At 42.7% G+C, this 285,586-nt stretch overlaps 6 protein-coding genes, 5 long non-coding RNA genes, 7 other non-coding genes and 1 pseudogene across 40 annotated transcripts; 9 read left to right on the top strand and 10 right to left on the bottom strand.

Moving 5' to 3' along the window:
• The first annotated feature begins 15,289 nt into the window (after window positions 1-15,289).
• Window positions 15,290-32,516, top strand: SESN2 (sestrin 2). The gene is made up of 10 exons (XM_077898886.1): window positions 15,290-15,766; window positions 22,195-22,260; window positions 23,820-24,017; window positions 24,546-24,728; window positions 24,836-25,048; window positions 25,982-26,132; window positions 26,590-26,708; window positions 27,084-27,274; window positions 30,067-30,211; window positions 30,629-32,516. Exons 1-10 carry the CDS (start codon window positions 15,659-15,661, stop codon window positions 30,713-30,715), a joined length of 1,461 nt encoding a protein of 486 aa, XP_077755012.1. The 5' UTR covers window positions 15,290-15,658; the 3' UTR covers window positions 30,716-32,516.
• Window positions 32,517-64,845: 32,329 nt separating this feature from the next.
• On the top strand, window positions 64,846-73,141 carry MED18 (mediator complex subunit 18). Of its 3 annotated transcripts, none has more exons than XM_077898884.1 (3): window positions 64,846-65,010; window positions 65,813-65,955; window positions 72,237-73,141. In XM_077898884.1, the coding sequence occupies exons 2-3, from the start codon at window positions 65,883-65,885 to the stop codon at window positions 72,788-72,790; spliced, it is 627 nt and encodes a 208-aa protein (XP_077755010.1). In that variant the 5' UTR covers window positions 64,846-65,010; window positions 65,813-65,882; the 3' UTR covers window positions 72,791-73,141. The 3 variants fall into 3 exon arrangements, with proteins under 3 accessions (XP_077755010.1, XP_077755009.1, XP_077755011.1); XM_077898883.1 differs by having other exon boundaries at window positions 64,846-65,023; XM_077898885.1 differs by lacking the exon at window positions 64,846-65,010 and having other exon boundaries at window positions 65,817-65,955; window positions 72,173-73,141.
• Window positions 73,142-105,483: 32,342 nt separating this feature from the next.
• Window positions 105,484-208,348, top strand: PHACTR4 (phosphatase and actin regulator 4). 4 transcript variants are annotated; one of them, XM_077898871.1, is made up of 15 exons: window positions 105,484-105,708; window positions 130,042-130,095; window positions 171,468-171,495; window positions 172,471-172,644; window positions 173,201-173,281; window positions 180,604-180,768; window positions 181,508-181,909; window positions 186,963-187,560; window positions 188,914-189,098; window positions 190,369-190,522; window positions 196,988-197,043; window positions 198,177-198,238; window positions 200,420-200,557; window positions 201,192-201,268; window positions 206,128-208,348. In XM_077898871.1, exons 4-15 carry the CDS (start codon window positions 172,503-172,505, stop codon window positions 206,141-206,143), a joined length of 2,076 nt encoding a protein of 691 aa, XP_077754997.1. In that variant the 5' UTR covers window positions 105,484-105,708; window positions 130,042-130,095; window positions 171,468-171,495; window positions 172,471-172,502; the 3' UTR covers window positions 206,144-208,348. The 4 variants fall into 4 exon arrangements, with proteins under 4 accessions (XP_077754997.1, XP_077754995.1, XP_077754996.1 ...); XM_077898869.1 differs by having other exon boundaries at window positions 105,563-105,708; window positions 171,468-171,491; XM_077898870.1 differs by lacking the exon at window positions 171,468-171,495 and having other exon boundaries at window positions 105,563-105,708.
• Window positions 135,822-162,477, bottom strand: LOC144314576 (uncharacterized). The gene is made up of 3 exons (XR_013380465.1): window positions 162,279-162,477; window positions 155,215-155,486; window positions 135,822-136,432 (listed from the first exon to the last, which is right to left on the bottom strand). It is a non-coding gene; the product is annotated as an uncharacterized LOC144314576 (long non-coding RNA).
• LOC144315040 (U4 spliceosomal RNA) lies at window positions 137,668-137,786 on the bottom strand (annotated as a pseudogene).
• On the bottom strand, window positions 187,699-226,539 carry LOC144314575 (uncharacterized). Of its 3 annotated transcripts, none has more exons than XR_013380462.1 (4): window positions 226,130-226,539; window positions 214,149-216,938; window positions 197,178-197,486; window positions 187,699-188,328 (listed from the first exon to the last, which is right to left on the bottom strand). It is a non-coding gene; the product is annotated as an uncharacterized LOC144314575 (long non-coding RNA). The 3 variants fall into 3 exon arrangements; XR_013380461.1 differs by having other exon boundaries at window positions 214,149-216,900; XR_013380463.1 differs by having other exon boundaries at window positions 214,827-216,900.
• On the top strand, window positions 214,783-217,616 carry LOC144314574 (uncharacterized). The gene is made up of 3 exons (XR_013380460.1): window positions 214,783-214,923; window positions 216,106-216,139; window positions 217,013-217,616. It is a non-coding gene; the product is annotated as an uncharacterized LOC144314574 (long non-coding RNA).
• Window positions 215,797-216,001, top strand: LOC144315011 (small nucleolar RNA SNORA73 family). The gene has a single exon (XR_013380828.1). It is a non-coding gene; the product is annotated as a small nucleolar RNA SNORA73 family (small nucleolar RNA).
• LOC144315010 (small nucleolar RNA SNORA73 family) lies at window positions 216,727-216,930 on the top strand. The gene has a single exon (XR_013380827.1). It is a non-coding gene; the product is annotated as a small nucleolar RNA SNORA73 family (small nucleolar RNA).
• On the top strand, window positions 218,154-242,539 carry RCC1 (regulator of chromosome condensation 1). Of its 10 annotated transcripts, none has more exons than XM_077898875.1 (13): window positions 218,234-218,309; window positions 219,884-219,935; window positions 225,345-225,475; window positions 235,329-235,410; window positions 236,005-236,052; window positions 236,967-237,154; window positions 237,334-237,513; window positions 238,571-238,667; window positions 238,783-238,905; window positions 239,398-239,553; window positions 239,810-239,929; window positions 240,266-240,418; window positions 241,384-242,539. In XM_077898875.1, the coding sequence occupies exons 3-13, from the start codon at window positions 225,353-225,355 to the stop codon at window positions 241,557-241,559; spliced, it is 1,446 nt and encodes a 481-aa protein (XP_077755001.1). In that variant the 5' UTR covers window positions 218,234-218,309; window positions 219,884-219,935; window positions 225,345-225,352; the 3' UTR covers window positions 241,560-242,539. The 10 variants fall into 10 exon arrangements, with proteins under 10 accessions (XP_077754998.1, XP_077755003.1, XP_077755001.1 ...); XM_077898873.1 differs by lacking the exon at window positions 219,884-219,935 and adding an exon at window positions 219,667-219,812 and having other exon boundaries at window positions 218,242-218,309; XM_077898872.1 differs by lacking the exon at window positions 219,884-219,935 and having other exon boundaries at window positions 218,154-218,309.
• A 4,380-nt stretch (window positions 242,540-246,919) lies between these two features.
• Window positions 246,920-272,684, top strand: TRNAU1AP (tRNA selenocysteine 1 associated protein 1). 3 transcript variants are annotated; one of them, XM_077898862.1, is made up of 9 exons: window positions 246,920-247,060; window positions 247,578-247,675; window positions 256,086-256,185; window positions 256,799-256,851; window positions 258,480-258,611; window positions 259,908-260,027; window positions 263,427-263,589; window positions 263,780-263,813; window positions 271,808-272,684. In XM_077898862.1, exons 1-9 carry the CDS (start codon window positions 247,034-247,036, stop codon window positions 271,942-271,944), a joined length of 864 nt encoding a protein of 287 aa, XP_077754988.1. In that variant the 5' UTR covers window positions 246,920-247,033; the 3' UTR covers window positions 271,945-272,684. The 3 variants fall into 3 exon arrangements, with proteins under 3 accessions (XP_077754988.1, XP_077754990.1, XP_077754989.1); XM_077898864.1 differs by lacking the exon at window positions 258,480-258,611; XM_077898863.1 differs by lacking the exon at window positions 259,908-260,027.
• Window positions 254,785-260,643, bottom strand: LOC144314567 (uncharacterized). The gene is made up of 2 exons (XR_013380454.1): window positions 260,456-260,643; window positions 254,785-257,630 (listed from the first exon to the last, which is right to left on the bottom strand). It is a non-coding gene; the product is annotated as an uncharacterized LOC144314567 (long non-coding RNA).
• On the bottom strand, window positions 255,008-255,107 carry LOC144315033 (small nucleolar RNA U13). The gene has a single exon (XR_013380849.1). It is a non-coding gene; the product is annotated as a small nucleolar RNA U13 (small nucleolar RNA).
• A 292-nt stretch (window positions 272,685-272,976) lies between the features above and the next one.
• On the bottom strand, window positions 272,977-284,711 carry LOC144314565 (uncharacterized). Of its 5 annotated transcripts, XR_013380451.1 has the most exons (7): window positions 284,563-284,711; window positions 283,559-283,971; window positions 281,168-281,283; window positions 274,589-274,685; window positions 274,234-274,310; window positions 273,679-273,729; window positions 272,977-273,102 (listed from the first exon to the last, which is right to left on the bottom strand). It is a non-coding gene; the product is annotated as an uncharacterized LOC144314565 (long non-coding RNA). The 5 variants fall into 5 exon arrangements; XR_013380452.1 differs by lacking the exons at window positions 283,559-283,971; window positions 284,563-284,711 and adding an exon at window positions 281,902-281,916; XR_013380449.1 differs by lacking the exons at window positions 281,168-281,283; window positions 283,559-283,971; window positions 284,563-284,711 and adding an exon at window positions 275,776-275,955.
• LOC144315030 (small nucleolar RNA SNORD99) lies at window positions 273,173-273,246 on the bottom strand. Its single transcript, XR_013380846.1, has one exon. It is a non-coding gene; the product is annotated as a small nucleolar RNA SNORD99 (small nucleolar RNA).
• Window positions 274,075-274,207, bottom strand: LOC144315025 (small nucleolar RNA SNORA61). The gene has a single exon (XR_013380842.1). It is a non-coding gene; the product is annotated as a small nucleolar RNA SNORA61 (small nucleolar RNA).
• LOC144315022 (small nucleolar RNA SNORA44) lies at window positions 274,425-274,555 on the bottom strand. Its single transcript, XR_013380839.1, has one exon. It is a non-coding gene; the product is annotated as a small nucleolar RNA SNORA44 (small nucleolar RNA).
• Window positions 275,048-275,182, bottom strand: LOC144315018 (small nucleolar RNA SNORA16B/SNORA16A family). The gene has a single exon (XR_013380835.1). It is a non-coding gene; the product is annotated as a small nucleolar RNA SNORA16B/SNORA16A family (small nucleolar RNA).
• On the top strand, window positions 282,618-284,218 carry RAB42 (RAB42, member RAS oncogene family). The gene is made up of 2 exons (XM_077898865.1): window positions 282,618-282,866; window positions 283,665-284,218. Exons 1-2 carry the CDS (start codon window positions 282,628-282,630, stop codon window positions 284,086-284,088), a joined length of 663 nt encoding a protein of 220 aa, XP_077754991.1. The 5' UTR covers window positions 282,618-282,627; the 3' UTR covers window positions 284,089-284,218.
• Window positions 284,712-285,586: the final 875 nt, after the last annotated feature.

Below are 285,586 nucleotides of genomic sequence, written 5' to 3'. Positions count from 1 at the left end.
CGTCCCTCATTCCACTATTCTTGAATATGCATTACTGTATATTCCACATATTCCATTTTCAGATTTTAAAAATGTGTTCATTAAAAATTATATTTAACTACTACATGCTGGGTACTTGGTATGCACTGGAAATTCAACTACAAAATAATGACAGCTCCTGTCTTTTTTTTTTTTTTTTTCAATTAGCTGTATGCCCAACATACAACTCAAACTCATGACCCAGAGATCAAGAGCCACATGCTCTACCCACTGAGCCAGCCAGGTGCTCCACCCCCCCACCCCCCCACCCCCCCTCCAGCTCCTGTCTTTACAGAACCCACAACCTATTGTGAAAAACAAGTGGTTAAGCAATGTGGGAAGTATTCTAATGGGAGTGAGTGCAGAGTGCTGTAAGAAGGACACTGGACCAGCATTCCACCCAGACCTGGGACTCAAAGGGACCTCATGATGGGAGAGGTATAACAGGCCAGGTAAAAGGGATGGAGTGACATCCAAGGCTGAGTGACAGCATTTGAAGAAGTTGGCATTGAGGGATACCACAAGTTACTGGGAATTGACAATAGTTCACCCTGTTCATCTGGAGGATGGAGGGAATGATGGGGAGGAGGAGGAGGTAGTGTGCTAGTTTCTGCCAATCTTCTAAGGGCTGGGTTGACCACTGACAAGCTTACTCATTATGTCTTACTCCTCACCTTCCTCCTTCCTTCCTTCTTTCCATCCTCTCCCTCTCTCTCTTCCTCCTTTCCCTATCCTTTTTAGCTACAGCCCTTTATTACAGCAGAAAACACCTAAACTACTTGTACTGCACATTGAGAACTCTTAACTTCAAGCACAAAAATGAACAAAAAGCTTTCAAGCAAGCAAAGAAACAAAGAAGCATGGGGACACACATGCCACTGTTTTACTTGGTGTCATGCAACCTGGCACAACCTCACAAGTAGCAGACCCCACAAATTCCTTTTTGCTTACCACTCTTTTTAATTGAGGTAAAACTCACATAAACTTCACATAAAATTAATCGTTAACCATATAAAGTGTAAAATTCAGGCATTTCGTATATTCACAATGATATGCAAATATTACCTCTAGTCATCTGAGACATTTTAATCATCTCAAAAATTCCAAACCCATTAAGCAGTCGCTCTTCATTCCCCCCTCCACCTAACTACTAGTCTGCTTTTTATCTCTAAAGATTTGCCTATTCTGAATATTTCATATAAATGTGATTACAGCTGGCAGCCCGGGTGGCTCAGTGGTTTAGAGCCTTGAGGCCAGGGCGTGATCCTGGAGACCCAGGATCGAGTCCCGCATCGGGCTCTCTGCATGGAGCCTGCTTCTCCTTCTGCCTGTGTATCTGCCTCTGTGTGGGTGTGTCTCTCATGAATAAATAAATAAAATCTTTTAAAATAAATAAATAAATGTGATTATAGGATAGGTGACCTTTGGAATATGGCTTCTTTCACTTAATGTTTGCAAGGTTCATCCATGTAGCATTTTACAGTGCTTCATTCATATTTTTATGGCAGAGTAATATTCCATTGTATGGAGTACCACTTGGTTATTCATTCAACAGTTTATGGGCATTTGGCTTGTTTCCATTTTTTGCTATTATAAATAGTGCTGCTAAAAACATTCATGTAGTGATACTTGTTTGGACACCTGCCTTCAGTTCTGGATACATACCTAGGAGCACAGTTGCTGAGTCACATGGCAATTCCATGTTTAACTTACTGGAGAATTCCCAAACTTTTCCCACAGCAGCTGCAGCATTTTGTGTTCCCATCAGCAATATATAAGAGTTCCAATTTCCCTGTATCCTCACCAACATTTGTTAATTCTGACCATTTGATTCTAGCTGTCTGGTGGTCATAAAATAGTATTATGTTATGGTTTTTTTTTTTAATTTTTATCTATTTATGATAGTCACAGAGAGAGAAAGAGAGAGGGGCAGAGACACAGGCAGAGGGAGAAGCAGGCTCCATGCACCGGGAGCCCGATGTGGGATTCGATCCCGGGTCTCCAGGATCGCGCCCTGGGCCAAAGGCAGGCGCCAAACCGCTGCGCCACCCAGGGATCCCTATGTTATGGTTTTGATTAGCATTTCCCTGATGGCTAATGTTATGGAGCATCTTTTTGTGTGCCTGTTGGCCTTTGTATACCTTCTTTTAAGAGATATCTATTCAAGGGGCTCCTGGGTGGCTCAGTCAATTAGGCATCTGACTCTTGGTTTTAGCTCAGGTCATGATCTCAGTGTCATGAGACTGAGCCCCATATGGGGCTCTCTGCTCAGCAGGAAGTCTGCTCAAGATTCTTTCTCTCTTCCTCTCCCTTTGCCCCTCCCCACACACATGTGCTTGCTCTCTCTAGAATAAATGGATAAGTAAATAAATAAAATATTTTAATTTCTATTTATTTTTTTAAGATTTTATTTATTAATTCATGAGAGACACACAGAGAGAGGGGGGCACACAGGCAGAGGGAGTAGCAGGGTCCATGCAGGGAGTCTGATGTGGGACTCGATCCTAGTACCCCAGGATCACGCCCTGAGCTGAAGGTAGATGCTTTAACTGCTGAGCCACCCAGGCATCCCTAAATAAAATCTTTTTTTAAAAAAATGTCTATTCAACTCCTTTACTTATTTTGAATTGTATTGTTTGTCTTTTGGTTGCTGAGTTGTATTTTTTTTAAGATTTTATATATCTGATGGAGAGAAAGAGCACAAGTAGTAGGGAGAGGAAGAGGGACAAGCAGACTCACCACTGAGCACAAGCCCCAACATGGGGCTTGATCCCAGGACCCTGAGATCATGACCTGAGCTAAAGTCAGACACTTAAGCAACTGAGCCACCTAGGTACCCATGGTCATTGAGTTTTAAGAATTCTTTATATATTCTGGAAACAAGATCTGTCTGCAGACCCATCCTCTGTTCTGTCTGGCAGTTGTAAAAGAGTATATGTATAATTTGCCACATATATAGATATTTACCACAAATATAGATATTTGCTACATATATATGTATGTGTGTATGTATCTGTATGTATATTCATAACAAAATAAGGAGGAAATACTCATATCAATTATAGTCCTCATTTCTGTAACTAGTCATATGGCTGTAGCTGTTTTGTTTTGTTTTTTAAAGTAGGCTCCCGGGGGATCCCTGGGTGGCTCAGTGGTTTAGCGCCTGCCTTTGGCCCAGGGTGCCATCCTGAAGTCCCGGGATCAAGTCCCGCGTCGGGCTCCCTGCATGGACCCTGCTTCTCCCTCTGCCTGTGTCTCTGCCTCTCTCTCTTTCTCTATGTCTATCGTGAATAAATAAATAAAATCTTTAAAAAAAAATAAAGTAGGCTCCACGCGGGGCTCAAACTCATGACCCTGAGAACAAGACTTCAGCTGAGATCAAGAGTCAGATGCTTAACTGACTGAATCACCCAGGCACCCCTATAGCTGGTATTTTTAACTGCCTTCTTCCACTGTATTCCCTTTGCCTTCAAAGGGAAGCCTACAAGCACCTCAGCTGGTTATGGTTCTTTACTTGTTAGGTTGACCCAAACCTTCATTCCTAAAGGGTCTGGGACATTAGTAGTCCTGCCAGGATTGAGCTGCAGTTTTCCATTAACCTTAACATAGGGTATGATAAACACTAAGAGATGCCTTAAGGGTATCCTGTGTTTCAGACATACTCTTCCTTACTTCTACTGTGGAGGAGTAGTCCAATTTCTCCTTGGTAGTCAGGATCAATCACCCTAGCCAGCTCAGTAACTCACTTTGTCTGTTGCTTCAGAGGCATAAGGAGTCAAAAATGGCCGGGCAGCAGTCTTACCTTCCACCTCAATGGAACCATTGTTTGGAACTAAGACTTCTAGGTCAGTAGGGCATAAGTTCACAGAAAAAGCAAAATTTTGCTAGTGGATTACTAGCGGTAATATAGTGAGTGGTGTTATTCCCATTTCCACCCCTTGATTCCTAGACCTGTGAATCCTAGCTATGGGAGAAGCTAGTTATATAGATATAGGTATAGATATAGATATAGATATAGATATAGATATAGATATAGATATAGATAAACATATACATATAGATCACTATATACTAGATGCTGACTCAGAGCATACACAGCTTTTGGAAGAACCTTACCCCAGCCCTGCAGAGTATTGCCACTCAACCAGCACTGAGTCTTCAAAAGACTCCACTGTCTCCATTCCACTGTCATATCAAGCTAGTTGCTTCAGGATGGTAGGGAACATGGTAAAACCAGTGAACTCCATAAGCATGGGCCCACCACTACACTCCATCTGCTGTAAAATGAGTTCCTTGATTAGAACCAATGCTGTGTGGAATATTAAAATAGTGCATAATACATTCTGTAAGCCCATGGGTGATGGTTTTAGCAAAAGGAAAACAACTTTGTTAACAAGGGTGCCTATTCCAGTGAGCATCAAACATTGCTTCTTTCATGATGGAAGGGGTGCAATGTAACCAACCTACCACCAGTGGGTGATTACCTTGAGGAATGGTGTCATATCAGGAGCTCAGTGTTGGTCATTACTTCTGGCAGACTTGGTACTCAGCAGCAGCAATAGCCAGGTTGGCGTTGGTAAGTGGAAGTCCATATTGCTGAGACCAGAATAACCTCCATTCTTGCTACCATGGCCACTCTGTGGATGAGCCACAGAGGTGATGACAGGTGTGGCTGGAGACAAAGGTTGACTGGTTATCCACAAAATAGGTCATCCTGTCCACTTGATTATTAACATTTCCTTTGCTAAGGTCACTCTTTGGTGAACATTCAGGTATGACACAAATATCTTCACATTTTTTGCTCATTTAGAGAAGTCAATCTACATACATCTTTCCCAAATTCTCTTTTTTAAAAAAACATTTTATTTATCTATGCATGAGAGACAGAGAGAGAGAAAGAGAGAGAGGCAGAGACACAGGCAGAGGGAGAAGCAGGCTCCATGCAGGGAGCCTGACGTGGGACTCGATCCTGGGTCTCCAGGATCACACCCCAAGCTGAAGGCAGCGCTAAACCGCTGAGCCACCAGGGCTGCCCCCCAAATTCTCTTATCATCAATTTTCCAATCATATTTCTTCTGAGTCCCTTATATCCAGCCAATGAATTGGCCACAGTCCCTGAATATATAATTGTACATCTAGCCATTTCTTCCTCAAAAAAAAAAGTGAACAACCAGGAGCAATACTTGAAGTTCTGACCCTGGGAGGATTTTCCTTCACTGCTGACCTTCACGATGCCCCGGAAAGGGGCTATAGCACTACAGCTGTCCACATTCATGTGGTACCTGCATATTATATATAACCGCTTATAAACCAGGCCTGAGTCTTTTCTTTCTCTGTCAACTGGTTATAGGGAATTCCACATTAAGCCACTTTCTCTTTCTCTGGGAAAGAGAAAGCAACAGAACAGGAGTGGGACCTTGGGCATTTAGGATACTTCACGTAACTAACTTGTACCTTTTGGGTTTGCTCAGGCTCAGTCATATATATGCCACTTCCATTTGATGATAAAGTGCTGCTGTGCATGCCCAACTTTATAGTTTGATGGGTCAGAAAATACTCAGTTCATGATAGGCATCTTAAGTCTCATGGTAATTTGGTTCGTCCATGGTTAAGCATTCAGTTTCTACTAAGGTCCAATAGCAGGCCAAGAGCTATTTCTCAAAAAGAGAGTAGTTTTCAGCAGGGGATGGCATAGTTTTGCTCCAAAGTCCTAAGAGCCTATGCTGCAAATCACCTGAAGGGCCTGCCAAAGACTCCAAACAGCCTCCCCATATGCCACTGACATTTTAGGTACCATTGAATCTGCTGGATTATATGACCCAAGTGGCAATACAGCTTGCACAGCAGCCTGGCCTTCTCTCTTGCTCTGATCCCCACTCATAACTAGTAATTTTACAGGTTTTTCAGTAAACAGGTTGGAATAATACACTCAAATGAAGAGTGTCGCCTCCAAACTCCAAAAAAGTTCTACTAAGTGTTAGGCCTCTCTTTTAGTTGTAGGAAGTGACAAATGAAACAACTTATCCTTCATTTTAGAAGGGATATCACAGCATGCCTCATGTCATTGGATTCCTAGAAATTTAACAAAGGTAGAAGGCCCTTGAATTTTTGGCAGATTGATTTTTTATCCTCTGACACACAAATTTCTTACCAATAAGTCTAGAGTAGTTGCTAGTTCTTGCTCACTAGGTCCCATTAGCATGATGTCATCAATGTAATGGACCAGTGTGATATCTTGTGGAAGGGACAGATGATAGTAATGGCCTAATGTTTGTGTCCCCCAAAATTTATATGTTGAAATCATAACCCCTAGTGTGATGGTATTATAAGTTAGAGCTTTCAAAAGTGATTAGGTCATGAGGGTGGAGCCCTCACAAATGGGATTAGTACCCCTATAAAAGTGACCCCAGAGAGCTCTCACTCTCTTTCTGCCATGTGAGGATACTATGAAAAGTCCAGCAGTCAACAACCTTGAAAAGGGATCTCACCAAAACCTAATCATTCTGTCTGTCTGATCTTGGACTTCTAGTCCCCAGAACTGTGAGAAATAAATTTCTGTTGTTTATAAGCCACCCAGTCTGTGGTGCTCTGTTATAGCAGCCTGAATGGGCTAAGATAGTGATCAGTTTCCCTTAAACCAAATTTTGACAGATTTGGAGAATTTTTTTAAAAAGATTTTACTTATTATTTATTCATGATAGACAGAGAGAGAGAGAGAGAGAGAGAGAGAGAGGCAGAGACACAGGCAGAAGGAGAAGCAGGCTCTATGCAGGGAGCCCGACATGGGACTCTATCCCAGGACTCCAGGATTGCGCCCTGGGCCAAAGGCAGGCACCAAACTGCTGAGCCACCCAGGGATCCCCCAGATTTGGAGAATTGATACATTCCTAAGGCATAACAGTGAGGGTCTGTTGCTGGCTTAACCAGGTATATGTAGTAGTCAGTGTTCTCCAGAAAAACAGCACCAACACCATGTATAGGCTATATAGAATTAGTTCAGCAATTATGGAGGCTGAGAAGTCCTGCCATCTGCCACCTGCAAACTGGAAACCTAGAAAAGCCAGTGGTGTACTCCCAGTAAGAGATCAAAGGCCTGAGAATCAAGAAAACCAATAGCGTGTTAGTCCAAGTGCAGAACTATGTCCCACAAAAAAAAAAAAAAAGAACTATGTCCCACCTCAAGTAGTCAAGGCAAGCCTGCTTCTCGCTCTGCCTGTGTCTCTGCCTCTCTCTCTCTCTGTGTGTGTCTCTCATGAATGAAGATGAAGAAATAAAATCTTTAAAAAAAATAGTCTGAAATATATTTGCTCATAGCCTTCAACGCACGAATATGCTTCTAGAAATTGAACCTAATGAATGAATCAGGGATATAATACAATACTTTTTATGCTAAGAATTTTATCTCATCTTGTTATACTGTCATGAAAAATTGGAAGGAAAACCCTAAACTTCCAGCAGTTGGGATCAAGGAACAAATTATATCACACATAAGCATTTTGCAACCATTAAAAACTATTTATGGAGTGCCTGTGTGGCTCAGTCAGTTGGGTGTCCAACTCTTGGTTTCAGCTCAGGTCATGATCTCAGGGTCATGAGATTGAGCCCTGATTTGGCTCCATTCTCAGTGGAGAGTCGGCTTCAGATTCTTTCTCCCTCCCTCTCTGCCCCTCTCCACTCGCAAGTACTCTCTCTCTCTCTCTCTTTCTCTCTCATAAATAAAATATTTTTTTTTTTAAATTATATTTGGGGCAGCCCCGGTGGCGCAGCAGTTTGGCGCTGCCTGCAGCCTGGGGTGTGATCCTGGAGACCCGGAATCAAGTCCCACATCCGGCTCCCTGCATGGAGCCTGCTTCTCCCTCTCCCTCTGCCTGTGTCTCAGCCTCTCTCTCTGTGTCAAAAAAAAAAAAAAAAAAAAAAAATTTATTTGGGGTGGAAGGCTGGCTCAGTTAGTAGAGCATGGAACTCTTGATCTTGGCATCATGAATTCAAACCCCACTTGCACATAGAACTAATTAAAAAAAAATCATAAAAGGGGCACCTAGGTGGCTCAGTTGTTTAAGCATTGGACTCTTGGTTTCCGCCCAGGTCATGATCTCAGGATTGTGGGTTGAGCCCTGCATCAAGCCCCACGTTGAGCTGAGCTGCTTAAGACTCTCTCTTTTCCCTCTGCCCCCCAATACCCTGCTAGCACTCTTGCTTTCTCTCTCTCTCAGAAAAGTCATTAAAGGGCAGCCCCAGTGGTGCAGCGGTTTAGCGTTGCCTGCAGCCCAGGGCATGATCCTGGAGATCCTGGATTGAGTCCCACATTGGGCTCCCTGCATGGAGCCTGCTTCTCCCTCTGCCTGTGTCTCTGCCTCTCTCTCTGTGTGTCTCTATGAATTAAAAAAAAAAAAAATCTTTACAAAATTCATTAAAAATGTTTAAGGAATATTTAATAAGATGAAAAGTATCATGAAATGTAGTAAGTGGAAAAAGCAGGCTACACAACTATAATTTATATACTACAAATATAAGCATAAATTAGAGGCAGAATATACATATGATAGTAATATATGATATACATAATAAATAAATATATGCAAAGACTAAAACCCAATATGTTATTATCAGTTTTCTCTTAGTAGTGGGATTAGGATCTTTCTTTTTTTTCAGGACGTTTATTCCTTCCCTTTTTAAAGGGATTTTTTTTCCAACTGATGCCTGGGTGGCTCAGTTGGTTAAGGTCCTTGATTTCAGCTCAGATCATAATCTCAAGAGTTGTGATATCCAGCCGATGTGGGGGCTCCATGCTGGGCTGGCAGCCTGCTGGGAGCCTGTTTGATTCTCTCTCTCCTTTTCCCTCTGTCCTTCCTCCACGTGTCTAATCAATACATAAATAAAGGAATTTTTAAAGTTACAGACATAACATATTTTGTCATCATAAAAAAGTTGAAGAAGTGTATAAAGAATCTTATAATTTTTCTATTCCCCCTTCACCCCAGAGGTAGCTGGATACTAAGTTTGTTGCAAACTTGTGTATTTTTCCAGACAGTTGTTGCCTCTGTGAATCATAGAGATGTCTATGAGATTATTCTATATATACCATCGTGCAGCTTGTTTTAACAGTAAATCTTGCACACCTTCTCATTCCACAAAGCCACCTCCTTCTGTTTCTTTGCAAGTTGTTCCCTTGTGTGGGCGAATGTTTTTTTACTTTAACCAATCCCCTTTGATGGGTATTTTGATCGCTTCCAGTTTTATGCTTTTACAACGACAGAACAACCAACAGGAGTAATACCAGCTTAGAGCAGAAAAGCCTTGAAAAACATCAAAAATTCAAAAAGGGAAAGATATCATTTCGCGTTCTTTTTTTTTTTACCTTTATACTTTTCTGTGTTTTCTAAATTTTTCTGCAACAACATATGTCACTTATAACTTGGAGAGGAAACGAAAACTAAAACCAAACGTTCGTTAAAAAGAAGAAAAGGAAAGGGAAAACAAGAAAGAAATAGAAAGCAGACGGAGCAGCAGGGGCTGGCTTCCCCCAGGCCTGGGCCGGACGGAGGAGGGGGGCGGGCGGGGCCGGCCTGCACCAATCACAGCTCGGTTGATAGGCAGAGTCTGGAGATATGAGGGTCCTCCCCGCCCCGCAAATAGCCCCGGGGCTTGGTTTCCTTAACCAGTCAGGAACCCCGCCTGCGCCTGGCCTGCGCGCCGCTGCGGGCCGCTATTGGCTGCCAGGCAGCCCCGCCCACCTTCCTCATCATTGGCTGCCGCAGTTTACGTCACAGGAGCCTGTTGCCGAGCGAAAAGCAGTGGCGCAGCTTTCTCCAGGAAGAGGCTTAGGACTGCAGCCGTGCTTGGCGCCTTTGGGTTAAAAAAGCAATGATACTAACCACCATTTATTCGTTTCCTGCTAAGTGCCAGGCTCTGGGCTCCAGGCTTTTAAATATTAATAGTTCAATCACCTTTCTTAAACACCCACTATCTGCCAGTCATGAGTCAGGTATTTAAAAATAAGAACAGCAACATAGAAACAATAATTGCACTTTATTGAGGGCTTAATCCGCATCAAGCCTTGTTAAGGAATTTGTATGCCTTAGCCCGCGTCGTCGCAACGGCCCCAGTGGAGGTAAACTTGATTGCCCCGTTTTACACGGCAGGAAACTGAGTTTCAGAGAAATGACTTACCTAGGTTCTCACAGCTAGAAAGGATTAGAACTGGAAACTTCCAATTCCGATATCCTGGTTCCAAGTCCAACTTGTTTGGGGGGGGAAGGAGGGAATTGGGTACAGGATGGTGGCAAGGGCCAGAGACGTCACTCCAAGGACACACCTCAGGGTGACTGTCTGAAAACGGGATGTGTAGGGGTTCTAGGAATGAAGGAGAAAGGGAAAAATGGAGAGAACAGCAGAGCAAAATCAGTTTGTTTTGTTTTGTTTTTCTGGAAATTGAGGCTCCCGGGGCAGCTTATAATGGTGCAAGTGACCCCGCAGTGGGGCCTTGGAGGTCTGTTTTAGTCTTTGCCTGTGACCAACTTTCTGGGGGCCCTCAAGCTTCCTGCCTGTAAGATGAAAGAGTAAGCCAAAACAAGGGGAAGTACATTCCGGCTGGGAGGTCTTTGGGGAGTCTGGTCCCTGCTGGCATTAGAGGAATTCTCAGCAACCACACAATCTTTATTTAGCTGTTGCCTGGACTCTTTTCAGGACCTTCAGGTGGTGACATGGGACCTGTCAATCCTATAAACTCAAAATGGTTTTGGGTTGGGCCTCAATCCACCCTTTTGCCCGGTCCGTTCTGAACTGTAGCAGAGTGTTGCCTGCAGGGGGCGCCGAGGGCTCACTCAGCCGACAAAACCAAATTGAAATTCTTAGTGAACTATCCAAAAGCATCCAGCAGGTCAGTTTTTGTATTTTGTTTATTAAGAGGAGTGAGGCTTTTGAAACCTGAAGGTTTCTGTCATCATACGATTGATGAAACTGAATTATATGCATTGCCCAACTGGAATCCTCTCCACAATGGCTCTAAAGGGTTAGAGATCATTTTAGTCCCTTTGTTTTACAAATGAGGAAACAAATTCTAAAAGCTTGAAAAAGGGGTACCTGGGTGGCTCAGTGGTTGAGCCTCTACCTTTGGCTCAGGTTGTGATCCTGGGGTCCTGGGATTAAGTCCCACATCAGGCTCCCCATAGGGAGCCTGCTTCTCCCTTTGCCTATGTCTCTGCCTCTCTGCATCTCTCATGAATAAAATCTTAAAATAATAAAATAAAAGAAATAAAATAAAATAAAATAAAAATAAATAAAATAAAAGCTTAAAAAAAATCACTTTGGGTCACATCACTAAAAACTAGCACCCTAGATGCCTGACTCCTGGCCAGTGGTCTCAGTAGACAGTTGGCTTTGTTTCCTAGAGTCTGTGGCTGTCCTACCTCCTAATGCACAACTCCAGGGGACAATTTCAATTTTAGGTTATAAGGCTCAGGACCAGTCAGCCAGAAGGATCTTCCTCAGCACCTAGCACAATGCCTGCTTAATGAGTAATTAAATGAAAGAACATGTGAATGACCCATGGAGGGTGGGTCTGATTTATCAAACCAGTTGGAGTTAGGTTTCTTTCCTGAAAGCTCCCTCAAGGCAGGAATTATATTCTGAGATGGGGGCAGTGGGATGGGATGAAAACAATAAAAAGAGCCCAGAAAATTACACCTGGGGTGATAAATCACAGCCCCAGGTATGGTCTTGGTGCAGGGATATTACAGCAAAGTGATTCCAGAATTTGGGATTGGAAAATTAATTCAGGAAGAATGAACACAGAACAGATGAGAATCCAATTAGGGTTAAAATCTGTGAGAGGGTCTGAAGCTGAAGAAACCTCAAAAACATTTCAAATCCAATCTAGATGTATCTTCAGGGCTGGAATGTGATTGAAGAATAAAAAAAGCTTTGGCCAATCAGTGGCCTCAACATAGCTGATGCAAGAGTCGAGTGAGTATGGCAACAGGAGGTGGAGATCTTTACTGAACCAAAAATACAAGGTGTGGGGGAGGGGAGGAATAAGCCCAGCCTGTGTCACCAGGCCATGCCCTGCTGGGCAAGAAGCTTCACTGCTGGCTGGATTTCTAGAGGCCAGGACAGTGCTTAGTACACACTAGATGGTTAATAAATATTTACTGAATAAAAGAGAGAGGAAAGAAGCGGGAGCCCTGACCAGCAGGTTTGCTCTGAGTGGAGATGGTTCAATGATTCATCTTTTTACTGGTTCTTTTGCTCAGATTTCAACTGTTCTAGCCACTTTCAGATGATAACTTGGCTTTTCATGGAAGCTGTCCTATACAGAGGGAAGTGCTTGCCCACCAATTATAGGCCACTTGACAATTATGTTTGTCACTCCCAATTAATATATTGTAATTCTGCTTTATGCATTACTTCTTGTGCCAGCCTGGTTCTTACTGGTCCTTCTCTCACCCATGGTGTGTGTAGTTTCTGCTCTGGAGTCATTTCTGCCTGGGTTTGAAATCCATCCTCAACACATACCTAAGCTATCTTGTCCAACAAACGTCTTGAGCCTTAGTTTCTTCCTCTGTCAAATGGGGGCATAATGCATACCTCACCAGGTTGTGGTCAGACTTACATGGGATAATAGATGCATCCTGGCCTACTATTGGAGCTCAGTAAATGTTAGTATCTGTGCCTCTTCTGAGCTTTCCTTCCTTGGATATTGGGTCACAAAAGTTCATCAAATTGAGAATATCAGTATCCTTTGCTTTTCCTTTTCATAAAATCACTAACTTTGTAAGTGAAGTCGTGGGAATGATTTAGTGGCTTCCTTGAAGATTCTATGGCAGTATTCTACAGAAGACAATCACTCATATTTATTCATTCAAAAATATTTGCTGAGGACCCACAACACGCTAATGGGGGATGCAAAGGCAATCAGATACTGCCTCAAAGGAGCTCTAGCACAGCCTGGTGCAGTCAAAAGAAGATATTGTATGACCTTGACATGAAGCTTTACCTTTCTGAGCTCAAGTTTCCTCGCTTTGCAAAAGTGATCAGTAATATATTCCACTGTCAGTTAGAAAGAAGGGTAAGACACACAGAGATGATAACAAGGCTGCCTCAAATTTGGAGATCAGTGTGGCATAGAGAGGTAGAAACAATGTGTTGAGGAGTGGAGGAGTGGAAGAGATTATTTTCAGCTGAGCTGAAAAAGAAACCTTTCTGTAGGAAGTGGCATTTTGAAGGCATCATTCAGGCCACAAACACACATGAAAGCATTGAATGCTGGGTAGGATTCCAGTGGGCAGAGATTTGCAGAGAGAACTACTGGAAAAAAGGTTTGAAAGCCAAACAAGAAACATGGATGTGGCAGGTGATAAGACTGGCAAGGTAGACTGGGGGAGATCTTGGCAGATACTGAATGTCAATCTAGAGGTTTGACCTTTATTCTGTAGCTGATGAAATACCAGTAAAGCTTTATGATCTAAACATTACCTGGTAGTTCAGTTGGTTGAGCAGCTGACTCTTGATTTGGGCTCAGGTGGTGATCCCAGGGTCCTACGATGGAACTCTGCATCAGTCTTCACACTCAGTGGGGAATCTGCTGGAGATTCTCTCTCCCATTCCTTCTGCTCCTTCTCTCTCTCTCTCAAATAAATCTTTAAACATTGATATTACAGAGTAGATTTTAAAAATGAATCTTAGGGTGCCTTGGTGGCTCAGTCAGTTGAGCACCTGACTATTTATTTTGGCTCAGGTCATGATTTCAGGGTTGTGACATAGAGCTCTGCATTGGGCTCCTTGCAGGGCATGAAGTCTGCTTGAGATTCTTTCTCTCCCTCTGCCTCTGCCTTTACCCCACCCAGCCTGTGCTCCCCCTCTCAAAATGAATAAATAAAATCTTTTTTTTAAAAAAATGAAATCTGAATCTGAAATATGTTAATTTAGAGAGGAATTCAATTCAAAGAAAGATTCAGTCACCAAGGACATTTTATTGGCAGGACACCCTTGGTGGCATTGGGCAGAGACAAAGGTGTCAAGACATGGACTGGACCCTGTCTTCAAGGAGCTTATAGTCAAGAAGGTGAGATAAGACATGTACACAGAAAATTACAGTACAAAGTAGAGTGGGATAAGTGTTGTGATAGAGTGCCTTTGTTGCTCAGCAAAGGGTGAAATTAATTTTCTTCTTCCAAGAGCTGGAGGCAGCAGGCCAAATCAGAGGGTCATCCTTGGAATGGTAAGCCTAGTCTCAGAAAGTCTCAGGGAGAAACTTGGAGGTAATCTAGCCCACCCAGGATTTCCTATCCAGAGTAAATGACTTTAAGATGAAAACAAACAGTGGAACTCTAAAGAAAAACTGAGGGAAGAGACTGTGGGAAGGGAACAAGAGATGAATTCACTTTGAGGTGCTGAGGTTCTGGTGTAAGCAAACTTACTCCCAAAAGGATTACTGAAGGCCAGGAAATGGATGAGATCAGAGAGGGACGGAGTGTCTGGAGAGAGGAGGGGAGAAAACAGAAACTGAGGAACACCCACGTTCCAGAGAGTCAGAGAAGGAGTGGCCAGAGAGAGACGTGAGAAAAGACCCAGTAGGACACCTTGCCTCAAAGTTGTTTTTTGTTTTTTTGGGTTTTTTTGCCTCAAAGTTTCTAAAAAGGGAGTGGTGGGTATGGAAGACAGGCCTGGAGGAAACCCCAAGGAAGCACGAGAGAAAACTGCAGCATAGGGATTGAGGTTAGACGTGAGGTTGCCAAGGACCTTTCGATGAATGGAGGCTTTTCCAGGGACTCCACAAATAGATGGATTCCCAGTGCCTGGTACATTTTAAGATGGAGCTCTCCCGGAGGCCGGGGGTGGGGGGCAGGGCTGTGCCCTCTAATCTCCAAAATCTGGGGTTCAGCTCTGTAATTAGCACCACCTCTCCTAACCGTAACCAGTCCCTGCAGGAACTGAAAAGCTGAAGAACGAACTTGGGAGGGATTTCACACCCGGCTCTCCGGCCCAGCCCGGTGAAGTCCCGTTTCATCACGCAGCCCTAATGACTCTTTTGGCTGTCACTCTCGGCCGATACTGCCCACAATCTGACTAAACCCTTTTGCAAAAGTTTGCAGCATGCATCCCGGGCTGACTACAGCTCCCAGAGTTCCCGGGCGCTTCCCGGTGCGGATTGGCCGGGCGTTGGGTTCCAGGGGGAGGTGCCGCCCCCGCCTCCCCGGGAAACAGGCCTCTGATTGGCTGCGGCGCGGAGCTTTTGTGTCCCCGCCCTCCCCCGGGGACCGCAGCAGGCTGAGCGGCGCTGCTGGTGTCAGAGCCCGGCGAGCGCTGGCAGTTCCGCGGCGGGGATGCTGGGGAGCGCTGGCTTGGCGAGCGGCCGTGGCCACTGCGGACTTCCGAGGCACTCCGGGCCGTGAAAACCCCAGGGCCGCGGCCCATCCCCGACTGCCGAGGCCACTCAGCCTTCCAGAAGCCGGCCGACCGGAGAGTCCGGCGGAGGAGCGCCCGTTCGCTGGTTCTGGGCTCTCGGAGCGTTCTGGAACCCCGAGAGACTCCCCGGGGCTCTAGGACCTCCCCAGCGGCCCCTAGCCCCGGCTTCCTGGGTGCGTGCGTGCCAACCCCCGTCGGGTGCCCGGCGAGCCGTGGCCAGATCCTGGCACACACCATGATCGTTGCAGACTCCGAGTGCCGCGCAGAGCTCAAGGGCTACCTGCCGTTCGCCCCGGGCGGCGGCGGCGGCGGCGGCGGCGGCGGCGGCCCCGGGGCGGGAGAGGTAAGCAGCGGCCGAGCGACGCCACTCTTCGTTTGAGTCCCGAACTGAGTCTTTGCGCAGCCCCCCTTCGGCCCCCCCCACAACGCCCCGGGCTCGGGGGTCGGGTGGGAGGGAGGCGGAGTGGAGCGCGTAACCTGGGAATGGGGTTGCATCAACTGGCAGTGGCGGCCCTCTCCGCCCCCTCCCCCCCCGGGCTGTGGAACCTTCCCTGGCTCCCTCGGACTCCCGGCCAATGAGAGGGGAGCCTTCTCGAGGTTATCTTGGGTTTGGGCTCTCGACGGGAGAATCTTCAAGTCCAGGCAGATCCCCGGCGCTGCGGCCGGACCACTCCTCCTCCCCGCCCCCTTCCGCAGAGTCCCTTCCTCTAGGCTGGGGCTGCTGGCGGAGGACTCTTTCCAGGGTACGACCCGGTTCCCGTCTCCCAGTGCGGGGATTGGGGCACCTGGGACTTGCCAGCCGAGGTCGAGCGCGTCCCCCGCCCACGCCTGCACCCCCAGTTGGGAGCGGGGGAGCGTCGGCGTTCCGGGGCCGCGGCTGGCCGCGGGGTACGCGGGGGCGGCCAAAGCTGGGGGAGGAGGGGAGAAACCCTGGACCCGGCTCGGGAAGGCGAGCGTCCATTAGGTTGAGCCCTACTAAGCGGTCTGAGGTCCCAGAAGTTTGTTTCGCAGGAACTCTTTGCAGGGAAGCTAGGAAGAGGCTGGGCCTAATCTGACACACCTCCTGCCTCCTACCCCCCCCCCCCCCCCCCAGCGACAGGGGACATCTTCTCATTTAAGCACTAGCACTACTAGGTGCTGGTCTCGGGTTTTGCCTTTTCTGAGTCCTTAAGTACTAAACTAGCTAAATAGAGCTACACTATAGCCCCATTTTCCAGGGTGAGGAAATTGAGGCCCAGGAGGGACTTCCTTCACTAGCCCCACCAAGTAGCTCTTTGCTGGGCGTATCTGGGATTCCGTAGTGTGCTTGACACTACAGAGAATTTAGCTTGTTTTAGGTTCCAGGCCTGGAGCATGGTGTAAGTATATTGCTGGGGCTGGGAGTGTGACAAGTGCTAGTCCTAACCTGGGTGACCCTGGGAAAATTGCTGCCCTTCTCGGAGCAGCATGATTTCTTGGGGTCCTACCTCCAGCGGTGGATGGTTTACGTCCTGGGTTTTCTGTGGGGATCTCTGCCCTTCGCCATCATGGTTTAAGAACCCCAGGTGGAGGAATGAAACCCCCATCCTGTCACTTTGCCAAGTGGCTTTGAGCAAGTCACTTTACTCTGAGTCTAGTTCTTTCTGGAGGGGGCTGGGTGAATCACAGAATTATTGAGGGCACCTGGCCCCTAGAGGGGAGCGTTCTGGGTTCATATCCCAGCCCTCTCATTCATTTGCTGTGTGATCTTGGCCAAGTGATCATTTTTCCCTCCTGCAGCTTCTTCCCATGGAGATTTGATAGTATCTCTGAGGATTGTTGGGAGAAATGACAATACAAGCAAAGGCTAAAGCACAACTCCTGGAACATAGTAACTGAGTCAGAGATGCTGGGTATCGTTAGAATGTGGTCATTTCCCTTTCCCCAGAGTGTGTCACAATGGAGTGCCTGAACCTGTCCCTCTTGCCTGAGGTGAGAATTGGCCCATTCCTCTCCTAGTGCCTGGGAAGTGGCCTGGGGAGAAGACAGTGCCCCAGGTGGTCTGGGCAGGCTCTAGGGAGTGGCCTTTAGATGGAAGCCACTTGTCAGCAGCAAGATATCTGAACACTGTCCACATAGTCTTCTCTCTCAAGAAGAGGACCTTGGGAAGATGCCTGCTTTAAGCAGCACCCTTAGAAGACTGTAGGGCACTGAAATTACAGAGCCTGGTGCCCAAGGGAACACCAGACACCTGGGCCCCTCACCTCCCAGCACTTCACCACATGCCCTTAACCTAAAGGGATCAAAGCCTACAGACCCTAGGACTTCACTCTAGGACCAATGGTATATGTTTTGAGCCCTCTTGAGCTCTAGAATCACTTCCTCAAACATCACTTCCTCAGGGAAACTCTCCCTCCCCCACACGATAAGGCCCTTCTGCATACCCTCCTTCAGTACGTCTTCTCCTCCGTTGTTGGAGCTTTAATCCACTTATAGTGTAACAGTCATGTAATCGGCATTTTGTGTGTCTCCTTTGCTAGACTAGAAACGTTCTGTTGGTCACCTTTCCAGCACTGTTCTTAGCACCTAGTAAGTGCTCCTAACTCTTTGTCCCTTGTTGGCTTAGCTGACCCTTGTGACCTGCATATGCTTTGAAGTCAGATCTGAGCTGTGCACATCTGGAACAGGACTCAGAAGGAGCCTCAATGAGCTGTCTCTGAAGAAGGAATAAGACCTATTTCCCTCAGGGTAGTTGTGAGAAATCAGCCAGATCATATGTGTAAAGCACTTAGCCTAGTGCCCAGCCCATGGCGCCACTCACACCCCCTCCTTCCAAGGCTGGAGTAAGAGGCTGCTTGGGCTGTCCGTCTCCCTCTTGTGTGTAAATTGTGGCAGGTACCTGAGTTCTGCCGTGGAGTGAGGTTGGGGGAGTCTCTGTCCCTTCCCAGCTGGCCGAATGACTTCATAGGTGTGTAGCTGAGTCCTGGGGGTTACAGGCTCTGGATAGGATACTGGGAATAAAGGCTGGGGCTACTCCAAGAGGCTGATGTGGGTGGTAGAACCCTTGGAAGCCAAACTGAACTGAGCTCCGATCTCAAACTGGCCACTTGTCAGCTGGTGCTTAACCTTTGGAACCTTAATCTTGTATGCAACATAGAGACCCCCAGCCCTTACCCCCAAAACTGATGAAGAGTCAATGGAACCTGAGTGCAAATGCCTGAGCTAATATAAAAATTAACATTTAGTGAGTATTTAAATTAGGAGCCTGGCACTGAGCTTGAGGGGTGATTATCCCCCTTTTACAACTTGCCTAAAGCCTTCCCTGTTCAGTGGCCACTGAGAGGGCTGTCTGACTTCAGTGTTACTGGGGTCACAGGGAGCTAGATCCAGTGTGCCCTCCAAGTAAGAAAAAACACAATATGCAGGTGCTGTGACTGGGAGTGGATCCCAGGGAACGTGGACAGGGAGAAGGAGATTCTCACTCCTGGTGAACCGCAGGTACAAAGTCTGACTTGACCTCGCTGGGACTTGTTCATCATATGTAAAATGGGAGCTCTAGGAGTAGTAGTAGATCCTACCTTAAGTGCATGAAAAACGCCTAGCTGATGGTAATCGGTGGTGTTACCTACCATTGTTATTATGACTCCCTACCTGGGAAATAGGGGAGGGCTAAGCTGGAGGCATCATCTCTCGGTAGTGGGACCTTGTTCTGTCTACTTCCCCCTGAAGTTCTGGGTGTCAAGATCAGAGAAGCTTTCAGGGTATTGGAGCTCTGGATTAGAATCTACTTGGTCTTATCTTCAGGACTTTGTATTTTCTGTTCCCTGTGGCTGGAATGCTGGTCCCCTAGATCTCTGTGGGCCCTGCTGCCTTCTCATCAACTTATTTAGATATTTGATATTTAGATATTGACACAAAGGTTAGCTCCCCAGTAGCTTTCCCTGTTTCCTCAGACTGATATGTGGTACACCCCCACTCCATCATACACTGTCTCGTTCTCTATTTCATTTACTTTACACAATCTATGATTTAAAATCCTATTCATCTGTCATTCTCCTTTAGATCATAAATTCTGTGAAGGCTGAGACTGTCTTTTCATTCCTGTTCTCTAGCTGTCTGCATTATAGTCATCAAAAATATTTGTTGAATGAACAAATTAATTCTGGTTCCACCTGGAAAGCACTTAGCACAGTGCCTTAGACTTGAGAAAATGATCAATAAAAGGTGTGAAACCGTGGCCCTCCACCCTAGCTGTAAATTATGTTGGGCCCCACCCAATTAAATCAGAATTGCTGGAGGTGGGACCTTGGCATTGGCATCTTTTTGAAAGCGTCTCAAAGGGGTTTTGTACCTCATGGGTTGTGAAGTCCTTGTTTGAAAATTACAACGAGGTTAATGATCGCTGACTGCTGCCTTTTATTAAGTGCTTTGTGTGACAGAGGTACTGAGGTAAAGGCTATAGGGGCATTATCTCATTAAATCCTCATGACTGCCCAGTGAAAGTGGGTACTATTATCCCCATTATTTGGTGGGGAAACCGAGGCTCCCATAGCTAGCAGATAATAGGTTGTGGAGTTGTCATATGATCCCAAGAATTCTGGGCCAAGAACCTGTATCTTTTAACTGTACTCTATAATTACCATCATGGCTGTCACCATCATCACCATCACCATCATCATCATCATCATCCTGCTCAGGACTGAAAATGTTGGTGGGTCCCGACTTATCACCTAAAGACCTACAGGCATCAGATCTTTCCTTTAACAGGTCCTGGGGCAAATTTTAGAGTAAGAAGGGGTACCCAAGGCTGGTCCCTGTACCTCCTCAGCACCCTGAGGGGCCCTCCAGGTCCCCCACCCCTACCCCCACCCTGGTTTTCTATCTGTCCTCAGGTCCCCTGAGGGAGAGGCCCAGAATGTGGAGTCAGCAGTCCTTATCTCCTACTAGACAGAGCTGTTAGGCTTTTTTTCTTTGGTGAGGGAGGAGGGAAGCTGAAAGAGAGTACTTGGAGATTGCTGGGATTTCTGTACTGGACTTGGACCAGCCTGGCCTGGTAGCTCCCAGAAGTGTGGGCTAAAAGGGGCTGAGCAATTAGCCAACTACTTTTTTTGTCTAAGATTAAGACCCAGAGGGTCTAGGTCACTTTCTCAAAGTCAAACAGCAAGTTAGTAGCAGAATTGGTCCTCAGACCTGGGACTTCCAGATCCCATTGTTCTTTCTGTGTGGTCTTTCAGAGTCCCAAAGTTCTGTCTCTCTCTGGGGTGTTTTGGCCATCTGAGAAGGAAGTTCAATTATAATCTTTAGTACCTGGACACCTGTGGATTGATACTCAGTCTGGTTTCCAGTGAGGGGAGAGTTAGGGGGATACTGTCTCTGTCCAGTAGAGCATGACTCTGATTTGGGTAAACTGTTTCCAAGGCCAGTACTGAGAGCTCCCCTCCCAGTTATCAAAACAAATAAATAAATAAATAAAACATTCTCTCTGAACCCTGCCTCTCAGACTAGGAGCAGATTTAGTGAGTACATGAATGGTGGGTTCCAAAGAGACTCCAGTGCATGACATCAGAAGAACTGCTACTGTCAGCCTTGTATGCCCTGCTTAGATTCCCTCCATTCCTCTCTATTTTCTCTGTTTTCTTCATTCACAGGCTGGTATGAATGACCTAGCCCTGCTGTCCTCAAAATGTGATCTGGTAGTGGGAGATCTGAATCAGATTAGAAGACAATGTTATCAGAAGCAAAAGCACCAGGAATTGTAGGGTCACAGATGGGGGTCAGAAGAAGGTTCCCCAACCTTGGAAGACTATGAGTTAATTTGGCAAAAGGAGTGACCAGTGGGAGAACAGTAGGCCAGAACTACTAATTTACCTGGAAAGGTATGAGTACTAGAGGCAGGGTTTTAAGCCAGTTGACCAGATTTGCACTTGAGAAAATTTCCCTTGGCTACAGAAAGTTTGCCCTCCTAGAAACCACCAGTGTCACGGACTCACTAAATGTGCTTCCAGTTCTAGAGGTATAGTTTGGGCAGGATATTTTCTTTATGCATTGTTTTGTTCATTTGTTGGAGGATAGGTAGGAGAGGGCAGGGCAATGGAAGCAGGAAGAACATTGGTAGAGCTGTGGGTGGCGGTCCAGACAAGGGATGGTGTAGTCTAAGGTGATGGAAGTGGGAGGGATGAAGAAGTGACAGTTGGAAAGCAATTGAGGCTGTATCGTAGGAATCTAAGTAAGGTAGATGCTAATCTAGTTTCAGGATTTCTTGTATGGGATCTCCAGGGCTACTAAAAAGGTGGCCTTCTAGAGATGTGTACCATGGTTGCTATATATTTTTCCCCTTCCCATCCCCCTCCCACCTAAAACTGGGGCTCCTGGGTTCCTGCCCAGTTCCTGAAAACCTCAGCCTGTAGGGTGAGCTCTTCCTTGCTTATCCTTTCTCCACCTGCCAACATGTGTATATCTCCCACCTGAGTCTTCTGTATAGTGTGCACCAAAGGGTGGTTTTATTTATTTTAAAAAATATTTTATTTATTCACGAGAGAGAGAGAGACAGAGACAGAGACAGAGACAAAAACAAAGGCACAGGCAGAGGGAGAAGCAGGCTCCATGCAGGGAGCCTGACATGGGACTCTATCCCTGGTCTCCAGGATCACACCCTGGGCTGAAGTGCTAAACCACTGAGCCACCCGGGCTGCCCCAAGGGGTGGTTTTAAAAGCTCTGTGTGCCCCCTTGAGTAGGAAGAAAAAGCTGGAGAGATAACTATACTCATAAGTCCTCACTTTTACCTCCAATAATCATGATGTGTTTCCTTCTAGGAGCAGAGGGAAAGCCGGGCTCGGCGAGGCCCCCGAGGGCCCAGTGCCTTCATCCCAGTAGAGGAGGTAGGCTTGGAAGGGGTTAGGAATTTTTGGCCTCTGGGAAGAAAGGACATGGGACATTGTGTGGGTGGGGGTCTTTTCCTGTCTCTTGAAATAGCAGCTTTGAAACTAGCTTCAGGTTCTTGACTCATTTAACCCACAAACAGCTCTGTGAAGCATGCATATCAACCCCACGTTGCTGAGAAGAAACAGGCTCAAAGAGATAAAGTGATAATGACACAGCTAGGTAATGAACAAACTTTTGATTCCCAGAACAAGGCTCGTTCTTTCTTTCTTTCCTTCCTTATTTATTTTATTTTTATTTTATTTTATTTTATTTTATTTTATTTTATTTTATTTTATTTTATTTATTTTATTTATTTGACAGAGCAAAAGCACAAGCAGGGCGAGTGGCAGAGGGAAAGGGAGAAGCAGACTCTCCATTGAGGAGGGAGCCTGACACAGGGGCTCGATCCCTGGGATCATGACCTAAACCAAAGGCAGACGCTTAATCTACTGAGCTACCCTGGTGCCCCAGGACTGTTCTTTAAAAAGATAAACTATCTATATTAACTGCTCTTCTTTGACTATACATAAATTACTTTTTTTTTCAACTTCAAAAGTGATATTATGTTCGTTATAAGAAAATTTTTAATGTCTCAGAAGGCTCTGGTCTCCTGTAATCCGACCTCCCACAGAGATAATCACTGTTACTTAACTGTTTATCACTGTTTTGGGGCTTTTTTTCATATAGAACCAAGGTCATAGTTTACAACATATGGGGGAGGCGGTTATCATCTTGTTCTTTATTTTCATCACTACAAGAAACATCTAATACAAGAGACATAATTTATCCACTGAGTCAGATCATTTATTCATTTATTTAACAGATATCTATTGAATGATTAATCCATGTCAGGCACTGTTGTAGGTGCTGGGGCTAAGACAGAACAAGACAGCCAAAACCCTTGCCATCACGGAGCTGACGACATTCTAGCATGGGGTTGGGGGGGAGGGGCGTTACCTTCAAACTACATGCCAGAAGAATTTTAAAATAATAGTTTCCTCCTATTTCTTTGGCCTTCAGGGAACAAAAATAAATGTTTTGTTTTGTCGTCCTGTTTGCTCTCCTAAATGTGTAGCCAAGCAGTTAATGAGCTGTTAACAAATGTCTAACTTGCCCCCCTCTCCACCCCCAGTTCCCTCTCCACCCTTTGTAAATGGAAAGCAAACAACCACCTGCTGATTATTTATATCCAGCCCAGAGTTTTTAAACTCAAGTATTGTTCTTGTATTTTCTTTTTTCATTTGTAAATAACCAGTCCTCTTTTATAATGAAGGAAATAAACAGGCTTTGGTGCTAATCTGGATTTGAATCCACGTTCCGGTCATTTACTAGATCTGTAACCTTGAGCAAAGAGATCACTTAAAGAATTCTCTTTTCCTCCCCTATTTTCCTTTTTTTTGGACATGACGGTCAGTTTTTAGTTTCTCGGCTATTATAGTCCCAACACAATGAATACATTGGTCTCTTTGATGTGGAGGGTGGTCTGGGAACTCACCCTCTCTCCTTTGCTTGGCAGGTCCTTCAGGAGGGAGCTGAGAGCCTGGAGCAGCACCTGAGGCTAGAGGCACTGATGTCCTCTGGACGGGTGGACAATCTGGCAGTGGTGATGGGCCTGCACCCTGACTATCTTAGCTGCTTTTGGCGTTTGCACTACCTCTTGCTGCACACAGATGGGCCCCTGGCCAGCTCCTGGCGCCACTACATTGCCATCATGGTGAGCCTGTCTGAGTCCAACTCTTGTAGGGTTGGCCACATGGGGGGTTTTGGTCTTGAGATCTCTTTGCTGGGTGCTTCCTAAATTCATTCCATAGCCCAGAAGGAAAGGTTGCACAGTGCAGAGGAAAGCCCTAACTTTATCTAATCATCCACAGAATTGTGAAGAGAGACTTTCTTTTCTTTTTTTTTTTTTTTTTTTAATTAAGTAGGCTCCATACTCAGCATGGAGCCCAATGCGGGGATTGAACTCATAACCCTGAGATAAATCAAGACCTGAGCTGATAGCAAGTCAGATGCTTAACTGACTGAGCCACCCAGGCATCCCAAAGAGGCATTTTTAGTGCCTACTTTATGAAGAAGGAAACAGGCACAAAGGAGTCAAATGACCTGACCAAGGAAGGAGAGCAAACTAGTGGAGCTGGGGTCAGGACCTCAGAGTCCTGCCTCTCTGGCCACAGTGAGGTCTGGGATTTCTCCCTCCATGGGGTATCTACCCTGAGCAAGGATCTGTCCACCCCCTCCACAGGCTGCCGCCCGCCATCAGTGTTCTTACTTGGTGGGTTCTCACATGGCTGAGTTTCTGCAGACGGGTGGTGACCCTGAGTGGCTACTTGGTCTCCATCGTGCCCCCGAGAAGCTACGCAAGCTCAGTGAGATCAACAAGTTGCTGGCACACCGGCCGTGGCTCATCACCAAGGAACATATCCAGGTGCCATGGGCAGAGAGGCAGTGGGAGCAAAGGGGCCGGGCTGGGGCATGTCAGGCAGTCAGCCTAGGGCCAGGCACTGAGCCAGTCTGGCCTTCTTTCCTCTCCAGGCCTTGCTGAAGACAGGCGAGCACAGCTGGTCTCTGGCAGAGCTCATCCAGGCACTGGTCCTGCTCACCCACTGCCATTCACTGGCCTCCTTTGTGTTTGGCTGTGGCATCCTCCCTGAGGGGGACTCAGAGGGCAGCCCTGCCCCCCAGGCACCTTCACCCCCCAGTGGGCAGAGTAGCCCACCCAGCAGGGACCCAATGAACAACTCTGGGGTAAGTCATGGGCCTGGGTCTTGTTGGGAGAAGAAGCTCGCATGGCCTCTGGTCCTTGCATGGAAGCCGGTGCTTCCCTATCTCACGCTGAGAGGCCTCAGAAAAGTTAATTGACTTTGAAACTTGGTTTCCTCATCTGTGAAATGAGGCTACAGACCCCTACTTCATAGGGGTTGTGAGGATCAAATGAAATAACCATGTGGTAGGCCCCTTGGCATGTAGCGTCTTAGGCATAAGGTCTCCTGAGTATTAGCACTTTAGAAAGTTTGCCTCTTACTCCATCAGATGGCCTTGTTTGTTTTAATATAAAATTACAGATACTTTAATAATCCCCTTTCCAGTGAGGGAGGTTGATGGTCAGAGAAGACATGCCTATTCCATAGCTTCTTAAACTTCACTTTTTTTTTGAAGATTTTTTTTATTTATTCATGAGAGACACACAGAGAGAGGCAGAGACACAAACAGAGGGAGAAGCAGGCTCCATGCAGGAAGCCCGATGTGGGACTTGATCCCAGGACTCCAGGATCACACCCTGAGCCAAATACAGATGCTCAACTGCTGAGCCACCCAGGCATCAGTTTTTTTTTTTTTGTTTTTTTTTTTTAAGATTTTATTTTTTTATTAGGGAGAGCGAGAGAACAGGCACAGGCAGGGGGAGGGGCAGAGGGCAAGGGAAGAGCAGTCTCCCTGAGGAAGAGGGAGCCAGGATACGGCAGGGCTTGATCCCAGGACCTGAGAGCCGTAGGCAGACACTTAACCAACTGAGCCACCTAGATGCCCCTTGAAGCACAACACACTAGCTGCCCAGCCCACTGGCTGCCTCGGGAGGCAGTGCGCCCCTGTGGTCGCTCGGGGTGGCCTGGCTTATGGGAAGGATGTGTGGAGTTTCCTGGGGCTGAGGAGTAAGTGGTCACCATGGGGTCCCTCCTGCAGGGCTTTGAGGCTGCCCGAGACGTGGAAGCTTTGATGGAACGCATGAGGCAGCTCCAGGAGAGTCTGTTACGGGATGAGGGAGCATCCCAGGAGGAGATGGAGAGCCGCTTTGAGCTGGAGAAGTCGGAGAGCCTTCTGGTGACTCCCTCAGGTACAGCGTCACAGGAAGCCAGGTTCCAGGGGCTGCCCCCTTCTTACACCATCTCTGCTGGGGAGTAGGCAACTCCATGCATGGCCCCTCTTATATTTTGGAGGCAGCCACATCTCAATCACTTCTTCTAGGAGGTTCCGAGCATGGACTTTAGGGTCAGCCCCTCTGGCAATGTGACCCCTGAGAATTCACTTTCTGTCTCGGGGCCTCAGTCTCCTCCCACGTGAAGGATTGGTTTGTGGGGTAAATGGGACAATGGAAGCAAAACTCTTAGCACAGAGTAAGTGGATCCATGAATAACTACTGTTGTCAGGATTGCTATGATTATTACTGGGGGCCTTATCCGCCGGGTCCATGGGCAGCCTCATCTACCCCCACCCATTATTGATTAATCAGGAGTAGATGCTCCTGTACTCCATGCCTTGGCCTCACTGTGACCTGTTTCTGACATCCTTAGCCGACATCCTGGAGCCTTCTCCACACCCAGACATGCTGTGCTTTGTGGAGGACCCCGCTTTCGGATATGAGGACTTTACCCGGCGAGGGTCTGAGGCGCCCCCCACCTTCCGTGCCCAGGTAGGTTCTCTAAGGTCTTGTTGGCATTGCACTGGGTTTACAAACAAGCAAGGGGTGGATGGCTTGAGTGGTTAGAAAGCCAGGCATCTTCTCCCTTGAGATTCTGTGAGGGAAATGGGAGACCCTAGATTGTGTCAGGACCTATCTGTGCCCTAAGCTCAGGGGATCCTGGTCACAGGGAGAAGGTCATCACCAAGGTGCATTCTCTTTGGCTTCTCCCAGACCAAGCAGCAGGCCCAGATCAGGCAGCAGGTTAGATCTGTGGGGCAGGAAAGAGACTATAAAGAGTGAAATTGTGCTCCAGAGGATGGGGTCCCTATGGCCAACCTTGGACCCCCAAGATTATACTCCCTGACCCCTTCCCACATTTTTCAGGATTATACCTGGGAAGACCATGGCTATTCACTGATCCAGCGGCTTTACCCTGAGGGTGGGCAGCTGCTGGATGAGAAGTTCCAGGCAGCCTATAGCCTTACCTACAACACCATTGCCATGCACAGTGGAGTAGACACCTCCATGCTCCGAAGGGCCATCTGGAATTACATCCACTGTGTCTTTGGGATCAGGTGAGCATAGAGCCCCTCATCCAGTGTGCATGTGTGCTACAAACCCTCAATCTCAGCTCACAGCTGTTTCCTTTTGTTCTTTGTTTATTTCTTTTCCCTTCTTCCTGCCTATAGTATTTTTCAAAGCAAATTCTTTTATTTGCTGATTATAAAAGATAATAGATGTGCTGTTTGAACCTTGTCAAGGAAACTCTTTAATCCCACCCTCTAGAGATAACTAAGGAGATACTTAGAAGAGTCGGGAGGGAGAGAGAGTGTGTGTTTCCATTCCAAGTAGGAGCTCTTCTCTTACAATAAATAAGGATAACATAAATGCACATCAGTAGGAGACTTTAAATAACGTTATATCCACTCAGTAAAAAAGTATACAGCTATTACAAGTTATAATAATGGTTTCTTTATATTGCTATGGGAAATTGTACAAAATGTATTGAGAAAAAAGAAAGCTGGTTACCAACCAGAATCTTCCTTTTGTTCCCCCCTTTTCTTTACTAAAAATGTGTGCGTGCATGGAAAATGTGTGGAAGGCTACACACTAAAATGTTAATTAATAATGGTTGTCTCTGGATACTGTATGATTAATTAACATTTTCATCTTGTTATTTAAGTATTTTCTGATTTAAGTAGATTTTTTTTAATTGATGGAATCATGCTTGATATATTCTACAACTTGCTTTTTTTTTTCACCTAGTCATCTATTGTGAACTGCCTTCCTTGTCAGTATGAATAGATCTTTTATGTTTTTTAACCACTGAATGGTGTTCCATTATGGATGTAGCTTAATTCAACCACGCCTCAATTATCGGATGTGTAGATAGTTTGCAGTTTTTCACTATTAAAAACACCATGTGCACTGGCTACCCTTATACCTAAGTCCTTATAGATGATCTCTAGATGTGAAATTACTTGTCAAGAATATACACAGACCATGGGGTGCCTGAGTGGGTCAGTCAGTTAAGCGTCTCCCTTTGCTCAGGTCGTGATCCCAGAGTCCTAGGATCGAGCCTGGCAGGTACCCTGTTCATGTGGTCTCTCTTACTCACTCTCTTCATCTCTCAAATAAGTAAATAAAATCTTAAGTCACTTAACTGTCTGAGCTGCCCAGGCACCCCTATTTTTAAAAAATTAATTTTTTAAAAAGATTGTGTTTATTTATTTTTGAGAGGGAGAAAGATAGCAAGTGTGTGAGCTGGGGGAGGACAAAGGGAGAGAGAGAGAATCTCCAGGCTGAGTGCAGAGCCCAAAGTGGGGCTTGATCTCATGACCCTGAGATCATGACCTGAGCCAAAACCAAGAGTCAGACCGACTGAGCCTCCCAGGTGCCCCCAGACCAATTTTTTTTTTTTTTTTTTTAGGAAATCTCACTCTGATAACATTGTACGAAATTCAAAGAATTAAGGGGAAAAAAACCATTTCCCAAATTCAGCTACTTAACAACCACATCCCCATCCTGTGACAGTCTTTCTCCGTTGCTTTTCTTCTTTCTAATGTAGTTGCTTTTCTGTAGTTGGAGTTATAACAGTTATTACATTTTTTAAATGTATATTTGATGTTTATAGAGAGAACTAGATTTACAGTAAATCTAGAAAACAGAAGTAACAAAAAGGAGAAAATAAAGATCATCCATGATCCCACCTGCTCTTATTATTGTCAAGTATTTCTCTCCTGGCTTTTTTCCACACGCCGATAACCAAAACACACATAATTTTACGAACACAAGATTTTCTCCCTACTCATTTCACTTATTTTACTCATTTAATCAAACGTGTTGTGGCTATTTTAATGAATATGTGATCTTGCTTTTTTCATTTAATGGTTTAGTCCAAGCATCTAAAAAAAAAAAAAACCTACGTTTTTAGAAAGGTACATATTCCCTGTAGAAAATGTGTGTTTTTGTGCTACTGGCTGTAAATTATATTTCACTGGGTGGATTCGTTTGTATTTAATTGGGCGTCTTCTTGCTAGTCATGGACAGTTTTCCAGCCCAGGGGAGGTGGAAGAGGGGCAAGCGTCTTAGAGTGTGGCACAGGCTGCTTCTGCCCAGCTCCCTGGTCCACGCTTCCCCATTCTCCAGCATGGTTCTTGCTCTCATGCCTCTGTCTACTGAATCTGTCCTCCAGTTTTCAGCCAATTTACCCCATCCAAACTGATCTGTGATGACTCACTGGCTCACTGGACTGGAGAGTGACAAAGTGGCTTCCAGACTTGTCACCAACTTGCTCTTTGACTTTGAACAAGTTAATTATCTGCTCCAGGCCTTAGTTTGGCCGTCTGTAAAACGAGTACCACTTCTTTTTGCCTTTCTCTCTGCCTTCTCCAGGAAAAGTAGTTGTACTAACCTCCTGCCCCTTCTTCCATGGCTTTTACTGTAATGAATATGACCTTGGAGCTGGGCAGAGCTGGGTTTGAAATCCATTCCCAGGACAAGTGATTTCACCTCTCTCACTTTCCTTTTCAGTTGTATAATGGGGCTGATGAATATGGTGTTTTATATATAATAGTTCTGTAGACAGCTTCTGTAGTAGTTTTGAGGATTCCATGAGCACATATTCACACAGCACATGACTGGTACTCAATATGGCATGCTAACTGTCTGCAGTCTTTGGAGTGGTCCCCTACCAGTCTAGTGGCCTGCAACGTATGACATCAGCTATTTTTCTAAGAGGAACCAAGCTTCTACTTGCTTCCTACCTTCTGCTTTTTCTTGCCACACTCTGTTCCTCCTTCTATAGGGTGGGGGTAGGGGAGAGGAGTCACTTGGAGAGTGATGCTATCGAGGCCTTTCTATTCAGATATGATGACTATGACTACGGGGAGGTGAACCAGCTCTTGGAACGGAACCTCAAGGTCTATATCAAGACGGTGGCCTGCTACCCAGAGAAGACCACGCGAAGAATGTACAACCTCTTCTGGAGGCACTTCCGCCACTCAGAGAAGGTACAGGAGAGATTGGGGTCAGGACCCAATGTGCTTTCCCAGGCTGAGTCTTCCACCAGTTGGGACACCTGGGTGTAGCATCCTGGGTTCAAGTCCTGGTCCCACTGTGTGATTTCTGACTCCATTTACTCACCTATAAAATGGGAGTATGCTTCACAAGGTCCTCAGTGGCAGCCAGCCTGACATGATCACTCAGTAGCCTGGTGACCCTGGGCAAGTTGCTTTGCCCCCTGAGCTAGTTATCTTTATAATAAGAGCAAACACTGCCTGCATTTCAAGGTTGCTGGGGGGGTGAAATGAGAAAATGAATGCCCAGGGGCAGCTCTGGTTTTTAACTTTGAGAAATAAAGAGATTAGTCAGGGTAGGAATGGTGAGGAGTGACATCAGTCACCAACAAGTCCTTGTCTACATCCCAGGTCCACGTGAACTTGCTGCTCTTGGAGGCCCGTATGCAGGCCGCCTTGCTCTACGCCCTCCGCGCCATCACCCGCTACATGACCTGACTCCAAGCAGGATCTGGGCCCAGAACAACTGACCCTGGGGGCATCCTCCTCCCTGCAAGGACTTCCTTGTCTGGAAACAGACCCTGATCCCTTTCTGTCCCAGGCCTCCCACCCCACGCTGGAGGTGGGCTTGTGTGTGACGTGCAGCCCCTGAGCCGTCCCCTCTCTTCTACTCACTGGAATGGACAGGATCATTGCACTGACTCTGGGACCTCAGTTCTGCCCCTGGGAGCTGGAAGAGGACCAGCAGATCCCCAGGGACCATACCCTTCTTCCTGTCCCTGACCCCAGAGGCAGAAGGCACAAGAAGGGAAATGAACTGAGCTCATTTATGTGCCAGCAGGCTGGGCCACAGGCATCACAAGTATGGTGGCCTTCCTGGACTGGGAAGTCCCTGGCTGGCCCCTGAAGGAGAGGGGGCAAAATCTCCAGGGGCTGACACTCCAAGCAGCTTTGCCTTTCCTCCTCCTCCCTCACTCCCAGATTTCATTTCCTCCCACCTGCCATTCACCCGTCAATGTGAAACTCAGTGTCACAGCTGGTCTGTGTGTTCGGCTCCCTGAGAGCCTGTTCTTTCTGGCAGCCTGAAGGCCCCTTTTCCCTAGTTATCCTGATCCTGGTTTAGCTCCTTTGACCTCCCCTTACCCACCCCTGTTCCCCTTCTCTCCCATACCTGGTGGTGGGAGGCCCCATAAGAGAGACCAAGCATATCAAAAAAGTAGATTATCTCTAGAGGGTTCGGGTCTTCTGTGGGTCCCTTTGCCTTCTGAAGAGGAGGGAGTATTAGCAACTGTCTGTATTTCGGTTCTTTAAGGGGAACGTTCTCAGGACCACACCTCTATAGCCACAGTCAATGCCTGAGAGGAGGGGCACAGGGAGAAATCTGTTCTCCCCAGAACTTGGCCTGCTCTGCAGGTGCTGGCACCCCACTCTCCAACCTCCCATGGCTCTGCTACAGACATTTCCCACCAAGTGAGCCTTTCTAGATGGTTTCAGAGGCAGGGGTTCAGGGGGAGAGTCAGGAGACGCCAGGGTTTTTGTTTGGGTCCTGCCCAAACTGACCTGTGTGACCACAGCTATGTTGCCAAACCTTTTTGACCTCCGTTTATATAGTTGCAACGGAGGGCTGAGACTTTCTGTGATGTCTGAGTCTACTCTGGGCTTCGCAGGCCAACCTGCCAGCAGCAAACTGCAAAGCTTGCAGAATCTCAAAGGCCTCTAGGGATAGCCTGCCCCCTTGGCAGGCAGTCTCTCCTGGCTGCCTTCCTAGGTCAGCGCCCCCATCCCCACCCCCCAATCCCAGTTTCTGTCCTTTTCCTTGATTTTAGGTGGATTGCTTGGAGGCAGAAGCAGCCAAGGACCGATCCCAGGCACTTTCTGTAGCAAATAAGCTGTGAATGGTGACGTCCCATGCCCTTCTTCTGGCAGTATGTGCCTCCTCTCTGACCAGTTTGGAGGTGACTGAAGAAAGGCGGGGGTCATGCTGCTGCTGCTTCTGACCCTCCTCTCTGGAGAGGGGCAAGAACGGAGCCTGGTCAGCGTGCCACATTTCAAACCCATGCAGGCATGGGGAAGCGACTGGCACCCCCTTCCGGCCTCAGAGCCCTCCCTGCAATGAAGTTGGGCAGGAGGGAAGAGGCCCCAGCATTGGGGTTTGGATTCTAGAAGGGACATGATGACTCTGTAAATGTCCCCCCGGGGGGATAGGGAGGGATATCTAGTGTTCAAGTGCAGAAATCTTCGGCTTTGCTACCAGTTCTGTATGATGAAAAATAAAAGTTCACTGAGGTTTTGTTTTGTACTTCTTGTTAATGGGCTGTTTTTCCAAGGGTCATGGTTCATCTCTTAGCATCAACAGCAAGCCGTGGTTGCATCATGGACCTGACCTGCTGGCCCCTACCCTGCTGGGCACTTGTGCCCAGTGACTGCTGGGTTGAGAGTAGTTGGCATTAAAAGTCTATTCTGTCCCTTGGGTGCCCAGCCCTGCCACTGTGGGAGAATAATGGCCGTGTTATTTATCTCACTAAGCCTGGCCTTGGACTGGGTACTTGGAGGCCATTTTTCTGAATCTGTGAGAAAATTCAGACCCAGAGATAGTGACGTTGCTACGGCCACATAGGTGGTCACTGGTGGAACCAGGATTCCAACCAGGGTCTGCCTGACTTGTAGGCCTCAGCATTTCACCTTGCTGCTTTTCCCCACTGCGGAGCTCCCCCTGTAGCAGAGAGAAGTTTTTGAGATATCTGGGAACCCCTCCCTTGTGTCCCCTGCCCCACCACATTGTGCTTACCTGCTTCTCATCACTTTCTCAGCACCAAGGAGACAGAACCAGGTGAAGAGGGTTAGATGTAATCTCCACATGGTGCCACTGCCATTCAGCAGCTGTGTGATCTTGGTCAAGCTTCTTAGCTTCTCTGGGCACCAGGAACTTTAGTAAAGCATATCAGGGAAATCACATTATGACTAAGAACCAAGACCTCTTCTGTTGGCTTCCCACTTCCTCCGAACACTGCCATCATAAAATGAAAACTGGGGTCTCCTCCAGGAAGCCCCCCCTGATAACTTCATGTTCCCTTTCTCTTTCCTCTCTTCATTTTTGTGGCGTCCTATATACTTGTTCTTCTTTCTAAAGTCATTTGAGAGGGTGTTGAGAGAACAAACCAGACTAGAATAGAAAACTGGAATTCGGGATCCCTGGGTGGCGCAGTGGTTTGGCGCCTGCCTTTGGCCCAGGGCACGATCCTGGAGACCCGGGATCAAGTCCCACATCACGCTCCCAGTGCATGGAGCCTGCTTCTCCCTCTGCCTGTGTCTCTGCCTCTCTCTCTCTCTCTCTCTCTCTCTCTGTGACTATCATAAATAAATTTAAAAAAAAATTAAAAAAAAAAAGAAAAGAAAAAGAAAACTTGGATTCTGGTCCTGACTTAAGTTTCCTCTGCCATGAAAACAGAGGCGATGTGTCTTCAGTTCTCCAGATCGCATTATTGAATGACTTTTGCCAAATGTTTTCGAATTTGATATCTCCATCTTCACAGCCCTGTGAGAAAGGAGTGGTGTTCCCATTTTACAGATGTGGAAAAGGAGCCTCAAGGGAGAGTCTATGGAACACCAACTTAACAAAAAAAAAAAAAAAAAAAAAAAAGGAACACCAACTTAACAGTTACACCCAGGTTCAGATTCCAGCTTTAATATTTAAAGTCTGTCTGGACCAAAAGCAAATTAGTTCAATCCTCAATACCTATGGACACAGGAGGCTTGTGTGGATTAAATAGTGCATGAGAAACACCTCGCACATTTCAGGTGCCTGGCACCTAGCCCCCGTGAGCCATTGAGTATTTAGTTATCTCCCCAACATCACCCAGCGTAAGATTTCAACCCTTGTCAGTCTGATTCCAGATCATTGCTTTTGTACCCAAACTCCCTAGGCCCTCAATCTACATTTTTAAAAATTTGCATGTGGAATTGAAAATTCTGGGCTCCAGATCAGGTCTAATGAATCCATTTTAGGCTTCTGCATCTTGTAATCCAGGACCTGGACATACCTATCGAGGTTGGAGTTTGTTTAAGGTTGCCCTTGGCTTGATTCTTTGTTTGGCTTTTGAAGCCACGCTGGGATTGAGGACTGCTGGTAATGGGTAGAGAGGCAGGAGCTGGGTGAGTCTCCGCCAGCTGTTCCAAACATTCACCAGAGCCCTGGGACAAGTGGAACAAAGTGGTTCTCAAACTTTTTGTGCCTTGTAACCTCCCAGAGGACCAGTGTTTGGAGGTAGAGCTGAGAAATTTGCATCTTGAGCAACTTTCCTGGTGTTCCCATGCCAGGGGCATCCTTTCAGTCAACAGATCTTGTGCACTGACTACATAGATATGTTGGGCATAGAGCAGGAAACAAGGCAGGCATGGTGACTGCCCTTTGGGGATTTATTGTCGGAGGAAGAGACAGATTAGATTAGCACACAACTAATTATTTAAATTATATTTGTGGGGAGGCCTGGGTGGCTCAGTCGGGTAGGCATCTGCCTTCGGCTCATGTCATGATCCCAGGGTCCTGGGATCAAGTCCTGTTTCGGGCTCCCTGCTCAGTGGGCCTCTGCCTGCTGTGCTCTCGCTCTCTGTCAAATAAATAAATAAAATCTTAAAAAAAAATTCTAGGGGGATCCCTAGATGGCTCAGCGGTTAAGCATCTGCCTTTGGCCCTGCCTTTGGCGAAGCATCTGCCTTTGGCGAAGTCCTGGAATCCTGGGATTGAGTCCCACGTCAGGCTCCCTGCATTGGAGCATGCTTCTCTCTCTGCCTATGTCTCTGCCCCACCCACCCCCTGTCTCTCAAGAATAAATAAACAAAATATTTTAAAAAATTATTCTAAATGTGATCAGCACCTGAAAGGAGAAATAGGGAGGTGCTGTAGGAGCATTTACAAACTAGCAACAGAGCTTTTTCTTCCAAGGAAATATGTGGGACCTTTGCAGAAACTAAAACACATTCCAGAAGAGCAGTTTCTTACCCACTGCACCTTCTTGGAACCCGAGGACTCCATGGGGCAGTTGGAAAGCTGCTAAGCTACATTCCTACTAATGGATGCTGCTGTGTGCAACCGGGACCCTGGCCCTCATTTCATCCTGCACCCCCCACCTCATTGGGAGTGTCGGTTGCTACACAATCTCAGCAGAGCCCCTCTCTGGGAACTGCCCTGGACTGAAAGGAACTACTTGGCTGATGATCAGGGCTGTGCCAGGCAGTCTAGCCTGCCTTCAATGACTGGTGGATGGGAGAGGAGAATACAAAGGCCTGGCTGCCTGTCTCCATTGGAAACAACTCTGAAGGGTTGTCCCAGCTCCAGGGCCCCCTTTACGAGGTCAACGCTGCAGCTACACCCCTGCCCAACTTGTGCCCCGTCCTACTGTGCTCTGCCCTCTGGTTTTGATCCCTGCTAAACCCCCTGTTTACAAATTTCCACCTCAGAGTCTGCTCACAGAGCAGAGAGGAGAGATGACTTGCTTGAGGTCTCACAAGCCTGAGCCTTCAGATCCTTGTCATAGTTGGTAACCACCTGCATCAGTCCCACAACTTCCTGTCTCAACCTCCTCTTCCTGAGGTTGGAGGCAACAGCTGCAGTGTGAAAGGGCCAGAAGAGATGTTCCCTCCCATCCCCACTCCCATGGCTGGAGACCTTGGGCTGGTCACTTCCCATTTGTGGGGAGAAGGTTAAGTACCCTGTCTGGCCATCCCCATCTTCTCCCAAGTCTGCCTGTGTGCCATGGCTCTGCCCCTGAGAAAAGCCAGGACTCAGCTGCTGATAGCAGCAGAGATCCTTACCCCTCATGTCTGAACCACCTCTGACCTCACTGCTGGTTTGTGTGGGGGGGACCTGGAGCTTCTGTCCCAGTTCTGAGTATCTGAACTCAAACTTCAAAGAGGAGTCATGCCAATATTATCGACTGCTTACTATGTTCCAGACGCTACCGGATGCTGGCAGCACCCACGAATGAGACAGATGCAGTCCTGGCCCTCATGCTCCTTTAAGTCCAGTGGAAAAGACAAAACACACAAGTACTTGTGATTAGTCCTGGGGGAATAAAAAGTACAGCTATGAGAGAGTTATAGCAGTGGGACTCCCACACTTGTGGCAGTTCCCTGGGAAATACCCTGGACCGGGCAGATAAGAAAGGGCTGGCCAAGGATGGGAGGGGAGAGAGGAGTGTGGTGCAAAGATTTCTGGCAGAGGAAGCAGCCTGGGGGAAGATCTGGAAAAGCAGGAAGAAGGCAGCCTGGTGGGGACAGAAGGAGCAGGGAGGACACGAGGAAGGGCGAGGTGCAGAAGGAAGCCTAGGCCAGATCAGTCATGGCCTTGGCAGGCGTGTTAGAATTTTGGGCCCTATCCTATGGGCCATGGGAAGTCTTCAAAGGAGGTTTGGTTGCGTAGCACAAAATAGATGCTATGGATTGAATGTTCGTGTCCTCCTCAAATTCATATGCTGAAACCCTGATCTCCAGGATGATGGTATTTGGAGATGGGGGCTTGGGAGGGAATTAGGTCATGAGCCTGGGGGCCCCCATGGTGGGATTAGTGTCCTAATAAAAAGAGACAGGAGAGTGACTGCTCCCCACCCAGACCTGTGAGGACATCACCTGGATAAGGGTTTTCTCATCAGGAACCAAATTGGCTGGTACCTTGATCATGGACTTCCCAGACTCCGGAAGCACAAGAAAGAAATTTCTACTGTTTGAGCCATTCAGACTAAGGTATTTTTGTTATAGCAGCTAAACTTAGACCATAGATAGTATTTACTGGAAGAAGGAACAGAGAACTTAGTAAGACTTATTTAGGATTTCTCATGTGCCAGGCACTTCCACTGAAACACATCATGGCCATGACCTTATCTGATCCTCACGACAGCCCTGTATAGTAAAGCCTATTATTAACTCTGTTTTAGGGATGGGCATAATTGAACCTAGACTTAAAATCCCCTCATCCAGAAAGCTTTCTCTGGCTCGCCATCTCTACCCTGGGTATACATTTTCCTGCTTTCACCTAAGCTTACCAAATCCTTCTGGTTTTCCAAGACATTTTTTTTCTGTCTAGTTTGATAATCATTCATGTAGCTCACTCATCTCTCCATTTAATTGCAAGCCCGGTGGGGGCAGAAGCTTTTGTTCAAGGCTTTATCTCCAGAGCCTAGAGCAGGACCTTGCAGGTAGTAGGGACTGAGTAAATAAAATATGTAAAATATATGTTTCCAAATATATTTATATATATATATATATTTTTTTTCCATCCACTAGGATGCTTAGTATAGTGCAGGGTCTTGGTGGGAGGGGATGTTCCAGAAATAACAACCTCCCCCACGTTTTAGACTTGGCCTCTGCTCTGGCTGTCTCTGCCTGGCTGGTTGTTACGTTGCCAGCTCTCAGACACTCTGCATCAGGCTGATGTTGGGGAAAGAGCTTGGACTTTGGAACCAGATAGATGAGGCTCACATTTGAGTGCAAGTCCATCTGGAACAAGGCAGCATAGTATAAATAAACAGAACCAAGTACCTATATGAGATTTGATTTTCTTTAATTTCCTCACCTATAAAATGGGAACATTACCATCGACAGTTATTGTTGTTAGGATCAAGTGAGAAAATATTGATAGAGTGCTTGAGTCCCTTCAATGGAAGATAGGAATTGGGTCAATGTTATTTATGTAGACTAATAGCCTCAGTCTCCTCATCTGTGAAGAGGAGTTGCGAAATGCAAGATAATACAGAATTCCAAAGACCTGGAATGCTCTTCTCTCAGACCTGTGTGTGGTTAGCAACTTCTAAACCTTCACTTCTCACCTTGAACATCACCTCATCAGACTTCTGACTTGATTCCTGTTTCTTAACCTGACTCTACCCTGCCATCTCTTTTCTCACCCATCTCCTTGTTCACTGGTTATCCCCACCATCCACCACAGTTCCTGAGTAAGTGCTCAGTACATATTGGTTAATTGCATTAAATATTTTTTTGCATTAAATATTTATTGATACTTATCAGTGAAAAGAGGCTGGGGTCTCGGTGCAAAGGGTCACACTGGAACCAGTGAACAAGGAGAACTGTTCAAGGCAATCTTAACCACAAGCCTAGGACATAGGAAGGGCAGGGATTTCACCCATTTGATAGCTGCAGGAACTGAGATCTAGCAACACTAATATTGCCCAGGAATTTCCCAAATTCATAGGAGTTCTAGACCCTTTGGGCAGTGCTCTTTCCACCCACACTGCCTTCCAGAGGAAGAAGCACGGGAGGCCGGGATTCTAGTTCAGGTTCTATTTAACTTGTGGTTGTAGATTTAGGTAAGTTACTTCCTTTCCTGAGCCTTAGTTTCTCCAACTCTAAATGGGAAAAATAACCCTTGCCCTGAATGGTAGTTAAGGTGAGAATCAGCTGAGATAATGAGCTGAAAGTATTTAATAAACTGAAAGCACTATACTTGTTGATGGAAGATTTTTTTTTGTATTAATATGCAGAATCAGCATTGACATCAAAGATAAATCTCCATGGGCTGGGGAAGCCAGGGTAACTTCCTAAGAGCAGTGGCATTTCAGCAAGGCCTTAAAGATAGGTAAGATTTTGGGACATCTGGGTGGCTCAGTGGTTGAACACATGCCTTCCGCCCAGGGCATGATCCTAGGGTCCTGGGATCGAGTCCCACATTGGGCTCCCTACATGGGGCCTGCTTCTCTCTCTGCCTATGTCTCTGCCTCTCTCTCTCTCTGTGTCTCTCATGAATAAATAAATATTTTTTTTGAAAACAGATAGGTAAGATTTTGGAGAAGCAAAGATCCAAAGCCACAGACCAACCAAAGCAGGACCCTCTGAGCTCTACTGTCTTCCCCTTCTGGTTGATATTCTCTAATCTGCTCTTCCCTACCCCAATTTATTTTTCCTTTCAAATCAAACTTATGAAAGTATAATTTGCCTACAATAAAATGCATAGGCTTTATTTATTTATTTTTATTTTATTTATTTTTATTTTTTTAAAAAATGCATAGGTTTTAAATGCACACAGTTCCATGAGTTTTAGCAAGAGCACACCTATGCAACACCACCCAAATCAAACTCCAGTGTGACCTTTTGCAGTGAATCTCCAATCTTTTTTCGTGTGTCCCCCCAGACAACCACTCTCTGCTTCCTGTCACTACAGGTTCATTTCCTTAATGACTCATTTTTTCATTAGCAAATCATGAAGTTCTGCATTCAAACATTAGAACAAAAACATAAGTACAAAAAAACATATTTCTTCACTAGGCTTTAGAGAGTATTTTCATTCTGGGGCATTTGCTAATGAACACAGAAGTCATTAGATACATAGACAGTAGCTAATTAGAGACAAAAATAATCATAATTTGCCCATTTAGAGAAAAGAATGTATTGGTAAAAACTCTACCTACAAAGTTACAAGAGGTAACATGGATAACATGATTGCTTTTTGAGAGATGATGACTTATCTATAAAGCAGTATTTTTTATTTAAATATTTCTAAAGAAAGGACATTTTGAAAGAAAGCATTAGGGATCAATAGTCATTTCTAACTTTTTTCATCATCTCTTCCTTTAATTTCATGATACACAAATTTAGAATGGTTCTGAAATTTCAAAGAGATGACAACTTAAGGAAAAGGTGTGGAAAAATAGTAAAGTTCTATTTTAGGGCATCTTTTTTTAAAGATTTTATTTAATTTACTTATTCATGAGAGACACACAGAGAGAGGCAGAGACAAAGGCAGAGGAATAAGCAGGTTCTTCACAAGGAGCCCTATGCGGGACTCGATCCCAGGATGGGCACCACACCCAGAGCCAAAGGCAGACGCTCAACTGCTGAACCACCCAGGCGTCCCAGGGTCTCTTGTTGAATAGAAAGGCAATCATTAAAAAAAAAAAAAAAAAAAAAAAAAGAAAGGCAATCATTATATCAAACAAAGAAATAGTAAATGAGTAGAAGTGTTTACTCTAAATTTAAAATAGTTAATGCTAGAACTTTATACCTACTTTATATCTGGACCATGTAATTGGACCAAATCATAGTCACTTTTTTTTTCAAACACTTTTTAAAATATGAAAAAAAATCAACAAATTACATGAAAAAGAAAACCAAAATGTCTTCCCTTTGTTCTAATTATAGCAAACAAGTTTTAAGTCATCTCCTGGAAGATAGACTTAAATACGTTGTTCTCTCACTTAAATATCTTCAATGGATCTATCTTGCCAATCCGTGTAGTTTTGCATTCAAATATAGATTAGTTTAGTCTGTTCTACAATTTCATATAAATGGAATTATACAGTATGTACTTTTTTCCCTAAAGATTTATTTATATATTTTAGAGTGAGAGAGAGTGTGAGTGGGTGTGAGTGGGGAGAGGGGCAGAGAGAGGAAGAGAGAATCTGAAGCAGACTCGATGCAGAGCCCAAAGTGGGGCTCGATCCCACAACTGCGAGATCCCCACCAAGAGTCTGTTACTTAATCAATTGAGCCACCCAACCACTCCCACAGTATGTACTTTTTATGTACAATTTATTTTGCTCAGTGTAACATTTTTAAAGTCCATTCATGAGTTTCTTCTATCAGCGGGTCATTCCTTTTTTTAATTATGATAGTCACACACACACACACACACACACACACACAGGCAGAGGGAGAAGCAGGCTCCATGCACCGGGAGCCTGACGTGGGATTCGATCCCGGGTCTCCAGGATCGTGCCCTGGGCCAAAGGCAGGCGCTAAACCGCTGCGCCACCCAGGGATCCCGGGTCATTCCTTTTTCACAGCTGAGTGCTATTTCACCTTGTGAATATGCCACAAGTCATTCCTCTCTTCACCGCTTACTGAACATTTGGCTTGTTTCCAATTATTTAAATTAAGCTGCTACGAATGTTCAGTTCTAAGTCTTTTTGTGGACATATATTTGTGTTTCTTTTGAGTAAATACCTAGAAGTGGAATTGTTGGGTTATATGGTAAATGCATGTTTAATTTCACACAAAAAATGCCCAACTATTCTCTAAAGTGGTTGTAACATTCTACATTCTTACCAACAATATTTGAGAGTACCAGTTGCTCCACATTTCCTTAACACTTGGTATAGTCACTCCCTTTTTTTTTTTTAATTAATTAATTTATTTATTTATGATAGTCACAGAGAGAGAGAGAGAGGCGCAGAGACACAGGCAGAGGGAGAAGCAGGCTCCATGCACCGGGAGCCCGACGTGGGATTCGATCCCGGGTCTCCAGGATCGCGCCCTGGGCCAAAGGCAGGCGCCAAACTGCTGCGCCACCCAGGGATCCCTCACTCCCTTTTTATTATTTTATTTTATTTTATTTTTTTCACTCTCTTTCATTTTAGCCACGCTAATAGGTATATCATAGCAACAGAATTTTCACAGTGGATCTTATTAAGGTATAATTTGCATACAATAAAATTTTCCTATTTTAAGTACAGTTCTTTGAGTTTTGACCATATATACAGTCGTGTAACCATCACCACCATCACGATATAAAATATTTTAATATTCCCTCAAAACTTCCTTAGGCTCTTTTACTATCAGTTCTTCCCCCAACCCCCTCCCCTAGCAACCACTGATCGGCTTTGTCACTATAGTTTTCACTTTTCCAGAACTTTGTATAAATGGAAGCACTCATTGTAATCTTTTGTGGTTGGCTTCTTTCAGTTAGCATAATGTTTTTGATACCCGTTATGTTGTGTGTATTCATCATGTTGCATGTTGTATGTGTAGTTCATTCTCCTTTATTGCCAAGTAGAATACTATTGTATAACTATATCTCAATTTATTTATTCTTTTACTAGTTGATGGACATATGAGTTTTTTTGCAATTTTGGCTACTATGAATAAAGCTGCTATGAATAAAGCTGCTAGGCATAGGTTTTCATTTCTTTTGAGTGAAAACATGGGGGTGAGATTGATAGGACATATGGTAGGTGTATATTTAATTTTATAAGAAATTGTCGGGGGCAGCCTGGTGGCTCAGGGGTTTAGCGCCGCCTTCAGCCCAGGGCGTGATCCTGGAGTCCTAGGATCGAGTCCCATGTCAGGCTCCCTGCATGGAGTCTGCTTCTCTCTCTGCCTGTGTCTCTGCCTCTCTCTCTCTCTGTTTCTCGAATAAATAAATAAAATCTTAAAAAAAAAAAAAAAAAGAAATTGTTGGGGCACCTAAATGGCTCAGTCAATTAAGCTTCTGCCTCTAACTCAGGTCATGGTCCTGGGGTCCTGGGATTGAGCTCAACGTCCAGCCCCCTGGATCCTTGCTCAACTGTGAGACTGCTTCTCCCTCTCCCTCTGCTATTCCCCTCCACTCACATGCTCGTTCACTCTCACAAATAAATAAATAAAATATTTTTTAAAAGATTTTATTTATTTATTCATGAGAGACACACAGAGAAAGGCAAAGACATAGAGGGAGAAGCAGGCTCCCTGCCAGGAGCCTAATGTGGGACTCAATCCCAGGACCCCGGGATCATGACCTGAGCTGAAGGTAGACGCTCAGCCACTGAGCCACCCAGGTGCCCCAAATAAATAAAGTCTTAAAAAAAAAAAGAAATTACCAAATCATTTTCCAAAATAGCTGTTTCATTTGTGGTCCCACCAACAATATACAAGACTGCCAATTGCTCAGCCTCCTTGGCAGCACTTGGTATTGTCAGCCTTTGTAACTTTAGCTGTTCTCATGGGTATGGAATAGTTGCTCCTAATTTTTATCTATTTATTTATTTTTCAACTTTTATTTAAGTAATCTCTATACCCAACATGAGACTTGAACTCACGACCACGAGATCGAGAGTTGCATGCTCTTTCAACTGAGCCAGTCAGGTGCCTTAGTAGCTCATAATTTTTAATTTGTATTTCTGTGATGACTAATGATATTGAGCATCTTTTTATGTACTTATTGGGATTTTTTTCTTAAGATTTTATTGATGTGAGAGAGAGAGTGAGGGAGCATGAGAGCATGATTGGGGGAAGGGGCACAGGGAGAGGGAGAAGGCTCAGTGCAGGACTTGATCCCAGATCTCCAGGATCATGACCTGAGCCAAAGGCAGATGGTTAACTGACTGAGCCACCTGGTACTTATTGTTTATGTGTATATCTTGTATATCTGTTGAGTATCTTTTTAAATCTTTTGCTTGTTTTCTTTATTGGATTGTTTGTTTTCTTCTTGTTCCGTAATACCAGTTCTTTATATATTCTAGGTAGTCTGGGTTTATATTATGTCAGGTATATGAACTGCAAATATTTTCTCCTTGACTGTAGCTTGCCTTTTCATTCTCTAGAAGAGCAGAAGATTGTAATTTTTTAAATTTATTTTTATTTTTGTTTATTTTAAAGATTTTATTTATTCATGAGAGACACACAGAGAGAGGCAGAGACACAGGCAGAAGGAGAAGCAGGCTCCCCACAGGGAGCCTCATAAGGGACTTGATCCCAGGACCCTGGGATCACACCCTGAGCCGAAGTAGATGCTCAACCACTGAGCCACTCAGGTGTCCCTGTATTTTTTTTTTTTTTTTTTTTTGAGAGAGGGAGCACACAAGAGAAAGCATGAGGGGTGGGGGCACAGAATGAGGGAGAGGCAGGCTCCTCCCTGAGCAGGGAGCCCAATGTGGGGATAGATCCCAGGACCCCAGGACCAAAACCCAAGGGGAAGGCAGATACTTAACTAATTAAACCACCCAGATGCCCCAGAATATTGTAATTTTGATGAAGATCAATATATCACTTTTTTTTATACTTCAGATCTTTTGTATTTTACCCAAGGAAACTTTGCCTAACCCAAGGTGACAGAAAGGTTGTCCTGTGTTATTTTTCACCAAGAAATTTCATCATTAACACTTAGATCTATGGTTCGTTTCATGTTAATATTTGTGTATGGTGTGAGGTAATGGTAGAAGTTCATTTTTTTCCTCAAATATCCAGTTGTTCCAGCAGTATTTGCTAAAAACAGTATCCTTTCTCTATTTAACTATTTTTTAAAATCTTTTTTGAAAGTCAATTGACAAAACATGTATGAATCTAGTCCTGATTTCTTTAATCTGTTCCGTTGATTTATACATCTACCCTGGCCTTGATATTTACATTTTTAATTGTATTGTCCACTATTTTATTACATGTGTTTCCTGTAAGTAAACTCTATTTCTTTGTGGAACCAGAAAAGAAGAAAAAAAAAGAGATGTTTTCTCTTCATTATAAAAAAATCATACAATACAGGTAAGAGAATAATAAAAGTTGCTAATAATCCACCCTTGGAGAGTACTACTATTATTTTTTTTTGTAGGATTTATCTTCTAGATCTTCCTTCTATGTTTAAATATGCTAACAAAATGGCAGTATACTAAACAGTCTGTTTTACAATCTGTTTTCCCCCTCCACAGTATATTGTGGAGTATATTCCACAGTGGCTCTCACCCTGGGATGATTTGCCCTGCAGGACATTTGGCAAAGTCTAAAGACATTTTTTGGTTGTCACAGAAGGGAGGGTGCTACTAGCATCCAGTGGGTAGAGACCAGGGATGCTACTAAACATCCAACAATGCACAAGACAGTCTCTTACAACAAAGAATTCTCCAGTCCAAGCTGCTCATAGTCCCAAGATTGAAAAATCCTGAATTAAATAATGCACATGACATGTTCAATGCAACACTTGGCACATATCAAACTGCTTGGTAAGTGGAAAACAAATAACCTTGGGGGGGGGGAAATGTTTCCAGGAGCAAGAATATAAATTTGGTGGATCCAAATCCCCATGGTCCTTTTCACAAAAATCTAGCCATAAGGCTGTTGCAAAGTGAGAAGACTCAAGGTGAAGAAGTGATTTTACCACTAGAAATTCACAAAGCATGAGCAACATGTTCAAGACAGGAGACCTGCAGCCTTGGACCTTGGACTCCTCTGTGTAGGGAGGATGGGCAGACTCACACGTTCACCCTCCCCCACCAGTCAGCATCACCCTAGGCTGGAGTTCCAGCTGTTGTCTGGGTTAGTTACAAACAAAGACCTTTGGGCTGTCCCAGATCCAGGATTTACAACCTATGGCTCCTCCCAGTTTACAGAAGTGCTGGGAAAACACATTCTAGGTCAACAGGAATTAAGTCTCCCCACCACCCTAAGATGGGGGGGGGGGTGTTACGTGGTCTGATGGCACAAGCAGGATGAACTGGAAAGGGACAAACCACAGTCCAGGGGAAAATGCACCCAAGGGAATTTGATTCAGTTCAACAGAGTCAAGCATTTAACAACACTCATTGCACTCCTGTGTGTACCAGGCACTGTCCCTCTCCTATGTGAAAGGCCATTTGGAATAGTGGTTAGGGGCATAGTCTATTTAGAAAAGTATGTTTGAGGGGCACCTGGGTGGCTCAGTGGTTGAGCATCTGCTTTGGCTCAGGGGTGTGATCCCAGGGTCCTGGGATTGAGTCCCACATCCGGCTACCTGCAGGGAGCCTGCTTCTCCCTCGGCCTATGTCTCTGCCTCTCTCTGTTTCTCTCATGAATATATATATTTGAGTCCCAGGTCTGCCAGCACTAAGTATTTGCCCTTTATAAGGCACATGTTGACTGTGACACACATAGTATATGATCAATAAATTACGAATGTGTTTTAGTTCTTTTTTTTTTTTTATGATAGTCACAGAGAGAGAGAGAGAGAGAGAGAGAGAGAGGCAGAGACACAGGCAGAGGGAGAAGCAGGCTCCATGCACCGGGAGCCTGACGTGGGATTCGATCCCGGGTCTCTAGGATCGCGCCCTGGGCCAAAGGCAGGCGCCAAATCGCTGCGCCACCCAGGGATCCCTGTGTTTTAGTTCTTAAAAAAAACTGTGAGGTTGGGGATCCCTGGGTGGCTCAGTGGTTTAGCACCACCTTCAGCCCAGGGCATGATCCTGGAGACCCGGGATCGAGTCCTGCATCGGGCTCCCTGTGTGGAGCCTGCATCTCCCTCTGTCTGTGTCTCTGCCTCTCTCACTCTCTCTCTGTGCATCTCTCGTGAATAAATAAATAAAATCTTAAAAAACAGTGAGGTAAGAGCTATTATTATCTCATTTTACAAAAGAATAAACTAAGGACAAAAGAAGTCAAGGACTTTGCGCAATGTCCCAGGACGAACTAAGTGGCAAAGGATTGCTGTAACAGACTTTTGGGAAAGAGAAAGATGAATAAGATGCAGTCTTTTGCCTTCAACACCCTTAGAGTCTCATAGTGGAGGTAAAGACAGGTCCAAGTCTAATTCCAAGTAAAGGGACAATGAGATGACCTTTTTTCTTAAAAGGTCAAAGGTCAGTTCCAGGTGGGGAGGAACAGGAAGGCTTCATGGAAGAAAAGGTAGTTAAGCTAGTGGTCTTTGGAGATGGGTAGGCTTGAAAGTAGACAGATTCTTCCTTCAAAGTAAGGTCTTGAGAAGTGTGACCATTGGGTTGGGCCATAGGATGTGTGTTCAGGGAGGCAGAAATAGACGATCTGGCTGAGAAAGTTAGTAAATTAAAGTTAATAAATTCAGTGGAAATGGCAGGGATAATATTCAAAATAGTTAGAAACCAGAAGAGCACAGACAGCAACTGATCAGAATGGATACTGAGTTTTAAACACCCCTCATGGCTGCACTGATAGGGACACACTATACACCATGCTGAATATCCTTGAACGGATGTCACCATTTGCTTACCCACCTGGCCTCCCTTATACCTTTTAGGAACAGCATGCTCCTGTTTTGCTTTAGAGGTCCATTTACCCTACTCTCATTCTATATAGTTCTGGTAGGCCTGACCCCACCTTTATACTTCCAGATTTGGGCGCACAATCAAGTCTGGTCTAGCCAATTAGAACACAATGGTGACTGGTACAAGGATGGACCCATAACCAAAGCTGATCAACAAGAACTCTCCCCACCACTTGTATTGGAACTCTTGGGGATGAAGAAGCTCTGTTTTACCAGGGAAGCTAAGAGAAAGGAAAATCAAGTTTATAGATCAAAGAGAGAGAGAGAGAGACAGACAGAGAGCAAGTTAGAGAGAAAGAGACTAATATTTTATGATTGTTTTTGAGTCTCTAAATCCAGGTATGCCTGAAGTCTTCACCCACTCTCTTCCATTACATGAGGTTGGCTGTTTTGTCACTTGCAACCAGAAGAATTCTGACTAATACAATTATAACAGGTCCCAAATGTCATTCTCAGGAGTTCCACATAGCCTCTAGAGACACATGAAAGGGAAAGGGGGAAACAGCCGGGAAGAAAGAAAAGGAAAAGATTTGACAATTACTGAAGCAAGCTCCCTAGGGGGTGAAGAGAATTGAAGTGAGTGTAGGAAAGTAGAGGGAGCACTTATCAGATCCTTCTTCACGGGGACAGAGGACGCCTGAGTTTTTGCCACGAATTCGAGACAGAGGATCCAAGAAACTAGTCTCTGCCATCATCCATCTCTTTCTCTCTGAGCCAGTACTTAAATCCCTCTACGAATCTGATGTTAAGTGTGCCAAGACAAACTTAGAACGACTTCTGTAAGTTACAGAATTTAAAGCACTCACAAATGTCATTCAGCCATTAAAATCATGTCACAAATGAATATGTATTATCATGGAAGACATATATCTAGTATATCATTAAGTGATAAATCAAGTTACAAAATAATTTATAGTATGATCTCTTTTCTTGTTTCAAAATATATTCATATGTTTGTAAAAAACAGGCCTGAAAGACATTATGAGAGAATATTGTTGCCTACTCCAAACCGCTTTCCTCTTTATTGTTCATTGAACCCCAAGTTTTTCAGGTATATGCCTTTTAGGGAAGGTGTCTGTATCCAGAGCTTAGCTGAAGACTTAACTCTAAGAGTAGTCAGTCATGGAAATGCTAGTAATTGTTTTGGGGGCAAACACAATTATTGTCCTGGCCAATAAGACAGAAAGGAGAGTCATCCAGAGGGCTTCCAGGAAGGTTTCTCACCAGTTAAAAAAAAAAAAAAAAAAAAAAGACTTACGGAGGAGAATGTGGAAAATTGGAACCCTCATGTAATGCTGGTGGGAATATAAAGTGGTACAAACACTTTGGAACACAATATGACAATTCCTGGAAAGGTAAAACCCAGAGTTACCATATGGGCCAGCAATTCTACTCTCAGATATATGCCCAAGAGAAGTAAAAACACCTGTCTACACAAAAACTTATACACAAATAGCCAGAGCAGCATTATGTGTAATAACTAAAAAGTGGAAATAACCCAAATGTCCATCAATTGATGAATGGATAAAGAATTTCCATATAATGGAAGATTATTTATCAAAATAAAGGCATGAAATACTGATACATGTTACAGTATGAATGAACTTTGAAAGCATTATACTAAGTGAGCTAAGTCAGTTACACAAGACCATTGTATGATTGTATGATATTGTATGATTCCATTTAGATGAAATATCCAGAATAGACAAATCTATAGAGACAGAAAGTGGATTCATTGTTGCCTAGGGTTGGGGGTGGAGGATATGTTAGGGGAAAATGAGAAGTGATGGCTAATAGGTGCTAAATTTCTTCTTGAGGTGAAAAAATGTTCAAAATTGATTGTGATGATGGTTGCACAAATCTGCAGCTATATTTCAACCATTGAGTTGTATATTTTCCATGGATGAATTGTATGGTATGTGAATTATCTCAATAAAACTTTTTATTGAGATATTTTTAAAAAGAGAGAGAGCTACTTACAGGACTGGATATCCTTTCTTTGTTCCGCTACAATCTAAGGGAGCTAGATGTTAGGTCTGCATGCAATACTTGGAATGTGGCAACCGTCTTCCAACTACAGAAGAGAGAGGGATGCCAACAAGCTGAGTATGGAAAAACAGAGATAGAAAGCACCTGGATCCTTGATGAAATCTTTGAGCTACTGAAATACACGATTCTAGAACCATTCTACTTCAGAACTCCATAATCTAAGAGAATAGATTTTTCCCAAATAATTCTGAGAGATTTTCGTTTTTTAGAGATGAAATTCACATAACATAAAATCAACCACTTTAAATGCCATAGTTCAGTGACATTTAGTACATTCACAGTGTTGTGCCAACATTCCTCTAATTCCAAATTATTTCTATCACTTCAGGGTAAAACCCCTTCCCCGTTACGTGGTTTCTCGCATCCCACTTTCCCCTTGATCCCTGGAACCACCATCATGTGTTCTGTCTCAGTGGATTTATCTATTCTTTTTTTTTTTCTAAGATTTTATTTATTTATTTGAGAGAGAGAGAGAGAGCGAGAGAGCGAGCATGAGTGGGGGAAAAGGAGAGTGAGAAACAGACTCCCCACTGAGCAGGGAGCCTGAGGCGATGGGGCTCATTCCCAGGACCCTGAGATCATGACCTGAGCCAAAGGCAGATGCCTCACTGATTGAGCCACCCAGGTGCCCTGGATTTATTATCTATTCTGAGTGCTTCATATAAATGGAGTCATGCAACATATGGCCTTTTGTGTCTGGCTTCTTTCACTTAGAATAATGTATTTTGAGGTTCATCTATATTGTAGCATGCATCAATACCTCATGCATTTTTATGGCTGAATAAAATATGTATATACCACAATTTTTTATCTAGTCATCCACTGATGGACATTTGGGCTGTTTCCACCTGTTACCTGTTGTGCCTAGCACTGCTATGGACATGTATGTACATGTACTTGTTTAAGTGCTTGTTTTCAACTATTTGGGGTATTTATCCAGCAGTGGAACTTCAGGGTCATAGAATATTTCTATGTTTAACTTTTTGAGGAACTGCCAAATTATTTTCCACAAAGGGTAAACCATATTATAGTTCTATCAGCAACGTATGACAGTTTGCAATTTCTCTACATTTTCCTTTCTTTTTTTTTTTTATTATAGCCATTCTGACACACTTGAAGGGGCATCTCATTGTGGTTGTATTTTTTATTTCATTTGCAGCTAAAAACATTGAAATTGATACAAGTATTAATGAGGGTAGAATTAATGGTTCTACAAAATATTTTCTTCATTTTGATTGACTATATTTTCTAATTCTTCTGTAATCATACTAATATTTATTAAGTCCTTACAATGTACCAAGTACTACACTTAACATTTTCTGTGTGTGATATCATTTGTTTCTCATAACAGATCTTTAGGACAAGTGAATCCTGAGGGCAGAGAGGAAATGTAATCTATCCTAACACACAGAGCTAATAACAAATGGTGAAGGCATACTTTGAACACAGGGTCCAGGATTTTTTTTAATAAATTTTCATTCACATGCAGTTGTAAGATATGAAATGAAGAGATGCTATGTACTCTTTATGCAGTTTCTCCCAACAATGCCATCTTTCAAAACTATAGTACAATATCACAACATTGATACAGTCAATACACAGAATATTTCCATCATCATTCCTTATGCTGCCTTTTTTTAAAGATTTTATCTTTAAAGATTTTATTTATTTATTATTTATTTTATAGAGAGTTAGAGTATGAGGGGCAGGGGCAGCCAAAGAAAGGGAGAGAGAAACTCAAGCAGACTCCCCGCTAAGCACAGAGACTGATGTGAGGCTTAATTTCACAACTCTGAGATCATGACCTGAGCCAAAATCAAGAGTTGGATGCTTAACTGACTGAGTCACCCAGGTGCTCCAAGATCTTATTTTTAAGAAATCTCTATACCCAACATGGAACTCAAACTCACAACCCCAAGATCCAGTCACGTGCTTCACAGACTGAGCCAGCCAGGCATCCCAATGTTGCCCTTTCATTGCCACATCTAGTTCCCTCCTGCCTCCACCCCTTCTTTTACCTAGTACTAATAATCTGATCTCCATTTCTATAATGTTGTCATTTCAAGAGTGTTACATAAATGAATTGTACCAAATGTCATCTTCTGAGATTGGCTTTTTTCATTTAGCATAATTCTTTGGAAATTCCTTCAGGTTTTTGTGTGTATCATTAAGGCATTCCTTTTCATTGCTGAGTAGTATTCCACGTTGACTGGTATTCCACAGATATACCACGGTTGAATCATTTATCAAAGGACATTTGGGTTGTTTCTAGTTTATAGCTACTACCAATAAAGGTGCTCTAAACATAGGTTTTTGTCCTAACATAAGTTTTCATTTCTCCACAATGAATGTACAGGTTTGCGCTTCCTGGGTTGTATGGTAGTTATGTGCTTAGTTTTTAAGAAACTACCAAACTGTTTTCCAAAATACAGAGGTCAGTTTTTTAACTGTAATGTATAATAGTATATTTGTATATAGTACCTATAAATAAACTTTAGTGATCATACATTTTTAAAAGCCCCACAATAGGGAACCCTGGGTGGCTCAGCAGTTTAGCACCTGTCTTTGGTCCAGGGCATGATCCTGGAGTCCCGCATCAGGCTCCCGGCATGGAGCCTGCTTCTCCCTCTGCCTGTGTCTCTGCCTCTCTCTCTCTCTATGTCTCCCAAGAATAAATAAATAAAATCTTTTTTTTTTAATTTTTATTTATTTATGATAGTCACACAGAGAGAGAGAGAGAGAGAGAGAGAGAGGCAGAGACACAGGCAGAGGGAGAAGCAGGCTCCATGCACCGGGAGCCCGACGTGGGATTCGATCCCGGGTCTCCAGGATTGCGCCCTGGGCCAAAGGCAGGCACCAAACCGCTGTGCCACCCAGGGATCCCTAAAATCTTTTTTTAAAAAAAGCCCCACAATATGACTTTTTAAAAAAGATTTTATTTATTTATTCCTGAGAGACATAGAGAAAGAGGCAGAGACACAGGCAGAGGGAGAAGCAGGCTTCCTGCGGGAATCTGATGCGGAACTCAATCCTAGGACCCCAGGATCACAAAGGGAGCCACGCCAACCACTGATCAACCCAGCCATCCCAATATAACTTATTTTTAATTAAATAAGCATTCACAGAGCCTTTACACATTGAAATGCACACAGCAAGGGCTGCTGAGATGCTGGCCCTGGGAGATGCTAAATCACTTGATCTTTCTTCTAGGTCTTTCATGGTTTCTGGGGGTCCCCGGATGTCAGGTCAGAACACAGTCAGTGCTCACCAAGTCCTCAGGAAGCCCCTGCTCTGCCCTGGTGTGAGTGGAGTCCGCCACTTTCTGAATCAGGGCACTTTGGGGTGTAAATAATAGAAAGCTTTAACTACAAAAGGGAATTTATTATGAAGATTTGGGAAGTGCAGCTGAGCAATGCAAGGAACTGTAGTTAGGAATTAGGAAATTCTGCAGATCTACTCAGCCAGCTGAAGGGCTGGCCATCCCATGGTGCAGGTGTATCTTTGGGCAAACACAGCTGTCAAGATTTTGGGCTCAGGAGTCTAATGACTTGGGATGAAATCTTGGTTCTACCACTTACCAGCTATGTGGCTTTGACAAGTTATTGAAGTTCTCAGTACCTCAGTTTTCTTATCTTCCAATGGAGCCATAACAGTATCTACATTATTGGGTTGATATGGGGATTAAAGGAATTAATGCATGTAAAATACTTTAACATAGTGCCTGACATAGTGCCTGGGTGGCTCAATTGGTTGAGTGTCTGCCTTTGGCTCAGGTCATGATCTTAGGGTCCCAGGATAGAGCCCCAAGCCAAGCTCCCTGCTCAGCAGGTAGTCTGCTTCTCCCTCTCCCTCTCTCTCTCTGCCCCTTCCCGTGCTCATGCTCTGTCTGTCTATCTCTCTCTCTCAAATGCATAAAATCTAAAAAAAAAAAAGTGCCTGACATATAGCAAGTGTTAAGGTTAGTTGTTATCACATTATTATTATAGCAGAATTAAATGAGAAGGCGCTTAAACTATAGCAGTGTCTGATAAGTGTTCAGTAAATGTTAACTTCTTGGTTATTTTTTAACAATTTTACTGAGATACAGTTTACAGACATAGATTACATTACATAATTTGGTATAGTCACAGGGTTGTGTCATCATATGACACAATCAATTTTATTTTATTTTATTTTAAAGATTTTATTCATTTATTTATGAGAGACACAGAGAGAGAGGCAGAGACACAGGCAGAGGAAGAAGCAGGCTCCTCACAGGGAGCTGGATATGGGATTCAATCTCTGTACCCAGGATCATGCCCTGAGCCAAAGGCAGATGCCCACCCGCTGAGCCCACCGGGCGTCCCGACACTACAATCAATTTTAGAATCTTCTCATTACCCCTAAAGAAACTCTGCACCTCTTTGCCATCACCCCCAATGCTCCCATCCCCCAGGCCTAGGCAACCGCTGATCTACTTTCTGCCCCTCTAGATTTGCCTATTCTGATCATTTTATATAAATGGAACCATACAATAAGTGGTCCTTTTGTGACTGGCTTTTTTCACTTAGCATAATGTCCTCAATATCCATTTACATGGTAGTATGTGTCAATACTTTGTTCCTTTATATTTGTTTTATTTTAGTTTATTTTTTTCCTTTTTATTGTCAAATGATATTCCACTGTGTCAATATATACCACAAGAATTATTTTGTATAATTAATAGGGCAACCACAAGCGTGGATTAGTTTCCTATTGCTTTTGTAACAGATCACCAGAAATTTAGCTCTTTTAAGCAATAAAAATGTATACTTATTCTCACGGTTCTGGAGGGCCAGAATCAGAAATGAGTCTTTTTTTTAAGTTACTTTTTATTAAAAAACATTTTTTTAAGTTACTTTTTACTTACTTAAGTAATCACTACACCCAATGTGGGGCTTGAAATCACTACCCCAAGATCAAGAGTCACATGCTGGGATGCCTGGGTGGCTCAGTGGTTGAGCATCTGCCTTCAGCTAGGGTGATCCCAGTGTCCTGGGATCAAGTCCTGCAGGGATCAAGCCCCGCATCCGGCTCCCTGCATGGAGCCTGCTTCTCCTTCTGTCTGTGTCTCTGCCTCTCTGTCTGTGCCTCTCATGAATAAATAAAATCTTTTTTAAAAAGTCATATGCTTTTCCAACTGAGCCAGATGCCCTCAGAAATGAGTCTTATGGGACTAACATCAAGGTGTTGGCAGAGCTGGTCCCTTCTGGAGTCTCCAGGGGAGAATTAATTTCTTGTCTCTTCCAAGTTTCTAGTGGCTGTTCCAGCTCCTTAGCTTAGTCCTGTCACTCCACCCCCTGCACTTGTCGTCACATTGCCTTTTTTTGTAGTTAAATATTCCCTTTTTTGTAGTCAATTATTCCTCTCCTTTCTTATAAAGATTCCTGTGCTTGTATTTAGGGCACATCTGGATAGTCTCTCCATCTCAATACCCTTGATCACATCTACAAACTCTCTTGCCATATAAGGTAACATTGACAGGTTCAAAATGTCTCTTTCACTTCTAATATTAGGAAACGAATCCAGTAATCAATTGAATAGCAATTAAAAAGCTGGCTTGGGGCATAGATCTGTGGGACATTGTACTCATTGCTGTTTTGCCACTTGTGGCTGAGTGGGAAAGTACCTCTACAATTTAAGTCCTGAGTTCAGGAGAGACAACTTCCTTTTGGAGTGGAGGGAGAGGAAGATCTTGGCACAGGATCCTAATAATATATGGAGAGGTTCCCATGTTCTAGGAAATTTACATCTTTTATTTCCAAAACGCAACCTTGCAAAAACAGACATTTTATAGAATAAGGAAATTGAAACCTACTAAGGGGGATCCCTGGGTGGTGCAGCAGTTTGGCGCCTGCCTTTGGCCCAGGGCACGATCCTGGAGACCCGGGATCGAATCCCACATCGGGCTCCGGGTGCATGGAGCCTGCTTCTCCCTCTGCCTGTGTCTCTGCCTCTCTCTCTCTGTGACTATCATAAATAAATAAAAATAAAAAAAAAAAGAAACCTACCAAGGGTAAGCCACCTGCCCAAGGTCACAAGGACAATAAGCAGCAGAGCCAGGATCTGAACTCAGGTCTGCATAATGTGGACACCAAAAGCCCAGGGCCTGGCCACCACATTGAACTGCTTCTTGAGAAATGGGAGCTTCCCAGCCTCTAACACATTCCCCTCTTCCTGACATGGCCTTGGATGTTTGTCAGGTCACACTAACAACCAGGAAATATACACAACTCAGGCACCCCAGTTCAGTCATCTGTGACGCTTCAGGGACCAGAGTTCACAGTCTTTGCTTGGCACCCCCGTCAGGGCTTTGACAGGCAATGTGTTTGTTAGACATGATGTCCTCTCAGGGCTCAACCAAACAGCCCCAAACTGCCTTTGCTGACCAGCAGGACAGGCCCCCAGGTGGAGTCACTGCCCAGCTGTTTCACAACATGTTTGTGCATTGAAGTGGCAGGAGCAGGGAAGGTCACTCTGGGTGGCTAGTGTCTTCCTGAGCTCCTGGGCAGAAAGGTGGCTCCTAGGGACAGGTATAAGGAGATCTTGGCTCACCCTATGCCCACCCAATATTCAGCCAGAGGTTTCTTCAATTCTTCTAGGCTCTCTCTTTGGCCAGAGAGAACCCAGGGAAGTTCCAGCAAGTCTCAGTTCCTCATCTGTAAAATGAGAAATGTATACATATTTGAATTATTATGCACTCTACATGCACTATATAATTTAATATTCACATTGAACCAGTGAAGTAGATGCTATTATTTCATTTGACAAATGAGGATACTGAACATTAGAGATGTTATATCACACAGATAGTTAGTACAGAGTCAAGAATTTACAAGTCTGTACAACTAAAGAGCTTGGGTTCAGAAGGAAATAGCAAGAGAAAAGTCTAGCCACTGTTTTGGACTTGCCATTCTATGGTGAGTCATTTAGGCAAGTCCCTTCTGTTCCTTGGATCTTGGTTTTCTCATATATTCTGTCCAGTGAGGGAGAGGAGCTGAACTGATGAATCCAAAAGCTCACTTTTAAGTCTATAAGCCTATGATTTTGTGTGAGAAGATCTTTCCCTAAGTCATCCCTTTGGCACGGTCTCCATTCCCTGCATAGCCCACTCTTGTTTCTTCTGGGAAAGGACAGACAACAGCAATGAAGAATTCTTCCAACCTGGATATTTCTCAGAAAGTCTCAGCTCTTGCTTACAATTTTTTTATGATTTCTATTGACCCATGTCCACGTCCACAAAGTTGGGGTGGCCATAATACCAGCAACCCTGTCACAGTACATAGCACTGTGCTAGAGGTGTCATGTACATTTCCTTTTATCTTCATGATGGCCATAGGGAGAGGATGTCACTCCTTGAGGACATCCAGCTTACAGAAGATGAAGTTGGCATCTCAGCCTAAGTGAGGTGTGTCTGCCTCTGTCTTTTGCTATACTGCCCTTCCTCCTGTCTCTTCCTATTGATGGTGGGAGAATGGACTGAGATGAATTAAAAGCACTTGGTGAACTAAGGATTGCTATGCTCATGTTAACCATTAAGAGTTGTCTATCACTAGCTCTTTTTCTCATTATAGTAGGAGCTGGGATCTGAGTCTTCAACCATTCTTGTATCTGTAGATAATGCCAAGGTGAGACTTTCTATGGGGTTTTGGTGCATAATTGCCAATTGATAAAATTCCATTCACTGTAAACAAACAAATGGGAGCAATCAACAAACAGGAAGACCAACACATTAAGAATTAGCTCCCTGGTTAACTTAGTCATTACAAAGGGCCCCGTGCCTGCTTCCTCCTTTGTTTATTCCCAGCTTTGCTCTGCCACGATGGTTTTTGTCACTGCAACATTCTAACTCCTTCACCCAAGGAAATGGGAAGAAAGAAGCCTAAGAGTGGAAAGCCAATCAAACACAATTCCTGGGCAGCCCCGGTGGCTTAGTGGTTTAGCGCTGCCTTCCACCCAGCGCATGATCCTGGAGACATCAAGTCCCAAGTCGGGCTCCCTGCATGGAGCCTGCTTCTTCCTCTGCCTGTTTCTTTGTGTGTGTGTGTGTGTGTGTGTGTGTGTGTCTAATAAATAAATAATTTTTTAAAAAAACACAATTCCTTATCATTTCTTTCCACAAATTAGATTCTACCGGAGAGGGATTTAGGCAATCCTGCTTATTCTTATATTCCAAGAGACCAGAACAATGCCTGGCCTACAGCAGGCACACAGTAAGTGTTGATTGAATAGTATGCCACAATTTGCCTTGGTATGTCCATACAGAGACATACCAATCCTCCTTAAAATTTTCTTTTCATTAGTTCTCCTTTGCCCCTCCTCCCCCTAAAAAAAAAAAAAATGATAGAGAAAGAAAACTTTAAGCAGACTCCATGCCCAGTGCAGAGCCTGACACAGGGCTTGATCTCACAATCCTGAGATCATGACTTCAGCTGAAATCAAAAGTCAGATATTTAACCGAGTCACCCAGGCGCCCCTCATTGGTTCTCTTCTTAATGTTTATGCCAGGCTGCTTGAAGGCAGTGTCTGAAAATACCTATTACATGCTAAGTGCCGGTACCATTATCTGTATGGGTTTTTATCATCTATACTCTTCTTAGCAATCTTGTCGTGTAGATAATCTCCTTGTTTTAGAGATTAGGAAATAGACTCAGAAATCAAGTACAGCTCAAGGCCACACACTGGTATATAGCTGAGTCCAGATATGGCCCATGTTTGTTTATTTTTAAGCCATGTTTAATAGAGTCCAAATCCCACAATGATATTGGGAATAGTCAAAATTTTTATTGATACTTGCTATCTGCTAAGTATATCAGTCAATCCTCATAACAACCTTGGAGGAAAGTATCAGTATTCTTTCCACTGGAGAGATGAGGACATGAATGAATTGCCCAACTTTACCTGGCTAGACAGTGATAGAATTTAAAATTAAAAAACATTTTTAAGTAAATTCTACTCCCAACATGGGGCTCGAATCCTCGACTCTGAGATCACAAGTTGCATGCTGACAAGGAGCTAGCCAGGCACCCTGTCAGTGATAGAATTTTAACCCAAACAGTCTGACTCCAGGGCCCATCTTAAATCCTAAGCATGAGTGTGTTAACCCATGCCCTTCTGCTTCTCCAAGGAGTCTCCTTGGGCTTCTTTACATCCTCTGGGCTGTACACAGAATCTCCCCCAGGAAATGTTTGAATTGATAGTGCAGATGGTGGTATATGGCCCTCTGACCCAAGGAAGGGGTTGATGATGATGAAACCCTTTACTTCTAAAGATAGCACATGGCAGCCTCATAATTCTTACAGCTATAAGACTGAAAGAACACGACCTGCTTCAGAAGGCTGATATGAGGAGTAAATGAGTAATAAAGACTCACAAAAATGCTTCCAACAGATCCTGGTATGGTACCCAGTAAGCATGCACTAAAGGGGAGCTCTCAAGGGGCCTCCATCTGGGGAATTTGAGGGTTAATTATCCTCAGGCAGAAACCACACTGACTTCCCCAGACAGACCTGGGAGGGGAGAAACCCAAACAGACAGTTACAGTTCAGCTAAAATAAGGCTAATCTTTAATCTTTTATGGATACATGTAATACATTAACTATTATAGCTTATTCCCTCTAGGCACCTCAACACCTGGTCAACCAGAGACCAGGGTTAAGTTGGCTGGGCCAAGTAGAAAGGAGCAAGTAAATAGGCCAATTACCCTTCTGCAACAGACTTTCTTAGGTCCCCGCCTTGAGATTAAGAGGATGAAATGGTTGATGCTGCCTGTCATACAGGGGTGGGGTAGGGAGGTGAGCCCTTGAGTCAGCCGCCAGTGAAGATTACTAGACACAAAATAACCTGCGATGTTTTACCAGACTCTCATCAAACCAAACTCCTTAAGAGCAAGAATTGTGTCATTTATTATTTGTCATTGGGTGTTTGCTGTTGGTGGTTACTATTAATAATGATGCTGTTGTTTTCATAATATGAAAAAAACCCAAAGGCAAAAAATTACAAAGGCTAGGTGTCTCTATGAATTATGAAATCACAGGGTTCAAATGCCATATTTTTCAACTGGAAGAGGTACTTAGTGTCCATGTTTATCAGGCTTTGTCTCATAATACATATGCACATGTAGATGGAGGTATTTTTTCAATGGCCTGAAACAATGTTATTAAGTAAAAGCTGTGACTTAAAGTGGATAGCATCTAAGAATCAAGGCGATATAATAGTTTAAGCTTCCACTCCAGGCAAGAATTCTTCTACCATAATCTCTGCTTCAATATTTCTACTGAAAGGGAGCTTACTTCTCATCGAAGTAGTCCTTTTCATTACTGGACACCAGTACTGTGATGCCTATATGTGCTCCTTATATAAAGCTGAAATCTGTCTCTCTATAACTTCTACCCAGCATTTCTAGTCCGGTCCTATGGAACTACACAAAATTAGTCTATTTTTTCTTAGGAGCAGAGGGACTTAGGACAATAAGCAAGATCTCTAGAGGCAGACAGACCGGAGTTGTTTTTTTTTTTTTTTTTTAAGATTTTATTTATTTATTCATGAGAGACACACACACAGAGAGGCAGAGACACAGTCAGAGGGAGAAGCAGGCTCCATGCAAGGATCCCAATGTGGGACTCAATTCCGGGACTCCAGGATCACGCCCTGAACCAAAGGCAGACGCCCAACCACTGAGCTACCATGTGTCCCCAGATCTGAGGGTTTTTTTTTTTTCCCCCAGATCTGAGTTTTAATCCTTACTCTACCAGTTGTTACCAAGTAACTTAACTTCTCCCTCATCAGTCAAGTGAGTTTAAGTACTGTGAGATTTAAATGAGATAAACATGTATAAAGTCTCCGGTACCTGATGCTCAATAAATGTCAGGTATTCCCTTCCTCTTCTCCACTCTTTCTTGCTGGCCTTATCATAATTTCATCTACTTGAGGACAGATGTTACATTCCACCCTTTTCCAAATTAAATATCCCCCAGTTCCTAAACCATTCTCCTAATAATAACTCTGATTCATTGCATACCTACAACACACAGTATGTGTCAGGCACTGCCAAAGGCCTAACAAGTTAAATAACTTGCCTAAGGCCACATAAGCAGAATCCAGGATTCAGGGATCCCTGGGTGGCGCAGCGGTTTGGCGCCTGCCTTTGGCCCAGCGCGCGATCCTGGAGACCCGGGATCGAATCCCACATCAGGCTTGATCCATCCGGTGCATGGAGCCTGCTTTTCCCTCTGCCTGTGTCTCTGCGCCTCTCTCTCTCTGTGACTATCATAAATAAATAAAAAATTAAAAAAAAAAAAAAAAAGAATCCAGGATTCAAGCCTAGATCTGTCTGGCTCTGAAGCCACACCTTCAAATCCAGATTTGAAGTGCTATCCAATCGAAATATAATGTTAGCCACATATGTAATGTAAAATATTCTAGTAGTCACACTTTGAGAATATAGCAGCAATTGTACAACAATTGCAAAAGACTCAAGATGGGAGCATCCTTGACATGTTCAAGTAAAAGCAAGGAGAAGAACATGGCTAGAACTGAGCAGATGGGGGGCAAGCACAGATGGGGACTGTTGGTATATGGTTGAAGAGGTAACAGGTCATGGGGACAAATCATGTAGGCATAAGGAGGACGTTGGATTTTACTTGGAGTGGCAGAATGACATGAACTGATGAAGATGCTGGAGTTAATTAGGTTGAAAAATGATGGTTACACCTTTTCCATGGGGCTATGCATATAGGAAGCAGCCAATAAATGTCAGGACATTTCTGGGGGAAATATTAGTTTATAACACTAAGATTGAGAGCCTAGCATTGCATCTAATGGTAGTGTAGATCTACCTTAATACCCAGCGGGCCACTCTAGAGAACTGATGAAGGAATTGTGTATATGTACATGTGTCTTGCAATTCATGTTGATGGCCTGCTGTCCTGAAGAAGACTGCTCAAGAACTGGTCCTCATCCTTTAACCCCAATCTAGTGACTGTCTGAGAAGCATTAATGTATGAACTTTTCTCCTCCTTTGCTGCCACTAACTGTAATAACTGGGGAAATTTACTGTGGAGAAAGAGCCTGGGAATTCAGCAGGAAGCATGCTAAAGAAACAGGCTTGGTGACAAAGAATTGAATTTGAATATGAATTCTGCTTTTTGCTGGCTTTTGGCTTTGGGCAAGTCACCTGACATCTCTAAAATTCTTTTTCTCCTCTGTAACGTGGAAATGGTGATATCTATATTTTAGCAGTATTTGTCATATCTACACACATATAGTTTCAAGTTGTCGGTATATAGCAATTCAATAATCGATAGCTATTGTGATGTGTTCAACATTTTTGAACCCCTACTATATACAAAGTACATTATTATGGACTGAATGTTTGTGTCTCTCCCCAAACTCATATGTTGAAACCCTACCTTACAATGCAATAGTAGTACTAGGAGGAGGGGCCTTTGGGAATAGTACTAGGAATACTTAGGATTAGATGAGGTCATGATGGAAATGCCCTCATGAGTGGAATTGGTGCTTTTATAAAAGTCCCGAGTAGTTTCCTTTGCTCTGCTCCTTACCATGAGAGGATACAATAAGTCAGCAGTCTGCAACACAGAAGTAGGCTCTCACCAGAACCCAACCCTGCTGGTACCCTAATGTTATACTTCCAGACTCCAGAACTGTGAAAAATAAATTTCTGTTGTTTATATGCTGCCCAGTTGATGGCATTTTATTATAGCAGGCCAAGCTAAATTCAATAAGACAGAATATGCTGGGACGCCTGGATCACTCAGTGGTTGAGCGCTGCCTTCGGCTCAGGTCCTGATCCCAGGATCCAAGATCGAGTCCCACATCAGGCTCCTTGTGGGGAGCCTACTTCTCCCTCTGCCTATGTCTCTGCCTCTCTCTCTCTCTCTCTGTGTGTCTCTCATGAGTAAATAAATAAAAACTTAAAAAAAAAAGACAGCATATGCTTGCACAAATGAGACACAAGATATAACACCAATAATAGTTACCATTTATTGATTGCTTACAATAAGCCAGGAATTCTAAGTGTTTCATAAATATCTCATTTAATTTTTACAAATTCCACCCCTTAAAAAAGTACTATTTTTATCTCTATTTCACAAAAAAGGAAGCTGAAGCCCAGAGAGGGGAAGTGAATTGCCCAAGGCTGCACAGCTGGATGGTGGCAGAGGACAGAAGTGAGCCCCATTCTGGTCTTTAGGTCTCACGTCCTTATCAGAAAAATCCATTCCTGTAACTCCTAGGCTTTGTCCAACTTTTACCATTTTGTTCACCCATCTCTAGCCCATTTTTAAAAATTTAACCCTACTTTGAAATTCCAGATAAAATCTGAATAAATACTATGGTGGGTGCCTGGGTGGCTCAGTGATTGAGCATCTGCCTTTGGCTCAGGTCGTGATCTTGGGGTCCTGGGATCAAGTCCTGCATCAGGCTCCCCACAGGGAGCCTGCTTCTCCCTCTGCCTGTGTCTCTGCCTCTCTCTCTCTGTGTCTCCCATGAATAAATAAATAAAATCTTAAAAAAAAAAAAAAAGAATAAATACAATGGTGCCTAAAGGACCCATAATTTACTGAACTTTCCATTCTGAAGTTAGTGTCCATATAGGAAGAAAGAGCAACAGCAATTTTACAATCTCCTCCCATCATTATAGTAATGAGAGCTTGTCACTCTGCCCAACATTGTGACTCACCAGGCTGACCAGAAGGCACATCCTAGGCCCCAGGATATATGCGGCCTTAATAACTATCAGAGTCCTGTGCAAGGTCCAGTTCAGCCATCTTCTCTCCATGTTCTACACACTCTTTCAGGGTGATCTCATTTATGTTCATGTCTTTAGCTACCATCTATGAGGCTCTGACTCTGAAAGGTCTACCTCCAGTCCAACTCTCCTCTGAACTCTGTCCGGGCACTAGTGCTTGGGTGCTTCATAAACCTCAGGCTCAACGTATCTACATATGAACTCATCTTTCCTGCCTCACCCACACTGCTTTGTGTTTCCTAGTTCAAAAAAAACAAACAAAAAAAAGCACTACCATAGCCACTCAAGGTAGAAATCTAGACACCTGTGACTCCTTCTATCTTTAGCTCTGGTTAGTCATCAAATCATTCTCTTCTATATTTTTAAAATCTGCCTTTTGTCCTATAATTATCTCTCAGCTGGAGTTGTGCCAAAGCTCCTAAACTGGTCTTCTTTCTCCAGGCTCTCCTTTCTCAAGCTTTTTTTCACATTCCAGCCAGAGTGATCTTTTTAAAGCTCACAAATGTTATTTAAGTCCAGCAGGCAAAGTCTTCCAGGGTCTGGGCCTTACTCCTTCCCCAGACTCATTTATTTCAGTCCCTGACCTCAGATTCTATACCCTAATTCTGTTTAACTCAGTGTCCTTTTGAACATACTGTTCCCTTCACCTGAAATTCCCTTTTCTCCCTTCTTTATCTAACACCTATTGACCCTTCAGGTTACTCTGGGCATTGATTACCTTTTCCAGGAATCCTTCCTTGATGCCCCCAAGATGGACCAAGCATCCTGCTTGCTTCCAAAGGGGATGAGCTGTTGATATCTCATTTTCCTATTGAATCAAACATCATAGTACAGACTCCTTAGTTTAACCCTCTGATTCCCACAACATGCCTATAAACTCATTTGAGGATACAGATGGAGTTAACACCTAACAAGATGTCGAGAACAGTCTAGACCTTCAAGAAATGTTCAATATTTTAAAAATTAATGAATGGGAGATAGTGGATTACAGCAGGGGAACTAGAGCTGTAAGTCCAGTACAGTAATTAAGAGAGGGCTCTGGGGATCCCTGGGTGGCTCAGCGGTTTAGGGCCTGCCTTTGGCCCAGGGCGTGATCCTGGAGTCCTGGGATCGAGTCCCATGTTGGGCTTCTGCATGGAGCCTGCTTCTCCCTCTGCCTGTGTGTGTGTGTGTGTGTGTGTGTGTGTATGTGTGTGTGTGATGAATAAATTAAAAAAAAATTTTTAAGTGAGAGGGCTCTGAAGTCAACAGCTTATATTGGTATTGCAGCCATTCCTTTGCATGTTATTTAACAACTCGTTGCTTGGGTTTCCCCATCAGTAAAATTACCGTAATCATTGTACTTGGCTCATAGGGCTACTTTGAGGATCAAACTTAAAGTTTTGGTATTTTGTTCATTATTTATTGCCTTAAACTTGTAAAATACCGCATTGAAATAGTATTTATCTTAGCTACCCAGTTTCTGGTGTCCCTTTATTTTTTTCACTCCGAGGGTACCTCTTTCACTTCATTCTAGTCCTCACTTTGCACCTTATATGCTTGACAAATATTAGCAGCGTGCAACAAACATTCATTGAATTTATCTTCCTATATTTTCAAATTAAGTAAAATATATACAGTGAAGTGAACAAATATTAAGTGTATTGCTGAGCTCCCTAATTGTTCAGAACATTATGCTTTGCAATAAAAGGTGTCTCTTGGTCGTCAGGTACCCAACAAAAAAAGTCTATTTTGTAAGTCTGTTTACCGCAGCTCCCTTCCCTGGGCTTTCTTTTGCCCCCGTCAGTTTCAAGAGATTTCCTAGACAATATCATTCCAGATCGTCGAGCTTGAAAAAATATTTTCCTAGAGGACGCCAAATGACGTCAAGCGCCTCCCCTCCCCCGCCGTAAATCCCCGGGAAGCCTCCAAGGCAGGCCGCCATCTTCCATACCGCGGCCCTGCGTCTCGCGCATGCGCTTCTGTTTGCGAGGCTGCAAAGAGCGCGGTTTGGTTTTTTTTTTAATCCCTTCTCGGCACCCTTACGTCGCGGAGCACCAGTGTCAAGATTTGCGTGACGTCCGCTTCCTGCCGGAAGTGGAAAGAAAAGAAGTTGTTGCACTACCTGGAGGGCTTTAACTTTAGGGCTGGGGGCTAGTTATTTAAATGCTGCTCGGAGGTGCTGGAGAGGATACATTACCCACTCTGCGAGAAGAGACCAGAGCGCGCTCGGAGGTGTGTTTCTAGTGTAAGTGGGCACGTGTCTTTGATGCTGCCTTAAGAGGACCTAAACCATCCTTTTAAAAGAATTTCACGCTTCCCCCCTCGCTCTCTTGGAAAGGCGTTTTCAGAGAGACGGAACGCCTAGATTTCAGTCTGATTCAAGCTCCGCCACCGACTTGCTGTGTATCCTTGGGCCCCTCTCCGAGACTCAATTATCTTCATCTATAAATTGAAGAGTAGACAATCTTTTAACAGACAACCTTTCAGTTCTGAATGTTTTTACATGTCCGAGCCACAAAGTCTTGGTTGGTTAAATATCGTTGGCCCCATTTTATAAGGAAGACATTGACTTCCAGGTTTGATGACTTCCTCAAAATTACACAGAAAACGTTTAGACACTGAGACTGGAAAGGTTGTGCTGTAACTCCATGACCAAGTATCCTTTGTATATTTCTGTATCATCAGTTCCTGAAGCTGGCCTATAGCAGTTACTCAAAAAATTTGAATGGTTGAATGAATCTTTTCTTTTTTTTTTTTTTTAATTTTTTATTTATTTATGATAGTCACACACAGAGAGAGAGAGAGAGAGAGGCAGAGACACAGGCAGAGGGAGAAGCAGGCTCCATGCACCGGGAGCCCGACGTGGGATTCGATCCCTGGTCTCCAGGATCGTGCCCTGGGCCAAAGGCAGGCGCTAAACCGCTGCGCCACCCAGGGTTCCCTGAATGAATCTTTTCATATCGAGGCCAGTGACACAAACAGATCTATTGTTTCTGTGCCCCGCTCATGTATTAACGATGTAACACTTCTCCAGGTGTTTATTGTGCTTTACTTGACTGGAGAGTCCGAAACCAGTTCTGTTGTCTTCAGCTCAATCAGACACCATGGAGGCACCGCCAGTCACCATGATGCCTGTCACTGGAGGCACCATTAATATGATGGAGTACCTGCTGCAGGGTAAGTAAACCAGGCAACTTGGATGACCTGTTTTCCTCTTTCTGATCAGCACTGTGGGGATGAGAGGCTGTTACACAAAGGCAGCCTGCATAATTTCTGGCACCCAATAAGACAACAACTTTTAAAAAATCTTTAAATGTTAATTATGGTCACCAACACATAACATTAAGTGTACATACAGTTCAGTAGTGTTAAGTATATTCACATTGTTGTATAACTGATCTCTAGGAACTTTTTCATCTTGCAGAACTGAAAGTCTATACCCATTAAACACTAATTACTCCTTTCCCCTCCCTCAGCTCTTGGCAACCACTTTTTGACTTTGTTTCTGATTTTGGCTACTTTTGATATCTTAGATGAATGGAATCATACAGTGCTTGTCTTTTTATGACTGGCTTGTTTTGCTTAGCATAATGTCCTCAAGGTTCATCCTTATTGTAGCATCTGACGGGATCCCCCTTTTTAAAGCTGAATAACATTTCATTGTTTGCATAATCTGTTTATTTATAATTTATTTATTTACATTTTTAAAAATTTATTTATTTGTCATTTGGGTTGCTTTCACCTTTTGGTTATCATGAATAATGCTGCAGCAAATGTGAGTGTGCAAATATCTCTTCAAGATCCTGCTTTGAATTTTCGATATATGCCCAGAAGTGGGATTACTGGATCATATAGTAATTCTATGATACTGTCATTAGCCCCATTTTATAGATCAGGAAACAGGTAAAGTACCTTGTCCAGATGAGAAAACTCAAGATCCAGAGAGGGCAGTGATTTTCAGGAGGTCATTTAATGTTAGTGGAAGAGGTTAGACTTTAATTCAGATCATCCATTTAGTAACTTAATATGAACAACATTATTAATTTTCACTCCTCAAGCTACTTTTCAGTCTTTCCCAACCCAGTAAGTGCCACTGTCATTCACCAGTTGCATGAACCAAGCATTTAGGAGTCAATCTGTTTTTCACTTTACCCCCACATCTAGCATATTTCTAAATCCTATTCATTTTACTTCCAATGTATCTTTTAAATATTCTCTCCACCTACAGTACCACACCCTGGTTTACCATCCCTCATTTGAACTACTTTAGTAACCTTTTACTTATTCCATTGTTTCTACTTCTGACTAGCACTATCTCTTCTCATACCAATAGGTAGTCAGCTTTTTATTTTTTTTATTATCTTTTTTTTTTTTTTTAAAGTAAACTTTATGCCTAGCATAGGGCTTGAACTCAGGACCTGTACATTAAGAGTTGTGTGCTCAGGACACCTGGGTGGCTCAGTTGGGGGAGCATCCAACTATTAACTTTGGCTTAGGTCCTGATCTCAGGGTCTGGGATCAAGCCCCATGTCAGGCTCTGCACTCAGTGGGGAGTCTGTTTCCCTCCCCCTCCATCTGCCCCTCTCCACCAGTGCAGGGCTCTCTATCAAATCTTTAAAAAAAAAAAAAAAAAAAAGGTTGCATGCTCTAGCAACTGAACCTGGTAACAGTGTAACACTTCTCCAGGTGTTTGCTTTGCTTGACTGGAGATTCTGAAACCAGTTCTGTTGTTTGCAACTTAATCAGACACCATGAAGGCACCTCCAGTCAGCATTATGCCTGTCACTGGAGGCACTATTAATATGATAGAGTCCCTGCTGCAGGGGACCTACCAGGCATCCCCAGTAGTTATCTTTTTTTTAAATTTGTTTTATTATTTAAAATTTCAAACATAGGAACATCTGGGTGGCTCAGCAGTTGAGTATCTGCCTTCGGCTCAGGGTGTGATCCTGAGTTCCAGGATCAAGTCCCACATCAAGTTCTCTGCAGGGAGCTCTCTGCTTCATCCTCTGCCTATGTCTCTGCCTCTCTCTGTGTCATTAATAAATACATAAAAAATATATTTTAAAAAGTTTAAACATAAAGAAAATGGAGACTGATATACTGAACAGTCCATTTCTATCATCTAGATTTCATTTTGCTTCATATTGCCATATTTGCTTCATCTTTTTTCTTTCACTGTTTTTTTTTAAGTTTTTTTCTTAAGAGGGACAGAGATTTTTTTTTTTAAGATTTTTATTTATTTATGAGAGACAGAGAGAGAGAGAGAGAGGCAGAGACACAGGCAGAGGGAGAAGCAGGCTCCATGCAGGGAGCCCAATGTGGGACTCGACCCCAGGACTCAATCCTGGGACTACCAGGATCACGCCCTGAGTTGAATGCAGGTGCTTAACCACTGAGCTACCCAGGCATCCTGGACAGAGAGAATCTTAAGCATCCTCTACTCCCAGCACAGAGCCTGATGCAGGGCTTGACCTTACAACCCTGAGATTATGACCTGAACCAAAATCAAGAGTCGAATCCTTAACTGATTGAGTCACTCAGGTGCCCCTTAAGATTGTATATTTAAGTAATCTCTACACCCAACATTGGGCCCAGACTTACAACTCTGAGAGCAAGAGTCACATGTTCCACTGACTGAGCCACCAGGTGCCCTGCTTTTGCTGTTCTTTTTTTTTTTTAATTTTTATTTATTTATGATAGTCACACAGAGAGAGAGAGAGAGAGGCAGAGACACAGGCAGAGGGAGATGCAGGCTCCATGCACCGGGAGCCCGACGTGGGACTCGATCCTGGGTCTCCAGGATCATGCCCCGGGCCAAAGGCAGGCGCCAAACCGCTGCGCCACCCAGGGATCCCTGCTTTTGCTGTTCTTAAAGAAAAATTATTATTATTTTTTTTGTAGGATTTTATTTATTTATCAGAGAGAGAGAGCGCGCACAAGCTGGGGGAGAGGCAGAGGGATAGGGAGAAGCAGACTCCCCCTGAGCAGGGAGTCTGACTTAGGGCTTGATCCCAGGATTCCAAGATCATGACCTGAGCCAAAACCAGCTGTTCAACTGACTGAGCCACCCAGGCACCCCTAAAAAAAATTTCTACCTCATAACATTTTACCCTTAAACTCTTCAGTATGCATCTCTAAAAAACGGATATTTTTCTTCATAACCTTAATATCATCATTATTATCTTGAGAAAATTAATAACACATCTTAATATTATGTAACATCTATTCCATATTCAAAAGTTTCTCCCCAAAATGTTTTGTAACTAGGATGCAATCAAGTATCATGCATTACATTTGATAATTGTGTCTCTTAAGTCTCTCTTAATTTGGACCAGTCTCCCCTCACCTACACTTTTTTCCCCCCACGCCCCCCCCCCCGCCCCCCATCTTGTTGAAGAGCCCATACCAGTTTTCCTGGAATTATCCTTTTAAAATGTAAATGCAGGGCACCTGGGTGGCTTAGTGTTTGAATATCTGCCTTTAGCTCAGGTCATGATCCCTGGGTCCTGGGATCGAGTCCTGCATTGGGCTCTCTGCAGGGAGCCTGCTTCTCCCTCTGCCTGTGTCTCTTACTCTCTCTGTGTCTCTTGTGAATAAATAAATAAAATATATTTTTTAAAAATGTAAATCCAATTATGTCTTTCTCTGTTTTGTTGAAAATGAAGTGTGGAGCTCAGTGACCTTTGGGTAAAATACCATCTTCACCATGGATTATATGTCAGGCTTACATGCTATGGCCCAGGCCAAGTCCTTATCATCCTCATTATCATCCTCCTCCTTATAGCACTTCAGGCAAACTGATACTTTTCCATTTTCTTTGATTCCTCAAGCCCTTTCCTATCTCTGTGGCTTAGAACTTGATGATCCCTCTGGCCCAGTACTTTTCTCCAACTATTCAAATAACCATCTCATTTTCATCCTTCCAGCCTCAGTTTAGTTGTATCCCCTGGGGGAGACCTTCTCTCACACCAACCCTTTTTTTTTTCTTTTTTAATTAATTAATTAATTAATTAATTTATGATAGTCACAGAGAGAGAGAGAGAGAGAGAGTCAGAGACATAGGCAGAGGGAGAAGCAGGCTCCATGCAGGGAGCCCAACGTGGGATTCGATCCCGGGTCTCCAGGATCGCGCCCTGGGCCAAAGGCAGGCGCCAAACCGCTGCGCCACCCAGGGATTCTCACACCAACCCTTAAGAGAAGTCTTCTCTTCTCCACCTCTCCAATTGTTCTCTATCCCATCTCCTTTTATTTCCTTGTATTTGTTTGTTTACTTATTTATTTTTTGTTTTCCCCAATAAATTGTAATCTCCATTAGGGCATGGACCCCTACTTCCTAGCATAGTGTCTGGAATAGCATTCAAGAAGTATATGTTGATGAACCAACACTTACAAAGTCCTCAAGCGTTTGAGAAATGAACAAACACATGTCTGATACTGTCCTGAATATAGGGTACAATGTATTGAATGTAAGACTTCTTCCCTGCTCCCATGATCTTCTATCCTATGGTTACTGGGACCTGATCTGTTGCTTTTACTACAATACTCCTAATTTCCAAGAATTCAGTCCTTTGATCCCACTATCAGTATTTACCATGGTAACAATATATACTCTTATTTAAATGATTTATTCAATAAATATTTGAATATGTTCCCAGCAGTGGAGGAAGAAAGATGAGTAAAGCATCAATACACAATTGATATATCGAAGATGACTAAAAAATTGAGGTGATAATGCTTTTAAAGAAAACTAAAGGGATCCCTGGGTGGAGCAGTGGTTTGGCGCCTGCCTTTGGCCCAGGGTGCGATCCTGGTAGACCCGGGATCGAATCCCACGTCGGGCTCCCGGTGCATGGAGCCTGCTTCTCCCTCTGCCTGTGTCTCTGCGCCTCTCTCTCTCTCTGCGACTATCATAAATAAAAAAAAAAAAAAAAAAAAAAAAAAGAAAACTAAAGCAGAGAGGTGGAAAGATATTGGAGGAAGATGTGCTGTCTTATTTAGGGTGATCAGAAAAGACCTCTCTGATAAAGTGACACGAGCTGAAGACTTGAAGAAAGTATTCAGGTTTGGCATGCAGATACCAGTGAGAAAATTTTTCTAAGTGTAGGGGCTAAGGGAAGAGGTTCTGAATAGAAATACTTTATCAAATACTTGGCAATTTTAGGAAATAACAGGAAGATCACTGTGGCTGGTGAGAGGATCTAGGGAGATAGTGGAAAGAAATGATGTTGGACTGGTAGCAGGGACCACAATGTATAGGGCCTTGTAGATGATGATAAAGACATTGGGATTTATTCTGAATGACAAGGGAAGGCATTGGAGGATTCTGAGCAGAATATCATTATCTGCTTTATATTCTAAAAAGACCACTTGGCTGTTATGGGGAGAAGGGTAGAAGCAGGCAAGAAATAAAGGAGATTTGGACTAGATGGAAATGAATGAGGGGCTGAGAAGTGGTTGGATTATGCATGTATTTTTAAAATATGGATTGGGTGTAGGATATGGGGGAAAGAAAGGAATCAGGATGATTCTGTGGTTTGGAGCCTGGGGAACTAGAAGCAGAGAGCTTCCATTCACTATGATGGGAAAGACTGCAAGAGGAATAAGATTGTGAAGGAAAAGCCAACAATTGGATACTCAACATATGAAGATGAAGATATCTGTTAGGTATCCACGTGGAGAAACTGAGTAGACAGTTGGCTATATGAGTCTATAGTTCATGAGTTAAACATGGGAGGCCTCAGGGCATAAGTGGCATTTAAAACCATAGCACCAAATTAGGTCACCTTGAGAGGAAGAGATTGTTAAAAAGAGGACCAGGATTGAGTCCTAGGATCCTTTAGTATTTAGGGAAGGTGAGAAAGATCCAGCAAAGTAGACTTAAAAGGAATGGTCAGTGAGTTAGGTAAAGAACTAAGAGTTGTGTCCCAGAGGCCAAGGGAAGAATAGATTCAAGGTGGGTATAATCTAACAACCATGTCAGATGCTGCTAGGAGGATGAATAAGATGAGAACAAAGATCAGTCTATTTTTATGGAGCACTTCATTTTCTTTTACTTAAATATTTTACAAAAAAAGGAAATGTTATAATCTATAGATCGAAAACTTGTGTTGCTAGAAATAAAAGATAATTTTTTAAATAAATGACAAGGGTACTATTATTCTCGTTGTTAAAGCCTCTGAGCCCAGAGCCCACTGGCAATTAGCATTTAGGGAAGGCCTAAAGGCTTTCTAGTACCAAATAAGACAATGCAAAAAACTGAAAGGGGATTAAGTTTCTCATAGTGTTATCTAATACCTTGGCAGCATAACCCCTCTGAAATCTCATATATTGGACCTGTGCTCTACAAAACACTGCAATAAACTGTTTCGGTTTTTCATTTAAATTTTTTCAGTCTTTTGCTAATCCCAGTACTCCAAATGAAAGATGGGACTCAACAATGCTCTTTTGTTCTTCAGGAAGTGTTTTAGATCACAGTTTGGAAAGCCTCATCCATCGCCTTCGTGGTTTGTGTGACAACATGGAACCTGAGACTTTCCTTGACCATGAAATGGTGTTCCTCCTTAAGGGCCAGCAGGCTAGTCCATTTGTTCTAAGGGCTCGGCGTTCTATGGATAGGGGCGGGGCACCCTGGCATCTACGCTACCTGGGACAACCGGAAATGGGAGACAAGAACCGCCATGCCCTGGTGCGAAATTGTGTGGACATTGCAACATCTGAGAACCTCACTGACTTCTTGATGGAAATGGGCTTCCGCATGGACCATGAGTTTGTTGCCAAGGGTCACTTGTTCCGTAAGGGTATCATGAAGATTATGGTATACAAGATCTTCCGCATCCTGGTACCAGGAAACACAGACAGCACTGAGGCCTTGTCACTTTCCTATCTTGTGGAACTGAGTGTTGTTGCACCAGCTGGGCAGGACATGGTCTCTGATGACATGAGGAACTTTGCCGAGCAGCTGAAACCTCTGGTTCACCTAGAGAAAATAGACCCCAAAAGGCTCATGTGACTAAGACAGTCTGACCGCCACTGGGGCCTATCCTCACCTGTTATAAAAGAGAAGATGTTACAAATGCCCCATTTCATTACTACCAGCCAGGCATTCTTAGGAGGACAGTAAGAACTTAGTTGGGTCTTTACACTGTTTTCCTCATGTGACAAGTTCACTTTTGTGACAGCCTTTCCAAATTAAAGGCTCAGGATAACATGAGAAGTCTATCTAGTCCCTTTGTATAAAGAGAGGAAACTAGAATAAATTAGCTTTGAGAAAGAAAAATCTTTTAATTGTTTTGCTATTTGTGTGTAAGGTTTATAGAGACTGTGAGCTTGTATTGTGGGGTAATAAAGGCTATGAAGAGAAGCATCTGTGATTCCAATTCTTTATTACCCTGCTAATTCGGGGTGGATTCACTACCAATTGGAACCAAAAAAAATGACAGTTTTTTTTTTTTTTTAAGATTTTATTTATTTATTCATGAGAGACACAGAGGGAGAGGCACCATAGGCAGAGGGAGAAGCATGCTCCATGCAGGGAGCCCGATGTGGGACTCAATCCTGGGACTCCAGATTGCCCTGGGCCAAAGGCAGATGCTCAACCACTGAGCCATCTAGGCATCCCAAAAAATGACAGTTTTTAGTTTGAATCCTGATAAAGGTAATAGTTTTTACCTTTAACCAAAGTAGCACGTTCACTGAAAAACTTTTCTTTATTTATTTTTTAATATTTATTTATTCATGAGAGACACACAGAGAGAGAGGGAGAGACACAGGCAGAGGCAGACGGAGGACCAGGCTCCATGCAGGGAGCCCAATGCCGGACTCCATTCCAGGTCTCCAGGATCATGCCCTGGGCTGAAGGCAGACGCCCAACCACTGAGCCACCCAGGCATCCCTCTTTTTTTGTTTAATCTATAATTAACACCTTTCCAGGATATTAGGCTGTAGTGTCCTTCTGTAAAAACAAAAAACCTCATTTAAATAGGGAAATCGAGGTAGAGATTAGTTTTCCTTGGGCTAATACAGATATTAATTAGCAGAGCTGGCATGTAAATATTAATAATCATAATTGCTATGTGTATCCCATTATATGGATTTTCCACAACTTAATTGATTCTTCTACTTTGGGATTTTTATTTTGTTCCCAGTTTTTGGCTTTTATAAACAATCCTCTAGGAGTGCCTGGTGGCTCAGTCTGTTGAGTGTCTGACTCTTAGTTTTGGCTTAAGTCATGATCTCAGGGTCATGGGACTGAGCCCCACATAGAGCTCTGTGCTGGGCCAGGAGTCTGCTTGAGATTCTCTCTCTGCATGTGCTCTCACCAAAAGAAATGAGTAAAATCTTAAAAAAAAAAAAAAAAATCCTGTAATGTGAGTGCTTTTAATAAAATCATTGTTGACTGTTGACATCTGTGAGTATTCTTTAGGATAAATTTTAGGGAACTGCTGAGTCAAAGAGTATGCACTGTTTTAAGACTTCTGCTGTGCATTGCCAAATGCCTTGCAGAAATGTCCCAGTTTTCACTCTCACCAGCTGTAAATGAGGTTCCTAAAAATGTTGCCAAAACTGGATGTGAGTGTGAAAACTTGTTTTTCCCATTTAATGATAAATGGTAACTAGTTTGAATTTTCTTTTAATTTTTAAATTTTATTTATTTTTTTATGTAAGCTCTGTGCCAAATGTGAGGCTTGAACTCACGACCCAGGATCAAGAGCTGTGCACTACACTCTACCAACTGACCCAGCCAGGTGCCCGAGTTTTCTTTTTTTAATTTTTATTTAATTTTTATTTTTTTTTAAGATTTTGTTTATTTATTCATGAGAGACAGTTTTCTTTTTAAAACACTCACCAAAAAAAAAAAAAAAAAAAACACTCACCAGGGCCACCTGGGTGGCTCAGTCAGTTAAGCGTCTACCTTCAGCTCAGGTCACCATCACAGGTTCTGGAATTGAGCCCTGCATTGGTCTTCTTCTTCAATGGGGGGTCTGCTTCTCCTTCTCCCTCTGCAACTCCCCCAACTCTCTCTCTGTCCAATAAATAAAATCTTTAAAAAGAAACTCATCAGTGAAGTTAACATTTTTTGTTTATTGGACATTCTTTTTCTTATGTGACTTGCCTTTTCTTCATTGATTATTCGTTTTATCAATTTATAAAGAGCTTTTTATAAAAATTGTTCACATTTATCATTTGAATTTAATATTTTTCTTTATCTGAGAGCGAGCACGGATGGGAGGGGGGGCAAGGAGAGGGGGAGAGAGGGAGGGAGAAGCAGACTCTGCTGAGCAGGGAGCCCAACAAGGGGGCTTCCATCCCAGAACCCTCAAGAACATGACCTGAGCTGAAGTCAGACACTTTACCAACTGAACCACCCAGATGCCCCAACATTTTTCTTTTTTTAAGTAACAGTTCTTAGTGGGATAAAAGTGTTGCTCATTTTAATACTTCTCAAGTTTTTAATAAACTGAAGAGAGTTTGGTTTGCTAAAAATTTGTAGGTTATTCAAATTTTTCATTTTTTTCCATAATCTCCATTTAGATCACACCCCAGTTGAGCTACATTGGACAGATCATAATTCTCTTTGGAGTTACTTGAAAAATTATATGAATATTCTGTTAGGATGCTTTGGGCTACAAGTAACAGAAAAGCCATCCAAAGCTGCCTTAAACAGTAAGGATAGAATTATCTCACACAACGATAAGTTCTAAGATGGGGCACTTCCAAGTTGGTTAGCTGGTTATTTCTCTGGCTGTGGGATCCTGTTCTTGGCTTTCCCCTGAATGTTTTCAAGATAGCTTCCCCCACCCCCACAGTTGCAGATTGCATAAATGGGTAAATCCTCTTCCTTTCTTCATAGCATATTAGCATAATGATTCAGACAAGGCCCCTTCTTGTTTTTTCCTCTTCCCCTTTTATTCCTAAACTCTATTCTCATTCCCTCTATCCAGTAGGCACCTATTCTGATATGTTTGATGGATGTCTGATGCCTGTCTTGTAATATGTAGAGTTATATGAACATATTCAATTCACACAAATGCTACTGTGCTATAAATGGTTTTTTTCTTTTTAAAAATAACATTGCTTTAACTGTTGTGTATAAACGTACCTCATGACTTAAAACTTGCATATGCTTTCATATGAAGAGGAATATTGATACTCGAGTAGTGCTTAACTCTGGCAGGTGCTTTAAATGCTTTAACTTATATACTTCTCACAATAGAGCTAGGGTAGATATTATTAACTCCCATTTTGTAGAGTGAGACACAGAGAATTTACTCATTTTCTGCTTCTGTTGTTCAAAGTCAGAATTAGCAAATGGAGACTGGATTTCAATTCAGTCTAGCTCCAAAATCCATGTACATCCCCACTTTGCACCCACCCATGTTTTTTACACATTCAGTCCCTTGAGGATGGAAACCTAGATTGCCGTCAACTCTATTACTATAAAAAATGCTAAAATAAGCAAATTTGTAAATTTAAAAATATTTATTTGAAAGAGAGGGAGAAAAAAAACAAAAAGAAAGAGAGGGAGAGCACAGAGAGACAGAGAGAGAAGCAGGCTCCCTGCTCAGCAGAGAGCCCAAAGTGAGGCTCAGTCCCAACACCTTGAGATTATGATCTGAGCTGAAGGCAGATGCTTAACCAACTGAGTCCCCCAGGCACCCTGCAAATTTATACATTGTTGTGGAATATTCCTCTGAACCATATATCATGAGCATACTCAAGTTTGCCAGATATTGCTAGATAAATTTTTAGAATGGCTCTGCTATTTACATTCTTATCACCAGGATACAAGAACTCTTATACCTGGATCCTCTTTCTAATTTGTGCTGCTTTGGAGGATGTCAAATGGTAGCTCTTGGTTGTTTTGTTTTGCATTTCTCTGGTTATAATCAAATTTGAGACTTTTATAATATGCCTTTTTTTTTTTTTAAGATTTATTTATCCATGAGAGACACAGAGAGAAAAAGGCAGAGACATAGGCAGAGGGAGAAGAAGGCTCCTCGCAGGGAACCTGATGCAGGACTCGATCCCAGATCCCAGGATCACACCCTGAGCCAAAGGCTGACACTCAACCACTGAGCCACCCGGGCATCCCATAATATACCTTTTTATATAGGAAATTATATGGACTTCTTAGTATGTGAAACTGAAGTATTTATATCTTTCACCTATTTTTCTAGTTGGTTCCCTGTCTTGTTAGTTGGTAGGAAAGATATGTATATTCTAGACGTTCCTTGTTTGTTTTAAACATTGCAGTTCCTTCTCCCAGTCTGTCACCTTCCTGTTAACTTTGTGATGTGATGTTGTTAGTTAAGCAGATGCCCTAAATTTTGACCTTATGATGTGGAGTCTTGTTTAGGAAGTTTTTATTTACCCAGAGGTAAGTTTTTTTCTTTTTATCTTTATAGTTTTTAATTTCTGACATTTAGTCTTTAACCTATTATCCACCTTTAATGTAGTCTCAAGTAAAAATCCATAGTTTTTCTTCATATGGTGAATTAGTTTTTCTATCACCATCAAAAAAGCCTTTTTAGGGGATCTCTGGGTGGCTCAGCGGTTTGGCGCCTGCCTTTGGCCAGGGGCGCAATCCAGGAGTCCTGGGATCGAGTCCCACGTCGGGCTCCTGGCATGGAGCCTGCTTCTCCTTCCTCCTGTGTCTCTGCCTCATTCTATCATAAATAAATAAATAAATAAATAAATAAATAAATAAATAAATAAATAAATAAATAAATTTTAAAAAGCCTTTTTAATGCTGTGTGAGCCACCTTTATCACATATTAAGTTCTTTCTAAACTCTCCATTCTACTTTATTGGTCTTTTTCTTCGTTTCAATGCCAGCAACACAATGTTTTTATTACTGAGGCTTTGTAGTAGAGCCAGTTCTACCAGTAGGGCAGGTATCCCTACTTTTATTTGCCTCTCAAAATAGACTTAGCATGTATTACTATCCAACTTCAGATTATTCTTTTACTGCTTCTCTACTAGAATGTAAGACTCATGAGGAGGAATGCTCTGTTTTGTTTCCTGCTATGTCCCTAGCACTCAAAACAATGTCTAACCTTTGGTAGTCACTCTGAATATTTGTTAAACAAATGAATAAAATCTTTACACTGCTGAGGTTATACCAATTATGACATTTATTCAGGTTTTCTTATGTCCCTGAATAGAGTTGAAAAAATTTTTTAAAGATTTATTTATTTTAGAGAGAGAGTAAGGGAGCAGGGGGGAGAGGCAGAAGGAGAGAGAGCCCCAAGCAGATTCCTCGCTGAGCACAAAGCCTGACACGTGGCTCAATCCCATCCCCCCAAGACTCTGAGATAATAACTCAACCCAAAACCAAGAGTCAGATGCTCAATTAACTGTGCCACCCAGGTACCCCTGGTCTATTTTTGACAGACTTTCTGCTATTGGGCCATCCTTGTATTCCTGGAGTCACTCCAATGCACCATGATACTATCTTTTAAATTCCCTGTTGGATTTGAGTACCCATTATTTTGTTTAGGATATATGAATTACGGGCTACTTTAATTGCCATCCAGAGATCTATCCAATGTGACTACTCCCTATTTTTCCAACTTGGAATAAGCTAAGTACTATGCTGGATTCTGGGCTACAATAATTGCTAAGATACAGTCCATTTCTTTAATAGCTCCCATTATAATGGCAGAAACAGACATTTATACAGTTTGTATAGTCATAAAAGGTATATGAACAAAGGTCTTCTTCCCCAGATGAATGACCAAGCAGATTTGTTTCCTTTTCCTTGGATATACCTCAACACTCTGGCATATGTATTATCTTTCTTAATACCCTGTCCTCTTTGCCTTTTCCATTCATTTCTGCCTATGTGACTCCTGCATAAGCAAAAAGCAGGATAAAAAAAAAAAAATCAAACAATGGAAAGCATCTAATATAGTGGTTTAGAGCTTAGGCTTGAGAGACAACAAGGTTCCAATTCTAGCCATGGCATTTACTAGCTATGTGACCTTGCATGTATTGCACCACTCCCCAGAGGATCTATTTCCTCATCTGTCAAACTGAGAAGAAGAATACCTTCATCATGTAGAAGATCTTATGAAGGCTTTCGACACAGGGCCTGACAGTCACCAGGATTTTCCCTTTCTGTCCTGCAGTCATTCCTGGACCACAAGAAGGTTAAGAATCTCTTAACCTCCGATTTCTGACATTTGATGGCAACTAAGTAGCATCATTTGTTTCGCATTACATTATGTAGTCCGTATAGTAATACTTTATGTGTCTGGCTTCTTGCACTGCCATTTTTTTAAAAGATTTTATTTATTTAAGAGAGAGAATGCACACACAAGCAGGGGGGAGTGGCAGAGGGAGAGGGAGAAGCCGACTCCCTGCTGAGCAGGGAGCCTGATGCAGAACTCAATCTCAGGACCCTGAGATCATAATGTGAACTGAAGGCAGAGCCTTAGCCAACTGAGCTACCCAGGCACACCTCACACTGCCATTTAATAGTTGTTTGTGTCTTGCCCAAGTTAGTTAAACTCTCAGAATGTCTATTTTCTTATCTGTAAAACAGGAATATAATAATACCTACTTCATAGAATTGTCATATGAATGAAATGATCAATATGCATAAAGGCCTAATGGAGTGATTGACATATAAGTGCTTAATACTTCTTAGCTGTTTTTAGTTTCAGTATTATTAAGAAGACAGTATGCTTCTTATAGGGAAGAACTGTATCTTATAGTATAGCATAATGGTTAAGACTATAGAGTCTTGTTCAAATGTGAATTCCACCTCAAGTATGTTCCTCAAGCTGGGAAACCTCTCTAGGCCTTAGTTTTCTTATCTGCAAAATGGGAATGATAAAAGAACACAGTTTGTAGAGGCTGTTTAGGGGTTAAATGAAATAGTCGACTCATTGAGCATTTAGCACTGTGCATGGCATAAATATTCTTTTTTTTTTTTAAGATTTTATTTATTTACTCATGAGAGACACAGAGAAAGAGAGAGGCAGAGACATAGGCAGAGAGAGAAGCAGGCTCCACACAGGGAGCCCGATGTGGGACTGGATCCCAGGACTCCAGGACCATGCCCTGGGCCAAAGGCAGGCGCTAAACCACTGAGCCACCCAGGGATCCCCAATATGTATTTCTTGCTCAATTATTATGTGCTAGGTAATGTGCTGTTTTATTTAGCAAGGTTCTATTTTATATCTGTGAACTCCATGACCCCTGCCTAGCTTAGTACTACTCATATAATAACCTTTCAAATATTTATTGAATAAATGAGTGAGTGAATAAGTGAATGCTGAGTAGTATGCCACAAGAATCTTGCTTCTGTAAGCTGGTTTGTCCTAGGTTAACATTCTTCATTCCTCTGAGATGAGTTAGTGTGTAAGCCATAAGGTTTAGCATCTGCAAAAAAGCAGGAGATTATGGAAAGGGGGAGGTGTTAGACTGGCTTTTTTATTTTAGAGAAATCACTCATGCTTTAGTACTTGAACTTATTTCTCAGAACTGGTAAAATGAATTTTAAAACATTGCTATAAACAAAAGTGTGGGACGCCTGGGTGGCTCCACAGTTAAGCGTCTGCTTTCTGCTCAGCGCATGATCCTGAGTCCCGGGATCGAGTCCCATGTCGGGCTTCCTGCATGGAGCCTGCTTCTCCCTCTGCCTGTGTCTCTGCCTCAGTCTCTCTCTCTCTCTCTCATGAATAAATAAATAAAATCTTAAAATAAATTTTAAAAAGTGGTAAAAGTTACAACACTCAATGTCATGGAGAACATAGAGAAAGGAGCACCTTTCTGGAAGAAATAAAAATTGATGCAACTGTTCTTGAGAGCATTTAGCCTAAGGAAATAATTAAAGATGTGCACAAAGGTAAGTTTAAAGCTGGTCGTCTTAGTGATGTGCATAGTAGCAAAAAATGGGAATAATCTAGATGTCTCATAAAAGGAGGTGGGATAATTAAATGATACTTTATTCACAAATGGAGTATCTTGACATCATGCAAAAAAAAAAATTGTAGTAGTGGTTTAATGACATGGAAAAATATTCCAGATACTTACTAACTTTGTGACTTTAGACAGATTACTTAACTTCTCTGCCTCAGTCTCCTTATCAGTAAGTGGGAACATTAATACTGCCTTCCTTATAGTTATCATGAGGATTAAATGAATTATGTATCAAGTTCTGCATCGGGCTCCTTGAATGGAGCCCACTTCTCCCTCTGCCTGTGTCTCTGCCTCTCTCTCTCTTTCTCTGTGACTCTTATTAATAAATAAAATAAAATAAAATAAAATAAAATAAAATAAAATAAAGTAATAAATTGGGAGCTGAAAAAATAGTTCATCCAAACCAAATTTGAGGTCAATTGGTTTGACTCCCCCCCTAAAAATCCAAAAAATTATATGAACAATAGCAAAAATTTGTAAATATGTGTCATTTCTCAAAATACGTATTTTTTTTTCAAAATAAGTATTTTTAAGGGAGCCACTTATTTAGATGTTTATCTTCTGATATATTTGTTTTTTCAAATTAATTTCATCACTTCACATTTACACCTCCAAGGAAAACACAGAAACAATTATAGTCAACCTGACAGAATGCCAGTGTGATGACTCATATCCTGTTCACCTCTAGAGTTCAGTGTTGGTTCTAGTGTCAGGCCCCACTTTGCTAAGAACCTGCCACTGCCTAAGGGCATCCTGGATGTGTGGGTCCATCTCTCCCTTAAGAAAAGGGGAGATACCTTTTAAAGTGAAAGATTAACCCCTCCTTCACACTCTTATACCAGCCATACTCAATAACAAAGAAAATTGCAGTCACCCTCACTCCCCTACTAAAGGAATGATCCATTTCTGTGGTTTTTTAAAAGATTTTATGTATTTGGGGTGGGGAACATGGAGAGGAGCAGAGGAAGAGGGACAAGCAGAATCCACACTGAGCATAGGGCCCAACAGGGGACTCAGTCCCACAACCCTGAGATCATGACCTGAGCCAAAACCAAGAGTTGGAGGCTCAACTGACTGAGCTACCCAGGCCCCATGTTTTGTTTTTAATTATTATTTTTAAGTTACACAAGACATATACATTTATTGGTTTTTCTTTTAAGATTTTATTTATTTATTTATTCATGAGAGACACAGAGAGAGTAGCAGAGACACAGGCAGAGGGAGAAGCAGGCTCCATGCAGGGAGCTGGACATGGGACTCAATCCTGGGTTACCAGGATCACGCACTGGGCCGAAGGCAGGCACCAAACCGCTGGGCCACCCAGAGATCCCCTAGCTCCGAATTCATTAAAATTGTGATACTAAGTGCTTTTTAGTTTAGCTTTTTTTTAATACTAAGTGCTTTTTTAAGATGCAGTGAAATGGGTATTATTCAAGTGTTTCTAGTGGCATTATAAATTATCAAAAACCTACTGGAAAGCAATTTGGAAATAATTAAGAACCATCAAATCCTCTGGGGCACCTGGGTGCCTCAGTCAATTAAGTATCTGACTTGATTTTGGCTCAGGTCGTGATCTCATGAGTGGTGAGATCGAGCCCCATTGGCGGTGGAGTGTCTGTGCTCAGTGGGGAGTCTGCTTGATACTCTCTCCCTCTGCCACTCCTCCCACTCATGTGCATGTGCTCACTCTCTCTCTCTCTCTCTAAAATAATCTTTAAAAAAAAAGCACTGAAAAAAATGAAAAAAGAAAAAAAAATTTTAAAAAGAACCATCAAATCCTTATACCTTATGATCCAAAAGTCCCACTTCTTTTTTGTTTTTAATAATCTATTTATTTTTAGAGCATGTGAGGGGGAGGGGCAGAGGGAAAGAGAGAGAAAGAATATTAAGCAGGCTCCAGGAAAGATAAAACACACCAAGATGATAGTAGTTATATTAAAGAGCTATGCTTCCGGAAGTTTTCTTTTTTGTTTTAATCTAAGTGGATTTTGTGCTTTTATCTTTAAAGCATTAATTTATTTTAAGAGGACAAGATCCATATAAGAAAACCAGTCCTGGGGCACCTGAGTGGCTCCACATTCAGTGGAGAGTCTGCTTGAGATTCTCTCTCTGCCCCTCCCCCAGCTCATGCTCTCGCTCTCTCTCTAAAAAATAAATCTTAAAAAAAAAGAAAGAAAATCAGTCCTACTTCATTTTCTCTGTATCCTATTTATTCACTTCCGATTATTTTGAAACTGGAATTTATAGAAGGTCAAGATTTGCAGGGCACCTGGGTGGTTCAGCTGGATAAATAATAATATTAATAATATTGAGCTGACTTTTAATTTCAGCTTAGGTTGAGATCTCGGGGTCATGAGATCAAGCCCCACATTGGGCTCTGTGTTGGGCACTGGGCATGGAGCCTGCTTAGGATTTTTTTTCTCCCTTTCCCTCTGCATGCCCTCCACCCCCACCCTGCTGCTCACTCTCTCTCACTCAAAAAAAAAAAAAAAAAAAAAAAAGATGAAGGTGCTACCAGTGAGCATATGTCATAGACCCTGTAGACATTTCTGAATTGGGCATCCCAGTAATGCTTTGGAGAGTGGAAGCATCCCTGGGATAAATGCACTGGCTCCAAGATGATGACAACTTTGAAGTAAACAATATTCATTTGTCGGTATGAGGTGTGTCCTCTATTTAAGGAATCACTCAAAATACTGTTGTGGGTCCCAGACTGACCATAGATCGGGCCCACTTCCAAAATTAGATGTTCCTGAAAAAGTAGGTGGTCTATAGGTAATAATCATCGTTACCATTTTTTTAAAAAAGATTTTATTTATTTGTTCATGAGAGACACACAGAGAGAGGCAGAGACATAGGCAGAGAGAGACGCAGACTCTGCACAGGGAGCCGGATATGGGACCCGACCCTGGGACCCCAGGACCATGCCCTGAGCCGAAGGCAGGCGCTCAACCACTGAGCCACCCAGGTGTCCCTCATCATTACCATTTATGAAGCACTTATTATGTTCTAGGCACTGTGATAAAAACAAAAACTATCATGTTTTAAACTCTTACAATATTTTGAGACAGATATTACTGTCTTCATTTTACTGGTGAGAAAACTGAGGCCCTTGGAGAAACGTGGCTAAAATCACAGCTGTGAGAGGAGATGCAGAACTGCATTTTAACCTAGGCTGCCTTCAGACATATCTTCTCAAGACCCAGTAGCTGCACTGTAGTGCTCCTACCAATTGCCCAAATTTATTTGGTGGGCTTATATTGATAGGGAGGAACAAAAAAGCTTGCATGGGGAAGACAGTGTGATGTCACACTGCCCAGCCTTGTGGACCTACCTGTATCCAAGTCCTATAGAGAGAGGGACTGCAAACTAAAACTGTTTTCCTGTTTCATTCCAAGTCTCAAGCAGGGCTGCTCTAGGGTCCAGGTGACAGAATGTGAAAAGGTAGAAGAGAAGGGTCTCTTCTACCCTTTTTTGGAGTATAGTCCACTTTGTTACAATGTGGATTTTGAGGAATTGCTCTGTTGTTTTGAGGTGGACACAAACTGTCCAGGACATCAGGGTTGGTAGAGTCCCAGCCCTGGCCAAGAACCCTAAGAGGCTCCTTGGACAGTGAATTGGTGGTCAAAGTAGGAGCAGGTAAGTGTAATGGATACTCCTTGTCTGAATCTAGATTCTTATGAGATATCTCCAAAGACACTATCATTTAACCAGATAAGACTTGGCAAGTGGGAGCATGGGAATGATTTATTCCTTGACACCCAAAGAAGCTCAGGTGATAAGAACTTAACAGTCCTACTCTATGCACAAAAAGAGTTTGGCAGCATTTGCAGACCCTATATGAACAAGGATCACCTGAAATGCGAATACTGAAGGAACTCAACACTTGAAGAAACAAGAAGATATAATGAATAATCCAATAAAAAGAATGTAGAAGTGGTAGTAAGTGGATAAAGTCTTTCAAAAATAGCATTGGCTAGAGCAGACTGGGTGGCTCAGTGATTTAGCACCGCCTTCAGCCCAGGGCCTGATCTGGAGACCTGGGATCGAGTCCCATGTCAGGCTCCCTGCATGGAACCTGCTTCTCCCTCTACCTGTGTCTCTGCCTCTCTCTGTCTCTCATGAATAAATAAATAAGATCTTTTTAAAAATAGCATTGGCTAAACCTGATGATCATCTAAATCTTTCCAGCCAACCCTATTAGAATCTTTGGAATGTGGACCCAGGAATCTGTATTTTTCCCTTATTAATCTCTAGGTGAATGTGAAGATCTTTGGTTTATGAACCATTGTTTCCTAGTTTCAGGCAACTCTGTTCACCAAAACTGCAAATCATTTTCAGGCATTTGGAAATTAGATCTTACAACTGGAAGCAAATTAGACCCCTCTATACTGCTTTCTAGGAACTGGCAATCTAATTAGAGAAGTGAAGACATATCTTGTAAGGACTTCAGGATTAGAAGTAGGTCTTAAAAAGATGAATACAGGGCAGCCCCGGTGGCCCAGCGGTTTAGCGCCACCTTCAGCCTGGAGTGTGATCTTGGAGACCCTGGATAGAGTCCCATGTCAGGCTCCCTGCATAAAGCCTGCTTCTCTCTCTGCCTGTGTCTCTGCCTCTCTCTCTCTCTGTCATGAATAAATAAATAAAGTTTTTTTTTAAAAAGAATAAAAAGAATAGAATTTCAGGGGTGCCTGTGCAGCTCAGTTGGTTAAGTATCTGCCTTTGGCTTAGGTCGTGATCTTGGAATCCTGGGATCAAGCCCCAAATCGGGCTCCATGCTCAGGGGGGAGAATACTTCTCCCTTTGCCCCTCCTCCTCTCTTGTGCTCTCTTCTCTCTCTCTCAAATAAATACAGTCTTAAAAAAAAAAAAGATGAGTACAATTTCAAAATGAAGTAGAAGAAGAATAGGGATAAATGAAAACATAAGGTGTTTGATGGGACAGTGAGTCCTCCACCTTTATTTTTTTTTTATTATTTTTTATTTTTTTAGTCCTCTACCTTTAATTTGTACAAGTAAACTAATATCTGACCCAACCATTACTATTTGAGGAACTTTTTCCAGGAAAACTATTAAGATTAATACCCTTTGCTGTGTTATTCATAATTCAAATAAGCAAAATCTCAAAAGAACCAACATATCCTACAGTATAATAGAAAACACAATAGAATACTACACAACTCTGTAGGATAGAAGTGTGTAGGTAGAATGGTGCTATAGAAAATTTAATGCATAGGGAAAAGTGATATATAAAATGAGAAAAAAAGAATATAAAACATACATCTGGTATGATCCCAATTTTAAAATACATATGTATTTTAAATGGAAAGAGTTACAAAATGTTCATGGATGGTAGGATTATGCATAATATTTTTCATCTTTGCTTATCTGTATTTATGTCCCCCAACACTTTTTTTTTTTTTAAATGTTTATTTATTTATGATAGTCACAGAGAGAGAGAGAGAGAGAGAGAGAGGCAGAGACACAGGCAGAGGGAGAAGCAGGCTCCATGCACCGGGAGCCCGACGTGGGATTCGATCCCGGGTCTCCAGGATCGCGCCCTGGGCCAAAGGCAGGCGCCAAACCGCTGCGCCACCCAGGGATCCCCCCAACACTTTTTTTAATGAGAGAGAGTGAGGGAAAATGTGCAAGTGAGTGGGTGGAGAGGGCAGAGGGAGAGGGAGAGAGAGAATCTTAAGCAGACTCCATGCCCAGCACAGAGCTGGATGAGGAGCTCAATCTCACAGTCCTGAGATCATGACATTAGCCAAAGCCAAGAGTTGGATGCTTAACCACTGAGCCACCCAGACACCCCTCCTCGAGTATTTTGAAGCAAATCCCAGAGAGCATGCCATTCCATCCTTAAATACTTTTAGTATGCATCTCTAACTTAATAAAGATTTAAACAAAAACATAACATTATTATATCTAACAAAACTAACAACACTTAATATCACATGATATTCAATTATTATTATTATTCACATTTTCCTGTCTCAAAAATGTCCTTTTATGGTTGGTTCATTTGGGTTAGGATCCAAAAGAGGTCAACATGTTACATTCGGTTTTTATGTCTTTAAGTTTCCTTTTATTCTATAATGATCCCTCTTCTCCTTTCTTTTCATGCCAGTGATACCAAGTAACAGAAGAATCTAGATAATCTGGTTTACAATATACAGTTCAGTCATCTGCAGCTGGTTGTCCCTACAAGGAGGTCTCCTTGCCTACCTCTGATCATCCATCCATGTAGCACAGGGGATATTTAGTTCTTACCCCAGAGGACCTTTTTCAAGAACCTTCAGATTCACCTGTAAAGAACAACTCAAGAGAGGAAGACCTAGAAAGGTGACTGCCATCCTCTCTACAGTAACTTAAACCAGGCCCAGTTCCTTTAGATTCTATTTCCTATTTGAGGACTTTCATGATTGATGTCAGGAAGCCCTCAGGATGATTCTGGGGCAGGAGGGCACTGGCAAGGCCAGAGGCTGGCAACAGTGTCTTTAGCCCCAAAGCTATATTACTATCCCATTTTCACTTTCCCTATTACCCAGTTTGGGGAGTGTATGATCTTCATCACCACCTGGTCAAGACAAGCTGAACGAAGGTAAGAATCAGAGCCAGACTCACCTGGGCTCTTTACCTTTAACTTTAAGAGTTCTTGAATGCAACTGCCTTCAATATGTCTCTCTTGAGTCAGAGTGCTCCAGTCTGGATAGGTGGCCCTCTACATCTGGAGCACAGTTGTCATCCTAGAATATTCCTTCCAGCTTCTTGGGAATTCTCTTTGCTTCTCTCCTGTATTGGCTCTCTTGTGTGCTGAATCCTATAACTTTAGCCTTTGTTGGCCCTCTAGTTTTGGTGAACTATATATCTGTCAGTAGCTTCCCATGAAAGGATACATTAGAGGCAAAAATTTTAGGGATGCCTAGCTAGCTCAGTCAGAAGAGCATGTGACTTTTGATCTTGGGGTAATGGGTTTGAGCCTTATGTTGGGTGTAGGGATCCCTAAAATAAATAAATAAACTTTTAAAAAGAGGTAAAATTTTTAACCCCTCATATATCTGATAATGTCTTTATCCACATGTTTTAATGATGTTGGTGTTTTAACTGGGTATATAGAACCCTAGGATGAAAATCCTCTTTCAGGGATGCCTGGGTGGCTCAGTGGTTGAGTGTCTGCCTTTGGCTCAGGGTGTGATCCTGCAGTCCTGGGATGGAGTCCCATATCGGGCTCCCTGCATGGAGCCTGCTTCTCCCTCTGCCTATGTCTCTGCCTCTCTCTGTGTGTCTCTCATGAATAAATACATAAAATCTTAAGAAAAAGAAAATCATCTTTCAGAATTTTGAAGGCATTCCTCCCTTTGCTTCTACTTCCAGTGCCGCTGCTGAAAAGTCAAAGTCATTCTGATCCCTAATCTATCTGGGACCAGTTTCTTTTTTCCTTAGACCTTAAAGAATCTTTATTTACAGAGTTCTGACATTTCACAGTAGTGAGTCTTAATGTGGGTCTATTCTCATTCATTGTGCTGGGCACACAGTGGACAATCTGAAAACTTATGGGAAATGTTCTTGAATGATTTTATGATTTCCTCAGTTCTTTTTAATATATTCTTTCCTTGTGGAACTTTTATTCAGCTGTTGCATTTCCTTAGCTGGTGCTCTAATTTTCCTTTTTAAATTTTTGTTATTTTATTATTTATTTATTTTTTAAAGATTTTAAGTAATTTGTACACCCAATGTGGGGCTCAAATTCACAACCCCAAGATCAAGAGTCACATGCTCTTCCAACTGAGCCTGCCAACTGCCCCCTCCTCTTAAGATTTTATTTAAGTCTCTACATCCCACATACGGCTCAAATGTACAATCCTCAAATCAAGGGTCACATGCTCTACTGACTGAGCCAGCCAGGCACCCCTGGTGCTCTAGTTTTCTTATATTTTTTTTCTCCTATTTTCCACAGCTGTGTTTCTTGCTACATTTCATGGAGAGTTCTTCCACTTTCTCTCCCAGTCTCTCTATTGGGCCATAGCTTCTGTTTTCATGTTTTTTCATTTCCAAGAACTTTTCCCCCTTCTTTATTTTTGTTTCCTGCTATCGTTTCATATATTCGGGTATCATTTCTTCTCTTTAAGGATATACATGATGATTTTTAAAATTCTCTTCCCTCTGCCTTGTCTCAACTTATTCCAAGTTTCTTTCTTCTATTTGGTCTCTTTCTTTCCTGGTAGAAGAAAGCCTCATTTCTGGTAATCCTTGCCTTATGTTTATGAATTAAAGTAGGGCACTAAAGCTGATTGGAAGCTCTGTGCATGAAAATGAGAGCCATTGAAGGGTGTCTGGCTGGCTCAGTCAGTAGATTTTGGGGGTTATGAATCTGAGTCCCACATTGGACATAGAAATACTTAAAAAATTATAAAAAAGAGAGAAAGAAGAAAAGAAAGAAAGAAAGAAAAGAAAGAAAGAAAGAAAGAAAAAAAGAAAGAAAGAAAGAAAGAAAGAAAGAAAAAGAAAGAAAAAGAAAATGAGAGCCATTGACCATGAGGTCATTGTCCATAGCCAATGGCCATGAGAAACCATTAGCTGGGAAACCTAGTGCCATTATCTTTAGACCTTTCATATCAGACTTCATTTTCCCTGAAGAAGAAGAAGAAGGTACATCTGTTCAGGGGGATAAGGTAGGGAAGGGAACTAAGCTTTCAGCCAGTCCTTTTTTAGCTGCTCTTCACCCCGACTTCCAAAGATACCAGTAGAATGTTAATTCCTGAACACAGCAGGCTGCTTCTCAACCTTCTCCAGTTTCTGGCCCAGGACTCAGTGATGTTGAATATGTCAGAACCTTCATTTATCTGCTTTTTCACCTGCAAAGTTCTGTTGTATTTACTGTCCCCTCTACCATTTTTTGTGCTTTAATGCAATCCTTTACCGAAGTTTTAGTGGAATTGGGAGGGGAGAAGGTGGATAGGAAAATGAGATGCATGAGAATTTATAGCCATCACCTTTATCTCTGAAATCAGAATGTTTAGCACAGGTCCAAGTAATTGTAAGCATTCATAAACAATATCTTAGTTTCAGTGAAATATGGGAATGTGTGTAATGCACTTCCAAGAGTGCCTGAAACAAGGTGCGTAACAAATGTTGAAGACAGTATTATTATTATTATGCACACTAAGCCATACTTATCATTCTGAAACCTGCTTATTCTACTTAATAAATCTTCTGTTCATTCTTCTACATCAGAAGTCTACCTTATTCTCTTTATTCTATTTTATTTTGTTATTTCCCCTTAGTTAACACACAATGTTATATAAGTTTCAAGTGTACAATATAGTGATTCAGCACTTCCATACATCACCTGGTGCTCATCATGACAAGTGCACTCCTTAATCCCCATCACTTATTTTACCCATTTCCTCTCCCCTCTAGTAACCATCAGTTTGTTCTCAATAGTTGAGTCCATTTCTTTTTTAAAGTTTATTTATTTATTTGTTTGTTTTTTAAAGATTTACTTATTTATTTATTCATGAGAGACACACAGAGAGAGAGAGAGACAGAGACACAGGCAGAGGAAGAAGCAGGCTCCATGCAGGGAGCCTGACGTGGGACTCGATCCCGGGACTCAGGATCACGCCCTGAGCTAAAGTCAGATGCTAAACCGCTGAGCCACCCAGGGATCCCCAAGTTTATTTTTTTTTTATTTTTATTTATTTATGATAGTCACACAGAGAGAGAGAGAGAGGCAGAGACATAGGCAGAGGAAGAAGCAGGCTCCATGCACTGGGAGCCCGACGTGGGACTCGATCCCGGGTCTCCAGGATCGCGCCCTGGGCCAAAGGCAGGCGCGAAACCGCTGCGCCACCCAGGGTTCCCCCAAGTTTATTTTTTATTATTATTATTTTTTTTATGATAGTCACAGAGAGAGAGAGAAAAAGAGAGGCAGAGACATAGGCAGAGGGAGAAGCAGGCTTCATGCACCGGGAGCCCGACGTGGGACTCGATCCCGGGTCTCCAGGATCGCGCCCTGGGCCAAAGGCAGGCGCCAAACCGCTGCGCCACCCAGGGATCCCCCAAGTTTATTTTTTTTAAGTAATCTGTACACCCAACGTGGGGCTCAAACTCACCACTGCAAGATCACGAATCACAGGCTTTTCTTACAGAGTCAGCCAGGTACCCCCAAGAATCTGTCTCTTGATTTGTCTTTCTCTTTTTTCTCCTTTGCTCATTTGTTTTAAATTCCACATATAAGTAAAATCATATGGTATTTGTCTTTCTGATTTATCTTCCTCTCTTTAAAGTTGTACAATATTCTGTAGAATAGATGTACCATTTAATCACACCTCAATTGATGGGCATTTATTTTTCAATTTTTTTTTTCTGAAATACCAAACTGGATACCCTAGTAATACATCCTCAAACACATGTGCTAGTATTTCTGTAAGAGAACAGCTGAGAAGTGGAACCGCTCTATCATGCTCATTATGGAAAGCGTCTAATCGGAATTTCCAGAGTAAAAGAAGCATGTGAGTGATTAATCAGGATCCTAATTTAGGCAGGTGATATTTCCATAATTAATGGAAAACACACCCATAATTGAAGCACACCTAGATTTGAAGACAGAAGACCTAAATCCCAATGATGGCTCTCCCACTTCTCTTGAGAAATTTTGTTTTTCACAAACAAAAGTCATAGTGTCAGGAATGACCAGGAATCAGAGGTGAATAAGACACAGTGCTTGCTCTTAAGAGATTTACAGTGATTGGTGGGGAAACAGCCACGTGAACAGATACTGCTTGCTCACCGTGTGGCCTTGGGAAGTTGTTTTGCCTCCTGAACATCTGTTTCTTATTCTGTAAAATGGGTGATACTCCCTATACCATAGGGTGCTCATCAAGATTAAATGAAGTAAGGATGAGAAGTGCCCTTCACAGAGCCTGGGACATAATATGCACTCAATAAATGGAAGCTATAGTTATTGTTTTAATAACAGGGTAATTATAGTAAGTAATTTTTTATAGCTCCTATGATAGAATTTCTACTTCTCTGACCTCATTTCTACAGTACTAAATGAATTGTTGAGACAATAATATACCACATATGAAGTGGCACTTGATAAATATTAGTTTCTTTTTATGTTGAGACAGAGGGTAAATAAGCAGAAGGAAATGCAAATATCCATATGTTTGAACACAACAGTGATCTTCCTAGTTCATGTGTCACAGAATCGACTTTGGGTACTTCTTTAGCTACACAGGTTTCACCTCTGGCCATATCTGAACATCTGGAACAAGGCTGCATACCTCCCTGCCTGCAGACAAAATGTTGACATGACTCAGGGCTGATGACTGCCTCCTGCAGGTTTATTTTTCCTCACAGTTTGCTAAGCATAGTTTTAACCTCATACTTAATGGGGTCACTTACTTGCTTGGCACTGATTTTTGTGAAACAGGTTTTTTTCCCCTCACATTAATATAACAAGAATTAAAGGAAATGTATCTTGATACCAAAAATTTTGAGCTTTAGTTTCTGATTAAATTTAAAGATAATTCTACAGGCAAATTTGAGCAGAATTAAATGGCAGAAAAGAATAGTTTATGAGGGATCCCTGGGTGGCGCAGCGGTTTGGCGCCTGCCTTTGGCCCAGAGCACGATCCTGGAGACCCGGGATCAAATCCCACGTTGGGCTCCCAGTGCATGGAACCTGCTTCTCCCTCTGCCTGTGTCTCTGCCTCTGTGTGTGTGTGTGTGTGTGTGTGTGTGTGTGTGTGTGTGTGACTATCATAAATAAATAAAAATTTAAAAAAAGAATAGTTTATGAATATTCGGGGTAGGTTCTGTGTTTTAGGGGTTAACTAGTGTCAAATTACTAGACACATTGCTTTCTGTTTATTTGCTGTTGTTGTTTTTCCTGTTTCTCTACTTCCCTGGAGGGTTTTAGAAGCACTGACATTTATTTGCTAGGTCTGGATGTGTACTTGGCCATGTAGATCATACCACATTCCCCTGTGTTTTAATAAGCTGATTCTCCTTGCAGAGATAGTGTGGTTCAATGGTCTAGAGCCCAAATTTTCTTTTCTTTAGTCTTTTTCTGTAAGTAAGCTCCATGCCCAGCACAGAGCCTAATAAGGGGCTTGAAATTATGACCCTGAGATTAAGAACTAAACTGAGGTCAAAAGTCAGATGCTTCACCCACTGAGCCACCAAGGTGCCACTAGAGCCCAAATTTTAGAGTCAGGTAGCCCTGGGTTTGAATCCTAGCTCTTTTACCTCCTCACTCTGGGATGTCATACAAAAATCTCTGCATCTGTTTCCTCATCTAATACTATGATATTAGCATTCCAGAATGAACATTGGTTAAAAGAATGAATAGTACATGTAAACTGCTCAACACAGTATGTGCTTCTAGTTTTTAGTTAAGATCATGATCATTTTTATTTTCATGTAGTTATCTCAACTCAGTTCTTGGCACATGATTGATGCTCAAAATCTCGTAGCTATTGGATGCCTGGGTAGTTCAGTGGCTAAGCATCTGTCTATGGCTCAGGTCGTGATCCTAGGGTCCTGGGCTTGAGTCCTGCATCAGGCTCCCTGCATGGAGCCTACTTCTCCCTCTGTCTATGTCTCTTCCTCCCTCTCTCTGTGTCTCTTATGAATAAATAAATAAAATCCTTTTTTAAAATGCGGTAGCCATTACAAATTACCTACAGTTTCTAACTGCCAGGATCCCAGCTTTGTCATTTAATTTTTTAATTTGTTAGCGATGGACATCATCTTTAGCCTTGCACTTCGGAATTTGTCTCATCATCTCTGTAATTCTGACAGTGCCTGGCACCTTTCCTAGCACATGGTAGGCACTCAGTACTAGCTGTTGAATCATATACTACTGAGTATGACTGAGCTAAACACCCACTGTTTGCGCTAAACATCCATTCAGGCATTAGTGCAGAGCTGTGTCACTAAATAGCTGTCATTCCAAAATTGACAGCCAATCCTGACATAGACATGCTTGAACAATTTGTAAGCCATGATTTCAACTTCCTGCATTGCAGATATCTCAGTTGACATGCCATTCCACTTATATGACTATTAGAAGGAAAGGATAAGCTAATAGAAATATCTACTTAGCAGCTAAGAGAATGAGCTTTGGTCTAGGTGGCTCCAGGTTTACATTCTTACTCTAGCACTATCTAGTGGATCAGTTACTTAATCCCTAAGAGCATCAGTTTTCTCATCTGTGAAAAGGGAATAATCATAGCTCATATTGCATCAGCTTATGGTGAAAATAGTGTTTTCCAGGTAGTGCCTTCTGTCTCCCTGGAATAGTCTTTTCCTCACGTTTTATGCCTGCTCTTTCAGCTTGACTGTCACTTCATCCAGAAAGCCTTCCCTGCCACTCATGGTAGGTTGGGTTCACTGACTCTCCTCAAAGGATCTGCCAATTGCCTTTATAATGACTTCTTCAACTACTCATTTCCTTTCTGGATTGTGAACTCCAATAGGATGGAGATTGGGTCTGTCCCATTCATTTCTGCCCAGTCCCTAATACTCACTTGGTATATAATATTTTGGGTGGAATATATTTGTTAACTGAGCAAACTAATGAGCTAATAATGCACATATACATAGAGCCTAACATTTAGCAAGCTTTCAATAAATGAGATGTTATTATTAGCAACATAGTATTGGTGCCGAGTTTATTCATCCTGAGAAAACTATGTAGTGAAAGGAGCAACAAATTAGAGATAGGTATTGTGAATCTAGCTCTGTATCTTGTTTGTTATAAGTCCTTGGCCAAATCTTTATTATTCTGATTTTCCCAGTATTAAAAGGAAAATATAATATATTCACCCTGGTGTCCAACTCAACTTGATTCCTGTAAAGTCTGCCCTTTGTCAGATCACAGCTGACAGGCTGTCCTGTGTATGCCTGGGGTTTCTAGATATAGATCCCATACTGCCCTAGTACTCTTCTGTTTTCTTAGCTGCTAATTATTGACCCCTGACCCTTCTCCATTCTGACCATCTAGCCCCTTAGTTTGTTACACCAAATGGCTACCTCTCAGCTTCCAGCCTTGAACTACACTGGTCCTCACAATAAAGTCCAAAATCGTTAAGGTGCTAACCAGAGCCTTATCTTCTTCCCACCTTCTCCTTGCTCACCATGGTCCAGACAGTGGGCTTTCCTGAAGTTTCCTTGAGGTTGCTGATCTCCCCAATTCAACAACTTTGGACATGGCAGTCCCTCTGCTTGGAACATTGTCCCCTCTCTCTTTTTCAGGCTCACCTCAATTTAATCTTAATTTCTCAGCTTTTAACATCACTTCTTCAGGGACCATTACTTAGCTCCCTTGGAAGAAATTAGGTTTCTCTGTTATGTATGCATTCTTCCTTGTAGGTCTGGTATAATACATTGTCAAACCTTCACATTTTTAAGAGAAGTTAAGCCTTAAGTATGGAATTTCAGGGGCAGCCCGGGTGGCTCAGCGGTTTAGTGCCGCCTTCAGCCCAGGGCCTGATCCTGGAGACCTGGGATCAAGTCCCAAGTTGGGCTCCCTGTGTAGAGCCTGCTACTCCCTCTGCCTGTGTCTCTGCCTCTCTGTGTGTGTGTGTCTCTCATGAATAAATAAATAATTTAAAAAAAATTAAAAAGTATGGAATTTCAGGTTTTAATGCTAGGAAGTAATTTAAAAATTATAAACACTGAAGGCCAAATTAAAATATCTACCTGAGGCCTACCTGTTTGCAACCTGAGCTGTTCAACCTTTGACTATACTTGGTAGCTATTCTGGTGTTAATCATCACTCCATCGTCACGGCATTTAACTGTCCACTCTATGCCAGGCACTCTGATTGGTGTATTAGAAACATGATTTCATGTAATATCCAAAACCATCTGTGAGGTCAAGTAAGGTTCAGAGAGGTGAAAACACTTGCCCAAGGTCATAGGCCAGAGGTGGTAGAGCCAGGTGCTAAAGGTCTTTCCACTGCACTATTTTGAGTCAAGGTACTATTTGTTTAGAATGGGAGAAGCTTCTTCTTCTTCTTTTTTTTTTTTTAAGATTTTATTTATTCATGAGAGACACACACAGAGAGAGAAAGACAGAGGCAGAGACATAGGCAGAAGGAGAAGTAGGCTCCCTGCAAGGAGCCCAGTGTGGGACTGGATCCCCAACCCCAGGATCACATCCTGAGCTAAAGGCAGTCAGTCAACTGCTGAGCCACCCAGGCGTCCCTAGAATGGGAGAAGCTTCTAAAGCTCTGCCTACCAACAACTATTGATATTTGTTTTGTGCTCACTATATGCCAGCCATTGTGCTAAGTGGTTTACATGTTCTTATTCAATCTTCACAACATGTCTGCATTGGAGCTATCATTATTATCAGCATCTTACAGATGAGAAAACTGAGGTATAGAAGAGGTATCTGACCCAACATAAGGCCAGACAATCTGATGCCATAGTCCCCACTCTTGGGAATTACTACCATTAGTTTGGGTTTGTGGCAGAGTAGTGGGCTTCAAAGGAGAGGGAGAAATTTATATCACTCTTTCTGAGCCCCACAGAGAACTCAGTTGAAAAGAATCCCCCTAGGATATACCCTGGAACTCGCTATTGAGAGATGTGGCCTGCAGGTGGCAGCAACATTGTCTCTAAACTGCAATGTTCAAAGCCACAGGGAGGAAGCTTTGTACAGTTGGGAGTCGCTCATTTGCATATTGTTCTGATTGGTCCAATTCATTTTTGCCAGTTAATTGGACTTGGTTGTCAGCCCAGTCAGAGAACGGCCAGGTTGTAGAGCCATTCACATCTGTGAAAGAAGAGAGAGCTCTCAGAATTTGAAACTATGATGACATCATCAAGTCCAACAACCATCACTGTGATAGGTAGAACCATGTTTCAGTGAGTCCTCAACACTTTTTGAGATGTTGCCTTTTCTTTGTAAGATTTATTTATTTATTGATTGACAGTCTACACAAAGAGGGGGTTACAGTGGGTAGGGACAGCAGGAGAAGGAAGGAGAGAATCTCATGTACACTCCCGGGGAGCTTGGAGCCCAACACACGGCTGGATGCCAGGACCCTGACTGAGATCAGGACCAGAGCTGAAATCAAGAGTCAGATGCTCAACTGACTCAGCCACCCAGGTGCCCCTTGAGATCTTAGCTTTTATTTTTTTAAAGATTTTATTTATGTATTTGAGATAGGTAGATAGATAGAGACAGAGACAGAGAGAGAGCAAGAGAAGGAACAGAGGGCAAGAGACAGGCAAACTCCTGCTGAGTGCAAAACCTGACAGGGGGCTCAATCCCATGATCCTGAGATCATGACCTGGGCTGAAATCAAGAGTCAGATGCTTAACTGACTGAGTCACACAGGCGCCCCAAGATCTTAGCTTTTTTAAAAAACTCTCTTTTTTGATGGTGTTGTTTTTATGGTACAGTAAGGTCTACATTTAACGAAAAATTCAATAGCCTGTAAGGGTATACAGTATGAAATCACTTTGTCTGTCATACACTATTCAATTGCACTATTTTCCTACCACAGAGGAAAGCTTGTATATTCTTCCAAGTATAAATTACGGATATAAAAGTATTTATTTACACATATCCTTCAAAATAAATGATAACCTAGAACTATTAACTTTTCTAGAAGAAAATTTAGGGGGAGATTTCTGTGATCTTGGGCTAGGCAAAGATTTCTTAGGTATGATATGATTCACAAGAAGAAAAAAATGAATGAATTAAACATTCAAAACTTTTAAATTCTGCTCTGTGAAAGATACTCTTAAGAGAATGAAAAGACAGGGCAGCCCGGGTGGCTCAGTGGTTTAGTGCCTGCCTTCAGCCCGGGGTGTGATCCTGGAGACCTGGGATCGAGTCCCACATCAGGCTTCCTGCATGGAGCCTGCTTCTCCCTCTGCCTGTGTCTCTGCCACTCTTTCTCTCTGTGTCTCTTATGAATAAATAAATAAAATCTTAAAAAAAAAAAAAAAGAGAGAGAGAATGAAAAGACAAACCATAGACTGGACGAACACTGGCAAATCACATATATGATAAAGGTCTTGTGCCTAGAATATATAAAGAACTCTCACAATTCAATAATAAGAAAACAAACAACCCAAATACAAGAATTGGCACAAGGCTATTATGGATACTTCACTAAAGAATATATAAGATGGTGGTACCTGGGTGGCTCAATCAGTTAAGCATCCAACTCAGTGTCAGTTCAGGTCATGATTTCAGGGTCATGGGATCGAGCCCTGCATCAGGTTCTGTGTTCAGCACAGAGTCTGCTTGTCCTGTTCCTTTTAGTCTGACTCCTAATCCCACCCCCAGCCCCCAAAAAAGAATGTATACAGATGGACAATGAGCACATAAAAAGAGACGGAATGTCATTAGTCAATCATTAGAGAAATGCAGATTTTATTCAGACACCACTACAAACTTTTGGAATGGCTAAAAGCTATTCTTTAAAACCTGATAATACCAAATGCTGATAAGCACACAGAGCAACTGGAACTCATTATTATTGGTGGAAATGCAAAAGAGTGCAGCCATTTTGGAAAAGAGTTTGGGTTTGTCAGGTTTTTTTTGTTGTTGTTGTTTTGTGTTTTGGTTTTTAGTAATGTTGGATTGACACAACTCAGCAAGCCCAATCTTAGCTAATTACCCAATAGAAATAAAAGTGTTTATATAAAAATCTGTACATGAATGTTTGCAGTAGCTTTATTTATGGTTGACAAAAACAGGAAAACAATCTCAATGTCCTAAAACTGGTAAATACAGAAACAAACTATGGTATGTCAATACAATGGGATACTATTAAGCAATAGAAGGGAACAAATTACTCATACATGCAACAACATGAATGAACCTCATATGCATCATCTTATTGAAAACAACCAGTCTCAGGCAGCCTGGGTGGCTCAGCGGTTTGGTGGCCCCAGCGTGATACTGGAGACCTGGGGTCCAGTCCCATGTCGGGCTCCCTGCATGGAGCCTGCTTTTCCCACTGCCTGTGTCTCTGCCTCTCTCTCTCTCTGTCTCTCATGAATGAATAAATAAAACCTTAAAAAAAAAAGTCTCAAAAAGCTACATATTTTTTATTCCACTTACATAATTTTATGAAAAAGGCTAAATTATAAGAATAGAAAACAGATCAGTGAATGCCATAAGTTGGGTAGAGGGAAGGCGTTGACTACAAAAGATAGCATGAGTGAATATTTTAGTGTGATAGAACTGTTCTTACCAAGATTATAATGGTGTTCACATAGGCATATGTATTTGACTCAGAGAACTGAACACCAAAAAGAATGAAATTTACAATATAGAAGAACAAAAAACCGGTTTAAAAAACAAAAGAAAACCCAGTGGTGCCTGGATGTCTGGCTCCATTGGTGGAGCATGAGACTCTTGATCTCAGGCCCCCCGCGGGGGGTAGAGATTACTAAAAAAAAAACTTCTTCCCCACCAAAGCCATTGGTTTGATTTCAGGATGTATAACAGCCATTGTTGAAAAAAATTATTGTTTTTCTTTACCCCCCAAAAAAGGGTAGAATATTTTGCCCACTGCTCAGCTCCATGCTTTTTTTTTTTTTTTTTTTTAAGATTTTATTTATTGGGATCCCTGGGTGATGCAGCGGTTTGGCGCCTGCCTTTGGCCCGGGGCGCGATCCTGGAGACCTGGGATCGAACCCCACGTCGGGCTCCCTGCATGGAGCCTGCTTCTCCCTCTGCCTGTGTCTCTGCCTCTCTTTTTTTTTTAAGATTTTATTTATTTATTCATGATAGTCACACAGAGAGAGAGGCAGAGGCGTAGGCAGAGGGAGAAGGCGGCTCCCTGCTGGGAGCCCAATATGGGACTTGATCCCAAGACCCTAGGATCACAACCTAAGCCAAAGGCAGGCACTCAACCACTGAGCCACCCATGTGCCCCACCATGCTTTTTTTTTTTTTTTTAATAGAGAACTATTTCAAGCATGTAGAAAAATAGAGAGGTTTATATAACAAATACCCAAGTTTTCTCACCAACTTTGTCAAATATTTTTTGGTTTTTTTTTGTTTGTTTGTTTTTTAAATGTTCTTTTTTTTTTTAAGATTTTATTTATTTATTCATGAGAGAAACAGAGAGAAAGAGAGAGAGAGGCAGAGACACAGGCAGAAGCAGGCTCCATACGCAGGAAGCCTGACATGGGACTCCATGCCAGGTCTCCAGGATCACGCCCTGGGCTGAAGGCAGCGCTAAACCACTGAGCCACCCAGGCTGCCCTCAAATATTTTTTAATGCAAATTTATTATTATTTTTTAGATTTTATTATTTGATCGAGAAAGAGGGATAGAAAGCACAAGCAGGGGGAGTAGAAGGCAGAGGCAGAGGGAGAAGCAGGCTCCCTGCTGAGCAGAGAGCTCCATGACAAGGACAACATGGGACTCTATTCCAGGACCCTAGGATCATGACCTGAGCCAAAGGCAGATGCTTGACCAACTGAGCCATCCAGGTGCCCCTTTCAAATCTTGTTTTGTTTTGTTTTTTTCTTATAAGTTTTTATAAGAAATAAAATATCAGAGATGCTTTAAGCCCAGATATATCCCTCCTTTCACCCATTTCTTTCCTTTCTCCCCAAGAAGTAATCAGTTGCCTGAGTATTTTATTGCCATACATGATTTTATATTCTTACTATGTATAGATAAATACTTAAACAGTATATAGTATTTGGCATGTTTTTAAATTTTACATGCATGATATTATACTGTATATAACCTACAACTTGGTTCTTTTCCCTCAACATTCTCTTTTATCTATGTTGATCCCTGTAGCTTTAATTGACTCACTGTAACTGCTTTGTGCTATTCTATATTACAAATATATCACAGTTTATTTGCCCATTCTCCAGTAGATGCATATTTAGCTTATCTCCAATTTTTTGTTCTTTGAGATTTCAAATAGTACTACAGTGAACATCTTGCACCAGCAGCCTATGTCCTTGTTCATTGTTGAAAACTTGGGAACTTAATAAAAATAGAAAGACAAAAACTAATGTTACTTAGAACAGTTATTGTTTACTGAGTACTTAATGTATATCAGGTACAGTGCTGGCCACTTTATATATGTTACTTTATTATCACATCAACCTATATAATAGGTACTATTATGTTTCCCATTCTACAACGAGGGAACTGAATCTGAACCAGTTTAAATAACCTATCTGTGTTTAACACACATAGGAAGTAGCAGAACAGTTTTTATTGCCAAAGCCCAAGCTCTTAACATTATGCACCAATAGTGCCCATGAGCCCCAAATCCAGAAATATTAATGGTTGGCAATAGTGTTTATGTTTTCTTTTTTTTAATTCTTCTTCTTTTTCTCCTCCTCCTCTTCCTCCTCCTCCTCCTCCTCCTCCTCCTCCTCCTCCTCCTCCTCCTCCTCCTCCTCCTCCTCCTTCTTCTTCTTCTTCTTCTTCTTCTTCTTCTTCTTCTTCTTCTTCTTTTAAGTAGGCTCTTCATCCAGCATGGAACCCAACGTGGGGCCAGAACTTATCGTCCAGAAATCAAGACCAGACACTTAACTGACTGAGCTACCCAGGTACCCCTAGTGTCTACAGCTAATTGGTTTCTCAGAAGACAAGAAACTTGGCCCAGGCCACTTCCCATTTAAAAAATTATGTCAGGAGTATAATATATATGCAGAAAATTATGTATATCCCAATCAATGAATTTACAAATATATTTTTTAATTTATTTATTTATGATAGTCACAGAGAGAGAGAGAGAGGCAGAGACACAGGCAGAGGGAGAAGCAGGCTCCATGCACCGGGAGCCCGACATGGGATTCGATCCCGGGTCTCCAGGATCGCGCCCTGGGCCAAAGGCAGGCGCTAAACCACTGCGCCACCCAGGGATCCCCTGAATTTACAAATTGAAGATACCCATGGACCAAGCACTCAGATCCAGATCAAAATACCAGCATCCAGAAACCTCCTCTCACCTTCCTCCAGACACTGCTCTTCTACCCTGAAGGGTAGCTGTTATCCTGGCTTTCAACAGAATATTTTTGCCCATATTTTATTTTATATATGTGAAATCATACAGTATATACCCCTTTGGTCTGGTTTCTTTCATTTAATATTATTTATGAGAATCATCCATATGGGTGAGTGAAGTGTATTATAGGGTACAAAAGACATGTGGGGGAACATAACATTTTGCAAAGAATTATGAGTGCCACTGAGTCTTTCTGCCAGCCATCACCTTGAAAACAGGTTGATGAATTGGATCTAATATAGAACATGGACAAATCTGAGCATTGCAAGGGATGGTCTGGCACCTCAGTTGTCTTACAACATGTCCTCTCAGACTTAGCTCAGATTCTAGCTGAAGCCACAGGAAATAGTTTAGTAAAGGCTTTAATTCTCCTTGCATCTTTCTGTATTCTGTCCTGGAGCTTTTCCTAAACCAAGATACAGGACCCTGGTGGGACCCTATTCAGAATACAGGAAGAGTTGATGCCCCCTTGGGTAATCCCAATTAATGGGGGATGGGAGCCAATGGATAAATGCTTCTCAGATCAGTCCTTGGGTGGACCGTGCTGAGAGGCATTCCAGACAATCTTTAGATGGTTTTGGTAGGATCTAGCTCCAAGTGCTCACAGCAGTGCCCATTTGGTAATGCACCCTTGTGTTGGCTCCTTCTTTCTTGTTTTACTCTAGGTTCTCACATTAAATTCCTGGGACCACCTTCCAAATAAATTACCTGCAACTAGTACTTGTCTCTGGTTCTGCTTTCTGGGGAGAATCCTAATTTAAGGCATACGTAAGAGACCTGGATGCTCAAAACAAAGTTTTGAGTTTTATTACTGCTATCACTACTACTGTTACCACCATCATTTTAGTTACCTGGGATTTCATAATTGCCATCTCTATCCATCCCCTTCCCCATGCATAATATTGAAACTCCTCAGTTAGAGCTTCTACAGCAATAGTAGCCAAGGAAAGATTTCTTTCTTTCTTTCTTTCTTTCTTTCTTTCTTTCTTTCTTTCTTTCTTTCTTTCTTTCTTTTTCTTTCTCTAAGAGAGAGAGAGAGCGGGAGCACAAGAGAGAACAGAGAGCACAGGGGGAGGAGGAGTGGGGAGACAGGGGCAGAGGGAGAGGGAGAAGTAGATTTTCTGCTGAGCAGGGAATCTGAAGCAGGGCTGGATGAGGGGTTTATTTTATTTTATTTTTTTTAATTTTTTTTTTATTTATTTATGATAGTCACACAGAGAGAGAGAGAGGCAGAGACATAGGCAGAGGGAGAAGCAGGCTCCATGCACCGGGAGACTGACGTGGGACTCGATCCTGGGTCTCCAGGATCGCGCCCTGGGCCAAAGGCAGGCGCTAAACCGCTGCGCCACCCAGGGATCCCATGGATGAGGGGTTTAATTCCAGGACCCTGAGATCCTGACCCAACCAAAGGCAGACACTTAACTGAGCACCCTTCTTTCTTTCTTTCTTTCTTTCTTTCTTTCTTTCTTTCTTTCTTTCTTTCAGGTTTTTTTTTTTTTTAAGATTTTATTTATTCATGAGAGAGAGAGAGAGAAAGAGAGAGGCAGAGACATAGGGGTAGAGGCAGGCTCCTTGCAGGGAGCCTGATGCAGGACTAGATCCCCTTCCCCTGACTGGGATCACACCCTGGGGGAGGTGGGGAACACTCAACCACTGAGCCACCCAGGTATCCCTAAAAGAAATTTTTGATTATACAATTTTTCAGATTTAGTGAAGTATAATTAACAATAAATTTCACATATTTAAAGTGTGCAATTTGATGAGTTTTGATATATTTAAAACACGCATCATGCAATCTTGAAACTATAACCATGATCAAGATAATATAAAAACTTCCTTATCCCTTTTATAATCTCTGCCTGCCATACATCTGCCTTCTTGGGTCCCCAGGCAACCACTGATCAGCTTTCTGTCACTACAGTTTGCTTTTCCTAGGATTTTTTTTTTTTAATTTTTATTTATTTATGATAGTCACACAGAGAGAGAGAGAGAGAGGCAGAGACATAGGCAGAGGGAGAAGCAGGCTCCATGCACCAGGAGCCCGATGTGGGATTCGATCCCAGGTCTCCAGGATCACGCCCTGGGCCAAAGGCAGGCGCTAAACCGCTGCACCACCCAGGGATCCCTTCCTAGGATTTTATACAAATGGAGTCATACAGAATATACTCCTCTATGTCTTGCTTCTTTCACTCAGCATAATTAAGATTCATTATGTTGTGCATATCAGTACTTCATTCCTTTTTTTTTTTAAGATTTATTTATTTATTCATAGAGACACACACACAGAGAGAGAGAGAGAGGCAGAGACAGAGGCAGAGGGAGAAGCAGGCACCATGCAGAGAGCCTGACCTGGGATTCGATCCAGGGTCTCCAGGATCACACCCTAGGCTGCAGGTGGCACTAAACCGCTGGGCCACTGGGGCTGCCCATTCCTTTTTTATTATTGAAGAATATTCCATTGTATAAATATCCATTCACCTTTTGAAGGACATTGAGTTGTTTCCAGCATTTAGCTATCACAAATAAGGCTGTTATAAACATTCATGTTCAAATCTTTATGTAGATTTATGCTTTTAGTTTTTCTTGGGTAAATACCTGCAGTGTAATGGTTGGACCATATGGTAGGTGTATATTTAAGTTTTAAAGGAACTGCAATACTGTTTTCCAAAGTGGTTGTATCATTTTACAATGCCACCAACAATGAATGAGAATTCTTGTTGTTCTACATTCTTGTTAACACTTGATCACTTGATATTATAAGTCATGGTGTGTAGATTATCTCCTTGTGGTTTCAATTTGCATTTCCCTAACATCTTTCATGTGTTTATTTGCCATAGGTTTATCTTCTTTGGTAAAGTGTCTTTTCAAATCACTTTTTAAACTGGGTTCTTTATCTTAATGGATTGAAATAATTCTACATATTAGTCCTTTGTTGCATGTAGGTTTTGCTGTGATCTCATCCCAGGGTGTGGCTTGCCTTTTCATTTTCGTAGCAGTGTCTTAAAGAGCAAAATTTAAAATTTTGATGACTTACAATTTATCATTTTTTTCTTTTATGGATTATGTGTTTGTAGGTCACATAGATTTTTTTTTTTTCCTATTTTCCTCTACAAGTTTTGTAGCTTTAGGTTACACAGTCAGGTCTAATTTGGGCTGTGACACAATGGGGTTGGCATTTAGCGAGGTTTTCTGGCAGCAGCAAGGAAGGTGTTTGGAGGAAGATAGCCCAGAGGCCTGAAACTAGTAAGACTTGGAGAGGACTGCCAGTGGCTTCCTCTAGGTAATGGTAGTGCAGAATATGGAATGGAACTGAGATACATGGGATGTAGAATGACTGGACTTAGGCTGACGGAGGGGTCAAGAATGATTACTGGGTTAATTCCTTATGCACAAAACTAAGGATAACTTACTTCTAAGTTTTTGTACTTCGAAGTGACCCTCCATAGTTTTTTTTTTCCTTTTGCAGAAATTATAAATGAAATTTGACCAGAGACTGGACCCAGTTTTCTACAACAGCAGACTTGCAACAGCTCCTTCCTTACGCACTGCCTGCAGCCGAGTACTCAATTCTATCCTCCCAAGTCCAAAGACCTTTGCCTCCTCGGGCACCAGAAAAGGTGCCCAAGTTCTTCTAACCGCAGGGCGCTGGCAGCGGGTGGCGCATGCCCAGAGAGGCCGGGTAGGGCCACAGCCCCGCCCCCCCCCGCCCGCCCGCCCGCCCACCGCGAACAGAGATTGCAGAGTCTCGCCATCTTGTCCAGCCCGCGACACAGCTGGCCCTTGCCGAAGACTACAAGTCCCGTGAGCCCCCGCGGCTGCACTTCCTACCCCTCACTGTCCGGCCCGCTCCCGCTCCCCCTCCCGGGGGCGAAGGCGAAGGCTCTGGCTGCAGGCTGGCGGCCGGCGGGCCAGGTAGGATTTCCGGGGGAAACTACTGTGGAAGCTGAGGAGGCGGCGGCGGCCACCCGGGTGAGTTGGATGAGCGAGGGAAAGTGAGCGGGAAGTGCGCGGGGTCTGGCTGCGGGAGCCTCTTAGACTCGGGCCGCGTTCTTGGCTCCGCGAGGAGGTCGCGGTCCGGGCGAGGGTAACGGCCGGAGCCGCGGTCGGGTCGGGCCAGGGCGGGGCGGGTTGGGCCGGGGCCGCCGCCGCCTGCTCCTCCTCCGCCCTCCCACAACGGTGCCGCCGTGGTTTCTCCGCCTGCCGCGCGGGCTGGCCCTCTCCGCCCCCCGCAACTTGGCGGGGCCCTTTTGTCTGGGCTGCCCCTTTGTGCCCGTGCGTGGAGTCCCCTCCTCCGGGGAGCCCGCCGGGACGCCCCTGTTGGGGACCGGTCCCTGGGGATCCGGTTACGGCAACCGGATCAGGTCAAAGTCCATTTTTCAAACCCGTCCTCTATCGGACCTCTGCATCCCGGCTGCGTAGAGCGGAGGCTCGGAGCCAGGCAGCGGCAGACGGAATTTCTGTTGAAAATCCTCGAGGTTATTGTCTAACTCTGAAACGTCAGCCCCGCGCGGCTTCAGGGCACGAATCTCCAGGCGTCTTTCTCCGTAGGGGGATGGGCCTGTGAAAAAGAAGTGAGCCCCCTCCCCAGGAAACTGGGAAGGGACCGAATTTGCTGCGGTGTCTGCATAGGTTGCAGCGGTGATCCGGGAACCAAAGAACCAGCGCGGCTGAGCAAAATGATAGTTCACACACCTCTTGAATCTTGGAGGAAAGTGATTTATAGGGCACGGAGCAGTCTTTTCATTCATTGCACGCAGAAGAAAGCTACAGGACTTTGTTCAGCCACCCATTCCCTCGCCCCTCGTACCCGCCAGTCCTTTTATTTCTTTTGCTCGAAACAAAAAGTTGGAAGAAAATGCCTATTAATAGAAGGATCTGCGTTATGGGGAAACCAGAAACCTAGTGGCTTCTAGAAAGCAACAAAGAGACCAGTTCACCAAATTACTAGGAGCGAAGCCAGTTTGAGGAGGAAAGGTAGTAGTAGATCCTTACCGAAACCGGTGAATTGTGTGGATTTAATCAACTTTTGTTAGATAGTGGTAACTTTATGTTGAGTTGGAAGAATGCATTGCTAGATTCAGCATAAGGCAAAACTTTCTAGACGCCACTGTGGACACTCTTTTTGAAAAATAATTATGTATCTCAAGTCTCCGAAATGGGGACAACCAGGAGTTCTTTACATGAATCAGGGAAAGTTATTAGAGTTATATAGGTTAAATTCCCTCCCTAGTCAAGTTGGCAAATGAAATAAAAGTCTGTTGTACTCTATTATTTAGATATGTCATGATGGAAGTGATTTACTCTGGGAATCCCAGATTGTGTTGGTAATATTGTACAGGGATGGAGGTCTTTAATGAAGTTGTTCTTCAGTTTAATGCAGCAGTGAGTAGGGACTGGTTGTTTTCTTGGTTGTGTTTTGAAGGAGCATCTGTAGAATTGCTCTAGAAATTTTAAAAATAATCTAAGAACAGTAGTTGCTAATGACTGGCTGTTACTTGTTCAAACATGCTGTTGCTGTTAATGTTTTTTTTAAAGATTTTATTTATTTATTTATTCATCAGAGACAGAGACACAGGCAGGGGGAGAAGCAGGCTCCATGCAGGGAGCCCAATGTGGGACTGGATCCTGGGTCTCCAGGATCACACCCTGGGCTGAAGGCTGCGCTAAACTGCTGAGCCACCCGGGCTGCCCTGTTAGTGTTAGTTAGTTAGTTAGTTAGTTAGTTAGTTAGTTAGTTAGAAAACTCATCATTTATATTACGTTATTTTTTGAAAGATTTTATTTATTTGAGAGAGAAAGAGAGCACAAACTGAGTGGAGGGGCAAAGGGAGAGGGGAGAGGCAGACTCCCTGCTGAGCAAGGACCCTGGGATTATGACCTCAGCCAAAGGCAGATACTTAACCGAGCCACCCAGGCACCCATATTATATATTTTCTCGCTACAGTTTCATGAGGTGGTAGTATTCATTTTACAGCTGATAAATGTTAAATTCACAGCCTCTAGAATGTTAAGTGACTTGCCCAAGGTCACACAGTTAACCTAGATAGGAAATAGTAGAGTAAACCATATTCCAGTCCAGTGCTCTTTTCATTACCTCACACCTGTTGCAGTTTTCATCATACCACCACCAACAGCTTATGATTTATTGAAATTTAAATAATGAAGAAAAATAATGGAAATATTTTATAATCAGAACAAAGTGACTTATAAGGAACTGGAGTTTCTAGAAGATAAAACAATGTCATACTAAACCATAAATCATATTCAACGTTGGTCTCATCACCTTGTTTGATGTTATGCGGTGATTATTTTGTGCTTCAAACCAATGGCAATTATATGGAACCCTTGGGGGTGGAAGAGTGGTGAGTTACTAGGCATGGTTTTGTCTAATCATTACTAAAAAGTTTTTTTTTTAAATATTTTATTTATTTATTCATGAGAGACAGAGAAAGAGGCAGAGACATTGGCAGAGAGAGAAGCAGGCTCCCTATGGGGAGCCTGATGTGGGACTCCAGCCCAGGACCCCGGGATCATGACCTGAGACAAGGAAGATGCTCAACCACTGAGCCACTCAGGTGTCCCTCATTACTAAAAAGTTTTAGCTAATCTTTGCTTAAAGGTTTTGAAGCATATGTTGGAAAACATCTATACAGCAGTTTTGGCTGCTGGAACTAACATTGAAGAAAGAAATGAAATTCAGATACTTTTCCAGGCAATGTCAAGTCTCAAGAAAATGCCTTCTTTAGTGTTTGCTTTTTGTAAAGACTTTTATTAATCAGTTTCAAACCTGCAGCTAAATCTTGGCTTATGTCAGTACATGCCACGAATGTGACATCAGAAATAGAAACTTACTTCACCTCCTTTATTTAAATTCTTCTTAGGTAAAATGCATAACATGCCAATGGAATTGAGTCCGTACAATTGGTCTAGCCTTTCCTAACTAGTAGAAACCTGTTTTAAATTTCTTATTACGCCATCATGATGGAAAGAAATTTTTTTCCCTTGTGTGTTTTACTATTGGACCACTTTATTTTCAAATTAATCCATTCATTCAGTTGATATATATTTACTGAAAGCCTGTTGTGTTCTAGACACTGGAATCAGATTCCTGGAAATGCAGGAATCCGATCCTAAGGACCATGCAATGAAAACAGAATTCTTTTCCTTGAGGCTTATAGGCTGATTGGGGGGGTGGGGGGGTGGTTGGAAGAGTCAGGCAGTAGATAAGTACTAAATAAAAATTCTCCCTCATTCATGTGCCACCTTTAGCAGTGACCTCTTTGAAGTTTAGTTTTCTAATCTTTGACATGGGTATAATCATCCTGCTCTATCTGTGGAATTATTGTAGAATAATTTCCAGGAGTAAATTATGGAATTTTAAGGAATAATTGTGGAATTATTTCCAGGAGTAGGGTATTTGGTCACATTATAACGTTTAGAAAAGGAAAAGGAGCTTTGGAAGAAGGTTGTTTATAAAGAAAGAGACAGAATGAGTAGATACTCTGGCCTAAGAGAGTGTAATGTTTCCTTTTAGGACATTCCGTGACCATTAGTCACCTCTTCATATGGGCCACCATGACCCTTTGTGCACTCATCAAATAAACCCATTATATTTGTTCTGTATCATCACAGTTAAAGGTCTTAAATGCCAAGGACTGCGTCCTAGGCTGTATCCTTACTGCTTAGCACATAGGTCCAGGTATTTTGTTGGAATTTTATAAATGTTTGTTGAATGAGTGAACAAATAACAAAAGTGGGCAGAGGCAGTTGTGGAGAATACCAGGACACAAATGCAGTGCCAAAAATGGTTTATTCAGCAGGTTTTTGTTTTGCCCATCATGTGCTAGGATCTGGGTTATGTTCTGGAGGTACAGACATGTTACAGTATTGAGCCTCTGCCTTGAAAAGCTTACATTACAGTACCTGAGAGTGGTTAAGTGTTCAGTAGATCTGTGTTACAGTATAGGAAAGGGACTGAGTGATTCTGATTTGGTAGACTGTGAAGGAAGGCATTACAGAGGAAGTGATTTTGGAGCTTGTTCTTGAGGGGTGAATAAGAATTCACCCAGTAGACCTGTTACTATTAAGGTTATTCCAGCCTGACTCCCCCAACCACCACCACGCCTGATCAGCCAGAGGAAGCAGTTTGGCATAGGAATGGATGGGGGAAAGTTTGAGGTGTGTGTCTGGGAAAGAGTGAAGTCTGGTACAGCTAAGAGGGTTTTGGAGTTGGTTTTTAACATTTTTTGGTTCAGATGCCCTCTCAGAAATTTGAGAAAAGCAATAAATTTTCACCCAGACAACTGCACATACACAAAGATGCATATAATTTTAGAGGGTTATGAAATACTTAGGGGGTCTCTGGACCCCTGGGCTTGAACAGTTAATAGAGTGGCTGGTGAAAGGAAAGTTTGATGGTCAGTTGCTGAGAAGGATTCACAGTGCTTTGCTAAGGCATTATGCTTAGGGAATTGTTATACCCTCAAAGGTTTTTAGAGCAGGTAATTGCCATAATCTGATCTGTTTTGAAAGGTGTTTGCTGTCTTAGGGTAGGTTAGGGGGTTTAGGAAGATACTTAGAGTAAGTGCTAGAAGAGTTGGATTTTGAGGGACTTTTTGTTTGATTTGATTTTAAAAGATGGGAAAGATTTGACATCTTTGAAGGTGAAGGAAAAGGAACCGCATAGAGGCAGATACTGAAGATTGGCACAAAAGAAATGGGAGATGATAAAGAAGCCTTGGAAGGAGATAAAATTGAGAGCTGATGGAGTGGTGAGCCTTGAAAGTGAAACATGAAAGGATGGAGGAAGATGTGTTTGGAAGTGATGGAGATGGGAATTAAAATTGGAGTAGTCACCAGCCACTTACCCTGTACACTGATCTAGGTACCTTTTTTTTTTAAGTAAGCTCTACAACCAGTTGTTTTTGTTTTTGTTTTTGTTTTTAAGATTTTATTTATTCATTCATGAGAGACACACAGAGAGAGAGAGAGAGAGGCAGAGGCAGAGAGACACAGGCAGAGGGAGAAGCAGGCTCCATGCAGGGAGCCCGATGTGGGACTCTATCCTGGGTCTCCAGGATCACACCCTGGGCTGCAGGCGGCGCTAAACCACTGCACCACCGGGGCTGCCCCTCTACAGCCAGTTTGGGACTTAAACTCATGACCTCAAAATCAAGAGTTGCATGCTTCACAGACTGAGTTAGGCACCTTAGATACACTTATATGTGTTATTTAATTTTCCAAAAATTCTGTAGAGTGGGTGGGCATTCCCATTTGACAGTTGAAGAAATGGCTCAGAGAGATTAACTTCATTTCCCAAAAGCACCATATAAGTAATGGAAGAGATCTGGAATCCAGATATATTTTGACTGCAAAGCTCAGGATCACAATTTCTGCCTTATAAGGTCTGTTAATGTCTAGTGACCTCTTTTTTATCTTTCTTTTCAAAGGAAGGGGTTAAGTTATCTTCAGAATGATAAAAGGCTAGATAGAGTGGGTTAGCCAACTTCAGAAACGGTTAAAGTTTTGGAATAGCAGTTGTGGAAAAGGTAAGGGAGCCAACCAAAGATGAGTGAATGGGCCACTGACCAGCAGTTAGGGCCTAGCTGAGATTAGACACGAACTTTCCGCTAATACTTGCATTCTGTCTCCTGTATTCTCAGCAAAACAGCATCTCTTGAGTGCCATCGATTGGTATGAGCCTTAGAAGAAAACACACTATATTGTCGTAGAAAGCTTTGGTGTCATCATCTCTAAGCAGGTCACAAGCCTTGTGCTTCAGTTTTCTCATTTCTTAAAAGAGTACTCTGGATTAGTTGGTCTCTCAAATTCTAAGATTTTATGATTTGCAACCAAAAACATTCCAGGGGATTTTAGGAGAGGAAGTGTGTTTAGTGTCGGTTTGATTTTTAGGGAAGAGGTGGTTAAAACTATACAGCTTTCAGATTCGAGCTTGATTTTTCAGTTTAACTTCTCTGTTATGTTTAAAACACGAGGTGTTGGGATCCCCGGGTGGCTCAGTGGTTTGGCGCCTGCCTTTGGCCCAGGGCGCGATCCTGGAGTCCTGGGATCGAGTCCCGCGTTGGGCTCTCTGTGTGGAGCCTGCTTCTCCCTCTGCCTGTGTCTCTGCCTCTCACTGTGTGTCTCTCATGATAAGATAAATACAATCTGTAAAAAAATAAAATAAAATAAAACACGAGGTGTTGGTTTTGACCATCTATCTGAAAGCTCTGACCTATTTACTCAATATAATATGTTTCCTATCTTTGGAGTCTGAAGACCTGGGTTCTACTTCCATTTCTACCATGTTGTCACTGATTATTCAAGTCAGCTAACCTCCTTAAACTTTAGGTTCCTCATCTGTTAAAAAGGATAATAATCACTTCTTTGGGGATGTGAGATAAGAATATAAGTAAGAGGTCTTTGTAAACTGTGTGGTGTTTAATAAATATGAGAAAATATCAGACCTGGCAAAGGGAAAAGTAGTATTGTGATGAGTGCTATAGGTGCATCCTTCTATTCAAGTGTACTGAGTGGCAAGGGAAATCTCTCAGGATGTGAGCTGTCAGTGCACTGATTTAGAAATTTATTTGTAGTATGTGATGTTACTGGATATTTTTGTCAGGTAAACATTTCAAATCAAATCTAATTTTAGTAAAATCTGTGGCCAAAAAACTCTCATTGTTAAAATTCCCTACGTTTATTCTTTCAGATGTGAACTTGTTAGTCACATTTCCAGGAGTACTATTTAGTTAAGTGTTGACTGTATTTTATTTAAGAATAGAAAACAATCGGACAGCCCCGGTGGCCCAGCGGTTTAGCGCCGCCTTCAGCCTGGGGTGTGATCCTGGAGACCCCGGATCGAGTCCCATGTTGGGCTCCCTGCATGGAGCCTGCTTCTCCCTCTGCCTGTGTCTCTGCCTCTCTCTCTCTCTCTCTCTCTGTCATGAATAAATAAATAAAATCTTAAAAAAAAAAGAATAGAAAACAATCTTATGATTGTCTGACAAAACTTAAGTGCTCTTGCTTATTAATTTGTTTCCTCTGTGGATGGCTGATTCTGGTGGAACTCGACATGTTCAATTTCTTAGTGAGAACTCCCCTTCCCCATCTTTACCCCGCAACACACCATCGAGTTGATTACCAATGTACTTGATTCTCTCTATGCAGCTGCTTATTCTCTCCTTTGCACTTTGGTAGGAAATACAGTATGAAAAATTGGTGTAAAAGATTAATGATTCCTCCTTACCTTGAGTGATCCCAGAGCACTTTAACCGTGTCTCTGTAGGTCACTTTTCCCTCTTGACTTTACCTCTTTACTCTCCCAGCTAACAGTATCTGTTTGTGGAAATAAACTGGAAGATTCCTGTGTTGTGGATTTTCATTTAACTATTACAAATAAGGCTGCCACATAGGTTTTGTATGTATAACTTTTTTCTTTTAAAATAAAATTACTGGACAGCCTGGGTGGCTCAGTGGTTTACTGCTGCCTTCGGCCGGGGTGTGATCCTGGAGACCCAGGATCGAGTCCCACATCAGGCTCCCTGAATGGAGCCTGCTTCTCCCTCTGCCTGTGTCTCTGCCTCTCTCTCTCTCTCTCTCTCTCTCTCTCTGTTTCTCATGAATAAATAACATTTAAAAATAAAAAAATAAAATAAAATTACTGGGGGGCACCTGAGTGGCTCAGTCAGTTGAGCATCACACTTGATTTTGGCTCAGGTCCTGATCTCAGGGTTGTGAGATTGAGACCAACAGTAGGCTCCACACTCCTGCACTCAGCTGGGGTGGGCTTAAGATTCTCTCTCCCTCTCCCTCTGCCCCTCCCCCCCAATCTTGCACATGCGCACACACTCTCGCTGTCTCAAAATGAAATAAAATACTTTTTAAAAAACCTTGTCATCTTAAAAAAATGAAATTACTAGATCAGCAAATATGAACATTTATATAGTGCTTGATTGGTATTACCAAACTGCTGACATCAGTCTCCTCTAATTTGCAGTGCCACTAACAGTTTACAGTACTTGTTTATTCACAACCGACCTTATTAATAATGGATTTTAATATTTTAAAACAAATATATTTCCAGCTTAATAGTTGTAAATGATACGTAAGTACTGCTTTAACTTTAAAAGTTTTTGAGTATTGCGGATGCATACTGTTTTAACATTTTAATTATTAGGACAGTGAAACATTTATTCCTATGACTGTAAATTCTTTTCTTTTTGCTCATTTATCCGTTTGGGTCTTTATGGCCTTAGATACTTTTGTAAGCCTTTTATTGTAGATGTTAATTTATTTTCAAGTATATTGAAAGATTTCCCCCATCTGTGGTATTTGTTTTTTATTTTCTTACAGATTTTAATTTTTTTAAATTTATTTTTTAAAGATTTTATTTATTCATGAGAGACACAGAAAGAGGAGAGACATAGACAGAGGAGGAAGTAGGCTTCCTGTGGGGAGCCTGATATTGGACTTGATCCCCGGACCATGACCTGAGCCAAAGGCAGATGCTTAACCATTGAACCACCCAGGCACCCAAAGATTTTTTTATTTTTAAGTAATCTCTACATATAATGTGGGGCTCGAATTCATGATCCTGAGATCAAGAGTCACATGTTCTTCTAACTGAGCCAGCTAGGTGCTTCTATTTTTGTTTTGTTTTGACAGAAACCTTCATGCCACAGCCACTCACTGTTTCCATTGTAATTTCTTATATTTCTTCCATCATTAGAAAAATTATTTCTCCTTAGATGGATTAAATACTTTATGAATTCCTCAACTTCTGTTTCTATTAGTCTTTTTTTTTTTTTTTAACTTTTGGAAAAGTCAATTTTAATGTATGGGATAAAAATGTTCTAAGTTAATTTTTTTCATAATGGTATATATACAGTTATTTTTACTAGCAGTTGTTTTGTGAGGACATTTGGAGCTTTGGAAGACACTAAAGTATTCATTTTAATCTTGAGCTACTAATATCTACCTAGATCATTAGAAATTAAAAATTGTCACTTCATATAAGGTGTCAAGGTTATTTTAAAAATAATAAGGTATATTTTTCACACTAGTGTTGAAGATGTATTCCGTTCTTATTTACCTCAGAATTGGGTTCATAGAGAAATGGTTGTTCTTTTGGGGGTTAATTGTTTATTAAATAAGATTAAAAACTGGAGCCCTGAAACACTCCCTCCTCCTCTAGTGAGTGACAAGAAGAAAAGGGAGAATTTCTAAGGGAGACTTACCTCTTCTTCCCTTTCCTCATGGCTAAATCCCTATTAAAAATGCTTTCAGTAGATACTGAGAGTAACTGTATAGAACAAGCCACAGGGTGTGAAGAGTACTTCCATTTCCTCTCACTTGCACACACCCTCCTGTTCCTTTCACTGAATTTAAATTTGAGGGAGAACTTTAGGATTCAGGATATGGGTTTGTCTTTGCTTTATGTATTAAAAGGTAACACAATGCCTCTTACCTATTGGTGATACCAATAAGATTGGGAATTTTTCTAACAGTCTTATATGCTCTAATGTTTATATAAAAGTAGATAACTGGCTTCTGGAACAGCATCTTTATGTAATTGGGAGAGGGCTTCATCCTTTCACTTTAGCCACAGGCCAATAAGAACCATTTTGTTAAATGAATGTATCTTTGCAATCTGTAGCATGAGATAAATAAGTCTGTTTGTTTGCAACTACAGTAATCCTTGCACACTTAGAATTTACCATGTTAACCTTCTTTAAGAGTACAATTCAGTGGCATTAAGCACCTTCACAACATTGTGCAGCCATCTCTACTATCCACTTGCAAAACTTTTCCATCATCTCAAACTGAAACTATCCAATAAATAGTACTTCCCATTGTCTTCCCCTCTCAGCTGGTGATAACCTTTATTCTACTTTGTGTCTCTATGAATTTGCCTATTCTAGGTGTCTCAAATAAGTGGAATCATACAATATTTGTCTTTTTGTGTCTTGAGTATTTCTTTGTATTTTTTAAGCTATCTCCTCTTTGTCCTTACAGAGAGAAGAAAATTTATTTTTTAGCAGTCAGAAGCTCCGCTCTAGCCTCTTAACTCTCTGTTTAACTGTCTTTAGGGCATTGGTGTTAAGGAATTAATAATAAAAGGTTTAAGGGATTTGGTAAATAAAGTATTTTTGTGTGTGCTAGTGCTTTTGGAGGGCAGAACAGAAAGGGAAAAATTAAAGAGCAGTTGTTGAGCAACTTTTTCCTTTTAACTAGAAGAGATTAAAAGGGTTAACCTCTTACACATCAATTATGCCACATTAAATTCCTGTAAGTAATGACCCTATATTATTTTATGAGATATTTATACTTGGTATTACCATGATCCAGACATACACAAAACTTTTTTTAAAGTCTATTTAAGTCCATCTTTCAACAGATCATTTCTATGAGGTTTCCAACACCATAGAAATCTATGTAACCAAACTTCACCTATTAGAAAGAAACTATAATTGCCTGAAGTCCAAATTTAGTCCCAATTATTTGAGGAGAAGAAATTATATGATTAATTCTGATCTGCATTATCTTGAAAGTAGGATAACCCTTTCTGAGATCTGTATTTTTCCTGAAAATAATATCCTTTGTAATTCACTAATGATATTTCCTTGAGAGTACTTTTGATTATCAGTGAGCCACACCTCTATTTTAAAGAGCTGATTCATGAGTCTTGTGGTAACAGAAAAGACTGTGTTTAACTAGGAAGAGGAGGAGGTTAGTTTTTCTTGAAAGGGGTATTAGTCCAATTTTTTTTTTTTTTTTTTTTTTTTTTTTTTAGGTAGGCTCCCTGCCCAATGTGGAGCCCAACACAGGGCTTGAACTCACAACCATAAGATCAAGACGTGAGCTGACATCAGTAGTTGGACACTTACCTGGGTGAGCCACCCAGTTGCCCCTAGTCCCATTTTTAAGTCTTTACCCTTAAGTAGTATGTTAGGTTTTATTGTGCTTAAAAATAAACTCTTCCTAAGTGTAACTTTTTTTTTGAACAGACTTTAAAAAACAAAAATTTTTTTCTGTCACTAATAGCTTTCATTCTTTGTTTCATTTTGAATGTCCAAGATAGCCTCGAGTTTAAATACAGATATAAACGAATATGCCAAGAATATATAGTTTTTCCTAGCAGGATATATACTTTTTGAGATATTGTTGGTGTCCCGGTTGAACCAATACTAGAAGGAAGAAGACAGTGGAACAGTATTTTCAAAATACTAAAAGAAAAAAAATCTATCAACCGAGAATTGTGTATCAGTAAAACCATTATGTCAAAAATAAATTTAAAAGAAAAAATTTCAAACAAGGGAACTGAGAACATATTCCCATAGAACCTCTCCAGAGGAACTTCTGAAGGATATACTTCAGGAAAAAGGAAACTCTTGTTTCTTGGAAACAAGAGTCTGAGGTGCACAAGGGAATGATGAGCAAAGAATAAATGTACAATAAAGAAACATCTTATTTATAGATATAAAAATGGGACATACTTGGGGTGCCTGGGTGGCTCAGTCGGTCATAATCCTGAGGTCCTGGGATCAAGCCCCACATCAGGCTCCCTGCTCAATGGGGAATCTGCTACTCCCTCTCTTTCTTTCTGTGGGCTCACGCTCTCTCTCTGTCCAATAAATAAATAAATAAAATCTTTTTAAAAAATGGAAAAAAAAATGGAAAACACTCAAATATAAATAGAGAAGGGGTTTGAAGTGAAAGCATTCCAAGAGTTCTTATATAATTAAGGAGTAAAGATACTAAATTAACTTTAGACTTAAGGTAAAATATTCATATTAGTCTTTTAGAGGTAATAATAAAAGAATAGTAACAGAATAAAGATAAGTAGAAATGAGGAAAAGGAATGAGAAAAAAATTGATACAGCAGAAGAGAAAAAAAAAACTAAAGAGTGGAACTAATGAAAAATAGAAAATACGGTGGTTAAAAGGAATACAAAATATCTCTTAATCACAGTAGAAATAAATTAGATGTTTTCCCCAAAAACTCTATTTAAAAGACAAAGATGGTCCAAATAGAGAAGTAATAAAGGAGACTGAATAAATGAGAGATAAACTATTCATGGATTAGAACACTTAGTATTATAAAGAGGACAGTTCTCCCTAGTTTGATTTTTTTTTAATTTTATTTATTTGTTCATGAGAGACACAGAGAGAGAGAAAGAGAGGCAGAGACACAGGCAGAGGGAGAAGCAGGCTCCATGCACGAGGAGCCCGATGCAGGACTCGATCCCAGGTCCCTGGGATCATGCCCTAAGCTGAAGGCAGACGTGCAACTGCTGAGCTACCCAGGCGTCCCTCCCTAGTTTGATTTGATTTGATTTTTTAAAAAGATAATTATGTATGTATGTATGTATGAGAGACAGAGGCAGAGGGAGAAGCAGCAGGCTCCTTGTGGAGCAGGGATCCCCACACGGGACTCAATCCCAGGATCCTGGGACCACAACTTGAGCTGAAGGCAGACACTTAACTGACTGAGCCACCCAGGCACCCTCCCAGTTTGATTTTAGATCAAATGTAATTCTAATCAAAATTCCAGTAAGTTTTTTTCATGGAATTTGACAAGTTGATTCTAAAATGTGAACAGAGCAACCAACATATTTCTGAAGATAACATGGGGAAACTTGTCCTACCTGATTATAAGATTTATTGTAAAACTGATTATTAGACTGTCTGGCTTTTGGCCCTGGGATAAAAAATAATAGACCTGTAGAATAGTACAGAGTGCTGGGAGAGAGACCTATAAATATAGGGAAAGGGATATGTGACAAAGGTGGCATTACATATCAGTGGAGAGAAGATAAATTATTCAGTAATGGACTGAGATAATTGTTAGCCATGAAAAAAAAGGATCTCTATCTAATACCATACACAAAAATCAGTTTTAGGTACATCGATGATCAAAATGTGAAGGGTAAAACTTTAAAATATTAAGAAAATACAGGAAAATATCTGTCTTATCTCAGGTCTTGTATATATTAACTTAGTAATAAGTTAAAAATAGAAATAAGATAGGGTGAAGGAATAGGATATGATGGAAATGGATGTGCCATTTTAGACAGGGTAGTCTGGGCAAGGCCCCTCTGAGCAGGTCATATTTGAGTTGTCATGTGAAATAAAGGAGCGAATCATGCAATTTCTGAGAAAGGAGCATTCCAGGCTGTCTGAACAGCACCTGCAGAGCCCTGGGGTAAGAATGTGTTTGTTGGGATCTCTGGGTGGCGCAGAGGTTTAGCACCTGCCTTTGGCCCAGGGCGCGATCCTGGGGATCCAGGATCGAATCCACGTCGGGCTTCCGGTACATGGAGCCTGCTTCTCCCTCTGCCTGTGTCTCTGCCTCTCTCTCTCTCTGACTATCATAAATAAATAAAAATTAAAAAAAAAAAAAAAGAATGTGTTTTTTGAATTACAGAAGCAGCAATAGGGTAGTGTGGCAGGAAGAGAGTGAGCAAGAGTGATAAGTAAAGTCTGTAAGAAACGGGTTAAGAGTATGTAGGATCTCAAAGGTCATGGTAAGAAATTGGGAGTTAATTTCAGATGTAATAGGGAGACATGATCTGCTTTCCTTTTTTAAAGGATCACCCAGAGCACTCTGAGGACAACACAACATAGGAGCCTGAGTGTGGAGGGCAGCCTGGGTGGCTCAGCGGTTTAGCGCCGCCTTCGGCCCAGGTCGTGATCCTGGAGACCCAGGATCAAGTCCCATGTCAGGCTCCCTGCATGGAGCCTGCTTCTCCCTCTGCCTGTGTCTCTGCCTGCCTGCCTCTCTCTCTCTCTCTCTCTCTCTTTCTCACTGTTTCTCATTAATAAATAAAATCTTAAAAATAAAATATAAAAAATAATTTTAAAAAATTTTTAAAAAGCCTGAGTGGAAGAAGGAAGATTGATTAGGGCATTGACACACTAGTCTAGGCAAGATGTAGCCATAGCTTGGAGTTGGGTAGTGAGAAGTGTTTAGATTATGGATATATTTTAAAGGCAGAGGCCGTAAAATTTAGTGATGATTTAGATGTGGTTGTGAGAGAAAGAGAAGACTCAATCATGACACCAAAGTTTTTGTCCTGAGCAGTTGGAACACTTAAGTTGCCTCTTAACCAAGATAATGATCCAAAATAGCAGCTAACATACTTGCCAGCAATTTATTTATTTATTTATTTATTTATTTAATTTTTTGGTAAGTGTCATACATCTATTGCCCTAACTATTGAGTAGGGGAGGCTGGAGGAAGAACAAGTTGGGCGTGAGGAATCAAGAGTTGTTGTTTTTGTTTTGTTTTGTTCTGTTTTGTTTTTTAAAATATACTACATTGGGGCATCTGGGTGGCACAGTTGGTTAAACATCTGCCTTAAGTTCAGGTCATGATCCCAGGGTCCTGGGATTGAGCCCCACTTTGGGTTCCCTACTCAGAGGGGAGTCTCCCTCTCCCTCTACCCCTCCACCCTGCTTGTGTGTGCTCTATCTCTCTGAAATTAATAAATAAAATCTTTTAAAAATATATATATATATATGCTGTGTCTGAGAAACTTCTTAGATTGCCAAATAAAGATGTTGTAAGGCTGTGGATATACTAGTTTGAAGTTCAGAGGAGAAATTCAGTCTGGAAATATGAATTTGGAAATCATCAGTATATATATATTATACTTAAAGCCATAGAACTGGGGATCCTGGGTGGTGCAGTTAGTTAAGGTCTGACTCTTGGTTTCAGCTCAGTTTGTGATCTTAGGGTCATGAGATCAAGCCCCATGTTGGGCCCCACACTCACTGTGGACACTGCTTGATATTTTCTCTCCTTCTCCCTCTACTCCTCCTTCTCATGCTCTCTTTCTAAAATAAATAAATCTTTAAAAAAAAGCTATAGAACTGGATGAGATGATTAGTCAGGGTTCATGTTTGGGGTGTTACACTTTTTCTAGGAGGGTTTAGAAATTTAGAGGGCTGATTTTGGATGTCATAATAACTAGGGAGGCTGTGGACATTTAATGTGGGGGGAATACTAAATGAGAGTTGCTAAATATCCTGCAATGTGTAGAACAGTACTCAGTAAAGAACTGACCCAGCCAAAATGCTCATGATGTTCCAGGGAGGGAGAAAGTGAAGATAGTGAAGAGATGGAGATTCAAGAGCCAAATCTTAGGGCTCAGCAGCATTTAGAGGCCAAGAAAAGGAGGTTCTTGCAGGGACTACATCAGTTGAAGTAGGAGGGAAAACAAAAACCAAGAGTTCATAGGCCCCAGTTTAGGGAATACTTAATTACTGAGCTGTGAGAGGCAGTGAGAATATTTTGGATACTATCGTGTCTTCAGGCAATGAAGATGAAGAGAGGGATGTGTGTGAGATATGTTTTGGAAATGACTCATATGATGTGGAGGATGAGATTTCTGGTTTGAACAACTAGGTGGATGGTGGTGAACTAGGAACCTGCCAGAAGAGGAGGGAATAAAGATGAGTGAGGTAGATAATGAATTGTTTTTGTGTATGTTGAATGGAAGTTTGTGAGGATATCTGAGTGGAGGTGTTTAGTGAGTTGGACATGTGGATTTGGAGCTCATTCATTTAAAAATTAGATATTATTGTGTACTTACTGTTTTCCAGGCACTATTCAAAAAAATATATATATATACATATATCTTTTTTGTTTTAAGATTTATTGGAGAGAGAGAGCATGTGTGTGCATGGGGGAGGGGCAGAGGAAGAAGGGGAGAGAGACTCTCAAGCAGACTGCACTGAGCATGAAGCCCAACTTAGGACTCAATCTCATGATTGTGAGATCACGACCTGAGCCAAAATCAAGAGTCAGGTGATTAACCAACTGTGTCACTCACATGACCCTCCAACTATTTAACAACAATTCTAGTTGTTAAAGATATAGTAGTGAAAAAAAATAGGCAAAATATGTGTCCTGAAAGAATTTATATTTTAGTGAGAGAAGAAAATAAACATAATAAAAATAAATTTAAGGCACAATGTAGAAGATAAGCGCTCTGAGAAATAAAAAGATGGTAAAAGAGATAAAGCAAGGGTGAGTTGGGGTGGAGTAATGCTGAATATTTTTATTTAAAGTTGGGTCATGTGGGCAGCCTGGGTGGCTCAGTGGTTTAGCACCACCTTCAGTCCAGGGCATGATCCTGGAGACCCGGGATTGAGTCCCACGTCAGGTTCCCAGCATGGAGCCTGCTTCTCCCCTCCCTCTGCCTGTGTCTCTGCCTCTCTCTCTCTCTCTCTCTCTCTCTGGTGTGTGTGTGTCTCTCATGAATAAATAAATAAAATCTTTAAAAAAAATAAAGTTGGGTCATGAAGGAAAGCTTCACTGAGAATGCAACATTTTAGCAAAGACCTAAAAGAATTGAGGAATGGATATTTGAGGGAGGAACATTCCAGAGAGAGTGAATAGCAAATACAAAAGCCCCTAGCATGCCTGGCAGGTTCAAAAAACAGTAAGGAGGCTCACCTACCTGAAGCTTAGTAAGGGAGAGAGTAGTTGAACATGATGGAGTCATTGAGAATGGTCATAGGGCCTTATAAACTGTTGAGTATTTTGCCTTTTACTCTGAGCTTTTTTTTTTTTTTTAAGATTTTATTTATTCATGAGAAACACACGAGAGAGAGACTGAGAGAGACAGAGACACAGTCAGAGGGAGAAGCAGGGTCCATGCAGGGAGCCTGATATGGGACTCTATCCCGGGTCTCCAGGATCAGGCCCTGGGCCGAAGGTGGCGCTAAACCGCTGAGCCACCCAGGTTCCCCTATTCTGAGCTTTTGAGAGAGATCTGGACTGAACATACATATAGGTTTAGGCATCATCTGCATGTGGGTGGTTATCCTAGGAACCATGGAAGTATTTCTAGCACAGGCATTTGGTTAGGTGGAGACACAGAGTAGTCTTCTACAAAGACTACTACTTGGGATTCTTCAGCAAGATACCCTTCTGTGGGATACCAGGGTGGTGCAGTCAATTAAGTGTCCAACCCTTGGTTTCATGATCTCAGGATCGTGAAATTGAGCTCGGTATCAGGCTCTGTGTAAGTGCAGAAACTGCTTGAGACTCTCTCCCTCTGCCCCTTCTGCCCATTCTCTCTCAAATGAATAAATCTTTTTTTTTTTTAAGATTTTATTTATTTATTCATGAGAGACACAGAGAGAGAGAGAGGTAGGAACACAGGCAGAGGTAGAAGCAAGCTCCATGCAGGGAGCCTGATGTGGGACTTGATCCTGGGCTGAAGGTGGCACTAAACTGCTGAGCCACGTGGGCTGCCCTCAGATGAATAAATCTTTAAAAAAAAAAAAAAGGTACCCTTCTGTTCATGATTCTCTAAGGACAGAGGTGTTTTATTACTTGAAACTTTGTGTTAGGGTGCCTGGGTGTCTCGGGTCAGGGGTCTACCTTCAGCTCGGGTCCCTGAACAGGGAGCCTGCTTCTCCCTTTCCCTCTGCCTGCCACTGCTCCCTCTGCTTGTGTTCTCTCTCTCTCTCTTTCTCTCAAATAAACAAAATCTTAAAAAAAAAAAAAAAAAATAAGAAAAGAAAAAGAAACTTTTTTGTTAGCTAGCCCAGGATCATCACTCTGATTATCTAGTAATAATGTGGTTAACAGCAGTTGAGATACTATTAATTCTGTCTTCTCAATCTACCAGCAAATCCTATTATGTTTACAACCATTTTCAGATGTTCAATTATTTTTTTTCCTTTTTAGATTTTATTTATTTATTTGACAGAGAGCACACACTGGCAGGGAGGGACAGGGAGAAGCAGGCTCCCAGCAGAGCAGGGAGCCCTGTCTGGGATTCCATCAAGAGCAGGATCAAGGCCTGAACCACAGATGCTTAACTGACTGAGCCACGTAGGCACCCAGAGGTATTTGATTCTTGATTATTACTGCTATGCCATTACTTACATATCAGACATTTATTCAGTGCCACATATGTCTGAAACAAAGTGCAGACCTCAGTCTATTACCATGAAAGTTTGAATGGAACTTTGTTTACATTAATGATTACCCTGTGTTGAGGCTTCTAATGACTGTAGACCGTATTAATTCATCCTTCTCTAATTACTTTTATACTTGTTGGAAGGTTAATACTCAACTGATTTGACCTCCCAGCTAGTTTTTTGTTTGTTTGTTTGTTTGTTTGTTTGTTTTTTGGTGGTTGCTCTGGGGATTACAATTCACATTTTACCTTAACACAATCTAGTAATCTTGTTTAGGTATATACCAATTTATTTTCAGTATAGCTCTGTTCCTTTTCCCCTTGGTACTATTCTTCTTTTTTTTTTAATAAATTTATTTTTTTATTGGTGTTCAATTTGTTAACATACAGAATAACACCCAGTGCTCATCCTGTCAAGTGCCCACCTCAGTGCCCGGTACTATTATTCTTATATAAATTATGTATTTATATATCACAAGCCCATTACCATGCTTTTATAATTATAGCTTTATGCATTCTTTTAAATTAGATAGGGAAAAAATTAAGTATATACACTTATACTGTCTTTTTTTTTTTTTTAAGATTTTATTTATTTATTCATGAGAGACAGAGAAGCAGGCTCCCCTGGGGAGCCTGATGCCGGACTTGATCCCCAGACTGCAGGAGCATGCCCTTAGCCAAAGATAGATGCTCAACCGCTGAGCCACCCAGGCGCCCCTATACTGTCTTTTATATTTACCTATGTAGTTACTTTTGCTGTTGCTCTAGAGAATTTTTTTCAGTTATTTTACTTGTCAATTCTAGAAAATCTTTCTTTTTCTTTTTCTTTTTTTTTTTTTTTAAGATTTATTTATTGATTGATTCAGAGAGAGCAAGAGAGAGGCAGAGACACAGGCAGAGGGAGAAGCAGGCTCCATGCAGGAAGCCTGACGTTGGACTCGATCCCGATCCCGGGTCTCCAGGATCACACCCTGGGCTGCAGACGGCGCTAAACCCCTGGGCCACCGGAGCTGCCCTCTTTCTTTAAAAAAATAAAAAAATAAAAAAATAAAAAAAATTTCTCTTGCTACTCTCTATTTGATGAGGCATTATGCGCATACTTTAGTTCTTCAAACACGGTTTTCTTTAGTTCTTTGAAGTATTTAGAATAGCTTACTTAAAAGTCTTTGTCTAGGGGTGCCTAGGTGGCACAGTCAGTGGAGCATCTGCCTTCAGCTCAGGTCATGATCCCAGGGTCCTGTGATGGAGCCCTGAGCCCTGCATCAGGCTCTCTGCTCAGTGGGGAGCCTGCTTCCCACCCTTCCCCTCTGTTGGCTACTCCCCCTGTTGTGCTCTCTCTCTGTCAGGTAAATAAATCTTTAAAAAAAATAAAAGGACAGCCCCCGTGGCCCAGCGGTTTAGCGCCTCCTGCAGCCCAGGTTGTGATCCTGGAGACCCAGGATCGAGTCCCACATCAGGCTCCCTGCATGGAGCCTGCTTCTCCCTCTGCCTGTGTCTCTGCCTCTCTCTCTCTCTCTCTCTGAATAAATAAATAAATAAAAATATTTAAAAAAATAAAAAAAAAAATAAAGTCTTTAAGCACTCCAGGGTGGCTCAGTTGGTTAAATATCTACCTTTGGCTCAGGACATGATCCCAGGGTTCTGGGGTGGAGCCCTACTTTGGGCTCCCTGCTTAGCAGGTAGTCTGCTTCTCCCTCTCCCTCTGCCCCTCCTGCCTCTTGTGCTCTTCCTCTCTTGCTCTCTAACAACAACAACAACAACAACAAAGTATTTGTCTAGTAAGTCCAACACCTAGGCCTCCTCAGGTACGGTTTTGTTGACTGCTTTTTCCCCTTATATAGACCATACTTTCCTCTTTATTTATGTATCTCGTAATTTCTTCAGAAAACTAAGTGTTTTAAATAATGTGGCAAGTCTGCCATTCAGATTCTCCCCTCCCTCCTGTGGATTTCTTGTTGCTGTTTATTTAGTGACTTTCCTGGACTAAATATCTGTAGAGCCTGTATTTTTTGTTGTATATGGCCACTGAAGTCTCTGCTTGGTTGATTTAGGGTTAGCTAATGATTAGACAAAGACTTCCTTAACTGTCTTGAACATTTAAATTATCCAGTAGCCTTTGCCAAGGGGGCTCTGTCTGTTGGCATATATTTGCAACGTTCCCTGCAGGCAATTTACAATTTTCCTTTAGCCATTACTACTTCCTGCCTGCACAGAATTTCAAGGTCAACCAGAGGTAAGATATCAGGGCGCTTTCAGGCTTTTCCTGGGTATGTGCACAGTCTGCAAATGCATGTGCCCTTCTAGATACCCAAGGGTTTCTAGAACATCAGGGTTTTCCAAAGTCCCTTATAGACCTCTTGTTCCTGAACTTTATGGTTTTTTTTTGTTCAGTGTCCTGTTAGACTCTAGCTGACTGATATCACTGCCTTAGGCTGTGGGGATGTTAAACAGCTGCCACTGACTATGTTTTGAAAAATGTCTGAAGGATAGAGCTATTCACACAGAACAAACGGTGAGTCAGGTCAAATAAAGATAAGGGGAGCAGTCAGATCACGTACTAACGGCTCTCTGGGGCTGGCGCTTTTCGGGAGCTCCAAATTTATTCTGTCCTTTTCAGTAGCTCCTCGGCTGCTGGTTTCCATAGCCACTGTAGTTGTGAGGTTCTTGGTTTTCAAGGCTAACAGAGTTAGGGAGATGGAAGTGGGAGTCAGGCTAGTTAAAATGCCATAATACTCACTGATCTTACCAAGATTCAGTTGTTGTTTTAGTTACAATAAAATATACACAATATTTTGTGTAAACAAAGTTTACCACTTCTTAAAGGTATAGTCAGCAACATGAAGTACTTTCACGTTGTTCTATAACCATTGCCACCATCTATCTTCAGTACTTTTTCATTTTCCTAACTGAAACTTTATAACCATTAGTGATAATTCCTCATTCTCACTTCCCCTCAGCCCCTGGAAACAGCATCTGACTTTCTGTCTCTGAATTTGACTGCTGTAGGTAAAGTGGAATCATACAATCTTTTCCTTTTGGGTTTAGCTTATTTCATTTAGCATAATGTCTCAGGATTGACATTGTTGTAACATATGTCAGAATTTCGTTCCTTGTTCAGGCTGAATAATATGTTCCACATTTTATTTATCCATTCATCTGTTGATGAGTATTTGGGTTGTTTTTACCTTTTGGCTATTGTCACTAATGCTACTATGAACATGGGTATACAAATATGTGTTTGAATTCCTGTTTTCAGTTATTTTGGGTATATATCCAGAAGTAGAATTGCTGGATCATGCTATGATTCTGTTTTTAATCTTTTTTTTTTTTTTTAAGATTTGTTTATTTATTTATTCAGAGAGAGCGAAAGAGAGGCAGAGACCCAGGCAGAGAGAGAAGCAGGCTCCATGCAGGGAGCCCAATGTGGGACTCGATCTGGGGTCTCCAGGATCACACCCGGGCTGCAGGCGGCACTAAGCCACTGCGCCACCGGGGCTGCCCTGTTTTTAATCTTTTTAAAGTAGGCTCCACACCTAGGGGGAGCTCAGTGTCGGGCTTGAACCCACAACCCACAACCCTGAGATCAAGACCTGAACTGAGATCAACTGACCCAACTCAGTTGGGTGCTTAACCAACTGAGCCAACAAGGCACCCCTAAGTTTTTTAGGAACTGCCATGCTACTTTCACGGTGGCTGCACCATTTTGTTAGAGTACACAAGGGTTCCAATTTCTCCACGTCCTCTTAACACTTGTTATTTTCTGTCTTTAATTTTGATAATATAAGCTTTATCTACTTTTTCTTTTTTTTTTTTTTTTTAATTTTTATTTATTTATGATAGTCACAGAGAGAGAGAGAGAGAGAGGCAGAGACACAGGCAGAGGGAGAAGCAGGCTCCATGCACTGGGAGCCCGATGTGGGACTCGATCCCGGGTCCCCAGGATCGCGCCCTGGGCCAAAGGCAGGCGCCAAACCGCTGCGCCACCCAGGGATCCCTATCTACTTTTTCTTTTGTTGCTTATGGTTTTGGTATCGTATCTAAGAAACCTAATTGCCTAACCAAAGGTCATAAATTTAGACCTGTCTTTTCTTCTAAGAGTCTAATTAGTTTTAGCTCTCATATTTCAATCCTTTATTTATTTTGAGTTAATTTTTGTGTGTGCGTGTGTGTGTGTTTTAAGGTTTTATTTATTTATTTATTCATGAGAGAGAGAGAGAGAGAGAGAGGCAGAGACACAGGCAGAGGGAGAAGCAGGCTCCATTCAAAGAGCCCGATATGGGACTCATCCCCGGTCTCCAGGATCAGGCCCTGGGCTGAAGGCGGCGCTAAACCACTGAGCCACCCAGGCTGCCCAGTTTTTGTGTTTTCTATCTCATTTATTTCCACTCTAATCTTTACTGTTTACTTTTTCCCCCAGTGTCTTATGGTAAAGATTAGGTTATTGATTTGAGATCTTTCTTTTTAATGTAGGTGTTTACAGCTGAATGTTTCTAAGTACTGCTTTAGCTGTGTCCCATAAATTTTGACATTTTGTATCTTCATGTTTGTTATATGTGTTGAGAGAACAGCTCCTCCAGAATTCTGATTGGCCTCTCTTCCTGGGGGATACTTAGGATGGGAAGGTTGGTGTGATGAACTGTATCTGGGCTGTAACTGGTCTCCATGTTACAAATAATAATTATTACCTCCCTCCATTCTCCGTTCAGGTTCCCCTTGTCCTTAGCCGCCATCTCTTTTTTTTTTTTTTTCTTTTTTTTTTTTTTTTAAGTAGGCTCCACACCAGTGTGAAACCCACCTCAGGACTTGAACTTGTGATCCTGAGATCAAGATCTGAGCAGAGATCAAGAGTCAGATGCTTGCAGTATCTGGGTGACTCAGTAGAGTAGGTGGCTGACTCTTGGCTTGACTCAGGATTGGCCCATGTTGTGCTCTGTGCTTACTGGAGAGTCTGCCTGAGAATTCTCTTTCTCCGTGTCCTTCCCCTGCACATGCTATGCCTTTCTCTCTCTCAAATAAATACATCTTTTAAAAAATTACCTTTACAAAAAGTCCAGACACTTAACCAACTGAGCCACCCCGGTGTCCCCCATCTCCACCAATCTTTTTTTTTTTAATATTTTATTTATTTATTCATGAGAGACACACAGAGAGTGGCAGAGACACAGGCAGAGGGAGAAGCAGGCTCCATGCAGCGAGCCTGATGTGGGACTCGATCCCGGGTCTCCAGGATTATGCCCCGGGCTGAAGGCAGCGCCAAACTGCTGAGCCACCCAGGTTGCCCACATCTCCGCCAATCTTGATGGCTAGTACTTCGTGGTATGACCTAAACCCTCATTACTTAGGGATCTGAACCACTAGTTACCATGCTTTTCTCAGGCCAGAGTATCCAATTTGTTTACTCTCAGAATTGGGAAAGGGAGTACCAATAGGTACCCAAATGGGTCATCTGGGTTCCAGATATATTGTCATTGTCCCCTTCTAGAACAGCCACCCTACTTCTTTCTGATAATAAGGATCAGTTAATCCTGCCAAGATGGTAATTCCTCCTTATATCTAGGGATCACGAGCTGGGGCGGCTTTAGAGAGTTTCAAAACCGCAAGAGAAATAGGAAGCAAGATTGGGCAGACTGATCCTAGTCTAATTAAGGGATAGGGAGATTAGATATCTGTACTCAGTCAAATTTCTTTCAAAACATTCTTTTATTTTCATACTTGAGCATTCTAAACTGACAACTTACTTTAAATAACTTCTACATTCTTTAGGCAAAGCCAGTTCCTTCTAAGGTATCACTCATACCCTTTCTCAGGTACTTACATGAGTTTTGTTGTGGGGGGGTATTGTTTTACATAAAAATTTTCCTTTTTCCTTATACCCTCATAAATTCAAGTTGGGGATTGGAAAGGAAACTTACTTGAGTAAACTGAGAATAATATATTTTATTTTTTTAAGATTTTATTTATTTATTCATGAGAGACACAGAGAGAGAGAGAGGTAGAGACACAGGCAGAGGGAGAAGCAGGCTCCATGCGGGGAGCCCGACATGGGACTCGATCCCAGGTCACCAGGATCACACCCTGGGCTGCAGGCGGCGCCAAACCGCTGTGCCACCGGGGCTGCCCGAGAATAATATATTTTAAAATGAAAATTAGCCTTAAATGTCTTACGATATTTTTATGCTATATATCTATATCTCACCTGTCTTAAATCCCAGTAGGTAATATTCTCATTTAATAAATTATACATTTCTATAATGTTCCAATTTTAAATTTTAATCAGCATTACTGAATTGGGTTAAAAAAAAACGTAAAAGGTGATGAATTTTATGTTGTAAATATATCATTTACCTTTTTCTCTTTTTAGAAACTACACCCCACCTCCCTAAACTGGTTAATAGTGGCATGGAAGATCCATTTGGTAAGTATCATCTGCATTTTTCTTAGTAAATGGTATTTGTGGGCCCTTTTTTTTTTTTTGGCCTTTTTTTTCTCAAAAAAAATCATATTGCAGACTAGGAAGTACTTAAAATTTAAAAGAGGTGTTTAAAATATGCATCAGCAAAGAAAGGGATTAGAGGCCGTTTTTCTTGTTTAACCTTAGCATGCTGGAGTAAGATTTTGATTCAAGCATTTTATGATTCTTTGCCAAGTGTAAAGACGTCTGAATCTCCTTTTATACCAGTGTAACTTGAAGTATAGTAAAAATGTTACTAATGTTACATTCTACTCCTGCCCAGTTACCCCAGATAACTAAGGTCAGGTACTTGGGCTACTGGTACAAGTAATTAGATAGCTCAGGTTAATAGCTGTTGTCTTGCTTTAAGAAGATGGCTGAACACTTGGCAAGGTCTGAATTTCTCCACTGCTGTTAATGACCCTAAATGGCTTCATTAGGACCTTGGGTTCCCCTCCCCACCCAAGGGTATTTTACGAGTTCATCAGCATAATCCTCAATCTGAACACTAGAGGGCAGTCAGTACTTTTGTCATAAATTTTATTACCAAGAATTTATTACCAGATTTATCTGGAGGGGATTACTTATGAACAGTTTAGTAAATCGAGTTGATTTTGGTTGCTTGGTGACAAATCCTAAAGAACATGTACATATGACAAACTAGAGGAACATTTGACTACTCAGAGGTGGTTACTGGAAATTTATTTTTTCTCTTTGACCTCTTTACCTCACCTAACTTAAGCATAACTTAAGTTTAATTGGATCTAATTAAATTTATCATTAAATTAACTAAATTTAATTTAAATTTAAATGTAACTTAAATTTACTAAGGAATACTAAAAAGAGAGTTGCTATGGTAGTTAGGGTTGGTCAGTAGTCAATTGAAACGTAAATCGAAATGTACTTTTGATCACCAATATGAGAAAAAGGTTGTGTTCTGTGCTAGTGAGACTCTTCCTCTTATACTTTAAATCTTGGAATCTGTAACTTGATTAACATTTATATTCATAATGTGGATTCTAGAGAAAAATGGAATTTTCTTAGTTGCTTACAAAACATATAATATTTACTGGTTTATGGTCTGCTCAATACCACCTGATAAAGATAAGAATTATGAATGTAAAATAAGTTTGTTTCTAAGAAGATAGAGCCCCTGTAAGTTAGGGTGAGAATTTTGTTGTAATTAAATTAGCTAAGAATTATGTAGATAGATTGAAAAAGAATTATTTTGTTGTATTCTAAAAATAGAAGTGAGGGATTTTGACACATCAGGTTCCAGAGGGGACAGACCTATAGCCTAACCTATGTCACTGGCAACAAGTACTGTCAGTTTTCTTTGTAGTGATAGATTCACTTTTGTTCAGTTTTGAGAAAATGCCTATCAAATATGTAAGCTTGGATAATATAGTTACTCTTTAAGTAAAAACAGTATTTCATGAAAAAAACCTCAGTTCAGCTTGCAACACAAGTGCCTTTACTAAAGGTAGCAGTTATACTTAAGTTTATGTTATGTCATATATTAAGTATATGTCATTTCCTCATACAGAATAATAAAGGGACATGTACTGAAGGATTGAGATTTATTAAAACTAATAATTTTACAGCTTTATCAAGGACATTCTTAAATTAAAACTGGCATTATTTTTAACTGTAATAACATGATAATGAAGACCATGAGTCCTATTACAGTTTGGTGCTGCTGCCTTGATTTGTGTTAAGGTACCAGCAGGTACTTGATTTGAGTAAGGTACCTTTTGCTCACTATTGCTTTTGTACCATTGATACAAGTGTCAACACTGTGAAAAAGGTGAATATTCCCTTAGTATTACTAAGTATATCTGTGTACCTCTTAGGCTCCTGGAAGAATCTCGGGGATCCCCAGGCATCTGGGGACCACACTTTCTTCAGTTTCCTGAGGTTTAAAGAGTCTATTCTATGGAAGAAAAGCAACTTTGGCAAAGTCAGGACTTGTCCTGGAAATTGTATTGGGCAGGGCTCCAGTGTGGACCCAGTCTTGGACAGGTGACAGAAATATGGTTAGACGGTGTGAGCTGTTCTCTGATTCCTCCCAAGTTGACCATGACCCACCTACAGCTTTTGGGAGTTCGGTTAAGACACTACTGTGGAAAAAAAAAAAAAAGACACTACTGTGGGATGAATTGAGTGTTCTGAGTTCATTAAACAGCTAGCTGAGTATTTTGAGGAGAAATTCATCAGCATTTAGTGAAGATAAGCTGAGGACCAGGCTTACCTGGGCACTACATTCTTATATTCAAGAAGAGGGCAAATGGCAGCAGAGATTGTAGTGACAGCCACCTTCAGTATATCTCTTGAGTCACACTGTTCCAATCTGGACAGCTGTTTCTCTGGGTGTGGTGCACAGCTGTCATCCTGGATAGCCCTACTCAATCTCATGTCTTTCTCTTTCTTGATTGCCACATGCTTCGTGATGCTAGGCCTCCCAGAAGTTTCCTGATTCTCACCTCATTTTCCTTTAGCTCTGCCTCCTGGAGGATTTATTCATCTTTATCATCAATTAAAATTTTCTACTCTTATGTTCTGAACTTCTAAATCTCTTTTGTTCACAGAATATTTCTTTCATCATATCCTTTTATTGTCCTCAACAAACTTTCTTGGCCTTGCACAGTCCCTTTTCCCCTAAAGTTGCTTTTCTCTGTTTGTTTTGATCTGTTTTATGTTAGAGTTTTCCTCTGATGTCTCCTAATAATTAGCTGTCTGCTCATGATTAAGAGTGAGAAGCTTTAAATTACAAGCTTTAAACGCAAAAAAAAAAAAAAAAAAAAGGCTTTAAACGCATAGGCTGAATACCTCTGGGCCTTTCTGTAAGGTGAGCTTCTTGTCTGTCTCGTTGAGGAAGAAGCCCCAAGTCAGTAGGAGCTTATCTTCCCGTCACTGACTAGAGGTCTAGGAGGTAAGGGGTGAAGAGGATTGGTGGGGAGCATTATTGTGCACATGGTTGTCCAGTTCCCTTCAGCTTTTAGTGCTGTGTTCCCACCATCCACTGTCTTTTCTGTCTCCAGTCCAGAAGCCAGTTGTTTTATCCCTTCCAAGAAATAGACCTCTTGAATTCTACCAGTGTTGGTGTGGGATGGACATTCAAAGTTCATGGAGTGGGGAAGGTGATAAAGGAATCAAATAGTTTTCACCTTAATTCTCTTTTTTTCCTTCCCTTTCATCCCCAGTTTCAAAAGGACCTGATAGTGAAAGTATTATTCATTAATAATAATTTTTAGTGGAGGAGTTGGGGCGGGGGAGTAATGGCTGTACTATACATTAAGTGCTGGAGGAAGGAAGGGTCCAGGAAAGATGTGTGTACAGTTTCTGCCACTGTGACACTTATACCCCACTGCTTTTAAAAATGGTTGTTACTGCTTCTGCTTTCTTCTTTCTTCCCTTATCATCTGTTATGGGTTAACAGCCACTCTTCCCATGGCATGCCAGAAGAGGGACTGAAACCCTGTCATATGAAGCTCCTAAAGGTTTTTGGGGTAGGAGAGGATCTGTATACTATATTGCCTTCCCAAAATCTTCTGACAACTTTTTAAAGTTTCTGTATACCCTCCCTTCCATAGAAGTGAACACAATTTGTTGAAAAAAAATTTTTTTGGTATGTGTTTGATGAAATAATTGTTTAACGAGATACATTATTAGTATGAATCCTGAATTTGAAGCTAGTTGCATATTTGTTCATATGCATGGTATTCTAGGAACAGATTTACAAGATAATATCTCCTTTGGATTAAAATTTGTATCACATAGAGAAAATGAGAAGTGGTATGTTGAAGTAGAAAACAAGCTATATCTAAGCAAATAAAATTAATTATTTTCTTCCTATTCTGTAACTGAATTTATAAGTCATTATAATGTTATAATGGGGTTTTTCCTAGCTATTCAAGGACATATGTTAAGGAGCCATGCTCAAAGCTAATGCACTTGACTTCGAAGTTCATAGGAAAACAGTATGCCTGCCTGGCTGGGTCAGTGGAGCATATGACTCTTGATATCAGGGTTGTGAGTTCAAACCACAAGTTGGGTTTAGAGGTTACTTTAAAAAAAAAAAAAAAAAAACTTAAAAAAAGAAAACAAAGTTCATGGGAAAACATTTTGTGATGCTATTATGTTGTTATCACTTGAAGTTCAAAATGTGTTTAATAACACAGCCTGCACTCCCTCTCCTTTATGAATGAAGACCAAAATATGAACTTAATTAGTTTTGAGATCCTTAGGGAGTAGGAGGTAAATTCCTTTGGAATTAAACTATGCCAAAAATGATATTTGTTCTATTTTTTCTAAGGTTTTGAATAGAAATTTTAAAAAACATTATTAAAAACATATATTAAATATCTTCCTTTCTTGGTAGGACTATAAACTTATGGAGGGCAAGCTCTTTCTACTGTTACATTCCACTGTCCAAGAGTAAGCACACAATACATATTTGTATGTATTTCTTACTGTGGTTTTAAATTTTCTGTGTAAAGTAGAATTACCAGGGGTGCCAGGTAGCTCAGTCAGATAAACAGCTGACTCTTGGTTTCGGCTCGGATCATGATCTTGTCATGATCTTAAGCCCCACATCGGACTCTGTGCTCAGTGTAGAGTCTGCTTGAGAGTCTCTCCCTCTCCCTCCAGCTCATGTTCTCTCTCTCTCATAAATAAATCTGTGAAAAAAAAAAGGTAGAATTACCAATCTTTTTTTTTTTTTTAAGGTTTTATTTATTTATTCATGAGAGACACAGAAAGAGAGGCAGAGACACAGGCAGAGGGAGAAGCAGGCTCCATGCAGGGATCCCGACATGGGACTCGATCCCGGGTCTCCAGGATCACACGCTGGGCTGAAGGTGGCGCTAGACCTCTGAGCCACCCAGGCTGCCCCTAGAATTACCAATTTTAAGGGAAATAGAGTGCATAGAACATCAGCCTCTGTAAACTTTAATAGTACAGATACTGTGTAATTTTTTTTTCTGTCATTAGAAAAAGATGAACCATAGTGGTAATGCAAGCCTGAAAAGTGGTAGTGGTGACAGTTCTGACTCTCTCTCATCTCTTTTCAGCATTTTTCATCCCTTCTGACTACTCCTTGTCCTAGAACATCATAGCAAGTGGGATAAGTCGGATAAATGTGTAGACTAGTTTCCATCTGAATTTACTTTTGCATACTGAGCTCTTATCAGTGTGTCATCAACACTGCATAGGCAATGATTATAGAAATTAAACTTAAAAGGAAGTAATAGGAGAGATGAATGGCTTTCACTTATCATTCTGTATTTGCCTGTATGGTTTGCATCTTCAAACTAAATACATGTGTTACTTTTATTTTTCAAAACATAAACGGAATTTTTTTTTTTTTTTTTTTTTATAAACAGGGATTTTATCTGGGTTGTACTGTTAAGGACATTTTTGTTTCTTCTTTATATTTCTCAGTGTTAAAAATAAAATTTATAGGTGTACCTAGGTGGCTCAGTGGTTGAGCATCTGCCTTTGGCTCAGGTTGTCATCCCAGGGTCCTGGGATCAAGTCCCACATTGAGCTCCCCATAGGGAGCCTACTTCTCCCTCTGCCTATGTCTCTGCCTCTCTCTGTGTCTCTCATGAAAAAATCTTTTTTTTTATGGTGAAAAATTTTATATTTATATATATTTTTTAAGATTTTATTTATTTATTCATGACAGAGAGAGAAAGAGAGAGAGGCAGAGACACAGGCAGAGGGAGAAGCAGGCTCCATGCAGGGAGCCTGACGTGGGACTCGATCCCGGGTCTCCAGGATCACGCCCTGGGCTGAAGGCAGGCACTAAACCTCTGAGCCACCGGGGCTGCCCTATATTTAGATTTATAGCCAGCTGGACTCAGTTTAGATGATCCCAATCTGATCAAGGTGTTGACCTTGGCCACATCAGTGTCATGGAGCTTCTTCACAGTCTGTTTGATCTGGTGCTTATTGGCCTTGACATCCACAATGAACACAAGTGTGTTGTTGTCTTCTATTTTCTTCATGACTGACTCAGTAGTAGGAGAACTTGATGGCATAGTGATCAAGCTTGTTTCTCCTGGAAGCGCTCTTTCAAGGATATTTGGGCTGCCTTTGGAGACCCAGGGTCTTGGGTCATTGGAATGTAGGTGATGTATGGATCTTCTTTTTTTTTTTTTTTTGTGACTGTGTATGCCTTTTAGCACCACTTTCTTAGCTTTCAAAGCCTTTGCTTTGGCTTTGGCTTCAGCTTTGGGAGGGGCAGAGGCTTCCTTCTTCTCCTTCGGCACCATCTTCATTAAAGGCTAAATAAAATCTTTTAAAAAAATAAAATAAAATTTATAAAACTAATTTCTCGACTTAAAAGATAAAAAGATTTTGTTAAAGGGAATTAAATACTATAATGGTCATTTTACATGTGCAGTTTAACTGCTATGCCTAAAATGACCATGTTATATCTCTGCATAATAGTACAGTCTTTTAAAATAGAAGACATTTTATTCTTCTCATGAATTAGAATTAGGTTAATTAACCTATCAGACTCCAGCACAATTGACTTGTTCCTCAGCCACTCATTTGTTCAGTGAACACTGAGCAAAATCAGCAATCAGCAAAACAGCATTTTTTTTTTTAAGATTTTATTTATTTATTCATGAGAGAGAGAGAGAGAGAGAGGCAGAGACACAGGCAGAGGGAGAAGCAGCTCCATGCAGGGAGCCTGACGTTGGACTCGATCCCGGGATTCCAGGATCACACCCTGGATTGAAGGCGGCACTAAACCGCTGAGCCATCCAGGGATTCCCCGACAGCATGTTTTAATAGTTAAGCCCTCAGGCTCTGGAGTCAGAGAAACTTGAGTTCAGATCCCAGTTCTGCCATTTCTTGGCTATGTCCTTTTAGGCAATACGGTTACTTGCTGAACTTCAGGTTACTTGCTGAACTTCAGTTTACGTGTAAAATAAGGATAGGGATTTTGCCTTTCCCACAGGTTGCTAATAAGAATTAAATGAATTCATACTTGTAATATTTGTTTTTTTTTTTAATTTTTTTTTAATTTTTTTTTCTTTATTTATTTATGATAGTCACACACAGAGAGAGAGAGAGGCAGAGACACAGGCAGAGGGAGAAGCAGGCTCCATGCACCGGGAGCCCGATGTGGGACTCAATCCCGAGTCTCCAGGATCGCGCCCTGGGCCAAAGGCAGGCGCCAAACCACTGCGCCACCCAGGGATCCCCCATACTTGTAATATTTATAACATGGTGCCAAACACAGAGTAAATATATACTAACTGAATGTCTCAGACTCTAAGGGTATAAACATGAATAAGACATGATCCCTGGTTTGTTTTTTTTTTTTAAGATTTTATTTATTTATTCATGAGAGACACAGAGAGAGAAGCAGGCTCTCTGCAGGGAGCCCGATGTGGGACTCAATCCCGGGACCCCAGGACCACGCTCTGGGTCGAAGGCAGGCACCAAACCGCTGAGCCATCCAGGGATCCCCCAGAAGATTCCTTTTTTAAAATTTTTGCTTATATGTGACTAATTGAGATACAATTTATATACAATAAAAGTTACCATTTATAGGTATATATTCCTGTTTTTTCAATTAGCAATAATCGCACCTCAGATAAACCTCATTGGCTACGATACTGCCACTGCTCAAAGCAATATATATTCCTGTTTTTTGATAAATGTGTAAGATTGCATAACCCATACTACAATCAGGGTATAGGATATTTCTTTCACCCAAAAACTACCCCGCTTACCTTTTTAAATAATTTCCATCTAATCCTTCCACCCTCAGCCTCTGGCAACTTGGACCTGAATTCTGTCCCTTTTTCTATAGTGGTATATAAATAGAGTTGTACACCACATAGCCTTTTCTGTTTTTTTTTTCCACTTAGCATAATGCTATTGAGATTCATACTTGCTGTTGCATGTATCAGTGGTTCATTCCTTTCATACCTTTTCAAGAATGTCATATACTTGGAATCATAGCCTTTTGAGATTGATTTCTTTTCTTTTTTAAACATTTTATTATTCATGAGAGAGACAGAGAGAGAGAGAGAGAGAGAGAGGCAGAGACACAGGCAGAGGGAGAAGTAGGCTCCATGCAGGGAGCCCGATGTGGGACTCGATCCCCGGTCTCCAGGATCAGGTCCTGGGCCGAAAGTGGCGCTAAACCACTGAGCCACCCGGGCTGCCCTACATTGTTTATTATTATTATTATTTTAAGATTTATTTATTTCAGAGAGAGAGAGTATTGGGTGGCAGAAGAGAAGGGAGAGGGAAAGAGAGGGAGCAAGAACATTCCCAGCTGAGCAGGGAGCATGAAGCAGGACTGAATCCCAAACCCTGGGATCATGACCTGAGCCAAAACCAAGAGCTGGACACCCGAGCAGCCCTGCTTATTATTATAATAGTTATATTTTAAGATCTAAAATGGTATCCCTTTATTATCCTACCTTTTCAGGCTTTTTTTTTTTTTTTTTAAGATTTTTTTTTATTTACTCAGGAGAGACACACAGAGAGAGGCAGAGACATAGGCAGAGGGAGAAGCAGGCTCCATGCAGGGAGCCCGATGTGGGATGCTATCCTGGGACCTCCGGATAATGCCCTGAATTAAAGGCAGACATTCAACCACCCAGGCACCTCTTGTTTGTTATTTATCTAAAGAAATAGGGACACCTGGGTGGCTCAGCATTTGGGCATCTGCCTTTGGCTCAGGGCGTGATCCTGGGGTCCCGGGATTGAGTCTCACATGGGGCTCCCTGCATGGATCCTGCTTCTCCCTCTGCCTATGTCTCTACCTCTTTCTGTGTCTCTCATAAATAAATAAAAGAAATAGCCATTAGTCACAGATCCTCACAGGTAATTCTGATGTTCTCTCTGGCTGAGAATCATTTGCCCACATGAATCACAGATATAACATGGAGTCCAGTGGACCTTTCTGGATTGAAAATCAGGGGGCCAGCCTGATTTTTTTCCCAATTGCATGCTTCTGCTTTCTCTTACTTGTAAAGATAAGTAGAGGTGGGTAGGGAGGGTCCTTTTCTTTCTTTCTTTCTTTCTTTCTTTCTTTCTTTCTTTCTTTCTTTCTTTCTTTTTTTTTTTTTGAAGATTTTATCCATTTATTCATGAGAGACACAGAGAGAGAGGTAGAGACATAGGCAGAGGGAGAAGCAGGCTCCCCACGGGAATCCCGATGTAGGACTCAATCCCAGGACACCGGGATCACAACCCAAGCTGAAAGCAGATGTTCAACCACTGAGCCAGTTGCCCCTAAATATCTTTAATTTTAAAAATGTATTTCCTCAACTTTATTTCAAAATCAGATTAAGAATGATCACTGGGTTTTTCTTTTCTTTTTTTTTTTTTTGGTATATATTTAAAAAAATTTTTTATTGGAATTCAATTTGCCAACATATAGCATAACACCCAGTGCTCATCCCGCCAAGTGCCCCCCTCAGTGCCCATCACCCAGTCACCCCAACCCCCCGCCCACCTCCCCTTCCACTACCCCTTGTTCATTTCCCAGAGTTAGGTGTCTCTCATGTTTTGTCACCCTCACAGATATTTTCACTCATTTTCTCTCCTTTCCCTTTATTCCCTTTCACTAATTTTTATATTCCCCAAATGAATGAGACCATATAATGTTTGTCCTGATCACTGGGATTTTAAAATTGATAATGAAACTAGTATAAACATTTCCCATTAGGCAGGAAACCATTAATTTCAAAACGGCCTCAGTGGTTGTCTTCTTGCGCTTGATCAGTGTTCTGTCATGTTAGAAATGACCTTTCATGGGGTGCCTGGCTGGCTTAGTCAGTATAGCATGAGACTCTTGATGTCGGGGTTGTGAGTTTGAACCTCACAATGGGGGTAGAGTTTACTTTAAAAGAAATGACCCAGGGCAACCCAGGTGGCTCAGCGGTTTAGAGCCGCCTTCAGCCCAGGGCGTGATCCTGGGGACCCAGATCGAGTCCCGCATCCGGTTCCCTGCATGGGGCCTGCTTCTCCCTCTGCCTGTGTCTCTGCCTCTCTGTCTCACTCTCTCACTCTCTCTGTCTCTCATTAATTAATTAATTAATTAATCTTTAAAAATAAAATAAAATACCTTTCACGGTAGAACTTTGACTTGACCCAAAAACAGCACAGTATTTACAAAATTGCTGTTTGAACATCAGTGGGGTCCAGAACCCAAGCATGTGTGCATACACACACATCCCCTAATGGAGGCTTCCATTACAAGAAGGTGACAACAGTATAATGGATTGTTTGTGGAATGGTAGTTGTGGCTTTCAGTTCCTTATTGAAGATTTGCTTTGTTTTTTCTTCATCAAACCAGCATTTTTCTGGTGGTAGCCAGAATAACATCAGATCATATTGTAGTCTTTAGGGGGCACGTAGGTGGCTCGGTGATTGAGTGTCTGCCTTCAGCTCAGGTAGTGATCCTGGTGTCCTGGGATCCAGCCCCACATCAGGGTCCCCACAGGGAGCCTGCTTCTCCCTCTGCCTGTGTCTCTGCCTCTCTCTCGCTCTATGTCTATCATGAATAAATAACAAATAAAAATCTAAAAATAAATAAATAAATAAATTTTTGTTGGCACACTGCCCTAACTACCATGAAGGGAAAAAAATGAATAAGATACAGTTTCAGCTCTCAAAGAGGAGTATAAGAACTATCAATATGAGCCAAAATGAAGAAATGTTTTTATACATATACAAAGAGTTGTGTTATTCAGCATGACTTTTACTTAAGGACATTATCAAACAAGATTTGCTTGTATAGCTGTTTCCTTTTCTAAATCTGTGTTCTTTGAACAGTTCAGGGGCAATTTCTTTTCTTTTTTTTTTTTAAGATTTTATTTATTTATTCGTGAGAGACACAGAGCGAGAGGCAGAGACACAGGCCGAGGGAGAAGCAGGCTCCACTCAGGGACCCTGATGTGGAACTTGATCCCGAGACTCCAGAATCACGCCCTGGGCTGAAAGCAGACGCTCAACTGCTGAGCCACCCAGGCATCCCTAGTGACAGTTTTTTCTTTTCTTTTTTTTTTCTTTTCTTTTCTTTTCTTTTCTTTTCTTTTCTTTTCTTTTCTTTTCTTTTCTTTTTTAAGATTTTATTTATTTATTCATGAGAGATACAGAGAGAGAGAGAGAGAGAGAGAGAGAGGCAGAGACACAGGCAGAGGGAGAAGCAGGCTCCATGCAGGGAGCCCGATGCGGGACTCGATCCTGGGTCTCCAGGATCAGGCCCTGGGCTGAAGGCGGCGCTAAACCACTAAGCCACCAGAGCTGCCCTGGCAGTTTCTTTAAGAACTTTTTGTTGTTTTGTCTTGTATTCAGAAAATTTGTAAAACCTGAGGAGATAGGAAAAACTAGGGATTTCCTAATTATCTTAAAGATATAGATAGACAGGGAACCTTAGTCGTGTAGTCAGTTAAGTATCTGACTCTTGATTGCAGCCCAGGTCATGATCTCAACGTTCTGAGATTGAGCCCCCCATTGGGTTCCGTGCTAAGGGGGAAGTTGACTCTCTGAAAGTCTCTCTCCCCTCTGTCCTCCCCAGCTCCCTGACTCTCCCTTCTCTGTCTCTCTCAAGTAAATGAGTAAATCTTTTTAAAAAAAGATAGACCTAGACAGTACATGATGATGAAACATACTTTTATATTGCTAATAATGCTCCCAGGATGGGTTAAAGGTGCTTCAGTAATTTGTGTTTCTCATAAAACACTGGAGCTGGAGTATTTTTGTTGTAGGTTTAGTTTGAGGAGTAAGAGGTAGAAATGTCTCTCTCCAAAAAACCCAACTTTTCTTGATTTTAGACCTTTATTTTCTAAGAAATTCCTTTAAAAATTGGTTTTATGATAAGCATCATTCTTGGTGGTGGTGGTTGTACTGGAAATATCAGGGATGAACTAAGAGAACAAATGTGTATTTTAACGTTGCTGTTTTGGACAGTTTGCAAAACTGCTCTGTTCCTAAGTTTTACTCTTGTTATATAAAACCTCCTAGAGTTTTTCTAAGATTCAAAATAAATTCTGTGAATTCAGCATATTTTCAGGTCTACAGTGTATTATTAGGAGTAGAGATTCACCTCCAGATTACTTAGACATGAACCCCTGTTTTGCCATTTATTAGCTCTGAACTCACTGGACAAGTTTACCCCTCTGTGACTCAGTTTCCTCATCTATTAAATGGGATAATAAAAGGAATACTTACATGCTTGTGAGAATTAGATTAATTAATACATGTAAAATACTTAGACCGGGGGCACTTGGGTGGCTCAGTTGGTGAAGCATCCAGCTCTTGATTTTGGCTCAGGTCATGATCTCAAAGTCACAAGATAGAGCCCTGATCAGGCTCCACACTCAGCGCAGAGTCTGCTTAAGATTCTCTGTCTCCCTCTGCCCCTTCCCCTGCTCACACATGCACTCGCTCTCTCTCTCTCTCTCTCTCCTCTCTCAAATAAATAAATCTTTAAAAGGGCGGGGGGCAGATGCCTCGGCGGTTGGGCATCTGCCTTTGGCTCGGGGTGTAATCCGGGAGTCCCAGGATTAAGTCCTGCATCAGGTTCCTTTGTGGAGCCTGCTTCTCCCTCTGCCTATGTCTCTACCTCTCTCTGTCTCCCATGAATAAATAAATAAAATCTTAAAAAAAAAAAAGAAGAAGAGGGATACCTAACTCAGTCTTAAGTGTCAAAAGGAAGATGTTCAGAGAAGGCTTTGAAGAGGAAGTGACACATAAACTGGAATTTGAAGAGCAGGAGTTAGCCAGATGAGGGATTGTAGGGAGGAAGAGGACTTTCCAGGCAACTAGAACAGCAGGTACGTAGGTAGATAGACCCAGGAGAACATGTTATAGTTTAGGAATTTCAAGTGGTGCAGTGGGACTAAAAATTAGTGCTAGAACTGAAGATGAGCAGGTATGGGAGAGGAGTGAGAGAAGAGGCTTGCTAGAAAGATGGGCTTGCATCAGGGTTTGAAGGATTTTTTTGTAATCTGTAAAGAACATTGTTAAATTTGTGCTGTTATAAACATCACTATGACACCACTGTTGAGGACAGATTAGAAAGGAATAAAACTGGAAGCAGTAAGAAATAATCTATCACTGCCCCAAGCACACATAGGAGGATGTCAGAATTGAAAGCTGTGCGCCACAAACAAATTCTGTCAGACTGGGAAGATTTATAAAATTGTGTAAAGATACAGAAAACTTTTTTCCCAAGTGAATGAATCCTAGAAGAATTATTTCTGCCATTTATCTCTTTTCTTTTCCTTCACTACAACAAACTGGTTGTCAGCTCTTCCTTGGATTTTAGGATTCTGAAGACCCCTGTTGTGTAGGCCTGGAAACCAAGTGAGTATTGGTACAGTGTTTAATAGCTAATTGGATCCTAATACATTTAGGGCTCTTTCAATAAAATAAATTATTTTTAGGCTGAAAAAACAATAGTCAGATTTGTATCTTGAAAGATTTTATTTGGTGATTACATTTTTATAGCCTCAGTAGTGCTAATAAAGATTAGCTTTTCCAAAAGGTTAGCTAGGATTAAGCTTTGGCATAGGCAGGTGAGCGAAAATGCACGTTGACCATATTTTCTCTGACCTTATTAGATTGTTTTCCTACAATGTTAATGTGTTTCACTGTTATTTTTTTTTTAAGATTTTATTTTTAAGTAATCTTTTATATCCAACATGGGACTTGAACTTACTACAATCCTGAGATCAAGAGTCTAATGCTATGGGGGCCCCCACTGTTACTTTTTTTTTAAGATTTTATTTACTCATGATAGACACAGCGGGGAGGGGGGCCCAGAGACACAGGCAGGGGAGAAGCAGGCTCCATGCCGGAAACCTGATGTGGGACTCGATCCTGGGACCCCAGGATTGGGCCCTGGGCCATAGGCAGGCACCAAACCGCTGAGCCACCCAGGGATCCCCTGTTACTTTTTTTAAAAATCAAGATTTAGAAGCACAATTTTGTATAACCCAAAACATAATTTCTTTTTGAATTTAGAAATTATATGCATAACCTTTTTTCTCCCTGCACTTCATCTCCTAGAATCTGTGGTTGTGAAAAAGATTTGAGGGCTTTGAGGGAAGATATAGTACAAAAGAGGTATATACCTCATACATGGAAATCAAAGAATAAAATGCATTTGAATTTCCAGTTGGAGCAAGTTTGATAGAAACACCATTAATATAGTCATCCTTGGTTCCTATTGCAGGAATTATTGTTGACTCATAGTGTAGCCAGGTGTTCATTACTCAGAATTTTTATTTCGTAGACGATGAAGGCTTTATTCTCCTGCACATGGTCTAGGAAAGAATGTTTAAGGAAATTCCTTGTTAGAAATTTTTTAGTAACTTTACAAATATTATCAGACATTTATTATATTCTTACTGAATATGTGGCTCAGAATATTGCTTGGTAATGTTTAGGTATTTTTCTCACTTGAAGTAAAATTGAGGGCCAGATAAGTTAGAAAGAATTAATGAAAGAGAGGAGGAAGGAGAGAAATGGCAGTGGCTAATAGTCATCTCTCTGAGTCACCAGCAATGAATGCCACTTTACTGGAGAACATTTAACTTGTTTCAAAACCCTGGGTTGGGCAGCTCTTTGACTTATGACTGGTTAGTTTCATGCATCATTGATAGCTTTTGGTTCCTTAATAGAAGCCACTGGGACTTAGCTTTTATGAATATCATGTTTTATAAAGTACTTTTTCTTTTTTTTTTTTCTTTTTTCTTTTTTTTTTTTTCTTTTTTCTTTTTTTTTAATGATAGTCACAGAGAGAGAGAGAGAGAGGCAGAGACACAGGCAGAGGGAGAAGCAGGCTCCATGCACCGGGAGCCCGATGTGGGACTCGATCTCGGGTCTCCAGGATCGCGCCCTGGGCCAAAGGCAGGCGCCAAACCGCTGCGCCACCCAGGGATCCCTAAAGTACTTTTTCTTTAAAACTCCTCATCAGGGGATCCCTGGGTGGCTCAGCAGTTTAGCACCTGCCTTTGGCCCACAGAGTGATCCTGGGGCCCAGGGATCGAGTCCCACATCGGGCTTCCTGCACGGAGCCTGTTTCTCCCTCTGCCTGTGTCTGCCTATAAATGAATGAATGAATGAATGAAATCTTTAAAAAATTTAAAAAAAATAAAACTCCTCATCACTTTCACTATAACTGCCAAAATCTACCTTCTGCCCATGAAAAAGTACTATTTGGAGTAGAAAGAGTAGTAAATGAAAGGCCAGTAAGATGGAGGTTATTAGTTTTCAATGGATAACAAATAGATATAATTCTCAGTAAATTTTTTTTAGATTTTATTTATTTATTCATTCATTCATTCATGAGAGACACACAGAGAGAGAGAGAGAGGCAGAGGGAGAAGCAGGCTCCTTGTGAGGAGCCTGATGCAGGGCTCAATCCCAGGACCCTGGGATCATGACCTGAGCTGAAGTCAGAAGCTCAACCACTGAGACATGTAAAGTGCCCCTCTCAGTAAATCTTTAAAATAAGACAATTCTTCCTTAGGCCTTAAATTGTTATTAATAGTCAAAGGCTAACTGGATGTTACTACAAAAAGTAGTAATTCAGTGCTAAAGAGAGAGTATTAATAGCTTACTAGTTGTACTGTATAAAAAGAAACATTTTTTTTAACTGTCAGGGTTCCCTCAGAGGGTATAGTGCCTTTAGTAGGTGGTGGTTAGCGTTGGTGCCATGGAAGATAGATACCACATGCTTAGGAAAAGTGCAGTAGTGCTTTGAATTTTTTTAAAAGATTTTATTTATTTATTCATGAGAGAGAGACACAGAGAGAAAGAGGCAGAGACACAGGCAGAGGGAGAAGCAGGCTCCATGTAGGGGGCCTGATGTGGGACTTGATCCCGGGTCTCCAAGATCACACTCTGGGCTGAAGTTGGTGCTAAACTGCTGAGCCACCCAGGCTGCCCTGGATTTTTTTTTTTTTTTTTTTAAGATTTTATTTATTATTTGATGGAGAGAGAGCAAGCAAGGGGAGCAGTAGGCAGAAGGAGAAGCAGACTGCCCGCGGAGCAAGGAGCCCAATGCAGGGCTCCATCCCAGCACCCTGGGTTCATGACCTGAGCTGAAGGTAGCCGCTTAACCAACTGAGCCACCCAAGGACCTCAGTTAGTGCTTTGAGATAAATGTTTTGTTATTAGAATACTTCCTAGTGGACTTTAAAAACCCTTCAGATTCAGCAAATCCAATAGAACTTTCTGCAGTGATGGAAGTGTTCTGTATCTGTGCTGTCCAGCATAGTAGCCATGTGTGGTATTGAGCATCTGCAGTTTGACTAGTACAACTGAGAAACTGAATTGCAAATTGTATTTAATATAAATATATTAAATATTAATACATTTAATCTGTATAGCTAGTAACTGTAGTATTAGTGCATCTTTAGATATTTGAGAACTGAACAGCACCTTTGACATCTATTACTTCAGTGCCAGTCATTAAAATATACTTTATTGTAATCAGTATTTATTTGTAGTACCTTTGAAAATGTCACCTTTTATTTTGCTTCCATTAGAACTGAGGGAACTACACCTTAGGCATACTTCAGGGGTACTGTGGGTTCAATTCCAGACCACTGCAATAAAGCGAATATCACAACAAAGTGAGCCAAATGAATTTGTTTACTCGTGCAAGTAAAAGTACACAGTAAGTACTGCAGTCTATTAAGTGCATAGTAGTATGATGTCTAAAAAACTAATGTACACATATTATTTTTAAAATACTTTGTTGCAAAATAAAATAAAATACTTTGTTGCTGGGGAGGTGGCTCAGTGGGTTAAGCATCTGGCTCTTGGTTTCTGCTCAGATCATGATCTCATGGGTCATGAGATTGAGCCCTTGTCTCAGGGTTGTGAGTTCAAGCTCCATGTAGGGTGTAGAGCTTATTTTTTAAAAAAGAAACACTGGGATGCCTGTGGCTCTGTGGTTGAGCGTCTGCCTTTGGCTCAGGGCATGATCCTGGGGTCCTGGGATTGAGTCCCGCATCGGGCTTCCTGCATGGAGCCTGCTTCTCCCTCTGCCTGTGTCTCTGCCTCCCTCTCTGTGTCTCTCATTAATAAATAAATAAAATCTTTAAAAAAGAAAGAAAACACTTTATTGCTAAAAAACACTAACCATCATCTGAGTTTTCAGCAAGTCATAATCTTTTTGCTGGTAGAGGATCTCACCTTGATGCTGATGGCTGCTGACTGATCAGGGTGGTGGGTGTTGATGGCTGGGGTTGCTGGAACAACTTAAAATAAGACAGCAATGAAGTTTGCCATATCAGTTGACTATTCCTTTCACAAATGATTTCTCTGTAACAAACGATGCTGTGTGATAGCATTTTACCCACAGTAGAATTCCTTTCAAAATTGGAGTCAGTGGGGCACCTGGGTGGCTCAGTCCGTAAGCATCTGCCATGACCTTCAGCTCAGGTCATGATCCCAGGGTCCTGGAATTGAGCCCTGCATAGGGCTATCTGCTCTCCCTCAGCCTGCTGCTCTGCCTGCTTGTGTGTGCATGTGTACACGCATATTCTCTCTCTCTCTCGTTCTCTGTCAAATAAATAAAATCTTAAAAAAAAATTGGAGTCAGTTCTCTCAAACCCTGCTGCTTTATCAACTAAATTTATTTAATATTCGGAATCCTTTGTTGTCATTCCAACAACATTCACAGCATCTTCAGCAGGAGGAGATTCCATCTCAAGAAACCACGTTCTTTGCTCATCACTAAGAAGCAGCTCCTCATCTGTTCATGTTTTACCATGAGATTGAGCTATTTGGCTCCACCGTCAGGCTCCGCTTCTCTAGTTTTTCTTTTAATATCTTATCTGCAGTTAGTTCCTCCACTAAAGTCTTGAGCCTTGCAGAGTCATCGATGAGGGTAGGAATCAACTTCTTCCAAAGTCCTGTGAATGTTGATATTTGGAAAAATCCTTCCCGTGAATCACAAGTGTTCTTTTTTTTTTTTTTTAAGATTTTATTTGTTTATTTGAGAGAGAGAGTACACATGAGAAGAGGGAAGGGGCAAAGGGAGAAGAAGCATGCTCCGTGCTGAGCAGGGAGCCCAATGTGGGCCTCAGTGCTTAACCGACTGAGCCACCCAAGTGCCCCATTCACAAGTGTTCTTACTGGCATGTTGATTGGCATCCTTTCCTGAAGATTTTCAGTTTACTTTGCCCCGATCCATCAGAGTAATCACCGTCTATGACAGCTACAGCTATACAAAATACATTTCTTAAATAATAAGGCTTGAAGGTCAAAATTACTCCTTGATCCATGGGTTTCAGAATGGGTGTTGTGTTAGCAGGCATGGAAACAAAGTTAATCTCACTACACATTTCTTTCTGAGCAGTAGTTTTTAAGAGTGGGCTTAAAATATTTAGTAAACCATGTTGTAAACAGATGTGCTATGATCCAGACTTTGTTCCATTTGTAGAGCACAGGCAGAGTAGATTTAGCATAGTTCTTAAAGGCCCTGGATTTTTGTTTTTTAAGATTTTATTTATTCATGAGACAGAGAGAGAGAGAGAGAGAGAGAGAGAGGCAGAGACATAGGCAGAGGGAGAAGCAGGGTCCATGCAGGGAGCCTGATGTGGGACTCAATCCCAAGACTACAGAATCACACCCTGGGCTGCAGGCGGCGCTAAACGGCTGCGCCACCCGGAGCTGCCCATGGGCCCTGAATTTTTAGAATGGTCAGTGAACATTGGCTTCTACTTAAAGTCACCAGCTTCATTAGCTCTTGACAAGAGAGTTAGCCTGTCCTTAGAAGTTTTGAAGCCAGGCATTGATTTTTCCTCTCTGGCTATGAAAGTCCTGGATGGCATCTTTCAGTTTAAGGCTATTCCATCTACATTGAAAATCTTTTCTTTTTTTTTTTTTTTTTTTAAGATTTTATTTATTTATTCATGAGAAACACAGAGAGAGAGGCAGAGGCAGAGGGAGAAGCAGGCTCCATGCAGGGAACCCAATATGGGACTTGATCCCGGGTCTCCAGGATCACGCCCTGAGCTGAAGGCAGACGCTTAACTGCTGAGCCACCCAGGCGTCCCTGAAAATCTTTTTAGAGTAGGTACCTTCATCAGTTACCTGAGCTAGATCTGCTGAATAACTTGCTGCAGCTTCTACATCAGGGCTTGCTGCTTCACTATGCACTTTTATGCTATGGAAGTGGCTTCTTTCCTTAAACCTCATGAACCCACCTCACCTAGCTTCACACTTTTCTTCTGCAGCTTCCTCCCCTCTCTCAGCCTTCACAGAATTGAAGAGAGTTAGGGCCTTGCTCTGAATTAGGTTTCAGCTTAAGGGAATGTTGTGGCTGGTTTGATCTTCTGTCCAGACCACTCAGACTTTCTCCAAATCACCAGTAAGGCTGTTTCGTTTTCTCCTCATTCGTGTATTCACTGGAGTAGCACTTTTAATTTCCTTCAAGACCTTTCCTTTGCGTTCACAACTTGGTTAAACTGTTTGGCCCGAGAGGTCCAGCTTCTGGCCATCTTGGCCTTTGAGATGCCTCCCTCACTAAGTTCAATCATTTCTAGCTTTTGATTTTAAGTGTGAAACCTGGGACGCCTGGGTGACTCAGTGGTTGAGCATATGCCTTTGGCTCAGGGCGGGATGCTGGGGTCCTGGGATCGAGTCTCACATCGGGCTTCTTGTGGGAAGCCTGCTTCTCCCTCTGCCTGTGTCTCTGCCTCTCTCTGTGTGTCTCTCATGAATAAATAAATAAAATCTTTTTAAAAATAAAAGTCTAGTGAAACCTGTGACTCTTCCTCTCACTTGAACACTTAGAGTGTTCTAACCCTAACATTGTAGGGTTATTAGTGGGCCTAATTTCCATATTGTGCCTCAGGGACTAGGGAGGCCTAGGGAGAGGGAGAGAGATGGGAGAATAGACAGCAGGTGGGTGAAACAGTCAGAACACACACTACAGGGGCACCTGAGTGACTCAGTTAAGTGTCTGTTTTCAGCTCAGGTCACGATCCCAGGGTCCTGGGGTCAAGCCCCACGTCACATCAGAGCTCTGTGCTCATGGGGAACTTGCTTCTCTCTTGCCCCCTCCCTCTGCCCCTCCTCCCTGCTCATGCTCTCTCTGTCACATAAATAAACAAAATGTTTAAAAAAAAAAAAACCCCACAAGATTTATAAGTTAAGTTCACAGTCTCATATGGGTTCATGGTGCCCCAAAATAATCACAATAGTAACATCAAAGATCACTGGTTATAGATCATTGTAACAAATACTATAATAATGAAGAATTTGAAGTATTGCAAGAATTACCAGAATTGTTTGGAATGATTTCTTCTACCCTCTGTCTATAGCACTTTTCACCCTAATTGCCTTTTGATACTAGATTTTGTGAACAAAGCTTAAAATTTAAGAATGTTATTTCTTCCCTTTACTCAGGGTTAATAAATACCGGTTGCATGTCCACTGTGCACTGAGTTGTGTCAAACATTGAGGGTTTAAGGATAAATACATCATAGTCCCTGCCCATGAGAAGTTTCTAACCTGTAAGAGGTCTGAAGATCATTGCAATTTAGGGTGATAGGTCCTGCACAGTTGGTCATGATGAGCTCTTTACCTCTCCAATTTTATGTCTTGTTGCTTGTATCTTTTTCTTACCTCTGTCATCTCTTCTGTGACTGACTCTTTGATCTTAGATGTAGCTTCTTTTGAGATATTTTCTTTGCTCAGGACAGAGCTAGACACTCCCACCCCTACTGGTATGTTTGCATATACCTCAGTACTGATTATTGTAGATCTTATTTACTTGAACTATCAGCACCTGAAGGGCTAAAACTATTGGTTTTAGCACCAGCACATTGTCGGCACATAATCAGTGATGAGCAAATCTTTATTGGAATTCAGCTTGAATGACTAAAGAAAGGCTCCTGAGAGTAGAGGCAACATTTGAGCCAGTTCTTAGAGTACTAGTAGATGGATCTGGGGAAGAAAGCCCAGGCCAAGTGAAGAATTTTTACAAATAGGTGAGACCTTGAAAAGTTTTTACAGGTGACTGGCAAAGCTTTTTAATTCCCACATGGAGTTTGAGACATGGGTTATTGTTGGGTGTTATCTCCTTCAACTATCCAGAGCCAGCCAGACTAGATGAGAGTTTCATCATAGGGTAAAGAATAAGAAGCTACAGCCTCCTCCAATTATAGATTCAGAAATTGAGAAATTAGTCCTTTACTTCGATATGTGTCTGTGTGACCTGTCAGTACTTTCTGTTGGCCAGCCTTTCCTGGAGGAAGGTGACTGTCTTGCCAACCTGCCACTAGACTCACCTCCTTGAGACATCTCAGGCTGGAAGAAAGTAGTATGGTGAAGTTAATGAAGGGAGATGTGATTAAAATCGCTAAGAGCTTACTCTCCTAGGTAATCCAATTTATACTGGTATTTCAGCATTAAAGTACATTTAAATGAAAGCATTATACTCCTATGATTGATCTTGTAAACTGCTTATTGAAAATATAAATCATATTCTCATGTTAGTGTGTGATATGACGTGCTTGCCAACAAAAGGTTTTGGAGTTATAAATGTCACTAAGAGCTTTGAATGCCCAGCTCATTATAGGTTACTGCTGTGTTTAGAAGTGGTTCTTTTAAAAAATGAGGTCCTGATGAGAGAGCTTCAAGTGCTATCTTTGCCTGTTAAACCTTATTTTTACAAGGCCTTCTTGCTCTTTTCATAAATTCAAATTTATGAGATTCACAAATTTTAATCTGCCACTTCCCCTATTCCTGGAGGCCGTAAACTGTGGAGCAAAAGTATTCTAAAAAGAGAGTATCTAATTTTATTCAGTGACAAGAAGAAATAGTTGTGTACTTTTTTAAAAGTTAAAACAAGGGACTCCTGGGTGGCTCAGCAGTTGAGCGTTTGCCTTTGGCTCAGGGCATAATCCTGGAGTCCCAGGACTGAGTCGCACGTCGGGCTCCCTGCGTGGAGCCCGCTTCTCCCTCTGCCTGTGTCTCTGCCTCTCTCTGTATGTCTCTCATGAGTAAATGAATAAAACCTTTTAAAAAAAATTAAAACAAGATTGCCCTTTGCATTTTTTTAAAGATTTTATTTATTTATTCATGAGAGATACAGAGAGAAACAGAGAGAGGCAGAGACACAGGCAGAGGAAGAAGCAGGCTCCATACAGGGAGCCCAACATGGGCTTCCAGGATCACTCCCTGGGCTGAAGGCAGTGCTAAACCGTTGAGCCACCCAGGGTGCCCGCTCTTTGCATTTTTTTAAAAATAGGCTCCATGTCCAGTGTGGAACCCAATGCGGGGCTCAAATACGTGACCCTGAGACTAAGAGTCGGCCACCAAACCAGCTGAGCAACCCAGGTGCCCTGTCTTTGCATTTCTAAAGTATAATACATGGAAAACCAGAATGTAGTCAAGGCTTTGATTGTTACTTTTTTTGTTGTTGTTACATTTTAAAGTCATCACTGAACCAGTATCTTACTCTGTCTCTTAGCTTACCTGCTTACCAGTTGGCAGCAAGTATATATTGACTATTGGAATGAAACTGAAACAGGCTGGCCAGGGACAGTGTTTTCACTTGGTACATAGGCAGCAGAATGATTGGAGAGATTTGTTGTTATTGTAGAGAATGTATATCTTTAGGAAATAAATATTTCCTTGACCATTTCCACCAAGGGCTGAAGTGAGTCCTAGAGTTGGAATCCGGACATTTGGGGTTTTAGTCTTAGCTCTGAGCAAGTTAGTTAATGGTCACTAAGAGCCATTTCATTCTTATATTTTTAAGTTTTATTGTCACCTTCACAGTACCCTAGAAGCGACGAGCCAAACCAAGATGGGCATTAATATTTGTTAGGTCGGGGGCAGCCCGGGTGGCTCAGTGGTTTAGTGCTGCCTTTGGTCCGGGGCCTGATCCTGGAGACCTGGGATCGAGTCTGACATCGGGCTCCCTGCATGGAGCCTGCTTCTCCCTCTGCCTGTGTCTCTCATGAATAAATAAATAAAATCTTTTAAAAAAAAATTGGTAGATGGTAAATAGCAACTATACTAGGGTCTGTAAATCTTTATGTTGTATTCTTGTATGGTCCAGTCAATACAAACTGAATTCTGTAGTACTGTTTTAGGTGTGTGTGTGTGTGTGTAATATCCCTGGTTTAAATTTATTCATAGTAATAGTTTTGTGTGGGCTGTTCCATCTGCTTGAGGTTTTTGTATACCAACCCTGATTGTATTCAGACTTCCTTCTTGGCCTGCTTCTTCCAATTTGCTCTCTGGATTCATGATACAAAAATGTCATCCTCTTCCGTTTCTGCCCAACCTCTTTGTAATGACTGCATTTTTTGCTATGTACCATTGTCTGGCTGCTCCTTGCCTTTCCTTTCTTGTTTTTTTACTATAACAACTGTGATCATTGGTGCTTACATTTATTGAGTTTTCCATGTGCCAGCACATTACAGAGGACTTTATGTTCATGTCATTTAGTCTTTACACCTGTCTTTTGCTGCTGAGTATGGTTATGCCCATTTTACAGATTAGAAAATGGAGACACAGAGGTGAAGCAGCTTGTCTAGTGTTAACACCTAGTGAGATCTGGAATTAAAATTTCAGTTGCCTCCAGAGCTCATCCTCTTAAGCAGTTGCTGTATTACAATCATGATGATGAAGATGAGGGTGATGATGATAACTATTACAGTATGTTGAGCACCTAATGATTTTTGGGCAGTGCATTTGCCATCTTTTGCCTCCTCATTTTATAGTGTGGAAACTGCTATTACATATGCTCTGTTTTTAGGCTAATAAATAAGTGCCAGAGTTTGAAGGTATTGGGCATTCTTACATTAGAGCATTCTTTCAGTATGGTTTTCCTTTTACTCTTTCCTACTTTATTGATCAACATAATGTTTTTCTGACTACTACCAGTATGAACAATTAAATATTGCATCAATTTTTCTGCATTTTTTTTACCACTGCCTTAGCATTATAATTTTCTTACTCGTTACCTTTGTTATTTTTTTCTGTATCAAAAGCAGATAATGGGGATAAGATAATGGGGAAAAGAAGGTGCTAAGAAAAGGCAAAAGGAAAGCCCGGATACTAGAAATTACTGTGATCTCAGTTTGGAAGACAAAGATTTAAACTAAAAGCTCTGGTTTTTTTTTAGCAGCTGTCATTTATTGAAGGACTTTGGCACTTAAAAATTTGATGACAGGGGATCCCTGGGTGGCGCAGCGGTTTGGCGCCTGCCTTTGGCCCAGGGCGCGGTCCTGGATATCCGGGATCGAATCCCACGTCAGGCTCCCGGTGCGTGGAGCCTGCTTCTCCCTCTGCCTGTGTCTCTGCCTCTCTCTCTCTCTCACTGTGTGCCTATCATAAATAAATAAAAGTTAAAAAAAAAATTGATGACATAAATCACAGAATTTGACCTTAGTAGTCTCAGCTTCCTAAACTAATAACAGGTTAAACAATACGTTCTTCACAATGCATGGTTGGTTAGTTGCGGCGATGTTTAAATCCAATAACCAATGTCAACCTCCTTTTCACAAGTGTTAGTTTATCATTTGTTAGTGAAATAATTGAGAGTATGTGGCTAAACACCACGGTAAATTTGTGTTAGGTATGTCTTTTTTACATTTAGAAAATTCAGTGTTAGCTTACATGGGTTGTCTAAATAAAAATTCATGCTGTGTCCTTAATATTTATGTATTTTAGCTATATGAAAAATTAGTTATATTATTTAAAAAAATCAGTGTGCAAGCTGGACCCTCAGTTGCTGCAGGTGGTTAGCTGATATTTCCATGTATTAAGGCAACATGTAGGGTTACTCCCTATATTTTGTAATCCCCAAGATATCTTCCAAACATTTATTTCAAGCTTATTATTTTAATAAGGAAAATTTTCAGAACAGTTTCTTCTTATTTCTAGAAAAAGTATATTCAGTCTTAAAATATCATTCTTAATGTTACTAATTCCCCATATATAGATCTTATCCTGCTTTGGGTATGCCACTTACAGGTAGGAAATACTACAATTTTAGAGCAAGCAGTGAAATGTGAGAACAGTCGATACTTCTGAGGCAAGCCTGTATTGAAGACCTACCTTTGAGCTGAATTCTGCGCCCGTCAGTCTGCTGTGCATAACCCTGATGGTTTTTGTATGATTACATTTACAAGTTCATTGGTAGATTCTTGAGCAGGCTCCCATTCTTCTATGGATGTGAGTCTGGAGAGTTATAAAACAAGCTTGGTGTCAGGAAAGGTAGGTGTGGCTTCTTAGGGCTGTGCCGCTCAGCAGCTAGAATGTAGTTGGCAGTCTCCTCCCCTTCCTGACTTCAGCTCTTCACAGTGTGTGCTCTGGAATGACAGGCATTCCTGTGTGAAGAGAGCCAGCGTGAAGACATATTTGTAAGAACCACAAGTGCCCAGGCCGGGACACAGGGAACAGAAACTCCAGCAGATTAACTGATCTCATGATTTTTCCTGATGTTTGGCAGTGACACTGAGAGAGGAGTGCATGCCCCCTTTATATGTGGATTTATTTTTTAAGAAAAGTTTTTGTTGGTCCGGGACAATTTGTTGTTGTGAGACACATCAGACAATTTAATCATGGGGCAAGCTGACGTCTCCAGACCGGTAAATCCAGATGCAGTTGGTGAGTAATAGAAGGCAAAGAAACAAAATCTTGACAGGCAGGGCAGATGAACAGGTGAAGTTGAATATTTTATAGGAAGTTGAGTGTGAGCATTTTGTTGTTTATAACTTTATGATGTTTACAACTTTGTGAAGAATGAATGAAAATTTGCAAGTTGTTTTTCATTCAGTTATATTAATTTACTACTCAGTTTTGTCTTACTTGATCCCTCTGGAGTTTTTTTTTAATATATGTAATATTGATAGGATGTCATTTATTAATTTTTTGCTCTTGCAGAAGATAAGAGCTATAGGAAATCATATTTCAAATTCAGTGTTTTCCTGGCATGTTGCAGACTTAGGATTTATATGGCAGAGAACTAGAACTGTTGACTTCTATAAATGGGACTATTTTTAAGAATTGGCATAATTTCTTAGACTCAGTTATACATTCTCCAAGTAAGTCTCAGGCTTTTCCCATTTTGCTAGAATTTCCATTTGTCATAAGGCAGTTCTTTGGTACAAACACTTCTGAAGTCAGTGGTTTACATTTGAGGTATTATTGTCTCAGAGACAGCTAGAGACCAAGCTGGTAAATGCAAGTGTAGGTTAGAGGTTCAAGGCTGTAAGTGAAATGGAAGTCCATTGTCACTGAAGATTCATTTTCCCAACTGTGGGGTTTTACGTAAGATGAGGATGTAAGGGTGGGAAAAATTAGTTTTAAGTGGATTTGTTAAAGGGTTGGAAATATAAGCAGAATGGGGGAAAGCCTGTGAATCATTTCTTGACATGTCACTTAAAAAAAAAAAAAAAGATTTATACCTTCTCTTTGATTTAGGAAGCCACAGAAAACATGTTCAGTCCTAGGCTGTTCTTTTTTCAGAAATGAAAAATGTTGGTGACTTTAAAGAAAAGTTTAAAAGTGTAAAAACACAGGTAACATTCCTAAATGTCTCCTGACTTAATATTATTTAGTTTCTAAAAGTGTATTTTCCCCGAGAACTTCCCAGATGAAATTCCTACAGAGTATTTTCATGTTTTACCAAAACTGAAGTACATGGTGGGGAATCCCTGGGTGGCTCAGCGGTTTAGCGCCTGCCTTTGGCCCCGGACGCAATCCTAGAGTCCTGGGATCGAGTCCCATGTCAGTCTCCCGGCATGGAGCTTGCTTCTCCCTCCTCCTGTGACTCTGCCTCTCTCTCTCTCTCTATGTCTATCATAAATCAATCAATCAATCAATCTTAAAAAATACTGAAGTACATGGATTACAAAGTGAGGCATAGAACAACAGATTTTTAGGACTGAAGTCAGGACTTGATTCATTTTACCTTGAAAATGAAATTTTTACCATAAAAATCACCAGTGATTTTTATTTTTTTTTACTTTTAATGAAACATTTCATAACTAGGAAAAGGCATAGTGAAAAATATAAAAGATTCCTTGCCCAGCTGGAGCCATTGCCCAGCCTAAGAATTGAAATTAAAAACAGTGAGATATCCCACCCTGCCCCTATCTATGTGCCCACATTCCCTTGTGATGGCATTTTGTTGCTTTGCTCCCAGAGGTAACCACTCTCCTGAATTGAGTAAATTCACTTTTGGGCCACTAAATTCTCCTGTCTTTCTTTATTAATAAGGATGAGGATCTAAACAATGCTAGACATTTATCTATGAGATGGAAATGAATGGTCTTTGAATGGCAAGAAATGGGTAAGGAGGTATAACTTACTTATAAGATATAACTTGTAAAAAATGCCCATCTAACATCTATATACGAAAAATTTCATCCGAGTAGATAAAGTTTGATATATTTGTTTAATAAGAAGTGAGAGCATCAAATTCATCAATTTTTCTGCCAGTAGTCCTAAAAAAAGACTTCTGAAGAAGAAATAGAAATCACTCAGGGGGATCCCTGGGTGGCGCAGCGGTTTGGCGCCTGCCTTTGGCCCAGGGCATGATCCTGGAGACTCGGGATCGAATCCCACATCGGGCTCCCGGTGCTTGGAGCCTGCTTCTCCCTCTGCCTGTGTCTCTGCCTCTCTCTCTCTCTCTCCGTGTGACTATCATGAATAAATAAATTTAAAAAAAAGAAAAAAAATTTAGAAATGTTTAAAAAAAAAAAAAAAGAAATCACTCAGGTACCTAAGATTTGTATGTTCTCTCTAGATTTAATTTTTGAGCTTTATTTCCTATTGCCTAGATAATTCATAGCTGGCTATAAGCTATTTTAATGGACAGACTGCATTCTATTATATATTTTTTTAAGATTTTATTTTTAAATAATCTTTATACCCAGTGTGGGGCTTGAACACACAACCCTGAGATCAAGAGTCGCATGCTCCACTGACTGAACCAGCCAGGCACCGCTGAATTTCTCATAATTCAGGATTTATTCTATATGAGCATATGAAGGTCAGGTCATTGACATTGACAACTTTGAGGACTACACCATTGCTTTAAAGACTTTTACCAAGCCTAACTGTTTCTTTTTTTTTTTTCCTGCCATCGTCCCCGGCCGCCTAACTGTTTCTTAATGAAATTTAAAAAGCATTTCAGTGATTGGGTATGTAGAAAGTTTTATCAGATTCTTTGGAAGGATAAATGTACAAAGTAAATTAAAATTTAAATAATTTGTTTACGGGGATCCCTGGGTGGCGCAGCGGTTTGGCGCCTGCCTTTGGCCCAGGGCGCGATCCTGGAGACCCGGGATCGAATCCCACATCGGGCTCCCTGTGCATGGAGCCTGCTTCTCCCTCTGCCTGTGTCTCTGACTCTCTCTCTCTCTGTATGACTATCATAAATAAAAAAAAAATTTAAAAAAATTAAAAAATAATAATAATAATTTGTTTACAGTTCTAGGCCTGAAATATAGTAATTAGTTTTGACTTTAAAATTGATAGTATTGGGACACCTGGCTGGCCTAGTTGGTAGAGCATGAGACTCTTGATCTTGGGGTTGTGAGCCCCATGCTGGGGGTAGAATTTACTTTAAAAAAATTGATAATAAAATTCATGATGGGTACCTGGGTGGCCCAGTCAGTTAAGTGTCTGCCTTCCGCTCAGGTAATGATCCCAGGGTTCTGGGATCAAGTCTCGCATCAGGCTCCCTGCTCCGTGGGGAGCCTGCTCCTTCTGCTTGCTGCTTCCCCTGCTTGTGCACTCTCTCTCTCTCTCTCTCTCCTCTGTCAAATAAATAAATCTTTGAAAAAATGAAAATAAATAAAATTCATGGTACTAGTTTTTTTTTTTAATTTTTATTTATTTATGATAGAGAGAGAGAGAGAGAGAGGCAGAGACACAGGCAGAGGGAGAAGCAGGCTCCATGCACCGGGAGCCCGATGTGGGATTCGATCCCGGGTCTCCAGGATCGCGCCCTGGGCCAAAGGCAGGCGCCAAACCGCTGCGCCACCCAGTGATCCCCATGGTACTAGGTTTGACAAGCCAAATGATACAAAATAAATTATTGACTATATAGAATATATTTATTATTTTCAAGGTACTGTAAATGTTTTAGTGGAGCTTGTATAGGTATGACTCATGTCTTATGCCCTTGAGAAATTTACTTTCTAGTTGAGAATTTAAATATTAAAAGAAAAAGTCCAAGGATACCTGGGTGGCTTAGCTGTTGAGTGTCTGCCTTTGCCTCAGGATGTGATCCCACGGTCCTGGGATCGAGTCCCACATCAGGTTTCCCACAGGGAACCTCCTCCCCCGCCTATGTCTCTGCCTCTCTCTCTGTCTCATGAATAAATAAAATATTTTTTTTAAAAAAGTCCAAGATATTTATAAATTTGTTTAAGATAAGGCATATTCTTGGGATGCCTGGCTGGCTCAGTCAGTGGAGCATGCGACTCTTGATCTCAGGGTTGTGGGTTCGAGCTCCACGTTGGCTATAAATGTTACTTAAGAATAAAATCTTTAAAAACAAATTTTTTAAAATTTGTCTTTAGATAAAATGTAAGATGTATTCCTTTTTTCTAAGTTAGTTGACCATGACTTATGATGGAATCCAGAGCTGTTAACTAAGAACAGTCTGCTTTCAAATAAATAACCTTTGTGCAAGGACTTATATGCACATTGACAAGATGTTATGTCAGCATCCATTTAGAGTTTTACCATAGGACCTCTCTAACAACTGGTGAACTAACTGATTATTTAAATGCAGAGAAGGGGCCACCTGGGTGACTTAGTAGGTTAAGCATCTCCCTTCGGCTCAGGTGATCCCACGGTCCTGGGATTGAATTCTGCATAGGGCTCAGTGGGCAGTCTCCTTCTGCCTGCCATTTCTCCTGCTCATTCTCTCTCTCTCTCTTTTAAGTAAATAAAAAAAATAAAAATAAATCATTTTTAAAATGCAGAGAAGGAATTTATGCTATAGTGTCCATTCAAGGAAATTAGCAATTATCCTCAGTAGTTGATATAAAAAAAAATTATCCTCAAGTGAAATACGTCCATAAGAGAAGCCTGTATACTCAGATAAAACTTTCAAGTAATAATATTTTGTATTTCTTGATCAACATAAAAGCTATTTCTGTCTTCACTAAAATCCTTTACCCATTTATCATCTTAGGGCAGCCAGCTAATTATAGTCAGCACAGGTCCTTAAATTAGGCACAAGACCAGAGAATTTTATTTTATTTTTATTTTTTTAGAGAGGAGGAGGAGGAGCAGGGGAAAAGGAGAGAGAGAATCTCAAGCAGGCTCCATGCCCAGCACAGAGGCCCACTTGGAGCTCAATTTCATAACTCTGAGATCATGACCTGAGCTGAAATCAAGAGTTGGTTGCTTAACTGACTGAGCCCCTAGGTGCCCCAAGACCAAAGAATTTTAATAAATTCTAGTCTGGAACTTTCTTTCTGCCTTTCCATTCTCCATCTCTAGGTTTGTAGGGTTTTTTTATTTTTCATTTTTGAACTTTCATGTACCTCTCATTCACTAATTAGCCTTTTTTTTTTTTTTTACTTCTACATAGAAATATATTGCTTTAAAAGATGGTGTATTATACTTCTTTATTCTTTTCCCATTTGATTCATTTTGCTCTGAAATTTGTAGTTTTGGGTTCTCAAGCTCATAATGATGGAATCAGTTAGGGCAAGGTGATTTAGAAATATATAGTCATTTATGTGATGCCTGGGTGGCTCAGCAGGTGAGCGTCTGCCTTCGGTTCAGGGAGTGATCCTGGAGTCCTGGGATCGAGTTCTGCATTAGTAGAGAGCCTCCTTCTCCCTCTGCCTGTGTCTCTGCCTCTCTCTCTCTCTCTCTCATGAATAAATAAATAATTCTTTAAAGAAAAAAAGAAATATATGATCATTTAGAGGTAAAATCAGTGAGATCATTTGATTAATAAAATGTAATGTAGCTATTCAACAGTATTAACAGGAATAAATAATAGGTGAGTTAATTAAAAATAAACTACTACGTAACACTTTGAAGAAAAACATTTGTCATTATTTGGTGATGAGAGTAATTAGAAACATTTTTCATACTCATCTAATTGTAACAATAAATGCTTTCTTCTAAGAAGGAACAGGCACTTTCCACATGTAATCAGAAATGAGGAGGAAGCAATAGTATAGAGGTCTGTTATGGACTCCTTATAGGATTTTCTGTTATCAAATGTGAACTACCAACCAAAAATTATTGTCCCTTTTCTCTGCTCCAGTGGATTTTCTTAATAGCCCCTTTTTCTATTTGCAGGAGAACTTTGGAAAGTTTAAGCCTTTTTTCCATGAGAGAATATATTATTTTCTGGCACTTCACTATAAAACCTTACTCTCAACTTGGAATTCTTATTTTAAAAAATGTACACATCAAGTTGCCAAGGGTATCACATCTTGATACAGTCATGATCAGAAAACTATTTTACCAGAGTTGGAATCCCAGACCTAACTGTCCCTGCAGATACAGAGAGACCTTCTATCTTCTGCAGCATTTTGTCCAGTTCTATTTCCTGAAGGTCAGAATTTAGCAGTATTTCCGAGGGAAGTTGTGGGCGTGTGCTAGACAAAGCCTGCTTTGTTCATTTGTGGCAGCTTTTGCTTTCTGTACTTTTGTTGTAGTTTTCTAAAACAGCTCTTTAAATCCAATAATAATCCTCTTTTATCAGAAGGCAAAAATGAGTAAGTGCTATAGTAAGTACCACAAATTAATGTTCTCCATTTACAAAATTTTGATGCTGTGAAAATACTTGTATAAACACAAGATTGGGACGTTTGGGTGACTCAACGGTTGAGCATCTGCCTTTGGCTCCGGGCTTGATCCCAGGGCCCCGGGATCGAGTCCTGCATCAGACTCCCTCCATGAAGCCTGCTTCTCCCTCTGCCTGTGTCCTCTGCCTCTCTGTGTGTCTCTTGTGAATGAATAAAATCTTTTTAAAAGTTTAGATTTTTTTTAAACTTAATAAGGTACAAGAAAGAGAGGTGGAACTGAGACCCAATAATTTTGTTGCTTATTACCAAGCCTAATGAAGAGGAGAGGGTAGTGAAGGCTGTGTTGAAAACTAAGTTTTCTATTGATTCCAGTTGCCTGTGTCTTACCTTGCCTTCCAACAAGATGATTAAGAATTGATTATAAGAGCTCCTGGGTGGTGGTGGTTGGTTAGGCATCTGACTCGGGATTTCAGCTTAGGTCATGATCTCAGGGTTGTGAGATTGAGCTCCCAGTTGGGCTTGCACTCAGTGCAGAGTCTGTTTGTCCCTCCCTCTGCTCCTCACTCCCGCTCACATTCTCTCTCTCTCTCTCTCATAAGTAAGTAAGTAAATAAATAAATAAATAAAATCTTTAAAAATCCTTAAGAATTGGTTATAATCAGATTTTAAAAGGAACACTTTGACCTTAGGCTTATTTAACGTGTTTTATTCTTATCTCTAGCAAGTAATAGAGATATATGTAACTACAGCTAATAGCTCATGAATACTTAGCTGAAGATAAAAAGTGTTACATAATTTTTAATAACATTGTACATTTAAAAATCACCCCCAACTCCCTGCTCAGTGGAGAGTCTGCTTCTCACTCTGCCCTTCCTCCTGCTAATGTTCTCAAGTGCTCTCTCTCATTCTCTCAAATACATAAATAAAATATTTTTAAAGATTTTAAAGTTCTGAAACAAAACTGGAACTAAAAAACCTGAATTAAATGTTGACTAGGAAAAACCTGAGAGTTGAAAAAATACTAGAACTCTGCATAATACATGGTATAAGAAACAAGCCTATGAAACTTGAGGTGTTACAACTTGAGTGAGGGAGTTAGCACCTTAAATACCAGGGCATAGTGTCAGAGTACTACTCAAATCAGAAACTCCAAACTATAATTTGGTTAGTTATCTTCCTCTCCCAACATCTACTACCTCCAAGAAACACCAAGACATGCTTTTCTAGTGGGCTGCAGCTGTGTGACTCAAAGAAAAAGGTGTTTTCTTTAGAACATACAATCCTAAAACTATAGCCAGCATCGTACACTTGGTGTTCTGACAAACAGAGGTCTTTCTTAGGCTCTCATGGAAAATAGAATGGAGCCATAGGGCCATTTAAAATTCTATAACTAGTTTAAGCAGAAACAATGGAGTATCTAAATGTGACTCGAAGCCTGTTATTTTTTTCTGTTCAAACTGGAAATGGAGGGAAATGATCATAAAATCAGAGCTGTTGAGAACATATGGTTGATGTGCAAATTATCTTAGGAACAGCTTCAAGGGGATTCCCTGGGTGGCTCAGCAGTTTCGGGCCTGCCTTCAGCCCAGGGCGTGATCCTGGAGTCCCGGGATCGAGTCCCACATTGGGATCCCTGCATGGAGCCTGCTTCTCACTCTGCCTGTGTCTCTGCCTCTCTCTCTGTGTCTCTCATGAATGAATGAATGAATGAATGAATGAATAAATAAATGGAATAGCTTCAAATTCATTTCTCTCAGCCCTTTATTTATGAATACAGAATAAATTTGAGGTGTAATTATATCATTAAAAAGTTTAAAGGAGGGGGCTCCTTTAATTCCACTTGGATGGCTCAGTCAGTTGAGTTTCTGATTTGTTGTTTTTTTTTTGTTGTTTTTTTTTTTTTTTTGACTCTTATTTTTGGCTTAGGTTGTGATCTCGGGGCCATGAGATCCCTGCAATTCAGGCTTAGCCTGGAATCTGCTTGAAATCTCTCTCTCCTTCTCCTCTGCCCTGCCCACACACTAAATAAAATCTTTTAAAAACATTTTAAAAAGGGATGATTTCTGGATTCTTAAATATACTTTTTCTTTGTATATTTTTTTCATCTGTCAGTTTCTCTTTCTATTTCAGTTTTCCAAGCAATGCAACTGAATTTCCTTCCTGTCAGACAAAACTTCATAGTAAGAAACCTGAACCAGTGTATCAACTTTAATGGATCTAAGAATGCTACAGAGATTAGTGGCTTCATTAGATCTGGTCAGCTACTGCTATCACAGATTTATGCATATGTTCTACAGCTGAAAAGTTTATACCTGATGAATTTAGATCATCATTAAATTTGGTCTGTAACTCCTTTTGCACAAAATCGTGCTCATGGCAAACAGTGGTGATATGCTTAAAAGTATGTGAGAATAGAAAGTATTATTTGGGTAATCCAGATCTACTCATTTGAACATGTATTATTACTATTCCAAATACCAAGGAAATTTATCCTTGAGTGGTTTCAGACTGTGACTTTCATGTGGGAAATAATTCATTTTTATAGGAACATAGTATATAGGGAGTATTGTTTTCTTTTGTGTATTTATGTATATGCTGGACCTTATTTATTATTTGTCGTGTTTTGAAAGCTCCCACTTCCCATTGTAAAAAGTAAATTTGGTTTTCTTCTAATCACAAAAGCCATACATGTTCATTGCAAAAAAGAAAAATATATATGTATATATGAAGCTAGAGAGAAAAAAAACACAAATTTCCCATAATCCTACCAGCAAAATATATAATGTGATAGTTATTATTTACATATAGATTTATGTTCTTTTTTAACCTAAGATTATTAATTATTCTAGAAATTTAGTTTTAGTGATTATATATTTTATATAAAATTTTCAGTTTATTCATATATCTATTGTTGTATATTTAAGATTTTCCCAGTTATGTATCACCTCAAATAACACTATCAGAAAAAAACATCTTTGGGCAGTTTCCATCTTCTAAAGTGGAGTTTCCTAAACTTTTGTGTAAATATGTCATATTTTAGGCTTTTATTAGACAAAATTAGACAAAAAAACATATTTTACACAGAGTTGGAATGAAAATTTGAAAAAAACATGTACATAGCTTTGGCCACTATTCTAGTTATTAATAATACCTAGTCAGATAACAAAGAATATGTGCTCGAATAGAATTTGGTAATGGGGGACTAATACCTAGGCTCTTCAAATTTGGATTTAAGCAGAATGCAGAATAGGTCTTGTCAGGGAATTTTACCATAGTTTATTTTCAGTCCACTACCTTCTCTTCTTAAAAGTACTTTTGGACTTAAGAAAGGAAAGCTTGACTGGCTGCCTCCTCAATATCATTTAATTACTTGAAGATTTCACCCTTCGTGTGTAGGACATTTGATGGAATCAAGTTTTTGTGATTTTCCTCTGGTGTCAAGATAATGGCTATCAGGGGAAAAGACAAGATGATTTGTTTCTTTCCCTTTTCATTAGGAATAATTAATCTGCTTCCCTTTAGTCTTTTTCTGATAACTTTCACCCATGAGAACACTCCCTTGATTCAGAATTTGTTTATTTTAGCAGGCAGCTAAGCAAAGAGTGTGTGGGAAGAACTTTATCAACTCTTTATTTTAATCAGTTATGGGTGTTGCTCTTGACTAATGGCTAAAAGTTGAGTTTCCAGAGCACTCCCAGACTAGTCCCATACCTGAGAGTGTGACTTCGAGTCCTAGCTCACTCTCCCACATATCCTATCAAAGCATGAAGAATCTGTCTCAAAGCAAGATCTAAAGAATTATGGTACACAGTAGTCAGTGGAGAAAGACTCTAAATACAGAATATAGTTGATAAATAAAAAAGAAAAATCAGTAATCTGATAAAAAATAATGTGTAATATTGATCTAAATCATAAAAGTTGATTGCCATATCCAACTGAAGTACAAAGTAATGACTTATAAGAGAAATAATTGAAATTTGAAGTAATTGGGATCCCTGGGTGGCGCAGTGGTTTGGCGCCTGCCTTTGGCCCAGGGCGCGATCCTGGAGACCCGGGATCGAGTCCCACGTCGGGCTCCCGGTGCATGGAGCCTGCTTCTCCCTCTGCCTGTGTCTCTGCCTCTCTCTCTCTCTCTCTGTGACTATCATAAAATAAATAAAAATTAAAAAAAAAATTAAAAAAAAAAAAAAAGAAATTTGAAGTAATTATATTGGGATGGCAAATTTGTTTTTAAGGAGGCTTCAGTAAGAAACTTAATTTTTAGACTTTCTACCCTTCATAAATTTTGGTAGTGAGCAATATTTGAGATGAATACCAAACTTGTTAAGATTAGGGCACCCCCGATGGCTCAGTTGAGCATCTGACTCTTGATTTCGGCTGGGTTCATGATCTCTTCCTGGTCATGGGATCAAGCCCTGCATTGGACTCTCTGCTCTCTCTCCCTCTGCACCCCACCCCCCACTGGTGTTCTCTCTCTCTCTCTCTCTCTCAAATAAATTAGATCTTTAAAATAGAGATTAATACCAATCATCAGATTGTTGTAAGAACTAAACATGTAATGTGCCAGTTTACTGCATTATATTCTATAAACTTTTGTTGATGAATGAAACCAGATGTTGAAAAGACTTGTAAGATTTCAACTTAATCTTTATTCTAAAGGCAGTATGAGGGATCCCTGGGTGGCGCAGCGGTTTGGCGCCTGCCTTTGGCCCAGGGCGCGATCTTGGAGACCCAGGATCGAATCCCACATCGGGCTCCCGGGTCATGGAGCCTGCTTCTCCCTCTGCCTGTGTCTCTGCCTCTCTCTCTCTCTCTCTCTCTCTCTCTCTCTGTGACTATCATAAATAAATAAAAAATTTAAAAAAAAAAAGAAAGAAATTAAAGGCAGTATGAAAAATAAATAAATAAAAGCAGTATGATTGAAAGGGTTGTAGACTTTTAAAGTCAGACTTGGACTTGAATCCCACCTATATCACTTACACTATAGGCAAAGAGAAAGCATCAAAAGAATGAAATATACAAAGAAAAGCAGTCTAAGGGGAGAAAAAAAGCCAATTAAATGACACTTATAAAGAGCTGCAATAAACAAACAAAAAAACTCAACTCCTGACAGAAAATACTATACCCAGTGAAAATATCCTTCAAAAATGATGATATAAAATTATCCTAATTGTAAACACAAGATTACAGAAATAAAGAGTGCCTGAGAAAGCAAATTTGTAGGAAATATAAAAGACTATCATTTGTGAGAACAACAATAATAATGTTTGCTGTGGTTTATTGTTATGTGTATGTTGAAATAAAATATAACAGAGTATAAATGAGTTGAAATGTAAGATTCTTGCATTATTTTTTTTAAAGATTTTATTTATTTATTCATAGACACACAGAGAGAGAGGCAGAGACACAGGGAGAGGGAGAAGCAGGCTCCATGCAGGGAGCCCGATGTGGGACTTGATCCCAGGTCTCCAGGATCACACTGCAGCCTGCAGGCAGCACCAAACCACTGCGCCACCGGGGCTGCCCAGATTCTTGCATTATTAAGTAAAGTACTAACAATGTATTGTAGTAAGTCAAGGATGCACAGAAACAAATCAAACCAATAGAAAATAAATAGCAAAGCATCAGTAAAAAATATAAGTGGACTAAATACTCAAGGATAACAATTGTCAAACTAGATAGAAAAACAAAGTTAAGGCAAAAGTGTTATTATACTGACACAGGGAATTTCATAATGATAAAAGGGTAATTTAAGGGAAAGATGTAATAACTCTAAATTTATATATACCCAAGACATAGCTTTATGGTATTTAAAGCAAAAAATTAATAGAACTGGGATGCTTGGGTGGCTCAGCAGTTTAGTGCCTGCCTTTGGCCGAGGACGTGTTCCTGGAGTCCCGAGATCAAGTCCCACATCGGGCTCCCTGCATGGAGCCTGCTTCTCCCTCTGCCTGTGTCTCTGCCTCTGTGTGTGTGTGTGTGTGTGTGTGTGTGTTGTGTGTGTGTGTGTGTCTAAAAAGAGAAAGAAATATATCCATTATTATATGTAAAGTTGTTAACATACCTCTCAGTAATTGACAGAAAAAGCTAACAAGTCAGAAAGGATGTTAACGATTTTGTACAATGTGATTAAACGACTTGACTTTATTGGCAGATGTAGACACTATCCTCAACTGCACAATATACCGTGTTTCCAGGTGTACATTAACAATTTGGAAGAGGGGATCCCTGGATGGCTCAGCGGTTTAGCACCACCTTCGGCCCAGGTGGTGATCCTGGAGTCCCGGGATGGAGTCTGACATTGGGCTCCCTGCATGGAGCCTGCTTCTCTCTCTGCCTGTGTTTCTGTGTTTGTGTGTGTGTGTGTGTCTCTCATGAATAAATAAATAAAATCTTTAAAAAAGAAAAAAACAATTTGGAAGAAGAATAACTGCAAGCTTTTTTTTATTGTTTTTCTGTTTTAATTTAAGCTATATCTGAGGCTAAGAGGCTCAGGAAAGACCCTTATAGTTTTTGTGTAGGAATACCTAAGTAGGGAAAAAAAGAAAAAAAGGAATGCCTAAGTAGGAAACACTGAAATGGTGCCATGATTTTCTAGTTTGTTTTTCTTCAACAAAAAATTAGGTTACAGAGAACGGTCTGCCTCTGTCTCTTTGAACATGAGGTTTGCAGATAATAACCTGGGATTGGATTTAACAAACCTGACTGATCATAAGAGTCACCTGTGAAGATTTTTTTTTTTAATTTTTATTTATTTATGATAGTCTCACAGAGAGAGAGAGAGGCAGAGATACAGGCAGAGGGAGAAGCAGGCTCCATGCACCGGGAGCCCGACGTGGGATTCAATCCCGGGTCTCTAGGATCGCGCCCTGGGCCAAAGGCAGGCGCCAAACCGCTGCGCCACCCAGGGATCCCACCTGTGAAGATTTTTAAAACCATATTCCTAGGTCCCGCTACCTGTAGATTCTGTATTTTGAAAAGGCAACCAGGCTAATATCAAACATTTGAACAGATTAGGATTTACTGTAATAATGTCTGTCCTATGGAGGTGAGGAACATGGAAAATATGAGAATATATGAGAATATATATATAAGAATGAATGAAAAAAAAAGAATGAATGAATTTGGGTAATAACCAGGTCAGGGTTGGTTGTGGCCGAATCCCCCACTGCATGAGTCAAGAGGCATATCCTCTTCTAAAAGTTTTATAAACTTGGGGATGCCTGGATGGCTCAGTCAGTTCAGTGTCCAACTCAGGCTCAGGTCAGGATCTCGTCATGAGATGGATCCCTGCGACATGCTCCACGCTCAAGATGCTCTCTCCTTCTCCTTTTGCCCCTATTCCTAGCCCTCCCTCATGCGCCTATGCATTCTGTCTCGAAAACTAAAAAAAAAAAAAAAAAAAAAAACAAGTTTTATAAACATGAAAATTAAGCATATTTGCATAAACATCAGAGGATAAATAGCTGTTGTCTCTGGTTTTGGTATTTAGCGACTATATTCAGTAACTTTCTTTACACAACGAAAGAGGAGGGCTATTCTTAGCAATAGATGTGATGGCGGACATAGTCATTTTTATCATAGCTGTTGGTATTTTCCACACATACTGTACTTTTGAACATTAACTGAATTTACCTTGAGCTCAAATGCCAGTAGACATGAATATGTTTGAAAGGATACCATGATTTTATTGTTTTGGATGTACAAGAGAAAGGGGATATCTAAATACATTGTTCAATAAAAGATTAAAAGGGATGATCGAAGTTTGACTTTAGAAAGTGGTTAGGTGGGATCCCTGGGTGGCGCAGCGGTTTAGCGCCTGCCTTTCGCCCAGGGCGCGATCCTGGAGACCCCGGATCGAATCCCACGTCGGGCTCCCTGCATGGAGCCTGCTTCTCCCTCTGCCTGTGTCTCTGCCTCTCTCTCTGTGACTATCATAAATAAATTAAAAAAAAAAAAAAAAAAAAAAAGAAAGTGGTTAGGTTAGATACCTGGCAAGATACTGGCAGCAAGCTAGACTTGCTGAATCTTACTGAGGGAATTGGCAGACAGGACTGTGATCCATTCTTACCTAACACTCCTAAAGCTTTCTGGCTATTTTTCTTTGTAAAAGTGTCGCAAAGCACTCACCCTTCTTTCTATTGTTAGTGGTTTGGTTTTGTTTTTTGAGTTTTTATATTATCTTCACTATTACTTTTAATCAAACAGGCATTTTCCTGTGTATCATTTGGAACTGAGTAAAGTCCATTCAGTGGACAGGTTAGCAGGATATTTCACATTTCAGTTCCTCCTTGCTTCCAGTAAGTAAGGTGACTATGAACACCTTATGGTGCTTGGCTCCATTTCTGAAAGTGTTATCATTAACATATGCTAAATATTATATGATATATCTAAAGTGTCTTGAGGTCTCATTGATATTTCATAATTGGGTGTATACTGTCTTTTTTTTTTTAATTTTTATTTATTTATGATAGTCACACACACACACAGAGAGAGAGAGAGGCTGAGAGAGAGAAGCAGGCTCCATGCACCTGGAGCCCGACGTGGGATTCGACCCCGGGTCTCCAGGATCGCGCCCTGGGCCAAAGGCAGGCGCTAAACTGCTGCGCCACCCAGAGATCCCGGGTGTATACTGTCTTAAAGCACTGACTCTTATTCATGTATTCACCCATGCGCCACTCCTGAGGGGCCATCCCAGGGTACCACTGATGGGAAATTGTTGTGACAGGTGTTGTTCTGATGTCTCTGGCAAGTAAACTTATAAAAATATGGTCCGGCATTATGATAACCAAATTCTCTTGCATTTCATGGAAGGAATTAAAGTAGTTGAGGCCGGGCAGCCCCGGTGGCCCAGCAGTTTAGCGCCACCTGCGGCCCAGGGTGCGATCTTGGAGACCCAGGATCGAGTTCTGCATCAGGCTCCTGCGTGGAGCCTGCTTCTCCCTTTGCCTGTGTCTCTGGCTCTCTCTCTGTGTTCCTCATGAATAAATAAATAAAATCATAAATAAATAAATAAACAAACAAATAAATAAAATAAAGTAGTTGAGGCCCAGGATGTGTTCAAGTAAATCATCCAAGTAGGAAGAAAAGAGTCATTGTCCTCTCATCTCCATCTGTTGCACTTCAGTAACCAGAACCCTGTTTTGCCTAAGTCATCAATATACAGCAAAATAACGCGTCCAGCAGTCACTGCTGCAGTCACTCTGATAATTACAGTTGTGTAAATCTGACTTTCATCAACAGGCTTCCCAAGATTCACGTCTATCAACTGAAAAAAGGTTGAATTTGGCAAGTCTTTCTTAAAAAAAAAAAAAAATACATGCTTGTCAATTATGTATTTTCTTTTATGAAAAACTATAGTTTTAAAAGAAACTTTTAGTGCATATATTATGCCCACTTTGCCCCCCCAAAAAAAAGAGTTATTTGCCTCAGATGAGAAAATTGTGCACAATAAACATGTTAACTTATTGCATGTGATAGTATAGTATGTGGTCCTTGATGTATTTCTGTAAATAAAGGTTCCGCTTTAATTCCAGGACGGTTATTCCACATGACTCTTTTTTTCTTCTCCTCTAGACTTCTCCAGAGAACCCTGGGACAGTAGGTGGAGTGCAAAGCTGTATTGTGTTGCCTTCCTGCTTTTTTTTGTTGCTTTCCTGCTTTTATTTATTTATTTATTTATTTATTTATTTATTTATTTTTTATTATTATTATTTTTGGCCCAGTCTTGGCTGCTCCTTTATCTGCCACTAAAGCTAACTAACTAAACCCTGCATGTGTGGTCATTATGAGAGATTTCATGGCCTTTCATTTCAGTCCCGCACATATACCGTGTCAGTTATGTTTTGTCATCATATCCTTAAGATCATGATTGTCCCTAAAGTATTATTGTGATAAGCAAACTGGAATCCCAGCTCTACTTTCCAAAACGATTTCATTTTAAAGCACTCTCTGTAATGCCCCAGCCCCAGGCTCCCTTCAGTGCTCCAAACTTAAGGTCTTGTGAGGGCAAAAATAATCCGAAAAACTGATGCATGTAAAGTGTTAACACTTAATGTGTTACCCACTCTGAACTATAATGACCTGAAAGAGGAGGGTAAGGAGAGAGCAGCGTTTAGTAGAGAATGATGACTCACCCACTAAAGATGGATCTCCCTGTTTCATGATACCAGAGGCAGTAATGTTAGTCGGGGAAGGCCTCCCCCATGCCAAAAGGATGAGAATGGCAACAGCAGTAAGCCACTCTGGGGCAAGATCTCATCCATATTGAAGACATCCACATTTGTGTGTGTGTGCGCCTTTAAGAGATTTTAAGCTGGTTATGATCATCTCATTGAATTTTTGTCCTAAAATGACATCAGCTTGGTTTTGGTTCCTTTTCCCTCTTAGTAATTTATCTGCTACGGATTTTGATGTTTGGTGTCCATGTGATGTCAAGGAATCTGTCTGCATGATTGTTTATCATTGCTCTGATCCTTTCCAAATACCACAGGAAGAGAGGGGAAGGGACCTTTTAGAGATTATGCTGAAATAATAAATTGGCTGTTCTTTTCCCTATGTGCCTTTCACCATACTACAGAAGAAGCAAGCCACCCCACTGCAGACCCAGGCATGGTCATGGACAGTGTGGAAGCAGGAGACACAACGCCTCCCACCAAAAGGAAGAGCAAGTTCTCAGGCTTTGGCAAGATCTTCAAGCCCTGGAAATGGCGGAAAAAAAAAAGTAGTGATAAATTCAAAGAGACCTCAGAAGGTGAGATATTAAGATTTAAATATATGTTCTAGGTTAATGGGTTTCTTCTATTAGAACTACCTTTCTCATTCTCTTCCCAAGCTTCTATAACCTGCTATTTGAAGAGGGAATTCAGTCTTTAGAAATAAAACCAAGTGGTCACTCACTTAAGCCTTATATATGATAACCTCATCCCAGATGGCTATTTTGATGGGATTAAAGTTTATCAGGTAGTGAGTGAATGGAGTTCCTAAATGGTAGTTTTCTACCCTGACTACTTTCAGAAAAAGTTCACCCATAGATACCTTATTATTAAAATGCCAATGAAAAAAGAGCTAAAATTATATAAGAGTAGTTCCTTTTGGAAATGCTGCTCTCAAAAAAAAAAAAAAAGAAATGCTGCTCTCCCAATAACGTAGGCTATGAAAGAAATTTAGTTTTTAAATTTGAAGTTAGCTTTCCTGTTCCAGAGAATAGAAAATCGAACCACTTTGTTCTTTTACCTATTGGGTTAGAATGCTTAAAATTGACCTTTAATTGCCACATTTCTGAGTGCTGTTTTCCAATTTAATATTAGTTTTAGAGCGAAAAATATCTATGCGAAAACCAAGAGAAGAGCTGGTTAAAAGAGGGGTTCTGTTGGAAGACTCTGAGCAGGGTAAGTTTGTAAATAAAATAGCATGTGTCTGTCTCTGTACACTTGGTGTTTGATTCTGACTAGGCATTTTAATATTCTTTTGTTTTTGCTGTAGGGAGGGAGGGAAGATTTTTTAAAATTGTTCTTGCATCTAAAATATTTTTTTCAAACTTCTATAAAAAGAGAAAAGACAACTCAGTAGAAGACTCTACAAAAGTACTGGACAGTTCACTAAAGAATACATACTGGGGTGCCGGGATGGCTCAGTTGATTAAGCATCTGCCCTTGGCTCAGGTCATGATCCCAGGTCCTGGGATTGAGTCCCACATCAGGCTCCCTGCTCAGTGGGAGGGAGCCTGCTTCTCTCTCTTCCTGCTCCTCTGCCTGCCTCTCTCCTGCCTTCCCCTCTCCTGGCTTGTGCTCTGTCTATGTCAAGTAAATAAATAAAATCTTAAAAAACAATACATATAAATGGGGGCATCTGACTGGGTCAGTCAGTAGAGCATGCAACAACTGATTTCAGGATTATGAGCTTGAGCCCCCATGTTGGACATAGAGATTACTTTAAAAAAAATTTTTTTTAATAGTTTAGTGTAGGGCAGCCCCGGTGGCGCAGTGGTTTAGCGCCACTTGCAGCCCGGGGCGTGATTCTGGAGACCCTGGATCGAGTCCCACATCGGGCTCCCTGCATGGAGCCTGCTTCTCCCTCTGCCTGTGTCTCTGCCTCTCTCTCTCTGTATATCTCTATGAATAAATAAATAAAATCTTTAAAAAAAATAGTTTAGTGTAATCTGTGAAAGCTGAAGCTATGCAAACGTATGTGCAAACATGTCCAGAGCTTGGTATATACTCAACAAAAATTTGTATACATGTGTTATCAGGAGATATGTACAAAGATGCTTGTAGCAGCAGTATTTACTAACAATAGAGCAAAATTGGAGACAACCCAAATGTGTACTGATAATAAAATACACAGGGGTGCCTTGATGGCTCAGTTAAGTGTCCGACTCTTGATTTCAGCTCAAGTTAGGATCTCAGAGTTATGAAATTAAGCCCCTCATCAGGGTCTGTGCTCAGCATGGAGTCTGCTTGGGATTCTCTCTCTCCCTCTCCCCCTGCCCTTCCCTTACTTGTGCACATTCTCTCTCTTTAAAACAAATAAATAAGTCTTAAAAAAAAAAAATGTTTCCAGACCCCTGAGGCCTCCCTTGCCTCCTACTAACACACTTCTCCTTCCTCCACAGAGCAATCACTCTTAGAACTCTTGGGATAATCTTCTTTGTTTTATTATAGTTTAACCACTTAAGCATGCATCTCTAAATACTGTAGTTTAAGATTGCCTGTTTTTTCTTTACATTTACAGAAATGATACGATATATATCCTTTCCTGACTGATTTCTTTTAATTTTTATTTATTTATGATAGTCACAGAGAGAGAGAGAGGCGCAGAGACACAGGCAGAGGGAGAAGCAGGCTCCATGCACCGGGAGCCCGATGTGGGATTCGATCCCGGGTCTCCAGGATCGCGCCCTGGGCCAAAGGCAGGCGCCAAACCGCTGCGCCACCCAGGGATCCCTCCTGACTGATTTCAATTGCTCAGTATTACTTATGAGAATCATAATATACAGGTGTAGTTAGTTTTCATTGCTGTATAATATTTTATTTTATAAATGTATCACAAGTTATGTATATATTTAGGATTTATTCATTTTTAGAGAGAGAGCACATGAGCAGGGGGAGGGGCTGATGGAGAGGGAGAGAAACAGACACCCCTCTGAGCACAGCCCAACAGGGGGCTCTATCTCACGACTCTGTGATCATGACCTAAACTGAAGTCAGACAATTAACTGAGCCACGCAGGCACACTCTGGAAACACTTTTTTAAAAAATTCATTTAATTAATATATAGTATATTATCAGTTACAGAAGTGTAGAGTTCAGTGATTCATCTGTTGCATATAACACCCAGTGCTCATTACATTACATGCCTTCCTTAATGTCCATCACCTGGTTACCCCATCCCCCGGCCCTCTGCCCCTCCAGCAACCCACAGTTTGTTTCCTATAGTTAAGAGTTTCTTTTTTTTTTTTTTTTTTTTAATTTATTTATGATAGTCACAGAGAGAGAGAGAGAGAGAGAGAGAGAGAGGCAGAGACACAGGCAGAGGGAGAAGCAGGCTCCATGCACCGGGAGCCCGACGTGGGATTCGATCCCGGGTCTCCAGGATCGCGCCCTGGGCCAAAGGCAGCCGCCAAACCGCTGCGCCACCCAGGGATCCCCTAGTTAAGAGTTTCTTATGATTTGTCTCCCTCTCTGATTTCATCTTTTTTAAAATTTTCCCTCCCTTCCCCATGATCCTCTGTTTTGCTTCTTAAATTCCACATATGAGTCAGATCATCTGATAATTGTCTTTCTCTGATTGATTTATTTCGCTTAGCATAATACCCTCTAGTTCCATCCACTTCGTTGCAAATGGTAAGATTTCATTTTTTTTTGGCTGAGTAATATTCCATTATATATATAATATATATACCACATCTTTATTCATTTATCTGTCAGATGGACATCAGGGCTCTTTCCACAGTTTGGCTATTTGGAAATATTTCTTAATGTCCATGATGATCACACAAGTGTCCTTGTAATAGCTCATTGAAATTTACATTTATGGGATCCCTGGATGGCGCAGCGGTTTGGCGCCTGCCTTTGGCCCAGGGCGCGATCCTGGAGACCAGGATCGAATCCCACATCAGGCTCCCGGTGCATGGAGCCTGCTTCTCCCTCTGCCTATGTCTCTGCCTCTCTCTCTCTCTCTCTCTCTCTGTGACTATCATAAATAAATAAATAAATAAATAAATAAATAAATATTTTTTAAAAAGTTTAAAAAAAAGAAATTTACATTTATGTTTTATACATTTTTTCTCTACTAGTGCTATACTTGACAATAAAAAAGTACTAATAAGATATTTTGAGAAAATTCAATGCTGTGTTATCTATATTTTATTTATTTAAGGAAGGCAAATATTTTTTGTGGGAATGAAAATAATTAGTAAAGGGAAAATACTAAAACATAAATAAGAATAACTGATTCTTTTAGGGAATCTCGAGTATAAATATGAAATGATTTTATTTCTTTTTTTTTAAGATTTTATTTAATTATTCATGAGAGATACAGAGAGAGGCAGAGACATAGGCAGAGGGAGAAGCAGGCTCCCTGTGGGGACTCGATCCCAGGACCCCAGAAACATGATGTGAGCCAAAGGGAGATGCTCAACCATTGAGCCATCCAGGTGCTCTGAAATTACTTTATTTCTTCTAATAATTATCTCCCAATTTCCTATACTAACGGCAACCATTTTCTTGGTGAGGGGTAGGGAAAAAAAAAAAAAGACTGTTCACTTTTCTCCCAAGTATCTATCCCAACTGGCTGTGATCTTTAACTCCAAAATTGAGTGGCTTGTGAAGGATCCTTGGGGCCGTCCTTCTCTGTGTCTCTGTACAATCTCAGCTTTGTGCCACCTGCACTACTATGTCACTTTCCTTGGTTTGTTTTAATATTTTTTAAAAGGCTTTATTTATTTGTTTTAAAGAGAGAAAGTAGGGGGAAGGACAGAATCTTAGACCGACTCCATGCTGAGTGCAGGGAGCCTGATGCAAGGCACAATCCCATGACCCCAAGATCATGACCTGAGCCAAAATAAAAAATCGGGCACTTTACTGTCTGAGCCACCCAGGCGTCCTTGTTTGTTTGGGGTTTTTTAACCAAATTTGTCTCCATGCCCAGATTGCTTCCCTAATCTTCTGTTTGTCATAAAGGTCATATTTTGGTATTTCAACACTCCTTATTCACTTAATGTCAGGACTTTTCTTCAATGTGTGACTTTTATGAAGCAGCTTATTGGAAGAGTTAAGACTACAGTACATTGATTGTATTTCATTACTCTTCATTAGAGTTCCTTTGCATGAGACAAATGTGAAAGCCAAGTTTTAAAACTGTATCCTATCCTTTGGACAATGGGAAATAGGAACCAAACCAATGGGATATCATACAAAAAGTATGAAGTATGGTTTTGAACCATGGTAACATATTGCTTATTCACAAAATTGAATTAAATTAGGTAGATTTAAGGTTTTTTTTAAAGATTGTATTTATTTATTCATGAGAGACACAGAGAGAGAGAGAGGCACAGACACAGGCAGAGGGAGAAGCAGGCTCCATGCAGGGAGCCTGATGTGGGACTTGATTCAGGGTCTCCAGAATCACACCCTGGGCTGAAGGTGGTGCTAAACTGCTGAGCCACCCGGGCTGCCCAGATTTAAGATTTTTTAAAGATTACTTATTTTAGAAAGAGAACATGAGGGAGAAGAGGAGAGGGAGAGGGAGGGAGAGGGAGAGAGAGAGAATTCTAAGCAGACCCCTCTCTGAGTACAGAGCCCAACACAGGGTTTGATCTCAGGACCCTGAGTTCATAACCTGAACTGAAACCAAGAGTTGGTCATTTAACTAACTGAGCTGCCCAGGCACCCCTCAACTATATAAAAAATTAACAAAGATAACAAACATGAAGGGAAATTACTAAAATATTAATTAGCATTGGTTCCCTATGGATATTAGGATGAGAATACAGTGGGATTTTTTTTTCTTATTTTTCTGCATGGTTAGCTATAAGCATGGATAACCAGTTTTTTATGAGACTTTGAATTTTACTTTTAGACACAAAATCTTCTAGGTATTTTAGATGGCTAACTATAATTGTAACACCTCTGTTGCAGCACCTTTGAACCTTGCTTTGTTTTTGTTTTTGCTTTTTTTATAATGGCCATTCCTTACCAAATGCCCTCTCCTATGTCTCACCTTTCTTGCTCACTCACCCACAAACCCTATACATTACTTGTTTATTGTTTTTCGCCTCCATTCAGTCTCTTTTGCCCTATGCTTCCTATTGGCTCTTAATCCAAGTTGTTTTTAGCCTAGAAGCTCAAAGGCCCAATTGATAAATGAGTTGTAGCCATTGGACAAGATACTACTCTGTCCACCACAGAACTGACAAAAAGCTTTATTCTAGGAAGAAACTCTGAGATAGGCCTCAGAACCTGGATTATTATATATTTCCAGTTTAGGCCAAAAGCAACATTTGAACTTTGAAGTTTTTTTCATACTCAAACATAGTTTTTGGCTTAAATATGCATGGTTCTAACTTGACTATATTATAAAATGTTTCATATGTTTTCTGAGATGGGGCAAGGATATCTATAGATATTAAAAGCTGGATACTGCTTATACTCCATTTTGTTAGCATTTTGGGTTTTTTTGGCTCAGAAATGATTCCTGGGCAGCCTGGGTGGCTCAGCGGTTTGGCGCTGCCTTCAGCCCAGGATATGATCCTGGAGACTGGGGATTGAGTCCCACGTCGGAGTCCCTGCATGGAGCCTGCTTGTGTCTCTGCCTCTCTTTCTCTGCGCCTCTTATGAATGAATATTTATGAAATATTTAAAAAATATTTATGAAATATTTAAAAAAATGATTCCTTAGTTAATATTCTAGACAGTCCTATATTTGTTAAGGCTGGCTATATTAACATAAGCAGTAACTTACTGCATTTGCATAGTTGTCATCTTGCTACCTTCCTCGTTTTAAAATATCATCAGAATACTTTATCTTGGGCAGCCCCGGTGGCGCAGCGGTTTAGTGCCGCCTTCAGCCTAGGGCCTGATCCTGGAGACCTGGGATCGAGTCCCATGTCGGGCTCCCTGCATGGAGCCTGCTTCTCCCTCTGCCTGTGTCACTGCCTCTCTCTCTCTCTGTGTGTATCTCTCATGAAGACATAAATAAAAAAGTATTTTTTAAAAAAATGAGATAATGAGATAGATGTATTTCACAGCTTTACCCCAATAAGATAGATATAAATATGGTTTTTATTTTATTTTTTAAAGATTTTTATTTACTTGACAGCTTACCAGCAGAGAGGGACAAGGGGAGGAACAGAGGGAAAGGGAGAAGCAGACTCCCCACTAAATAGGGAGCCCAACATGAGGTTCAGTCCCAGTCTCTGCCTCTCTCTCTCTCTGTGTCTCTATGAATAAATAAATATTCTTTAAAAAAAAAAAAGAATACTTTATCTTGAGAAATGTATTTTCATTTAGTACTCATTTGCCAGATTCTCTACTACTTCACCTCCAGCTCCACCTCTCATTGACACTGTGGAGAATGATCCTGTCTAATCTAATGAGGAGATGGTAGGTTGGGGTGAGGGAGACTGGTCCCTGAGAACTCAGGGACTAACTAAAGAGTCACCAAAATGATACTACCTGGAGTGTCTCTGTGGGAAGCCAAGAAGGGAGATCATCTAGAGAGCAACTATTTCCAGTCCCCATGACACTAGAAGGTGAGATGGAGTGTAAGTCTAACCTCATGTTTCTCCGTTCCCTCTCTGTCTAGGGAAGCTCAGCAGTAACTGGAATGTTTGTCTTAACTGTTCTGTGCAGGAACCTTACCTGCAGTCTTTAGAGTAACGAGTGGTCCTCCCAAAGCCTCCAGCCTAAGGATCATTCCTGCAGTTTAGTTTGTAGGAATGTGTCTTGTCTGTCCATTCTACCCGTTGCTGTGCTTTCCTAATGCCTGGCACCCTCTGCCATGTCTCACCTTTATTCCAACACTCATTATAAGCTTCCTGTTCCAGTCCCTGCCTGATCCATCCTCCTCTTAGCTCTCACATTTAACCTTCAAAAAGACAGATCAGATCAGATCTCTCTTCTACTTTAATTCTTTGGCTTCCTGTTATCTACAGGATTTGGCCCAGGCTCCTTTACATGGATTCAGTGTCCTTCATAGCCTGCTCTGGCTGGCCTTTCCAGTCCTATCCATAGATGTTTCTTATGTGCATCTGTTCTGCCAGACAAACTTGATGCCAGTTGCCGAAAATGCCAAATGATTTCATACATTCATCCATGCTACTCCTTCTTCCTGTCTTTCCTCAAGACCCAGTTTAGCCACCACTCTTCGTGAAGCTTTCCTAACCTCATTCCCACCCCAAGAGAATTGTTTCTTCTTTCCTACCCCAGCACTCCATTTGTTATAGGTCTGAATAGTTAGCATTCATTATTTATGTATATTTGTCTTATTCACGTAGCAAGACACCTGGCACATAATAGGCAACCAGATGTTCATTGGCAAAAGGAATTACTTATTTCTGTTACTGCTATAAAGATCCAGATCATCTTGATCTGAGTTGTAAGTTCAAATGGGAAAGGGGAGAAGGGGGTAAAAAAAGGTTAAAAATCACCAACTCTTCCCCTGTCTGACCACACCAGTCCATCATTTCGCTCTCTCCTTTTTGATTGTGCAGGTGCTGAGGATCCAGGGAAGCTGAGCCATGCCATGTTAAGAAATGGCCATACTACTCCCATAGGGAGTACCAGATCTTCTAGTCCAGACCAAGCAGAAGAGGAGTTAGGAAGAATAGCAAGTCTTAGGAAACCTGTTCCAGAAGAGGACCCAAAGAAGCGACTAGGTAAGAAACCCTGAATTTTTTAGTGTAAGAGCCATGGATCAGTCATTCTCATTTAACGCAGTTTTACTGGGCAGCCCCACTGGCTCAGCGGTTTAGTGCCGCCTTCAGCCTAGGGCCTGATCCTGGAGACCTGGGATCGAGTCCCATGTCGGGCTCCCTGCATGGAGCCTGCTTCTCCCTCTGCCTGTGTCTCTGCCTGCCTCTCTCTCTCTCTCTCTCTCTCTGTCTCTGTCTCTTATGAATAAATAAATAAAATCTTTAAAAAAAAAAAAAACTCAGTTTTACTAGAGCCAGGGGAGAAATAAAATCCAGAGGGAATTCTGTTCTCCTCTAGCGATTCCTCAACTAGTAGCAACTGCAAGTGGAATTTTTCCCGTGTCATTCTTATATTCCCAAAAGAATATTCCCTAATTTGTGATTCTAAAGGATGGAAGAGGATGTTAAGCATCAGGTACTTGTAGACTTTTTCAAACCACACATTCCTTGTTCCTTGTCCTCCCCTCTCAGGATTCTGTGCCTCTTCTGCTTGCCTGGCTCCTGTGGAAAGAATCACTACCATTCAGGCCTCTCTTATTTTGAGATTGTGATTGAGAAAGTGTCATACCTTAAGTAGTTTGAGGTTGGGAAACTTTGCTTATAAACTAATCTGCAAGTTAAATAATGGATGCATTTGACCACAAGCCTGTAGATGTGTTAACTTTTTCAGTCTCGTGTTACTCTTTCTTCCCTTATTATGCAGGCTCAACTGGAAGCCAGTCTAATTCTGAAGCAGAGTCCGTTCCTGAGAATGCACCCAAACAGCCTTTTCTTCCCCCTAAAAGACCCTTGTCCTCTTTTCATGAGGGGCAAGCAAATGAAGGGCAAGCAAAGGATGCCACTTCCTCTGGCAGCACCACCAGGTCCATCTCCTCCACCTCCACTGCTGCCTCCACCATGGCACCTGCTGCCACCTCTGTTGCCACAAACCTGGCAAAAACTGTTAGTTCTTCTATACCCCCCACCCCAGCACCCAGGACTCTACCCGCTGCTCCTGCCAGCACTAACACTACTGCTACCCCAAGTCTCACTCCTACGGTCCCTGCCAAGCAGCCCCCAATCCCTCCCCCTAAACCAGCTCACAGAAATAGCAATCCTGTCATTGGTAAGTAAGTCTTTAGGTTTCCATTGCTTTGAGTTGGATTGGGTTTGGTTTTGGATGATTGTTTTATTGGATAATTGGTACAGTATTGATTTGATCTGTGAGAGACTTCTCCATGTCTTGTCCCTTTGAAAGCCCTCAATATAGAGAAAGTCTTGAAAATGAGGCAGATAGCTATGGATGAAAATGGACTAGAATCAGATAGTTATAAATTCAGTTCCAGTTTGGTTGGGGGGGCGGTTAATATCTATTTTCCTAAAACAGTGTTTCTGAAATACTGCTTATGGTTGAGGGACTGGACATGTGAAAACCACAATAGGTCTGACCTACATGGAGAAAATGTGTTGTTGTTGTTGTTTTTAACCTACTTTAGACCATCAATGCCTGCCTTCAGCATAAGGCCAACAGATAAAAAGGTGATTATATAGATGCCAGGATAATTTGTGATTCAGTGGCTGGCACAATACCTTCATGCAAACTGTAAAAGATATTATTCAGTGTCCTGATAAAATCATGTTTTATCTTGGGAGAGTTAAGAATGATGCTCTTTTTTTTTTTTTTTTTTAATTTTGTTTCTTTGTTTAGTTGAGGAAAAGAGAGAACAAGCATGAACTGGGGAGTAGCAGAGGGAAAGGGACAAGCCAACTCCACATTAGGTGCAGAACCCCACTTGGGGCTCGACCCCAAGACCCTGAGATCATGATCCAAGCCAAAGTCAAAAGTCAATCGCTCTACCCATTGAGCCCCTAAGAATGCTACTTTTAATAAAATAAGTGGTAGAAGATAGAAAACCAGGAAGATAACCAGTATATTTTTATCAATTTAGTAAAATTGTTTATATTTACCTGAAGTCCTATTTAGGTCAGCTTTTCTTTACATACATGTATACCTTCTTAGAGGAATTTTTGAGAAAGGGAGAAGAGGAAGGAAGGTAGTTTTTCAGGAAAAATGATACTAGGCTTCCTGTGGCTTGAAGTTCTTGGTCATGATGGAAGGGAAGAATAAAGTATACTCAAACAGCTAATACCCCCAACTTGTGTGGGGCGACAAGAACCCTGAAAAACAGGCTTAGAATTCATTATGAGTATGACAAGTTGGAGTGGCTTGATTAACAAAAGAATCAAGGTTATTACTGTTATCATCACCCTGGATGGACAGTGATATGTTGACTTATCTCTGAGTAACTCAAGCAGCTTTCATATACTTGCTTCTAGAACCTCCTTGTGAAGTAGGAAAGCGATTTTATCTATTATATAGTTAGGGCAATTATAACGTGAGGAAGTTGTGACTCACTCAGGGTTGCACTTAATGAGAGATAGAAACCAAACCTAGGCTTTTCAGCTCTTGAGCCCAGACCTCTGTCCTGTACACCTGTATTCTCAAACTGCTGTCTAGGCTGGTTCTCATCATGATCGCCTGGAGGGTTTGTTGAAACACAGATTGCTGGGCCCTGCCCTGAGAGTTTCTGAATCTGTAAGTGTAGGGTGGGCCTGAGAATTTGCATTTCTAATAAGTTCCCAGGTGATACTGATACTGCATATGTGAGGACCACACATTGAGAACCACTGCTCTAAACCAGTAATACTCTACCCTTTTCAGGATAAGACAGTATTAAAAAAAAAAAAAAAAAAAAAAATATGTGTATTATTCTCTGGGCTGAGCCACAGAGGCCACTTTGGCCTAAGATGAATAGCCCAAAGCAATAGATCTTGTGACTGAGGGATCAAGATCAGTCTTGAATGGTCCTCAGCAGGAGAAAAATAGAACAGTTTACAGAGTTTTTATTAAGGTTAAATAGATTTGATTTAAAGGACTATCCTTTATTCTGAAACTATGACCTTCCTAATTCTTTGATGTTAAAAATTCATTTCTTTTATGAAAGCATTATGTTCACAAATGGTTTACTTGATATCAAGTCTACTTGGAAATATTAAAAATTGACAACCTGAGGTTGAGAATTTCATTTTAATTTTTTGGTCCATTGGGACGCCTGGGTGGCTCAGCGGTTGAGCATCTGCCTTTTGCTCAGGGCGTGATCCCGGATTCCCGGATCGAATCCCACATCAGGATCCTTGCATGGAGCCTGCTTCTCTTCCCTCTGCCTGTGTCTGTGCCTCTCTTTCTGTGTCTCTCATGAATAAATAAGTAAAATCTTTTTTAAAAAGTTGTTATTATATTGGTCCATGAGATCTAAACATTTGGAAACCACTGCTTTAGACATTTCTATGTCTACTAATGGGCATAACAGTGTTAGGGCTAAGGACTAATTAGTTTTAGGAGAAAGGAAGGACCACCATAAGAAGCTGAACAGATGGAAGGATTTGTAACTCCTCCAGTGAACATTCCAGCATCTTGCCCACAGAACTACAGCCAGATGCCATTGTGAGGATAGATGCAACAGTTCTTTAACATCTTGAGGCATATATTTTCCTTAACTTACCAAAGATAATTTACCTTATCAATTTAAATAATAAAATACTCAAATTTGGTTAGGTATAGGTTTTGTTGTAAATGGAGTATCAAACGGCTAATGTCCAGTGTACCCAAAATATCTCATTGAGGCTAAAATTAATATTTTTTTAAATCTTTTTTTGTATGTGTATGCAATGTTTTTTAGAAAGTCTTTTAAAATTTTACCTAAGTTGGGCAGCCCTGGTGGCTCAGCGGTTTAGCACCGCCTTCAGCTCAGGGTGTGATCCTGGAGACCTGGGATTGAGTCCCACGTCAGGCATGGAATGGAGCCTGCTACTCCCTCTGCCTGTGTTTCTGCCTCTCTCTCTCTCTCTCTCTCTCTCTCTCTCTCTCTCTTTCTCTCTGTGTGTCTCTCAGGAATAAATAAATAAAATCTTAAAAAAAATTTTTTTTATAAAAATAATAATAAAATAAAATAAAATAATTTTACCTAAGTTGTATAATACTTTGTTAATTATACTAGAATTACATTTTTAAAAAGATTTATTTATTTGTTCATGAGAGACACAGACTGTGAGAGAGAGGCAGAGACACAGGCAGAGGGAGAAGCAGGCTCCTCGCAGGAAGCCCAGTGTGGGACTCGATCCTGGATTCCAGGATCACGACCTGAGCCAAAGGCAGGTGCCCAACTAGGTGCCCAACAGCTGAGCCACCCAGGCATCCCTGGAATTACATTTTCTTAGAGTGCATTTGAGCATTTATAACATAAAAAACTAAATGATTATTAAAGTAATATAAAATTAATTTATTCACAGTTAATAAATTATGGTTATGTTATGTTAATTTAAATTATTTTCATAATTTATAGTTTAAAATGAAAAAAAATTTATGGTGAATGCCATTAAAACATTATCAAATTAGCTAGCTTTTTACTTTGAATGCTACCAGTGGAATGGGACTCAGGGGCAAGTAAATTTTTATTTCAGGGGACCTTAAGGTTTTACTCTCTAGATAAGACATATGGAAGCCATTTGAAAACAAGTAGTGTAACCAAAATTAGCATTTGAGTAGTAGGTTGGAGGTTGGTGATTAAGAGACTAATTATTTTGCAAGTTTAACCCATGCGTGATGTGATGATCTACTTCTTAAAGGCCATTTGGAGTCCACCAAAGGGACTTTGCTGTATCAAAACTTAGGTCATTTTGAGCTTGGGGAGCTCACATTGGGATATATACTTTTCTGATAAAAGGTAGGGGCCTCTCCTCTAATAAACATGTATTGAGGATTTACCATGTGCCAAGCACTATGCCAGCCTCTGTGGATATGCTGATAGAAACAGATTGCTCTGTCATCAAGGAGCCCATAGTGTAGTGAGAAATGGTGATGGGGGTTTGGGTATAAAGGATAAGAGGTATGGACACTCAAAAAAATCACAAAGACCGTGGGATCTAGAAGATGGAGTCTAATAATGAGACCTGGGCCTAACCCAGCTTTTGCCTATATGAAGTATAATCTTGGGCAGGTCACCTAACTTCTGTGGCCTCCGTTTTTCCTTATATATAATGGTAAAGATAGGACGCCCGGGTGGCTCAGTGGTTGAGTATCTGCCTTTGGCTCAGGGCGTGATCCTGGAGTCCCCAGATCGAGTCCCACATCAGGCTCCCTGCTTGGAGCCTGCTTCTCCCTCTGCCTGTATCTCTGCCTCTCTCTCTCTCTGTGTCTCTCATGAATAAATAAAGAAAATCTTTTATAAAATAATAAATTAAATTAAAATAAATTTAAAATAAAATAAAAAGAGATAACCTCCTCTATAAGGAGAATCTGAAGTCAAGGATAGCAAGGATAGCCTTTGATTTCCTCAAAGGCCTTTGCATTTGCTATAAAAAAATCAAGATGTCATTATTGATCATTTTATAATGCAGAGTTGGGATACCTAGATGTCATTATTTATCAAGTTATGGTAACAATGCCTGATAGTATTTTGGTGTTTTTTTTTTTTTTTACTACTACCTGCATGATTACATTTTTAAAGAGTTTTGTTAGAAGAACTTACTATCCACATTTTTTATCTTATCATAATAACTTTATCTACATCGAGTCAAAGTCTTATGTAGGGATCCCTAGGTGGCTCAGCAGTTAAGTGCCTGCCTTTGGCCCAGGGCATGATCAAAGTCCTATGTATTAGAACAAAGAAGTAAGAAATTTCTCATAGAGTATTAAGGTAGTGGTCTTCCTACATGTCTATATATTTATTAGGCCTTCTAGATACTTAAATATAAATTTTGTTTTGGGGCAGCCCGGGTGGCTCAGCGGTTTAGCACCACCTTCAGCCCAGGGTCTGATCCTGGAGACCCGGGATCGAGTCCCACGTTGGGCTCTGCATGGATCCTGCTTCTCCTTCTGCCTGTATCTCTGCCTCTCTCTGTGTGTATGTGTCTCTCATGAATGAATAAATAAATAAAATCTTTTGAATGAATGAATGAATTTTGTTTTGGCAGGAGATACCTAGGTTGTGGCAAAGCCATGAAATGATCTAATTTGCCAGAAAGCTGAGAGTAAGCTCAGTTCTAATCTAGGCCCTGGACTGGCCCCTCAAAGAATTGTGAAGCCATCTTAAACTGAGGTGTTATTCTCTCTTTTCCAGCTGAACTGTCCCAAGCAATAAACAGCGGTACATTGTTATCAAAACCATCCCCACCCTTACCACCTAAGAGAGGTATTCCATCAACGTTGGTACCCGCCTCGGAGTCTGTTGCTGCTGCCACCACAAAAGCACCAAGTGATCAGAGAGAAAAGAACACATGCTCTGTGGGCTCTGAACCACTGTTGATGATCCCACCCTCCTCTCCATCCCCTCCACTGCCCACTCATATACCTCCTGAACCCCGACGGTCCCCTCCATTCCCTGCTAAGACTTTTCAAGTTATGACAGAAAATGAGTTTCCACCTTCCTTAGACCTACCCCAGGAGGTTTCCCAGCCGGAAGATCAGAAAAAGGAAATACCCAAGAGGATGCTGGACCACAGCTTTGGGGAGCCCCAGATACCCTGTAGGCTGCCTCCACTCCCACTGCATATCCGTATCCAGCAGGCCCTGACCAGCCCACTTCCCATGACTCCTCCCTTGGAGGGCTCTCACAGAGCTCATTCCTTGCTCTTTGAGTACAGTGACAACTTTTCTGAGGACAGCAGTACCCTGGGTCGGACCAGGTCACTTCCCATCACTATTGAAATGCTGAAAGTGTGAGTGCCTTTAAAACTTGCCTTTTGTTGCCTCTTCTTTACTCTATATAGCCTTTCTTGGAAGAAAATTATTTATAAAAAGAAAATGTAATTAAATTTAAAGCAAGAATACTCAACAAATAAAGATGTGTTCCAGAATTTGGACTTTATTTACCCTGCTAATCAATAACATTGTTTCCATAGCAGTCACAAAATTTTGTACTTGAAAATTAAAACCACTCTATTTTTTGTATGTGATACAAGGGAGGCTGTATAACATGGTGCTTAAGAGCATTGGCCTTGGAGTAAGATAGCTCTGGGTTCAAATCCCAGATCTACCTCTTAATTCCTAGTTTGCGGTAGTGTGTTACTTAACCTTTCTGCACTTGAGCGAGCTGTCTGATCCATGCACAGGAATAATACCTACCTCATAGGCTTGTTAAGGATGAAATTAGACAAATGAAAGCATGGTGCCTGGCACCTAAATTCAGTACAGAGGGACAGAGAGCAGTCTAGAGAAAAAGAAGGGGGCTGTGAAAGATGGTTCAATGTTCTAACTGCATAAACTAGAACTGGTTAGCTTGTTTTCTCCCTCATTTGTCCTCCAATAGATTCAAACAATTGCCTTTTTAAAATTCTAACAAATTGTGACTGAAGGTTAACACTTTTTGGCAAGTTGGAGATTTACCAGAGATTTGCAAGTTGGAGAATCGTTATAGAGTTGTTGCCACATACTGCTCAGCTGCTTTGCCATAATCGTTGTACTTGGTGGTATAATCTTTTTACATCCTGGAAAGAGACAGTTAAGGAGTTAACAGATGGACTAAGTCACAGTTTTATGCCCCCAGGGTGGAAAGGGGAGAGGTTAGTTTTCATCTTGATTTCTCTTTGCTTCCTTAGATTAGATTATCATTTAGTCCTACTCCATTGTTAAACCAAAGGAAAAAAGTGGGTTAAGTTCTTTATTGTATATCTTCCATGAGCCAGTCACCGTGTTGGATGCTGTGTGGTCTTCTCATTTAATCAGCCCAAAATAAACTTGCATCTTACACATAGATCAGTAGGGACCTGTGTGCCAAATACTAGTACATTCTAGAATTTATCTATTTTATTCTCACAACAAGCATAGCAAGTAGGTATTCTTCACATTTTCAGAAAAGTTAAATAACTTACAAGCTAGTGAATAACTTGTAGAGCTAGGATTTGAGCCCAGAGCCTTTTAGATTACTAGCTGCTAAAAAGTTTCTTAGCAAGATTCTTAAGGAATAAATTTATTTCACTCATGGAATTCTCTATAGTTATTCAGTACTTTGCCTTACAAATCAGTTACCCTTATGTTTCTGAAAGGAAAATGTAATTATGTTAATTTGTTAGTCCAGACGATGAAGAAGAAGAACAAACCCACCCATCTGCATTAATTGAAGATGTGGCATCTACCTCAGCTGTTCCTAAACTACCACAGTGTCTGCAGGAGGAAGAGGAAGAGAAGGAGAGTGACTCTGATTCAGAAGGTCCCATTCAGTACCGAGATGAAGAGGATGAAGATGAGAGCCACCATAGTAAGAAAGGGAAAAACAAAGGAGAAAATTATTTTCCTGATAAAGCTACTTGCTGGTGTCAACAAGTATAAGAGGAATGGGCACCCTTTCCCTTGGAGTCACCTGGCTAACCAGTATTGGAAGCCACTGTGATAGAGCCTTGTCCTTGCTATTCCCACTGTTCTAACAAGCCAGTCAGAGAGAGCCAAGTAGATTAAGTCATGCAGGTTTTATTGTTTTGTCATTGTTTAAGATTTATTTTAGTGAGAGCACACAGAGTGGGAGAGAGGGAAGGAATCTCAAGCAGACTCCATGCTGAGTAAGGAGTCTGACTCAGGGCTTAATCCTACAACCCTGAGATCACGACCTGAGCCAAAATCAAGAGTCGGACACTCAACCGACTGAGCCACCCAGGCACCCAGAGTCATGCAGGTTTTTATCCATTTGTGATTGAAAAACTATTTACCTTGATGGTATTAAAGAATTTAGTGTAGAAGAAGTTGGTATTTGGGCTGTGTTAAAAAGACATAGTAATACTCTCCTTTAGTTTCATGAACTTACTGTGTCCATGGGGCAAAGAAAAAACACATGTTTATGTACACAAATCTGCAAATAATGGAACCCTGATTCCTAAAAGTGGGAAGGCAGCTTTAAGAATAGGAATCCCAGGGCTCCTGCCTGACTCAGTCGGTAGAGCATGTGACTTTTGATCTCAAGGTCATGAGTTCAAGCCCCATATTGGGCATAGAGCCTACTTTAAAAAAAAAGAAAGAAACGGAATCTTATGAAGTGTGTTAATACAAATACCTTTACATTGTAATTCAGAGGGGGCTGTCCCATGTTCAAATTCTCTCTATAGCGGGGATCCCTGGGTGGCTCAGCGGTTTAGCACCTGCCTTTGGCCCAGGGCGCAATCCTGGAGTCCCGGGATCGAGTCCCATGTTGGGCTCCCGGCATGGAGCCTGCTTCTCCCTCCTCCTGTGTCTCTGCCTCCCTCCCTCTCTATGTCTATCATAAAATAAATAAATAAATCTTTAAAAAAACAAAAATAAATTCTCTCTATAGCAACTCTTACTCATAAGAAATGTAGAGAAATGTAAAAAATATAGAAAGGAGAAGATATATTTGCCCCAGCTGAGTCCATCTGGCTAATTAGATTTTTAGATGTCTTCAGCTTTACCCCCACCTCTGCATTAGCTGGGAGATGTGATACTGCTTGTTCAGACTCTTGCCTGATTCTAGGTGAGGTTGAGCCTTAGCGTTTACTTTTTTTTCTTTCCCTTTCATAAAGGTGCTCTGGCCAACAAAGTGAAGAGGAAGGACACACTGGCAATGAAGTTGAACCACAGACCCAGTGAACCAGAGCTGAACATGAATTCTTGGCCTCGGAAAAGCAAAGAGGAGTGGAATGAAATACGGCACCAGATTGGGAACACGCTGATCCGGTAAGCCTTTGCTTAGAAGAGATTGATTTGATTTGATTTTCCCAGTAGGTGTGTTAAAGACTTAACTTTTACCTTTTTTCTTTTTTAATTTTAGAAATAGCATAATTTTTAAAAATACACGTTGTATGCAGTTGTGTGTTGTCTAGGAATTTGGAAATTAAGGAATCAAATGGCTCTCTTAGAGCTCTAAACAATGAGATAGGGCAGCCCCGGTGGCTCAGTGGTTTAGAGCCGTCTTCAGCTCAGGGTGTGATCCTGGAGACCAGGGATCAAGTCCCGTGTCGGGTTCCCTGCATGGAGCCTGCTTCTCCCTCTGCCTGTGTCACTGCCTCTCTCTCTCTCTGTGTGTATCTCTCATGAAGACATAAATAAAAAAGTATTTTTTAAAAAAATGAGATAATGAGATAGATGTATTTCACAGCTTTACCCCAATAAGATAGATATAAATATGGTTTTTATTTTATTTTTTAAAGATTTTTATTTACTTGACAGCTTACCAGCAGAGAGGGACAAGGGGAGGAACAGAGGGAAAGGGAGAAGCAGACTCCCCACTAAATAGGGAGCCCAACATGAGGTTCAGTCCCAGGACCCTGGGATCATGACCAGAGCTGCAGGCAGATGCTTAACCAACTGAGCCACCCAGGCGCCCCTAAATAATGGCTTTTAAAAAGTTTCTAGAGGGACACCTGGGTGGCTCAGCAGTTGAGCGTCCACCTTTGGCTCAGGGAGTGATCCTGGAGTCCCAAGATTGAGTCCTATATTGGGCTTCCTGCATGGAGCTTGCTTCTCCCTCTGCCTATGTCTCTGCCCCTTTCTCTCTCTCTCTCTCTGTCTCTCTCATGAATAAATAAAATCTTTAAAAATAATAATAATTAATAATAATAAATAACAAGTTTCTAGAGAGTTTGGCTCAGTCAAGCATGTGATGCTTTTTTTTTTTTTTTTTTTAAGATTTTATTTGAGAGAGGAGGTAAAAGGAGAGGGATGAGCAGACTCCGCACCAAACACGGAGCCTAATGTGGGGCTTGATCTCACAACCTCAAGGTCCTGGCCTGAGCCGAAGTCAAGAGTAGGATGCTTAACCAACTGACTCACCCAGGTGCCCCGAGCATGTGACTCTTCATGTGGAAGTTCAAGCCCTACATTGGACATAGAGTTTACTTTATTTTTTTTTTAAGATTTTATTTATTTATTCATGAGAGACAGAGACAGAGAGAGAGAAGCAGGCTCCTCACAGGACTCTGTATCCTGGACCAGAATCATGCCATGAGCTGAAGGCACACACTCAACTGCTAAGCCACCCAGGCGTCCCTAGAGTTTACTTTAAAAAAAATTTTTTTTAAGTTTCTAGAGAATTCAGGTGGTTCCTAGGATAGCAAGACTCTACTGTCATTTATCCAGTTGCTCAACTATGAGGTGCCAACCCAATTAAAAGCCACACCCAAATTTTTTATTGTATCTATTTCACATGTTCCAACTACCTTCTTTCTAAGTGTTAGTATATTTTTTAAGTCCGCTGGAACCAAAAGCATAGAGAAGCTGAATGCGGCCAGCTTCCTGCACATGTAATGTACATAGAATCCAGGTATACAGACAGGTGTTTGAATAACTCAGATGTTTCTCTTGGTAAAGTAAGGAAAAGGAACTGGAATTCTTGGCATATTCTTAACAAAATAATTAACTTAAGCTGTTGGCCAGGATGAAAGTCAGCAAGAGATCATCAAGAATAGGAATTAGTTGGGGCTCCCAGTGGCTCAGTCAGTGAAACATCTGCCTTCGACTCAGGTCATGATCCCAGAGTCCAGAGATTGAGCCCCCCTCGTTAGGCCTCCTGCTCAGCAAAGAGCCTGCTTCTCCCTCTCCCTCTGCCATTCCTCCTGCTTCTGCACACATGCATTAGCTCTCTTTCTTTCTCTCAAATAAATAGATAAATAAAATATTTTTTTTTAAGATTTTATTTGTTTATTCATGAGAGTCACAGAGAGAGAGGGGCAAAGACACAGGCAGAGGGAGAAACAGGCTCCATTCAGGGAGCGCGATGTGGGACTCAATCCCAGGTCTCCAGGATCACGTCCTGGGCTGCAGGCGGCGCTAAACCGCTGAGCCACCCAGGCTGCCCGATAAATAAAATCTTTAAGAAAAAAAAAAAAAGAACAGGAATTAGTTAAGAATGGGAATTTTTGATAATAGATTTTTTTTTCATTGCAGGGCTAACTGCTCATCTTTGAGTGTTATTTAATGAGTCAGTCTTCTTAGAAGAGTTTGTGGGACACTAGCAATGAACAATCTGAAGTTTGAACCTAAAAATAGAAGAGATGAACATTCACAATAGCAGTTAACAATAGCATCAAAAATATTTAAATATTTACAGATAAATCTGACAAAAGATTGTAAGACCTGTACACTGCAAAGTACAAAATAATGCTGAAGAAAGTGGAGTTAAATAAAGAGAAATACCATATTCATGGGTCAGAAGTCTCACATATTATTAAGATATCAATGCATGCAGTTCCAATCAAACTACCCCCAGAAGGCTTTTTTTTTTTAATTGACAAACTGGTTGTAAAATTCTTAGGGAAATCCAAAGCACACTAGAATAACCAGAGCAACTAAGAAAAAGAACAGGGTTTAAGGGCAAACACAATCTGATTGAAGACATATTAGAAAGCTAATGTAACCCAGTCAGTATGGTGTTAACATAAAGATAGATAGGGATCCCTGGGTGGCTCAGCGGTTTAGTGCCTGCCTTTGGCCCAGGGCGCAATCCTGGAGTCGCAGGATCCCAGCATAGAGCCTGCTTCTCCCTCCTCCTGTGTTTCTGCCTCTCTCATGGCAGATCCCAGAGTATATATACATACAGCTCATTTTTGCCAAAGTACATAGATAATTTCATGGTCTTTTCAGCAGATGATGCCGGCGCACAAAAATTACTTCAATTCATGCCTTGCATCACATGTAAAAATTAACTCAAAATGAATTCTACATTTAAATATGACGGCTAAATAAATAAATAAATAAATAAGACAGCTAAAACTACAAAACTAGAGGATAGGAGTTAGACCAAGATTTCTCAGATATGATCTCTAAAGCATAATTCTTGAGAGGAAAACATTGATAAATTGCACTTCATAAAAATTAAACATTTTTCTTTGAAAGACACTGAAGAGGGATCCCTGGGTGGCGCAGCGGTTTACCGCCTGCCTCTGGCCCAGGGCGCGATCCTGGAGACCCGGAATCGAATCCCACGTCAGGCTCTCGGTGCATGGAGCCTGCTTCTCCCTCTGCCTCTCTCTCTCTGTGTGTGACTATCATGAGTAAATAAAAATTAAAAAAAAAAAAAAAAAAAAGAAAGACACTGAAGAGAATGTAAAAACAAGCCACAAACTGAGAGAAAGTATTTGCGAACCATGTATTTGATGAAGGTCTTATATCTAGAATATATGAAGAACTGTCCAAATAAAAAAACAATTTTTATGAAGTGAGGAGCAGATTTCTAAGAAGATATGCAGATGGCAAAAAGCATATGAGAAGATGCTCAACATCATTAGTCAATAGGGAAATGCAAATTAAAACCCAGTGAGATACCACTGTAAGCTCACTAGAGGTACCTGGGTGGCTCAGTGTTGAGTGTCTGCCCTTGGCTCGGGTCGTGACCCCAGGGTTCTGGGATCGAGTTCTGTATCAGAGGGAGAATGCCTCTCCTCTGCCTATGTCTCTGTGTTTCTCATGAATAAATAAATGAAATCTTAAAAAAAAAAAAAAAAAAAAAGCTCACTGGGCTGGCTAAAATTGTACAGTTTAAAAGACAAGAATTTCTAAAGATGAGTAGCCATTGGATTCTCATACACTGGCAGTTGGAATATAAAATAGTAGAACTACTTTGGAAAACAGTTTGTTAGTTTCTTTAAAAAAAAAATCATCTTTAAAAAAAAAAAAAAAAAGGGGATCCCTGGGTGGCGCAGCGGTTTGGCGCCTGCCTTTGGCCCAGGGCGCGATCCTGGAGACCCGGGATCGAATCCCACGTCGGGCTCCCGGTGCATGGAGCCCGCTTCTCCCTCTGCCTGTGTCTCTGCCTCTCTCTCTCTCTCTCTCTCTGTGACTATCATGAATAAATAAATAAAATCTTTAAAAATAATAATAATAAATAAATAAATAAATAAATAAATAAATAAATAAATAAATAATCAAACGAAAAAAAAAACATCAAACGGGGCAGCCCCAGTGGCGCAGCGGTTTAGTGCCGGCCCCCTGCAGCCCGGGGTGTGATCCTGGAGACCTGGGATCGAGTCCCACGTCAGGCTTCCTGCATGCATGGGCCTGCTTCCCCCTCTGCCTGTGTCTCTGCCTCTCTCACGCTCTCTCTGAATAAATAAATCTTTAAGAAAAAACAAAAACAAAAACATCAAACGTAGGATCCAGCCAACACAAATATCCATCAAAGGGCAAATGGATGGGGATACCTAGGTGACTCAGTTGGTGGAGCACACAGCTCTTGATCTCAAGGTCATGAGTTCAAGCTCCACGTTGGGCATAGAGGATACTTAAGAAGAAGAAAAAAAAAATATATATATATATAAGATTTTATTTGAAAGAGGGAGAAGACATGAGTAGTGGGGAGGGGCAGAGGGAATGGGAGAAGCAGAGATTCCTTGCTGAACAGGGAGCCCGACATGGGGCCTGATCACAAGACTAGACACCAGGATCTGGGCCAAAGGCAGACACAACCAACTGAGCCACCCAGGAACCCTGTATATTTCTTTTTTAAAGAGGTGGGAGGGGGGCAGCCCCGGTGGCACAGCAGTTTAGCGCCACCTGCAGCCCGGGGGTGATCCTGGAGACCCGGGATTGAGTCCCACGTTGGGCTCCCTGCATGGAGCCTGTTTCTCCCTCTGCCTGTGTCTCTGCCTCTCTCTCTCTCTCTCTGTGTCTCATGAATAAATAAAAAAATTTTTTTTAAAAAAGCAAATATTTTTAAAAAATTAAAATAAACGAACAGAAAAATTTGGACACAGATTCAAACACACAAGGAGAATGCTATGTGACTATAGAGGCAGAGGTTGGAGTGCTATGTCTACGTGCCAAAGAATGCCAGGACTGGTGGCAGCCTCACTAGAAACTAGGAGAGAGACATAGGACAGATTTTCCATAGAGTCTTTGGAAGGAACCAACCTTGCCCACACCTTGATTGGGAATTCTGGCCTCCAGAACTATGGGAGAATAAATTTTTGTGGTTTTAAGCCACCCAGCTTGTGGTAGTTTGTTATGGCAGCCCTAGGAAACCAGTAAAAGGCTGATGGATCTGTTCACTATAATTGTGGTGATGGTTTTATAGGTATATACATATATCATTACTGGATTGTGGGGTTTTGGTTTTAATGAACATTTTAAAAGGAAGTTTTTTTGTGTGTTTTTGTTTTTTAAAGATTTTATTTATACACAACACAGAGAGAGGGGTAGAGACATAGGCAGAGGGAGAAACAGACTCCCTGCAGGGAGCCTGATGCAGGACTGCATCCTGGAACCTTAGGATCACGCCCTGAGCCAAAGGCAGACACTCAACCACTAAGCTATGCAGGCATCCCTAAAAAGGAAGGTCTTGTTCAGAGGAAGCAAAAAAATCTTTGAAATACATAAAGAATGTTGTCAGTTGTATATAAAATGGGGCTAGGAGTTTTCTGTGCAGGTAGCTAAAGAGTTATTAGTATGCAGTTCAAATATAGTCTGAGAAATATTAATCAAAGGTAACAAGTGAATAACTGTGTGATTCCAGAGGTGACAAGTTATCGGTGGTAACATCTCAGAGCTGTGGATGAAATGAGAAACTTCATCAGTATTTCGCAAAGGGAACCAAAGTTAAAATCATAGAATTACACAATATCACTTCAAAAGAGACAGCCTTAAATTCCAGTGGTTGCTAAATCACTGGTTTAAAAATCAAAAGAAAGACATCAGTCCTATGGGAAGGACTGTAAAAATCCATATATGAAATCAGTCCTCATCCCTGGTTTTCTGAATCAGAATGTCTATTATATACCTTAGATTCTGTGCTCCATCAGCAAATCTGTTTGGGAACTACCAGTCCAGTCCAGACTTTCATTTTACAAATGAGACCACTCAGGATCTAACTGAGCTTTTTTGTGGTCACACGGCTCATTAATAATACCAGAGCTAAAAAAAAATAAAAATAATAAAAAATAATAAAAAAAATAATAATACCAGAGCTACAACTGGAATTTTGGCCTCCTCTTTGCATTTACAATTCCTTTTTATGTTGTAGTGTCTGTATTAACACTTTCAACATGAGAATTATTTCATAAGCAGATAAATAAAAATAACTAAACAGTTTGGAAATCTCTTGCTTTCTTGCTAGTTTAGGGGCTAATATAAACTGAGCCCAAAACAGATCTTTATAAGCAGGATTGGGAGACTTGACATGGACAATACCCTTATTTATCTCCTTTTCAGACGACTGAGTCAAAGACCGACGCCAGAAGAACTAGAACAGCGAAATATACTACAACGTGAGTCCAGCTATGGGAATAAAGTTGTACAAGTTTTCTTTGTATATTTCGGAATTTAATATACAGACTAGAGAAAAGCATTTTCTACAAGAGCCAAAGAGAGAGTGTTCCAGCCCAGGAAGGACCACTCATACCTTTTCCCCTGAAGAACAGAGTTCCCCCAAGCTTCTTTTACAAGATATCGTTGTGGTATTGCTTAATGTACTGGGAACCGCCAGAAAATTCTGCTCTGATGATTTATCCTGAGACTGCCTTGGCCATATGGGAGGATTTCACAGCATATGTAGGTGCTGCTCAACTTTTCCCTGTCTTCGGGGAAGGTAGTAGCTGTGCATTTGGAGAAGACCTTCCTGTTCCTAGTGGACTTTGAGGGCTGGGACCCAAAGCAAGTTCCAGATGTAGGAGTCCCCCTGCTTTTTTCATCTCTTAAGACTTTCATACATCTAAAGTCACAAAACAAGAACATGTATTTTATTTTCTTTCTTTGTTCATAATTAACTTCCTAAAATAGCATTCTGATCTAATAGACATTTGATTCAGTTTTCCAGACTCTGGGGTGAAATTTACCCTTAAAAGCCTCCACACTGAGAGGATTAGGCTTCATTGAGCTATTGTGGGTGTGCTCAGTTTGACCAGCCCATCCCCTGTTCTCTCACCACTGTGTGGATATATGCAGCTTAAAACTTGAGGACCTTTATAGACATATCACACAAAACTCAGTGTGATCTTTATTCTTCATTCTTGCTGGTTACTCTTGAGTGAGAATCTGCAGAGTTTTTCTGAGGGGCACAGAAAATATATTTATCTTTGTAGGCCAAAAGCAAAAGGAAGCTATTACATAGGTACTTACCATGCCATTCAATATATAATCATTTAAAAATGGAAAGATCATTCTTAGCTCATGGGCAGTAAAAACATAGCCAACTGGCTGGATTTGGTACCAGGGGGTGACCCTTGCTCTTAACTATTCAACTATACCAGTTGACAAGAAAATTGTTTTGATTAGCCATCCCCAAAGTTAGTATTTTATTCTGACTTGGAGCCTACAAGAAATATCTGCTGTGTAATTACTGAAAACACTGATATGCAAATTGCTATTTTGAAGTAATATTGTTTTGGACTGTTGACTGTAGCTAAAAATGAAGCTGATCGGCAGGCAGAAAAACGAGAGATTAAACGTCGGCTCACTAGAAAGGTACGTAGCCCAAGTGTTTGGTTTTAGTCTGTCTACTGGCCACATATCTTGTATTTGAATGACCTATTTGGTTAGAAAGAAATGAATTTTACTTGAATTGCCACAAATTGCTATGAAACTAGAATACATGATGCAGATACTGAAGACAGCAAAGCATTTTTTTTTAAGGATTTTATTTAGAGAGAAAGAGCACGAGCAGGGGGGAGGGAGAAAGAGAAACAGACCCCTCACTGAGCAGGGAGCCCAATGAGGGACTTGATTCCAGGACCCTGGGATCATGACCTGAGCCAAAGGCAGATGCTTAACCAACTGAGCCACCCAGGTGCCCCAACAAAATAGCATTATCAAGAGCAATTTTAAATCATTTTTACTATTTAAAGAACACCTGACACAAAAAGGTGCTCCATTAATGTTTGCATAAATTCTGACTTTTTATTTTTTATTTTTTTTTAAATTTTATTTATTTATGATAGTCCCACAGAGAGAGAGAGAGAGAGAGAGAGAGAGAGAGGCAGAGACATAGGCAGAGGGAGAAGCAGGCTCCATGCACTGGGAGCCTGACGTGGGATTCGATCCCGGGTCTCCAGGATCGCGCCCTGGGCCAAAGGCAGGCGCCAAACCGCTGCGCCACCCAGGGATCCCAAATTCTGACTTTTTATTTGGTAAACATGGGATTCTGGTGTAGACTTTAAAACCTGTTGAAGTATAGCAACAGTAACAGGAGGAATGCGTAGCATTCAGATTTGCAAATTGGTTGTTTTCTAGTTGGAAGGAACTGAACTGACCCTTAGTGATACCTGCAAAGTATGAAAACACCAACTGGGATTTTTGTTCTTTGTCCCAGATCAAGTGGGGTACAATTTTTTCTGTACTAGACCTATGTTAACTTTTAAGCTTGAGGATTCCTTTCCTTCCCGCCATAATAGTTTATAATTGCCTCTAATAGATTCTGATTTGTCCTAAATTCTCTAGATAGTTCTTAAAACTTATAAGAATCTCCAGAAAAGTGATGGATCTAGACATCATCTTCCTTATTTCTCCTACTTCCCCTTCCCTGGGAGCAGAGGAATCATTCTTGATACATTCAGGGGAGCTGGATGCCACAGGCTGGACTTGATGCCTTCAGATTGAGCAGGTCACCTGATTGCACAATCTTAAATCATAATTCATTACCAAATCTCGGCATTATTCATTTTAAAGGAAATCTACCCTTTATATTACCCACTATATATTGCTTTTATATTAAATGTATTCATTTTATAATGTATTATATGTGAGTTTATAGCCCTAATCCTTTTGCTACCCAAAATGTGGTCCCTGGACCAGCAGCATTGGCATCACCTGGGAGCTTGTTTGGGTTTTGTTTTGTTTTGTTTTCTGTTTTTTGGGGGGTTTTTTTGTTTTTTTGTTTTTTAAGATTTTATAGGACGCCTGCGTGCCTCAGCAGTTGAGCGTCTGCCTTTGGCTCAGGGTGTGATCCCAGAGTACTGGGATTGAGTCCCACATCAAGCTCCCTGCATGGAGCCTGCTTCTCCCTCTACCAAGGTCTCTGCCTCTGTCTGTGTCTCTCATGAATAAATAAATAAAATCTTTTTAAAAATTTTTTTTTCAAAAAATAAAAAAAAAAGATTTTATTTATTTAAGATAGAGTGAAAACAAGAGAGAACAGAGAGGGAGAAGGAGAAGCAGACTCGCTGCTGAGCGGATAGCCCCATGCAGGGCTCAATTGTAGGACCCTGAGATCATGGCCCAAGCCAAAGGCAGACGCTTAACTGACTGAGACACCCAGGCACCCCATCACCTGGGAGCTTGTAAGAGACAAAGAATCTCCAGCTCCACCTCAGATCTGCTTAATCAGAATCTGCATTTTAACCAGATCCCCAAATGATCTATATGCATATTAAAGTTTGAGAAGCACCGGTTATACTGGTTATACAGGTTTATAGCTTTGGTTCTCTATCTTAGCTGTGCATTGAGGAGCTTTAAAAAACAAAACAAAACAAAAAAAAAACCTCCCAATACCCAGAATCTCTGGGAATGGACCCAGGAATCTGTAGTATCTAAAGGCCCCCAGGTAATTCCAGTGTGCAGCTAAGGTTGAAGCTGGGTTGGAGGCAATTTGAATGCATAATTGATGCCTAATTCCTGGCGTAGTAAATTAAGAGGCTCTATGTCTTTCAGCTCAGTCAAAGGCCAACTGTGGCTGAACTACTTGCCAGGAAGATTTTGAGGTTTAATGAATATGTGGAGGTAACAGATGCTCAAGATTATGACCGGCGAGCCGACAAACCTTGGACCAAACTGACTCCTGCTGACAAGGTAGGTGGCTGTTTGTGTGTGTGTCTCTCTCTATTTGAAGAAAGTAGGACACTAACTAGAAGGGAAAACCATGAAATTTTCACTTTTGATATAATGTTGAATTTTTAATCAAGATACAAAATGCCAAAAAAAAAAAAAAAGATACAAAATGCCAAGATGTGTAAAACTCTATGCTAATAACTCTACCACCACCAGGACCACCACAACCAAAAGAAAATTCTTGCTGTCTCACAGAGTCCACAAATCTGGTAGGAAATTAAAACACACTTTAACAGTGGTTATGTTTGGTTGGAGGGAGTTTGGGTGGTAGATTTTAATAGTTACTTGTATTTCACTTTTATAACAGGAAAAGCATTTTTATGTGTTGTGGAAACTATAAAAGCAACAATATCTCTTTTTAGCTCTGTGAGTGTTTTAAGTAGAGATACTTGGTTCATTAGGCTATGAGTGGTGTCAGAGAAGGCGACATGTATCAGGCTCAGTGTGTAGACCTGGCTTCTTTCCTCACTCTGGGTTGCCCACTGCAGTTTGCACTGGCTCATGAAGTTAAGCACAATAGAGAACAGATGGCAAATGACACTGCTATACTATGGCAGACAGAAGATGCTGAAACATTTTTGTTTCTACTCCACAGGCTGCTATAAGAAAAGAATTAAATGAATTTAAAAGCTCAGAGATGGAGGTTCATGAAGAGAGCAAACATTTTACACGGTAAGACCCAAAAGACACAAGTACAGCAAGCTATATAGAGCTCCACCACAAGTACTGCAAGCTATATAGAGCTCCACCACAAATACCAGAGTTGTTCAGATGGGAAGGACTCTAATGACATCATTAAAAGAAGGACACACACACACACACACACACACACACACACAAAAGGACACAGCATGTTGACTGCAAGACTACATTAAGAGAAAGAAATGAGGACTAAGAGGCAGTAGGAAGTGCCTATACTAAGTGAAATATATAGTATTTAATCCTTGCAGTGAGCCTGCAGGCTTTGTTAATATCTCCATTTTGTTGACGAAAAAACAGGTTGGGGGTACCTGGCTGGCTCAGTTGGTAGAGCATGAGACTCTTGATCTGGAGGTTGTGAGTTCAAGCCCCACTGGGTGTAGAGCTTACTTAAAAAAGAAAAAAGAGGGACGCCTAGGTGACTCAGTGGTTGAGCATCTGCCTTTGGCTCAGGTCGTGATCCTGGAATCCCAGGATCAAGTCCCACATCAGGCTTCCCGCAGGGAGCCTGCTTCTCCCTCTGCCAATGTCTCTGCCTCTCTCTCTGTGTCTCTCATGAATAAATAAATAAAATTAAAAAAAAGAAAGAAAGGAAGAAAGGAAGGAAGGAAAGGAAGGAAAGGAAGGAAGGAAGGAAGGAAGGAAGGAAAGAAAGAAAGAAAGAAAGAAAGAAAGAAAGAAAGAAAGAAAGAAAGAAAGAGAGAGAAAAAGAAAGAGAAAAAGAAAGAAAGAGAAAAAGAAAGAAAGAAAAAGAAAGAAAGAAAGAAAGAAAGAAAGAAAGAAAGAAAGAGAAAGAAAGAAAGAAAGAAAGAAGGAAGGAAGAAGGAAGGAAGAAGGAAGGAAGGAAGAAGGAAGGAAGAAGGAAGGAAGGAAGGAAGGAAGGAAGGAAGGAAGGAAGAAAGAAAGAAAGAAAGAAAGAAAGAAAGAAAGAAAGAAAGAAAGAAAGAGAGAGAGAGAGAGAAAGAAAGAAAGAAAGAAAGAAAGAAAGAAAGAGAAAGAAAGAAAGAAAGAAAGAAAGAAAGAAAGAAAGAAAGAAAGAAAAAGAAACAGGCCCAGAAGGGTTAATCAAGTTGTAGAAGCAGGACTGGAGAAAGAAATAACTAATGAAAGTCCCTGGAGCTCTCTTCCTGCACCTCACCATCCCAGGGTATGTATGAGGGAATTGTTGTTGAGTTAGGCAAGACGTCAGCCTCTTTGATTTCAGTTATTTCTAGCACTGCTGGTCTGATACAAGTTTTGAATTAGCTGCTTTCATGAAACAGGCCAAGAAATATTTTGATGTGGAATTACTGTTGTAATTAAGGACTCACCCAATACCTAAAGAATCAGCTGGATACAAATGCAATCAGTGAAAGTGTGTAGGTGAAGATGCAAAGGGCACCTGGCAGGCTCAGTTGGAAGAGCATGCAACTCTTAATCTCCAGGGTCATGAGTTTAAGCCCCATGTTGTTGGGTGTAGAAATAACTAAAAATAAAGTTAAAAAAAAAAAAAAAAAGGATGGGGCACCTGGGTTGCTCATCGGTTAAGTGTCTGCCTTCAATTCAGGTCATGATTCCAGGGTCCTGGAATGGAGCCCTTCATAGGGCTCCCTGCTCAGCGGGGAGCCTGCTTCTCCCTCTCCACCACTCTCCCTGCTTATGTGCACTATCTCTCTCTCTCTCTCTCTCTCTGTCAAATAAGTAAAATCTTTAAAAAAAAAAAAAAAAAAGCCTTGGGACTCCTGGATGGCTCAGCGATTGAATGTCTGCCTTCAGCTCAGGGCGTGATCCCACGGTCCTGGGATTGAGTTCCACATCAGGCTCCTTAAAAGGAGCCTGCTTCTCCCTCTATGTCTCTGTCCCTCTCTTTCTCTGTGTCTCATGAATAAATAAAATAAAATAAAAAATCTTTAATAAAAAATAACTAAATAAATTAATTTTTTAATAATAAAAAAATGTTAAAGGTTAAATGAAGGGAGTTGATACAATGAGAATTAGTTTGCTATAAAAAACAAATAAGCAGGGATCCCTGGGTGGCGCAGTGGTTTAGCGCCTGCCTTTGGCCCAGGGCGCGATCCTGGAGACCCGGGATCAAATCCCACATCGGGCTCCCGGTGCATGGAACCTGCTTCTCCCTCTGCCTGTGTCTCTGCCTCTCTCTCTCTCGCTGTGTGCCTATCATAAATAAATTAAAAAAAAAAAAAAACAAAAAAAACAAATAAGCAAAGTTGGAACATAAAATATTGTTAAACATTTTTCCATCACAATACAGGCAGATTGTTCTTTTTTAAGATTTATTTATTCAGGGATCCCTGGGTGGCGCAGCGGTTTAGCGCCTGCCTTTGGCCCAGGGTGCGATCCTGGAGACCCGGGATCGAATCCCACGTCGGGCTCCCGGTGCATGGAGCCTGCTTCTCCCTCTGCCTGTGTCTCTGCCTCTCTCTCTCTCTCTCTCTCTCTCTCTCTCTCTGACTACCATAAATAAATAAAAATTTAAAAAAAAATTAAAAAAAAAAACTTTTCAAAAGAAAAAAAAAAGATTTATTTATTCAGGGATCCCTGAATGGCTCAGCGGTTTAGTGCCTGCCTTCGGCCCAGGGCGTGGTCCTAGAGTCCCACGTCAGGCTTCCTGCATGGAGCCTGCTTCTCCCTCTGCCTGTGTTCTGCCTCTCTCTGTCTCTCTCTCTCTCTCTCTCATGAATAAATAAACTATTTAAAAATATATTTATTTATTTATTTATTATAGAGGGAACATGTGTGAGTGGGGGGAGGGGCAGAGAGAGAGGGACAGAAGAAGCTCAAGCAAACTGAGCACAGAGCCTGACTCGGGGCTCGATCCCATGACCCTGAGACTATGACCTGAGCTGAAACCAAGAGTTGGTTGGACACTCAACCAACTGAGCCACCCAAGTGCTCTGGTTCTTTTAATTACAGAATTTTTTGTGCCAAACTCTGATAGGAATAGAGAAGGCAAATTTTTTGAACAACAGTGACACTATTCAGGGCATTGTAATATGAACTCAAATAATAAACCTTGCTTGCCAGCAGGGAACTGTCATCTAATCTGGAAAAAGACCTGTGTACTACTCAGTATAGTACAGTCAATATGATAAATGCCTCAGCCGTCCTGAGTCTTAAATCTGCCAGGTTTCGTATCCAAAGTCTACCATTTCCTAACTATGTCAGTGTTAGCCATTCTCATTGTTATTATAATAGCAATAAAGTACTAGAGTGAGCAACATTAAAGAAAAGAGTCCTAGAGAAGGTGCCGCTTAGACTGGATCTTAAAGCATATGAAAGAATTTATTTGGACCAAAAGGAAGAAACCAGCATTACCAAACAGCGTTATAAGCAGAAGGACTGGCATTAACAAGGCTGTCGGAGGTGAGAAGGTAGAAGGTGTGCATTGTCTCTGCACGCATTGTCCTGGAGCAGGACACATACGAGAGCAGTGTTAAGAGGAGACCAGCACAATGAGCTTTGACTGTTACGCTAGGACATTGGAACCACTGGAGTATGAGTGTTTCAGGTGGAGCTCTGGTCGAATATGTAGGATGAAACTAGCAGCACAGAAACCAGTTAGGAAGTAACTAAAATAGTCACAGTGAGCACACTGGTAGCTGAAACCAGGGAAGAGATCGAGAGAATGCAAGAGAGATTTGAGCAGCATTTCAAGCATAGGGGGCCTCTGCGTGGCTCCGTCGGTTAAGTCATTTGGCTCAGGTTGTGATCTCAGGATCCTGGGATCAAGTCTCACCTCCTCCTCCCTGCTCAGCAGGGAGTCTCCTTCTCCTTTTGCCCTTCCCCCTGCTTGTGCACTCACTCTCTCAAGTAAATAGATATATATTTTTTTTTTTTTTAATTTCAAGCATAAACTCAACATTGGGCAATCTCTTGATTCCAGGGATAAATTAAAGGAGGTAGTTAGGTGACTCTTAAGATTTCAAACTTGTGATTTTTGAAATGTGTGAAGTCGATGAGGAGTTGAGGTGAACACTTTAGGATATTTATTCAGCACATATTTATTCAATACCTGCTACCTGGTAGATAGCAGTACTTGGTGCTCAGAATATAGCCTGGAACAAGATAATGTCTCCACCTCAATGAGCTTTTATTCTAAAAGGGGAAGGCAGACAGTAAACTGGAAGAGTTTGACAAACCTGTGACACATTGAGGTGGAGATGCCTAGAAGACAGTTGGATATTCAGGCCAAGAGTCCAGGTATTAAAAAAAAAAAAAAAAGCAGAGCCTCAAGGTATAAAGTTTTATGAGGGACGCCTGGGTGGCTCAGCAGTTGAGCCTCTGCCTTCAGCTCAGGGCATGATCCTGGGATCCAGGATCGAGTCCTGCATCGGGCTCCCTGTGGGTATCCTGCTTCTCCCTCTCCCTATGTCTCTGCCTCTCTCTCTCTCTCTCTCTCTCTCTCTCTCTTTCTCTGTGTGTCTCTCATGAATAAATCAATCAATCTTAAAAAGAAAGGTATAAAATTATGAGGAAAGATGGTGGTTCTTAAGGGGAAAATTGTTTGTGTCTAAAGGATGGACAGAGGAAAATGAGCCAGGAAAGCATTCTGAGGAAAAGCAATTAAAGAAGGAGGAGGAAGAAAAAAAAAGAAGAAGAAGGAAAACAGGGTACCTGGCTGGCTGTCAGTAGAGCATCTGATCTTGAGGTCTGTGAGTTCAAGCCCCACAGTGGGTGTGGAGGTTACTTTAAAGAAAAGAAGAAAAGTCAGGTAGAATTAGAGTAGCAGAGAGACAATTTTGAATATTGAGAGTGTAACATTTCATTACTATTAACATAATAGCAAAGCATCGGTATCTGGTAACTGGAGTTTTTTGCTCATCTTGTTTTAGCTACCATCGTCCATGATGCTGAAGTCTGAGAGAGGAACTACACAACCCCCAAAAGAGGGCTGCTTGGCTGCTTCAGTCTCAGAGTGATGTGGAAGGAATATCTGCACTTCCCAGCACAGCCAGGATTGAGTCGTCTGGGATGTAGTTCTGGGGCGAACAGCACTTATATGAATGTAGCATTTCACTGGAATGGGTGGTCATGTGCTACTCTGGGCAAAACTGAACACTTTGTCAGTGCTTTTGAACTTTCAATATTGCAGCATACTTGAGGGGTCCTCCTCACCAGCCACCCACGCTCTGGGCCACCCACACCCTTGCCCCAAGATGACTGCCTGTGCTAGGGCACAGTTTGCACCATTAGCCTTATCTGCTCTGTCCTGGTTGTAAGATCTCCTTGTGGAAGACCAAATCCCTGATCATTGGATCAGACCAATGTCTGATCCACCTGGTGGTGGGAAGAACCTTCTGGAGGCCCTCAGCCTCCTGGCAAAGGGTACCCCACCTCCAGGGCACCCCTCCATACTGCACTGGCATGTCAGTTGAAAGCACTGCACTATACCTCTCAACACAGCAATATAGTCCTCTTCAGGCAGTCCAGTCTGAAAGAAGCTCAGGATCTGACATGCTCTTCCATTTTGGCACAAGTCATCCTGATTTTTATTTTTAAAATTAAAAAAAAAATCTTGAAGAGGTGCTGGAAACTTAAGTTTTGAGCTGCAACTAGATTCCAAGTCAGGAAAATGAGAAAACATATATGTTTTCTATATACAAAACCAAAACCAAAAAAGGCCTTTATCATTAATGCCAACTTGGCAGAAAACTAACTCATGGCTTAAATTTTATAAGCTGTTGTACTTTTGTCATACCAAATGATATTGGAACTCATCTGACCAATAGATGTATTCTCCTCCACAACTCTGTGGGAGCAGCCATCTGCTTTGGGGCCCCACACTTCAGCCAGAATCACTACAAGGTCTAGGGCCACGGGGTCCAGGTGCTGGACCAGAAGTCTCTGGAGGAGGAAGTAGGAGGGGCACAATCATGACCAACTCCTCCTCCCTTCTCCATGCTGTTGGCCCTTTCTCTCCCCCACTCCCCCCCCCCCCCAGCCTCCACCTGCTGATCCTCTGGCAGCTTCTGCCTCAAGTTATCTCTCCTCTGCCAAGCAGTAGCCCGTGTCATTGGTGCCCAGGCCTTGACTCAGCCCCTGCCCCTTTTTGTATTTGTAATATATAGTAATATGATTTCCTAAAGCAGAAAATTAATTTGTTTTCTTTGAGTTTTTATTTTGAAAACCATACAGCCTTACCATTTCCTTCTAATATCTGTTCATACTAAGTGGAAGAAAAAGAAATTTCCTATTTAACTGATAAATGTGGCTTTTTCCCCCCCTTACTTTAATGTTCAGAAAGTTGTGGCTGTATCCTAGATCCTTCTGCGATCCCTGTTCTGTTGGAACTGTTCAGTAGATGTTCTTTTATGGCCATATACTATTTGCTGAAAAATCAGAATATCAGGTCAAAACAGAAGAGCTGAGGTGACCTTAAAAGATAGTGTCTTCTCTCTGTAAGGGAAATAACAAAGTATTCTGATTTCTCAGTTACCATTAGATGCTCTGCAGCTATGGAACTACAGTGGGTCCATAGCTCCTTGAAGCTCCTGACATTTGGCGTGACTACAGTAAGATAAGTGACGATTCTGCACAGTGGTTAGAGGCCTGTACATAAGGTGGCCACACACATGACTTCCTCTCTCCGTTGGTTTGGAGGCTGTCTGGCTTATGCCAGCATTCTCTGTGGCTTGAGGTGGCATTTTCAAACCCTTCTTCCACTGCCTGACTTTCCCTTAATGTGCCAAGTTTGAAACAGGATTTGATTTCCTGAGCCACTTGTCCGCTCTGTGTGCCGCCTTGGACTCTACTTTGTCTTTCATCTCATCATGTTCTTTTGAAACAAGATACTTTGGGGGTCAAGTCTTTTCAGGTGTTTTTATATATATATATATATATATATATGTAATGGATCTGTGTTCCCTTTTTGTATAAGTAACAATTCACAATCAAAATGTAAAAAATAAATAAAAGTCTGATGTATTGTACTTCAAGATGCTTCCCTGATGTACAGAATCTCCTTGTAAAGTAAATAATTGCATTGTATATCAGTCTTCCTATCAATATTAATTATAAAGTATTTTAGAATTAAAAAAAAAAAGTCAAACTATACTATTCTGGTGTGAAGTGCTTATTTTTTTAATGTTCTAGCTTATTCCAAAAGATTTAAGATAGCTTATAAACAATACCTAAAATACTGCTGGACACCCTAAATAAGAAGTAGATGATGGGAAAAAAATAATACCAAGAATACTAAATGTACCCAGAGATAAGGTCGGTCACGTTTGTGTCTGCACATGTATGGAAAAAGAATATGCAGCAGAAGAAAGCCAACTGTGACAACCCCCACCACGCCCCATGGTATTTACCAAGTATGGCACAGATCCTTTATCCTCTCCCACCCCTGGTCTGAGAAAATACACTCCTATTGCCAGTGAAGAACCTGGGAGGTGAAAGTCCCTTCCCAAAAGGTCAAGGCAAAATATGTAGTCACTCTTTGTATATATTTAAGGATAAGCAGTTGCATCCCAATCAGTTGTCCCTGCAAGGATTTAACTGTGTATGAACCATATATAAGTAGACTACAGCACAGTAGGACAGTCCTACTGTACTCCTCTGGCAAGCAGCCCAGTTTCTATCCAGGTGGCCTCGCCAAATGACTCACTTTCCTCCTGTCACTTGAGAGAATGGCTCTGATTAGTACACCACCCTTTACCAAGAGTTAAAAGAAACCATGAGTCAAAACTGCTCAAAAGTGGTTCCACTTGCTCCGTGGTTTTCTTTCCAGCCCTCTAAAGACCAAACCCCACAGGGCCAAATCTCCAAAGAGGTCTCAAATTGCCATTGCTCTTTTGAGGTTAAGCATTGTCTACAGAAGGGTATTTTGAAGGTGCACATTGCTCAGTATTTGCTGAAATGATCAAAGAATTTACAGTCTTTACAGACTTAGATTAGTGTTCCCAGGAGAGGGAGGACTATAACTGGAGACCGAGAAAGGGCAAGTACAGGAGATACTGAATGGGAGGGGATGCGATAGGAAGTATACCTATGAAGGATGAGAATGCACAACAAAGAAAAGCCAAGCCCTGAAACGAAAACACGGCCTACGCCACTGCTTCAAGGCTCTATTCAATTCTAGCTCTAGGAGGCATGAAGAGTAAAACAGGAACCACCAGCAACCTGGGCCACTTGCTTCACTTATCACTTGTGTAGATAACATTAATTTCTTCCCCCAACAAAGTATAGAGGTCATCTGGCAGAGACAAACATCCTTATTTTTCCTCCATTTGGTACTGAAGAGACACACCATTCGTTCATTCATTCATTCATTCATTCATTCGTTTATCACCTGCCTTCCTATCCATCAGCCTCAGAAAAAATCTTCCCTTAACCTTCTAAACCTATTGCCCTACCTCCAGCTTTTTTTTTTTTTTAATATTTTATTTATTCATGAGAAACACAGAGATAGGCAGAGGGAGAAGCAGGCTTCCTGCAGGGAGCCTGATGGGGGGACTTGATCCCGGGACTCCAGGATCATGCCCTGAACCAAAGGTGAGCCACTGAGGCATCCCACTATCTCAAGCTTTTTCTACACTCCCTTTATGTAACCTCTTCTGATGTTCACTTAAATTCCTGTACAGTCCAAGCGGTTGAGCTAAATGAGTGACAGGTGGAGAAAAAAGTGATATAAACTGAACAGGCTTCTTGACATTGGCTTATGACCTCTGGTCTGTACACACTGCTTTCCATTTCTAAGGTTATAGGCACTCACCTCCTCAAAATCTAAACTAAATCTGAACTAAAATGGTTTAGTCTAAGGTCACCAGCGACTTCTCAGTTAACTGCCACCTCCTAAACCTGTTTTCAGCTCGTAATGTATTTGATTCCTCTACAGCATCTGACACTTGGGCCAAAACTAGTCCTCAAAACTTATTCCTTGGCTTCCCAGACCCCACTGTCTCCCAGTTCTCTGGTCATGCTTTCTCTGCCCTGCTGGCTTCTTCTCTGACCACCATTTAAATGGGTTTTCATGTCCTTTTGTGACTCTTCCTGCTCTCCCAAGGTGACATCAGCCACCACTCTTATTCTGACAACTTCTACATCTTTATCTGCAACTTAGATTTCTTGCTGGAATCTAACCCAATATCCAGTTGCCCTTTGGACATCTACACACCCAAATGTTCCCCAGGGAATTCCTCTGCACCTCCAATGTGGACCTTACTGTCTACCTTCACAGCCTACCTTCTTAATCACCAGAGTTAGAGGACCACCATGATGCTCACTGTCATAAGCCTGAAACTTTGGTATTATCTGCAAGTTCCTCTTTTCTCAGGTCCAGTGGGACAATAAATTCCATGCATTCTTACCTCAGAAATGTCTCAATTCCTAGATCTCTTCTTGCCTTGTTTACCAAAGTTCAAAGCCAACATTATTTAATGGAACTTTATAACCTCTGATCTCTCCAATCTATCCTCCAATATTGCCACTAGAATTACCTTTCTAAAATGCAAAGCTGGTCATACCAATCCTTTACTTCAAAACGTATTGGTCCCTAGTTGCCTGCAAGAGAAAATTTAAACTCTTTGGCCTGGACTACAACATATTTTATAATTTAGCATTTATCTACTTTCTCATCTCATGAAGAAAAGTTCAGGGATACCTGGGTGGCGCAGTGGTTTAGCGCCTGCCTTTGGCCCAGGGCGTGATCCTGGAGACCCAGGATCGAATCCCACGTCGGGCTCCCGGTGCATGGAGCCTGCTTCTCCCTCTGCCTGTGTCTCTGCCTCTCTCTCTCTCTCTCTCTCTCTGTGACTATCATAAATAAATAAAAATTTTTAAAAAGAAAAGAAAAGTTCAGGCACTTCTTCCTTCCATGTTCCTCATCAAGCTGACTTCTTACCCTTCCCAGGAGACCATAGTCCTGCTAGCTCCTCAGCCTGCAATGCTGTCATTGTCCATACCCCACTCCATTACCCCTTTCAAGTTTGAGGTCAAATTTTAACTCCCAGAAAAATGCCTTCAGCCTTGAGCAGATTGTTCAGTTGCCCTGTCCTTTGTGTTCTCAGCATACAGCACTCATCAAGTGGTAATGTAATTTGCTGGCTTGTCTATTTCTCCCACTGTGGGCTCTTCCCAGACAACAAAGTGATTCATGTCACAAGTCAGCACCTGGCTTGCTCAGTTGGTAGAAACTGCGAGTCTTGATCTTGGGGTTGTAAGTTCAAGCCCCACTTGGATGTACAGATCACTTAAAAATAAAATCTTTTTTAAAAAAGTTTTATGTCAGAGACCCCAGTGTCTAGCACAATACTTAGCAAATAAATCACATAAATCACTAAGTAAATGTTGAATGAATGATTGAATAGGAGCTGAATATTGGTAATATGGCCAGAGAAATAGCAGAATTATTTATCTTCTTTAACTCCTGGTTCTCTGGGGCACCTGGGTGGCTCAGTGGTCAAGCATCTGCCTTTGGCTCAGGTTGTGATCCCGGGGTCCTGGGATCAAGTCCCACATCAGGCTCTTTGCAGGAAGCCTGCTTCTCCCTCTGCCTATTTCTCTGCCTCTCTCTGTGTGTCTCTCATGAATAAATAAAATCTTTAAAAAAAAAAAAAACAAAATAAAACCAAAAAGCCTCCTGGTTCTCAAATATTTTGGTTTTGTAACTCCTTTACAATTTTAAAAATTATTCAGAACCCCAAAGAATTTTTTTTTTAAGATTTTATTTATTTATTCGAGATAGAGAGAGGCAGAGACACAGGCAGAGGGAGAAGCAGGCTCCATGAGGGGAGCCTGACATGCGACTTGATCCTGGGTCTCCAGGATCAGGCCCTGGGCCAAGGCGGCCCTAAACCGCTGAGCCACCTGGGCTGCCCCCGCAAAGAACTTTTTATCTATTTATGATATCTATTGATGTACTAAAATTAAAACTGGAGAAAAATGTAAATCTTTTTATAATTTATACCATTAATTATAATATTATAAAGAAATAATACATTTCAAAATAACCCCAATACATGTTAACAATGTGTTTTTGTGAAAAATAACTATTTTCCAAAATAATTAAGGAGAAGAATGGCATTGTTCTACATTTTTTTCAAATCCCTTTAATGTCTGATTTAATAGATGACAGTCCATTTCTCAATTTGCTCCTGTATTGGATCTGTTGCTATCTGTTGTTTTGATTTAAGTAAATAAGAAAATCCAATCCCACACCGTTCATAAAGATGACAGCCATTTTTTCAAGTTAAAGAGTATTTCATGAAAAAATGTGGCTATTCCAGCTCACAACTCAAAACGATTATACAAGTGCTTTTCCTGGAGACAAATGCTGTCTTTTGCATCTGCAAAAGTACTTTATATGTACTTCTCACTTTGTCACACAAAATTCTAGGAAGATGGATACTCATAAGTTGAGAATTAAATTAATGACTTTTATTTCTCCACCAAGGGCATTCTTAGGGCAAGCTGACTCTAATTTTAATTTGCTATAGATATTCTTTTTTACCATGGTAAAAAAACACATAACATAAAATGTGCTTTTGTCAGAGGGAGGTGGAGCACCTAACTGGCTAAGTTGGAAGAGCACGGACCCTTGATCTCAGGGCGAGTTCAAGGCCCACACTGGGTGTAGCGATTACTTAAAATATATATATATTCTCTCTATATATAGTATATTTAATATATATAGTATATATATAGTATATATAAGTATATATATACTTAAAAATATAAAAAATAAAATGTATATATACTTTTAAAAAAACATAAAATGGACCCTTTTTTAGCCATGTTTAAGTGTACACTTCAGTAGTCACTATATGCACACTGCAGTATAACAGATTTCTAGTACTTTTTCATCTTGCTAAACTGAAACTCTCTACCTATTGAATAACACCTCCCCCTTTCTACATACCCTCCCCCTAGTCCCTGGCAACCACTTTTCTTGTTTTCACTTCTAAAAAGTTTGAGAAAATGATTTTTTTAACTGTAAATTTATGATGATAAAGAATAATGATAACAATAGTTTGGTGACAGAGCCTCAAACCACCCACCACTTTGCTTTATAGCATCAGTGCAGAGATTCAACACAGTGAAAAGGCAAAGGAAGTCTAAGTATTATGAAATAGTCTGGACCTCATGGATCCCCAAGAGTGTCAGAGACCCTAAGGTCTGACAACTTTGCTTTGAGAACCATTGCTCCTGGTGTGTTTCACGTTTTAAAATCTAGGTAATGGGGGATCCCTGGGTGGCTCAGCGGTTTAGCGCCTGCCTTCCGCCCAGGACATGATCTTGGAGTCCCCAGATGGAGTCCTGCATTGAGTCCCTCATCGGGCTCCCTGGATGGAGCCTGCTTCTCCCTCTGCCTGTGTCTCTGCCCCTCTCTCTGTGTCTCTCATGAATAAATAAAATCTTTTTAAAAATAAATAAAAATAAAATAAAATCTAGGTAATGGGACACCTGGGTGGCTCAGTGGTTGAGTGGCTGCCCTCAGGGTCAGGGCTTGGTCCAGGGGTCCTAGGATGAGTCCCACATCAGGCTCCCTACATGGACCCTGCTTCTCTGTCTGCCTCTGTTTCTCATGAGTAAATAAATAAAATCTTAAAAATAAATTTTAAAAAAATCTAGGTAAATGATACCACTGTCTTAGAATTGCTGTGCTAGTAAATAACCTATGTAAAGAATCCGGCACAAAATCTTATGTGAGGAACACTATAAGTGTTTCCACTCATTATAGCCCAGCTATGATGGCTCTGTGTTATTTTTACATTAACTCTATCCGCTTAACACCATATTCAAAATCCTATCACATTTGCAAAATTTCACATGTAATATGTATCTCCAGGATTCTTTACATGCCTACTTTATATCACACGACTGTGTGTTAAAATATACTTGATGTAAAATTTACCTTTTTAACCTTTTTAGGCGTACAGTTCGGAAGTATCGAATACATCCATTATCGTGTACAGGAGGCTTTTAGTTTTAGCCAATTTATGTGAAAGCCTTTCTGTCCTATTTTCCTATCATTTATCAAAAGTTCATTTCACATGTGACAGGGCAGATTCAATCACTGTTGAGATCCTGCATTTCTCTAGATGGCTTTTTCCTCTCTCTCTTTTTTAAAAAATGATTTCGTTTATTTATTCATGAGAGACACAGAGAGAAGCAGGCTCCATGCGGGAAGCCCGAAGCGGGACTCGATCCCACGATCCCAGGACCACGGCCTGGGCCGAAGGCAGGCGCTCTACCGCTGAGCCACCCAGGCGTCCCTAGGCGGCTTTTTTTCATTTTGCATAGAATTACTCCAAAGCGTTGGGGGATGGAGGCTAGCGGGTTTATCTCAGTCTATATCGTCCAGACTGGGCGAGCGGATGGCTGAGGAGCACCCTTGCTGCTCAGCACCAGGCTACATACTCCCAAACTCCGTTTCCGTAATTCACATTCTCCAGCAGGTTCCCACGCGCGAGGCTCTATTGTCGCGAGAAGCCTCTGAGTCGGGTAGGGGTGGGGCTTAAACTCCCAGCATCCTTTGCGAATTTCCGATTCCCTAACTGCGCAGGGCGCTGCGCAGGCGCAATAGAGATACCTTGACTTCCGCCCGCTTCAGAAGGTATAAATAAGGATGCCTTGGGGGTTGTACGGCCTTTTGGAGAAAGACTGCGGCGCCGCTTGGTCTTTAGTAGGTAAGAGTTTTACCCTTTCGGTTGGTTACTTCTAGCTTTAGTACCCCGGGGCCTGCCAGCAAGCTGTTCCTGTGGGCATCGTGCTCTCTGGAGCCCCTTCTGCGGCGTCCATGCTGACTACGCTTGCTCGCGCAGCGGGGCTGGGCCGGATGTGGGCCGCGGAGGCCTCGCGAGCCGCGGGCCTTGCGCATAGTCCAGGCGCTCGCGCTGAGACCTACGGGGCTGCCGCTTCACGCACCAGGATGCCAGATGCTCGGCCCACCCCGCCCCTGTTGTTTGACCTGGTCTCCTAGGAAGCGGTGGGATTGCATGCCGATCATTCTATTCCCGACGGCCCATCGGAGATTAAGAATCGATTTCGAAAGCGAGCGTTCTTAATTCTGCCGCTTGTTTTATGACGTAGGGTGATCTCAGGGCGCACTCCTGATGGCCGAGTTGTAGATAGGACCCGTAATTGCTGTGTCAGCGCTCTGGATGTGCCATTTCTTTTCTTTTTAAACATTTTATTCATGAAAGAGAGAGGCAGAGGGAGAAACCGGCTCCATGCAGGGAGCCCGATGCGGGACTCGATCCCGGGTCTCCAGGATCACGCCCTGGGCCGAAGGCGGCGCTGAGCCACCCAGGGACCCGCTGGATGTGCCATTTCTTAAACAGTAGTGCTAATCGCCTACTGGGATTTTTAGCTCTGTTTTGGGTACCTGGCTGAAAGTGCATTTAGACTACTGACCTGAGACTCCTGGTCGGTATTGAACTCGAACTTCGTTGACACTTGGGAATTTAGTATCTACCCCAGAATGGATATCCTGGGGAAGTCACCCTCTACTGGTTGAAATTTATTTCTAGCTCTTTAGTTAGCAAATGAAATTACGGTGACCAACGTGGATACTCCCGGGAGGTCACTCTCCCCGGGCTCTGTCCAGGTGGCGTGCGGGAGCTCAGGGCTCTGCCCGGTGACGTACAGTCCCCTTCCACAACGTTGGAGATGAAGCCGGGCCTTGAGTCTGCGCCTGCATATTCCTACAGCTTCTCAGAGTCCTGTGGACCATGACTGAGGAGACAAACCATGCAGGAAACAGCTCTCTAGAGCACCCCCTATCTGGATATAGGTTGATTGGAAAGAAATCTGCTTTTATCACCTGCTGTACAACTGGATTAAGCTCTTACCTTACTTTGTTTTTGCAGCAATGGCTAAGGATTCCAAATAATTTGATCTGAGGTAAGTAAATCCAAAAATTGGGGGTAAGAATTGGTTTTGGCTTGTCGGTGTTTTCCTGTTGACATTTAATCATTCCAGCCCAGTTCTTTTCATGAATGTGCTCCTTGCATTTAATATATCCAGATTAAAACTTCACTGTATTCTTGTTGGCATATTGACAGTTTTGTAGATGTATGCTCATGTCTGGGAAGATTGCTTTTTATTGAGTAAAGGTTAATATTTTCGCATCTTTAATTGTCATGTGATACGGTAGAAATTTCTGCTAATTTTGGATGAATTAACCAAAACCAAGATTAGCAAAACTTCGTGTATACAAACCATATAAATAAAGCATGCATACTCCGTCAAAGTCTGTGCATGGGAGCCAAGGATTTAGTCTCCAGTACAAGCCCTGTTAGATAACAGAAATGAAAGTGAGCATATGTACCCGCATATTCCTAGGACAGTAAGTACAGAAACCATGAAACAGTCAGTAGTAATAACTGGGTTTTAAAGAAGCTTTCCTCAGATTCACTTGGGCAGAATGGAATGCGGAAAATGAAATCTCTTGAAAATGTTTTGAGAGTGAGGCTGTTTAATCAGGCATTCCAACGTGGATACTCCCGGGAGGTCACTCTCCCCGGGCTCTGTCCAGGTGGCGTATGGGAGCTCAGGGCTCTGCCCCGTGACGTACAGTCCCTTTCCACAACGTTGGAGATGAAGCCGGGCTTGAGTCTGCGCCTGCATATTCCTACAGCTTCTCAGAGTCCTGTGGACCATGACTGAGGAGACAAACCATGCAGGAAACATCTAATGAAAACTAAAATGAAATTTTTTAGTGGTCGTTATTAGGAGTCTGATCCTCTTTTTTTTTTTTTCCCCCCCCCCATTCAGGAAAGAAGAGGAGCTTCACTTAACTGGCAGTTGATCTTTTGTGTTCTTTATTTGGCAGGGGAGGGTTGGTAAAATGATAAATGCTGTTTATAAGATAAGTGTGGAGGTTTGGAAGCTTGGGCATATTTGACCCCCTTTTGAAACTTCCCTTTAAGTAAATCGGGGTGGTGGGGAGCAGGTTAGAAAAGGAAGTTCTTAGGTATGGCTCTAGAACCATACTTTTTATAAAGATTTTATTTATTCATGAGAGGCAGAGGGAGAAGCAGGCTCCACACAAGGAGCCCCATGTGGGAATCCATCCTGAGCCAAATGCAGACAGGCACTCAACCACAGAGCCACAAACCATACTTTTAAGAATCGGGACTGATGCCTGCTAAAATTGAGGAATGTGAGCAGTACTGAGTATGGGCAAGTCTATTAAAACAGTATGGTCCTTTCACCCACGAAACCAGAAGATTCCAGAATGCCTATGAGGAGAAAACTTGTCTTTTAAAAAACTAAAATAACTGTCTTTTTCCGATATTCTCAAGTTAAGTGGGTTTTCTATTAAAGATCCAGGTCTGTTTATGATGTACTTATGAATTATAATAAAGATGACTGCATATTTGTGTGGCTTTTTTTTTTATGTAAACGTTTGGTTGGTTCTGCATTGATTAAAGGCCTTAGGCTTGTGTGTTTTTGGTCTCCTGATACTTGGTTACTCTTACACTGGAGAGAACATGTTGATTCTTACCAGTTACTTAGTGTGTATGTAAGAGCCTCCTGGTTGCATTCAAAGGGATGTAATGGTACGGAGTGAATTTAGAGGACCTCTTTTTTTTTTAGGATTTTATTCATGAGGTGGGGGGGGGGGCAGAGGGAGAAGCAGGCTCTGTGCAGGGAGCCCGGTGTGGGACTCAATCCCAGGACTCCAGATCATGCCCTGGGCCAAAAGCAGGCACTAAACTGCTGAGCCACCCAGGGATCCCTAGAGGACAGGACCTTTCTTGAAAGATTAACCTGCAGTTGACCACTGAACATGAGTAAGATCTGAGTTAGACCAAGCCTTAGCAGTTTCTCGTAGAGTGCAGGCAAGTTGCCCTAAGAAAATAAATTGGGTAAAAATGCTGAAATCCCTAAGCTAGTTAAAATCTACTGCCAGTGTTTCCAGTGGAATTTAAGCTTGAGAAAATTGTCATCCTGCCTGTGATGTGAAGCTGAGTCACAATGGAAATCTTGTGAGGCTTGTGCTGGCTGCCAGTGTTACAGGGCAGTGGAGGTCCTGAAGGATGGGGTCTAGGAGGGAACCATCTAGAAGGTAGAGTCTAGATCCAGAGTGGGCTAAAAGAACATATGGTGGGGAGGGGGCTTCTAACAGCCATGTGACCAGTTCAAACCTTCAGGGTCAGGAAAAAGGCAAATGGGCTATTGGGTTTTTGTTTTTGCTTTTTCTTTTTTTTTTTGGTGAGAGACAGGCAGAGAAGTAGGCTTCCCGCAGGGCCTAATGTGGGACTTGATCCCAGGACTCTGGGATCATTTGCTGGGCCAAAGGCAGGGGCTCAACTGAGCCACCCAGGCATTCAAGTAGATTGAGTAATGGACCCTAGCCCAGACTGCTGGAATGCCTGGCCAGACAATTTCACTCTGGATAGAACAAGGTAGTATGAAGAACCTGGGAGAGCTTGTTGGGTTTATTTTTTTTTAAAGAGTATGACTAAGGTGATCTGTCCAAACAAGTACACTTGCAGTACTTAACCTGTGTCAGGCACCATTCTAAGTTTGGCACATACGATGAATGTAGGTGCTAGTCTAACCGGCTGATTGCCCAAGCCCACAGCTAAGAAGTAAAGCCTCTGAGCAAATCATCTCGTGCAGGTTTCCTGGGAGGGATCCTCTATACCCCAGGCCGACCCTGTGTCCAATTCTCATCTTTTCCTCTACCACATATGCAGCCTATGGAGGGGAAGTGCTCAGTCAAATGTCTGAAGAGGTTTTTTTCCCCCCTTCTAACCAGGCAGGGGTTTTAGTTTTTGGTACAAATTAACAAGGTAAGGCTGAGTAACTTGCTGGGCAGGACATAAGTGCATTTTTCTTTCCATGTCCAAAGTGTAGCTGAAGCAACACTGTTAGCAGGTATTCTAGGCCCCACCCTTTGTGCCAGACCTGTTTGCAACCTACCTGTCTAGGCTTTTTCCAAACAGGCTCTTTTTTTTTTTTTTTAAGATTGAGAGGCAGAGACAAAGGCAGAGAGAGAAGCAGGCTCCCCAAAAGGAGCCCAATGTGGGACCCAATCCCAGGTCTGAGCCAAAGGCTGAGCCGCCCAGGTGTCTTCAGGCCTTTTTCTGCATGTAGGCAGCCCTATCAGTTGCAAAACCTAGGAGTCTGAAGACTGCCTGCGTTTGAATTCTAATACCACCACTTGCTGTCCACGTGACCTTCGGCAGGTCACGTGACTTCTGCCTTGATTTTTTTTCATCCATAGAATGTGGATGGCAAAAGTACCTACCTTGGGGTTTTAATGAGCATTAAATGAGTTAATTGTAAAAGTTTAAAATGTATAAAGGCACAATGAGTTTGTTAAATATTGCTTTTGAAGCAAACAACCTAGGATACAGTGTCCAATAAATTCTGTTGAATGAATAAAGTCTACCATCACATATCTATTCCAGAACCAGGTTTATCTCAGGACGAACCCTATCATTCCAGGAGAAGTTAAGGGATTAGTAACTTCCCCAAGACCACCTAACTAGTAAGGAGCAGAACCAGGATTCGGACCTAACTCCCAAAACCGAATTAGCTTTGAACAAGACAGCATGGTGACGTATGTACATTATTTAACCTGATACTCCATGTACCTCTGTAAAGTAGGTACTCTTTATGCCCATTTTGCAGATAAGGAAAACCAGTTGGAGGATATGAGGAACTTGGCCAAGTCCTACAGCCAGTAAGTGGCAGGCACTTACAGAACCTATTTTCAACCTATGTCATGCCTCAAAAAATACTATTTCTACCTGGTTTAAACCACTTTTTTTTTATTAAGCTAATATAATAACCACTTCACCATAAAATCTCAGTTTCAGTTGTAATGAATTACAAACCCATGCACTCAGTTTTATTAGACACTGGAAAATAAAGTAGAAATGCATAGTTTCCTGAAAGAGTGAGAGCCCTTCCTTGGCCTCAAGGAATGGGACCATATATATAAGCTCAGTACCTGTATGTGCCTGGCACATGGCAAACTTTTTTTCTATGTTCTATTTCACTGATTCTGCTTCTATCTCGTTTTCTTCTGATTAAGTGGAGTTTACTCTGCCTCATTTCTTTTTTTTTATTTTCTTAACATTTATTTATTTGAGAGAGAGCACATGAGTGGGGAGGGGTAGGGGCAGAGGGAGGGACTCTGAAGCAGACTCCCTACTCAGCACAGAGCAACACTCCGGGCTCAATCTCATAACCCTGAGATCACAACCTGAGCTGAAATCAAGAGTTGGACCCTTAACCGACTGAGCCACGCAGACACCCCTCTTCCAGTCATTTCTTTTTTTCCTCTCCCCACCCCCATTTCTTTTTTTTAAATAATATTATTTTTTATTGGTGTTCAATTTGCCAACATACAGAATAACATTCAGTGCTCATCCCGTCAAGTGCCCCCTCAATGCCCACCACCTAGTCACCCCCACCCCACCCAGTCACCCCCACCCCCCGCCCTCCTCCCCTTCCACCACCCCTAGTTCGTTTCCCAGAGTTAGGAGTCTTCCATGTTCTGTCTCCCTTTCTGATATTTCCTACCCATTTCTTCTCCCTTCCCCTCTATTCCCTTTCACTATTATTTATATTCCCCAAATGAATGAGACCATATAATGTTTCCCACCCCCCATTTCCTAAGGTAGAAGTTGAGATCATTGATATGAGAGCTTTCTTTTTTTTTTAATAGGCATTTAGTGCTATCAGTTTTCCCTAATAATTGCTTTAACAGTATCCCACAACTTCTCATATGTTGTGTTTTCATTTTAATTCAGCTCAAAATACTTTCAAATTCCCTTTTGATTTCTTTTACCTATGGGCAATTTAAAAGTGCATTTGTCTTTAAATACTTGGGAGTTTTCCAAAGATCTTTGTTATTGGTTTCTACTTTCTTTTTTTTTTTTTTTTGGTTTCTACTTTAATGTCAGTGTAGTCTAAGAACATACTTCATACGACTTGAATCCTTTTAAATTTACAAGACTTGTTCTGTGACCTACAACATGGACTTTCCTGGTAAATGTATCCTGGGCACTTGAGAAGAATATATATTTTGCTGTGAAGACAGGTGAAACATTCTATAAATGTAATCAGTCAAGCTGGTTGGTTGAGAGTGTTCTTTAAGCCTACTATATCTTTGCTGGTTTTCTGCCTGCTTACTCCATCAATTATCAAGAGTGGGTTATCAAAATCTCCAGCCATAATTGTGGATTTGTCTATTTCTTCAAGAAGTTCTTCCAGTTTTTGGTTCACGTATTGTGAAACTCTGTTAGTAGTTGCATATCAGTTCAGGCTTGTATATTTTGATTAGTTGACTCCTTTATCATTTATGAAATTCCTTCCTTTATTTCAATAATATTCTTTGCCCTGAAATCTACTTTGTTACTACTATAGCTGCTCCAGCGTTTTTTCTCTTGACTAGTGTTATCAGAATGTCTTTTCTATCCTTTTGCTCTTAACCTATTTGTGTATTTATATTTAAACTATATTTCTTGTAAGTCGTGTATAATTGGGTCTTTTAAAATTTATTATGATAAACTCTGCCTTTTAACTGGAGTGTTTAGATCCTTATTTTATATGATTAATGTACTTAGGTTTGAGTCTTATCATCTTGATCTACGTTTTCTATTTGTCTCATCTGTTCTTTGTTTCTTTTGTCTTGTTATTCTACCTTTTAAAAAATGAGTATCAGGGGCACCTGAATGGCTCAGTCAGTGTCTGGCTCTTGATTTTAGCTCAAGTCGTGATCTCAGAGTTGTGGGATTGAGCCCTGCATTAGGCTCCTTGCTTAGCAGGGAGTCTTGCCTGGGATTCTCTCTCTCCCTTCCTTTCCCTTTGCCCCTACCCCACCATAGTTCTGTGCACTCTCTTTCAAATAAATAAATAACCAAATAAATATATTTTTAAAAAACGCGTATTGGGCATTTGGGTGGCTCAGTTGGTTAAGTGTCCGACTCTTGATTTGAGCTCAGGTCAAGATCTCAGGGTTGCAAGATTGAACCCTGCATTGAGCCCTGCATCAGGTGTGGAGCCTGTTTAAGATTTTCTCTCCCTCTCCCACTGCTCCCCCCAAAAAGATTAGTATCTTTTTCTGATTCTATATTACCTTCTTTGTTAGCTTACTAGCTATAACTTTGTTATTTTTGTGGTTGCTTTAGGGCTTATGGTATACATCTTCAACTTATCAGAGTCCATGTTAATTGATACTATATCACTTCACTTAGGATAGTATAAGAACCATATGTTTATCACTTCATAGTCTTAGTATTGTTGTCACATGTATCACTTTTACATATATTATAAAACCCATTTTTTTTTTTTTGTTTAAAGAGGTAATTCTCAAAAAAAAAAAAAGAGGTAATTATCCTTCTTACAGTTTTAAGAAAGAAAAAAATAGGGATCCCTGGGTGGAGCAGCGGTTTGGCGCCTGCCTTTGGCTCAGGGCGCGATCCTGGAGACCCAGGATCGAATCCCACGTCGGGCTCCCGGTGCATGGAGCCTGCTTCTCTCTCTGCCTGTGTCTCTGCCTCTCTCTCTCTCTCTCTCTCTCTGTGTGACTATCGTAAATAAAAAAAAAGAAAAAAAAAAGAAAAAATGAAGGTGAAATAAGGTACTTTCTAGTGCTCTTCATTCCTCTGTGTAGATCTAGATTCTCGTCTGGTATCATTTTCCTTCTGCCCAAAGGTCTTCCCTTAACATTTCTTTTACAATGATTCTACTGGTGATTAATTCTTTTTTTTTAAGATTTTATTTATTTATTCATGAGAGACACGGAGAGAGAGGCAGAGACATAGGTAGAGGGAGAAGCAGGCTCCATGCAGGGAGCCCAATGTGGGACTCGATCCCGGGACCCCAGGATCACACCCTGGGCGGAAGGTAGGTGCTCAACTTCTGAGCCACCCAGGGATCCCCTGATGATGAATTCTTTCAGCTTTTGTACATATTAAAATAACTTCTTTTCACCTTCATTTTTGAGGATGTTTTTGATGGGTTTACCTTATTAGATATAATTTTGCTGGAGTACTTTAAAGATGTTGCTCCATTGTCATCTTGTTTGCATTGTATCCTTGTCTTTGTTCCTCTGTACCTAACATGTTGCACTGTATCCTTGGTTTCTTTGTATATAACATGTCTTTTTTCTGACTGCTTTTAAGATTTTCTATCATTGGTTTTAAGCAATTTGATTTTGATGTATGTTGTTTCTTGTGCTTGGAGTTACTTGAGCTTCTTGGATTTTGTGTGGGTCAAGGTTCTCTAGAGAAACAGAACCAACAGGAGGTATGTGTGTAGATAGATAGAGATTTATTTTAAAGAACTGGCACATGTATTTGCGGGGGCTGGCAAGTCTGAAATCTGTAGGGCACTTTGGCAGGCTAGAAATTCCCACAAGAGTTGGTGCTGCAGTCTTGAGCCTACATGCAGTCTTGGTAGAATGCCTTCCCTTAAGGCCTTCAACTGATTGGATGAAGCCCACTCACATTACAGGAGGTAATCTGTTTCCTCAAAGTCTACTGATTTAAAGGTTATCATATCTGAAAAATACCATCACAGCAACTTCTAGACTGGCATTTGACCAAACAGCTGGCCACCACAGCCTAGCCAAGTAGACATATAAAATTACCTATCACAGATCTCTAGGTTTGTAGTTTGCAAATTTTTAAGCTGTTATTTCTTCATATGTTCTCTGTCCCCAGCTCCTCCTTGCTTTCCTGTATATTTGGCCACTTAAAGTTATTCAATAGCTCACTGATAGTATTTTCAATTTTTAAAAATTCTTTCTCTGTGTTTCATTTTGGATAGATTCTATGCTATGCCCTCAAGTTTACTAATCATTGCTTTTACAATATCGAATCTATTGTTAATAGCATCCAGTATATTTGCAATCTTAGATACTGCCAAGAAATTCACTTTGGGTCTTTTTAACTTCTATGTTTCTTCTTAACTTCTATGCATATGGAATACAGCTATAATAACTTTCAATGTCTTTCACTTCTATCATTTGAGACACTCCTAGGCCAGATTCAATTAATTATTCCTATTATGGTTTGTGCTCAATAAATAAAATAATGATAGAATGTGAAAAAATTAAAATTAGTATTTGGGTTCAGAACAGGAAAAGATAAAGTGAAGCCAAGGAAGGCTTCATGGAGATGGGAACTGAATTGAGCCTTAAGATTTATCAAGAACTTCGGATGCCTGAGCGGTTGAGTGTCTGCCTTCGGCTTGGGCTATGATCCCACAGTCCCGGAATGCTGCATCGGGCTCCCTGCATGAAGCCTGCTTTTACCTCTACCTCTGTCTGCCTCTCTGTGTGTGTGTCTCTCATGAATAAATAAATAAAATCTTAAAAAAAAAAAAAAGATTCATCAAGACCTCAGCAAGGCAGGAAGAAAGGCATTTGTTAGGGAAAACAGCCCACATAAGGCGAGAAGGTAGGATGAATATGGGCACCTTCAGAGTACACTGCAGAGGCTAAGGGGAGAATAGGACATTTGCCACCTGGTGCTCCAAGCAGAGCAGTGAAGAAATACCGTCTTTAGAGATTAGTCTTCCAAGATTTCTAAGCAGGGCATGTTCTCACAGCCATGAGTTAGGGAGACTAATGTGGGGAGATCTAGGTGGAACAAAATGGAGGGGAAGGGATGAGAGCCAGAAGCAGAAGCCAGGAGGGTGGTGCTTTAGACCAGAGGGGCAGAAACAGAAACATGAAGAGGAGAGAAGGAGGAAGAACCAGAAAAGAAGTTAAGGATTAAATCTTTACTTCTCAGAGAACCTTAATCTTGGCTGTAAGGACGAAGCTGGGAGGGGAGAAAATAAAAACATGATTTATTTTTGGTGTTGGGTCTTCTGGGAAGAGATATGGGGCTGAAACTTAGGGTGGAGGTCAGAATCAGGCCATTTGGACTGTCCTCTCATTTAAAAGAACAAGAGTTCTGGTTGACCCTACAGAACTTCCCTCAGCTCTATGAACCTCATTTGTCTCATTTTCCAACAATCATGAGGTTTTGTAAGGAACAAATGAGCTCATGGACATGAGTGGATGTGTTTCTGTAGTTAACAAAGTAAAAGATTCTACAAAATTGGTGATAATCATTCTTATAATTACATTAAGCCATGTGAATGAGTAAGATCTTGGAAGAAGACAGCAGAGAGATCAAAGATCCAGGCTTAAATTTGGAGAAGTTTCACAGCATATCATCCAAAAGAGGAGTCCATGATGGAGGCAGAAGTAAACTTGGAGAGGTAAGAGACCCTGAAGATGGGGGAGTACTTTGGGGTGGGCTCTGCATAGTAGAAGAAATTCAGTTGGTAAATATTCATCAAAAGTTCAGGTATGATTGAATGACTTTCAGAGTCAGAATCAACATGAAATGGAGAAAATACCCTTCTGCAGGGGTCCCTGCCCTGACCTCAGAAATCCCCAGACACAGTCAAAAGGCCAGAGGAGGTCACCTCAGGGAACACCTGACATCCTGAACTGTTTGTATCCATCCTGGGGAAAGACTGTTAACAAGAGAGCACCCAACCCCAATCCACACCCTCATCTTCTTTTTTAGCTAATCTCCCACACTTCTCTTGCTCCCCTCACTCTTGGTCTCCCCTTTCCCCAGTTCCATTCTCCATTTTGCTCTAAAACAAAACTCTGCTCAGGTCACTCCTTTGCTCGGATCCCTTCCCTAGTTCCCCACTGCCTGGGAACAGAGGGTGTAGTCCTTAGACACACGAGGCCCTGCATCGTGATGACTCTCCTCCTCCTCCATCGTTCTGCGCTCACTCCCCGGGCACCCCCTGCCCAGGGCATACCTTGGCAATTTCCCGCAACCACCCCAGGTTTTCATCGGTTCCCTGTCATCGCAAAGGATACGTGTCCTAGCTGCCCTGCCCGCTTAGACTTACCTTGAAAAGCCTTCCTTTAAGCCCCACGCTGAGCCAGATGCCCCTCCGTGGTGGTTGACAGTCTGATTTCTCATCTTTCTCTGACGGGGACCCTTTGGAGAGCAGGGAAGACCTTTCTCCTCCGTGCGGCCCCTGCCCCACCAGATCTTCCCAAGCAGACCCTGGCTTCAAGTTGTCTCGGGTCGTCAGTCCCCGGGTCGGGACTTGGAGCCTCGGAAATACACACGCACAATCCCGGGGCGTGGGCGGAGCGAGCCGGGTCCAGAGCGCTCCAGCCCGAGCGCGCCACTTGCACTTCCCGGGGCGGCCGCCAGGGGCCGCCGGGCTCTTTGTTTTCCTTTCTGGCCCGGGGTCGGGGCCGGAGGCCCGCAGAGCGCATGCTCTGGGGCAGTTGGCGGCGGGGCCGGCGAGCGGAGGAGTTGCTTGTGGCGGACCTGCAGCGAGGTGGGTCGCGCCGGTCGCGGGCGGGGGGTCGGGGCGGGGGGCGGCGCGCGGGGCGGCCGCAGCCGGAGCCCAGGCGGGCCGGGGCTGCTGCCCGCGCGCTCGTGTCGGCGGCGCCGGCCCCACGTGAAGCCGGGCGGCAGGAAGGCGCGGGGGCGGGCGCGCGGGTCCCCGGCCCCTCGGGGCGCCCTGGCGTCCGCCCGGCCCCGCCCGGCTCCGGCGAGGCCCGCGCGGCCCCCCAGCCGCCGCGCCTCTCGCCCGGCCCGCGGCGGCCGCGCGGGCGGGAGATTCAAACGGCCCGAGCGCGGCGGGCCGGGAGCGCGCGGCCGCGGTGACCCTGGGGCGCAGACCCGCGCGCCTCGCGGCCCGGGACCCGCCGCCCCCGCAGGGGCTGCCCTTCCGGAGCGGGAAAGGGATTTGGTCCAGCGTTCGTCTGTAGGATGCGTTTGGCAGAGCAGGGGAGCGATCCTGCCCGGAGAGAGCGTGTGCCTGAGGGACGCAGGGCTTCTGCGGGGGTCACCAGGCGCCGGGACGAGGACTGCTGGCCCTTGGAGACGTGTGCTGGGAGGCTCGCATCCCCTCGTCTGTCAGCCGATTATTTACTGGCTGGCTGCTCCGTGCTGAGTGGCCGGGGCTGGGGAACAATGGTGAGAAGGGCCCCGCGTGGCCCTTACACAGCCCCCGGCCCCCACGGGGACACCCATCCGGGGGCCTCCGTTACGGTCCCGTGTGTCACCGAGTATGTCCCTGGAGCCAGGGGCGCTGCTGCCGGCAAGTCATTCGTTCACCTGCTAGTAATTGAGGTGCTCCGACCAAGTGGGACTTCTGTGCCCTAGCGGAAGTTGAGTGTACGGAGTGGTACGGGGGCTCTTGGGGGGGGGGGCGGTCTCCCAGGCCTGCCCAGGAGGGTCAGGGTGGCTTTCCAGGTGAAAGGACAACGTAGTAGGGTTATGCAGCTGACTGCGGGGAAGGGGTTAGTGCAGTCCAGGCAGGAGCATGCAAAGGCATGAAGGTATAGGTGAGTTGTTGGGATCCCGAATTCCACAGATATTTAAGTCTGGCGCACAAAGAGTAACGGGACAGTACGGCAAGTCTTGAAAGGTCTGGAGTGCAAGACCAAGGAACACTGCAGGGGAGCAGGTGTCACCCAAGCAGGGCGTCAGAATGGAGTCTAGAAAGATGAATTCAGTTCATCTGCTCTTGTTTTTTTTTTTTTTTTTTTAAGTTTTATTTATTTATTTATTTATTTATGATAGTCACAGAGAGAGAGAGAGGCAGAGACACAGGCAGAGGGAGAAGCAGGCTCCATGCACCGGGAGCCCGACGTGGGACTCGATCCCGGGTCTCCAGGATCGTGCCCTGGGCCAAAGGCAGGCGCCAAACCGCTGCGCCACCCAGGGATGCCATCATCTGCTCTGGTTACAAAGACATCCCAAGAGCAGGAATACTGTTGGGCTTTGCAGCTTACTAGTTGGGTGCTCCGGGGCCACCCACCCAATCTCCCTGGGTGTTAGTTTCCTTATCTGTAAAATGAAGCTAAGATGCATGTGATGAGAATTATTAATATCCTGTATTTTTCATAAAGCAGTGGTTCTAACATCTGGTGGAAGCTCAAGCCCCTTTCCCCCAGGCATAGCTCTGTGTACTAGGGGGCTCCTCTGGTGAGGAACTCCAGGAGTGAAGGATACCAGCTCTGTGCCTGGCACATTGGAGCTCAGCAAGTGTTTGTTGACACATGAGACTGTCTCCTCCCTTTCCTCCTGGGGACCTTTCTCACAAAGAGATTCTTAAGCCTCTGAGACTGTCGGGCAAGTGTCTGCCCTCCTCATGTAGGCGCGGTGGGGTGGTGGCCAGGACAGCTGCTGTGGTCAGAGAGAGAGGGCTGTCTTTTTTTGCAGAAAAGAGGCTGTGGAGAGGTCATAGGAGGTCACAACAGGAGCACCAGGCCCCTGGTAGACTGTCTAGTCTGGTGTGCCTTCATTCACTCTCCCCAGAAGAGGGGAGGGAAGGAAGGGAGATAGATGCTCAGACCCTGGTCAGGAGTGGTCAGGAGACCTGGGATCTCATCCCACCTTTGTGGCCTGGGACACTTTCCTGAGCCTCTCGACTCTCTTATCTTTTTTTTTTTTTTTTTTTTTTAAAGATTTTATTTATTTATTCATGAGAGACACAGAGAGAGAGGTAGAGGCACAGGCAGAGGGAGAAGCAGGTTCCATGCAAGGAGCCAGATATGGGATTCGATCCTGGGTCTCCAGGATCACACCCCGGGCTGCAGGCGGCGCTAAACCGCTGCGCCACCGGGGCTGCCCTCGACTTTCTTATCTTTAAAACTAGGGTGAACACACTTACTCAGAGGGCATTATAGTTGGATATTCATGGAAGTTCACTCTATATCTTTTACTTATTTGTGACTGTGTCTCACTCTTCTCCCAGACTGTATGCTGCTGAGGATGGAAGCAGTGTTTGTCTGTTAGGGGTAAGGGGTGGACCAAAGATTGCTACTTATTCCTAGCCCAGACACTTAGTGTGTGGTTAAGAAAACACACCCAGAGCAGTTAGAGAAAGAGACTGGGGGATCCCTGGGTGGCTCAGCGGTTTAGCGCCTGCCTTTGGCTCAGGGCGCGATCCTGGAGTCCCGGGATCGAGTCCCACGTCAGGCTCCCTGCATGGAGCCTGCTTCTCCCTCTGCCTATGTCTCTGCCTCTCTCTCTCTCTCTTTCATGAATAAATAAATAAATAAATAAATAAATCTTTAAAAAAAAAAAAGGAGACTGTACAAAGGACTGATTTGTGCAATAGAGGATTTGCAGATGGGTAATAGGTGCAGGGCTCCACCTTTTATAATTTTTACTTATTTATTTTAAGCTTATTTATTCACTTCTTTAATAATCTCTACATCTTGGGGGGTCCCTGGGTGGCTCAGCAGTTTAGCACCTGCCTTTGGCCCAGGGCGTGGTCCTAGAGTCCTGGGATTGAGTCCCACATTGGGCTCCCTGCATGGAGCCTGCTTCTCCCTCTACCTGTGTCGTTGCCTCTCTCTCTCTCTATGTCTCTCATGAATGAATAAATTTTAAAAATCTTTAAAAAATAATAATAATCTCTACATCCATGATGGGGCTCAAACTCACTACCCTGAGATCAGGAGTTGCATGCTCTTTTGAGTGAGCCAGCCAGGTGCCCCCAGGGGCTCCACCTTTTAGAAGGTGCCCTCATCTCCTGCCCTACCTCCAGGATTGCCCACAACAGCATTCTGCAGTATCCAGAGGCCTTCATCTGAGAGGCAAATATTCTGAGGCTCATAGAGAACTCAGGTCTGGCCTTCCTCACATCTTTCAGTGGCTCCCACACCCACCTGACCCACTCGCTCAGACCCAGTGTCTCCTCTCTGGTCTCACTATCCTCATCCACTTCGTTGGCCTCTGCCCTCAAGTATCATGTTTGGCCAAGCTCATGGAGGATTGGGAAGGCCTGCCTGGGCTGCCTTCACCTCTGTCTGGATCATGGCCTGCCTTTGGCCGGTTTTTAAGTCAATCAGATATACCTGGGTTCTGTTCCTGACTCTCTTATGGCTGTATGAACTTGGGCAGATAAATTTACTTCTGTGAGCCTCAGGCCCATCAATTGGATTAAGAGTTATAGTCCTTCAACTTGTTGTGAGAAGTAAGAGGTTGTTGGCATAGAGAAGTTAGGCATGGCCAGTGCCACCAGAATGGCTCATATTTTAAGGATTAGGTTGGTATGGTGGACAAACATGTAAATTAGAGTAGTCAAGATCCAAAACTCTGTCCCAGTTTCTCTGGGAAAGAATGGTTAGTTTAGGATGAGAGGAGGGATCAAGATTTACCAGTGGAGGTGACTTTGGGACTGAGTAGACATTCTTCAGTAGGATAAGGGATGGGAAGAGATAGAGATGCAAACAGTATGGAGAGAACAGTAAGCAGTCCAAAATTCTGTGGGAAGGGAAAGGAGGATTTGACAGAGAAGGGATGAGGCCAAAAGTTAAGTCATTACCAGACTCTGGAGGCCTTTTGCACCAGGCTAAGAAATATGGGCTTTATCTTCCAGGCAAAGGGAGCCATTGGGGAATCTGAGCAAGGAAGCTGCTTGTTTCAGGTTCAACTTTTAGAAAGATCTTGAATGACTTATGGAATGACATGGGGTGGGGATCAGAAAGACCAGAGCCAAGTGGCTGCCTTTTCCTGGGGAGAGGATATAAGAGACAGGTCCCAGGCAGGTGAGAGAATGGGGAGCTCGGGGAAGAATTTGGCAAGGGCACTAGCTTTGTGGAGTGTGACCAACTTGGTGGAGACCTTCACTTCCTTTTCTAGTCCTGAATGAGATACTTTACCTTTCTGAGCCTCAGCTTCCTCATCTGTAAAGTAGGATAAATGTGCCTAGCTTGCAGTGAGATGCTCCACGATATTAGCCAAAACACAGGTGACTAAGGAGATGTTCACTGGGTTCCAACCCACAGTAACACGTTTTTGTTAGTGCCCCGTGATACCAACCACTTCGTATTTATTTTTCTGTCTCTCCTCCAGGCCTTGCCTACAGGTCAGCCTAGCATCAGCACCAGTATGCTGATATAATTCTTTTCTCTCTGTGTGTGTGTGTGTGTGTGTGTGTGTGTTTGTGTGAGTGTTTTAAGATTTTATTTATTTTTTCATGAGAGACACACAGAGAGGGGCAGAGACATAGGCAGAGAGAGAAGCAGGCTCCCTCTGGGGAGCCTGATGTGGGACTCGATCCCAGGACCCCAGAATCACACCCTGAGCCAAAGGCAGGTGCTCAACCACAGAGCCACCCAGGTGCCCCTCTTCCCTATGTTCACTTAACTTCTTGTTGTGAGTGCTTTTCCATGCTACTATATGCTCTCCCTCCCTGGCACAGCTGACCTCTACAGGTCATTCTAATGAGCCGACAGGAGATTTGCCTTTGGTAGGACAGGGCTTTGGACACGGTGAACTGGCTGCCAGCTTGGCCAAAAATACAAGCTGTCTACCTGAAATAAGGGATACCTGTTCTATCCTACACCCCTTAACCCACTCAGCTCTGCATGCTTAACATCCCTTTTTGTTGGCTCCCAGCAACTTCAGACTTAATGAAAACACCTGGTAAAATGGGGCTCTCCAGTCTCCTCTCCCACTTGTCCCAGCTCACTATATAGAACTCTGCCATCCTTTTAGTCATTTTTTTTAAAAAAGATTTTATTTTTAAGTAATTTCTGTACCCAGTGTAGGGCTCGAACTCACAGCCCTGAGATCAAGAGTCACATACTCCACCAGCTGAGCCAGCCAGGCGCCCCATTCCATTCTCCAAGTCATTTAAGCCAACGCCTCAGAGTCCTTGTGTTTGGCCAAGCGCTTAGGGGGAACCTAGGTAGGCCTCCCTGGGATCCCTTGGATTTTTTTAGGATGAAGAAAGTCATTCTGGATCCCTCCCTCTCCCTCACTCTACTACACATCTAATTCGTGAATCAAATCTGTCTTCTATCTATTTATTTATTTATTTATTTATTTATTTATTTATGAATGATAGTCACAGAGAGAGAGAGAGAAGCAGGCTCCATGCACCGGGAGCCCGACGTGGGATTCGATCCCAGGTCTCCGCCCTGGGCCAAATGCAGGCGCCAAGCCGCTGCGCCACCCAGGGATCCCTCAAATCTGTCTTCTAGGTTGATCTGTTTTGTCTCCTTTTTCTCTGTTACCTCAGACAGACCGACCAGATCAAGTCAACATCATCTCTCACTTGGATGCCTGCAATAGCCTCCTCTGCCAGTCCATTCCAGTTTCTTTACAGTAGCCAGAACAACCATTTAAGAATGTAAATCCGATAAAGACTTTCTTAAAGTTGTTCTGTTTTCCCTAGAAGGCCTTGCATGACCCAGCCCCTGCTCACCTTGTGCCAGCTGACCTTTTCTTCTCCAGCTGCAGCCACACTGGCCTCTCCAGGTTTCCAAACTTGCCACACCATTTACTAGGCTACTTTTGTCCTGCTCTTGCCCTGCTGGTTTTTTCATATTTCAAGTCTTAGCTTAAATGGCACCTTCTGACCACTCTCTTCCCCTAACCCAAGTTCTTTTCTTTTCTTTCTTTCTTTTTCTCTCTTTCTTTCTCTTCTTTCGTAAAGTATGCATAAAATTTACCATTTTAACCATTTTTTCCCATTTTAACCATCTTTAAGCATATAGCTCAGTGTTGTGAAGTACACTCACATTGTTGTTCACCTCCAGGTTATCTCTTATGTCACCTTGCTTATTTTTCACTCAGCACCACCCCTAATGTTTCTTTCCTGCTACAATGTAAACTCCATGAGAACAGGGAGAGGATTAATCTCCTTTTTCCTTGCTATACCTGGCCCAAAGCCAAAGCACCGGTAATAGCCACTCACATATTTGTGGAATAAATCCCTCTCCCACTCCCCCTGTTCTCTGGCTCTCACTCTCTCTCAAATAAATAAATACTCTTATAAATAAATAAATAAAGAGGATAGAGCTCAGAGAGGTCAAGGCTGCTGGCCAACCATGGTCACAAAAGCCAGGGTGAACAAGCCACAGCTCTGGCAGGTAAATCCGGTTCCCTCTAATGCCAGAGGATGTGCATTTTAGCATGGTAAGAGGGGGTCTCAAAGAGGCGGGTTGGAAAGGAGGAGTCACCCCTAGAGAATAAACAGTTGGCTGACATTCAGAAATGCCACTTTATCAGAGTCAGAACTGGGCAGTCACAACCTGTAGAAACTTAGGCTACATAGGCTAGGAGGATTCTAAACCTCTGGCTACTTTCTTATCTTCAATCCTTTATTCTCCCTAAGGATAGTTAGCAGAAATGTGCTCAGAAATTCAGAGGCCATTGGCCCTCATGCAGAGGGGAGCTGGAGAGGCTGATGCTCTAGGACCTGGTGGAGAAAGAGATGGTTAGGCCCACAGGTGAGCCTGAGAAGGGCTCTTGGAGTTCCTATTCCATTTATTATCTTGGGTAGAGTCTCATCTCTTAGCTACAAAATGGAAGAGAGGTGGGTTGCATTAGATTAGAACTGTTCAAGCATTATGTGGGGCAGGCTCTACATGTTATAATGCCAATATTAACTTATTACGTTTATAGTATTAGCTCATTTAATCCCACATAACAAAGATGTAGGTAAAATTATCCATTTTACTGAGGAAGAAACTGAATCATGAAGAGATTAAGTTTTTTCCCAAGGTCAAGCATCTAGAAAGTAGCTGAGCACTGATTCTGGTCCTGAGACTCTTCACTGGCATAGGCTATACCCCTTCTATTATCAGGATAGCTCTAAAGTGCCCTGGCCCCTGCTGTCCATTCCAGAGGGTTTACCGTCCAGATTTTGGGAACACTAGGCTTAGACAATATGACTGCTTTTTATAATCTTATTTTTTTTTAATTTTTATTTTATTTTATTTATGATAGGCACACAGTGAGAGAGAGAGAGAGAGGGATCCCTGGGTGGCGCAGTGGTTTAGTGCCTGCCTTTGGCCCAGGGCGGGATCCTGGAGACCTGGGATCGAATCCCATATTGGGCTCCCAGTGCATGGAGCCTGCTTCTCCCTCTGCCTGTGTCTCTGCCTCTCTCTCTCTCTCTGTGTGTGTGACTATCATAAAAAAAAAAATTAAAAAAAAAATTAAAATTAAAATAAAAAAAATTAAAAAAAAAAAAAAAAAAGAGAGAGAGAGGCAGAGACACAGGCAGAGGGAGAAGCAGGCTCCATGCACTGGGAGCCCAACGTGGGATTCGATCCTGGGTCTCCAGGATCGCGCCCTGGGCCAAAGGCAGGCGCTAAACCGCTGGGCCACCCAGGGATCCCTGCTTTTTATAATCTTAAAGACTAGGGCTTTATAAAGATTTATTTCCAGGGCTGGGTATGTGGAGGAAGAAGGCTTTGGACACAATTTGGGCTGGATTGGAATTGAGAGAGCTGGGGAGAATGTCTCTGTTCTCAGCAGCCTTGAGGAAGACAGGGAGACCATTGTGGGGCAGCAGCCGCCAAATAAGAGAAGGGTTTGAGGCTGAAGCTCTCAGCTATCCTGGATGGTGCTAGGTCCAAGAACCTTTCTTTCGCCCATCAGTCATTCCCCCCTTCCTTATTTAACACCTGGTGAGTATATACAGTGTTTCTTTCTTACTAGATTGTTTAGGAAAGCCAGGTTCCTCCCAGGAGTGGCACTTTTGGATCAGAAGGCATAAATGGTCTGGTTTGGTTTAATGTAATGAAAATAACTTTTTTTTTTTGATCTGATAACAGTAGTCTTTACCAAAGTTACTAGTGGTTATTTCAGGGTTGGGGGGGGGGTACTATGAAAGGTACTTTACTTAATACTGTTCTTCAAGATTTTTATTTTTATTTTATTATTATTATTTTTTAAGATTTTTATTTTTTATAATAAAATAAAAAATAGGGTGCCTGGCTGGCTCAGTCAGAAGAACATGCAACTCATGATCTCAGTCCCATGTGTGTAGAGATTACAAAAATATATAAATAAACCTAAAATAAATAATAAATAACTTAGAAATATATGTAAAGTTATTTGTCAGATACTTTAGATAATATAGAAAGGTACAAAGAAAAAAATATGTCTGGGGCACCTGGTGGCTCTGTCAGTTAAGTGGCTGCTTTCTCGGATAAATTCTAAGTAGAATTGCTGGAATTCCTCTTATCTTTTTTGGGGTTTTGGCAAATGTTGCCTAGTTAGGGCAGGAAAATGATTGCCATTTCTGAAATGGAATATTTGCCTCGGTTTTTCAGGAAAGGAAGATGCCACCAAAACGTATAGCTAAGAGAAGGTCACCCCCAGAAGATGCTCTCCCCAAAAGCAAGAAGGTGAAGGGTAAGTTGGTATTGGCCTTTATTTCCGAATGGAGAGGGCCTCTTGGAGCCCCCAGAATCTAGGATTGGGCTCCTTCCTTCTCGACATCTGAGGCTGAGGAGCCTGGAAGCCCAGAAACTCCACCCAGATGGAGGGTCTCTTGTAGCTTACTGAATCCCACCCTCTGGAAATCATGAAGGAGCAGAGACTTGTCTACACAGCGGTACTGGCAAAAACAACAACAACCAACCAGCCCCCAAAACAAGACCCTAGCTAGGACTTTGCTCTAGGCAGTAATGCTCTAGGGCTAGGACCATTGACTTCCAGAAATGGGTTCAAGTCCAGGCTCTGCCACTTTCTAGCCCTGTAGCTATGGGCAAGTGACTTAACTTCAATGAGCTTGAATTTCCCCATTCATAAAATAGAGGCAAGAACAGCACCAACCTCACTGGGCTGTTAAGAGGAAAGAGATAATATCTTGCTAACATTTGAGGGAGGTAGCTGTGTTTCCCCCCTTCCTGGGACTGTGGAGGGAGATGGGGAGGAGAGAGATCCACCCCCAATCTGGGAGGGGAGAGTGTGAACCCACACTCAGACAGTGTCTGTCTTTTGCAGACCGTCGTAACCAGGCAGTGAGGGCCGTTGCCTCCCGTCGTGTTCCAGGTGCCCAGAGGCTGAGCCCTCCTGACCAGACAACCCGACCATGTGGCTCCCTGCCCAGGGCACCCTCTGCGCAGCCGTCGCGGCCCTGGCAGCCGTGGCCACGCCCCCCGGGGGAGGAGCTGGACGCCATTGGCTGTCCGGGCCCGCGGCGACCGCCGTTGGCCAGCAGATGGCCCGGTGCAGTCCCCTGGTTGGCTTGTACATTTCCTCATCTGCTGGTTTTCTGCCCCTGCTCCTGCCCCTCCCTGTTCAGCTGCTTGGCTGCTCCCAGATAGGAGCGGAAGGGTTGGGGAATATGTCTAGGCGTTAAGTCTCAGCCGGAGGATGGAGGCTAGGGACAGTGCTCTGACCCACGTAGGTTCCCTTTGGCTTCAGTGCAAATTTCCGTGACCTTGGGAAGGTTACTTAACCTCTCTGAGTCTGTTTGCTTTCCTGTAAAACAGGAGCCTAAATATGGAAGGTTTGTAGCATAATTTAAGGGACTAGGAAGCAATTTAACATTCATAGAGTTAGCAGTCAGTAAAGGGTAGACGTTACCTGAGTCCTCACTGTTGGCACCGTGACTCCTGAGAACTTAGAGCCAGCCATTCAGGAAAGCTATATGCATCCTCACTATTCTCTTCCGTCCCCACCAAGATTTCTATCACAGTATTGAGTGTCTTCATGTTTCCATCTTTTCCCTCACATTAATAACGTGCTCAGCTTTTAGTTTTCACAAAAACTTTGTGACAGAGTTATTTTTGTTATTCATATTTTATAGATGAGGAGACAGGCTTCTTAGAAAGATCCTATGACTGGTCTGTGGCAGAGCAGGGGCTTGAACCCAGGTCTGTGTGGTTCCAGAGCCCATGCAGTGACCCTCTCCTCCCTCCTGTCATCGTGCACACTCAGGAGCCATCTTCTTCATCCCTCAGTCTCCCATAGGTCCCACAGCACAGAACCAGGCATCGTGCTGACACTGGGCCAGGGCGACGTGGGCCAGCTGGGGCTGGGCGAGAATGTGATGGAGAGGAAGAAACCAGCCCTGGTGCCCATTCCGGAGGACATCGTGCAAGCTGAGGCTGGGGGCATGCATACTGTGTGTCTAAGCAAAAGTGGCCAGGTATGTTGGGGTGGGTGGCACAGGATTGGACCGGGCCCAGGATTGGGGGGCTTGGGGAAGGAGCTTTGAGCCACACACATTATTCTGTGGAGATGGAGCTGGTTAGCTGCGCAGGGAGTTGCCTAAACAAGAATGGACTGAAGCCAGACCTTCCACTAATGGGGGCATCTTGGGCACAGGTCTACTCCTTCGGCTGCAACGATGAAGGAGCCCTGGGACGGGACACATCAGTGGAGGGCTCAGAGATGGTCCCCGGGAAAGTGGAACTGCAAGAGAAAGTGGTACAGGTGTCAGCAGGAGACAGTCACACAGCAGCTCTCACTGAGGATGGTCGAGTTTTCCTCTGGGGCTCCTTCCGGGTAAGACCAAGTCTGGAAGACTGCATGGAGGTTGACTAGTGAGACCCCAGTGATAATCCATTTCCACTTCCTTGTTGTACTTAATGGTAGAGAAATCATGGCCCAGAGGCAGAGCTTGGGCTCAGACCGGGTCTCTTCTCTTCAGCCGTCTACACCATTGGCTGTTTCCTTGAATCTGTATCAGGAAGTGTGTATCTTGAAAAGGAGTGGGTCAAGGATGCCTTTGGGCTGAGGCTTACCCAGGAAGCCAGCCTGCTTTCTCACCCATCTCCCTGCCTTCAACCTCTGCCCTCCCAGGCCCTCTTCTACATCTGTCAGGGGTTTGGGGGTCCATGGGAAGGATTGTCACATCTCAGAATTTCTGAGGGAAGGGAGTGTAATTTAAACAGTAGAAAAAGGGATCCCTGGGTGGCGCAGCGGTTTAGCGCCTGCCTTTGGCCCAGGGCGCGATCCTGGAGACCCGGGATCGAATCCCACGTCGGGCTCCCGGTGCATGGAGCCTGCTTCTTCCTCTGCCTGTGTCTCTGCCTCTCTCTCTCTGTGTGACTATCATAAATAAATAAATAAATAAATAAAATAAATAAATAAATAAATAAATAAATAAACAGTAGAAAAAGTAAAAATAAAAACAGTAGAGTCAACATTAAAATTGTGATACTTCGGTATTTAGTTTATTTTGAAACGTCAAAAACAAAAGTGTTTCCTCATCAGGGCTATTTTTAAAGTTTTTTATGGAGAATTTCAAACACATAAAAGTAATCAGAAAAATACATTGAACATCCATCTCCTCATTTCACAGTCATCAACTTTGCCAAGCTTGTTTCCTCTCTACTCCCATCCACTACCCTATTCCTTTCTTATTTTAATGCAAATGACAAGCCACATATGATTTCATTCATTAAGTATTTCACTGTTTGTCCTGGCTCCTGCCCACTTCTTTATCCCCATCTGGCACCAATGCCCTTCACCAGACAGCTCTGTGGTTGCCTGCAAGCCTGGATCTGGCTGGTTTGGGGCAGCCAGGACTGGCTGGTAAGTGCTGTGTCCTGCTTTCTAGGACAATAATGGTGTGATTGGACTCTTGGAGCCCATGAAGAAGAGCATGGTGCCTGTGCAAGTGCAGCTGACTATGCCTGTAGTGAAGGTGGCCTCAGGTGAGTCTGGGGGTACTCACTCTAGGCAGGAATTGGAGAAACTTGTTCTGGGGGCTGGGCTTGTCTTGGGCCTTACAGACAAGCCTTGTATCCTCTGCCTTCCTCTCCCCCTTAGGAAATGACCACTTGGTGATGCTGACAGTTGATGGTGACCTCTACACTTTGGGCTGCGGGGAGCAGGGCCAGCTGGGCCGTGTGCCTGAATTATTTGCCAACCGTGGTGGCCGTCAGGGCCTTGGTAGGTGGCTCAGGTCCCTTTGGCCAGGCAACTTGGCAAGCCACCCCTTGGTGAAGGTCAGATGCAGGAGGGAGTCTCTATGTGTGTTTAGGCTTGCATCAGATAGGCCTATGGAGATAGATGAGAACTCTGACTCTAAGCCAGACCACCCTGGATTTGAATCCTGGTTCTACTACCTATTGGCTTTGGGACCCTGGACATATTTCCTCATCTCTAAACCTACTTCATTGGGTTGTGGTGAACTGAAATAGGTTAACATAGAATGTTTGGCACATGGTAAGTTCTGTGTAAATGTTACCTCTTACGGCTTTGGGATTCTGAGCGAGGCACTTGTACTCTCTTGGCTTCAGTTTCCTCTTTTTAATAGGGAAAAGGGAAAAGAATCCCTGTGTAGCTTCCCTGCAAGGGCTATAGTTTTGGGAAAAAACACGCAGGGCAGAGAGAGAAGCTGTATGTGTCTGCCACTGACTCTCGCCTCCTCTCTGCCTATAGAACGACTCCTGGTCCCCAAGTGTGTGATGCTGAAATCCAGAGGAAGCCGGGGTCATGTCAGATTCCAAGATGCCTTCTGTGGTGCCTACTTCACCTTTGCCATCTCCTGTGAGGGCCATGTATATGGTTTTGGCCTCTCCAACTATCATCAGCTTGGTGAGTCCCAAGCCCTACACCTGGCATAGCCCAGAGTGACTTGGGTTCCAATCCTGGCTTCTCCACTCATTCGTCATGCATCCTTGATGGGGTGAGCTAACCCCTCAGAGCTGTAGTTTTGTCATCTGTAAATTGAGACTATGCGTACCTTGGTGTTTGTGTGAGGGAAGCAGCATCACTGTGTGAGGGGATGAAGAAGGACCCCTCCTTGGACAGCTTCACCCCTGACCGCTCTATCTTGGCCTTTTCCTCCCAGGAACCCCAGGGACAGAATCTTGCTTTGTACCCCAAAACTTGACATCCTTCAAGAACTCTACCAAGTCCTGGGTGGGCTTCTCTGGTGGCCAGCATCATACAGTCTGCATGGATTCAGAAGGTGGGACCTCTGGGTCAGGGGTGGAGTGTTCCTGGCCAGACTCCTGAGACCATGGTCCTTGGAACCTGGATCTGCTCCATTGGTTGGGCCAGATGTGGGTCCTTGAGGGCCACCCCCATCCCCCAGAGTCCTGGCACTTTTCCAAGCATGAGTTCAGTGGGGTCCTAAGGAGGTTCTCCCAGGCCTCCCCCAAAACCAGGAGAGATGCTGCAGACCTGCTTCTCACCGCCCTGGTTGTGGGGCGGTTAAGTTCCCTTGGATACGGGAACTTAACCCTAACCTGGTCTACCTGGAGTGTACCTTCTGCTACTTTTCATCTCTCCCCCCCTCCCACAGGAAAAGCGTACAGCCTCGGCCGGGCTGAGTATGGGCGGCTGGGCCTTGGGGAGGGTGCTGAGGAGAAGAGCATACCCACCCTCATCTCCAGGCTCCCTGCTGTCTCCTCAGTGGCTTGTGGGGCCTCCGTGGGGTATGCTGTGACCAAGGATGGTAAGTGAGGCTACCTGCACTTGGTGTGGTTTAGTTTTGAGGGTCATGGTTCTTACCCCCAGAGCTCATCAGGCTCTGAGGTCCATCATCAAATAGAGCTGAGGTGCAGAGAGCACGTTGCTTTTCTCTCGACTGTCAGAAGCTCTGGCTTTGATGAACGTAAAATGAGTGAACAGATTATTTTAATGAGGGTGATTTGTTTTGTAGCATAGAAAAATAATAAAGAGAGACATATCACTGAGGCCCAGACAGCCAATAGGCCTTAAATCCAGGTCTCCAGACTCCTAACTCAGGCTTATCTTTACATTTTCCACCAAGGTGACCCCTTGATTTATAGCCTAGTATTGCCACCTTCCAAGGGAGTTGTACTTAGACTTTTATTAGGAGAAAGAAGGCTTAGATACCAGGGTTCTGGCAGGTACAGGAGAGGAGGGTGTGAACTAGGTGGTCACCAAAGCCTGAGTGGGTGAGTGGGATAGCCATGGACACCTTGAGAAGCCTGGAGCTGATGGAAGCGCTTGACCTGGGATTATGTGGGAATAGTTCCTGAGGAAGTAGAGCTTGTACTACACCTTAAAGGCTCAATCCTTTATGATAAGCAATGGAGCTCATCCCAGGCACAGAAATGTCTAGAGCAGTCTCAAAGGTCTCAGAGGTCCTTGGAATGGAAGGTTAGTGTAAGGGTTTGGAGAGTGGCCAGTCATGTAGGGCCTTGAATGTCATGCATAGGGGAAGGGAGAAGTCTTTGGCAATATGTAAGGACTGTGGTCTCTGGTTGACAAAGCTGTTTTTTTAATCCATCCTCTCCTTGGCTCCCAGCTCCCCTGAACTCCCAGAGGCAGGGACATTGCTCGGCTACTACAGGCCAAAGCCAGAATTTACCCTCATGTTCCAGGCTTCTCATGATATAGGAAGGTGGGGCTAGGGATCCTAGAGACAGCTGCCCCCATTTCTCTCCCTTGCAGGTCGTGTGTTTGCCTGGGGCATGGGCACCAACTATCAGCTGGGCACAGGGCAGGAAGACGATGCCTGGAGCCCAGTGGAGATGACAGGCAAACAGCTGGAGAACCGTGTGGTCTTATCTGTGTCCAGTGGGGGCCAGCACACAGTCTTACTAGTCAAGGACAAGGAACAGAGCTGATGAAGCCTCTGCGGGCCTGGCTCCCGGCCCCCCACCCTCTCTCCTGGAACTGAGAAGCTATGAAAACTACAGATTCCAGCAAGCCTCCCCCAGCCCCGAGTGCTCTGTCATCTCCTGCCTTTTTCCTATCAGCAGAACAGAATCCTTTTCCTCTTTTCCATCCTCCTTTCCTGAATCATCCTGCAACCTATAGGATGAAGGGGAGGTGGGAGGGAATGGAAGAGGGGAGGGGGTTTCGGCAGCCGGAACATTGCTCACCCCAGAGCTCTGTGGTTAGACCTTTCTCCCTCATCCCTACCTCCCATGGTCCTGGCTGACCCTGGTTTTGCCTGCCAAAAACCAAAAATTCCTCCCCTCGGGATTTGGTGCCCACGTTCTGAAAAGTTGGGGATCTTCAGGCCCTACTGTAGCCATGTGCCACTCTGTCCTTCACAATCCACAGGCATATAAATGGTATGGTGGTCAGACCCAGCTGTCATGGACCTATGCCTGGGGGAAACCTGAGATGGGGCAGGGCTGCCCAGCCATGGGCAACCCCAAGCCAAATATGTGGCCCTCAACAGATGTTCATGGGGAAGAAAAAATGATCCTCCACTTGATCAAGAAAAAAGCCAATCAGCCTTTATCCCAGAAGCACAAAGCATTCTGCCCTTCAGGTATTGCCTGAGTATCCTGCCCATCCAACCTGCCTTACCTGCAGCCAAGGGCCTGAAGTCTGGAAAGGAAGCTACATCTGCAGGGCAGGACATGGAGGGAAGGGGAAGGAAAGTTTTATAAACAAACTTATAGCAATATTGAAAGTGAAGGGAGGGAGGGGAAGGGGGTCAGAGGGCCAGAGGCTGGTGCCCAGGAAGGGAAGCAGCAGCTTGTACAGTGGCTGAGAAAATAGAAAACTGTTTTGATTTTTTAAAAATGTAAAGTATTTTGGAGGGGAGAGTGAAATCTTTTAACACTTTGAATAAATTTAGAGTTTTATAAAACAGGCCACTTGTTTTTTACATACTCCCTGCTTTTTTAAGGGAGCACCTGCTGTGTTGGGAAGAGCAGAATAAAACCGTACCTATGCACCTGGTCAAAGCTAGGACTTAAGTGATGTTGCAATGTCATGGTATGTGCCAGTCAGCTATTGATGTGGCTGTTTCATACAAATCAAAAAAGAGAAAAAGTTGATTTTTGCTTAGGTATTTATGTTTCAGGAATCACTCACTGGATTTTTTAAAAAAAATTATGCTGCATAATGTAAGAGACATGGAATGGATCTTTTCATATCCTAATCCCAAACCAAGATTTGAATACAGTACATATCTATAAATACTTATACTAAGCTTGCTGTTATATCATTTTCAACAGCTGATGTAATTGATTAAACAAGATTAACTGCATAATAACTTTTTTTTTTAAGATTTTATTTATTCACAAACACAGAGACAGAGGCAGAGGGAGAAGCAGGCTCCATGCAGGGACCCTGATGTGGGACTCGATCCTGAGACTGCAGGATCATGCCCTGAGCCAAAGGCAGACACTCAACTGCTGAGCCACCCAGGCGTCCCTCATAATAACTCTTAAGACTGCTTACAATGTGTATTTTAAATTATTTATTTATTCATGAGAGAGGCAGAGACCCAGGCAGAGGGAGAAGCAGGCTCCATGCAGGGAGCCTGAAATGGGACTCGATCCCAGGTCTCCAGGATCAGGCCCTGGGCTAAAGGCAGTGTTAAACTGCTGAACCACCTGGGCTGCCCCTTTTTAAAGATCCATTTTTTTAGGATTGATTTATTTATTTTAAAGAGAAAGAGGGGGGTGGGGGAAGGGCAGAGAGAGTGAGAGAATCTGAAGCAGACTCCCCACTGAGCACAGAGCCTAACACAGGGCTTGATCCCACAACCTTGAGATCATGACTTGAGCTGAAGTCAAGTCAGATGTCTAACCAACTGAGCCACCCAGGCGCCCCATACAACGTGTATTAATGTAGATTTTCCCAGCCATTTGATCAACCAAATCATACAGCTGACATGTCAATAATGGTGGTCAGTAGTTACATGTGTTTATTTACATTTGAATCCCTTAAAATTTGTAAACATTTAAAATTAATTTCCTTGGTTGCACTAGCCACATTTCAAGTCCTCAGTAGTCCTGTATGGCTAGTGCCTCTGGGCTATGCAAACATAGAGCATTTTTGTAATTGCGGAAAGTTACAGGGGACAATGCTGTAACAGACAGTGAAGGTCTGTTACATACATAACAGGAAGTTTTTATTATCACCAGAAGGATTCTTCATGGATGTCAGTGACTTGGAAGGAAAAATGAATATGATGTAAAAGAACTTCAAATGTATTCTGTGATTTTTTTTTTCCCTCTGAGGTTTTAGTTTTGATACAGGCACTATACTGATGGGAAATTAACTTCTTAAAAGTGTCTCTCTTTTTTTTTTTTAAGTCTCTTGATTATAATATCTTCTTTGTAAAGAAACACTTGTGTGTCTGCTCTTCCTCATTCCCCCCAAAAAAGCCCATTTCGATTAGATTTATTGAAGTTTTTCCTTTTGACAGTATAGCATGTTGAAAATTCCTTGTTCTTAACAGCTTTTCTGCATTGGAATGTAAAATGTGCTAGGCATTGTGCTGAACACTTTACATGCAATAATAGCTCTTTTAATCCTGTATCAGCCCTCTGAAGTCAGACTTGTCCTTCAGGAAACAGTCCCTGAGATTTGTGACTTGCTTGAGTTCAAGAAGCTACCTACCAATGCACAAACTAGGCTGGAATCTACATCAGCCTCTACCTGAGCCTAGAACTTCCTTTTCCTTGTATTGCACGTGAGCGTTTTAAAGCTCTCTGTAGGTGCTTTACATATATTAGAACAGTGTCAGGCACATGGTACTCTATAATACTCCCTATGCCTTTATGACAATTGTACATTTTTTTGGTGTTGAGTATTTAGCGCCCGACTTAAGTGTCAGTTTTTTGTTTTTTTTTTTTAAGATTTTATTTATTCATGAGAGAAGCAGGCTCCATGCAGGGAGCCCAGTGTGGGACTCCATCCTTGGACTTAAAGGATCACGCCCTGGTCTGAAGGGAGGCGCTCAACTGCTGAGCCACTCAGGTGTCCCTAAGTATCAATTTCCTTTTGTTGAAATGCATCAAGTACTCTTTTATCTTTTCCTCCATCCTCCTCCAACCTGGATTGTTTATCCCAAAACAAATGTAATCATTGTATAAGATGTGGCTCTGCTATAAATATTTACAAAGTTGTAAATGTCCATATTGCTTTGACAAAATTTGTTTTTTTGCCCAACGTGAGGCTTAAACTCAACGCCGAGATTTAGAGTGGCATGCTCCACTGACGGAACCAGCCAGGTGGTCCTGCTTTGCCAGAAATTATAATCAGAAGATGGAGAAGTGTATATGTATGAATGAAGGACAGTTGTTAAAACATCTGAAACTACCATTGAGAAAGTATATCATGTAGAAATGTGCAGATAGGGCAGCCCCGGTGGCTCAGCGGTTGAGCGCCGCCTTCAGCCCACGCTGTGATCCTGGAGACTCGGGATCGAGTCCCATGTCGGGCTCCCTGAGTGGAGCCAGCCTGCTTCTCCCTCTGCCTGTGTCTCTGCCTTGCTCTCTCTGTCTCTCATGAATAAGTAAATAAAATCTTTAAAAAAAAATGTGCAGATTCTAGGAAGACATGGAAACATTTTCTGAAGGGAGTGGGAATTGAGGATAGTGATAGGGTAAGGGACTGCTGTTTACTTTTTTAAAAAAAGATTTTGTTTATTCATGAGAGACCGAGAGAGAGGTAGAGACACAGGCAGAGGGAGAAGCAGGACCCATGCAGGGAGCCAGATGTGGGACCCAATCCCAGGACTCCAGGATCACGCGGGGGCAGAAGGCAGGAGCTCAACCGCTGAGCCACCAGGGATCCCTGTTTATTGTTTATTTCATAAAATTAGCAAACATTTTCTCAGTGTCTACCATTATCCCCAACCAACACTGTTGTAGAAATTTGATTAGAAACAAAACACACAAATCCCTGTCTCATGAAGCTTACAATCTAAATTAAAAGCAAATGTTTAAAAGTCTTCCACTTGCAGTAAGCAAAGAGCACCGCAAAGGGGCTGGCAAACTACTGAATAAGCAGCCCTCAGTTATAATTTGAAGGCCTCCAAATGCCATATTGGAGAATTTACCGGACACTAGGCATTGGGCCAAGTTCTTTTCCCAACTTCTCATTTTCTCCTCACAGCACCCTATGTGGTGAGCACTACTATTATCCGTATTAGTCTCAGGTTAAGTAACTTGCCAAAATAATTAGAGCAGGGCTGGGATTGGTGCTCCGTTTGTTGCAATTGACAGCCAAAGCGCCCTGACAACTACACTGCTGTGATAAGTAGGATGAACTGGAAATGTGGCAGCTGTTGGTTGGATCTCAAGTTTTTGAATCAGTAAGCACTTGACTTCCGGGCCCAACGCCCTAAATTTAGGAGGTAAAAACTGGTAAGGAAGGGCCCGAGTGGCTCACCAGCCAAGAGGGAGCCCCAGAAAGGCATCTTCAAGCTGTCGGCATGAGCGTCCCTGTTAAAGTTGAAAATTACTCACAGAAGCTCCCCATTCTGAGAAATGGGCGTCAAAGTGAGGCTTTGGCCTGGGACAGTCCCTGACTTGGGGTTAACCTGCCGGCATTACCTAGGCATTGAAATCCTGTTTGCTGAGGGCCTTCTAGGGACAGGGCATTGTTCTGGGACAAATTAGAGCTGGAGGTTTGCATTTAGAGAGTGGCTATGGGACTCTGGAAAACAGTGACAGGACGTGGGGATTGCTTGGATGAGATGATAGGGTTGCTCCAATTTACACGCCCCGTAACCCCCCCCTTTTCACCCCAGGGCTATGTACAGGAATGATGGAGGAAGAATTCCATCCAACTTCAACAAAAAATTTCACGTTTCGCAAACTGGGAAATGGGATGCGGGGGAGGGGGCGGCTGAGGCAGACCTGTCCGGGTTTGCCCAAGGTCACACAGTGGAACTGGATCTTCCTGGGGACTTTTTTTAGTGTGCATATATTTGCAGGGTTTTTCAGTTTTTGTTTTTACAATGAGCACACATTAGTTTTGCAATTTTAAATGTAAGTGTGTGTGTTTGAAAACATGATCAGAAAGAAACCCGAGAAAACCAATTAGCCGAGCAACCCCAGGCCGGCGCAGCGTGTGCCCCGCCCGCTCCCGCCCGCTCCCGCCCGCTCCCGCCCGCTCCGCGGACTCCCGCTGGCTCCGCCCCCAGGGAGCCGGGAGTTCCGCGCCCCACCAGCCGGGTGGTCGGCAAAACCCGGCGCGGCCGGAGCCGGCGCGGCCCTGGGCGCCAAGGTTCGGAGCGTGCGCAGAGGGCGGCGGAGGCGCATGCTCCCTGGCGGCTCCCGCCCCGCGGTGTGGCGCCGGCGCGGGCCTCGTCGGGCCGCGGAGTCCCGGCCGGCCTGCGGGCATGGCGGCAAGCCTGTGGATGGGCGACGTGAGTGAGGCCGGTGTGCCCGGGCCCGAGGAGGGCGGGTCTTGGCGTCCCGGGGGAGGAAGAGTGAAGGGGCAGGGTCCTCGAATCCCAGAAGGGTGGAAGTGCACGGGGAGGACGGCCCTTTGGGTGACACAGGCGCGTCCCAAAATCTAGGTGAAGGGACGGAGTCTGAGGAGGGCGCTTTCTGGCCTCTCGCCTGCGTTCCTGGAAGCGAACGGGAGGCGCCCCGGGGGGATGGAACGGCAAGAATCCCACGGGCTGAAGGCTGCTGTGGCCCGTGGACTGGAGGGTTAGGGGTCCTAGATCCAGGGAGGGGGCTCCCCACAGGGAGCAAGTGTGACGCGAAGGGAGGCAAAGGATTGGAACGTTGGAACGTGGGAGGTGGGACTCGGGCCGCCGAGTGGATGAAGAGCCCCGCTCCCCTCACCGCGCCCCCGCCAGCCGCGCGCAGCCCGGCCCCGACCGCCGCGAGGCGCCCGGACGCTACCCTGACTGCCCTGCTCTTGTGTTTACGCAGCTGGAGCCCTACATGGATGAGAATTTCATCTCCAGAGCCTTTGCCACCATGGGGGAGACGGTGATGAGCGTCAAAATTATCCGAAACCGCCTCACTGGGTACATTTTTCTCCTTCGATCTTCTCGGTTGTCCCTTTATAGACCGTGCTGCGGTCATTCTCGAGAATGTAAACATGGACAACTCGGGGCTTCCAACCCCTCATAATAGTTAATAGACTGTTAGAGATGCTAACATTTTTTTTTTTTTTTTAATTCATGAGAGACAGAGAAAGGCAGAGACACAGGCAGAGGGAGAAGCAGGCTCCAAGCAGGGAGCCAGACGCGGGACTCGATCCCTGGTCTCCAGGATCACGCCCTGGGCTGAAGGTGGCGCTAAACCGCTGGGCCACCCAGGCTGCCCATTGCTTAAGGACTGGACCCTAGAGCCAGAGTGAAAGTTATGTCTACTGTGCTACCTTGGGCAAATTACTAAACCTCTCCATTTCCATTTCACCGTGACTATGAAAATGGAGATCATAACACCATCTATAGACCTCATGGAGTTATGGTGAGGGTTAAATGAGTTAATTCGCATTCAGCATTTATTTTTTTTTTTAAGATTTTATTTATTCATGAGAGACAGAGAGAGAGAGGCAGAGGCAGAAGCACAGGCTGAGGGAGAAGCAGGCTCCGTGCGGGGAGCCTGATGCGGGACTCTATCCCAGGACTCCAGGATCACGACCTGAGCCAAAAGCAGATGCTCAACCACTGAGCCACCCAGGCGTCCCCGCATTCAGCATTTAAAGCAGTGTCTGGCATATGGAAAATTCTCTATAAATATAAACAGATCGTGATCTGCTAGGCAGTAGGCACTTTAAAATCATGTTTTGGTGGGGGTGCCTGGGTGGCTCCGTCGTTAAGCCTGGACTCTTGATTTTTGGCTAACGTCATGATTTCAGGGCCCTGAGGTCAAGCCTGCAGTGGGGGGCTCTTGGCTGGGTGTGGATCCTGCTTAAGATTATCTTTTTCTGGGATCCCTGGGTGGCGCAGCGGTTTGGCGCCTGCCTTTGGCCCAGGGCAAGATCCTGGAGACCCGGGATCGGATCCCACGTCGGGCTCCCGGTGCGTGGAGCCTGCTTCTCCCTCTGCCTGTGTCTCTGCCTCTCTCTCTCTGTGTGTGACTCTCATAAATAAATAAAAAAAAAATTAAAAAAAAAAAGATTATCTTTTTCTAAAAAAAAAAAAAGATTATCTTTTTCTGGGGCAAATGGGTGACTTAGTTAAATGTCTGCCTTCTGCTCAGGTCATGATCTCAGGGTCTTGGGATTGAACCCTGTGCTTTGCTCACTGGTCAGCGGGGAGTCAGCTTCTCCCTCTGCCCCTCCCTTTGCTCATGCTCTCTCTGTCAAATATATTTTTTTTAAAAAATTGTTTTTAAAGATAGTATTTATTTATTCATGAGAGACACAGGGAGAGAGAGGCAGAGACACAGGCAGAGGGAGAAGCAGGCTCCATGCAGGGAACCCGATGTGGGACTCTATCCCAGGACTCCAGGACCACGCCCTGGGCTGAAGGCCACGCTAAACAGCTGAGCCATCCAGGGATCCTAAATAGATAAAATCTTTAAAAAAAAAAAAAAAAAAAAAGATTATCTCTGTCTCCCCTGTCCAACCCCCTTGCGTGTGCTCTCTCAAAAAAATAAGTTTTTTAAGATACTATTTTTTTGTAGATTTATTGATTTACTTATTTTAGAGAGAGAGAGAGCACGAGCTGAGGAGAGACAGCAGGCAGAGGGAGAGAGTCTCAAACTCTCTGCTGAGTGTGGAGCGCCATGTAGAACTCAATCATACAGTCCTGAGATCATGACCTGAACTGAAATTAAGTCAGACGCTACCCCGGTGCCCCAATAAATAAATCTTTTTTTTCCAATAAATAAATCTTAAGAAAAAAAAATTTACTTTTAAGCAATCTCTACACCCAATGTGGGCTCAAACTCACAACCCCAAGATCAGGAGTCACCTGCTTCATGAACTGAGCCAGCCAGGTGCCCCTAAAATCATTTTTTAATTTTAATTTATTTTTTAAACATTTTTAATTTATTTATTCATCAGAGACACACACACACACACACAGAGAGAGAGAGAGGCAGAGACACAGGCAGAGGGAGAAGCAGGCTCCATGCAGGGAGCCTGATGCGGGACTTGATCCTGGGAGTCTAGGATCATGGCCCGGGCCAAAGGCAGGCACTAAACCACTGAGCCACCCAGGGATCCCCATTTTTTAATTTGTAAATTGTATTTTTTAATGACAAAAACGTCTGAGCTAAATACTATTATTAGAGAAGCTTCTTAACTGTCTTCAAGTTTACAGAGCAATAAATGACAAGCCAAGATTTAAAATCATGAGTGCCCTTAACTCTTATGTCATTCACTTAAAACGTTATTTTTAGAAACAGTACTATGTGCTATTGTTCTAGGTTCCTTGGGTACATGGCTGAAACAAACCAGACACACAGTCCCTCTTCTCATGGAGTTTATATATATTACATTCTAATGGGGATCCCTGGGTGGCGCAGACGGTTTGGCGCCTGCCTTTGGCCCAGGGCGCGATCCTGGAGACACCCGGGATCGAATCCCACATCGGGCTCCCGGTGCATGGAGCCTGCTTCTCCCTCTGCCTGTGTCTCTGCCTCTCTCTCTCTCTCTCTGTGACTATCATAAAATAAAAATAAATTAAAAAAAAATATTACATTCTGGGGATCCCTGGGTGGCGCAGCGGTTCGGCGCCTGCCTTTGGCCCAGGGCGCGATCCTGGAGACCCGGGATCGAATCCCACGTCGGGCTCCCGGAGCATGGAGCCTGCTTCTCCCTCTGCCTGTGTCTCTGCCTCTCTCTCTCTCTCTCAATCTCTATCATAAAAAAAAAAAAAAAAAAATTGCATTCTAATGACACAGTAAATATGTAAGCAAAACAAAATGCAGAGAATATTTTGAGATAGTGGTGCTATATTGCCTCTACATTCTTCATTCTCCTGAAGGGTTTTTAGTTTTCCTTAGGGTTTTAGTTAGAAAAAGAATTTTTGAGGATCCCTGGGTGGCTCAGTGGTTTGGCGCCTGCCTTTGGCCCAGGGTGCGATCCTGGAGTCCCGGGATCGAGTCCCACATCAGGCTCCTGGCATGGAGCCTGCTCCTGTGTCTCTGCCTCTCTCTCTCTCTCTCTCTGTCTATCATAAATAAATAAATCTTAAAAAAAAAAAAAAAAGAATTTTTAAAATCAATTTGACAGTGTTTACTGAGCAGCTACTCTGCCAGGAACTCTACTAAAGCAGCTTGCTAAAACATCAAATGGTTGAAAAATATAGATGAGAGAGATGAAGTGTGGTCAGTTCTGGCTGTTTGGTTGACAGGTAAACCTTTGTGTATTCAGAATCCCAGTACCTATTACTGAAACCCAAGCTCGGCTGCCTGTAGCTGCAAAGGCCAATATTCTAGAGATGAGAGTTTTATTTCTTATTTTTTTCCTCCTGATTCTGCTCCACCCCCTCCCAGAGATCAGTTTTGATTGAAAAAGAAGATGAGCTTTATTCAGGAGGCCTGGGAAGAAGGCAGACTCTTGTCCAAAAGCTAATTCCAAGTTTTTTCCTGGCCCAGAGATTTTTAAAGTGATTTAAGGTAGTTAATCAGTTAAGGGAATGCAGTGGTGTATGACAACTCTTGACTACGTGCAGTCTCAATGGTGCCAGCAACAGATGTTATCACAGTGCTTGGAGGTATTGCAGTGGGCTCTGGTTCAGGGATGGGGAGATGTTGTGCAAGAGGATTTGCGTCCTTGATGCCCATAGTGGTGTAGGAGAGCATGGTGACACATAGAAGTTTTCTGTTTTTTCTAGGAAAGAATGCATGATCTTTAAATGTCAAAGGTTTAGTTAATCAGTCACGTGGGCTAAGAATGCTTCAAGACTACTATGTTGGTCAGAGGGGCCAAAAGCAGCTTCCTACCTAAGAAACGATTTTCTTTTATTTCTCTTCTCTCTTTCCTCCCTCCCTTCCTTCCTTTTTCTTTCTTTCTTTCTTTCTTTCTTTCTTTCTTTCTTTCTTTCTTTCTTTCTTTCTTTCTTTCTTTCTTTCCTTCCTTCCTTCCTTCCTTCCTTCCTTCCTTCCTTCCTTCCTTCTTTCCTTCTTCTTTCTTTCTTCTTTCTTTTCCTTTTTCTTTTTTTCTTTTTTTCTTTTTATTTTTAAAATTTTTATTTATTTACGAGAGTCACAGAGAGAGAGAGAGAGGCAGAGACACAGGCAGAGGGAGAAGCAGGCTCCATGCACCGGGAGCCCCACGTGGGATTTGATCCCGGGTCTCCAGGATCGCGCCCTGGGCCAAAGGCAGGCTCCAAACCGCTGCGCCACCCAGGGATCCCTCTTTTTCTTTTTCTTTTTCTTTTTCTTTTTCTTTTTCTTTTTCTTTTTCTTTTTCTTTTTCTTTTTCTTTTCCTTTTCCTTTTCCTTTTCCTTTTCCTTTTTCTTTTTCTTTTTCTTTCTTTTCTCTTTTCTTTTCTTTTCTTTTCTTTTCTTTTCTTTTCTTTTCTTTTCTTTTCTTTTCTTTTCTTTCTTTTCCTTCGTCTTTCAACCATTTTATGAAATGAGAAAAAACAGGGAAGCCGTGAGGCCATTCACATACATATATACAGTGTGGAGGGACAGAGGAAAAACCAGCACCACACCAGGTAGTAACTGCTAACCAACTTCCTCAAAGCTCCTAGCAGTAGAACACTCAAGACAGGAGCATATTTATATAGATCCATGCCTGTTCTCTGAAATTGTCAAGGACACGCATTTCCACTGGCCTATCTCTGTAAGTTTTTCTGTATGAAATGCAGTGGAAGTTTTCAGTGACTCCAAGACAGACATAGAGAACTCATTACCTGTCCCTGTCTGGATTGTGGGATGCCAGGATGTGACAGGACAGGTGGAAAGGGAGAAGCAAAAAAAAAAAACAAAAAAACAAAAAAAAACAAAAAAAAAGAAAGGGATAAGCACCCACGCAGCAGTATGGAAGAAAATATGGTGAGAGTGAGCCATGGAGGGGTTTCCCCCTGCTGCATGAGGCCACTAACACACCTTGACTCTGAGCCTTCAGGTCTGATCAGCAGTCTCAGAACCCTGTGCCCATCCATGGAATGTCTCAGGTAGAGCTGCCCTAGTCCACCGGGCCCCCAGTTTTCATCCTGAGGTTTGAGGGGCTGCAGCCCAGGGCAGGGATGAAGAGCTTCTCTCAGGGAGAGCCAAGAGTGTGCTATCCTTTCCCTGAGAAGCCAGGGCTCTGCTGCTCCCTCCTCTTTAGAGTTGGTACCTCCATCCCCCCAGTTCTCTACATACTGTCTCCACTGGCTTTTTATTTGCACATTCTAGGAACAGATTTTCTGACTGGTAGATCATGCTAGCCTAAATATCTCTTATTTTTGCTCTTGTAGACAGAAAACCCGAGATAATTCTCTCTTTTTCTTTTTTAAAGATTTTATCTGGGATTCCTGGGTGGCGCACCGGTTTGGCGCCTGCCTTTGGCCCAGGGTGCGTTCCTGGAGACCCGGGATCGAATCCCACTTCGGGCTCCCAGTGCATGGAGCCTGCTTCTCCCCCTGCCTATGTCTCTACCTCTCTCTCTCTCTCTGTGACTATCATAAATAAATAAAAATTAAAAAAAATAAAGATTTTATTTATTCATGAGAGGCAGAGACATAGGCAGAGGGAGAAACAGGCTCCCTGCTGGGAGCCTGATGCAGGACTCAATCCCAGGACCCCAGATCACAACCGAAGCCAAAGGCAGATGTTCAACCACTGAGCCACCCAGGTGCCCCTGAAAACACATTCTGTAACACTTTCTACTTTATTGAAATAAGATTTGGAACTATCTTTTTTTTTTTTTTTTTAAGATTTTATTTATTTATTCATGGGAGATACAGAGAAAGAGAGAGAGAGGCAGAGACACAGACAGAGGGAAAAGCAGGCTCCAAGCAGGGAGCCTGATGCAGGACTCGATCCCGGGTTCCCAGGAGGCGCCAAACCGCTGAGCCACCCAGGCTTCCCTTTTCATAGATTTTTGAAAAATATTTTATTTATTTATTCATGAGAGACAGAGACATAGGCAAAGGGAGAAGCAGGCTCCCCGTAGGAACTTAATGCAGGACTCAATCCCCGGATGCTGGGATTACAACCTGAGCGAAAGGCAGATGCTCAACCACTGAGCCACTCACATGCCCTGAAGATTCTATTTCTAAGTGATATCTACACCCAGCATGGGGCTTAAACCCACAACCTGGAGATCAAGAGTCATATGCTCTACTAACTGAGCCAGCCAGGCACCCCAAGGTTACATATATTTAACTACAATTTTTTAAATTCAAAGAGAAAAAAAGAAGGCAGTCAGATGTGAAGCACCCACATCTTTCATTCATCACTGATGAGACTAAAACATGGTATAGCTGCTGGGGGCAAGTGTCTGGCAGTTCCTTATATACATCTGCCCTATGAGTCAGCAAGTCTAGTCCTAGGTATTTACTTAAGAGAAATGAAAACTTCTATCCACTAAAAATAGGACTTGAAAAGAGTGTTCATAGCAGCTTTATGACAATGGCCAAAAATTGCAAGCAGCCCAGGTATCCGCAGATAGATAAATAGATAAATATTGGTGAATACCACTCAGCGATAAAAAGAACAAACTAGTAATCTAACAACAAATGAATGACTCTCAAGCATTATGCTAAATGAAGGGTCACCTGGCTGGCTCAGTTGGTGGAGCATGTGACTCTGGATCTCAGGGTCCAGAGTTCAAGCCCTGTGTTGGGTGTGGAGCCTACTTTTTTATTTTTATTTTTTTATTTTTTTTATTTTTTTTATTTTATTTTTTTTTTTGGAGCCTACTTTTTTAAAAAAAGCATTATGCTAAATGAAGAAGCCTTTTACTGTATGATTCCATTTATTTAAAATTATAGAATGTACAAAATTTATGTGTAGTAAAAATAACTCAGTGTCTAGGAGATTTGTGTAGTTCATTGCATGTGTATTTCATTGCTTGTAAACCAAAAGAGAGAAAGAAAGAATTGTAAACAATAATTGAATAAAATGCCTGTTGAAGTAATTGAGGGAAGTATATCAATATCTACAATTTTGAAATATATCAGTAAATAAGGATAAGTAAGTAGAGGGATGGATAGATGGACAATTATGTGACAAAAAAAGTATAATAAAAAGATTCTATTTATTTGATAGAGTGGGAGTACACAGTGAGAGGGAGGGAGAAGCAGACTCCCTGCTGAGGAGAGAGCCCTACCCGGGGCTGGATTTCAGGACCTTAAGATCATGACCTGAGCTGAAACCAAGAGTCGGAGGCTTAACTGACTGAGCCACCCAGATGCCTCAGAATATGTTTTATAGTGGTTTTTAATCTTTTTTTTTTTTTTTCATGTCAGGCAGGTCGTGTGCCATGGTTGTAAGAGTTTGAGGGAGGTACATGTCACAACAGTATAAACACTGAGTCATCACACTTATGAACTACAAAAGGATCACTTCCTGTCTAAGTGTAGGAAAGCTCACACTCCTTTTCTCATAACCCTGGATTTTTAGAGGTGAGACTAATTGTCTTACATAAGGGCCTACATTCTGGAATCTGTTTTTGTTTTTTTGTTTTTTAAAGATTTTATTTATCCATGAAAGACAGGCAGAGACATAGGCAGAGGGAGAAGCAGACTCCCTGTAGGGAGACTGACCGTGGGACTCATTCTAGGACCCGAGGATCACACCCTGAGCCAAAAACAGATGCTCAACCACTGAACCACCCAGGTGCCCCTGGGATCTGCCTTTATTTGCTTCCTTATGGTGGTGTTTTACTTGTTCTGTCCCTAATGTTTCCTATAAACAGGACATTAGATTTAAGGGTTTGATTCCTAGGGGCGCCTGGGTGGCTCAATAGGTTAAGCATCTGACTCTTGGTTTTGGCTCAGGTCATCATCTCAGGGTCATCATGAGGCTCCGCACTCAGCAAGGAGTCTCCTGCTCTCCAAGTCTCTGCCCCTCCCCCTGCTTGTGCATGCACGTGCTCTCTCTCTCAAATAAGTTTTAAATATTTTTGGCAAAAGTACTTCATAGATGGGATTCCTGGGTGGCTCAGCAGTTTAGCGCCTGCCTTTGGCCCAGGGCGTGGTTCTGGAGTCCCGGGATCGAGTCCCACATCGGTCTCCCTGCATGGAGCCTGCTTCTTCCTCTGCCTGTGTCTCTGCCTTTTTTAATGAATAAAATCTTTAAAAAAAAAAAGTACTTCATAGATGATACAGTACATAAATAAGCTGAGTCTGAGACTGACCCAGATGGGCATTCCTTATATTTAGGTTTGTATGTTAGTTCTGAACTGGAATAGGGCAGGGAACACAAACAGTATAGGCTCTGATTAGAAAAATATTTTTCCCTCTCCTCAGGCCAGGGCTGAGTCTCACCTAGGAATCCCATCTTTAACCATTCTTTTCCTCTTGTTTGCTTTCTTTCCAGAATCCCAGCTGGCTACTGTTTTGTAGAATTTGCAGATTTGGCCACAGCTGAGAAGTGTTTGCATAAAATTAATGGGAAACCCCTTCCGGGAGCCACACCTGTAAGGACACTTGGATAATGATGATGTTCCCATTTTTATTGTCATCGATAACTCATTTTTTGAATCCCTGCTGTATCCTCACTTTATTTAATCCTGTAACAACCCTGCACAGTAGGCATCGTTATCTTTGACAGTCCAGGAAGCTGAAGCTCAGGGAAGTGGAGTAACATGTCTGAGGCAGCACAAATAGTAAGTGGCAGAGGCAGGACACAAACTGAAGATTGGTTGCCTCTAAAATCCGTGCTTTTTGCACCCTGCCCCGCTGCCTCCCTTAACAGAAGACTTGAAACTCTAGACCTCTTGCCTGATTGAGAAAATAGAACAGGCTGGCAGCAGTGAGGACACATTTCAAGAGAGTTACATTCTGCTCTTCCCACAGTTACTTAGCTTACAGCTGCATCACGCTGGCACACCTGGGCTCATAGAATCATGGAGCTGGCAATGCCCTTAGCGGTCATCCGTGCCACCCCCTCATTTTATACAGGAGAAAAAGCTGAGGCTTAGAGAGGGGGAGATGTTTTGGCCAAGGTAATTTATTTCAGTTTTTTTCAAATATTGTTAGACTTTTGAAACACCTTTCTCTGTTTTAGTTTGTTTGTTTTTAAATTTCTAGGCAAAACGTTTTAAGCTGAATTATGCCACTTATGGGAAACAACCAGATAACAGGTAAGTACGGGATAGTCCCAAGGTAGCTCCAAGCCCCAGGAAATGTCTGGATAGAGACAGGATGCATCACTATGCTGGTCACTACCTAAAAGGAGGTTGGGGGGCCGAGGTTAGTCTGCTTTGCCTTCCTCCTGAAGGATGACTCTCTATCCTCTTCATCTAGTGGACCTGCCCTGTGTGCTTCTTGTCAAGTCCCATGTCTTCTCTATATTTGGTCCTGCCTTCTGCCCTGTTACTACCACAGTAGTGATGTTTTTTCATTCAATAAGAATTGACCTGTTGTAGCAACATAAATCGATTCTTTCAGGGTGCTCTTCAAAAGCTTTAAAACAATGTATAAGAGATTTAAAAGGATTTGTGCCCACTGACCCCTAATTCTACTTCAGAATTTATATGTGGATGTGTGTAAGATTGGCCTCAAGTATTCATTGAAATGTTACATATAATGGGAGAAATTGGGAAACCAAATAATTTAATGATAGAGAAGTGGCTTAAATGACAGTATGTTCATTAATTGGAATACTATATATCCATTAATATGTCATTTTGTAGCAAATAAAGACACATTAAGAAGTTAGTGATAGGTTGAAAATGAAAAAATGCTAGAAACAAAACAAGTGAGTCATACCTGAGTTTTGTAAATTCTAAAAGAGAAGCCAGGGGCGCCTGGATGGGTCAGTCGGTTAAGTGTTCAGCTCTTGATCTCAGCTCAGGTCATGATCTCAAGGTTGTGAGGTTAGGCCCTTGCGTTTGGCTGCATGCTGAGGGGTAGAGTCTACCTTAAAAAAGAAAAAAAGAAGCCAAAGACAAAAATATAAAACAGAGTGTTCGTAGTGATTACTTTTGAGTTGTTGGGAAATTGGTAATTATATTTTTCTTTGTCTTTTTGTGTATTCTGATTTAAACAAGGGATATGTATCATACTTGAACTAAGAATGAGTTTACTTTTTTTTTAATAATTTTTCTAGAACAGAGGTTGACAAAATGTGACCTGACTTGTATCACCCATGAGCTAAAAATAGTTTTTATGCTTTTAAAGGATGTGGAAACAAAAACAGAGACCATAGGTGTCCCACCAAGCCTAAAATTTTTACTATCCGGCCTTTCGCAGAAAAAGTTTGCTGACCTATGTTCTAAAAGTTGACATATTTCATTTTAGTTATGCTTTCATTCTTAGGAGATAAGGTCCAGTTCTCATTATCTATCTTTTACTGTTTGAATTAAAAACATGCAGTGATGGGCTCCTGGTTGGCTCAGTTGGTAGGGCACACAACTCTTGATCTTAGGGTCATGAGTTCGAGCCCCTCATTGGGCATAGAGATTACTTAAAACATTTGCAGCAGATACAGAGTGTCTAGTTTTCTCTCTGGAGGACCTCTGATCAGGGCCCCCCACCTGCACTCTTCTAATATTTAAAGCCAGACAGGTTTTGTTCAGTGGGTTAAGCACTTGGGACGGGGGCTGCTTCCACAACACTTCTGCCAGGACTGCCAATGCAACAAATTAAGGACCCATCAGATGTGCTGTTCCCTGAGAAGGCCCAGGAGAGGTTTCTTAAAGTGAGCCAGAAGAGCTTGTTAGAACAGAGGTTTTGGTGTCTGTCTCTGAATCTTGTTCTCTCCTCTCAGCCCTGAGTACTCCCTCTTTGTGGGGGACCTGACCCCAGATGTGGATGATGGCATGCTGTATGAATTCTTCGTCAAAGTCTACCCCTCCTGTCGAGGAGGCAAGGTGGTTTTGGACCAGACAGGCGTGTCTAAGTAAGGCCTTACCTGTTACTGATGCCCACCTTGTTCCAGCATTTGTGTCATAGATGGAGGCGTTAGAGTGAGGCCAGGTAGCACGGTGGTTAAGAGCACAGGCTCTGGAGCCAGACTGTGGTGTGCATCCTGACTCCAGTACTGGCTAGGGATACTACAGTAAACAAGTTACCCAACCCCTGACCCGATTTCCTCATCCGTACAACAGATGCAGATTAATCGTGCCTGCTCACAGGGCTGACCTAATGATTACATGATGTGATGTAAATAAAGCAGATAGGGTATGCTTGAGAGGTGTTTGCCATTTTATTTATTACTGTTACTTCAAAAGTGGAGAAACCGCAAGAAAGGCTTATTCTTGATCAGAGTAATAGCTATAAGCACAGCTTGAGTTAAAAACTCACAACCTGGATTGAATCCTGCTTCTACAATGATATTGGGCAGGTGATTAAATCCCTCTGAACTTGGTTTTTTTCTCAGTAAAATGCGGACTACTCTTATCTAATCTTTGGGCAGTTTGAAGAGATAAGCCTGGGGAAATGCTCAGCAGAGCCCCTAGGAAATAAGTATGCATGAAATGTTAGCTATCATTTGTTGATCTCCCAAGTAACATATGAGTCCAGGGGTGCTGGGCCGGCTCAGTTGGTTAAGTGTCTGACTCTTGGTTCCGACCTACTCTTGGTTTCAACTCAGGTCATGACCTCAGGGTCGGGAGATCCAGCTCCAAGCAAGGATCTGGGTTCAGAGGATCTGGGTTCAGCGTGGAGTTTACTGGGATTCTTTCCCTCTTCCTGTCCTTTCCCCTCTGCCCCTACCCCCACTCGTGCGCATGGGTGTTCTCTCCCTGTCTAATAAATAAAATCTTAGAGAATATGAGTCCCTCAGAGCAAGAAGCTTGTCTGCTTGTGATTGCTGAGCCCCATTGCCTAACGTGATACCTGTTCTACAGGGCGGATGTGGTAAAATTTTGCTCAGTGAACTACAGCTGGTACTACCACCACTGCTACCATGATGATGGTGACAGTATTTCCGGTGGATTGGGAGGGAAGCCACTGTTCGGGAAGGATCCCATCAGTGAAGGTGTGGAGGGGAATGGTGAACTAAAGTGGGGGTTCCTCCAGTCTCAGGATCCTGCAGTGCTGGAGTATTTGCATTGCTCGGCGGCGGCGGATTTCTATTGATGGGACTCTCATCCCTTCCTGCAGAGTTTGATAGACTCCCCCGCTCCTCCGTTCTTAGACTTCACCTGCATCACATTTGTGATCTAAATAGGGTGTGTGCTTTTGTTTCCTGCAGGGGCTATGGTTTTGTGAAATTCACAGATGAACTGGAACAGAAGCGAGCTCTGACTGAATGCCAGGGAGCGGTCGGCCTGGGGTCTAAACCAGTGCGGCTGAGCGTGGCAATCCCCAAAGCGTGAGTGCTGCGCTGGCGGGAAGATAGAGGGCCTCTGGACTGATGCCCGCCTGGACGCTCCTCATCCACTTGATTGTTGGAGCTTCCACATCCCGGATGGGAGACTGCAGGGAGGCCTGTTATTTGCCAGGCTTTCGTTAAAGACGAGCGAGCATAACCCTGCCCCTCTGGAAGTTTATGGTTGGGGCAGAGCTGTGACCAGCAAAGGCAAACATGTTCAGACATTGCTGGTAGCAGTATTGAGCAGGCATTTGGTCTCTGCATACTTAATGTTCCTGCTCTTTGCCAGCAGTGTCACTGTTAGAAATTTATCCACAGAATTAATAAGAATTGAGAAGGAAAGAAAATTATATCCAATTTTAGCTATGAGAATGGCTAAGAGGTAATGATCCAAACATTACAGAATATTACATACATCACTATCCTACCTGTGTTGCCAGGTGGAAAGCCCTTCTTCCCTTACAGTTCCAAGCAAGTTTCTCACTCAGTAGAAGACAGCTATTCTCTGCGTAGAATCTTCTGTCCTTTGGCTTGAAGCAGTGGTTCTCAACTGGGGACAATTTTATCCCGCAGGAGATATTGGCAACACCTGGGGATAATTTTGGTTGTCACAACTTGGGTGGGGAGGTGCTAGACGCATCTAATGAGTGGAGACCAGTGATGCTACTAAGCATCCTAGACTGTACAGGATGGCTCCCACAACAGACTTATTTGTTCTGCCCCCAGGTCAGTAATGCCAAGGCTGAGAAATTCCATGCCAGGGTTGGAAGGGTACATTCTTAGGACAGGACTTTCATATAGCTAGGTTTTTCAAAGCAGCAAAAGATTTGGAGGTTCTTTGCTGCTTGGCTGGATTCAATACATGGAGGTCAGCCTGCGTGATTTTCCCCTCAAAATGTTATTTGTTTTATAGTACTATATAAGTCATTTGTTCTAAACCACTAGCATGGGTGGCTCAGTCGGTTAAGCCTGAGCCTTTGGCTCAGGTCATGATCCCGGGGCCCTAGGATTAAGCCCCACATCAGGCTCCCTGCTTAGTGAGGAAGACTGCTTCTCCCTCTCCTGCCCCTCCCCCTGCTTGTGCTCTCTTTCTCTCTCTCTCTCAAATAAATTAATATTTTAAAAAATATTTTAAAAAATACCAATAAACTCCACTATATAAAACCATTAAAGAAAATATTTAAAAGAAAAATTTCCTCATTACTCTAAAATGACTGTTAGGATTTCTGACTTCCAGGCTTCTCCATAAACATCTGTAATATATAGATATAGACACACACTCCGTGTGGATCAATTTACATGTGGTAGATTTCTTTATTTATTTTATTTATTTATTTATTCATTTTTAATTATAATAGTGCTCATTCTTTTTCCCCCTGGTTTTCTTTATATATACCTTCCCTTTCCCACATAGCTGCACAATCCTCATAATACATTTTAACAGCTGCAGGGTAGCCTGCAGTTCCTCTGATAATTGATGGTGTTGGTTTCTGATGTGTTACCATTTATTTGATCAACAGTGACTGATTCCCTAAAACTCTTAGGCTCTGACCTAGAGTTTGGAGTTGTAGCTATAAAAAAGAGAAACAAAGTCCCTTCTGCAAGGAGGTTACTTCTGTTCCATTTCTTGGTTGATCATTGTTGTCAGAATTTGGTGCCTGTGTCTAGGGAGGTGCTATCAAGCACTAGGAATTGAGGGCAGTGAGAGGTTCCTTTGAGAGTTCATCTGTGAGAGCTCAGTGTGGAGAAAGAATAGAAATGTGCAAACCCAGGCCAGGGAGACCCCCTTCAGTTACGTGAACGTATCAGGAGGGTAGCAGACTCCTTGGAAACATGGTGGGGGTAGTCACAGAGGGGAACATTAGTAGTTTCCAGCCTTGCACTGGGCAGGGAGAGGGCCTAGCCTCCCCATCAGGAAGTGGTGCTAAGGCAGTCAGACGTGGAATTGTCTAACTGTTCTGGCCAAGTCCTGCTCACCATGTAGACATTGAACTCAAAAGGAGCTTGTGAAGAGCTCGTTCAGACATTGAGAATTTGTGGTTCCTGTGACAGGGTTTGCTGTGGTGGTTCAACTCCTGCTTATGACTTGGTTTCGTCTCTGGCTTCACCATGGAAATAGAATACACCAGTCATGAGGACGCAGGCGCATTCCACACCATGTGACAGTTATAATTCTCTTTATAAACCACCTGGCATGGTGGTCTGAGCTTCTGCCTCCTGCACGTTGTGTTGCACTTACGAATCTGGCTTTTTGGAGTATGATGACTGGAAGCGCATTGCCATGTTGTTCTGATTCTCTCGTCTAGGACTTCTGCTCAGACCCCAGGCCTGTCTCATAAGCCTACTCATACATGGTTTTGTGTATTTTTGAAAGCAATGCATCCTTTGCAAGCTTGACATTCTGTCTTTGGTTGGCAGTGGCTGGGGTAGCAAGTGGTTAGCAAGAAAAAAGCTATCCACTGAGCCTGGGCCTCAGCCCTGATTGGTGAGCTCAGGATATAGGAGCCTGGCAAGTGCTCACTTCAGCAGCACGTGTATAGGAGCCTGGCAAGATGTCTTGTATCTGTCAGGACAGGTGCTGTATGTAATGATGTAGTGTTCAGAAATGAGTCTTGGGGTTTTGGCTCCAGTCCTGGGTGGCCTTGGGTGAGTCACTTAACCTTTTTAGAGGCTCAGTATTCTCATCTGTATAATGGGAATAATAGCTCTGTCATAGGGTTGTACAGGACTTAAAATAGGAGCCTGTATATGAAAAACAGTGGACCCAAATCCTGAGTACCTAATCCATAAACAATAGCTGTGACTATAGTGGTGATGATAAGGCTACTGGAACACTTCATCTTTGGGGGAAAGAGGTGATTAGACATTTTGTAGTTTGAAATGTTTCCTGGATCATCCTATACTCAAAATTTTCAGGCCATGTTCACCTGAGCCTTTGTGGCTGGCAGAAAAACAGTCATCTCCCCCACCCCCTAACCTGGATCTTGAGAAGAAGACAAGTCAGTACTGACGAGATGATGATGATGATGATGATGATGATGATGATGATGGTTATTATATATATATATATATATATTTTTTTTTTTTTTTTTTTTTAGTACTGACAAGATTTGATAAGAGACCGTTAAAAACCCCTGACTCTGAAACCTAGGCTCTGGAGCCAAACTGCCTGGGTTTGGATCTCTGTGACTTTGGACAAATTATGTGACCTATTTGGACTTTAGTTTCCTCATCTGTAAAAATAGGAATAAGTGTATTCTTATTGAATCAGGTTGTTGTGGGGATTAAATGGGTTAATCTGCAGGAAGCACTCCGGACAGCCCCTGGCCATGTAGATGTGCCATGTGATGGCAATGTTTGCCTGTGTTCATTTATTTTTTGCTTCTTTCTTTGTTTCAGGAGCCGTGTGAAGCCAGTGGAGTATAGTCAGATGTACAGTTACAGCTACAACCAGTATTACCAGCAGTACCAGAATTACTACGCCCAATGGGGTTATGACCAGAACACAGGCAGCTACAGCTACAGCTACCCCCAGTATGGCTACACCCAGAGCACCATGCAGGTAACCATGGTTTGGCAGATCTGGTCCTCTTGGGTCATGTCTTCCTCCATCACGGGATTAGTGAGGATGGGAGCTTGGGCTTCAGAAGAAATGAGGAAAGATGAAGTGACCTCTTTGTCAAAAATAAGGCCTCCTTGTCTTGGGCCAGGAATTTATGCTGCTTCTTACCCTCTTTTTGGTCTCTTGGCAGACATACGAAGAAGTTGGGGATGATGCGTTGGAAGGTAAGAAGGAAGTTTGTTTTCTCACTCCTCTTTCCTTTGTCAGGTGATTGCTCTGTGGCTGCCACTGTGCCTTTAGCTAGATGCAGAGGAATGAGAACTAGCACGTGCATGATTATAGTAAGAAGTGAGTGTGTCCTCCAGAGATGTGTGCGCAGTCCCAGGGAGCCTAGAGGAAGCAGCTCGACAGGGGACCGAGCCGGTCACTTCCTAGATGTGGGACATTCAATCCCCACTTGTAGATGTCCAGCATATCTCTTGCCTTATGTTTGTTTGATAGTTTATAAAATTCATTTTTTTATCTCCTTTTAATTTTTTTCTCTATATTTTATATTACATTTTTTCCCTCATTCTCAAGTAATAGTTATGATTGAAAATTTGGAAAATATGGTAACATCTTAAGAAGAAATTGAAAATCACCCCGATCCTGCTACATATAATAGACATATTTTTTTTTTAATTAAAAGCATTTATTGTCATTTTTACTGAATTTAACAGAAGAAAAAGGAAAGTAAAACTGAAGGAATTGCTAATCTTTAAACAAATGACTTTTCAAATGAGATCATTAATACTTAAAGGATTTCTAAGGTTTGGGACGCCTGGGTGGCTCACTGGTTGAGCGTCTGCCTTCGGCTTAGGGCATGATCCTGGAGTCCAGGGGTCAAGTCCCACATCGGGCTCCCTGCATGGAGCCTGCTTCTCCCTCTGCCTATGTCTCTGCCTCTCTCTGTGTCTCTCATGAATAAATAAATAAAATCTTTAAAAAAACTATGAAAAATAATTTTAATATGTTTCTGAATAGATGTTAAATTTTAAAGAAGTAAAATTTAAGGACACCTGGCTGACTCAACAGTGGAGCATGTGACTCTTGATCTTGGGGTTGTGAGTTCAAGCCCCATGTTGGGTGCAGAGATTACTAAAAATAAAATAAAATCTTAGGGCACCTGGGTGGCTGAGTCAGCTAAGCATCTGACTCTTGATTTCGGCTTAGGTCATGAGATTGAGCCCCATGTCCCGTCGGGCTCCACACTGGGCATGGAGCCTGCTTAAGATTCTCCCTCTACTCCTCCTCCTACCCCCTGCTTTCACACGCATACTCTCTCTTTAAAAAAATATATATAAAGTAAAAGTTAAAAAATAGTAATAAAGCACTTGTATACACATGCTGTCATCTGTCTCTAACAGCAGTGTCCTTGGAGGTGGGCCAGCAAAATACAGGAGCTCTAGTTGACACATGGAGAACTGGCCACCCAAGTGCTCTGCTCAAGCACACCCTGTGAGTTAGATGCTGAATCAGGCCAGGAGTCCCTGACTTTCTTTTTTTTTTTTCTTTTTTTAGTTCCTGACTTTCTATGCTCAGTCTCTGACTTCTCCCTCCAGGAGCAGATTAATCTTAACCTGATTATAATATTTTTGTGTAACTCCTTAGAATTAGAATTTTCCAGTCTCTTTCTCATCTATTAATATAATATATTAATACCAAACGTATTTTGTGCCAGGCCCTGCTACCTTTCAACATTATGATGGTGGATTGGTACCATTATAATCCCCAATCTACAGAAAAGAAAACTGAGGTTTGGGGAGTTAATAATAGCTAAGTCATGGAGGTTTTACTATGTGCAGGCCCTGTTTTACATCTATTTTTTTTTTCCTGTTTTACATCTATTAATGCATTTAAACTTCACAACTATTTTGAGGTAAGTACAATTTATTCTGGTTTTACTGAATAAAAAAAATAAGGTAAAGGATTCAAATTACTTGTTAAAGGTTGATGGGAGTCACTCCTGGAACCCCTGCTGTCTTGCCTCAGTTGGAGTGCTTTTACCACTGAGTCCTACAGCCTCCCGCCCAGTTCAACCTAATAACCACCCAGCGGGGCCACAGCAGGGAGCATTGCTCTTCTTTGTCCCTTCCTTGGCTTCCGTGAGCCATGGTTCATCAGGCCCTGTCTTCAGACTGAGGAAGGATGCTCTATTGTATATGTATCTGTGGACTTCAGCGTACACAAATGCTTGCCCTTGATCGAGCTCTTTCCTAAACTGTTCCTGTAAGTTGTTACCTATGCTTAGTGGAGAAACCAGACTGGTCAGGCTCTCTTATAGTTTCCATAGGGAGCTTCTGTAAATGCTCAAACCTTTGTATAATTAGATTAAAATTCCAAGAGAAAAGATCCTTCTGGGTGCAGAAATAGGCATAGGACTTACATGAAAAGATTCGGCACTGGTTTGGAAGAGGAAACAGATTCTTAAGAGTAGTGAGAAAGCTGGAAATAATTTGCAAAAGAAACACACATGCCTGTAAACCACAAGAAAAAAAAGTTTAAACATGCTGTTTGTATCAGAGGCGATCTGTACTATATCACCAGTAGGATATAGGATGTGTAAATCTGTAAGGCAGGCCAGCAAGCTTGAAACACAGGCAGGATTTCTATGTTATGGTCTTGAGGCAGAATTCCTTCTTTGGGAAACCTCACCAAAATTAAGGCCTTAAAATTTTCAAATGAAAAAAATTTTTTTTTCAAATGATAATGAGACCCACATATATATATATATATATAGATCTTTTTTTTTATTTTTTATTTTTTATTTTTTAAGATTTTATTTATTTATTCATGATAGTCACAGAGAGAGAGAGAGAGAGACACAGGCAGAGGGAGAAGCAGGCTCCATGCACCGGGAGCCCGATGTGGGATTCGATCCCGGGTCTCCAGGATCGCGCCCCGGGCCAAAGGCAGGCGCCAAACCGCTGCGCCACCCAGGGATCCCGATCTTTTTTTTTTTTAAAGACTTTATTTATTCATGTGAGAGACAGGCAGAGATGCACACAGGCAGAGGGAAAAGCAGGCTCCCCGCCAGGAACCCGACATGACTTGATCCTGGATCCCAGGATCATGCCCTGAGCCAAAGGCAGACGCTCAACCATCGAGCCACCCAGGCATCCCATCCCACCCATATTATTGAGGATTATTTATTGAGAGAGCACTTGCATGGGGAAGTGGGGCAGAGGGAGAAAATCCTAAACAGGCTCCATACCTAACACGGAGCCATCTGGGCACCGGAAGGATAATCTTAAAATCAGCTCATTACAGATGTGAATCACATATATAAAATACCTTCACACCAATACCTAGACTGGTATTTGACCAAACAGGGCACTAGAACCTAGCCAAGTTGACACATAAAAATTTAACCATCACACTATTAATAGGCAATTTTAAATTCAAATATACTTTGTTTCTTAGGGTGCCTGGCTGGCTCTTGATCTCAGAGTTGTGAGTTTGAGCCCCAACTTGGGTGTAGAGATTACTTTAAAATCTTAAAAAATACATATATTTTTTAAAGAATTTATATATATAAAATACATACTGTGTTTCTTAAAAAGTTAGTATTTTATTTATTTATTTTAATATTTTATTTATTTATTCATGAGAGACACAGAGAGAGAGAGAGGCAGAGACGCAGGCAGAGGGAGAAGCAGGCTCCATGCAGGGAGCCCGATATGGGTCTCCAGGATCACGCCCTGGACTGAAGGTGGCACTAAACCACTGAGCCACCTGGGCTGCCCCAGTTTTTTATTTTATATTACAGTTTTTATGATGTTTATATCCTTTGGATCAGTAATTTTACTTGAAAGATCTTTTTTGTTTGTTTATTTGTTTAAGATTCATTTATTTATTCATGAGAGACACAGACTGAGAGAGAGAGGCAGAGACATAGGCAGAGGGAGAAGCAGGCTCCTCACAGGGAGCCTGATGCAGGACTCGATCCTGGATCCCAGGATCATGACCTGAGCCAAAGGCAGGCACCCAACCGCTGAGCCACCCAGGTATCCCTTACCTTGAAAGATCTTACCCCAAATGATAATCAATGGTCCAGATGAATGTGTATAGAGGATTTCTTAAACAGATGTAGTCTTTTTTTTTTTTCCCTTGGTCTTTTTCTACAAGTATTGACATAGGGAAATGTTTTCAGTGAAAAAAGGGCCAGGTATAAAATAAGATACATAGTAAAAGCCCCGTTAGGGTTTTTGTTTTTTGGAATATAACTCACATAACAGACTTTACCCTTTTTATTTATTTTCAGATTTCACCTTTTAAGGTACACATACAGTCCAGTAGTTTTTTTTTTTTTTTAATTTATTTATTTATTCAGAGAGAGAGAGAGAGAGGCAGAGACATAGGCAGAGGGAGAAGCAGGCTCCATGCCAGGAGCCTGACGTGGGACTCCATCCCGGGCTCCAGGATCACACCCTGGCCTGCAGGTGGCACTAAACCGCTGCGCCACTGGGGCTGCCCTCCAGTAGTTTTTAGAAGGGTCACACAGCTGTGTACCCATTACCACTAATTCCTGTGACCAGTGGCCAGACCAGTGGCAGTCCCTCTCCACATGCAGCCCCTCCTGCCCCCAGCAACTGCTCAGCTACTTTCTGTCTCTGAATGTACCTATTCTGGGCGGGGTTTTTTTTTTTTAATATATTTTTTTAGGTTTTTATTTATTCATGAGAGATAAAGAGAGGGAGAGACGCAGGAAGAGGGAGAAGCAGGTTGCCTACAGGGAGCCTGATGCAGGACTCAATCCCAGGACCTCGGGATCATGAACTGAGCCAAAGGCAAATGCTCAACCACTGAGCCACCCAGGTGCCCTAAAAAAAAACTTTTTAAAAAATATTTTATTTATTCATGAGAGACAGAGAGGTAGAGATACAAGAAGAAGCAGGCTCCATGCAGGAAGCCCAACATGGAACTTGATCCCTAGACCCGGGATCATGCCTTGAGCCAAAGGCAGAGGCTCAACCGCTGAGCCACCCAGGCATCCCTAAAAAATTTTTTTAAGTAGGCTTCTCTCCTAATGTGGAGCTTGAACTCAACTCTGAGATTAAAAGTAAAGTTGCATCTCTACTGACTGAGCCAGCTGGGTGCACCAGGGCATTTTAAATAAATGGAACTGTATATCATGTGTGGTCCTTTGTGAATGGCTTCTTTCACTTAACCATAGTGTTGTAGAGTGTGTCATTACTTCATTCTTTTTCATGGCCAAACAACATTCCATTCTGTGGATATCCATTTTATTGATAGATGTTTGGGTTGTTTCCACTTATAGTATTATGAATATACTACTTATGAGCATTCATGTGTAAGTTTTTATGGGGACATAAATAAGTTTTCATTATATAGGAGTGGAATTGCTGGATCATATGGCAAACTCTTTACATTGGAGGAACCACCAGAGTTTTCTGAAAGGGCTGCAGCATTTTCCATTCCCACTAAACTTTTCCAAAAATGAGTGCGCCATTTCCATTCCTACAAGGGCTGCAGTTTCTCCACATCCTCACCAGTAGATTGTTACTCAATTTTATTACAGCCATCCTAGTGGGCTTCAAGTTGTATCTCATTGGGGTTTTTTTTTTTTTTTTAATTTTATTTATTTATGATAGTAACAGAGAAAGAGAGAGAGGCAGAGACACAGGCAGAGGGAGAAGCAGGCTCCATGCACCGGGAGCCCGACATGGGATTCGATCCCGGGTCTCCAGGATCGTGCCCTGGGCCAAAGGCAGGCGCCAAACCGCTGCGCCACCCAGGGATCCCTCATTGGGGTTTTGATATGCAGTTTCCTGATGGCTAATGATATGGTTTTTTTTTTTTTTTTAAGATTTTATTTATTTATTCATGACAGACATGAGAGAGAGAGAGAGAGAGAGAGGCAGAGACACAGGCAGAGGGAGGAGCAGGCTCCATGCAGGGAGCCTGGTGTGGGACTTGATCCTGGGTCTCCAGGATCAGGCCCTGGGCTGAATGAAGGCGGCGCTAAACTGATGAGCCACCTGGGATGCCCAATGGCTAATGATATTGAACATCTTCGTATCTTTATTGGCTGTGTGTGTGTGTAGATCTTTGGAGAAATGTCTATTCAAGCCCTTTGTCCATTTTTAAATTGGGTTGTCTTTTTATTGTTGCATTATAAGATTTCCTTATATTCTGTTCTGGATACTAGTTCCTTATCAAACATATGTTTTATAAATTATCCCATTCCATGAGGTATCACTCCCCTTTCTAGATAATGTCCTTTGAAGCACAAACATTCATTTCTGTGAAATCCTATTTTTTCTTTTGTTTGTGCTTAAATGGTGTCATATCTAAAAGGTACTGCTTGTTTACGCCTGTTTCCTTCTCAAAGTTTAGAGTTTTAGCTCTTATATTTAGTTCTTTAAACCATTTTTAGTTCATTCTTGTGTAAAGTATGGAGAGTCTAGCTTTATTCTTTGTGCTTTTCCAGTTGTTCCAGCACCATTTGTTGAAAAACCGTTCTTTACCATTGAGTTGTCTGGTATCCTTGTTGAAAACCAACTTACTATAAATCTATACCGTGGGTTTGGACTCTTAAAACTTATTCCATTTATCTGCATGTCTATCCTTAAGCCACTGCCAGTTTTTATTACTGTTGCTTTGTAATAGTTTTTGAAATGGAGAAGTCCTTGAACTTTGTTTTCTTTCTTTCTTTTTTTTTTTTTAAGATTTATTCACTCATTCATTCATTCATTCATGAGAGACAGAGAGAAAGGCAGAGACACAGGCAGAGGGAGAAACAGGCTCCAGGTAGGGAGCCTCACAAGGGACTCCATCCAGGGTCTCCAGGATCATGCCCCAGGCTGAAGGCGGCACTAACCGCTGAGCCACCCAGGCTGCCCACTTTGTTCTTTTTCAAAATTTTTTTTGCTATTATGAATCCTTTGCATTTCCATCTAAGTTACAATTAGCTTCTCCATTTGTTAAACAAAGCAGCTGACAAGGGATTACATTGAATCTGTAGATCAATTTGGGGCGTATTGCTATCTTAAGCAACATATTCCATTGTACACAGGATGTCTATTTTGTTGGGTCCTCTTTAATTTCTCTAATTGTAAAATAAGTGTTTTAATGAATGGTTATGTTTGTACATTTTATTTTTAAAAGACTTTACGTATTTATTTGAGAGAACACAAGTAGTAGGGAGCAGCAGAGGGAAAAGGAGCAGCAGACTCCCTGGTGAGCAGGAAACTCCACATAGAGCTTGATCCCAGGATCCCAAGATCATGACCTGAACCAAAGGCAGACACTTAGCTGACTGAACCACCCAGGCGCCCTGCCCTGTGTGTGTGCATTTTAAACCAACACAAGACTACAAGTAAAAGTCTATAAAGGGTTATGTCATAGTGATTAAGGAGTTTTAAAACTTCTTTGTGAAAAATAATGTATACAGAAAAGTATGTAAAACAAGTATACAGTTCTGTAATTATAAAGCAATTGCTTGTGAAACCTTTATTTGGATCGAGAACATTGCCAGCCTCCAGAAGCTATCCTTCCCAGTCACAACCCTGCTAGGGAAAACTGTTGACTTTTGTGATAACCATTTATCCACCTAGATCTGCATCCTTAAGTAACATGATTTAGTTTTGCCTGTTTTAACTTCATACAATGCAGTTGTACTGTATGTACTGTCCTTTTTTCATTCAACATCATTTTTCAGTAAAATTCTGCTATAGTTAACATATAGGTCTATTAGCTCCGAGTGTACAGTATAGTGACTTGACAATTCTATACATTACTCGGTGCGCATCCTGGTAAATTACTAACACCATTTGTGAGATCCACCAAGTTGAATGCAGCCGAGGCTCATTTTCATTGCTCTATAATGTTCCCTTTGAAGAATAGCGCTCTGGACTTCATAGGGTTTTGTTTTTTTTTTTTTTTGGACTTCGTAGTTTTGATCAGATTTCCATAACCCAAAATTGAAGGCCCACACTAGGAAAGCCAGGGCATGTAAAGTCCAGAGATACGAGATGGACTAACAGCCACCATTATTTGAGTATTACTGTTGCATTCTCTAAGTAGACTCTACTTTGATCCTCAAAGGACAGGGAACTTGGGTGTGGGGAACAGGAAGCCCTGGGAGGAGGGAATGGAGTCCAAGCCTTGGAGTGCTTCTCTGGGTGCCCTGAACCCACCCTGACTTCTCTTGCAGATCCCATGCCGCAGTTGGATGTGACAGAGGCCAACAAGGAGTTCATGGAGCAGAGTGAGGAACTATATGATGCCCTTATGGATTGTCACTGGCAGCCCCTGGACAGCGTATCTTCAGAAATCCCTGCCATGATGTAGTCAGGACAGAGGACAAGCCGAAATGGATGGACTGTGTGAAGGAGATGAGAGACTCCTTTTTAACAGTAATATTGGAAGAACTTTTACCCTTCTGGAAATGTTTTGTAAGATTTTAGTAATCAACTCTTCTGAGATTGACATTCCTGCAACACCGCTGCCTTCATTTGCCCATCAGCCTTCCCAGTTTGAAAACCAGGGTGCACTGTTGAGCAAGGTTCTAATTGTATTTAAACAACTTCCCAGGCTGAGTTATCTATACTCTCTTGGAGATAAAGGAGAGTTTGGGGTTATTAATAAAAGTGGATTAGGATTTTTTTTTTTAACCCAGAGCTCCCCCCACCGCCCCCCCAAGTTTGCAGGCTAGATTTCCAGCTGGGAAGGAAGTTGCATGGAACCAGCTAAATCTAGACTAGAAGGCTTTAGACTTAGGGGCATGCTCCCAGAGCAATTCAGACAAACCCATGTTGAGGGTCTTAATTGTGACCTCTGTGTACCTGGCTCACCTGTTTCTTGACCTTAATTTCATTTGATGGGTATGAATTTCTCCAGTACCCATGTGGAAAATCAGAACTTCCCTACTTCTGTGCAACAGGAAATTGTATATCGGGGAAGGGCCACAACAAGGACAACTTAAGATAAATAGCTTAAGTCAGAAAAAGCCTTCAGATGTTTTAGGGGACATGTCTTAGGCTCTGCCTGAATTTTCAGGCCTATTAAAGGATATATTATATACGATGGCAGTTATGGAATTGATCATATTGTCCTGAGAGGTCAACCTATTTTTATGGAAAGATGGACACTGTAATGGTATGGAATATCCAGCAATTCAAGAGACATTAAAACACAGGGCAGCCCTGGTGGCGCAGTGGTTTGGTGCCGCCTACAGCCCGGGGCGTGATCCTGGAGACCCAGGATCGAGTCCAATCAGGCTCCCTGCATGGAGCCTGCTTCTCCCTCTGCCTGTGCCTGTCTCTGAATAGAGAAAATTAAAAATCTTAAAAAAAAAAAAAAAGATAAGACAAGACACAAACATACTCCAAATTTTTTATTGGTCACTTACATGCCCTGTGCCAGCATTCACAGAAATACAGAGGTTGTGATTCTTCACTAAAATCATCTGTTGTCTTTCAACTTGCCTCATCCCATAGTGTTTCTCTCCTAAAAAGGAAGTATAAGCCAGCGTGTTAACATCCCCAATTAATTAATGCCACACTGGGTTTTTCTGAAGAGCTGGTCTCAGTCCCATATCCGCATTTATCATCCATAGATGTCCACTCAGATTAGGTTTCATCCTGGACCAGTCAGCCTAAAAAACCTGCTAGATGAACTATCTGTTTTTACCCAACCCATCTCCCATTCTCCCAGGACAGGGGCCAGTAAGATTCCATGTTTTGAGGTTTCCCCAAACTTCAGCATGAGCTCAAACCACTACAGTACACTCACAGCAACCAGCCCTTGCCACCAAAGGTGCAGGGCTTTGGCATCTGGTATCTTCTACTCCTAGCACATGTGCTCTTGGCCTTCCAACAGAGTGGGCAAATTTTTATCTTCTGGCTATTAACAGCCAGTAGGGCACACAGGGAGGTCAGGTGTAAATGATGTATGAAAAAGCTAACACTTTCCCAAAGGCCTGAGTAGGCTTATACTGATTCACTACACTACTCAGGATTCACAAAGCTCAAGCACTACTCAAAGCTGCAAGGAAGCTATGGAAGTTTCAGGTAGCCAACTTACCCGACTATGGATCCATAATCACAGACAAGGGCAACTTTACTGGGAACAGATCTAAAAAAAAAAAAAACCGCAACTGAAAAGGACACTCAATCAAGAGACAAGAAAGCCATTGATATTTATCAAACACAGAATTAAGTCAGCAAGCACTACAGCTGCCTGGAGCTTTACATACATCCCCCCTTTAAGCCTAAGATTATTGGGGCACCTGAGTGGCCCAGTGGTTGAGCCTCTCCCTTTGGCTCAAGTCATGATCCCAGGGTCTTGGGATTGAGCCTGCTTCTCCCTCTGCCTAGGTCTGTCTCTCATGAGTAAATAAAATCTTAAAAAAAAAAAAAAAAAAGAGCCTAAGACAATCACATTTTAGAGAAGAGGAAACCAGTTTAAAGAGAATTCAAACCTTGTTTGAAACTAGCCCACAAGCTATATACCAGACTATAAGCACTGCAGGGCCAGATTCACTTTTCCTTTTCCTCCTTTTACGACCACCAAGACCAGCGTTCAGATCCGATGGGAAAGGGAACCGGAGGGTCAGGCTGTCTTCAACATCTAACTTACCTTGTCTAAAGGACAGCAACACCTTGGTATCCTTGGATTCTTCAGTTACAGACGCTGCCAGGACACTTGGGGGCAGCCTGCAGAGAAAAGTGTGAAAGCTCTAAACAAAGTTGATCCAGTACACCCAACCACATGGACATTTACAGAAACACCTAGACTGGGGCAGAAGGCTTCTGGCCCAGGTCCTGAGTGGTTATAGGAAAGGCGAGTGGCAGCTGCAGGTATTATGCTGACCTGTGCTGTCAAAGTCTCTCCAAGTTGCTCTCGCATGCAGTTGGAGATCCCATGGCCACAACCGGCCACAGCCCTTGGAAACATGCTGAACTGACCCATCAGGTAGTTCCCAGAGACCTACCAGGTCCCGAGGTGGTTGTGTTCCATCAGTCATGACCCCAGAATCCTCACCAGAAAGCTCAACTTCAAAGTCATCCTGGAATCTTCAGCCGGCACAGCTAAGATGAGAAAACAGTTGTCCTGAATGATCTTACTGTTCCCTTCTCATGGTCTTCGTCTTCAGAATCCAAGGTGTGGTTTTTGAACCTGGTACTTATGCCTTACACCGTTCAAGGCAGTGACCCAAAGCACTGCTGAGATCTGTGCCACATGCCTCTAGATTTTCCCAGTACACCTGTCCAAACCGCTCCCCTGGCCTCCATACTGGCTTTTGGTCTCAGCAACTTACTTCCCAAAAGTTTTATTTTGACAATAACTATATGCGAGGCCCCATCAACAGAATGTTCCTGCTAGCCTCTGGAAACCTGTCGATTTTAATAAAGGACTCCACCTATACCTGAGAAATGGAAGGTTCAACAGGAACTGTCTTTTCCTGAAATGTTGCAGATCAGTTACATCAAACAGAACGGCGACCGTCAAGGAAAACTGTCACTCTGGGCTCCTTTTTGACCACAGCAGCTATGTGGAAGCAGCTGCAGCTTCGATAAGGGCCAGGGCAATTCAGGTCCCAAGACCGCCCCAACTGCTGTCCAACGGTCAGACTCCCATAAAAGCCACGCACTACTGCCCAACTGGAATTTATCTACTGAAATATACTGGCGACCAAATAAAGAGAAGATACCCTTGGGGCGCCTGGGGGTGCTCAGCTCAGGTTAAGTCTTGATCTTCCCGTCCTCAGTTCCAGCCAGACAAAGACAAATTATTTTTTAAATCGAGATTTAGGGATCAACTCACAACCTTGAGATAAAGAGTCTCGTGCTCTGGGGCGCCTGGGTGGCTAGTGGCTGCCTTTGGCTCAGGCCATGATCCCAGAGTCCTGGGATGGAGCCTCCGGTTGGGCTCCCCGTGCTCCCTCAAAAAAATCTGGGGGAAAAAAAGTCACATGCTCTACGGACAGAGTCAGCGAGGAATCCTGAGAACAGATAGTCCCAGTTACCACTTTTATTTTACTATGTACCAGTTTTGTCTCATTTAATCTACACAGGACCATTTATCTTACAAATACGTTAAGACCAATTAAGTTACCTACTAATTAGGACCTCAAGGGCTCTAAAACGTGACCCCTAGAAACCCTATCGTTTAATCCACCTGCATGAACTCCTCAACCTGCTGTGCAGCCAGATGACAGGTGAAGCTACTTCCCCAAAGTCACCCAACGGGTAGCTGTAATCGGCAGATTCAACTTCAGATCTGAAGTCCTGGTGAACACCCCAGAGCGGCGTCTCCCCAACTAAGCCACTTCAGGCCCAGGACTGCCGTTACTCACCCGTCGCCGGAGCATGTGCGGCCCCGCCGGGCTCCGGCCCTTCTCACCGCGCATGCGGCCGACCCGGCCTTCCGGGCCTTAGTCCCAGCAGGCCGGGAGGCCCGGCAGCTCCGAGCCGCTCCCAACATCCCGTGGCCTCGGCCAGAGGCTGCGGTGCGTGCGGGGCCAATGGCGGCGACGCCAAGGCGGGGTGGGGGGAGGATGGGCGTGCGTTGCGGCAGAGCAGCGGCTCGGCGCCAAGACTTGCCAGCACCACGGCGGCTGGGAAAAAGGACGGCCGCGCCGCAGCTGGGGGCTTATATAGGCCTCGCCCCTGGCGGCCGCGCGACAAAAGGAGCAAAGCGCCGCGCAGACCGCTGGGAGTTGTAGTCCGCCCGCCCTCAGGCGCCGGGTCCCGCTCGCAGCCCTAACCGCGTGCGGAGTCCTCTCGGCCGAGGCTGGAGCCGCGCTCCGCCGCGCTCTGCGCTCCCTGGGCGCCCGGCCCCGGGCCCTGGGCTCACGGTGAAGCGGAGCCGCCGTGTCCGCTGCAGTTCCGTCAGGCTTCCGAAGCCGGGAGGTGACGCTGTGGACAGCGACAGGACTTCGCGCCGACCGCCGGGAGCCGCCGCCGAGCCGCCGAGTGGGGAGGGGCCGCTCGGAGGGCGTCTTTGGGCGGAGGAGGCGACCGAGTGCGGAGGCTGACCGCGTTATTTGTGCAACACTTGCCTCTTCCGCTAATACATAAACACCTTTACTGAGCGCCGCGTAAATTATGCTCCGTTATCTCAGCTAGTTCTCATAATAACCCCGCGTGTCGGTATTACGGTTATGCCCACTTTACAGATAAAAAAACTGAGGCATGCATCACCCAGGTAGCTAATGACATAAGGACAGGAATCCTCGAGTCCACCGCAGAGACCTCACGCAGAGTCACTGTGCACTGTGCCATCCATTTGTTTTGTCCATGGAATGAGCCAGCATCAGTGTAAAACAAGTTGTCAAGAAGTAAATACCTATTCTGTGCTTAAACTATTCTTTCATTTTTATCCTTAATATACACTTTAAAAAGTGGGTACTACTATCATTCTCATTTATGGAAAAAGCAACAGACTCTGAGAGGGCCAGAAGCTTTCTGGTGACTCCCAGATGTGCTTCTCCAGCCTCACCTGTCCCCTGAGCTCCACACCTTCCAACCTGCAGCCTCTTGGACACCTGTACGTGGCTAGTAAATAAGCTTCTCAGAACACAGGCTTCCCTCCCCCACACCTGCTCTTCCCCATCTCGGTAAATCTTTGGAGTGACCCTGGTCTCCTCTTTCTCTAACGTCCCACTTCTAATCCATCAGCAAATCCTGTGTCCTCCACCTTTAAGATGGTAAGCCCGGGAACCCTGGGTGGCGCAGCGGTTCAGCGCCTGTCTTTGGCCCAGGGCGCGATCCTGGAGACCCAGGATCGAGTCCCACGTCGGGCTCCCGGTGCATGGAGCCTGCTTCTTCCTCTGCCTCTCTCTCTCTGTGACTATCATAAGTAAATTAAAAAATAAATAAATAGGATGGTAAGCCCGTCCCTTACTACCTCCACTGACGCTCTCATTGTGGACTCACAACTACATTGGCCTCCTAATTAGTCTCCCTGATTCTGCAGGTCTCCCCCATAGTCTGGTCTCAACACACCAGCTACCGTGTTTAAAGACCAAAAGTTTTTAATTTTCTTATTTATTTATTTATTTATTTATTCCTTCCTTCATTCATTCATTCCTTCATTCATTCATGAGAAACAGAGAGAGGGAGAGAGACGCAGAGACATAGGCAGAGGGAGAAGCAGGCTCCCTGCAGGGAGCCCCATGCAGGACTCGATCCCGGATCCCAGAATCATGCCCAGAGCCAAAGGCAGATGCTCAACACTGAACCACCCAGGCGTCCCAAGTTTTTAATTTTCATGAAGTCCAGTATGTCCATTTATTTATGCTTTGTGCTTTTTGTGTTCTAATTTTTTTTCAGATTTTATTTATTCATGAGATACACAGAGAGAGGCAGAGACATAGGCAGAGGCAGAGACATAGGCAGAGGGAGACACAGGCTCCATGCAAGGAGCCCGCTGTGGGACTGGATCCCTGGACTCCAGGATCACGCCCTGGGCTGAAGGCAGATGCCCAACCACTGAGCCACCCGGGCGTCCCAAGTGTCTGACTCTTGATGTGAGCTCAGGTCTTCATCTCAGGATCATGAGTTCAGCCCTGTGTTGGGCTCCACACTGGGCATGGAGGTTACTTAAAACAAATACATAAATAAATAAAAATAAAAAGGACATGAGGTGATATATGTTCATTATCTTGATTGTGGTAATGGTTTCATGGATGCACAGTTGCATCAAAACTGATTACATTGTACTCTATAATATGTACAGTTTACTGTGTGTCATTTATACCTCCATTAAGATATAAAAATAGAAAACATAACCAATAAAAAATTTACACTAAATTATTCACCTGCTCCGAAATCACCACTGACTTTGCAAGACAGTTGGAATAAAAGCTGAAGTCCCACGATGGCCTCTGAAGCCACAGATAATTTATTTGACTCCTCCTCCTCTCTACCCTCATCACTCACCACTTGCTTCCTCATTATTCTCTCCCCTTGCCTGGTCCCAGCTCAGGGCCTTTGCTCTTGCTGTTCTTCCTGCCTGGAACTATCCTCTGGATATCACAGACAACCACACTACTCACTTCCTCACAGCCCCTGGTTTTCTGTTCTAGTCACCTCCTCAGAATACCCTGTTTTGAAACAGCACCCTGTCACCCTTCAAGCCATTGTCCTGCTTGCTTGATATTTATTTTTTTAAGATTTTTTAAAATTTTTATTTATTAATGAGAGAGAGAGGCAGAGATACAGGCAGAGGGAGAAACAGGCTGAGGGAGACACAGGCTTCATGCGGGAAGCCTGACGCGGGACTCAATCCCAGGTCGTCAGGATCACGTCCTAGGCTGAAGGTGGCGCTAAACCGCTGAGCCACCCGGGCTGCCCTTGGTTATTTATAGCACTTGTGGCATTTTGCTATCATGTTATGTATGGATTTATTTTGTCTTCCCCATTACAACGTGAGCTCCCCCAAACAGGAATTGTGTTTGTTTGTTTTTTTAATTTTCATTGCTGTGTAAGTGCCTGGTATATAAAAGATAGTTAGCACTTCTCAAATAATTACAATGTAAATTAGTTAATTAGGGACACCTGGGTGCCTCAGTTGGTTGGGCATCTGCCTTCGGCTCAGGTCATGATCCCAGGGTCCTGGGATCAAGCCCTGCATCCATCTCTACTTGGCTGTGTACTTAGTGGAGAGCCTGCTTCTCCCTCTGCCTCTGCCCACCACTCCCCCTGCTTGTGCTCTCTCTCTGTTGACTAAATAAATAAAATATTTTAAAACAAAACAAATTGGGATCCCTGGGTGGCGCAGCGGTTCGGCGCCTGCCTTTGGCCCAGGGCACGATCCTGGAGACCCGGGATTGAATCCCACGTCGGGCTCCTGGTGCATGGAGCCTGCTTCTCCCTCTGCCTATGTCTCTGCCTCTCTCTCTCTCTCTCTCTCTCTCTCTGACTATCATAAATAAATAAAAAGTTAAAAAAAGTTAAAAAAATATTTTAAAACAAAACAAATAAATGAATTAATTACTGAATAAAACTTGGCCAAGACCACCTAGATCTCATACAAATGTGTACAACTCGCCTGCTGTGTTGCATGTTCTCCAGAACTACTTTGTGAGGTGGGCTCTATGACTTGCTTACTTAGCAGAAGGGGAAGCAGGGTAGGGAGGAAACATCACTGGCCCCACCCCTAGTCACATAGTGAGAGTCTCTGGCAAGGTCTGCTGACATCTGGATTCTGGGGCTAGATGCTGGGGGGTGGGGGTGGGGGTGGGGGGGCAGGCACCTGACCCTGGCCCACAGCGGGAGTGTCTGAGAGAGGAAGTTCAAAGAGTTGAATGCTGACAGTGCACTGCCCATGTGCTGACCACAAAGGCTTCTGGGAATGCTGGGTTCAAACTGCATTTCAAGCTGTTTCAGGCCCCTCTGCCTCTGCTCCAGCTGCTCCTGCCTGGAGCGCCCTTCCTCCTGGAACTCCCTAGCTCTTACTTTTCCTGGGAGACCCAGCATCCTGCAGGAGGCAATGCTGACCCTGTAGCTCCCTCAGTCCAGCCCTTTTGTGGGATTTGACTGAATTAATTAATGACTCAATAGCACTTACCCACTTTCATTCATCCTTTCGAGCATAACTATTTGCTGAGTTCCTCCTTTGTGCTACACACTGAGGATACAACCATTCATGTCTGCCCTCAAGTAACCTAGGAAGGAGATAGCTATTGCAGTGGACAGAAGAGCATGTGACCTCATTGGCCAGTGAGAGGCTTCCTGAGGGACAGGGATCTAACCTAAGGTCTGAAGTAGGAGTTAGCCCTTTGAAGAGGAGAAGAGTGTTTCCAGCAGAGGGCTGAGAGGAGGAATGATGTTCAGCATGGCTGGAGCTCAGAGTACCAGTGGTGGGTAAAGAAGGGGCCAGAGGCATCCTAGGGACTTGACACAAAATATTTTTTCAGGGGCATCTGGATGGCTCAGTGTTTGAGCATCTTGCCTTCAGCTCAGGTTGTGATCCCAGCATCCTGAGATCCCCAGGATGGAGCCTGCTTCTCCCTCTGCCTGTGTCTCTGCTTCTGTGTGTCTCTCATGAATAAATAAATAAAATCTTAAAGAAATATATTTTTCCAGCTAAACAGAGTGAGACAGAGAAAATATCTCGATCGAGGCATCAGTGGGGCAGGCTGATTTGGGCGAAGCTGGCAGGAAGGATTCTTCCCAGAACACACTTTTCCTGAGGCTCCTCAGGGTTCCTGGATTCTCAGGCTCCTCTCTCTCTACTACTCCTAGAGGTGGGGGATGAGCAGAGATAGGGGCCCCTCTCGGCTCTACCATGCAGGTGATTACGTGGAGACCTGTCAAAATGGCTTGTTATTGATTTGTTAGGAGTTAAACAGAAGAAGGGCACCTGGCTGGCTCAGTTGGTAGAGCATGTGACTCTTGATCTAGGGGTCATGAATTCAAGCCCCACTTTGGGTGTAGACATCACTTACTTATTTACATACATACATACATACATACATTTTAAAAAATAGCTAGAAGAAAATCTGGGCCTTCCCAGATCCTCAACCTGTCCAGACAGAAACAGAAATAGCAAAAAAGGCTTTGACCTTGAGAAAAGTTGGCAGCTAGTCTTCCTTAGTGACGCTGGAACCTCAGGGTCACTCTCTGAGTCTCAATTTTTTCATCTGTAAATATGACCAGAATAGCAACATCTTGCAAGGTTCTGTGAGAAGGAAACATGATGATTTGATACTTTGCAATAGTGAGGATTTTCTCTCACCACAAATTTGCCAAAACAAGTGAAACTGGTAAAGTCCACCCACAGTGCACAGTGAGATTAAACCAACAGAGGAGGGACGCCTGGGTGGCTCAGCAGTTGAGCGTCTGCCTTCGGGTCAGGGCATGATCCTGGAGTCCCAGGATGGAGTCCCACTTCAGGCTCCCTGCAGGGAGCCTGCTTCTCCCTCTGCCTGGGTCTCTGCCTCTCTCTCATGAATAAATAAATAAAATCTTTAAAAAAAATAAAGTAAACCAACAGAGGAACTGTTTTGGGACTAGCAGAAACCCAACCTTGGCCCTGACTGGAGAGGGTAGACTGGCTCTTGGAGATGGCTTACCCTTGCCACTAACCCAAGTGGGACCTGATCACTGTGTTCCGTCCTCTAGGTACTTGGTTTGCAGTCCCCTTTGTGGGCTCAAGGGGTAATGAAGAGTGAGACAAACTCATATGTGAGTCTCAGCTCTGCTCTGTGACCTGAGACAAGCCTCAGTCTCCTTGGCTCTAAAATGGGCACACTATGGCCCTCTCAAAGTTGTTGCCCGCTGAGCGTGAAGAACTGACCCTCTGGCCTCATAAATGTAAGTTGTCCGCTCCACAGGCCAGTTGCACTCCCTCTGGAATGGCTTTCGCCTATGTCCGCCTGCTTACCAGCCCTGTTGGCATCTCTCCCTGAGCCCTGAGGCCTAGCCCGGGCAGGTGCTGAGGACTCGGGGGGGGGGGGGTGGGGGGGGGGGGCTGTTGAACATTGAACCTGACCATTGAACGGAAGGCCCTGGGAGGCCCTGCGCCAGGGCCAGTGGGGCTCCGGGAAAGGATCACCTGGGTGGGGAAGGGGCACCTGTAAGCCACCAACTTTCTAGACTAGTGTCTCCAGCTCCAGCCGCAGGGGCCCAACCAGGGAACTGCCCGGAGCGTGGGGCTGAGAGAAGCCGGCCCGGGGGAGACTGTTGGACGCTCGGGGCGTTAAGCTCGGGCCAGGGCCTGTCTGGTTCTCGGGCCTCGCTCGTCCTCCTCCCCACATTGCCTTCTTTAATCTCCCATCCCGCGTAGTAGGGGTTACTAGAGGACGAAACTGGGGCCCGCAGAGAGGACGGGAACGTGCCCAGGGTCTTGCCGCCCGGGGCTGAGGGGCGGGGCAAGGAGCTGGGCTCCGGGGGCGGGGCGGGGCGGGGCGGGGCGGCGAGGGGGCGGGGCCTGGCTGCCAGCCTCCGACGGCGGGGCGGGGCAGGTGGCCACCGAAGGCTGGGCGGCGGGGCGGCGGGGCGGCGGGGCGGCGGGACCCAGGCCATGGCCGCGGGGGGCTGCCGCTACCAGTTCCGGATCGCGCTGCTGGGGGACGCGGCGGTGGGCAAGACGTCGCTGCTGCGGCGCTACGTGGCGGGCGCGCCCGGGACCCCGGAGCCCGAGCCCGAGCCCGAGCCGGCGCCCACGGTGGGCGTCGAGTTCTACAGCCGCATGCTGCAGCTGCGGGCCGGGCCGCGCGTCAAGCTGCAGCTCTGGGACACGGCGGGCCACGAGCGCTTCAGGTGCGGGCGGGGCGGGATGAGGGACCTGGGGGGGAGGCAGTCCCCCCAGAGGGCTCGGCCTCAGTGGTCCAGGTACAGACCTGGGGGCCCCTGCCCTGGTCTCTGGCCCTCCACGTGGAGTCGTTCGTCCCACAGATGCAGCCGGTGGGCCAAGCCCCTCACCCAGAGGCCTGACACCCTGGCGCTGGGAGGGCGCAAGGGCCCTGCCACGGAGACCCGAGGGATGGGTGACCTGGCTGCTGAGAGAGCCCACTAGAGCAGAGCGAGAAGGATCAGAGACACGGGAAAGGAGGAGAGGGTTGGGGTAGCCTGGAAGCATGCCTTAGGAGTTGGCCAGGCAGAGAACTGGAAGCAAAAAGCTGTAAAAAGCTCCAGGAAAGGGATCCCTGGGTGGCGCAGCTGTTTGGCGCCTGCCTTTGCCCAGGGCGCGATCCTGGAGACCCAGGATCGAATCCCACGTCGGGCTCCCGGTGCACGGAGCCTACTTCTCCCTCTGCTTGTGTCTCTGCCTCTCTCTCTGTGTGACTATCATTAAAAAAAAAAAAAAAAAAAAAAAAAAAAGCGCTCCAGGAAAACATCCCTTTTCCTCCAGAAATGGAGGAATGGTCCAGAGAGGATGTGACTCGAGCTTGTTCCATGGCTGAGACACAGGCACTATATTGTGAGAGACAGACACCGGATCAGAGAAGTACCTGGCAGTGTGTAGGGAGCTATGAGGAGCTTGGGCGCAGGGAAAGCCCTGCCTTTTGGGGGGCCTTGAAGGTATAGACGTCTCCCAGCTCACTCCCTCTCCTTCAGGTGCATCACCAGGTCCTTCTACCGAAATGTGGTGGGTGTCCTACTGGTCTTCGATGTGACAAACAGGAAGTCTTTTGAACATATCTGCGACTGGCATCAGGAGGTTATAGCCACTCAGGGCCCCGACAAAGTGATCTTCTTACTGATTGGCCACAAGAGTGACCTGCGGAGCACCCGCTGTGTCTCTGCTCAGGAGGCGGAGGAGCTGGCTGCCTCCCTGGGCATGGCCTTCATGGAGACCTCTGCTAAAAATAACTGCAATGTGGACCTGGCCTTCAACACCATTGCTGACTCCATCCAGCAGGCCCTGGAGCAGGGGGACATCAAGATGGAGGAGGATTGGGGGGGTGTCCGGCTCATCCACAAGACCCAAGTCCCCAGGGCCCCCCCAAGACAGCAGCCCCCAGGTCCTTGCCAGTGTTGACTGTGGGAGGGAAAGGGTTATAGCAGTGCCAACCTCAAAAGTGCTGCTGGGATGGGGAGTGTCAATATCTTTCTTGAGAGCAAATGGCAGGATGTATCCAAAGGGTTAATATAAACTATCCTAGCAGTCACACCTCCTGGATTCTGGGGTTTCAGAGCTCAGCCCCTTTCTGCTAGAAAGCTCTAAGAAGCCAGGTGTGCAGCTTCATGTCCTTCAGAGTCCTTCAGCATGTTTCCTCAGTTGTCAGTGGGGCTCTTGCCACAGTGGGGGTTGGGAGGGTGTGTGAAAATGAGACAATGGATGGGGGGACATGCTCAGCCAGAGCCAGCCATACCATAAGAACTGAATGACAAGAACTGTCCTCACCACCCTTTCTCCTCTGTGACATTTCTGGCAGTGCTCCTGAGCTTGGACGCTGAGACGCACTGAGTCTGGACGCTGCCATACGGGCGAGGAATTTCAGGGCAAGCCTACCTGGGAGCCTCCTTAGGTCCTCAGACTTGGATGAGTCTTAAAGTGTGCCTTGGAACTCAGGGTTGCTGCCCAGTGCCCCGTCTCCAAGGCCGGGCGCTGGATCTGGATCTGGGAGGCAGGGATGAAGGCAAGCGAGCATCCTAGGTCAGACAATAGAGGACGCTAGGAAATAGCGGACACCCACAGCCTCCTCCTCCCACTTCCAATACCCCCCCTCCCCCAGCTGCTGGGAGTGCTGCTCTTAACGGTGATGACAGTGATGATGCTGTGCTCACAGCACCCTCCGGGAACTGCCTACCCCTCAGGGCTGACTGCATCCAGTGTTGATCTGTTGATCTACTGAGGGGTAGAGGCCTGGCTCTCTTGCCCCAGCTCTGAAGGTCAAACCCAGCATCATCACTCTTCAGGGGGCTGATTGAGCCCATTGTTCTTACCTCACAGCTAAAGTCTCCCTCTGCTCAGTCCCACTTCCTACAGTTCCTCCCCCAAACAGGTGTTGATCTCAACAATCCTCTAATCAATGTCAGCCCACTAATCCTCATCTCAGAAATTGCCTCCAGGGGAACAGGCGCTGCTAGGCAGAGAATGTCCTAGGGCAATCAGGGAAGGCTTCCTGGAGATGGGGTTTATGTTGGTAATATGAGCAAGTGTAGAGGAGGGGCCATTGTGCCAGTGGGCACAATAAAGACCACAAACACAGTCACTCACTTTGTGACCTGGGGAGCTAATCGGTCCCAGATTCCTCCTCAGTATCATATGACTGATTATCCCTTCTTCAAGGGTTCTTGGGAGATTTCCAGTCAGGGTGGGTTTCTTAGCTTCCTCTCCAAGGGGCTGAGCCAGGGTGGGTCTCCCCATGCACCGCCTCCTCTTTTAAAACATCACTCATCCTTAAGATAGTCTTGCAAGGTTGGCAGTTACCCTCATTTCACCACTTGGAGAGGGAGAGGGGTATGACTTGTTTGTGTTTTGTTTTGTTTTGTTTTAATAAGCATCTACTCTGTTCTGAGCTCTGAGGATGCAG

This window comes from Canis aureus, chromosome 5 (genome assembly GCF_053574225.1).
Source record: "Canis aureus isolate CA01 chromosome 5, VMU_Caureus_v.1.0, whole genome shotgun sequence".
NCBI lineage: Eukaryota > Metazoa > Chordata > Mammalia > Carnivora > Canidae > Canis > Canis aureus.
This window is presented reverse-complemented; position numbering and strand designations above follow the sequence as displayed.

What these genes read in the sequence shown, in the direction of transcription:
- RCC1 (XM_077898872.1), top strand. Translation starts at nt 225,353, where the DNA reads ATGAGTAAGATCTTGGAAGAAGACAGCAGAGAGATCAAAGATCCAGGC. An exon ending in CAAAAGCAAGAAGGTGAAGG is followed by an intron (nt 235,411 to 236,004) that starts GTAAGTTGGTAT and finishes TGTCTTTTGCAG; the next exon opens with ACCGTCGTAACCAGGCAGTG. An exon ending in GTCTAAGCAAAAGTGGCCAG is followed by an intron (nt 237,155 to 237,333) that starts GTATGTTGGGGT and finishes TCTTGGGCACAG; the next exon opens with GTCTACTCCTTCGGCTGCAA.
- MED18 (XM_077898884.1), top strand. Translation starts at nt 65,883, where the DNA reads ATGGAGGCACCGCCAGTCACCATGATGCCTGTCACTGGAGGCACCATT. An exon ending in GATGGAGTACCTGCTGCAGG is followed by an intron (nt 65,956 to 72,236) that starts GTAAGTAAACCA and finishes TTTGTTCTTCAG; the next exon opens with GAAGTGTTTTAGATCACAGT.
- SESN2 (XM_077898886.1), top strand. Translation starts at nt 15,659, where the DNA reads ATGATCGTTGCAGACTCCGAGTGCCGCGCAGAGCTCAAGGGCTACCTG. An exon ending in ACCCAATGAACAACTCTGGG is followed by an intron (nt 25,049 to 25,981) that starts GTAAGTCATGGG and finishes TCCCTCCTGCAG; the next exon opens with GGCTTTGAGGCTGCCCGAGA. An exon ending in ACTTCCGCCACTCAGAGAAG is followed by an intron (nt 30,212 to 30,628) that starts GTACAGGAGAGA and finishes TCTACATCCCAG; the next exon opens with GTCCACGTGAACTTGCTGCT.
- TRNAU1AP (XM_077898862.1), top strand. Translation starts at nt 247,034, where the DNA reads ATGGCGGCAAGCCTGTGGATGGGCGAC. An exon ending in GACCAGACAGGCGTGTCTAA is followed by an intron (nt 258,612 to 259,907) that starts GTAAGGCCTTAC and finishes TGTTTCCTGCAG; the next exon opens with GGGCTATGGTTTTGTGAAAT. An exon ending in ACACCCAGAGCACCATGCAG is followed by an intron (nt 263,590 to 263,779) that starts GTAACCATGGTT and finishes GTCTCTTGGCAG; the next exon opens with ACATACGAAGAAGTTGGGGA.
- RAB42 (XM_077898865.1), top strand. Translation starts at nt 282,628, where the DNA reads ATGGCCGCGGGGGGCTGCCGCTACCAGTTCCGGATCGCGCTGCTGGGG. An exon ending in GCGGGCCACGAGCGCTTCAG is followed by an intron (nt 282,867 to 283,664) that starts GTGCGGGCGGGG and finishes CCTCTCCTTCAG; the next exon opens with GTGCATCACCAGGTCCTTCT.
- PHACTR4 (XM_077898868.1), top strand. Translation starts at nt 155,721, where the DNA reads ATGGGGCAAGCTGACGTCTCCAGACCGGTAAATCCAGATGCAGTTG. An exon ending in GGTAAATCCAGATGCAGTTG is followed by an intron (nt 155,767 to 172,470) that starts GTGAGTAATAGA and finishes ACCATACTACAG; the next exon opens with AAGAAGCAAGCCACCCCACT. An exon ending in GTTGGAAGACTCTGAGCAGG is followed by an intron (nt 173,282 to 180,603) that starts GTAAGTTTGTAA and finishes TTGATTGTGCAG; the next exon opens with GTGCTGAGGATCCAGGGAAG.